Consider the following 221,351-nt stretch of genomic DNA (forward strand, 5'->3'; position numbering starts at 1 on the left):
GAAAACTTCCAACTCCAGCAGTTGTACAGTAGCCAAAGGCTTTCAGAGTCACTTGTTTGAGATTAAGAACTAATAAGCAGGAGCAGAAACTGGAGATGCTAATCATTCTGTGGGCTGTCAGCAAGTGCCGTGTCAGATTCCCACTGCATCGTATCTTGCACAGTGGTTTAGTCTTCTGTGAGTTATAAAGCATTTGGAGAAAGAGAATGCAGTTTCACAGAGAGTTGTACGGATGCAGCCTGAGAGTATGCATATATTGTAACTGTGCCAATAACATCAGCTCAAAACAAATCCACTTTTCCTACACACAACGGGAGAATCACACATTCAACTGTGCATTTCATATGCTGAAGTGTATACATTTGAGTTAGGCTAGAAACAATCAGCTAAGTCATCCATGTTATGGTGAATATTGACTGACAGCGAGGGGAATGGGACTAAAATTTTGTTTTCCTTAGACCTGGTGGAGAAGAGACAGCCACTGGAGTTAACAGCCACTTCTCTCCTGTGCGAGTCCTAAAAATTGACAGAGATATCTCATGTGTAACAGGTATCACAGGAGTTTCAGTTACATCCCTGCCCATGCAGGATGGGTGACCTGGTATCAAAATCTCCTGCTGTAAAATGGAGGTTCCTATTTACTTTCCAAACCACCCTTTCTTTAAAATGCTCATAAAAAGCTAAAATACAACAACTCAATGAGTTCTGTGACAGCAGCACCCACCCCTGTCTTCTGTATGAATAATATCAAATGCAATTGCAACTAATTATCATCCCACACACTGCCTGAATTCAAAACAAAATTCTTTAACAAAAAACTTTGATTGGAAACAATTTTAAAACATTGAAAATTGAGCGTTTGGGAGGGGTTTTTTAGTTTGATTTTTTTGTTTTGTTTGTTTAATTAACACCAAGGTTCCGTCCTCTTAATCAGGGCAGTTCACCAGCCAACGTTTTTCTGACATGATTTAACTTGTTGCCACACACAGAACTGGCCATTGGGCCAAGTTTGGGGGGGATTACAGCATGTCACCTGGTCCACACTACCTGCCCAAGCAGGGCCGTCCCAGAGCACACGGCACAGGATTGAGCCCAGATCGCTCTGGAATATCTCCATGAGGGAGGCTCCAGAACGTCTCTGGGAAATCTATCCCAGTACACCACACCCACACAGCAAAGAAGTTCCTCCTCATGTTCATGGGGAACTTCCACACTGTATCAGTTTTCTGCCCGTTGTCTCTTGCCCTACTGCTGGGCGCTACGGCGAAAAGGGCCACCGACCCCGGGGACACCTGACCACCCTCACGCCGACCCCGCCTCAGCCTGAGGCGCCGCCCTCAGCAGCGCCCCCACAGCGCCCCCTCACGCTCAGCCCCGCCCTCGCCCCGTGCTCGCCCCGCCCCTGCCCTCGCCCCGCCCCGCCCCGTCCCGCCAATCACAGACGGCGCCCGCCCGTCACGTGCCGCGCCCGCCGCCCAATGGGCGAAGGCGGCGGCGGCCGGCCGGATTCAAACGCGGCGCGGAGCCGGCGCGGCCGCGCTGATGGAGCCGCGGCTGGTGGGGCCCGGGCCGTACCGCGCCACCCGCCTGGTGAGTGCCCCCGGTACCGCCGCCCCCGGCACCGCCGCCCCCCGCACCGCCGCCCCCCGCGCCTCTCCCGCCGGCCGCCACTCGCTCTCGGGCCTCCTTAGTGCCGGCCGCTGCTGCCAGGCCGCGTCTGTGCGGGGCGGGGGCGCCAGGGGCTGGCGGGGGCAGAGGCCGGACAGGCCGAGCGGCGGGTTCGGCCTTTTGTCCCGGTAAAACTTGAGGGAGGCTAGAGCCGTATCGGTAGATCCGCAGGTAGTGTGGGGCTCTAAATATTTCAGCCTCCTAAACCTGGTGTTTGTTCTCGGCGGTTTAAAGCCTGTGCTTTGGTTTCGGTGGTAAAAACAGTGTGTAGTTCTGCAGGCAGAACCGGCTGCGCTCTGGTCGCAGGAAAACCTGGGGGAAGAGCTCCCGTAACGATTTGCTTTGTTCCTTCCCAGTGGAACGAGATAATCGAGCTCTTCCGTGCTGGGATGCCCTTACGGAAGCACCGCTGTCGTTTCAAGAGCTACGAGCGTTGTTTCAAAGCCTCGGAGGCGGTGGACTGCCTGCATGAGCTGCTGGGCTCCAACCAAAACTTTGGCCCCGAAGTGACCCGCGATCAAACGGTTAAGTTGCTAAAAAAATTCCTGAAAAATCATGTTATCGAAGACATTAAAGGAAGGTGGGGCAAAGAGGACTTTGAAGAGGATGGCCGTTTATATCGGTAAGCTTGTGTACGGTGATAGAAAAAATTTGGTGTTTTGGAAACAACCGGATATAATAACTCATGTCTTACAAATATTTTTGTAGAATGCCTCTGAAAGGGCGTTCACCTGTTTTCCCCTTTTCCTTTTAAGGGCTTTAATATTCTCGGCAACAGGAAACTGCCGTGATTTGATGTTCGACTTCAGTTTTCTTGTCTGCTTTGAAACATTTTTTGAAGGCCGCTTCTATTCAGTTACATTCTTTGAATATCAACAAAAGCTTTTGCAGCTTCCAATGGTATCGAGTTCTGATTGCCGATGGCAGGCATCAGGTTTCTTGGTCCTGGAAAAGTACACGTTAAGACATGTAGGTGGAAGTGAAAATGCCATTGGTTTTCCAGCTCCAATTGTCCTCCTTCACCTCAACACCCTGACTATTTTGGTTATTGTCTCCACTTCTTGTGAGAGAAGAGAAAGGCTTTCTGAATCTAAGACATTTATGATGTAACTTTTTTTTTTATACTCCTTGGTTTGTAGATGGGCAAGGGACAAAGCTTTATTTGCTTATCCTCAAGGATGGTTGAGCGTCTCAGGTGATGGCTTGTAAACAGAGAAAAAGAAATTTCTTTGTAATAAAAACTTAGCATTACTGGACTGGATTCTTTGACCTCTTGTGACCTCAGTTGAGGTTGGGGAGGACAGAAGTTGCAGGTTCTGAATTTGTACCATCTTGTAGTGTCCTGTTTGGTGCAGAAGTATTATAAAGATGACCATTACTTCAAGTATGGATTTGTAACTTTTATCGTGGTGAGCCTTCTTTTAAGGAAATGGAAGTTCTTGTCATGCAAAACATTAGGGGAAAAAAGGTTAGCAGTAAGTTTATGCTTGTACTTATAGCTATTATTATAGACTCAAATTTTAGATAATAATTTTTAGGGAATGATTTCTTAATATTCTCTGTGGGGAAATAGATAGTACTGAATTCCCACTTGATATGTATTAACTCAATTTTTCATTTGATTCTATTGATCTTTTGGTTTTTTTCTGGGCATTAATTCTTGTCAAGAGATTTAATATGGGGTTTGATAACTACTGGTGTTATGCTATATTTCTTTGGCTTGGTTTTGCCTTGTTTGTGTGGCTGTGTGGTTTTTTTGATTATTTTTCATTAGCATGACTATATATTCAAATTATTTTGTTCTTTCATTTCTTTATATTTTCAGTCATGACTTACTGAGCTGTGGACTGTGGAAGTTGGCTGGGTGAAATATTTCTGTTCTTTTAATTTTCTACATGCTCTGCCTACTGATCCACTATTGGGCAACAGAACTCTTGTTATATGTTTTGTTCTGATATTCTTTCTCCCCCTCCTACTGAAAGAATAAGTAATTTACTAATTGAACTTTTTTCAGTTAAACATGCATACATTTCATGCATCTTGGACTGGAGACAGCTTTTTCCTCACTGGTCTTGGTGCATAAATAATCTATACACATTACTCCTGGCTTTAAGTATCAAAACCTGCTTCTCTCCTATTTAAGTAGCTAAACATTGGTTTTCCAGCCTATTTTAGTCACGTATTCAATGTCCTGGCAGCTCCCTCTGGTGGACTTTCCTAATACTACATGTAAAAGAAGGAGTTTTTTCTCCTCACAGTGCTGATGGAGGTAGTGGTATGAGTCAATCCTACTGGCAGTGCTTACTTTGGAAATACTTAGATGCTTCATACCTTCTGTATAAATTTATGTGTTAACATTCTGTAACTGCGCACTGTGGTGCACAGTTATGATGTTCATTAACTTCACATGTAAGTGTAGCTCTCTGCTCTTGTTTGTCCACAGAGTATGCAAAAGAAATATTGTCAAAAATTGGTTTGCTTGAGAGTATTTGGCAAGTATTAAATGTGAAGATGAGATCTCATGTAATTTCTAATAGTAACAGACTTACCAGTGTGTCCTGACTTATTGGCTCAGTTGGGTCTACAGTAATGAATGAGAAGCTACTCTTTTGGAAGCTGTTGAGCTTTACACATTTTTGGGGGAATCTAAGCCATTCTATTAAAAACAAAAGAGTTAGCACTCTTGCAATAACAGCAATCTTTTGGGAATCCAGCAGCATTACTTGTTATATCACAGACATCACTGTTAGTTGACCTTGTTCTACATCCTTTGTTCTAGACACAAACAGGTATCTCTAGTTCCTCTTTTTATAAACTCCCCAAACTAGTATTGCTGGCTATAACCAATTCTGATCATGATGTGCCAGCCTTGGAATGCTCCTCAGTCCTTTGCTCTGGGTGACATTAATCCTTCTCCATCTAGATCTTGCTGTGATGCTACCTGAGAAAGGAGAATGCACCTCCTTTTTCTGCTTGTAAGAACTTATTCTTTTACTGATTGGTTCCTAATCAGGGCAGCAAATGATGCAAAGCTAAAAATTGTGAAGAAGTGGAGAAGAAACAGGAAACTACTGAGAATAGTATAAGGCAAAGGAAAAAGACAGATATGTTTTATTTTAACATTAAACTCTTAATTAATATCTGAACAATGGTTGAGAACACTCAACAGCTGAACATCTGCCATCTTGTCTGTCTTACCATTAAAAAGCAGAGTAAATCTTGCAGGATTAGACTGAGGTGCTTGTGGTGGTTCTGAGGGTTTGCCTGATGGAAGTGGTATCTCTGTGTTGCACATGTGCTGTGGGAACAGCACTGCGGAATGTGCTCAGTGCGTGTGGTCAAAACAATCAATGTGTTTAACCATTCAGTGTAACAGTACTGGACTAACCAAACTGCAATACAAATTTAAATTAAAATCTTATTGAATGTCTGAAGTGCCTTTAGAGGATGGGGTGACATTTTGGAGAAACTTCAGGATTTCTCAAGTGGTTTTTTTCTGGTAGGATACATATGCATGCTATCCAGCAGTGTACAAGCTCTTATTGCAATGTCATGGACAAATCTGTCTTTTGCATCCTGATTTAAAAGAGTGAGTGAGGCTTAAGCAGTTTCTTAATGCATCAGGAATCTCAGCACCTAAAACTTGGGAGTGAAAGTAGGCAAGATTGGATCCGGGTCAGTCTGAAGACGTGTTGCTGTCTAACTGATTTGTCTTTCTGATAGCTGTCATTAGTTACTTTGTACGTACTCTCACCTAAGCTCAGCGGTAATTTGATGCTGATCGAGCTGCATAGTTTGTTTTCCTTCTTTTCTACAAGGGCTGGTTTAGGGCTTATTTCTGCTAATTTCTTCAAGGCACTTCTTGAAATGCCTTAAGAAGTCAAATAGTTACCTGCAAAACCAGCTGGAAAAAGACTCCAGAAAAGAACTGCAGGATATGATCTTCACACAGAAAGCGTGTAAATGCAGAAGAACCTGGTAATGTGGGCAAAACTTTGTATGGACACTTGCATGCACTCTAACTAAATCCAGGTGTTAGTCATGCAACTCAGCTATGTAGCTTTGCTTTAGGAAATGCATGCTAACAACGCACTTGACATGGGGGAAAACATACCCACAGCTTTTTCAGCAGAATCAACATCTTCTAGTGAAGATCTGTGTCGATGCCTGTGCAAAGACAGCTAGTGCTGTATGAGATGTCAGACACTCACCCAAGGCTCAGCTGTGTCGTGGGAGGAACAAAGGACCTGAATGTTCTGGAGCAGCAGCTGGAGGGCAAACAAGACAGTCCACAGTGTTTTACATATCGTGTAACACCAGTCTGCAGAGAATTAAGCTGGGCTGTGAATGTCCAAAGCATTTGTTGTATTTTTGCATGTGAAGGCTGGCTACAGTTTTGCATTGGTAAATAGGGATTAGGTTGGCAGTCAGAGACTTTAAAAATGTTCTCTAATTGTAGATTTCCTCCTTCCTCACCACTGAAGTCATATCCAAAGAAACCTTCATGTGGAAAGGAAGTAATTAAATTTCCAGACTGGAATGAACCGAAGGCTGGCCATTCTCAAGAACACATCCCGGTGAAATCCATTGCAATGGTAATGTACCCAGTTTTATTTCCCCAGACAAAAGCATATTTGGAAATCAAAACTGAACTGATGACCTCTACACTCTGTCACAAAATACTTACTTTAAAATAAAAGTATTTAGCATTTAATTTTATAACTTTTATGAAGTAAAGTTTTTCTTACAGTTTGCTGGAGAAGTAAGCTTCTAGTGTTCTTTGTGCTACACGTTGCAATGTCCTGACCAATTTGAGTTCCACATGAGTGTATTTTCCTGTATTTTATTCCAGTTTGCTCAAATTCCAATAGGGCATTTATTATATTACAAGACAAAATAGTCACACTGTAACTCATATTTGGACACTTCATGTGTTGGATTATATACACTATTACAAGCTTCCTAGCTGCTATAAGCCTGTTACTGACTCAATTTCTTTTTTCATAAAGAATATGTTTTGGCTAAGAAGTGCCCCCGATTTTTCAGTTATCCTGTGTAAGCATGGAAAATCATCCTGCCACATACTTATCTGGATTGATGTAGCCTTTGTAAAGTTGTTGAAAAATCTTGCTTTTATTAGTAAACCAAAACTGTATCAACTCTGTTCACCCAGACAGACATTAAAAGACTAGACTTCTGGAGTTATATATGTTCCAAGCTCTTCCTTCAGTGTGACTTATATGTGTGTGTTCTCATAGTTTGTGAACTTGGGATTTCTTTGATGATTTTTGCGTTTTTATTACTGTACTTTAGAGCAGGACACTGGCCTTAGATTTCTTGATGAACCATAGTCTATTTGGAAAAGTAGCTCCTACCATATTGCTGAACATCTAAATGTTCTGAATGAATGTTTATTCCATATTTACAATCCAATTGTGTGCAAATCAAGTGCACCCTTCATTTACAACAAGCTTTGGAGGAGGAAAAACATGGCCATTGGGACTTCAAAAGTAGGTAGAAGATCAAGACAGAAGAAAATATGGTGCCAAAGACAAGAAAAGAGAATAGAGTATTTTAGTTACTGAGCAGGTAACTGTTGAAGGTGTAATATGTTGCAACCTCCAACTGTGCTCCCAATTGCCATCCAAGCATCCTGGTCTGATGAGAATTAGCAAAAATCTGCCTCTGCATCTGACTCAGATGCAGCGTAGAGTTTAAGTATAGCTCAAAATCTCTTCCATTGGCAGTTTGGATTAATACAGTGGACTGCAAGTGAGGCAAAGGTATAAGCTTCTTTCTGATACCTCTTTTATAATTAAGTCTATCTTCCACTGGAATGCTGATGTAGACAACTGAAAATGCTGGTACTTTGAATTGCTTCAGCATCCATCTGAGCACTCAGTGGTTGTGTGTGGATTGATGAGCATGGGTCTGTGTCATGAAACACTGATGTGGAAGACCAGACCCTTAATTTCAGCGGGTGCTATTTGCTTCCAACTAGCTCTAGTCTAATCTGCCATGGAATGACAGACAATTAGTGCTTGGAGTATTTAAGTGCATTCCTGGAGTGCATTTTGTGGTTGGGTTGTGATGACAAGGAATATTTTAATGTGCTTTAGCACTGGTCTGTAGTGTAAATCAAAGAACTGGAATGACTAGGATTTTTGCCTTGAAAAGGATACTGCTGATACAAGCTGCAATATATGTCGACCCATTGATATCTTGATGACAATCTTCAAGAATTAAGCTAGGATGTGAAGGTTGCATAAAGGATAGTCATTCTGCATTCTCAGCTTCACTTTACACTGTCATAATGGTGAACTAGGTCTGATGGGTGCCTTCAGATGTAGTGATTTGCTCTTACTTTCTCTATGTATAGAACCTGTTATTGAATTTAATGTTTAGTTATTTTTGGTATATGCTGAACCCTTGTTAATTTATTCTGATTCTTTTGAATCTCATTTTATAATCCTCCAATAACTTTTCCATAAACAGATATTTAATCTTAAAATGGTAGATGAATAGATTTTAATCATGGATAAGACTTGAACAGAGGATTAAAGGTCATTGACTCCTGAACTTTAATGGCTCTTCTGACACAGATAAGTTTTCAGCTTTGGACAAGTTATGGAATTGAGAAAAGGTGTGTGCAAGATTGAGAAAACATTTCATTTCTCTGAAATGCAAACACTTGCATCCTAAAGACTTCACTGGAATTTAGGAACACTTGCAATTCTATAAACATTTTATACTGTTTAACACTTGAAAAAGTCACCTGTTAATGAGGAGAGTTCTCTCTGATTTCAGAACTCTGAGATGTGGTATAAGAGACACAGCATTGCTATCGGGGAAGTACCGGGATGCAAACTTGTGTTCCGCAGAGAGCTAACACAAACAAATATAGAAGAGATATGGAAATCCATGACTTTGTCACGGTAAGTATACTTATGAGTCATTTGCTGTTATAGTAAAACTGTGTAGTAGGTAATAGTCTTGTCTGTCTTCTCTGGTAACACTTGTAATTTCACCCACTCACTTTTCATCACTGCCTTCAAAGCCACAGTGTCTAGACTAACTCTACCGCTTGTTATTTGGCTAACAAATTCAGCAAATAAAGTCTGCAAAAAAACCCAACTTTACTGTGCTTAGTACCTTTTGACTTCTGCATGTTGTGTTATACAAGTCTTTGTTGTGTGGGCTTTGTCTTGTTTAATTACTTTTTTCTCTGTCTCTTTTTCTTGTTGCTAGGAAATAAAAGCACTTATGTAGAAGTACTATGAAACCTTTCAATGGCAAATACAATACTTTGTATGAGATAAATGGAGTAGCTCATTGAGTGCCGAAGCTTTGTGATTCAGCTATTCTTTACTGTATTCAAAAGGACTATCCTATGCAAAGCGAAAATAATTGCTTTGGACTATTTCTGCAGAGGAAAAAACATAACATACACTAGCTGATATTACAGCATAGTTGAGGTCTTACTAATGATCACTTTAGTGTAAACCCAACACATTATCTGCACGTAATGCACTCAGTGCTGAGGTTAGCAGTTTTGGTGACAGCATGATGGGCAGCAGTGGGTTTTAGTACATGTCTAGTCCTGAGTTCCCTGAACAAAGGAAACTTGAGGCGAATGGAGAGACCCTCTGGGTAGCCTGGAGCTCACGTGGTAGCAGCTGACAGGACCTGGGCAAGTGAGACTAGGGGCAGTGGTGGCCAAGCCCCTCCTTCACATAAAGGCCCCTATAGAGCTCTAGCAACCAAAAGACCAGGATGGGCAAAGATGGTTGGCACAGCAGATTGTGTGGAAGGATGCTGAAACCCTGACAGCTTGGTCAGCAAGCAATAGGATTCAGTTGACAGGAAGTCCTGGCCTCTTTATTCAACTGACAGAAAGTCCTGACCTCTTTAAGTTTGATAATTTACACTCAGACTCCCACAGCTCTGTATCAGAAGAGTATGACAGTGGGAATGGGGACACTCACAGCTGACACTGAGTTTGTTTGAAATTTTCTGCTCCAGCTGGATGTGCTTAAATCTATGAAGCCCAATGGGATTCATCCCAGGGTATTAAGAGAGCTGGATGATGTTATTGCAGGATCTCTCTCCTTTTTTTTTTTTTTTTTTTTTTTTTTTTTTTTTTTTTTTTTTTTTTTTTTATCCTGGGAATCTGGAGAGGTCCCTGTTGTCTGGAACATGGCAAATATTTTTTCAATTTTAAGAAAGCAAAGAACAAAGACCTTGGTAATTACAGGCCTGTCAGTATCACTTTGGTGTCCTTAAAATGGTGGAAAAGCTTGTTCTGGGAGTTAAAAAAAAATATTTGAGAGACACAGTCATTGGTCATAGCCGGCAGTTTCAGAAGGGGAAAATACTGCTTAACCAATTTAACTTTCTTTTATGACAAGGTTACCCATCTAGTTGACCAGTGAAAGCCAGTTCATGTAATTGCTTTGCATTTAAGCAAAGCTTTTGATACTGTCTTTCACAGTATCCTTCTAGGTAAAGTGTCCAGCATGCAGCTTGATGAGTCCATAATCCTGTTGGATAAGGAGCTGGGTAATGGGTCAGGCATAAAGGATTGTAGTAAATGTGGTTATCTCTGGTAAGCAGTCATCAGCGGGGTTCTGCAGGGCTCCATTCTAGGGCCAGTGCTTTTTCATGTTTTTTATAAATGATATGGATACAGGAATTGATGTATTTAAAGTTTGTCCATGATACTAGGTTAGAAGGAACTTTGGACTCCTTCAAGGCTAGACAGGGCCTGCAGTGAGGTCTGGATAGAGCAAAAAGCTGTACAGTCACCAAAAGCTTTGAGAAAGCTGAGGGGTGACCTCATTGCAGTCTACAACTCCCAGAGAGGCAGAGAGGGGAGATATGGAAGATCTCTGGTGACCAGCAATAAGACACAAGGAAAGCAATCAAGTGGTGTCTGGTGAAGTTCCTCCACATTAGGAAAAGGTTCTTCACTCAGAGGGTGACTTGACACTGGAACTTTCTCCCTGGGGAAGTGGTCACAGTGCCCAAACCTGACAGTTCAAGGAGCATGTTGGCAATGCTCTTAGTTGTATGGTATAATTTTAGGTATTGAAATTACTGAACCTCTTCTAGGTACTAAAATGAAACTTTTTTTTAGGGCTATGAAGATTGTGAAGGGTCTAGAGGGGAAGACATGAGGAGTGGTTGAGGTCTCCTGGCTTCTTTAACCTAGAGAAGAGGAGGCTTGAGGGGATATTGCAGTGCAATCTGTGATGCAAATACAGGAGGAGAATACACTGATCTCTGTGGCCAGTGACAGGACTGAAGGAATGGCCTGAAGTTGCCAGAGGAGGTTTAGATTGGAGATTAGGAAAAGAGTCCTCATCCAGAGGGTGGTTGGGCACTGGAACAGACTCCTCAGGAAGTGGTCACAGCACCTAAGCCTGACAGAGTTCAAGAGTTATTTGGACAATGCTCTCAGGCACATGGTATAATTTCTGTGGTTGTGCTGTGCACAGCCAGGAGTTGATCGTTATGGATCCCTTCCATCTTAGGATATTCCATAAATCTGGGCAGTTTTGTGAGGAGCAGGAGTTGCACTGTATGATTCTTACAGCTGTAATCCAACTGGAGATATTCTCTATGAAACGAAGGACTCTTTTTTTCTGAATTGTATCCTAATACTTCGTGTTTGCCTTTTCCAGATTAGTTGATGTATGAACTGTGTGTTTATGTATTTTTGCAGATTACAAAAGGTCTTGGGTTTGGATTCTCTGGATGAAGTGTTAGACACAAAACTTGTGAATTCAAAACATATAGTTCAAAATGTATACAATGTCAATAAGCAAGGCATTGTCACTTTAGAGGACAAATCAAGTGAGTATTTTAGAAATTTTTATTTAATTTTTTATATTGTTATCTACTGGGATTTAAGTATTAGTTCTAATCTACACTAACCTCTTGCACCTTTATACCTGTGTGACAACATATCTAATTCTAGAGTTTTTACAAAGTAAAATGCTATTATTCTCTTCTGATATCCCAATAGTAAGAGTCAGGGTTCATTCCATATTCTGGCTTTTGTAGGGTTGAAAAATGAATATGAAACAGCAGCAACTTTTTACCATTTATAAATATAGGGATATTAATCACTTCCAGATAACTTTCTCAGCTGCACCCTTTTAACTACCTGAACTGGAGTGTTTACATGAAGAAAAAAAGTATTAAAAATTGTGAGAGAGCCACAATGTACATTGAGAGTTTTGAGTTTTCAGTCAATGTGTTTTGAAGATAGTACCATGTTTAAAGCTGTTTTACACATCAGGGAAAAAATAAACCTTCACAGTATTATTGGCACCACGTTTTTCATAAGATTTGTAGAGAAATTAAATACAATACTGAAACCTGCTTTGATTGTGAATAAAACTGCCTTCAGAGCATATTTATGTTCACTTCAAAGGCAGTTGGACCATCTCAAAACATTAACTCCCTCTTTGCAGAAATGGCAAAACTGAATGTATGAGTGCTTTTCATCATCTTTGGTAAAAAGTAAACTCTTCACTGTATAGCACTGAGGAGGGCTGTATCTAGAAATAGTTTAGTCTGGTTTTATTTTTAGGGTAGGTTAAAGATTTGCAATATGACCTGTTTTGCTGATTGAGCTGCAAGGGCAGAATGCATAACTGTTTAAGAGTAGTGGAGGTACTGAGGTAGAGGTGTAATTCAAGCTAGATCCTACATTAAGGTATAGCCTGCCTCTGGAGTCACTTGGTTTGCTACACAGGAAGAACATATTAAAGTGTTTTCAGCTTTGGTTTTGTCTAGCATTGAATATTTTTCTTTCTTTTTTCTTTTCTTCCTCCTTTTAATTTCTATTTCTTCCTTCTGCAGAGGAACTACCTCATTGGATATTATCCGCAATGAAATGCCTAGCAAATTGTAAGTAAATTCAGAAGGGGAAAAAATCTCACAAAGAACCCACCCCCCAAAAAAATAAATTGAACTGACTGTGTCTTCACTTTATTAAATCCTATTTATATTCACTTTCAGTCTTTTTTATGACAATTTTCTAAAAAAAAGTTGGAAAAACCTGTTGTCAGCAGATACTCTTCCAATGGAGCTTATTTAAATGAATTATTTGAAGGTTTAACTATTATATTAATGTTTTTCCTGCACTATGTATCTTCACTAGACCTATTGGATCAGTGCAGTAATAGGTCAATAAAATTTCACTTATTTTGGAGATTTTTTTTCTCTAAAGATCCATTTTAATGGGCTGGATTAGAAAACTCTGATCTGCTTGGTAGCTGAAAGTCAGTGTTCTCTCTCTTTTTTGCTCCTTTTTGTTTTCATTTTTTTGTTCCTTGTAGGGCCCAGCTGTTCAGATCTGAAGCAGCCTACGTACTCAGGCTTTGAAAGAGATGTCTTCAAAACTATAGTGGACTACTTTGGTCAGATGAAAGAACCTCTCCTCACATTTCATTTTTTTGATATTTTTGTTAGTGTGCTAGGTAAGTAGTTTCGGATGTAACGAAAAAATATTCTTTAATGTTAATTTCCTGGAGTTATTTTGCCTTACTTAAGTACTGTCACAGATGAATTGTTTAGGACCTGTCCTTTCCATTCTACATAGAGAACAGTTTAAATTTATTTCATATTACACAGTGGTTTTCTTTTTGTGTCTTTTTGATCACATTAGTTCAAAGTCTTTCATTGCTTGTCTTTATAATATTAAATGCCTCTGTTCATTGCTCAGCATCTAACAGATGGATTTTAACAGATTTTTCTTTTTTTACAAATGCTTAAATGTCTTAAAAACTCTCATAAGCTTTTAGAGATTGCTTGACTGAAGTCTAGATTAGAAAGGATTAGGGCTTTAAGCACTGTTTTTAACCCTGGAAATATGACATTTGAAGGGAATTGAAATACTTCATTGCTTTAATTTAGAAATGACACTAACTAATGTAGCGCTTTTAAGAAGCAATGTTATTAACTAGAACTTTTCAGGGGTTCATACTGTATTAAAATTGACGATTCTAATCCTATAGATGATTTACTGAAAGACAGTAATAGGAAAATATTTGATTACATTTTATGCAATCAAATTTCAGAAAGAACAACTGAGTTGAAAAGTAAGCCTGTTCCTCCACTTTCATACTCTGTTTCTGTTTGTTTTTCCGTTGTTTTTCACATCTTTCAGATTTTACTTGTTTTATTTCACGGTATTTCGTAAATGTAAAATTAGAAGAAAGATTTCATGCCAGTGTGTGTGGAAATGAATGAAAATTGTGCAATGCTTCAAGAAGTCAAACATTAGTTTTGTGGTCTCTTTAAAAAAAAAGTGAAGTGTTGGTATGGGATCATTCCTTACTCTTCTAAATATATGCATTAATATGCTTGCCAAATCTTCCTTTGAAATTAGAAAAAGCTTTACTATGAAAATTAACTTCAGCGTTTTACCCGTCTCCTTGGAACTTCTTACCTACTGCACACTTCTTTTTCTTAAGGAACAGTTTCCTGTTTTAAGTTCAACTATGGAGTTGACCAAAATGATGGATGAGGGGATAGTGATGGGTACTGTTTGTGTTGAGAATAGTAAAGCTTTCTAACAAAAAACCACTAAAACACTGTCTTCCATTGGGCAACCTGAGGACGTTCAGGCTGGAAGGGTGGGAGGTGAGGTAAACTCAGGAATCAGTGCAATTGCTGGGCTCAGAGGGTTGTGATCCGTGGCACAGAGTCTGACTGGATGTCAGTCAATGGGAACCACCCCAGGGCTGATAGTGTGGCCAGTAATGATTAACACTTTGTTAATGACCAGGATGGTGGCACATTCTGTCCTAAACAAGAGCACAGTTCTCTAAACAAGCATGCAGATAACTAAAATGGAAAAGAGTATCTTATCCAGCAGAGGACTGTAGTGCCATTGCAGGGTGACCTCAACTGGCTGCAGGAATGGGTAAACAGAAATCTTATAAAGCTCAGAAAGGGGGAAATGTCAACTCCTCTCCTGAGAAGGAATAATCCCATGCACCAGTAAATTCTGGGAGTGACTGGTTTGGAAGCAGCTTTGCTGAGAAGGACTCGGGAGTCCTGGTGGGCACTTACCTCATGTGACCATGAGCCAGCAGTGTCCTTGAGTCAAAGAGTATCACCAGCATCCATTACTGCATAAAGCGCATTTCTGGTGGGTCGAGAGACATGTTTCCTCAGCACTAGTCAGCAAGTCCAGTGAAACAAATTAAAAATTGTTAAAGTCTTGGAACATGTGTCATATGGGAAGAAACTGATAACAAAGACTGTTTAGTCTGGAGAGGAGAAGGCTCAGGGATTAGATTCAGGCAGAATCTAAGTAGTCAGTATAAAAGATTGATAAGAGAAGAGTAAAGAAGGAGAAGGAACGAGACTTCTATCAGTGATACCCAATGACAGGGCAAGAGTCAATGGGCAGGAACAGAAGTACAGGAAACCTTATTTTCATAAAGAGCAGCATTTTTATAGGAAGTTTTTATAGGTGTTGACCAGGGGAAGATCTGTCTTTGGAGCTATTTGAAACCTGAGAGGACACACTCCTGGGCACCTTCCTGTAGATGAACCTGCTTTAAGAGGTCCATATAATCTCCAGAGATCTCTTCCAACTTCTATAGTCCTATGGAAAAAAAAAAAGTCTCAATTTTCTTCCTTGTTTCTTTTCTAACAGAAATTACTGCTAAATTTCAGTCATGCAAATATTTTGTTTTCTGACTTTTGTTCTGACACCAGTGCTGTTTAGACCATCATAATAGATGCTTCCTTGAGCCTTAACCTAAAATAAGATGATATTTTGGTAATTTTCTATAGGTACCTAAACTACTATCGCTTTCTACTGTGCCTGTCCAGTCTTCAAATATCTCTACCATGCTCACTGGAGTGTTTTCTCAAGAGTCTGTAATCAGAGTTAGGCATAGATTTAATGTCTATAGGTGTGAGGCATATGTTGCTATTGTCACAGATGTCACTGATGCATAAACACATTTCCTTTCCCTCTGAATGTTGTCAGACACTTAACGTTTTATTTAATGTGGTGATATATCTGTGCATACCATTCAGTTGTCTTTAGTGCTGAGGTAATAAAAGAGCAAAGGATGAAACAATATGTTTTAATTTCTCATGTATTCTAATGTCTTGTTAGTTATGGTTATCAGTGTCTTCCAGTGCATTAGAAGAAAATCTTCTGACAAGTCCTAGTAGTCCAATTCTACTAATATCTTTCTAGTCTCCTTGGGGAGTGGAGTTCTAAGGCAATCTTGAATGAGTAAGAAAGGAATACTGGGAGTTAGATTTAGAAATATTATGTTAAATGTTATAGAAGTATATAACTGAAAAATGTTCCCCAACTATCTAATCTCATATAAACCAGGACTACTGCAAAAACCCAGCAAGGCTGTAGAAGCTCTTCAAATATCTTGTCTCCTACTGCCACCAGAGAACAGAAAAAGACTACAGCTGTTGGTGAGAATGATGGCAAGAATTAGTCTAAACCAGGATTTGCCACCTCTTTCTGAATCAGTGAGGACCAGAACTTTGGTAGGTATTAAGTGTAAGGTAAAAGATCTGGACAGGCTTTTGGACCAGCACAGGTTAAAGATTCTTACTGGAGAGTATGAACAAAATACAGTTTGCTTGTTTAAGGAACTGGTTTGTCTATCCCAGTTCTGTAGAAAGCTAATCTGAATTTGAATAGAGTGGGATTTCATGATAATTTGTGAGCACACAAAGAACTTGCTCAGAATTTAGAGGTTTCCTTACCTTTCAAAGTTAGATCACTACTGATTTCACTATTGAGTAGAAAAAAAGCAGGAATGAACAAGCAACCCTCAAAAACAAGCAAGCAAAATCAACCAAAAAAAACCCCAACAAAACGCCAAACCAGATCAGGTCTTGTGTTCTTTATCACTGCAGACAGTGTGAATGAAAAAGACTGCCTGTTTCAGTCATAGCTAGAAATATAGAACTGAATGTTCTGATTGACTTGTTTTCACCCATTCAAAAAAAAAAAAATAAAATCCCAACCATTTATTTCAGTAGTTGTTTTCTTTTCACCACACACAGAAGTTTTAAAGTAAGCTCCAGTTTTTGCTAATGCTCCTTCTGTCCGACCATATGTAGTGATATCACTCCACTGATGTTTGGAACACCTTATTACTAAGTTATTAGGCATAACTTAACAATTCCAACTAACTAAAAACATTTATTTATTTTGTTTAATTTAAAATGTCTTTGAAAATTAAGTGCAATGGAAAACTAAGCTCCAGAGCCATTCTGTAAAAATCCTATAGTAGCATGCACAAATCTAAATGCACTCCACAGCAATTAAGTTTTTAGTGAACTCTGAATAGTATTTGATTAAAATAATTAAATTTTTTACTGCCAAGGTTATAATTTAATTAACTGTAAGTGGTCTCTCATTGAAATTATTATGGTAATTGAAATGTAGTTTTTAGAAGTGAATCCTTACAGTCTGAGTATTTTGTACTAAATTTTAATTCAGCAATGTAGTCTATGGTACATGACAGAAATCTTTATTGCCCTCTGTTATTTTAATGTTTCAACTAACTGGTGCGCAAACTTGTAACTGAGTGCTTGAGCATAAGTCTACCTGAAGTTAACTGGACCTGAAACTTGATTTGATGATTTCAGAATAGTGGTATTAAGTTTTCCCTCTGGTGCCTAATTTCTATTACATTTCTGTGTTATTTAAAAAAATCTCTATAAATACATATGCCCTCTTTAAATAGCCATGTGAAGTAGCTATCTGACAAAGTATTGAGACTAAAATGGATTTCATCCATTCTATATCTAATGTCAGGACTGGATTATCTGCATGAGGCAGGAACAATCTTCAGTGCACTCACATAATGTCACCGAACATAATACATTTTAAAAAAATATTGATATGTTTGAAGTAAATGTTGTGATGTTAAAATATTTGTTCTAAAAGATCACTTTTTAAATGCAGCCTGGTTCTCTACTCCTCATTCCCAAACAGAAAAATACATGGTAATGATGTGGGTTTTTTTCCTCAGATGGTTCAGGCGTTTTCCCGTTGTATTCTCTGCTCAAAGGATGAAATAGACTTGGATGAACTTCTTGCTGCTAAACTAGTATCTTTTCTCATGGATAATTATCAAGAGATCTTAAGTGTTCCTTCTGCTTTAAAGTCTTCCATAGAGGATCATGTTGTACATCTCCAGAGAGTCCAAGTAAGTATCTAATGAAAAAACCTCTTATGTCTCTCTGTTTCTAGACTGAATTTATCCTTTGTTCTCTGAAGATCAACAGTTTTTAAAAGACTTTGTTCTGTCTCTGTTAGCTTTTGAAGAGCTAATTAATTTTGACTATTGATATTCAACCGTAAATATATGTTTAAATGAAACTAAACAAATCTTGAATTTGTTTAGAGACAAGAACTTTCAAATCTGTTTTTCTCTTTGTCAGCACTATCTTCCTATGGAATGGGGAAACTATGTTTGTGGTAGTGAAGAAAATGGAATGATTATAAAGCATTTCCATGTTAATGTTCTGACATTTTTTTCTTTAGAACCATCCTTACTTGCTCAGTTTTTTCATCTTTCTGTTTCCTGATACTATATTTTGTTTTTATTCAAAAATGGTTTTTAGTTCTTTTGTCAATTTTCTACTGGAAAAGTAACTTTAAATTTATTTCGAGAGCTGAACAGGCTTTCTTTGTGTCATGTTTTTTGATTTATGAAACTCAGTCATTTAGGGCTGGAGATAAAAATTAGAATTTAGCTTCTCTATTCAGTATTTCCTGTACTTAATGGCTTGGGATGGTCAATTGATTAAGCCAGTTTCTGGAAGTGTTTTGCAGAAAACATAGCTACTCTTTTTTTGTTTGTTTGTTTGTTTGTTTGTTTGTTTTTTCTTACTGTGTCTTCAGATAAAATATGCTGGGGCTGATAGTGATGCACCACTTCCTCCTCCATCATTTTGTCATCAAATCAGTACAAGTGATTTTGAATACCAAAGGGCAACTGGCTCTCAAGAACCACTGGCAGCTTTGTTGGAAGAAATTGTAATGAATAAAGAAATATCTGTGAAAGATAAAAAGAAGAAGCTCAAGCAAGTAAATAAAAATTTCTCCATAGTTTCTAATTTCAACTCAAAAAGATTTATCAAGTCTTAGACATGTGTTCTTCTAGATATATACCAAAATTGAAAATAATGCCTATGCTTGGAGATTTCAAGATTTATAATAATTTAGAACAAGTATGCTGTGATAAATAAACCCAAATCAGAACTATTATCCTAATTTTCTATATAGAAGTGTAGAAAGTCCATTAGAGAAATAATTTCCCTGCCCCAGAAATGCAAGCTTCACTTTAATCCTTTATTGTACATGTTTGAACAAATTCTTAATTTGAATTAATGTATTTTCTAGTTTCAGAAATCTTACCCTGAAGTGTACAGAGTACGATTTCCTACCCCTGAAAGTGAAGCAATGCTTTTTCCTGAAAAAACGAAACAGAAACCACCAATACTGATGTGGGCCTTAAAAAAGCCTTTTCAACCATTTCACAGAACCAGAAGCTTTCGGATGTAAATAGTTTGAAATATATCAGCAAATGAACAGAGACATTGCATTGTCAATGGATTTCATGCAAAAGGAGCCTGAGCAGCACACGGTTACTCAAAAAAACTACTGGGGATATTGCTAAGATCATAGAAAATGTTGAAAAAAGAGGTTGTAGTAAAAGATTGTAGTAATGTGAACCATTATCAGTATTTTTTGTAAAGCATTATTTTTTTAAATGTCTGTTACGTTAAAACAAGTAAAAAAAGAAAACGGTAACAAGAAAAATCTAAACAAACCAACCCACCACACACTGAAGGGGATTATTCTATATATGGGTGATAATGTACACTTGCTGTGGTTTGGTTTGACTATCATTTTAAGGTCTAAATGTATGTATTGTATTATTTCTAATTAGTCAATAGCTTTTTTTCCTCCTTGAAAATGAGTGTCTTACATAAACTAGGCTGTATTTGTGCACATATAGTGTGAGGGATTAACTTACTGTACATGCTTGAGTAAGTATGAAACACTGGATTTTGCTTTGCTTTTTGTGAGAGACTGTAATATTAAAAGTTGATGATGCAACCAATTGGCTGTTTGCAAAAGCAGCAGGTGCTTTGTTTGCACCCCTCAGCCACAGGTGAAGGGGGGGAGTGTTTTTGGGTGTGTGGTATGAAACCTCTAAACTACATTAGAATGGCCCAGGTGCAGAGAGGATGAGCACCCATCACCAGAGGATGACCATGACAAACCCACCTTTGTGTAGTAGCAAGCTGGGGTTTGAGACAGATAAGGCAAAACACTTGAAGAAACAGACCCTGCAATGTGGGATACTGGTTTATATCATGCCAATTTCCTCCCTTACACCACTGGCTCAAGTAGAAAATTCTCTCCCATCCTGAGGGAGATAGAGATATTCACTTATGCCTGAGCCTATTCATCCCTTCTGTTAAGGCAGAACTGGCTCAACTACACTGGCATGACAAACATGGGTTGTGTCTTTGGCCCCAGACTCATTTTTTGAGCCTACCACCAGAGGACTGCACATGATCCACAGAATTACAAGAGGCACTGTAAAATTCCTCCCTGAGGAGAAGTACCTGGGCATTCCCACCTGAAGGTGCTGAGCCCATTGAACTTTGGGTTTCAGGTATTTCCCCCAATCCCTGATGGATCAAAATTGTAACTGTCACTTCAACAACTGGACATCTAAATTGCAACAATCAGGTCTCATAGGGTGGTGATATCTTTCCTCACTATCTACTCTTACCCTTTCTTTTTATTTTCCTTAGATGTTTTCTCAAATGTAATAATTATACTTTTATATTGCTATATTGCTGTAGATAATAACCAAATCTCTTACATCCTTCCTTTCCATTTTAACCAAATTGTTCCAAAATCAACCTGCTATCTATCTGTCTGTGTCTATCCATCCATCCATTTCTCTATCTATCTGTCTTTTTATTTATAAACCCCCCACCATTCATTCAGTGTTGTGTCACTCTAGTCTGCCCTGAGGGATCTATTAACAAGAACCTCAGTAAACCTGCCTCAGGGCAGGTTGCAACATTGCTGACCCTAACATGGCAGATTTATTTTTGAAAACTAATTCTCAAGTTTCTGATTCATATGGTGCATTACAGCTTGAGTGAGCTTCTCTTGAAATTCAATTAACTTTATGTAATGATGACCTGTTCTGATAGGCAACATAGCCTTTTCCCCCCCATTTCTTACTGCATATTATTGTACAAAGCTGGGTGCTTGACAATAGGATATACGTAATCAGAAAATTTTAAAGCCTTGAGATTCCTCTAAAAATGGAATTCAAGTATTGAAGTGACATTGTAGTGTACATGCATTTATTGATTTGATTAGTTTTGCATTATGAAATCTAGCGCACCTATAACTTGATTGTACATATTACACAGCTGATTCTGAGAGCACTTTTTATCTATTAAAGCATTGCCCTTTTCCTATATATACCTGGAGTCGTGATTTCATGCTATCCATTAGAGATTTGAAGAGCAGCATTTCATAGCATATTGAATGTCAGGGGAGTCTATGCCAGAGAGAAGATAGCTGACATCTCAACAAATTTCTGACATTTTAGTAGAAAATGTAATGCAATATTGACAGCATTTGGACCTTGCCAACTTCCTAACCAGTCAATAAGTTTCATTATGTACATTACAAGGTGGTTGCTTTAATAGATTGGGTTATTTCTTGGGCAGCATGATATTGAACAGTACACATCTTCATGATCTGTTCTTACAGAGATACTTGGAATTTATATCACTAATCTTTTTCTTAAGCAAATTTGATACAGAAAGGTACACTTTTCAAATATTAAGAAAATATAAAAATTACTTTAAAAGTGGTCTGAGGCCATTTCTAACTTTTTGTGTTAGGCCTTCAAGGGTGAGAAAGTCTTAGATGTGCTGGATTATTCTGTATTACATGCTGTCAAACTTTGATTATAACTAGACTACTCACATGTATTTTCTTAGTTCATTAATCCATGAAGTATAATAACGAGTAAAGATGGTTGGAAGCAAGTCTTGCCTAAAAGTGGAAGCCCATCCTAAGTGATCTCTTCCATCACTTCCTAAATTGCAGAGTAGAAGTTGAAGCCAATCTATCTGCCCTTTGAAATAATCTCATTGCCTGCCAATAAGCCTTCTGCTGTCCTATTGAATTCTTCCCTATTGTTACTTTAAAAAAATATGTAGCCTTCCTGAGTCTATTTTAAACAGCAATTAAAGTCAACTAATTAGTTTTCATGATGAGAAGTTGAAGATAAGCCATATGTTTCTATGAATTGATTGTCCTTTTGTTTCAGAGATCTAGTTCCATGAGTGTGGTAAAAAAACTCCAAAAAAGTCCATTTGCTCACAATTCCCAAGGCTGTGAAAAATACAAAATATCTTTGAAAAACTTGAAGGAACTGTAGGGAGGGAATTTTATTTGAGATCATAATCTCACAGACTGAATTTCAGCTGTGCTTCTGTCTTGGGAGACGCTTTAGAAAAGCTTATTTCAATAACAGAAGTCATGTGAGTATGGCTCCTTACAGCTGAACTGAGTTCAAATATGCTAGATGAATAGGTAAGGTTAGCTAGGTAAATTTGCCTATTCCTTTCAGGGTTCAAGTTAGAAAAAGTAATATTGAAAGCTAATTCAGAGAAGACTGTAAGCTTGATAAAATACCTTGGAAAAAACAGAGATTATCTAACCCTAAACTGTAGGAATAGGAGCTTCATTTTTGATATTAACTTTCTCAGGAATTTACCATCTACTTCTGTGTTAAAGCTCTACAGTATCTTGACATTACCAAGACTGAACATCATGGCCTCCCCTCAGGTTTATTTCTCTTGAACCATGAGACGCACAACCAAACTTTCTTTTTTTTATCCTAATGACTGTTCTGAGGACCCTCATTAAATGGAGGACTAGCTGACATTCTTTTAAAGCACATCAGAGGGAAGAATCAATAAAGGCAGAAGATGTTGCTGCTTTCTTGGTCTGGTTATTAAACCTGTGTTTGTCATCTAAGTGGAGCATCTGGTGTAATCTTGCATGTAAGTAGGACCTAATTCTTGTTAAAGTTGGATAATATTTAACTTCATAGTACTGAAACTTCTATTGTAACACCATTAGTTGTCAAGATAGTGTTAGACTTTTTGAGCAAGGTCTTTGAGCAGAAACATTGTGTGTTGGGGGAGGTTGTTTATTTTGTTGTTTGGTTTGGTTTGGGGGTTTTTGGTTGGTTGGTTGGTTTGTTCTACTTTTTGGAGGGTTTTGTTTGTTTGTTTGTTTGTTTGTTTGTTTTTGTTTTTGTTTTGTTTTGTTTTGTTTTTTTCGCTGTGTTTTTTGCCCCAGCAGAGCAACCTACTTTTCCTCACCTTCTACTCTATCTTGAGTATAACATCTTTCCTGACCTACTGGTTATTTGTGACACATCTGTGACAGTTTTGCTCCAGCACTTCCTCAAAGAGGAAATAATGGTATTTATCTTCCTTTCTTGAGAGGGGAGCTGAGCCTTTGCTTAACATTGCTCTTTTTCCTTGCATAAACACAGCTTGTTCCAGCTCCTAAATTAACAATCAGACATCTGCAAAACCCATTAGTGTAGTCCTGTGGTTTTAAATGAATAATAGCTGCCATTCTTATTTGCTGATATGTAAGGATTATTTAATTTCTCCTATTTTGTGAGAGATCTCTTTAACTCCTGTTTGATTTGTCAGAATTTTGATACCAGCTGTTTACACTCATGATTACAGAGAATGATTGATGACTAATGTTATTTTCTGAAATTATTTTCAGATGTTACTTCATATCAGAGAAAACTTGGGCAAAATCTGTGTGATCTTGCCTTCATATTTACTAAATGGAAACAGGAACTAAAGTGAAGAAGATAGTATGCTAATATACCACACTTTTTAATTTATCATGGTGATATGTCATAGCTTTTTTTGCCCTCTTTTATAAGAAGTTTTACATTGTAAGAGTTTCTATCACAGAGACTGTGCTAACTCAAATAACCATCTTTCTTTCTTGATCACAATTTTTAAAGTTTCCTGTTGCCTGAGAGCCTAGGATTTGACCTCTAGATAACCTCATATATCTTAGATTTAAAATCCATAAACTCACAGGTACAACTCTGTAGGTGTTTTATTACTTTGGTACTTCTGGTGCACTTTATAACAGCTGTCATCCATTAACACTACTATTTTCATAAATTCATTAGTCTTGAAACAGAAGTGGGAGGAGAGAAGCTTTTCAGAAAAAGAAAGCCCTGCAATGGGTTTTACTTCATATCTATTTCCAAAGATTTGCAGTATGATATTTTTTAATCAGCATCTCCCCCTGTATTTGCTGTCAGTTTTGGGGTTTGATTTTTTTTTGCTGCAGAATCTCAGATTATAGAATAGTTATGCATCTAGGACATCTCTTTCTATATAAGTAGTGTTTTAGAAGTGAGTATTGCATTCTACTGACTAAAAAGAATTGACAAATTTACTAAATATAATTATGTAAGATTATGTAACATAAATTCCTTTTCATGAGTTCTTGTTTGTGTGTTTAACTCGCATTTAATGTTGCCAAGCTAATTAAATAACAAAGAGAAGATTTAGTGTGTGTTTAAAAAGAAGGAAGCTGGTATATGTTTGTGAAGTCCCTTTCGAAAGTAATCAAAAGAGGCAGGATATTTAAACAATGTTGGTTCTAGACAGTTATTTTCAATTTCATTGCTTTTTTAAAAACTTTTGGTATCTAAAGCTGAAAATGATCCAAATAGCCAATAGTAAATGAGTCTGATGCAAAGCTGCACAAAATGGGAAAAAATATATTCAGAATTTTAGTGGGAAAGCCTAAACACAGTAGTAGAGCTCAAGCCTATTAAATGCATTGGTTTAGTTCTTTATAGAGAACATACTCTTGCATGACAAATTTGCTTTCCTTAGCGATGGAACTTATACGTTTATTTTATAGTGTTATTTTATAGTGTTTGTTGGGTTTTGCTAAAAATTTATTGAAGGTGGGTTATCTATATAGAAGATTTAGGTAAATTAGCAATAGATTTAGCTCTTATCTGTTCTTTATTGGTTCCTTGGAAGAATTGATAGAGCCAAGGATATGGCCAAATATTGTGGATACAATAAGCTCATTACAGCATTTCATTTAGTAACATCTGATAAAATTGTTCCTGGGTAGTGTCAGTAAGTGTTTAGTGAATAAGAACTGCCTAAACGTACAGATAAGGGGTCATGCTGGAGAGATGCCCTTTGGGTTTTTGCATCAAATCAATTTATTTTCCTATCAGTGGGTTCTCTTTAAAGATGTGAAAATAAAAATCTGTTGGCATTGTTAGCTAATCTTATCAGTGTTCTCAGGGTGTTCAGTAACAGCAGAGGCATTAATATGGAACAGTGCAGGTTGAAAATAAGTTCTAACATGGTCACTTCTAACTTAAATGTCTGACAAAAAGATACGTACATCATGTAAGAACGAAAAAAAAAGGAAGGAAAGACTGTGTTCTGGAAAATCACACATCTGTAAAGTTTCTTTTATATTCAACAAGGCTTCCTGACATAATGCTGAGGCAAAGGGGCTAATGTGGTTTTCAACGGTCTAAATTGGAGATTGTTACATAAAATCAGATGACTCATCTCATGTGACCTCTACACTCAGTACTGTCTGACATTAGAGAATTGCATTTTTTGCAGCTTTTATAAAGCTGTAGATTATGCAAGGTGAGTATTTAGAATTATTTCCTTCAGCTGAGAATTTGCATTACATCAGTCTTTCCCATTTATCAGAAAAAGAACAGAATCACAGAACATTTCTTGAACTCTGTCAAGCTTGTTCAGGAGTTCATTTGATTACCTTGTGGGGTACACTACAATAAAGTACTTGATAAGCAGCAGATTTGAGTTGAGAAGGGAATATAATACCCTTTGGGTAGAAGATGGAGCTGGATGTGTTTTGGAATTTTTTTTTTTAATGTTCAGGCTACTGAATGTTGGAATATGGTGAGTTTTAACTCTTCCTTTTGTCTTCAGAAGACATTTTTGGTAGATATCTACTGAAACCCAAGTTGCTGAGCTCAAGGCACAGTGAGAAAAGGGTAAGTATAATGACTCATCATCTGTAGAAGACTGGACAAAATCTCACTGCTCCTCTGTCTGCATGTTATGGATTTTCATATGTGAGTCACACATCTATTTAAGTTCATTAGCTTCAGTCAGTGGCTTGATATTTAGGGAGTGATGGGAAACAGTTGATTTTTCATTCCTCTCTTGATTTTTGAGGCAACTAAATAAAACAACATTAGTTACTTTTTGTTTTTCAGTCAAATCTCAGTGTTAATGGCAAATAGGGGTCACATTTTTGAGTTGCCATGGCATGACTACTTCTGAGGATAGTGGAAATCATCTCTGCTCTGCAGTCTGGTCAAGGAGGGTAAGGTATGTCTCTGGTATGCTGCAGTTGCTTTGGCTGTGTACTGCTGCTCCTTTCTGTGAATTTCTTAAACTTTATAGCAGTGATTGAAATCACTTCAAGGTTCTCTGAAACTTTAGTGTGACTGAGAGAGAAGCTTCTGGCAATCATTTGTGAGCTTTCCCACTAAACAGAGGAAGAACTAACCTTGATAATTCCAGGTTGACATCAAAGGTGAATAAAAGGCACAATGTAATGTATTTATATGTCTGCAAGTCTGTTTTCCCCCCCCTTTTTTTTTACCTGAGCACTTCTTCATGTGAGGATCTGGCCTTGTGAAAGATTAAGACTTGTTGTGTGATTTCAAAGGATATTTGCAGTGCTAACATTTAAACTTAATTTCATAAAAAACAGTATTTCTGAGTCCTTTAGCTGATTTTATATTCAAATACTGGTGAGCAAATAAGTAGTGGGATCATTAGTTTCCTGTTTATTACGATGACTTACAGCATATTAACTTCCCGTGAGAGAATATTATGTCCTTTTTATGCTGACATCTATGAAAAATATTTTGTGATACTAAAAAATTCCTGCTTTTTCTTATGTTCAATAAATTTTTAATATTTGTGTGCCACTTCAGATGCTTGATAATTTATGACCCAGCAGAGGTCAGCCTTGTGGCATTTTTTAAAACATATGCTCAAAGAAATGAAGTAGAGCCAAAGTTCTTATAAGAAGACATTGAAATTTTATTTTATAAAATGCATTCCTACTAATTAGAGTTGATACAATATTCCTGTGTTGTAGCTAGATGTATGACTTAAACATCTCAATGAAACTTCTGTTTATGCAATTGATGCCTTAAGCTTTAGCTTTCATATTATCAGATTCTGTCCTGCTTAGGGATGTAGTTCTGAGCCTCATATTAAGTGTTAGTCAGCTCTTTTTACAGAGTAGGTAGAGAAAACAAATCCTTTTCCTGCTGAGGACCAAGGACAATTTTCAGGCCCAAAAGCACAAATAACAGTGGACTGAAGGGAGGAACAAGAAGGATGAGACCTCACAACCTGAAGCTGTAATTGGACAATTAAACCCCAACATGCAAATGGACCAAAACTTATAAAAGTGAGACCTCGTGACAGGTCAGTCATTTTGTGAGTATTTTGGATCCACTTTGGGTGTAGCTCTGGTCAGGCTCTGTCCTGCCCAAGGTGTATCCTAAAGGCTTTTCAATAAATATCTACTTTACTCTCTATCTCTGTTCAGTCTCTGCTTCTGGTCAGCCTTCCCAAGGCATCATAATAGGGATGTTAATACTTTTATAAAATTGTTGCAAATAGTTTTAAATGTTTCCCATTTTGGTATTCTGAAATGTCTACAAACACAGTATTTTTTCTTTAGTGATGCTTAAAACATTGAAAGTTAAGGTGTTGAAGGAAAACAGTGTTCATACTCTACTCCAGCTCAAAAGCACCAATGATTTGTTTACATTGTAAACTGCTATTCCCATTTTGTATCTCAATGATCAGTCGTGGTTTCTTTAATAAGGGTCTAATTTTTTATACACTTGACGACTCAGATCATAATCCTCCTCAAGAACAGTGGCTGTCCTGTCCTAAATTGGATTACTGGTTTGTAAATTCAGTTTCAATTGGCAATCTCAGGAGTGCCTGATTTAATTGCTCTTTGCTCTGCTTGAGCATAATCTCTGTACCTTGAACTAACACCAAAGTAGTGTTATCCAGGTAGACAGCAGAACCGAATATACAATAACACCATTGTCAAGGCTGCAGCTGAGTCTTCTGCAATAGAAGATGATTAAATGTCTTGAGCATGACATTGGGAACTGGGAAAATGTTGTTGCCTTTTATTCACCTTCTGAACTGCTCAAAGATGTTTTACTCCTTTATTGTTGCTACATATTCTGAAGTTGATTTTCAGGTATTAAAAACCCTGTGATGAGAACAATATTGTGAGGCTTTGGAGTGGTGTCTGTTGCAGCAGCTAGCTGGCATGTGAAAATCAGTCCCAGGAATAGTCACTCTGCTTTTTAATGCTTTCTTCTCTTTAAAATCCTTCCTCTTCTTCCACTCACCTGGTGTTGATTTTTTTTTTTTTTTTTTTTTTTTTTTTTTTTTTTTTTGCCATCAGGGAGTCTAGGTGGGCTTGGAGCAAGAGCAGCTACTTCTGCAAAAGCTGGTCACAAACCAGTCACAAATTGTCAGAGTATTATCTTAGAAAAATCTTCTCCAATTAGATAGAGAAAACAAGAATTTCCAAACGAAAGACTTTATTAATCTGCTGTGACCAGAATACTGGAATAAGTTATCTTTTGAACGCGCTGTTTGCTGGAGATTAGAAAACATCAGCAACACTGATGTTGTTCTTCTGTCTGTCCACCCTCTTGAAATGAAAATAGAGTTGAATCCTTTGAGCAGCCTGTGCACTTAACAGTATACGCTTTCATAATTAAGTCCTACCTAATGGGTGTGCAAAAGAAAGGATTTTGTGAGATAACTTTGCATGAATGACTATCATTTTATGTGCTTCCTAGCTCTTGGCTCTAGTAGCTTAATACCTTGTGTTTTGCTCATGGCACAATGACCAGTATTTGCCCAGTATTTTTGTTGTTATATAGAACCCTGAGGTTTGTGAGAAACTTAAATTTAATAAGCCTTCCTTTAGCAAAAAGAAACAGAGGTGCTCTGAACTCTCTTAGCTTGGATCCAGGTGAACCAAAATTAAAACAATTGAACTTAGACTGTCTAAGCAGAAGAGCACTGAGAGACATTTGCACCATGCTGCCCTCCACAACTGTGCAGAATGCAATGCTGAAATGCCTGGAATGTTTTGGAGTGAGAGGTCTGCTTCTCAAGGTGTCACACCAGTGTGTCAACCTCAGCTAGCAACTTCTTCAGTCTGCATCCAGAAAGGCTGTGCAAACTTACCTCATCCATACACTTACTTCAAACAAGAAATTTGTGTGAATGAAAATGCACAGCTATTCTTAGGTTCTTTTGGGATGCTGTCAACCAAGCATGTCCTAAATCTTCAAAAGATCTAAATGCCTTTGCTCAGTATGTGTTTCCAGATTTCCACACATAGACTTAAACAGAGAAAACATCGACCCATTTCTATTCTTAGCAACAGAGCATGGTAGATTGTGAGCAGATAAACAAAATGGCTATTTTTCTGGCAGAATCCAGTTTCTTTTTTTCTACTTTGGGACAGGAAGAGCATGAGATTGGTTGACCCTGCATGGCTGCAGGTGCCTACCACAGCTGGTCTGTCCCTCTGTCTACTGAGCAGGGCAGAGAACATATAACAAAAGGCTCATGAATCAAGACAAGGCTAGGGACAGACATCTCACTAATTACTGCCATGGGCAAAAGAGTCTTGAGTCAAGAAAATTAATTTAAATTATTACCGATGAAATCAAAGTAGGATAATGCGAAAAATTAAGCACAAATCTTAAAACATCTTGCAGTCATCCCTCCTTTTTTTCCAGACTCTACTCCTTATTTTTCTACCCATTCTTTCCTAGTGGTGCAAGGGGATGGACAGTGGGAGTTGCATTGAGTTCATCACCTTATCTCTGGCACTCCATCCTCTTCTCACTCATCCCCTGCTCCATCACAGGGTTCCACCTGTGGGAAACAGTTCTCTACAAACTTCTCCAGTGGGGATACAGTACTCCCCAAACTGCTCTAGTGTGTGTCCCTCCCACAGGGTCCAGTTCTGCAGGAACAGCCTGCTTCAGTGTGGCTCCTCCACAAGTCCTGCAACAGACCTGCTGCAGAGCTGGCTCTTCTCTCGGTGAGGCCACAGGTCCTGCCAGGAGCCTGCTCCAGTTTCCCATTCACACCCTCTTTTAGGCATCCACCTGCTCTGCAGTGGGGTCCTCCAGGAGCTGCAGGCTCATACTGGGTTGTGTTTTTTCTGTAGCCAGCTAATTTGTGATGATGTACAGCTGCTTACCATGGCAGTGCTCACTTCCTTACAGTGCTCTCACTTTCTTAGGAAAGAAAAGGAATCAAGGTTTGAGCCAGATATTCTGTTTTACTGGCTGATTTCCCAAACTATTCTGCATACTTTCTTGTGTTTGCTTATACTTATAATATTTGCAAACTATTAACTGATATAAAACAAGTAATGATTTATTCTAGACTACCTGTATGCTTATTTTACAGATATTTTAAGAGCATAAATAAAAATTTTGGGTGGTTTTAGCTCCTTTCATGTCACGAAATTGAACTAAAGGAAAAAAAGATATTTGGGGTATTCCAATGTCAAATGTGTAAGGAAAGACCAAAATAGACTTGGTTTATAACATCAGAAGAAGTAGTCTTTCCATAAAGCTTTATTTAATCAAATTCAAAATTATTCCAATTTTGTTTTGAAAAAGACTGCAATATTGAAAGACTATTGTTATCTGGCTTCCATTAGGAAAATATCTTTGTTTAGATACTTGATTCCATGTTGAAATAAAATATTCTTATATATAATATTAGTTTTTAATACTGGTGTAAAATATTTTTTCCCTTGTTACCTTTAAATTCAGTTGGAAGTTAAGATTACACTCTCAGGACAAAGTGTTGCAAACCTCTTTTGTACTTTTCACCTGACTTTGTTAATTTTTTTCAGATTCCTGTTAATGGGAAAACTATTGTCTGAAACCATTAAAATGAAAGGTATGTATTGGAATTATTGAGAAAACTTGGAAGGCTAATTATTCTTATTGAAGCTGGGCATCACAGTATGCAAATATGGGACTGTCTCCTCATCATAAGTATGAAATACGTGTTTGGGAAAAAGGAAATTTCAGAAGGTGTCTGATGAGAAGTTTTTGATGAACACATTAATTTAAATATAAATTTACAGATTATTGCTTTGGGCGTAATTTGCGTGATTTTACTTGTATATTTAACTTCCAAAAAACTTAGTAAAAATTACATGTAAACACATATTTAAGTAAAGGAAGTGGTAATTGTACATGACTTATGAGATAAATAAAATTCAGCCATATCTGAAAGATTATTACAATGAGTTGCAAATTTAGAAAGATATCTAGAACAAAAATGAAAGATCTGAACATAAATTTTGTATTCTGAAATTCTCTCTGATTCTCAGTATTTATCTATTCAAGGAGTGCTGTAACATATGTGCAGAAAAAGATTTTGTTCCAGATAGGGAAAAAATTGACTTGACAGAGAAAACATAAGAGGAGTACCCAGCCATGAAATAACTGGAGGGAAGTTAAAAAGATGCTAAAAACCAAACAAATTTTGGATAAATATTTATATAAAAACTCAAGGTCCTTAAGTAGAAGACATTGAAGCAGGAGAGATGTTGACCTCAAAAGTTTTGATTGATTTCTAACATGCAACTGAAAATATTTTTTTTCTTTTATTATTTCTGACAAACTGAAGGTCAAAGCAGAGACAAGGGTAATTACCCTGAGTGGACAGTGGCAGAGTAAGAATTTAAATATTTTTGCCCTGTGTGAACACGAATCAATAAGAAAGTGAATACTATAAAGATAGTGGTTCAAAGTATACAATTAAAATTTTACCCTTAAAGCCTTGTCTCCTGGAGTGCTTTATTGACATGTAAGAGCAGCCAAAAGTACTGTGGATGCTGCTTGAAGGGACTCCAGTGTTCACACAGGAGGGACAGGTTTGTGATGCCCACACACAGAGAGGATGTGGATTTCTCTGTTTTGCATTGTCTCTGTTGTGTGACTTGACAAATTTCACCATTCTTTATTTTTGTTTTGAAAGTAAAGAAGGATATTGTTTGCTGCCATCCAGCCTGGACAAAGGAAATTACCCTGATGCTTTTTGTGTGTGAAGTGTCTTGAGAGTGGTGCTGCAGTGTGCAATGGGTACCTCAGGGCACAGCAGCTACCACTTTGGGACTGGTAGGTTGTCTCAGCAGCAAGACAAAAGCAGATTTAGCCAACACTACTGATATCAATCTGTCTAGGTTTGGAAAAGACAGGTATCTGACAGGGAAAGCTGGAGATTTTTTTTGGATGAAGAACATAACCCCCCTCCCTCCAAATTATTATAATTTTGAAATTTAGGGGATTTTGGGCAAAGATATGGGAATAACAGCTCTTTACTAGTAATATTAAAAATAAAAGTGTAGTACAAAAATAAAACAAAACAAAACAACCTAACAAAACCAACAAAACCCCCAAAAACTAACAAACAAACAAACAAACAAAAAACCACCACCACCACCAACAACAACAAAAAACACTGACAGAGTCAGAATATGACCTGACACCCTGTTGGTCAGGGTCTTGGCAGCAGTCCAATTAAGTCTTCCTGGAGTAATGGATGTGGTTCTGATGAAGCAGAGATGATCCTGTAGAAGAGTGTAGTTTTCCTCTGAAAGACTAGTGGTGGTAGGATGGGTCTGGTCTTCCTCTGGGAATCCACTGGAAACAGGCTGTTCTGGTGATCTGCATCTCAGGTTTTATCCAGGTAGGAATGGTTGGCTCCTCCCACTGGATGGAGCATCTCACATTGAGATGATGTAATTTTATCAGTCCTGCAGTGAGTCTCGATGATCCATTAACAGCAGATTTCCTCTGGAGGGAGGATGGGCCATGGAAGAGATAAGAACACTGCCCCAGCTGGTTTTAACAGCTGCCCATTACCAGAAGGCACCTGCCCTCTCCCCAGAGTCACAAGGAATGGGTCCTAGAAGAGAAAAACACCTCCCCAGCTGGTTTCAACAGATGGTAACAGAATACACACTTTTGGTTACATCTTGCATTGCAACCCAAGACACAATCTAAAGGCTTACACAGAGCAGAAGCTGTCTTGAGACTAGTACTGAGCAAAGCAGACTGGTGGCTCTGGGACCACATGTTCCAGATAGAGGACAAAGACACAAACTGCAATTCATCCCTTCTAATAAACTTCAGAAAGAGTCTTGGATGATTTTTTTGAGCATATATTCTTGAAGGTGTATACTTTTGGTGGGAAGGGTTTTTCAGCACATGTAACTGTCTTTGCTTGGGGAACAAAGTTTTGTGTTTGTAACCACAAACTTCTGCCAAAAAAACTTCTGTCGCTGCAGGATTTAAGAAATTGGAAGTTGCCTAACCATACTATTGCAGAGCTTAATTGCATAGCATTCACTTTTTCTTCTGATGCTAATATATCATACACTTAGACATTCTGTTATCAGAATAAGGACCAGACTCTGTGTATGGCCTCTATAATTACAGCTCCTAGCTTGTTTCTCATGAATCAAGTTCTCTAAGTATGATTCTATGATTGCATTTGATTTCCTACAAGAGTGGTAAGACCTTGTGAGTGTTAGCTTGAAACATTGCATGAGACCATAGGTCAACAGAGGGAGAAGGGTCTAGAAAGTGAGTCCTGTGAAGGAGCTGGGAGTGTTTATCCCAGAGAAAAGGAGGCTCAGGGGAGACCTTATGGCTCTCTATCACTGCCTGAAAGGAGGCAGTGGGCAGGTGAAGGTCAGGCTCTTTTCCCAGGCAACAACTGCCAGAATGGGAGGGCACAGCCTCAAGCCGTTCCAAGAGATGTTTAGACTGGACATAAGGAAGAGCTTCTTCTTTGGAAGAGTGGCCAAGTATTTGAGTAAGTTGCCCAGGGAACACCATCCCTGAAAGTGTTAAAGAAATGACTGGACGTGGCACTTAGTGCTGTGTTCTAGCTGATAATGTGTTTGGCTAAAGGTTGCACTCAATGGTTTTGGAGTTATTTTCCATCATCAATTATTCTGTGGTTATGCAAGTTTGGAAGAATAAGTGAAATTGTTGAGGTTAATGCAAAGAGGGGATGGGGGAAAATAGGTGCATGTAGAAAGGTGAAGCATGAGAGTAGATATAGTTTGGATCAAATCAGTGGATTGATATTTGGAGGAGCAGAGCCTTTCCTAGCTGTCAAAATGTCTGTTATAATTATGTGGGAATTCTCTGGCACTGTTAGTATTTAATATGGTTTCATTCAGCTTTATACATGAACGTATGAGCAACAGAAATTAAAATAATACACAAGAGAGTAATCAAAAAAATTCAGTAATGAGGCTAGCTGAGTTTGATATTCTCTTAATGATTATTAAACTAAGAGAAAACCTGCAAAGCAGAGATGTATATCTCTGGGTAGCTAGGGATTTATCAGGGAAGAGGAAAGCCCATTATCTTTTACTTCTTTTCTGAGGTCTGTTTGAAGGCCAGCAGTTGGCTGTGTTGTTTTCTGCTGGGAACATATTTCTGTCTTTGCCAAAATGAAATATAAATCTGTGGGAGGGAAAAGGTGTCCAACAGTTCTTTGTGAAGAACTGCTGAAAGCTAACATGTGCTCAGGAGGCATCTTTCATGCAACTTTTTAAAGACTGTTAATTTGCAATAAACAATAATAGAATCATGTTGTGTTCTGTTACCAGAAAAACCCTGGCAAGTATACTTGAAGAGAAAAATAGAAAAACTACTAAGCATTTTCAGGAGCAAAGCTGAGGCTATGAATGGTTCTGTGTTACCTGTTAGGATTAGAGGCATATCTCCACTGCTTCAATCTTTCCATTACCACATGCATTTCCCTATCTAAAAAAATATGAAGAAAGTTGAAATAATATGCCATCAAGAATGCTTTTAGTTTTGTAAGTATTTGCCTTTCTATATATTGCAGAAAATGTTTTCTGTAAGGATGTTTGCTTTGCAATATTGTGCTGTAATCTAAATTGTGTTTGACAGCTGTGGGTTTCAAGAAAGAGATTGATGGGTAGTCTGCATCTGCAATGCCTCCATGAGCAGAGATACCTTTCTATTTTGGATACCATTTTAGAACTCTTCATAACAGTAGGACTTACTTCCTCAGATTGCCTTAAAAGCTTAACAGATGCTAATTGTTATCTTGTTTCTGTGAAATCTTTTTCAGGAGATACAAACTGGTGGGTTAAATTAGGACCTTTTTCACCATTTATTTTTCATAGTCATCTATCGATGTCTGTGGGGAACATTTTGCTGTTACTCTATAGCTGCCTCAAAAATTCATGGAGAATAGGTATGCTGTACTGTGGGTAATACATGGCAGGTTTTGTGTTCCTGGAGCTTTGATCAGGGTATTATCTTTTCTCACAAGGTCTTAGGATTTTGACACTCATAATTGTAACTGATGGTTAAAAATTCTTGTACAAAACCAAAAATCAGTCCAGGTTCTAACTGCTATTCTTTTGCAGGGAATATATGAGAATGATGTTTTATTATGGGTAGAGTTTCAAACTACATGACAATAACAGCAATTTTTATTCCATTTTTTATCAAAGAAGTATCACTAGGATGATTTGTATATGAATAACAAACTGCACAGGATTTGTTCATATGTTTCATTTCTTTAAAATATACTCTATTATTACTGTACTTCATGCAATCTTTTAGTATTGTGAATTTTCTTTTTCTTTTTATGCATCCTATTCCACCTTCTCTTTCTTTCTCAGACATCAGTGCTTCTTCCAAGGAGCCTATGTCATTGCCTGCACTTTGGGGGTCATAGAAAGCTTCTGATATTTTGGGCAATTTTAGTCTTTTCAATGCTGCTAAAATATCTTATGTTTGCAATTCTATTCTGTTTCATTTTGTTTTTTCAGGGGAGTTTTGGAGATACTGTGCCTTTTCTGGAGGGTCACTGTATCTTTGGGGGCCAGGCAATGGCACTATTGCTCTGGAAAACAATAATTTTGCTGCAGGCTGTCCTGATTTTACAGGAAGCTCTGAGGCATTGCCTTAGATGGTAAAGAAGCAAAATGTTGTTTTCTTTTTTTTTTAATCTTGCACACACACACTGCTAGTAGTGCTTGAAATGCCTTACATTAATCATCCTTTGGATTTTTACTGAGACACGGGTTTTCCTTTGCTTGGAGCAGTTGCCTGTGAATCTCACTGAATTGGCACCATGCAATTGCCTTTGCAGGGCTGCCAGCCCTCCAGTGTGTGCCAAGCTTGTGCCACACCTTTGAAAAGCACAAGAACATATTTCCAAGTTCTGTTTCTTTCAGTTAATAGGCAAGCTTTTATCCAGAGCCTCACTCCAGTGAGATTCATACTTCTTCTAGGCTGATATCCAAGTATCAAAACTTGCATCAGCTACAGCTGTTCAGCATTAACCCCAGTGTGCTACAGTTCTCTCCTTGCAACAAATCTTTTGCTCCCCTGCCATCCCATGGATTCTCTGCCTCCCCAGTCTTAAAAACTCGAACTGACTTTGCTGGTCTGACTACAGCCTCTTGGATTATTTCACTCTTCCTCTTTATTGTGAACACTTCTGTCTTTAGTGACTGCATTTCTTTATAACTGTTTCCTAATTGCTGACTTGGTTAACTCCTTTCTTCACAAGCAAATTTAGGAATCCTAGCGATGTCCTGGGTAAGGGCTGTCATGTTTAGACAGTTACAAATTCTTTCACTTTAATCTGGGTAGCTTGACCTAAAGATTTATGTGTGTGTTCTTTGAGCTGAAGTTTAAAAAAAAAAAAAAAAAAAAAGGCTTATCCCCTGTACTATATAAAGTTGAGAATTTTCATCTAGTATGCCTAAATGTCATTATTCCTTCTGGATGTGTCCTTTTAATTTATTGTATAGTTTGTAATGATGTTCCTAACAAAAAAATCTGCATAACATTCAGACATTCAGAGTACTTCAAAAGACAACTGCATCATTATGAAGAGAGAAATTTTAGTAACAGGATCTCATTGTCTAGCAAACTAAGCATAGCAAACTAAGTCAATTAGAAATCCAATCCAGACAAATATGGATTTGAGTTTAGGATCCAATTATTTTTTTATCCTAGTGGAAAAAGATAACTACTAAAAATGCTTACAAAGGTGTTGTAGTGGACTTTTCAGTCAGAATCTTAAAATCAGTATGAAGTAATACTTGAAAAGTTTAAAAAGTTTTAGTCTTTTTTCCAAAAGCTCAACTTTTTCCTGTTCTGAGTCAGCCAGCCATTATTTTTAATTAAAACAAGAATTGTTTTACCTAGGCTAGGTGTTGCCTTCTATACTGGACTACCTAGGTTCCTTACTTTAATGAGACATAAGCCTTTCTCCTCTCCTATTGCATGGCTCATTAGTAACATTCAATTTCAAATGTCTCTCACATTTGGATAAATACTTCAACAATTAGGATATTAGCAAACACACTCACTAGAAGCATTCAAGAGTTTGTCCCTAAAGTTTGTAGGTAATTTTCACAGAACAATTTCTTAACTTACAAATAAAATTAAGTATGAATAAGTATCTACTTATTTAGACCCCCTACAATATGAATCATGTAGATATTATCATGTTTGATCTAAAAACCCTATCTCAAATACATGCTTACACTGGCTTAACAGGGCAAGACAAGTTCCAGCTGTTAAGTTCTTTTGAGGAAAAAGGCAGAAGATTCGAGAAAGTAGTACCTTCTCCAGTCCATTTTTAGCCTGGGAGAATGAAGAACTCGTTTGTGCTAATATTTGCTGGCATTAAGGTGAGAGACACAGGAAACTCAGTAAATGGAAAACTATGGTAATGGAAAGCTATGGTTTGGCCATTGACAAAGGCTACTTTTGTAAGGCTATGTTTTCGTACTGTGGGTTGGGGCTTTTTTTGTTGTTTTGGGGGCTTTTTGAGGGGGTTTTTTGTTCGTTTGGTTGGGGGTTTTTTTTGTCCTCTAGTAGCTCCTGAAATTCATCATATGTATTATAGAAACAGGAATTATGCAAGAATGTGTCTAGTGCCAAATCCATGCATGTTGAAAAGTGCCTGGTAGTCAAGTAAATATGCTCTAAAGGTCAGTTGGCTAGAATACAGTCTAACATTTTTATTGCCAAGTAACTTGAGCAGTATTTTTTAAAGAGAAAAAGATACAGTGATCTTCCACTGTGACACCTAAAAAGGTTATAGTATAAATTACATATAAATATCCAGACACATTTCAACACTGATGATTTTTCCTCATTTTTTTAAAGAACAAGTAATAACAATGAAAAAAACTTGTATTCTGTACCAGAAATGAAAGATATTTCTAAAGGAACTTGTAATCCTATTCATTAAATCGTGGTTTATCTGCAAAAAAAAAAAAAAAAAAAAAAAAAAATCTTTTCCTCCCTGGGGTATTTCTTGAAGAGCCATTTTCTTGAATATGAAAAATGGAACGTTGTTTAAACTTTTACGTTGGACATGGGATAGATAACTTTACTGGTATTTATACATCTTTAAGTATGTTTAGATTGGGGAACAAGAAGCTGGAAAGAAGAACTGTGGAAAGGGGGTTGAAAAGGAGCCAGCAGTGGCCTGGCAGCCAGGAGGGACACCCATGTCCTGGGGGCATCGGGGACAGCACAGCCAGCCGGGCAACTGGGATGGCCTCATCTCGAGTGTTGGGGGCAGTTCTGGGTATCACAACATAAGACATAAACCATTAGAGAGCATCCAAAGAAGGGCAGGCACTTACCTCTTCTCTGGTGAGCAGCGACAGGACTCCAGGGAATGAGGGAGGAATGTCAGAGGAGGTTGGGGTTCGATATGAGGAAAATGTTCTTCCCCCAGAGCTTGGCTGGGCACTGAAACAGCTCCCCAGAAAAGTGGTCATAACACCAAGCCTGACAGAGTTCAAGAAGCATTTGAACAATGATCTCAAGCTTATGATGTGACTCTTGGGGTGTCCTGTGCAGGGCCAGGAATTGGACTTGATGATTCTCTGTGTCTCTTCCAAATCCCAACAAGTCCCTACCAGCTCCTGTGATTCTCAGTGCTGAACAAAGCACAAACCAACTTTTTGAGTTTGTTGCCTTTTAATTTTAGTACATGTCCTCTGCTTCTGGGGTGTTTGTGGGGGGTAAATATGTTTTCTGTTATCCAAAGGGAGCTTATATAATGATTTTCCTAAATCACTTTTTACCTATAGAGTTACCTCTAAACTTTACAGTAGCCCTCTCCTATTTCCCATTTATGATGTCTCTTCATGATTACTGAGTGGTCAGAACTGAAGAGATGAGAAAATAAAGTGGCACTCTAACTCTCAGCTCTTACTCTGTTCTTTCCCAAAAGCAATTTAACGTTCTTTCTGACATTTGGCAGCTTGCACATTTTGTGCCAATTGTTTCATTATGTTGTCACATTGCTAGCTCTGTAGGATACACAGATGTGACCACAAACTGGTTTTGACTCATGACTGGCTGAGCCTATAGAATGCAGTTGGCACAACATACTGCTCTCCATTTGAATAAGATGATTTGCTTACTTTAGTTACTGGGTGAATATGCAAAGTTCTTGTGGATGCTTTGCAAGCCCTTACTTGTGGCTTGCAATATATTTAATGGGCAATGTGATCTCCAGTGAACCATCAACCACTTTGAACTCTAATACGAAATTCATCATTATTATCAACTTGTATACTTTCCTCAAATTATCATAATACTTAATTTGCTTTAACAATATTTGTCAGTTTCTCTGTAAATATAGCTTTCTTAGAAACCTAGGAAAGTGAATTAAATTTCTGGTTTTTTGGTTTCTTTTAATATCTGTATATTTCAAAACTCACCATATTATTTTGGTTTTTAAAAGGATGACTTTTTCCTGGTGGCTCAGAGGATGGACAATGCCTGCCTAAGACTACCCTCTTGTCACTTCTTGCCTTGTCAAACAAATCTATGTGAATCTGTTTAAAAATCAAGGTCATACAGTTTTTCTGTGTGATATCTATAGCTTTCTTTTCTATTGGTTTCTGGTTTTGTGTGTGTTTTTTTGTTAATATCCTGGCCCTTCCTCCTGACCCTGGATATTGTAGCTGAGGTGCTTAAAGCACAGCCTAAGGGTAATTGAATAGCATTCTGAATACTGTATCATTTATTTTTAAGGAGTTTTTAACAACAGTCTTCTGTTTTCCCTTGCTACAATAAAAAACACCACAGAAAGATGATTGAAATTTTTCAGTGATTACAGAAATTGGTGTTTTGTAGTTCAGATACTTAACATTAACAGATAATTAATATTCATGGACTAGTAGGAAAATTTCTCCTCATATTGAGTAGAAATCACAGTATCTTATATTATTTTTGTGTCTGTGTGTATGTAGTAAAATGTTTCCTCTCTTAGGAGGAAAGATAAGGACCCAGTCAAGGCCATATGGCTCCTGCTCATCTTATGTGCATAATCTTCAGAATAAGTTACTTTCTCTTGCTTTATGTAGTTCTCCAGTACAGTGGGTTGACCCTGGTTGGATGCCAGGTGCTCATCAAAGCCTCTCTGTCACACCCCTCCTCAAGTGTATGAGGGAGAGGAAATATAACTAAAGTTTCATGGATTGAGATAAGATCAAGGAGAGATAACTCAGCAATTACCCTAGCAGACAAAAGAGACTGGACTCGAGGAGATGAATTTAATTTATTACCTAAGTAGTGTAAAGAGAAACAAAAACAGATTTTAAAATACCTTACCCCCACCCCTCCCTTCTTCCTGGGGTTGACTTCACTCCAGAATTCTCTACCTCCACCCTTGCAGTGATGCACCAGGAATGGGCAATAGGCATTATGGTCAGGAGATCTGCAACTCCTTCATCCTCACACTCTCCCCACTGCTCCCCATGTGCATCCCTCCTAGGGGCTGCAGATCTTCATGAACAGTTCCAGCGTGTGTTCCTCCAGCTGGGTGCTGTCCATCATTAACAGCCTGCTCCAGAGTGGTTTCCCTGCAGAATCACAAGTCCTGACAGAAAGCCTGTTGCAGTGTAGGCTCCTTTCTCTCTCCACAGGGTTACCAGGTGCTCCCAGGAGCCTGTTCCAGAAAGGACTTTCCATGGAGTCACTGCCTCCTTTGGGCATCCAACAGCCTCTGGTGTGGACCCATCCAGGGGCTGCAGGGTGGACCTCAGCTCCACCATGAATCTCCATGGGTGGTGGAGGAATCCTTGCTCTGGCACCTGGAGCATTTCCTCCCCCTCCTTCTCCACTGATCTTTATGTCTCCAGGACTCTTTCTCCCTCATGTCTTGCTCCCCCCTCCCAGATGCTCTTGTGAGGTTTTTTCCCCCTTCTTAATTATGTTATCCCAGAGGGGCTACCACCATTGCTCATGGACTGAGCCTTGGCCAGCAGCAGTTCTGTCTTGGAGCTGGTGGGCATTGGATTTCTGGGACACAGTGAAGGTTTCTGGCATCTTCCTTTGGAAGCCAGCCCTGTAGTCCTTCGCTACTACAACCTGTCCCTACAAAGCAGTACATCCAGAAAATCTAGATCTCCTAAAAGGCTATTTTAATCTTCATCTTGTTTGCTAATTTACACAGGGTTTAATTTGTAGTCTGTTGCTTTTCCCTGTTCACTGACTAAATATCTGTATGTGAATGACAGCTACAGGACATTGCTTTTAAATACTGGGCAGATAATTTGGGCCCAAAATATATTTTAGCCTGCAAGCCAACTGATTTTACTTTGCTAACACAAATTTATTGTTTATCGAGTTCTCAAATCTTTAGATGAGTTTGTGTGTTGAGAGGAATTGTCTCAGAATGGAAAATTTTATAAAAGTTCAGAATATTATTGGTACTTTGATAACTTATGAAAATTAAGATTTTTTTTCCTATTCTCCAGCTCCAAGTAACCACTGCAGGGAAACATTAAATTGGAACATACACTTTGTCTTCTAGGATGTTTGATCTTTGCTTCAGAGGTCTGGCAGAACATAATGAGCAACAATGTCGTGGGAATTTGTCTTAAGCACTTCTATCACTTGAAGCTAAAAGATGCACAAAAGGAAATGGTTGCTATTGCAAATGTATCATAATTTTTTTAAGGAAGAGAAATTATTTACATAGATGTACCAAATAGAGAGAACTTGCAATGAGAGACACCATCTTAAAGAGGTCAGCCCAATATATGGCCTTAAGTGCCAAAGAACTGTTTTAAGTGGCAGTTGATTCTTAAAAAACAGCTTAGAAATTTTTAATTTATGTGTATGAATTTACGTTCTTAAATTGAGTTGAATACCTTGTGTTAGTTATGTGAAATTGAAAGGGTTTTCATCATATCCCTCAACTTGTTAGGTTTTCAACTTCAAATTACAGTCTGAACTAGTAATTTTTGCACTCATCCAACTCTAGAAAGGTCAGACTGGCCAGACATTTTCAGTGTCTATTGTCAAATAGCTTATCATGCTATATGAAACAGGGTTAAAGGTTTAGTACCAGACTTAAACAGTGGTCTTCCTTACTGCTAAAGCTTCAGATTTCATTTGGGGGCTGATTACAGAGATGACCTGAAGACTAATTTCTCCCACTCAACCTGTGCTCAAATGCAAAGGTCAAGTTTTCATTGTATGTGACAATAAAACAAAACTAGTCATTATTCTGTCTCTCAAGTGGGATGAACAGATTTCAGTTCCAACAGCAACAGAGAGAATCTCAGAGAATATAATAGTTTGTCAGGATTAGCTAGTACACTCTCTCTAAAAATGAACAACACTGAATCCATGAACTTAATAACCTTTGATGAATTTAATAACGTCTGAAAAAGAAGTTTATCACAAGGATGATTGAGAAACTGATAGCACAAGGAAGACAACTATTGAGACTGCTGCCTTGCCTGCCAAAGCCACTTATACTAAGAGGGAAAAAAAATAAAAGTGCTGAAAATGATCTACCAAAAAGATCAGACTCGGCAACATTAACAGTAATGACGTAGCTCGTAAATTACTTATTCCAAGCTTAAAAAGAAATACAAGGAATTTCTGCAAGTGACATTCAGCTAGAAATAAAAGCCCTTCTATCTATGATTCAAATTGCTGGTCTTTTAGTGTAAATCAAAAATTCTTACAGATACAGTGTGGCAAGAGGCTTTTCTGCTATTTATTACTGTAGAAGAAGATACGTCCTGGTTTTGGCCATCCCACCCTGATGTAAGAGGGAAGAGAATGAGGATGGATGAGAACCTCTTTCAGTTCTACAAAGTGTACCAGTAGAGAATTGTTTGGTGAATATGACATTTTTTTTCTTCAGTATAATATATATAGCAATTCACTGTGAAAAGAATATTGTTATTCCAATATAGAAGTTGGTAGTGTAGCCATAGAGAGAATATTGAGAGGACTTGCACATGAGAAATGAATAAAGAGACCAGCAATCATCAGAATAGGTGATGGAGGAGTAGAGTGGATGTCTATGATATAATGACAGAGAATATGAATAAGGAACAACTATTTGTTACATCTTCAAATAGAAAAACCAGGAATCATCAACTCCCCTTTGGGTGAAGTATTACATTTGGAGCTAAGAGACATGGGTTTTAACAGGCTTTGGTTAAGCTGTGCACTTCTTTCTAGCAAGGTCTAGTAAGTGTGGAAGACTTATGTGGACTTAAAATGTGACAATAAAACAATGGGAGAAAAGAATTAATTGGGAGTTATTATAATCCATGATGCTTTGTCTCCATGCACTGATGATCCACCACTTGCTGAAGTGCTCGAAGGCATTCTGGAGAGATGTTTTTCACCTGCTCACTATTTTATTGGCATTTTCTACTTGCCCATGTGAGAGAGCATCCCAAATTCTTTGAAACTTAAGTTTGACACGTGTGGCTGTTCTTACACATAGCTGTCCACTGCTGTGGAAACAAATGAAGTTTCAGTCTAATGCAATTTCAAAACCTCTACCTTCTCTAGAATATAATAGACCAGACTGTTTCAGTTGGAAGGAACTTACAACTCTAGTGTGACTAGTGATGTCCCCCAGGGTTTAGTGTTGTGCTCAGTCCTGTTCAATGTCTTTATTGGTGATCTGGATGGTGAAAGGATTGAGTAAATCACTAACTTCATAGCAACTTCACAGCATCCAAGTACAGGAGGAGTGTCTATCTGCTGAAGAGTAGGAAGGCTCTGTAAACAGAGGTTGGAGAAGTGAGATAGAGAGGGCAAGGTGTACAGTGTGAGGTTCAACAAGACCAAGTGACAAGTCAAATACTTTGGCCACAACAATGCCAGGCAAAACTACAGGCAAGGGGAAGAATGGCAGAAAGCTGCCCAGCAGAATGACCTAGAAGTCCTTGCTGACAGTAGCTGAACATGAGCCAGGGAGTGCCCAGGTGGCCAAGAAGGCCAATGGCATCCTGGCCTGGATCAGCAATGGTGTGGCAAGCAGGACCAGGGAAAAAAATTTACTGTTGTACTTGACACTGGTCAAGTCACGCTTTGAACCCTGTTCTGGGATAAGGGTAGGAGGACACAGTGTGTTCAAGTGTTCTCTGCAAACTTTTCAACCTCTATATGAGTTGAAAACCTCCAGAAAAGGCTGTGCATGATCTATGTCTAGACAGGGAATATACTGTGATAACTTTAAAGAAGGATGAATTGGGCAGAATGTGCTTTAAACCATAACTCAGCTTGCAGGCTATTGCTTTTTATGAGCAGAGAAAGAGAGAAGAAATGTTAAAGGGAAGAGCCAGCATTGTTTTGCCTGTCACAGGCTTATAAAATTTGATTGTGGTTTAAAGATGACACTGGTAGTTCTAAAAAAATATTTCATGCTCTTAAGACAATTATTTTCAGTTAGTGTTTTGCAACCAGTGTTGTGACCTGCTCTGCTTACAACTTGATTGCCTAATATTTTCTCACCAGAGAGAAAACTCTTCCTCTTAAATCTCTTACATCCTTGTTCACAACATTTATTTGAGAAAAAGAATACCAGAACTGAGAGAACTGTTTTGTTTAGGGCTTTTTTTTCTCTACTCACTCAAATCTTATCCAGATCTAGCTGAGCTATCCAAAGTATTTAATTGCCAGGGGTTTTTTTTGAGAAGAAAGAAAAAGGCAATGTGCTAAAATAACTGCACATATGAACTCAGTGAGCTGGGTTCACACTGCTGCTGCCAGAGTGACAGCTGCTGCTTTACTGAGAGTATCTGAGACTGCCAGAGGGTTGAAAAGAAGGACTGGGGCAATAGTCCAGCCCCTTACAAATTTGTCTGTACCATTGAACTTGTGGGGCTCCCAAAAAAGGTAAAGTGCAGACTGTTTTTTATTCTCCTCCTCTTCTCCCTTAACTTGTAACGGTACTTTCTTCCTGACAGCCTTGCACTTCTCCCTTCTCTCTCCCAGTGACTTGGTGGGGGTCTCGGAAAGTATTTATTTTTTCTCTGTTGCTAGTATCACTCTGCATGCATCTCCTGACTCACACCACCTCTGGGAATTGCACCAGGCAGAAAACATGCTGGTTTAATCTTCCCCAATCTTTTGTACCTGGTTCTATTTATAGGAGATCGACATACAACAAGTAATTCAAATATTCCTACTTTACCCAGCTGGAAGCAATGAAAGAAAAGCCTGGGAAGAAAAGAAATTCCCATCTTAAGATAAAGAGAGAGATTATAATGGCAGGGTTCATTCTTCAGTATTCATTCTCACTCTTTGAGTGCCAGTGCTCAGCCTCAGTCATCCATCCATGCCAATGAGCTACCAAGTTCCTACTCTTGTCAGTAATATCTTTAAATGGTAACTGTGCTTCTGTGCCTACTCTGCTGTGTAGACCAGCAACTATCAGATCTTCCTAACCACCATGGAAGTTTTAGAATGGCAGATATAATGCATAGTGTTGTTTTGATTTGTTTTGGTTTTTTTTCTGACTATGATCTTATGAAGTTACTTTCCTCCTATCAAGAAAAGCATCTTCTGAAAAGCCTGTTCAAAATTCTACAGTTTCTAGTCTCAGAAGTTGGAAAGGCCAGGTTTTACACTTTTATAGCTAGTTTCTCACACTGTTGCAATCCCTTCTCAAAGGACTTCAAACTTCCTTCCTTCTGGGTCTTGAATTCATCAATTGTGTGCTTAACTGTACAGCTGTCATTTTTAAACTTTCTAGTGCCTGGATTGGTTGTCAATGCAAACAAGTTCTAGTACAATCAGATTTTTCTGGGAGTAAGAAAATAGAAGCCTTGTAGGGCTTCCCCACCTGGATATTTACAAGGTTTGTCAACAGGATGGCAAACAGATTGGGTCTGCTATGTTCTGAACTTCAGTTAGCTGCTTTCTTAGCTTATCTGGCATATGTCTGAGCATAAGGTTTATCATTCTTTTAAAGACATGCTCTCTTAGTCTCTTGGAGACAGTTTCTTCATTCCTGACCAGATGTTACTAGTTACTATGGAGAAAATTAATTCTCTTGATTATGGAGTTTCTTTTCCATCTCTTTATTTCTTACCTTTGTGGGAGAAAGAATATGTCTAAGGGAAAATATTTTTTTATACATGTCTGTCTTCTGTGAGCCTGTCCCTTGAATGAAGCTTCCTGTGGATATGTACAAGTCTGTATGTTTGTAGCTAATGAGACTTCTAATGTTGTCCCCATACCTTCTTTTTCTGGTATAATTTTATTACTTTTCTGCCTTCATGTACCAGCCTTTGTGGATGAACTGATTTCCCTTGCCTCCAGCCTTTCATTAGTCTAAATGTGACTGCTTTCCAGCAGACAAATGAGATTTAACCGTCTTTCATCATTGCTGCTCTGGGATATAGGTAATACAACTTTGAAAGCATAAAGCTGATCCTACATATGCAGGATGCTCAGTCCTACAGAAGCAGTTTATACAACCTCACTGCCTCATAGGTAGTTTTTAAGCTGTAACTTGCTGCAGTACATAGGGATGGAGATGAGTATCTTGTGGCTTAAGTTCTGGAGTAAGAGCCAGAAGATGGAATTCAATTCCAGAGTCAGTGATCATGGGAAAAGTTGCTTAATATTGTGTCTCCCTCAACATGCTCCTATATTTTTTAGTAGGTGTGGTATAGAGTGTGTGTGTTTGTATGTGAAATTTGTTCTATATCTAGACTTTATTAAAAGAAAAAAGATGTTTATAATAAACCTATTTGCTTTCTGTTTAATTTTTTTTTCTTGAAGATGATGGACATGTCTTCCACTAAGTATCCCATGTATAGCTCACTTTCAAATCTGGGACACTGGGCTGAATTATTCAGTCTGACTTGGTGCAACAGTTCTATTAAAAAGTTATTACTTATATAAGAATAATTATTCAACACCAAGTTAGTTTAGAAGTTTTTTGGGGTCTTAAAGTATCTCCATTCTGAGCAAAAGACAAGCACATGTGTATAACAAAACGTGGTTTTTGCAGGCTTAAGATGTGCTAGCAATACAGCCAAACTGTTCAACTATTTCTCCCTTCATACAGAACTCACAATTGCTTATATTGTTTTCATATTGAATTTGCCAGTTAACTGTGCATCTAGTAGCAACTTTAGCAGTGGCTGGGCTTTTTCATGTGCATGTGAACCGGTAGGACACATGAACACCTGGGTTCCTAAATGAATTCATGTGTATTTTCATTATTTATTTATTAAAAAAAAAAACCAAACAAAAAACAAACCTTTGTGTTTCTTCAGCTTGTTTTTTGTAGACACATAATGTAACCTGAACTAAATGTTGTTCTTGTTTACTGTAAGCAGAAGTTTCACATTCTTTTATGTTGTGTCTTACTAAATCTTTATAGAGTTACATGCTGGATGAAGTCCTTCTGTTTCTGACGTAGGATGTGTATTCATGGATCATATGTTCCATTCCTTGCATATTTTCCATGTTTCTTTGTGTGCAGTTCAAATGATTTCCTTCACAAACCTACCATAAAGAGTACAAAATTACTTTATGATCTGGCGTTTGTTGGCACTGCCACCGTATCAAATAAAATCAGCATCTGGAGAAACAAACACTTGTTTATTAAACTACTCTATGCTTGCTTATACCTGAACTCTTTCAGAATGCAGTGTTTGTTCCCAAATAGTATCAGGGCAACCATATTCTTCATGTAACATTCACTAGCAGATTATACCTGCTGATTAATCAGATGAATAAAAAGTCACAGTTTGTCTTGTAGCCTGCCTGCAGATCTCTGCTTCCATAATTCATATCTGCAATTACTAATATGCCCTAGGCATGTAGAATTTTGCTGCTGTTTTTAGAGCAGGGTGTGATAGCAGTATGCTTATCTGTCCATATCTTTTATATGTGCATTGCAAGGGGTGATTTTATAGCTTATACAGTTAGCCCACAGAGACAAACTGGTAACAATTACTACTGTATGAGCTTCATGGATTGCAGGTAGCCCTAGGAAAGCCAAGCACAAATGCATCTTGTGAGAGCAAGTGAATCTGCAGATGTTTAAGCTTGCATATACCTTGTCATCAACAAGACACTTTTGGAACTGCAGGAAAAAAGGTGTGTGAAACCTACGGAATGAGCAGTAAAGTCCACAATGAGGTTGAAAGTGACTCAAGAAAATGTATATATAAGGGAATGTAAATGTTATGGTTTAGCAGCAGCTGGCAACTAAGCTTGGTCACTCACCTCCCACTAGGATGGGGGAGAAAACCAGGAGAGCATAAGTGAGAAAACTTGTGGATAAAGTCAGTGTAACAGGGAAAGCCACTGTCCAAGGGCAGACAGGCATTCAGCCATTACCAGAACAGTGGGGCCCCATCACCCGTAAGAGTGATTTGGGAAAACAAACACCATCAATTCCAATCATCCTCCCCCTTCATTCCTTCTTTCCCCAGCTTTATATGCTGAGCACAATGCCATATGGAATGGGATATCTTGTGGGTCAGGGGAGGTCAGACTTCCCAGCTGTGTCCCTCCTGTGTGCCCCCAGCCTCCTGGCTGGTGAATGAGTGAGCAGAAGAGACATTTCTGATGCTGTGTGGGCCCTGCTCAGCAATAGCTGATGTATGTCTGTGTTACCATCACTGTTTCCAGAAAATGTCCCACATGCCAGCTGTTATGGAGAAAATTAAACCCAGCCAAACCAGCATGTTAATTGTGCATTCTTCTTTCGGACAACCTGATTGCCACTGAAAAAAGTAGCCCTTTTTTTCACAGGTCCTAAGTTAGCTAAGGAGAGATGAGGAATGAAGTGCCTTCCATCAGCATTTTTCCACAGAGACAGCTATATCTACCAAGCTGCCTCACTCATATCTAAGTTGTGCTTCCCTTTCCAGCCAGATCAGTCTCCTATGCCCAGACACTTTAATGTGAAAATGGGATTCCCCTTCAGTATGCCAGAAAGATTAACCTCCAGGCAGATAAGTGCTGAAGTTCCTGCTTGATGTTTTCCTTTTAAGCTGTAAGCTGTAGCGTTTAAAAACATTTTCAGCTAACAAAATAATTTCAAACATTGGCAAAGGAAAATCATTTGTGGATGAACCATTTAAAAAAACTGTAACTGGCAGAGGAATGCGTTACTTTTAAGGGTGCTGACTTTATTAGTTGATGTGAAGTTGATATCAGTGTGGCAGACTCAGAAACACAATAAATCAGAGAGTTCTGAAAGGCAGCCAAGTACAGAAAGAATGAATTACATGCAGAAAACTCCTATTATGGAGATGAATAATTTAACAAGATAGAAAAAAAGGATATGTTATCTTAAGTACTGAAGGATTAACTGTATTACTTTACCTCAGACAATCCAGTTATTCAGTGAAGACTTTTCTCAAGTGCAGATATTATTTCGGTTAAGTTATTTGATTTTAAATTGAACTACAGTATTCTGGCAATGTGATACAGTCCACAGTTATACAGAAAATAGGGGAATGGTACCAGTTTCTTGCGACACTCAGTGGATTTTTATTTTCAAAACACTGAATGTGGGTGTCAGGTTACATGTAAAATCCTGCACTGGTGGAAATGGTAGAAGTTAATACTTTTTGTGATCTTGAGAAGTAAAATGAGAGATTGCCACTCTTTGAAGATATACCTGAGAGTTTTGGTAGATTTCTTTGTTGAAAGACTTACAGCTAACACATTTGTATTTTATTTGGGAAAGTTATTAAAAGGAGCAAAAAAGATGTTTTTGACATGGATATGGGGAGGCATTCCCCCTCCTAACCAAAGCCTTTCAAAAAGTCAATATATGGTGGGAAAGAAAGGACAATTCTGAAGCCTGTTTTTGAGGGAAAGACAGGCCATTACTTGAATTAATCTGAGAAAAAGCACTTTAGCATGTGTGTATGTATATTCACTTGCTTCTTTCATTAGCAAATGTTTTCTTTTGAAGAGGTTATTCCTCAGTCATCATGGAAAGAAACCAGCCGGTGGTTGCTTTATTTTCCTTATATTTGGAAAACACAGAGCTGGAATTGAAAAGTTTTCTTTTTCAGATCCAAGACATGACTTACAAAGGTAACTAACTCAAGTTCCAAATCTGTGAAACCATTTGGTTTGTCAAATAGAATATGAGATGTGGCAAGGCTGCCTATGAATAAAGATAACTGAAGATTTTGTATGCATCCCATAGGTGTGACTAGAATATTTTCAAATTGATGGATTAAATAGTATAATACTATCCCTTAAAAAGATTTTTATTTGTTATTATTTGTATGCTATTAATTCAGCTTTCCCCTTTGGTTTACAAATGCTGTTCTTTGGAGGAGGCTGCTCTTTAGTTCTGGTGGAATTGTAGAATCTTGGAACAAAGTTATTCCTGTTATATGTTCCTCAAGGATCTCTGGAACACTGAGATTTTTTTCTAATTAATAGAAACAACACAACTGAATGGCACTTTCAGTGTCTGTTACAAATTGTTCACATTCAGCACACTGTTTTTTTTTTTTCTTTTTGCATTGTAAGTTTTCATCAAGACATATTTAAAAGGATGCAACACTGAAAAATTTCATGATTACTACAGTAGACTGTAAACCTGGGGAGGAGCCTGCCTAGGTATACAAAAAGACATGATTCATGAGATTAAAGGCTTTTGTCTCTCTAATTCAAGTTATGGTGCCCAGCGGGACAAAGTGGTTCAGATGGTCATCTGCAGCTACCAGCTGTCTTCTGGGAAAGAAACTAAAACTGAAAAATATCTGTAGAATATGGTACCATGACAGGAAATTCAGGAGTCTGTTTTGCAAAATGCATTTTGCCCAGGAAGTTTCAGAAATTATTATAAGATGGATTGCAAGAGGAAGAAGAAAAAGAAAGGAATATGAAGAATAATTCTATCTAAAAAGGATTTAAGGATGGACAAACCAAACTTACAAGATTTCCATTTTTGTCAAATTCATGTTAACTCACGCCAGGTTATCCACGTTTTCATTGAGTATCACTGAGGTTTCTGTATAAGCAGGCCAACAGCTCTTTTCAAAAACTGTACCTTTTTATGTATTAGGGATAATTTCTTACTTTTTTTTTTAGTAGTAGAAATTTTATCAACACAGAGAATACAGTGGACATATTTATAGAAAGATAATTGGTGAACGAAAACTGCTACACTAATTCAGTAACTTCCAAATTTTTATCTTGGCAGATTTCGTTGTAATTTTTCATTAGATGAAAGTATATATTTTGTTTTACACTACTTTATAAAATTAACTATAATAATAAATATTTCAATGTTTATTTAATAATAAATATTTAATATTAATTTTAAAAATTACTTTCTCTTGATCTAAAGCACTTCATTAAAGTAATTTACCAGAAAAAAATCAAAGTAATATTAGTTTCAAATTGGTCAACCCCAGATTTTGAAATCATGGAACTTCCCAGCTTTGTATCCCTATGCAATTTCTGGTCTGCTTATATTGTTTAATTTTTTTTTAATTGCTTATTAATTGAAGACACATTCTATTGTGTCTCTTTCTTGTAAATGATGGTCTTTTAAATCTTAAATCCTAGGACCATACAGATGGCTTTCCAGAAAGGATGGATTGCTAATGCACTGAAGCCACCTGCCATCTGTAAAAAGAATAATCTTACTCTAATCAGATTTTATGGAAGGATGTTTCACATTTAGATGTAACATTAAACTAACAGCAGCAGAACAGTGAAACAATTGCATAAGAAATATAAATCCAGTTTTTATAGCTTTGTGTCAGTATTGTGAAAAGATCATGGTCTTCAGAAATGTTTTAGCAGACGCTACACAGGTTTGACTGCAGTACTACCCGGCTGACTGCAATGGAGGATTTTCATGTTGACTGGAATTTATTCTGCTCTTTTAACAATGAAACTGTGATTTTTCTTTTTTTTTCCCCTCTCCTTTTTACATGCTTCCCTCTCTCTACACAGAAGGCAATCCTAGATAAGCAGATTAATATGCGGGATAGCTCATCTTCATTGTTCTGTGCAGCACTTCCAGCTTTTCATAGCCAGTTGGACTTGTTAGGAGAAGCTGAGCGATTGGCTGTTTCCTGGGCTCCGTTTCATAAATTATAGCCCGGCATGCATGAGCATGATTACTACAGTTGCAGTAATCCAGAGGCCTGTCAGTTCCTGACTTTATGCATGTTTATTTCTACTTGTTTTATAATATTGCACTGGAATTTCCTGTCTTAGATAGTTTGCTATTGCATCGCCAGGACTCTGTGAGTAATTTTGACTTTTTCTACTCTGTTAATTACATACCGTAAACAAGAATGCTTGTGTTTAGGAAGTGGTTCACTGGCAGCTAACATTTGAGATTCTGTGCTGTTTAAGATCAGGTAAGTAAACTTTGTAGCTCTTCTCTTGCTAGGTTTAAAACAGCTTCGTGTTACATGTGGTCAGTGGATTTGGGGTTCACGCATGTCTGAAGTAGACTGTTTGGTCCCATGGCTTTTGTTCTTCTATAATAAAATATAGTGGTGCTGCATTACACCTCATTTGTGGCTAATTGGGACATGGTATGTCTCACAATTTTAAGTATACTGTATACTAGCAATTGTGATAGAACTAAGGAAGAAATGAACACAATTCTGAGCTTGTATTTATGATAAAAAAAACCCACTCCTTTCATACTCCCTCCTGACATCTCCTCTAAATAAGAACAGACATCAGTAAAGGCAGGATAGTGTTAACAACGAGTTTGTTCAACAACTGCAAGGCTTAACACCCTCCCCTGTTCCTCACCCCCCACCCTCCCATTTTTAAGTGCTGTGATGTTTTCCTTAATTTGTAGAGATATATTTTCAAGGCAAGCAAAATGACAGCATGTTAGAGTTCAGACTTTAAAAAGCAAATTCTACTCACAGTGAACTAGAAACCTGTGGGAAATGCTGTACAGGATCTGTGGTTTAATCAGATGGAGTTATCACAGTGACTCCCTTGTTGGTTTCCTGAGATTGTCAAGTGTTACCTCTGCACAACTTAGGTTTAAAACAATGGAGCAACAGATTGAAATCAGAAATTAGAAAGCTACTAAGGTAACACTCCACATTTCTCTCATAATTGCCATAAGATCATATTCATCGCTGTAAACACATGTCCGTGCAAAGGACTTTCCAGGTTGCTTTTTTTTCCCCTGGAAATGTCACTTTGCTGTGTGGTGTAATAAAGCTAGTGTTTGCTGGTAAATAGCCTGGGTTGTACCAAGAAGCACAGATGTTCTGCTAGCAAGATATAAGTCTATGCTCTTTTTTATTAGTTTTCATTTTTGACATCTTAGCTTTTCAGATGGAATTGTATGACTAAATAATTTTAAATAGTAAGTATTCTTCAGACAGCTGCCTTGTTCTTTTTAGTGTATATTATTGCTCCTGGGAGTAAAAAATGTCCTTGTAAGACTTCTCTAGATATATATTTTTTGCTAACAAATAAATTATTTTTCAACCCTGAAATAGAAAGCAGAAATGTAATTTTAGCAATATTGCTGCTTGCATGTCTTGCATTGTAATGCCCAGATTCTTGCAAGATTAAAGTGACCATCACAAATTGAAAGTGAACACTCTGGTGATTCTGTCTCAAATATTTTTGTTAGATGTGGATCAACAAAGTGAATAGCTTAGCTCCTCTAAATGGCTTTAGGAAGTTTAACAAGGGGTTTGCTTGCTCAGATATTATTTGAGGTAACTTTTGCCAGCTTTACTATAATGGTTAGATAAAGCAAGTCAATATGCTATTCCCTTTGGTAATATTAAACCTAAACCACAGTGAAATCAGTTTGACTGAGATGATATGTACTAAATGAGATAAGGAACTATATTATAAATTATTAATTCTTATGATAGTTATGGAATAAGAAATAAGAATCCAAAGTTATCTTAGACATGTAATCTGGTTTCAGCAGAGTTCCTCTGAGGTATGTAAAGCACAAGGAATTAAGTTGGTGAGACAGTAAACTTGGAGAATATGGTATTGTGGTCTGAACTGCCATGTGACTTGTCATGTCTCATCTGAATGAAAGTTGTTTCTGCCAGGATAATTCTTTTCATATAGTCAGGTTATTTAGCACTGTACATTGCTACTTTACTTCTGTGCTCAACACAAAAGAGGCACTGTGGGAAAAAAACCTTGCAAGTTTAAGGGAGTTTTTCATTATGCTGTGTTTGCTGTGATCCTAAGCAATGTGCTGCAGCCAAGCACATGGGCTGCTGACAATTCTGTTAACAGCATGTTTCCCTGCTGAAACTGTATTGAGACAGAATTCTATATGTGATATTTGGAATCTAAGATATCACTAGCAGTCCCTTCAGGCTGGATCAAAGTCCTATTGTGCTGGATGCTGTTCAAACAAGTAGTGAAAGGAAGTCCTTGCCCTTATGAGATTATGAGTTAAACAGGGTGGCAGGCACAGGATGGGTATGTGCCCAACTTAAACATAACCTTGGGCAAGTCAAAGCAAGTTGACAGCTAAAGAAGGAATGAAATTCTGGAATATATTTGCAATATGATGTTGTACTATATGGATCTGTAGCAAAGGCCTGAGGCAGTGAAGGTCCCCATTAGGACACCTGTTTGATCCAAGAAGCAGCATAGCTGCATTGTGCCAAAGTTAATTAGGCCAGAATTAGCTTGCACTGAAAATTTTACTGCTTCTTGTCTAGAGGCTCCCATAATTCATAGCCCAAGGCCTCTGATGCTACTTAAAAGAAACCTTTTGTCATCTCTTAAGTTAAATACTTTCGGCAAGATTTTGCATCTGCTTTAGGAAAGTTAGATACCTAGAGTTTTAGAACTCTTTGGAGACATTTTCTCAAGTGTTAAGAATAGAGTCTCAGATTTGCAGCCTTGTTTAAAACATGCCAGAAGCTCTTCTTTTTAAAGGCATGGAAGCTCAACTTCAAAAGGAAGACAGAAGTTACAGCTTTTACATAGTACCTACCTTGTGTCCTTCTGTCTTTGTTGTTTGTACTGGTGTTTGGCTGAAGCAAGTAAAATTCATGTGTCTTAATCTCCTTAAATTTAAGGTTGATATGAAGAAATACTTTACATAATTTGAAAGAACTTATAAAAATAGAAAAACTTCCCCTTAACTTTGAAGATCCTGTGTTTTCATTGTGAGTGCAGATCTGCAACATTTAGCCCATATTCAATAATTCATGGCAGCCTTGGGAATTAAGCACTGGTCAAAGTTAGTAGAGAATCAGACAGAGCCTTCTGTTGCAATTGCTGTAGCTATTTAATTCTGTTTGAAAGTATTAAGTGACTTTGTGTGTGGCTCTGCTTGTCTTTGAAACAAATATTTCTGCATACCTCAGTTTTACAGATATAAAATACTTCTTGTTTAAAGAAGAATGTATTTATGTGACTGTATTGTCATGGTTCTGTGTTGTAGTATGTCATGCAAAACATTATAAGATTTATAACTAGAAATTTTGCATTCACAAGAAAAAATAAAGAATTTTTCTTAGCCAGATGTATATTGAACATTTTCTCCTCTCACTTACAGTGGTCTCTTAGAATTTCTAAATTAACTATGCACTATAAAGATTTTTCCAGAACTTGAAAAATAAATAAATAGGTTAAGATAAAAAAAAATAAATTCTTTTTTCTTTCCTTTTTTACTAGAAAATGTTTTGCCCTCTTTCTTGATGATCATTAAGTATTTGAATGGTCTTGGAAACAAGCAAGAAAAGTGTAATCATGTCAATACAATAATGCCTTGTATCCTCTTAAAACAGCATAAACATTCATCTTTGATGTCTGCATGTTCTGAAAGGTCATCTAGCAGATTGAAAAGAGAGGAATGAGGAGAGCAGAGAGAGAGAGGAAAGAAAGAAAACTAGAAAGAAAACAAGTGAGTTCCTATCACATTTGGAAGAAACCAAAGGGAATATTGAAATTAAAATCAGCTGTTCCAACCAGTATCTTAAAAGTATCTTAAAAATGTCATTTTGTAGTATTAAATAAAGTAGGTGATGCAATCTGGCCCAGAGAGGAAAATAAAAAGTGTCTAAGTCATATTAACAAACCAGCTCTTTACTTGCTTCTGTAATTTCATCTTTGTAGTCACTTTCTGAATGGTAGTTATGCAGTGAACTTACTGACAATAAAATACACCTCTAAGATGAATGTGTGGATGTTCATAGCAGGTGAGAATTCACATTTGTATTGATATGGAAGAGCCTTATTATTTGCAGGTATTTGAATTCTCAGGATCAAGGACAGAATTGCTTTGGTTTTGTTAAGATTTGAATTTTGTGCATCTGAAAAAGTATTTTTCTGCTGCTATGTCCCCGCTTGCTCTGCTTGAATGGAAGTATTGTTACCCAAAGTAGAATACAGATGTATTTACATTTTCAGGCACTAACACAAACATTCTGCCCAAGTAGCATAGCTCCTGGCTTGTGTGCAGAGAACATGCTGTTCACTCAGGGCTCGCTGGAACTTGCTGTTCTCTGCATGAGAAATGACAGTGTCTTTTGCATTAAATAATTTGCTACCAAATTTTACCTGTCATGATGATTTGGAGAGCTAGCAAAGTTCAATCTTGCTGTAGCCTGGAATCTGAATTTCAGCCTGTAGACAGTCTGTTAACTTTCTTGATGCATCATATTCTAAATACGTTCTCATTCATATCTCCAGTTCTGACAAAACAAACCAAAATCTTTTTGAATTGTCACTGTCACAGTCTTCAGTAAGGACTGTAAGTATGTATTTTGCAGTTCACCAGACTATAAAATTAAATTATTTTAGTTCAGTAATGAAATTGAAAAGCTAAAGGGAGAAAGTAGCTTTTTGTGTATTATATACATTATATGAATGAAATTAGATGTGTATAAAATTTTTATCACAGTGTGGATGACAAAAATTGTATTTTCTGTGTTTTTGGAGGTGGTCTGAGGGTAAGATAGGAACTGAAGTGGAAGAAGGTGGAAGGTGGTTTTATGGCCTGTGACAGAAAAGGATATAGATGGAATAAAGAGACTCTGCTGTATAAATTGACCTGACAAAGCTTGAAAGCTGTTTTATACTCTGTTTCACTGGTAAATCAGAACTTTGAGAACATAAGGGATGTGCATGCTGTGAAGTGTGATTAATCGAATCTATGTTTGTCTGCGGTTGTAGTTATCCTCAACAGTTCTCCCAAATCTTTTCTGGTTAGTTAAGAAAAATTGCATTTGACTGCAGTACATAAATGCCTGACACAGTAGGGGGAAGCAATACAGCTGATCTTGCTATGAAGAATTTCAATATGTGTTCAATTAGTATTGTGTTTCAATTAGTATTTGGTGATAACTATATTTCCCCTAAGGTACCACATTTTGCAAATGCAATTAAAAATAACAGTGTTTTGTTAATTTTATCTTAGAAATTTGAGCACATAAGCCCCTTTTTTAAAATTAAGTGCCCTAATATATTTCTTTTTACACCATTTAAAGTACTATATGTGATAATTTATGATGATTTACCCCCCAAAAAGAGACAGTGTGTGGTTGTACATGTACAACAATTTACATGTTCAATTAAATGTTGAATTTTTTGATGCTGATTTTTTTGCTGTTTTTAAATCTTGAATATAAAATTTCACTCAATCTCCATCAAAAAAGGTGAAATTTTTCTTTAAAATCAATATCTAACAGTAAAGATGTTCAAATGTAGTCTGTCTACTCCTTATCTTACTATTTAGGGATCTTCTCCCTAAACTCTGAGCTCTGGACACTGATGTCAAGGTTTGTGGTTTCATTAATTTATAGCCAAGGAGTCTACACTGATTCCTATCCTTCTGTGTCTTCTTTCTGGCTTCATGAGTTAATCAATATAGAAAAGGAGATATATTTTTTATGAGAATGTATTTTCTACTTTCGTTAAACTCAGTATACACAGACATTGATACAAAATTAGTGTGGTAATTAGATATGTGCACAAACGATTACTTACACAAAGAAAACATATAAAATAGAAATTATATTTGAAAAACCTCTTAAAAATTAAATCAAAGGCCAAGTTTTTTAATATTTGCACTGTTCGGAATCTGAACACTGAATGCAGCTTCTGGGCTCAGCTCATGGGGAGGTTTGAACATCTGTGGCTCATCCATGTAAACAGATGGTGAGATCTGTGATGTCCCAGGCATTTGTGGTGAGACGTAGTGTTTGGCAGAAATGTATCTGTACATCCACCTCTTTTTGACCATTAAAATGATTGGCCTTGCTCCAGCCTTTCTGTATATGAAATTTCTAGAAGTGTGCAGCCCTTGATCTTCAGGAACATACAGTCTGTTATTTGCCTCTGCTATCTCCATATGGACGCTTCCTATTAAGATATTTAATTACGAAGAGAGGGGAAGTTGTTAATCACTAACCCTTTTTTATATTAGATTCCCAGTTAGTGAATATAGCACAGCATGTGTTTATACAGTAAGTGAAACAATTACCTGAGGCCTAAACCACCAGTTATCAATATGCTTTGAATTTAATTAAAATTAAAAGTTATAGGAACATGTACCTAATGCCCAGTTAATTGACATTTTGGGGTATTTTTACTTAAACATGATCTCTCTTTTGAAAAAGCATCTGTTGCTCTGAATAATTTCTTCAAGTTTATTTTGGATGAAGACAGCTACTCCCAAGGACAAAACAAAGTCTGAAAACATAAATCATGGTCATTACACTCATTTCTTGAAGTCTTCTCATAGAAATAACACTAAGGCCCTTTATTCAAATATTCAGATTGAATTGCTTTTGTGTGCATAGCTGCGGGAATACTAATATATGGGACAACTCATGGGAAGAGATAGTCATAATACTGGTGTTCCCAAAAAATGCTGATCACTGGTCTAGTAAGTTTTCTGTGCAAGAGAGAAAATGAAATATGACTTCTAAAATCCAGGGAAAATGTAGAACTAGAAAAGAGTTACATCATTGCAATGGGATAAATATAACTTCCTATGTCCAGGTTTGAAGTGCAACAGGGAAATTCAGCAAGATTAGAAAAGAAAAAAAGGGTCTCCTGTAGGTTAGCAACATTTATTGGCATACTTGATAGAATAGGAAATGAATAGGGTAAAAGGTAGAAAATAATCCAGGAAATGTCTACTTTTGCAATATTTTAGACTGAGAAATTTGAAGGTGACATTTATGGATAAAATACCTTACATTGTCTTCTTTCTGAATGTGCTGTTTCAATGAAGGAGGAATTGCTTACTTTTGGATATTATTTCCTCTAGCTTCAGCTACTCATTCTTAATTCTGTCTATTAGTGAGTCTTATTGAAGCTCAGAGCAAAATATCACCTTCAAATTTTGTTATTAACATGTGATAAAACCATTCTAAGTACTTCCCAGTCCTGCCTAAGATTCTAAGATTTTTAATGTAATCCCTGGGTTTAGATACTCTTGATCTATTTGAACTATTTAGAACATTACTTTAAAAATCCCTCTCTTCATTGAGGATGCTTTTCAAACTTAGAAGGTTTTCATGGCTCACTTAAATTTCTGCTTTCAGAGATACTAAGCAATATAGCATGTCAGTTGTATTAGTGTTAGGACGGCCTGTTCTGGGAAAAAAACCCCATACTTATTCTCTCTGGAATTTGCTCTTTCATGGTCATGGTTTGCTGCAAATGGACCACTAAGAGTTATAACTGTACTTTGCTGATAGAAAGCAAAGTCTGTTCTGCTCTTGTGACATTTTTTTCTAATTTTTTTGTTTTGTTTTGTTTTGTTTTCAAAATTGAGATCTGTTTGCAGGACTGCAAGGTTAGAATCCTTAGTAATGATTAGAAAGGTCAGAATCCTTAGGTATGAATTTTCCTATGAACTTAAGATCATGCACTCATCCATGTTATGCAGCTTTGTGTCTCATGGTCCTAAACCAGTTCAGGCTTCATTTGTTTATTTATCTCTTTTCACTCCCCATACCCACCTCCTTCATGAAAAGTATATAAAATGATGTGGAAATTATGCTTCGGCGCAGAAAATTTCTTGCATGTGAAATTTGAGTAGTGTAAAATCTGATATGTCCATTATGCTCTGGAGTCTGGTGATGATGGTACTTAGAGCTCAAACAACAGCCTGGGACATTAAGAGCTGGAGGAGACAGAGTGAAAACTTGTCTGTTCTTCTTACAGGGAACACGTCCCACCATGCCTTACCTTCCAGACCATGCTAGCTGGCAGAGCTAGCACAGTGCCAGGAAACATGTTTGTAGTTCCTGTAGTGGATCAGTGGTCCAGGGTTCAAACTTGTGCCCCAACCACACTTTGTTTAGCTTTTGGGAGTTCAGGTCTGTCCAGTGTGTTTACTCATCGAGCTGCCGTGTTGCCTTTTGTCTGGGTAACTTCTCAGCCTGCTTCCTATTCCAGCTGACCAGCTTCCTGGTCTGCTGCTCTTTGCTTGCTTGGAAAGGCTGGTCCTCCCCAGGCAACAGCCCTCTAGTTGTCCAAGGAAGGGCATGTCCGTGAAGAAAACCCCACAGGTAAGAGGAAATGCTCTCTCCAGGGAGGGAGCAGGGACAGCACATGCAGGATGCATGCTGCAGGAGGAACCCACAGCATGCTTTCTGCTAAATTTGTATGTGAGGGCTTTGGGCACAGTCTGCAGCTGACCTGGGAGTCCCCAGAGGTGTGGCCCCAGAAAAATCCCCACTCTGCTTCAGTTGCCTTGCTGCAAGTTTGCTCTGGGAGTTTTGGGTAAAGAGACTTGAGAAAACTGTGAGTTAAACACTGGACTGAGACTTTGCATGGTAAGCTGTATATGAATTCACACGTTGTTTATGTTTACAACATATAGAGATAGCAAAAATGGAAACAGCACAAAATATTTTAAAGTTTAAAGAAGAAGTTAAGTTAATGGCTTTCAGTAGGGTTGTCTGCTTCAAACTAGATGCTAATGTAGGTCCTTCCTGTTTTGGGTTAGTAATGCATTTCAGATACTCACAGTGAAAAGCTTGAAAATGTATCTTTTGCTTTTGTACATTGCAGTATGTTTATATCAAAGCCTGAAGGTTTTTTTCTGTTCATCATAGGGATAACCCATAACAACTTAATGTCCAGGATTTTTTTCAGCACTTTGTATTTTCTTAGTCTGTTATTGATTTGATTCACACCATTATATGTCTAACTATTCAATATTACATAGTTACTTTAGTTTGGATAAAGTTGTTATCTCATGTGGGAAAAAAAATTATTATTCTTCAGGGAATTGTTTGATATGTGCATTAAATAAAAAATCTAAACATTTAGATTGGTGATTCCTTAGGAGATCTGAAATTACGTCATTTGAGATAGTTAACCCATGAACAGACAGGCTCTAAAAATATAAATACATACATACAAACATACAACACACAGATATATCACTGGGTGAGAAAAATCTGAAGCCAAATCTGAACCCTACTATTGAAGAAGGAAATCTTACAGGTACCAATTTATGTGCAAATTCTTGCTGATGTTTCAAAGTAAGCTGTACTCTGTGATGATCAGATATTCACTAGTGACTGAATTTAAAGACAACCGATTTGGAAGGCATACTATGTAATTATGACAGAATGACAATTTATAATAATTTATAAGTTTTCTTCTTCTTTTTTCCCTAGTTGCTACTTAAACTCATTTTCTCATCATTCAGATTTCTAAGTCATCCACTGTCAAACTAATTTTGGAATTCAATTACACTTTTAATAATAAAATTCAGTGAAAGAGCTTATCTAAAACTATATAAATAATAAAATTGAAAACAGTCTATTTTAAAAGTAGCAGAATGCTAAACTAATTTCTAATATTAATCCATTCATGAAATTAACTTGATAATTCTAAATGTTTAAATGAAGCCAGTTACATGACAAGATTTTATGTGGAACAAGATTTGAAGAAATATAAACATTGTGATGTGTTGCACAGCCAGTCCACACTAATTTCAATTTAAATTTTTGAAAATGAAATGCAGGTAAAGCATGAGACTGTAGCAAAATTTTAGGACTACTACTGCCAGTTACTCCTGTGCAGACGATTTGCAAAGGGAAAACAAAGCAGATATGATCAGCAGTTCCATCTGCATTTGCTGCCTTGGGACAGTCCCATCTATGAACACTGGAATTCTGTGTTTATTTTTAAGGTTTTCTGGTGTATTATTATTCAGCTTGGAGAAGTCTCTGGAGAGAACATTTCATTATTTAGGAATATTTGCAGAGGTAGTTAAAACAGATTCCTACACACGTTTCACTTATGCAAATTTTTTTATTGTTTCTCCAAATTAACTGAATTCTTCAGCTAACCTGTATCCCAAATACTCAGTTTGAAGTACACATCTGTTAAGGGATTTTTACTCCAAACAAATGAAGCTTGACAAAATTTACCAGTAGCTGCAAATACGCCTGTATGAGAAGAAGAGTGAAGGAATTTTCAATTAAGAAGTGTAGCTCGGGGGTGCTTATCGCATGAGCCTTGTGTGGTTGTACCCACAAGGTCGACATCAGTGTCTTCAGAGAACAGTGGGGAAGGGGAGCCTCTGGTGCAACCCCCAGTCACAGTGGGGCTGGGGGAGATGGCAGCAGCCTCACAGTGAGGAGCCACTGCAGCTGTGGCTGTGGCAGTATTTGCTGTCTTGATGCCTTCTGTGCTGGGAGGTGCTTCACACACTCACCCCTGAACCAGGACAGGCATGTGTTTGTTGTTGTCTGACAAAGCAAATCTGTGTACCAGCATTAGCCTGGCTTGAGATGCAGCTGACCATCTGGACCCTGAATTTCTAAAGGATTCTTTCCAAATCAGGCTTAGCATTCCTCTCTGCTCCACATTCATCTGATTTTGATTCTGTTTCTTGGGAAATATGTTGCTGATACATACTGGGTAGATCCTGTGCAGCAGGAGGCTTTCACCTTCATATTTTAAAGAGCAAATTATAATTTTTAATCTAAATATATGCATATTTTTAAAAGATTTTTTACACAAACTCCAATAAAAATACAGTTGTGAATTGAAAAGAATTTTAAAAAGCTTTGCACAAGATTTTCAGAGGAAATGAAAGTTTTAAATTGAAATTTATGGGTTTAATTCCTCACAGCCATTCTTTTATATGTAAATGATTACATACAAATGATGTAAGTATTAAGTACCACTATTATGGTACTTGTATTAGTTTTGTTTAAAAACCAATGAGAAAAATACAAAATGATTTTTTTTTTCCTGCTTCAGTAATGGGTGAATGATGAAAGGAATCTGTATAGATAATTTGGCTAAATGAAGATAGACTTGTGAAGACAGTTCCTTAGATCCAGCTTCTCCTTTCCAAGGCAAAATCAGGAATGAATCTTCCTGTTGAAATGAAAAGATATAAAATGCATAGGGTTCTTTCAGCTCCCTGAGAGAATTTGTGTTTTGTTGAACAACTGACTAATGCTTATGACACCTTAATTTGAATGTGCAACCTAAAATCATACATTCTTTTTATTATATTTTGTGCCTAACAATCTCCTGTTTGGTTTTAATTACAATAGAGAGAATCACAGAGTAGTCGTGGCTGGATGGCTTCTCTGGAGGTCATTTAGTCCAGTCTCTTTGGTTACCTAGACTGGGTTGGCCAGATCTGTGTCCAGTCAGGTACCCCCCTTAACATTTCTGAATACTTTAGTTTTATTTATTTATTTATTTATTTATTATAAAGGTATTTTTCCAAATTAAGTTCAGCGCATGAAAGGGCCTGTCGTAGTCTGTTTGCCTAGACCAGACTTTCTTTGGTGGGAAAACTACTCGTTTCAGAAGATTTTTCTCTGAAAAATATGTCCTTCTTTCACACCAGGAACACAAACAGCTCTCAGACTATGGAAACAAGAAAGTTTGAAAACTCTTTTAAAATAAAATTTGGAATGAGTGATCTGCCTTGAGGCTCACCCAGTTATCACAAACACAGAACTATGTCTACAAAATAATCAAGGTGATCTACAAAAAATAACAGAGAATCTTGACTAAGGCAGCAAAAACTGGGAAAACAGGAAAGAAAAAAAACCTGTATCCAAGTTTGTCCCCAAACAGTTTGCAGATTAAACATTATTTTCATTAAGGCATGTACTTGTGGAAGGAGCAGACTTGCTATTTGTTGACAAAAAGATAAAAGTCCTTCAGGTATTCGTATGTATTTCTATAGTAAAAATACACATTGACGGATTGAGAAGAAGGGAGCAGTAAATACTTGGATATTTACCTATGGTGGAGTGTAAGCACTGCCTATCCTAGTTTGTTCTTTACTTGCGTTCTTCTTCCTTTACTGAATGTTTGTGTATTGCACAGATGTTGGCATTTCTAACTTTCAGGTTAATCTCAATGTGTCCTTTGTCTAACTCTTTGTCAATGCAATGGAATGGGGATCTAGAGGTAGAAACACATCGGATAAATCTCTTGTACAGTAGCAGGTAATGTAAATAGAGTGTTTTTTATGTATTTACATTAAATGTTACAGGCATTTGGAATTGGCTATGGTGTAAAATAGAAAATCAAACAAGAAGACTGAGCACCATGATCTTTCCAGATGTCTTTGTCATGAAAAGAACTCAATAGCTGGGAGGAAATCAATGTCTTTCAAGGATGCCTCATATCATCAGGTAGTCTCTTCTGAAGTTTATGAGTTAATCTATAAATGTTTGACACTGTCTGTGCCCTAGCTGTGTTTTGCTAGAAAGTTTTGCAGGATTTTTTTTAATTTTATGTTAGGGCACTTCTCTTGCTGCCAAAGAGTCTCAGAGAGCTTGCTGCACTGCTATCACAATAATAGGATAGTTTTTGTGCTTAGATATATTTGGGCTGATAGTCCCCTCAGTAGAATGGTATCCACAGTCTCTCTGGAAGGTCTGTGCTGGTGAACAGCCACCCTTACAGAGTGCTTTCTACCCTTGCTGGTACTGGCTGTGGCAACAGAGCTGCCCTCCCCCTCAGCATCCTTGGCACCCCACAATCTCCTGCCAAAAGATGCAAAGTACCTGCCTGATCTTCTGTGGCTCAGAAGCAAAATGCAAGGAAAGGAAGCCCACAAGGGCAGTGGGAAATGAGAGGTAAGGGCCTCTCAAGGGTGTCCTTGAAGGTTGAAAAGTCATCTGTCTTTCCACACCCTTGGAAGAGTCAGCATGGCTTGGGATGGTACAGGGTACCTGCGTGAGGGGTTAGGGAAGGCAGAGGTGCCACTGGTGACCACAGTTTTGGGAGGAAGCACAGCCCTTCCCAGCCAATGTTCTCCCCAAATGCAGCACTCCCAGTGCAGGACCACATCCTGGCCTCGTGTTTGTCTACCAGGACTCTGGGGTAAAGCCACAGCAAGAGCAGAGTGGGCAGTGCCATGGCAGACAATTCCCAGAGATGTCACTGGGATTCGGGCCAGGACAGCAGATACTACAAAGCTGGAAATACCCTTCTCCAGAGGACCTTGTCCTCTTTTTATAGGCTGTGGGGGTGGTTTAACATCAGGTCAGATTCCATGGTGAGAGGCCAGTGACTGTGAGCACAAGGGCCTGGCACTGGGGCAGTGGGACCATGCAGGTGGGGAATCCTGCTGATTTCCTTGGTGCAAAGAGCCTTGACTCAGCTTCTCTGAGGGCTGTCATGGGACAAGGACTCACCTATGATGTCCACTGGGAAAGCCCCACAGAACACAGGGGATGAGTGAGTCTGGAAGGGTTCTGTGGAGGTCACTTTGTGCAACCACCTGCTCTGGCAGGGCTTCCTAAAGGCAGTTACCATGAACAGAGCCTTTCTGAGTGTGTGCAAGGAAGGAAACTCCACAGATTCTCTGGGCAACTTGTGTCTGTGCTCTGTCACCCACCTAGTGTTCAGAGACAGCTGTCTGTATTTCAGTTCTTATCCCTTGCCCCTTCTCTTGTCACTGGGTAATACTGGCTGACCATTCCCTCAGCTTTTCCTCCTTTGTGGGTAGTCCATTCTCTGGAGCTCAACCAGCCCATCTTATTGACTCTCTGAGTATTTCCTTGCATTTTTATTTATTTTTTTTTCTGTCAAACGTTTTCAAATTGTCCTTTCAAATCTATTTGAAGTTTTTGTCAAATCTCAAATAACAGTAAAGGAAATCAAATTTAGTCCCCATGACCTAATAAGATATTTGATAGGATTGGAGTAATGAAGTAAATTTGCTGAACGATATGACTAGGATAACACTATTAACAAGCAGTAATATTTCAGGCTGTGATTATAATTCGAATCATTAGTTCTTCCTCCTCTTTCATAACCTCTTCCAGCCCTCCCTGTAAATATTCAGGAAAGTATGTTTCTTTCACCTGTGCCAGCAGTAGGTCTCAAACTATATTTATTAAACTCTTAGAAGGGTCACAACCTACAGGATGCAATAAAGACCTGTGTAATATTGTGCTGCAGTGCAACTCTTACAGCTTTCTGTTAGTCCCCTTGAAGCGTGAAACTATCTTGGCTGGTATTTATTTAGCAACAAAAGCACCTGCAGAAATGAAACCAGGATCTGGCAGAACTGAGAATTATGGAAGTGTTTGCCTTTGGATGACAGATTCCATCAAGGCAAAAATTAATTTAAAGTTTATATACAGAGTGTTCTTGTGAACTGAGTCTCAGTATTATATATTTTTAAATATATAAATGTATCTTAAATATTTTTTTTTGCTATAGGCGACAATGTTGATCCTGGCTGTATTCCATTGGAGGTTTTTGCCATTTTATTCTTGTTAGTTTCAATAAAGAATGTGAGTCAGAATTTTCTCCAGGGTTCAGATAAGACTCCTTCTCACCACCTATGGTTGATGTTTTGGGCAAAACAGATATGCCAGAGAGAAAGAAGAGCATATTTGCTATTTTCTATTGGTGGAATATTTCTGAAAAATAGAGAAACTGTTGGCTTGGGAGAAACTTGTTAGAGAAGAATGTTCCTGTTTTCTCAGATTACTTGGTGCTAATCACTTCAACTAAAGTGACACTATTTGTAAGAAAATTTTATATCATTTAAACGAGCTAAACTTAGGGCTCAAAGGGGATGGTGAACAGCTCTTTTGAGAGTTTGTCCTCAAAATTGTCAAATGTAGGCTTTTCTATAGAGGGTTCCAAGCCTTGCAGGCCCTGATGAATGCATTGACGGGTTGAATGGGGTCATCTGCTAAAGCCCTGAACTGTGGTACTCTGGGAATTCTAGATATTTATTAATCTATGCACCTCATCTATGCACCTATTCACCTATGATCACCTCATCTCTTATGAAGTAGCTTCCAAAGTTACTCAAGTGCTCTCAGGATTAATTAGGTTTTTTCCACTACTGCCTTCTATTAAAATGCACTGAGAAGGAAAACACTGAAATGAGTTTTTTGATAGAATCATTCTTATTTTCCCCTTCTTTACAAGAACTGCCTATATATTTAAATTTACACTTTGATAATACGTTCTTAGAAACAGCATGTCTGAAATACTTCCTTGGAAAACTTCCTATTTTTATCCTGCAACCTGGCCTTGAAGGCAGCTCCTCTATGACAGCCTGAAGAGAGGGGTGAAAGCAAGACAAAGTGACAAAGTGCACCAGTGGGTGAAGAGCTAATCCCACAACATGAAAAAGGAAACAAATATATTTCAGTTGGAAATGTGGATTTCCATGTGATTCTTCTGTTGACTCAGAAGTGAATGGAGGCTTTGGGCTTCTGTGAAATGCTGTGAAGATGCCAGTAAGTCCAGGAACATGAGCAATAGGCTCTTTCTGAGAAGAGAGTGGGATAGTGTGAGTACACACACATGCAGGACTGTGTGTTTCATGTATATTGTAAACAGGTTATAGATATGTCTGCAGGGTTTCTTCTGATGTTGTCTTTAAAGGCCCTGTACAAGTAATTGTAGTAAATAGACAAAAGTGAGAAATCAAGTTATGCTGCAGAAACGTCCATGAGGATGTTTCAGTAATGGCCCAAATAAATTTGCAAAACCAGTGTAAAACTACTAGTAGAGAATATCCAAAACAGTACATTTGAGCTTAGTGAGAGTATTTGAGAAGATGAAAGATATAGTACTAAGAAACAGGGATTTTATGGCCTGTGAGCCTCTGATTACACAGAGAAAACTTTCAGAAAACAAAGAGTCAGTAAGTAAGAAACTGAGTATGCCTTTCTAAGATGCCAAAAGGACCATGCAAATGCAATTCAGATGTCAAGCAGCATGCATAATTGTAATGAAGCTGAGAGGTAATAACTCTTTTAAATATACCTCTAAAATAACACCCACCTGCCGCTGTTTTCTTTTTCGTTGTTGTTGTTTTTCTTTTTTTGACTTTCAGTATGAGAAAATTAAAGGAAGCAGAAAATGAAAACAAAAATTGTCTGGAATTAATTGCCAGGTAGAAGTCAAATATGACTCATAAGCTAGTAAAGATGACTCAGTTGCCAGTTTCAACACTTTCAAAGAAAAAGTGACATTTGCACTAAAATATAGCTGCAGTTTTTATTGACCAAAAATGAAGATAAGGTTATTTGAGTGGTGGGAACTTGCAACTTACTGTTTACAGTCTTTGTTCCCTGACTTTGCACTTCTTCGTTTAGCTATGCTTCATCCAGGAAATTTTATTATGAGTGGGCATGCCTGCCAAGATGGTGCCATTTAGGGCTAAACAAGACAGCCTGGTATATAAAGCTGCTCAAGTACACTGATGTTTCATGCTGATTTATTTTCTTAATGGGGCAAGTTTTCTAAACTTGGCTTTAGCTGAGTACTGAGGGATGATTTCATACGTCTAAACATGGGGACCCACAGAAGAAAGTTTTAGGCCACCTTTTGTGCACTTCAAGGTATCTGAAGATTAAAACTACAAAGGCAATTTATGCTCCTGTTTCCTTTGGAAAACTTATTAGTTGTGTATTTACACAAGCAAGTGCCTGGCTTTAATTTTAATTGTGTTTTTATTATGACAGTCATTATATCTGTTGGGAAAAGACATGCAAGAAGCCAAATATGACAAGAGCCCTTAAATTGAAGATATTTCTCTTCTTGACAGTCCAGAGTTTTTGTTATGCATCTTTCACAGGAAAATCCCTGAAATTTATTAATAATTCATCTTCAAGTGTGTCTGGCTTAGCTAGCATTGCTCACTGACTTTTCAATATATCAGACATGAATAAGAATAGTTCAAGTAAACTTGGCATTATGCAGAGAAAATTTAAAAATATTTATTTGCTTTCATGTGCTACCCTTCACACTCATTACCATATGTTAAAATGGAATGCAAATACCAATAACAAAATGATTTATAACAGGAGGCTGGCAAAATGACATCTAATCTTCTGTTTTTCCTCAAAGTAACTTACAATTGGTATATTTTAGAGAATATGCTCAGGCTATTTATGGCCAAGTATGGCAACTCTCATAAATTGACAGAATATATCTTCAAGCCAATAAAGCATAATCTTGTATTACAGTAGAAAATTAAAAATTAAACCATTATTTAGAGTAAAAGATTATTTAAAGGAATATTGTATCTTTCTGAATGGAAGAGTTCTACAATAAATGACATAATCAACAAAAATAAGATTATTCACTTATAAGGTTTGCTTCATTTAAGGTTGTTTGATGATTTGAAAGCAATTAATCTTATTTAGGTGTCCTATCTCTCTAAATATTTTATTAGTTCTAGTTAACAAGCCAAATTGAGGTACATCATAGTTAAATTATTTGCCTGAATTAAGAAAATCAAATTATAATTTATACAATAATCATTGATTGTATATTTCAAGCCTTTTGTATTTGGGTCCTGTTGTATTTTTGTACGGGCATCAGAGGGCAGTACTTGAGAAAATAAGCAAGAACACTGTATGGCATTAGAACTCAGACTGATTTCTCCCTTTTCCTCTGTACCAAGAAGGTCCTCAATTTGTCCCAGGTATAGTAGGGACATGAAACTGGTATTGCACCCAAAAGTTTCCCTACTGTTCTATGGGAGACACATGGTTAAGGTGGAGTAAAGATGAATGTCCACGTTGAAATTCAATGGTAGAGATAAATTTCTGACAAAAAATTGATACTCACAGTGTTTAAATGAAAGAAATAAGAACAAATACACCCTTTTGGTGCAATGTAGAAATGTACAAAAGAAGAAATCCTAATTTCTAATCTTAGCTATTAAGAAGTTTATTCTCCCATGTCATTGTTGCTTGCGCCAGTAGAGTCACTGTAAAATGGGCCAGAAACGGATTTTAGATGTTTTTTTCAGTCTGATATTATCTGATGTTTATTTACTTTTTCTACTTCTCCAAAGACTAGTTTGGATCCTTATGATTTAAGACATGTCATAATTAGGGATTTTGTACTTTCCTGCCTGGAAAGTCCAGTGCAGACTGTATATGGCATTTTCAGGCATCTGATAAGAATCAAGGGAGATGCAGGGCAGAGGACTGCTTTATTTAGAAGTGTATGTAAAAGGAAATGCCCTAGGAAAGTTGCTTAGTTGGAGCAATCTTAGTTGCAAGACTTGTAAAAGTAAACATGTTAGCTCGTTTTAAAAAAGCACAGACCTTGATAATATATATGTGCATATATAAAGGCATCAAAACATAATTTTAAATTATGGTCTCTCACATTGCCCATTTAAGAACTTGCATAAACTCCCCTTTAAAAAAAACAAAATTAAACAGTGTCTTTTCAAAAGCTAATGTTTAATAGTAACACTTAAAAGTATCACTGTGAACACGTTTGTTATTGGTATAACACAACCCAATTTTGGTAGATAAAAAGAAGATTCTGCTTTCATTTGGATGATATATGTGAAATGGTATTCCCTAGATGTATAGGAATGCACTAATGAAAGTTCCTGCTTTAATGTGGTTGTGATTTTGAGGGGTTTCTGGCTTTCAGGTTCAGAGTTCTCTTAGCCTGGAATGGCCTAGTGCAGAGTCCAGCAGTTAAAGCTGCAGATATTGGATAGGTTTTCTAAAGGGGCTCAAAAAACAGGCTTTTTGCTGTCCTTATCAATGCAGAATTGCAGTTTCATTTTGTAACAGTCACTTTCTGAGCTTTCTGTTGACCAGTTGTTGGGTAAATTTTGCCTGGATCTGTATTGCTTGACCCCTTTGCATGAGATGATATTAGCTCTTGTCCTATTAGTCAGAGTTCAGCAGAGATGCAGACCATTTCTCAGAACATCATTGTCTGTCTCTCAGAAAGGTTATGAGTTTCGTGAAGCTGGTCATGACATTCTTCCATCCACCCCCTCAGGGTCTACAGGGTAGTAAGGAGCTGCGAAATTTGACAAACTAGATAAATATATATCTTAAAGCAAAGCAGCTGTTCAACTTCCTCTTTCCCCCTCATGTGCAGTTCTGGGAGTACAGTATTCTCATTGCTATATTCCCACACTTCAGTGGTCAGTATCATCCTGACCTGCATCCTCTCTTCTAAGGACTGGTTTTTACTGTTTATTTATTTTCTGGGTAAAAACGTCAGTTGATGCCTTACTTCAGAACAGACATCAGGGCAGTTTCCTTTCTTGTCTGTGATGAGACCAGACCCATGGTGAACATGGAAAGCAAGCTGTAGCTCTCCAAAGTTTGATGATGTGCTTAAAGTGTTCCATTACAGGAATGTGCTCCGTGTGTTCCACCCTAGCATAAGAGGAACTGACCCCTCTGAGAGCATCTGAAACACTGGAGCATGTTAACGTGTCCCTGTTGGTGAATGTCTGGTGAATTTTACCAACTTAGGCTCTGTTCTGCAAGCATGTGGAGCAGCTACCTGCTGTCAAAGCTGCTGGCACAGCCTCTACCTTAGGTCAACTTAACACTTTAGTGTCTTTAACTGCCTTGTGGTGTTCAGATGCCCATCATTCTTCCAATCTGATGTAGGAAGAAAAGTGATCTTCTAGTTGCCAAGGAGTTGAAAAAGCATTCAGAAACAAAGGCTGTGTAATCAAACCAGAAGTGTTTATGAGAGTCTATAAGTGTGATACTCCAGTTCTGCTTGGCTGTAAATATTCAACATCACCCAAACTTTCCAGTGATTTAAACACGTATGCCTCGTTTCCCATCTCTCCCACTCTATATTAGTATTCTTTTATCCTTTTGAGAACAGATTAAAGCAAGCAAGTAGTGATATTTTGTTATGGTGTATTTACAAAGCAAACGCCCTTGTCTTCAGAAAGTGCAAGGGGAGTAGGCAGTAGTTTGTGTAGGTATAGCAGTCCAGTATGGCTCTGTTTTGTGCTGCTGGAATCAGTGCAATTATTATTAAGGCTGTTTGGAGTATTGCTTTGAAACAATGTACATGAGCTCAGTTTGACTACAGCATATGAGCTGGCCATTTCTGGTCACAGTTACCTCTGAATGTTCAACAGGTTCTGGGGATTTGGCTCCATGGGCTTTTTTGCAAGTTCTCTTCTTTCCACCAAGGTTTTTCTTGGTGGCTTTATTCCTTGTTGCTTTGGCTCCTTCTTGGGTACTAGCTTCCTTTTGGCTTTGCTGGGAATTAAAGCTCCTGCTCCTGCTTCTTGAATCATGTGCATCTATACCTTCCTAATTTTCTTACAGTTTTCACCTTTAAAAAATACTTTTGTTAGCTGGATACTTTATTTTCTGTTTAGGAATTTTCCATTCCTCTGACCTGCCTCTTTTCTTCCTACAGCAAAATAGGAAAGAATGGATTTCACCAAGATTCAACTTACATTTTATTTTAGGCCAAGGCTCTTTGTGCACTAGAATTCTTTCTCTCTCTGTCACTAAATTTCCTTATTTGGAGTAGGTATGCATAGGCTAGCATCCTTGTCTCCTAAATTCCAGGAATGTTTCTGGCAAAACAGTCTTGAAAACAAATACCTAGAAACTACTGCAAACTCTTACATTAAATCACACTTTTTTATAAACTCAGTTTACATATTCCCATGCTTTATGCATGTTTTTGCTACTGAAGGAGTTAAATTCAAGTTAAGCATTATTTTCCAGAAACCTTAAACATCACAAAAGTGAGGTCCTGTAAGAGAAATGTAAGCTAAAGTAAAACAACAGCCATGTATATGGGTAATCAAATGTTATGGCATTTTGCTTGAGTAATTCATAGCTGTTTCATGAATTCTGAGCCAGAGTTACTGTACTGTCTCCAGTCTGTGGCCACCCCTATGTGCCAATGAATGCAAGCGAGTAGCACATATTTAGGATCCTCCTTCTAACATAGGCCATGGCTTGATAAACCAGCACTGATGTCTGATTTCTTTCTGCATCCTCTGGAAAGCAAGTGGGAATCCTTAAGGCCTGCAGTACTGATATTGGGCATAATATTTGCAGCTTCCCTCATCCCTCATGTGTATTTTGGCACAATAAAGACTTGAACTATGTGGGATCTTCGTTTTTATCTGCAAATCCACAGTTAGAAAAAGGTCATGTCTGTCACCAAATCTAATGAAAACAATATGTTTCAGTGTTCTCACTGAAACAAACTCTGGAAACTCCTTTCAGGTGACACGAGATGTTTTGTTTCTGTTTTAATGATAATTCTATGTTCTCTAAAACTATAACAATATGAGTTCTGTTGAATGGCAGATAAAAATGTTCCTTTTCTAAAAAGGTCAAAGCAATTCTTCAGCTATATCAAAATGTATTTTAGCTCTGAAAATGCCTTTCTGAAACAAACTTTCTTTGAAATGAAGAAATTTCCACATAGTCATTCTTCCTTGATGAAATACCTCGTTGAAAATTTTTTAACAAGTTTAGTTAGTGCCTAGAGAAATGTCCCAGTAATAGCTCATACTTCTTAGGCCTCTGGATGGAAGCTGTCTCCATCTCTAACTATATTTTCCTCAGGTTTGCACTCCTGGTTGTTTCACTGATGAAAATAAAAATGTATTTTTTCCTTCAGGTTCATTTTTTGATACTATTTTGTGATGTGCTACCAACAGTTTCACCCAGTCTGGACTAAAACTTACAAGGACCCCAGGTGGGACATCCTTTGTGCAAATCAACCAAGCATCTGTGCCAGATGAGCACAACCACAGGCCACATGGATAAACAAGAAATTTTCTGTACAGCAGCAAGCACATCCAGAAGTTTAGAAACTAGGCTGGCAGCAGTCTTAAAGCATTTTGATGAGGAGCAGAAGAAAGTCAAGAATGGCTGTGGCTGTTAAGCCACTCTTCCAACAGGCTGGAAGCCTGGTTCCAAAGCAGGAAGGAAAAGGCTTAGCTGCAAGCACAAAAGAAAAGGGTAGAGTTAATTTGTAATTAGTAAGAGGGTTTTGTAGTGAAATTCACCATCTTCAGCTGAAGATTTGAGGTGCATTCTAAAGAGGCAAGGAAACTGAGGCATGACAGTATCCAGTTTGGAAAAGTATAGTGATTCTTGATATTGAAGTCTCTTGGTGGAAGTACAAAACAAATGCAGGAAAATCAATAGTGAAGAAGTAAATATGGAACTGAGAGTAGATCTACTTCAATACAAGATTCTGAAAGAAAAGAAATCCCTTTAGACTTCATGTTTTACAGTAGTTGTCACATTTAAAAATTCCAGAAGAAAATTAGCAATCTTTCCTTACTGAAGAAAATGATGCAAAATTAGGACAATATTGTTAAGCTGGACTGCCAGGCCTATGGATTTCTCACTCCCTTATTTCCAAGTGATTGACTCTAATTCTTTTGATCAACTGGAGTATATCTAACAGATTATTCAATTTGCCATAGTGTAATGGTAGAAGCGGTAACTGTTTCTATAAATATTTTCTATATTTAATTGAAATTGGAAATGATGGACATGGCACTTTAGAAATTTAAATTGGTACTTTTAAAATGTAGCTGCAGAAGTAACCTTAAATGTCTGGTTTGAAATTGCTTCATTATAGAACTGTAAGGAAGGAACATGTAGAGAAACGGCAGATGAAATTATTGCATATGAACAATCACCCACACGCTTACAGATTCTCTACTTTAATTTCACTTTTCCTGTGTGCTGATGAGGTAGTTACTTTGTTTTGATCTTTGAAAGCTCATTAAGAACACTCATTAAGCCTCAGAATACTCAGTGAAGTATAGCTTCTGCTGTTACATGCAGGGTACAGTTCAATAACCTTTTCAGATTATAACAATTTGGAGGTAATCAGGAATAGTACCCCAGGGACAGAGTTACTGAAACATGATCCCGATAAAAACAAACATAGAGATGTCACACTGATGTGCTGTCTAGGCTGGCACCACTATCATATTTTAAGATGCTCAAAGTTAAACTTTGTCACAAAGAGATCGGAAACCAAATGAAAAGTACTGACACTTTAGCTGTACTTGTGCAGATGGGTTATTTTAATATCCTTCTTCTTCCTGCTCCTTTTTTCTTGTTAGGTTGAATTCCTTTACAGATTTATTCTTCATTAAGTGAAAATTTTACCTATGTTGTCCCCTCCTGCTCTCCAGGGAGGCAATCTTTTAGGCCCTTTACTAATCTCTACCTAAACTTCCTGAATTTTTAGTAATGTGCCACATCACTGCTGCCAGCATCCTCAGATCCTTCCTATGAGACTTGGGATCTGTTGCTTTTGGACTGAAACAGGATAAAATATTGCATTTAAATGCATGACAGCTCATAGAGCACTTAGAAAACAAAAGAAGTGGTAGTGCACAAGCAAGCTTTGGTTCTGCTGAGGGACAAAGCTCTTGCAAAATTCTGTAGGGTTAATTTCTTTGTTCCTGTGTTAAGTAAAATCATGCACATCCCTAAATGAGGAATGTAAAACTTTACATAAATTGTTAGCTGAGAATTATCACTTGGAACTCTTCTTGCACACAATAGACCCTTTCCTTTTAGTTCAGTCTTAGCTCTTCAGTCCATTGCTATCAATTCCTCATGAGGCATCAGTCTGTTTTCCCCATGATGCTCACTCTGCTGAGTGCTCTAATTTTCATCTGCTCTAATTTTCTTCATTTCACAGGTTTCATGTTTTTTTGTCTCATTCTGCAATTAAGATGGTTCCTGTCTTTACCATCCTTTCTCCTCCCTGCTTCCTCCCTTCTCCAAATATGCTCAACAGCTGTTTGCTTTCTGTGTTGCACATTTGATTCTCTGACTCATGTATCAATAAAAAAAACCTGCCACAGATGAATGGGAGCAAAGCTGAGATGTCTCTCAAAATGATTGCTTTTAAAAGTCTGCTTGCTCCATTACACCTATGTCACCTGGAGGGTGTGACAAGTCATCTGTGACAAGACTTCTGAAGATTTGGGCAGTCCAGTGACTCAATAAGGAAGTCAGGAAGCAAAGGCATTGGGAATTTCTGTCTGCTGTAGCCTAGGGGGACTCAGAGAGAGGCTGCTCAATTATGGTCCGTGGGCTGGGCAAGGAAGAAGGGAGTCTCCTTCTCTGTTAGCAATCCTGTGTTGTCAGAACAGGGAATTGAGTGAAATGGAGGCTTAAACAGGGACTCTGTCAGCTGAGCACATGGTTTACTGAGTCTTCTAGCTAAACTGTGAGGAGTCTCCCTTTTCAGCAATATTGAACAGAAGCCTAAAACATCACCTGAGGTTTTATCTCTGGTTTAGACTTTGAAAAGAGCTATTCTGTTAATCTGGAGCAGGTGTATCTCACAGAATTGTTGCTGGGCCTCCATTTTATCTTTGAGCCAGCAGCACTCAGAACCTGAAGGCCCATGAGTCACCCAAGGAAGAAGGAGCTGTGGCAGAGCTGGGCCTGAGCAGGAAGAGATCATCACAGGACATCTCTATCTGATGTAGATAGACTTTCCTTAGCATTAACCTTAACCAGAAGACTTGCTAGACTAGTGGCATGATGCCACAAGAATTATCTTACGTATTTTTAGGCATTACCCAAGGGCAGTGAATAAAAGGTTGCTGTATAGTTGTGAATCAATGAATTAGAAAAAAAAAATTGTTTTGATATCCTTACAAGCATAATATCATTATTTTACCACTGCTAATTACTTTTTCAATTTGGAATAATAAGCAATTAATTTAAAAATAATCATATTCAACCTCTGCTATAATGGAATTAACTTTTCTTAATTGCCAAAAGAAATAGAATTTTGGTAGTCAGCATAGCTTTTGAGGGGAATGAGAGATCATCAAAATAAATTAAATTAGGAGTGCAATTGGGAAAATGAAGGCTTTTCACCATACAGGTAATTTCAATAGTCAACATATTATTTGAGGATATTCTGTTTCAGCTTCAGAATAATCTAAGTCTTTAATATTGAATCAATTCCATATTAAACCAGGTTTTCCTGGATGTTTGAGTTATTGTGTTTCCAGTTATTAGATTGCATCTTTACATGACCTCTACCTTGAGATGACCGTTCCTTAATTTAGCATGTCAGTGTCAGAGAGGATTATGTTGCACCACAGAAGGCCATTTAGAAGAGGAATCTGATTCACCCCAGATGGGCTAATCTAGAGAGATAAAGTATAACTTCAGCAAGCAATTCAAACTGGAACTTTGTTGAAATATCAGTAGTGGCAAAGGTCAAAGGCCCATCTTTCCCTGTACCAACGAACATAAAATGTTTTGGGCTGGAAGAGACTTGAAGATCATCTAGCTCCAAAACCCCTGCCATGGGCTGGGAACCTTTCATGAGGTCAGGTTACTTAGAGCCCCATTCAGCCCAGTCTTGAATACCTCCAGGCATAGGGAGTCCCCTGCCTTTCTGGACAGCCTGTTCCTGTACCTCAACACTCTTACAGCCAAGAATTTCTTCCTGATATTTAATCCAATCCTACCCTCCTTCAGCTTCAGCTTCTCCTGTCCTGTCCTTACATGCCCTTTGCTGGCCTTTTTGTAAGCCCTGCTTAAATACTGGAAGGTGCTATAAAGTTCTCCCTGGAGCCTTCCTTCCCCCAGTCTGAACACCCCTAGTCTCTCAGTCTCACACAGGGAATGTTCTCCAGCCCTGTGATCAACTTAGTGGCTCTTCTCTTCAGCCATTCCAATAGGTCCATGTCTTGTGTGGGGGACCCCAGAGCTGGACACAGCACGCTGGGTGGGGTCTCACCAGAGCAGAATAGAGGGGGAGAATCCTCTCCCTTGCCCTGCTGGCCATGCTGTTTCTGATGCAGCCCAGGATGCCATTGGCTTCCTGGGCAGCAAGTGCACATTGTGGACTCATACTGAGCTTTTTATCCTCAAACACCAAGTCTGTGCTGCCAGGCTTAGGCTCAACCCATTCTCTGCCAGCCTGTATTTGTTCTTGGGACTTCCCCAACCCAGGTGCAGGATCTCACACTTTCCCTTGTTAAACTTTATAAGGTTTTCACAGTCTCATCTCTCAGGCCTGTCAACATCCCTTTGGATGGAATCCCTTCCCTCCAGTGTGTCAACTGCATCTTACCACCTTTGTCATTGGTAATTTGCTGAGGTTGAATTCAATCCCACTGTCCAAATTGCTGGCAAATATGTTGAAAAGAGCTGGTCTCGATACTGATCTCTGGGGAATGATACACATCACTGGTCTCCAATTGGACAGAGAGCTGTTGACTGCAACTCTTTGAGTGTGACCATCCACCCACCTTTTCATCCACCCATCAAATCTGTGTTTCTTTAATTTAAAGGCAATGATGTCATGCAGAACAGTGTCAAATGCTTTCACAAGTTCAGGTAGGTGACATTTGTTCCACTTCCCTCATCCACTACTGCTGTAACCCCATCACAGAAAGCCAATTTTGTCAGACATGATTTACCTTCAGTTAAATCACATTGGTTGTTGGCAACCACCTTCTTATTTCCTATGCACCTTAGTGTAGAAAGATCTGATCCTAGATCCTGCCAGACACTGAGGTGAGACTGACTGGTCCTGAGTCTTCCTTATCTCATCTTGTAAAAACGGGGGGTATGTTTCCCCTTTTCCAGTCCATAGGAACTTCACCATGGCAGAGAGTGGCTTAGTCTCTTCTTTGGCCAGTTCCCTCAGGACCCACAGATGTATCTCCTTGCACTTGTTTACTTTCAGGTTCCTTACATGTTCTTCATCTCCCAATCCCTGGTTTCAACTTCTGTAACTTGAGCAGTGTGGCTGAACACACATTGGTAAAACCCTGAGGCAAAAAAATCATGGACTACCTTGGCATTCTCCATGTCCTGTGTACCCTGGTCTCCTATACCCTTTTGGAGAGGAACATATTTTCCCTGGTCTTTCTTTTGTCATTGATACACCCAAGAATTGTTTTGGTAAGTCTTGATATCCTTGGCCAGGTTTACTTCTGCCAGTGCTTTAGCTTTTCTAATAATCTTTCTGATATTTGGGCTATTTTTCTGTATTTGTCGCAGCATACCTGTTCCTTCTTTCAGGAAAGGTCCCTACCTTTCCCTCCTGTTTGTCCAGGAGCTCCTTTGTTTGTTTATGTGAGCTTCTTGGACTTGTTCCCTGGTTTCTTCTTTGTAGGGATACATTGTTTCTAAGCTTGAAGGAGAGAATCCTTGAACATCATCCGGTTCTCTTGGGTTCCTCTTTCTTCCAGGACACTATCCCATGGCACTCTACCAGGGAGACCCTTGAAGTCTGCTCTCCTGGAGTCCAGGGTAATGAGTTCTCTGTGTGCTCTTCTCACTGCCCTAAGGATCTCAAACTCCACCATTCCATGACCACCCCAGTCCAGGCTGTGCTTGAGCTTCACGTTCTCCACCAGCCCTCCTTGTTGGTTATAAAAAGGTCCAGCCCAACACCTCTCCCCACTGGCTCCTCTATCACTTGGCAGAGGAAATTGTTTTCAACACGTTCCAAGAACCCCTTGGATTGTCTATGTCTGGCTGTGTTGTCCCTCCAACAGACACTGGGGTGGTTGAAGATCTCTATGGATATGTGATTACGGGACCACTCCTCTCTACGTGTAGAAGACCTCCTTGGCTTGATCCTTCAGTTCAGGCAGCCTCAGAGACCTCCTGTAGAATCACTTGTCCCTGCTCTCCCTTTAGTCCTGACCCAAAAGCTCTCATTTAGCTCCTCATCTATCCCCAGATGGAGTTCCATGCACTTTGTTATTGTAGAGGGCACTTTCTCATCTCCCCTGCCTGTCCCTCCTAAAGAGCTCATACCTTTCCATTCCAACACTCCATGTGTTTCTGTGATGCCAATAAGATCAGAGTCCTGCAGGCATGTGCAAGTCTCTAGTTCCTCCTGGTTATTCCCTGAGCTGAGTGCATTATGACTTTCTGTCTGGAGTGTCTGGAATTCCTTGGTGCTGTGGTTGAGGCGTTTTCCTCTGGACCTGCATAACTTCTCCAGACTGAGGGCATCTCTTGCTGTCTCTGGCTCACTGGTATGAATAGATGGCCTGTCACCCCATGCCTTATCACTGTTAAAACTGGTGATATCCCCTCTACCATCATATCTCATTTAAAGCCCTAGAAACAAGTCTTGGCCAAAGATGATTTTTCCCAGCAACTCTGGCACCAGGTAGGCCATCCCATTAGCAAAGAACACAAAACTTTAGTGGCTACACAGGTCACAAGGTCATTTATCAGTAGACTGAGTCCACCTGTTTTCTGTCTATGTTGTCACCTGCACCTGGAAGAACAGAAATAGGAATAACCTGAGGTTCTTATTCCCTCAAAAACTGTCCCAGTGCCTTGAAGTCTCTTTTGATCACCTTTGGATTATGTCTTGCATTTTTGTGGCTGTGCATATGGAGGTAATTGTTTGAAAAAGGAAAATTCCAGAAATCTGAATCTTAGTTTCCTATCTCAGCTTTGGTGGAAAGATATCTGAGATGGATGCAGAGCTAAAACAAGCACAGATAATGCTTTCCTATAATGTTCTGACTTCCAACGCACTCCAAGATGTGTCTATGCTGAAATAGATGTAGAATTTCCTGAACCAGACAGGTTTTCTGTTTGGGTCAGAATGATACATATCAATTTTTCATGTAAAAACACATCTGTTACAAGCTTTGTCTTACCAACCTCCTTCTGCAAGCAGTTCTTTTGGCAACGAATGAGAAATTCAGTTTAATATTGGACAGTTTTAAAAGAAATGTTTTGCCTCTTTCCAGTTCTTCCAGAATATGCTGTGTTTGTTCAAATCAACTGAGCTATATAAACTAAATGCCTATTTTTAGTTTTGTTTTTCTTTTTTTCTTTTTAAGATTGAATTTTATGCTGTGTGGAAATAGAAAAAGAATCTCCAGTAAAGAAAATCTTACTTATTTGCTATCTTGCTCTTGAAGACACTCCCAAGAAAGAGAGAGGAGTGATTTTTCAGTAACCAATTCTGAGTTTCAAATAATAAATCAATAATCCTTGAGCGAGATTGAAGTCATTTTGTTCTTTGTTATGCTGGTTTGTCACAACTTGTTAGGAGGATTTATTTCCCTTTGGGACCATGACACTGCTGCCATGACAACAGTAATTCACAAAGCCAGATTCATCCCGTGATATGTAAAATTATGAAAACTGTCTAGGATGTTGCTAAGTATTATATATTTTCTTTTCTTTTGTTAGCAATTTTACTTGGTGGGTGGATAATAACACCACCAAGTTTGGAAGCTTTCAGATGCCTATTTGCCTATTTCATTCTATATGGAATCTTTCTTGCAGAAAGCTCCAAATCTAATACAAAACCTGTTTTGCACATGATAAGCCCTTGGTAAGATGAAACAGCATTAGCAGAGGTCCAGGTAATTCAACCAAATAGGTTTATATGTGTGATCTTCATAGCTATTTTTTATGACTCAAGGTAATTTTCTATTACATTTTGGGCAGAAAGGGAATGTTAGCACAATTTATTCACTACCATATGCTTGTTCTCAGGCTATATGACAAATAGAGTCCATTTCCCAGGCATTACAAGGGGCTTTCAGCAGTAGAAAAGTCTGTTTTGAGCTCAGGAAGCATTAAAACAGTTCTCATCCAAGTTTTCTTTCTGCAGGAGAAATACTGCAATTTCCAGTGCAAGCCTGTATCAGCTTGATAAATAATGGTGATTTTGTCAAGCCCTAGCCATCATATCTCTAATTTGTCAAAGCAGAATAAGCATGATCTCCTCGCATTTCATCTGTTCTCATTTTCCACTTAATGATTTTTTCCCAAAAAAGTGTTTGTTAAGTGACACTTAGCAGTGCTGGCACTGTTTCCCAAGTCATTTAAAAAGTAAAACAAAGGAAAAAAGTCCCTTCCTATTTCCAAAGTATTTTATAAGGATTAATTTCACCTTCCAGTGTCTTGTGCAAGATCAACAGTTGAAAGAAATGGAGTCACTGGTTTTCTGCTCTCCAGTTTCCACATCTTGCCTGCCACAGTGATATGGAAAATCTTTAACTTTCTCCTTCCATTACTCTGTATCAGGTTGTTTGGCTTCTGAGCAGGTAGCCTCGTGTAGCTTTGGGAGTGGTTAATTTGCTGGCGGTAACACAATTGGCTGGTTACTGAGCATCCTTACTGATCAGAGAAAAGACTGAACTGAATGGTATTTTTTCAGCAGGGTGGGTTGGCCCTTGTCCTGTCAGTCAGACCGTGTTCAAATTAAAACTGCCTTTGTGCTCTCTTGCTCAAAATCCCCCAGTGGTACTTTGACAGGCTGCTGTTAGGTCTGCAAGCTGCATGCCTGGAGTTTTAAACTCCCTAGGATTTTGGATCAGCCCCATAGCTATGAAATCTACAAGGTCCACTTACCCCTTTTCCTCTGTAAGTGGAGTCTGCTACATCCCTTACTAAAGCGGGGCCAGTGGCTGTGAGCATTGTGCAGTTCCTGAAAAATGCCTGTGTGAGGATAGGTGATCCCACTGAAATTGTTCTGGTTTGTGTTTTTCAGGAGCAGTAGACTGTTAAATGAAATGAAGACTTTGCACTGAAATAGAGTGATTAATTGAAAATATTTTAGGTTAATTTTAGACTGGATAAATCAATGACATATAAGTCTGCCATTTCTTATAGCTGTAGAAATTTGGTTCAAATTTCTGTGTATTCTTTGAATAGGATCCTTTCAAATTTTCAGGGCTTCCATGGTGTGTGGAACATTTCTAAAACATAACATTCTTCTTTGACCTCCTCAGTTTCTGCAATTTTGTTTTTTCCCCCTCCATTTGCCTGTGCCCATTTTCTACTCTTTTATGAATAGATTTCAGTCCCTTCAGGAAAATCCTACTGCACTCCTTCTTCTATCCCTCCCCGCCTTACAGGCAAGACAGAACAAATCTGGTTCCATAGATCACAGGTTTTTGGCTTTTCTGTGTTGGGGCCTTCCCACAGGCCATTAGGAATGAGTATCCCATGTCTCCATCTTACAGAATTTTTGCAGTCTTTGCTATCTAAGCAAAGATAGATGGATAGATAGCAAAATTGTGTATATCTTGTGACTGGTATTCAGTATTGCAGTAACTTCCTTAGATCAATCAGAATTAACAGACTGTTGTAAGATAAATTTCACAATAATTCTGGAGGTGCTATAGAAATCAAAATTAGAAAACTTTGGATTTCATATCCATCCTTAGAACATATGATTATTTCAATTTTCTCTTAAATATTTACTGTTACCTTACTTCTGCTTATAAATATTTTTCTCTGTGTGTGGTCATGCTGACAGTAAATTAATATGGTGTCTTCCATAATGCAGATCTAGAAGTGCTCCAAGTGAGATTCCCTGGACTACAATCTGTGGCTATTTACTGTGGATGTCTTTGAAAAACTTTCTCAAATCTGAGCTGTAATTTTTAATTATTTTTTTAACTGTTAGAAACTTGTTTATCACTTCAACTCCTCACCCAATTTCTTGGATACCTGTGCTGCCTTCTAAAATTTGGCTTTGATCTAACCTCCATGTCTCCTGCCTGTGGATAGCACAGCAATCAATCTTCCCCCTCATCCTTTATAAAGCTGGTAAAACAGTGGCAGCATCAAAGGTTAGTGTTGAGACTTGCCTACTGAAAAGAAAAAAGTTGGACTTGCTGTCGAGAGTATAACTAATATCAAATAAAATATCTCCCCATCCCCTTATATTGTATGTTTATATGAGAGTGCCCTCTTCCCTTGCTCCTTTTTGTAATTTTCCCTTTTCATTTTCCAGGGGAAGAGAAAAAAAGGTTAACATTTCATTTGAATAAAAATTACTTTGTTACATTAGAAACATTGGGAATAGTCTCATTTCTCAACCAATTCTAGGCATAGCTTTATTCTTTGCTTTTTCAATTACCATAATGGCTTGGAGTAGGACATTTCTTTCTCAAATCCTTTACCTACAATTTCTGCCATATTCACAAGCTGTTTTATGGCACTTTTGAAAGGCTCAGTGAGCTCACACTCTCTGGAAATTGAATTTAGGACTTCAGAGGCAGTGAATATTTAAGACAATTGTTAACTGTAACTAATATGGCTATATGACAGTCTCCACTTGTTTGTATCCTTCTAGGGAATCTTATTCAAATTCATTAACTTGCATTCAACAATGAATATTGAACATTGCCACTACTTAATACATGACTTATTGCCTTGTATAACCTCCACTGCTTTATTAGTTATTTTTCAGCTAATTATCTTTTTTTTTTTTACTTTACTGCCATCGATGACTATTGTCCTGACATTATTAACATGGAAAAACAGAGACCTGCTGGTTTTTTGTTTTTTTTAATTTGTGAAAGAAGGGAGAATTGTAAGAATCATCATTGATGGAAGAGAAAGTGGATAAAAATAAATGAATAATATATATAAAAAAGAGTTTTTTCAAAGAAATTCTAGAGACAAGATTAATTTTAAAACCCATATCTGTCTCCTTTCTTCCTACCTCCTGTCTGGACATAGCAATGTGATGATTTTGTAGCAAGGAGAACAGAATATTTGTGAAACTCAGGAAGCACATATTAAAAAAGCATATTTTTTATTAAAAATTTAATTCATATATTTTTGCTGGATTATGTGTTAGACACAACTGCTTGAACTGAAGTTCTACTTATAAGTTCAACTTATACTGGTGGGGTTTAAGACCTTTGCCCACTGAAGTACCATTTGGGTTGAATATCAAAATCCAGTGCTCATTATTTGAATAAGAAATACCAGCAGTTTGGTAGGACAATTCAGGCTTTTGGAGAAGTTACTGTACAGCTCAGTGCAAGTATGGGAAGGATAAAAGTTTGTAATATTTCTTTCCAGGGCAATGTTCTTTTGTTGTAAAACTATATAATGTGAGGCCAGAAAGACACTTCAGAATGCAACTCATTATAGATCTGAAACTTAAAGAGTTTAATCTATAAATTGAAAACATCATCCATTAAGAATGTTGAATTAGAAGAGTCAAATAATGTTCAGATTAATTTGTTTTAAAAATATAGAAGAAATCATAGAACAGTGAAATCAGAGCTGTACTCAGTTCCACTGGTTGATGTGCCATGAGTTTGATATATGTATTCAGAAAATGTACAGAATCCTGTTTACTTTTGAATTTTGCTTGGTAAGGATTGCATTTTTATCCTTATATGTGGTACTTGTTTTCAATCAGTAGAAGAACATGTATGTCTAGGTAAAATCATAGTGAGGTCTGAAATGCATCATGAAATATCTCAACATGCACATTAGTGGATTTTAACTGTGTTTCCTGAATAGTCTTTAGTTGCTGCCTCCCACTGAGAACTTTTATCACTTAAGATGTCATAAAGGACATAAGTCAACAATTTTGAATCAGAGCAGAGAAACTCCAATTCCAACTCCATTGCCTATTTCTAAGTTTTTTTTTTTTTTAAATATATTTATTTATTTATCTATTTAGTATTTTATTTTATTTTATTTTATTTACAAGGTAAAGTTATTCTGATACTTTTCTAAAATTGAGCTGTCTTTTAAACACAAAAACTGCTGAAAATTTTTGCTGGAAAGATGGATTTATTAATCTCTACTTGTTTTATTAAAATATTTTAGTTGGATGGATGATTTTAAACTGTATTACTTTCATTACGCTCTTCATAGGAATGGATATCAGTATCAGCTCACATTGAAAAGTAGGTGCACAAGGAATATCTTAACCATATCATGTGTGTAGGGAAGGCATAGGTGTTTTCTATAAGAGAAGATAGAAGCTATTGAACTGCCAGAGGAATTAACTTATTTATTTCCCTGAAGTCTCAGCTCAGATTTCATTAAATATTTGAGCTTCTAAGGTGCTGGTGTATATTGGATTTTGAGAGAAGAACATGGAAGATAGTCAGGGGCAAGTCGGTCCCACGCAGGTTATCTTCAGCTGCTCAACTTGACAGAATCAGACACAGATTCAGAGCCATTAAATGAAGAAGTTTAAATGAATAAATAAAATTTCTTAATAGAAAAACTCTTTACCTTTAGAACTGGGTTTCTAACTGTAGTACATTGAAGTTACTAACCAGGACCTGTCAGCACAGGACTCTGCTACATTTTGTGCTGAACTCTTGGTGAAATTGATTTGACTTATCACTCTTAAGATTACTAGATCATCATGAAAAGCTTTCTTTTCCCCTGATGTTGTATTATCACTATTTTTTAAAGTCAGTACAACAGAAGAAATTGTGGAGGTAGCGTTTTACTATGCTATTTTCATACATGTAATCTTATTTGCATGGAACAATTTGTTCCTGTTACTTAGCCTTTAAGAAATATAGTTTTGTTTTGAAACATTAGAGTGGCAATAAGTCCAGGGAACACTGTTTAAGAAGTGGAGGAGAAATAAGCTAAAAAGTTTTTAATCAACCAAGAGTTAGCACTATCATCTTGCAAAACCCCCATGAAGCTGAATGCAAAACATACAGGCTAAGGGCTCTCTCAGTTGGGGTGGCTACCTCCTTGTGTTTTCATTACTTCAGACTTGACATGAGCATGGTGCAGTACTGAATGGCTCCTGAGATACTTCCTGGGCATCTGATTTTCTTCTATTTGTCTGCCTTGTCTCAAGTGCAGCTGTGGTTTCCATTCTTCCTGGCATGGTCCTGAAGGTCAGTGGTCAGAGGAATGAGTACCAAGGATATGTGAAAATTCTCTGTTGGGTGCTTCTCAGTCATTAAAGATCACATCAAACTCTTCTGTTCTAGTGTGAGAAGGATCTGATCTAGGATTCTGATCTAGGTTGAGAAGGATCACAGGTTTAAATGTAAGAGCCATGAGATATGCACATATGGATACAAGAACTCTGGGCTAATATAGGCTAATCTAACCATTCCTAGAGGTATCTGCACTTGAGCATGCATTTTTTTGGACCTCTCTTTCATCATTCATCCATTTGATGAAGTATGGTGTTACTTGTGCAATGACATTTGATAGCATAATTTCATGGCTGACAAAGGAGTAAGCAAAAGAGCAAACATAATTCTATATAAAGTACTTCATTTGCTGTTGTATAAATGTAATATAAGGGAACTTAATCTTGATAAAGATAGTAAAGTTATATTTTGAAACTCTCCATTTATCCTCTTAGTTTGAAATGATAGAATTTATCTGTGAAAAAGCAGAAGAATTTCAGCTTTAAACTTGAAGTATTTTATGAAGTTTCACCTAGGTAATGATAATGTCAATGGAGGAGGATAATGTTCTGGAGGAGTAAAAATCTTTCTTAAATAGTCACCAGTTTTAGTGGTGCAAATGTATGTTCAGTTTTTAGTAGTTCAACAGATTATGAGAGGTGATTTTGTGGAATCTATGAAGAGCTCCAGGAATAAAAATAATCAATATTAATTTTTTCCTGCTGTTTTCTTCTTCTTTTGCTTTTTACTCATTATGTCCTTTCCATCTTTTCTCCTGTGCAAGTGGTGCTACCTGTTAACTATAAAAGTCTCACCCTAAAACTCTTCTGACTGCTGTATCCTATAATTGACAGTGGCCTGAAGCAGATGTTTACAGAGGAGTACAAGAGGGCATGTACAGAACAATGCTTTCTCTGACATTGACTCCCAGCTTCTGATACAGAGATATGCATTGCAAATTAAGCTAGGAGTCTGTAATCCAAGTAACTGATTTGTTTTGGGTTCATTCCAGAAAAGGGCAAACAAGGAAAATCATAAATGAATAGATTTTTCCAATTCTAAATATGAAACTGTCTCCACCTCTTGTTAAATAAAGGACTGTTGCTTTGCAGGCATTATTAACTAGTCCTTAATATGTTGTGAATATCCTTCACTTCATAATGTGTTTCAGTAAGATAATACCTTCAGGAGAATAGAGGGTTTTCCAATAAAATGAACAAACAACAAATATATATATATTTAAGAGTAAAATGTGTTTTAGTACTTTTTGAGTTGCAGAATAACTTCCCAGTTGCTTCATGTAATTAGAATTTTGAATGCAGTATGAAAAACAGAGTCTTTATTTCTGATGGATGAAAGTAACCTAATTTGTTGTACTATACTTAACTAAAATATAGAATTTCATGCTGCTTTCTAATATTAGTTCATGCTAATTTTTTCTGCACTTGTATTTAGAATACAATTAAACATGTAGAGTTTTGAGATTTATTATACATATTTCTCCCCAAAACTTCTAAGAAAATGGCTAAGATACACTTGGGTTAACAGCTTGAAAAAAATACCTGTGTTCCAAACAGGTATAACAGCAATTTCTGAGATATTCTGCCACAGCACTATGCCTGCAGCATATCGTCAGTGGAACTGTGTAATTGTTTTCCATGTGTCCTAAAATAGTTCCTATAATATCAGCTTTGCGGGCATATTCACTTGAAAATCAATAAAATTCTTGCTAAGGGCAGAAGTCCTTGCAACGAATACCTACAGGTCTGGTTTTTTTCCCTTATGAATTTGTTAGTAGCTAGTTAAAAAATTGGTTTCAAAATCCATGCATGTAGTAACCTGTGCATGCTCTCATTCTTCATATAACCTTCTTTATCCTAGTAGCTTCTAGGTTTGCCTGGACAAGTAGCATGGAATAATCTCAGCTTTGGGGATTCTGATGATCACCTTTAGCTCAAAGAATTCAGATGGCTAAACTCATAACGAAATGTAAACTTCAGGGTCTAGTTTCCAAGTTCTCTTTTTTTTTTTTTTTTTTTTTTTACATCACTTCTAAGTCTCATCACATACACACACACAAACACACCTTGTCTCCCTCATCCTCACCCTCCATCTCCAGTCTTTGACAAAGAACAGATTTTAAAGAGATTTATAATTCTGTTCAGTCCTTGGCCTTCAGCGATCTTGAATGAAAATAAGTTGGCCTTTTTGCCTGCTAGCTAATTTGTGTCAACTATAAAATCAGAGGATGATGAACTAGATTAAGGTATTCCACACATTCCCCAGAGGCCACCAAACAGCTTTTATATGATAGTATAAGAGATATGAAAAACTATGCAGAATTAGACCCTAAAGCCAAGTGACATATAACAATTTTTTTTATTATGTGACCATTTATCCACCTACTTCTCCAAAAACCCTAACACTCCACTTCTCCCCAAAACAGAATGACAATACAATAGCACAAGGAAGAAAGATGTAGGAGTTCAATTAGTTTACTTATACATAATAACATTTAACATTGATTTGTTTTTAGCTGTCTTGCTATCACTTTTTATATCTAAAGTATTTCAGTATTTATTATATTTACGGACTTTTACTAATTTGTTTTTTAAAGGAAATATTTTATAGTGTACTTCTGAGGGATGGTTAAGCTAAATGAAAACCATGGCTTATTTTCTGAGACTCTTGTTTAATGTCTCCTGCATATGAGTATGACAACCTTCTTCAGGCAGCTGCTAGCTGATGTCATGGTAAAGTAGCCCTGAATTTTTAGTCCAGTCCTCAGCACTGGAGGGTTACATCTACTGATGTTCCTCTTATCTGACCTGACATATGTCAAACAAACAAGCCAGCTCTAGGGCATCGATTTCCTAGGGGAGAATAAGGAGCATGCATGTGGCTGTGGTGTGTGATGATGACTTTCTGCTGCAGCTGCAGGCTCTGTCCCAGTTTGCTCCTGGCTGGAGTAAGGGTTTCTGTGCCAGCAGGCTCAGTAACTGCTGAAACCAAGAGGAAACCTCCCAAATGACTAGCAAGCCTATTTGTGTGAGAACCACTCAAATAGAAGGAAACTAATTTTAAGCATGTATTTCTAAGCTAAAGTAGTAGTATTTCTGTACTACGAAACAGCACTTGGAAAGTAGCATCAAATTATCTTCTCCTGAAGTGGAGACAATAATTACTCTTGTTTACTGATTCTGTTTTATAACTGTATGTATGTCTTGCTGTAGAGAAGCTACTTAAGTGAAGTTACTTTCTTATCACACACTCTAAGTCAACATTCATGTGATTTTGTGCTGATAAGAATAAAGAATAAAGACCATATTTTTATTTTTTCATAGCAATTGGTAGAAGAGGAACAAGAAGTCCTCTAATGGTTTCTAGTGCCTGCAGATTCATCTTATCTTTCTCCCTCTAGAGAAAGCAAAATTGTTCTCAGTAAAAAGGGAAGAACATAGGATTATTCATTATTTCTCTGCATGTACTTTTAGTTTTGACTGAATGCTCTAATCAAAGGTTAACGGAAATTCTAGTAGTTTATTCGCCTGCTGAATCACCGAGCCTGAGACTGAGATCAAGGGTGTGAAGTTCAACAAGCCAAGTGTTGGGTCCTTCACTTCAGTCACGACGACCCCAGGCAGTGCCATAGGGTGGGATAGAGAGGGAGGAAAGCTGCCCAGTGGAAAAGGACCTGGGGGTGCTGGTGACAGTGACTGAACATGAGGCAGGGTGTGCCCAGGCAGCCAAGAAGGCCAAGGGCATCCTGGCCTGGATCAGCAATGGTGTGGGCAGCAGGAGCAGGGCAGGGATTGTCCCCCTGTGCTGGGCACTGCTGAGGCCACACCTGGAGTGCTGTGTCCAGCTCTAGGCCCTCACTGCAAGAAAGACACTGAGGGGCTGGAGAGAGTCCAGAGAAGGGCAATGGAGCTGGGGAAGGGTCTGGAGCATGAGTCTTCTGAGGAGCATCTGAGGGAGCTGGGGGTGTTTATCCTGCATTACAGAAGGCTCAGGGGTGACCTTATCATTCTCCACAACAACCTGAAAGGAGGCTGTGGGCAGGTGGGGTTGGTCTCTTCTCTCATGCAACCTGCGGCAGAACAAGAGGAAATTGTCTCAAGCTGCACCAGGAGAGGTTGAGTTTGGACATGAAGAAGAATTTCTTCACAGAAAAGAGTTGTTAAGCTTTGGAATGAGCTGCCCAGGGAGGTGGTGGATTCACCATCTGTGCAAGTGTTCAGGCAATGACTGGATGTGGCACTAAGTGCCATGGTTTAATTGACATTGTGGCAATCAGTGAAAGTTTAGACTTGATTGTAGATGTCTTTTCCAAAATGATTCTGTGAAAACTCTGAGGAGTACTACTTAAATCATCATGTAGGGCCTTCAACCTGATGTCAGCTCACTGCAACCTGTTGGACATTCTTTTAGCAGCCAACCTATAACAGATGCAAGCAATTAGATATTACAGAGTGTTGAAATAGTGTCTGTTGTAGTTCTACACCATGGACCATAAGGCACATGGGAGAAAACCAAGGCAAGTAAAGTAGTGAAATGCTGGCAGGAGATAGCATTGATATGTATAATGCCATGATATTTATGCAGTGATGTATTTTAGTCAGTCTGGTAAGGTGGGAAGAAAGGGCTGGCATTTCTCATTTCATTGAGATCCCTGCAGTAGCAAAGTTAGTCTTGTTAATGTAACAGATCCAGGTTAATGCCCCTTTTATTCCTAAAGGATTTTATAGCTTATATGAAAATTTATTCTGTCTCTCTAGTTTAGTTTACATGTGTTACTAATGATTTTATATAAATTGTGACTTTTCTGCTGTATTATAAAATAACTCACTATAAATGAGTTGATTCAGCAATCCAGGACTTCTCTGGAACACTGCTTATGTGTGTTTAATGTTGAGATGACTTTCAACACTTGTTTAAAATCTATTTTTCTATCTTTTCTGGCATCCTTTTTTTTTTACCCTGACTCTTCATTAATTTTCTCATGCTTCAAATGTGGACTTGCTAGCCTGGTGATTGCAGGCCTTATTTTCTTGCTCAGTGGGCCTGAAGCACCATAATCTTTCTGTATCCATTAGATCAAGAGTATTAAATATTTCCTATGAATACTGATTGAAAATGTGCTGTGTCAAGTGCTCTCTTGACTTCTATAAAATCAGCACTACTGTTCCTGAATATTCACTGTGATAAATATACCAGTAACTTGCTTTTATTTCAGCTTTTTGCTTTTGATTAACTTGTATATTTTAATATGTTCAAAGTAAGCATTCTGTGTTAATATCTATATTAGGGTTATGTATTTTCAAAGTGTGTATAAAAATGTTTGTGAATTTACAAAATTAAAAGAAAGATGACACTTTTTTACTGCAATGCAGCATCATTTTGGCTGTAAATACTTTGAACTGTTTATAAATAAGGATATAAAAATTGCAAAGTGTGCACTCCTTTAAAAACCTTACATAGCAGGACAATAAGAAGAATTAAACTAACTTTAGTTTACTAACCATAGTATATGTCTGGAAATTACTTGTCACATCCAAGAAAGGTGGCTATTTTCAAATGTACAGATATTGGGGAGGGGGGGAATCAGGTGACCACAGGGATGGGGAAGGGGGCAGAAATCCTGTTGGTTTTCAGCCAGCTAACATTTGAAGAACTGATGTAATCAGCAGAATAAACATTAATTTTGTAGACAAGAGGTATATTATATCATATAGACTTCAGAAAATTAGCTCTAGCAATTTAGCCTTCTTGTGAAATGATTTTAAGTAAGTCAAGGTGAAGTATCTCAATTTTTGAAAAAGCCAGCAAAGAAGAGAATGGCACCAATTCAGACTCATTTTTCCTCAGTGAAAGGAAGTAATCATTCAGCCAGTCTTTGCTAAGAAAATGGAGGAAGCACTAAGCTGTCTGAAACCAGAAAATGCTGCAACTTTGAAAAGAAATGCTATTGATCAGAAAAATACAGCTACAGTGGTATAGGTTGCTGTTAAACAGCATTCCTTCTTACTACCTTGTTCTACACTATTTCCAAGCTATTTTCACACTGATTGGTTGGTTGCAGAGTGAGATTTTTCCACTGTGTGGCTGCAGAAGAAATACCTGTGTTAGAAAACGTCTTGCAAAAGAATAAAAAGTTTTTGAATTGGAAAATAAAAAAAAGAATTGTTTCCCGCCTCCTGACCAAAATAGCGAGAAAAATATTTTTATGGATTCTCATGATCAGAGTAATTAAAATGAATCAGTATTTTGAGACAGACATTATTAAATAATGCAAAATCAGTTGAAAATGAGACAGAACTACACAAGTGGATTGTGCTTTTGTGGCTCTCATTCTTCTCATGGCTTTATAAGTACCTTGTTCTTTATAACTTTAAAGATATTCAGGCATGGATATGAGCAATGGTTTCCTAGAAGATCGAAGGGGAGAAGCTATCCCATGGCAGCCACAAGCAGCAGTTGAAAAACTACATACTTGTAATCTTTGATCATTTTAAATGATGACGGTTTAGCATCTTATGAGGAAAAATAAGTAGCATGGATCTTTTGCATCCGGGTACCAGCATTTGAATTTCTCCTCTTTGGTGAAACAAATGTTACCTCTTCTTAGATGATTTCTTCAAGAAGAGTCCTAATTGGAATAAAATACATTCATAATCCATACTGAATCACACAGAAAGTTACTTGTGATTTCTCCCTTTCTCTCCCTCTGCTTCCACCCACCTCCCTTCCTGCTAAAAAAAAAAAAAAAAAAGAAAAGAAAAAAAAAAAAAAAAGGAAAAAAAAAGGATGTGGATAAAAAGACAGCTGACAGAAACAGAGAAACACAGAATCCATTGTCTTGGACTATTTCCAACCTTGAATGCACTGAAAAGACCCATAATTGTTTCTGTCATGTAGTGTGGCAGAATCCACCAAGAATACTAAAGCTCTCCATTGAACCTCATGTCCTGTCAAAATTAGGCTTCTAGTGAGTTACCTTGTCTGTAGTCTGAGAGGTTTCAGATGCAGAATCCACCTGAAGACACTCCTGCTGTGTTGCTCATCATCTTGTTTCCTATACTGACCAACAAGTCTGCTTCTGAATGAAGGGATTGTAAAACTCGTTCTTATATTTCTTCAGGCAGTCAGTTGGTTAAGATTAAAACACCTGGTGAAGGTGGTCTGAGCTACCTTACTCGGCTTGAATTATGAGTGCCCCATAACCCATCTCTTCCACTGACAAAACCATTGAGAGGCTGTATAAGATGAATGGTAAAAACCAATTCAGGGACAGGCAGGTATATCCAGAGGCTGCAGTGTGTAATTTATGCTAACAAGTGCCACTCTTGATGTCTGCTTCAAGGTCAATTTAAATTGTACGACAATAATAAATACACACCACAAGTTGAGACAACAGGCAATAGTAGGACATAGTCCTTAATTTTCACCAAATTACCTTGCACAAATTTCACTGTGTGTTCATGCTTATCTATGCTCCATCTGATAGTGGTTTTGCTTATTTTAAATATATTTTTTTATTTTGCTGCTATTCTATTGGTCCTATTCTGATTATTAAACATTATAACTAGGATATTGACATTTTCAAGCACTTTTTCCTTTAAATTCAGACATGTTTATGTTTCTTTACAACACAAACACCTCAATTTCATACCACTACTGTGTTAGGTTTTTGAAACACCAGCCTATTTTAGGAGAGTGGCCTACTTCTCCTGATCATAGAATCATAGAATGGTTTGGGTTGAGAAAGGCTTTAAAGGTCATCTTGTCCAATTCTCCTGAAATGGACAGGGACATCTTAATCTAGATGACGTTGCTGAGAGCCCCTTTCAGCCTGACCTTGAACAACCCTTGACTTTGAATTCCCTGACCCAGGAGTGAGGCATCCCTCATTGTTCTGGACAACCTGTTCCACCATTTCACTTCCCTCACCATAAAAATTTTCTTCCATATATCTGTACTGAATCTACCTTCTTTTAGTTTAAGTCCATTACCCCTTGTCATATCCCAACGGACCCCATTAAAATGTCTATCCCCATGTCCCCATCTTTCCTACTGGCCCTCTGTGAGTGCACACTGATGGCTCAGGTACAGTTTTTCATCCAGCAATACATTTTTGGCAAGGCTGCTCTTGTTCATCCCCCAGCCTGTGCTGGGGATGTTTCTGAACTGTACATCAGTTCATCCCTCAGTCTGTGCTGATACCAGAATTTCTCTGGCTCAGGTGCAGCACCTTGCACCTGGCCTCATTAAATCTCCTCAGGTTCACATGGGCCTCCTTCTCGAGCTTGTCCCAGTCCTTCTGGATGGCACCCTGTCCTTCAGGGGTGACAACAGCACCACTCAGCTTGGGGTCATCTGAAAACTTGCAAAAGGTGTACTCAAAACCCCTCTACGTCATTAATGAAGAAATTAAATAACACTGGTCCCAACCCCTGTTACAAACCCCTGATGGCACTATTTGTCACTGATAACCACCCAGACACTGAGCTGGTTACCACCATCCTCTGGGTGTGACCATCCAGCCAGTTTCTCATCCACTGAATAGTCCATTCTTTGAAACCATCTCCCCCCAGTTTAGCGAGAAGGATAATATGGGGAATCATGTCCAAGACTTAACAGAAGTCCCGATAAATGACATCTGCAGCCCTTCCCTTGTCTCAAGCAGACACTGCATCATAGAAGGCCACTGCTTTGGTCAGGACTTTCCCTTGGTGAAGCCATCCTGGCTGTCCCAAGGTCCCTCCCTGCCCTGCCCAGCACAGCTCCTGAGAGGGTCTGTTCCATGATCTTCCCAGGCACAGAGGGGAGGCTGACAGGTCAGGAGCTCCCAGGGTACTGCTGTCTAAAGATGGATACAATGTTTCCATTTTCCCAGTCTCTGGGGATTTAACCTGACTGCCATGATTTGTCAAATACCACGGAAAGTGCTCGGCAACTACATCAGCCAATTCCCCCTGGGTCTGGGATGCAATGTTGTTTGTTACTGCTCAGCAGTGCCTTTCAGACTCAGTCAAGCAGCTCGTATAGAGTTGTCCTTGGCTGTTTCATCTTTGCCTCACAAATGTGATGGAGGCTGATGGAATAAGAGTGTGAGAAGGAGAAATATTTTTAAGAAAGGCTTTTACTACATGAAACGCACCCCTCAGCGCAGTGTCTTTCACCAGACTGTTTGGGGTATATGTTTTGTTTGCTAATGCTCTACCTTATGAGTAAGGACTTTCTGGGGCAGTCTGACAACACTAACAACTGTAACGGTTTTCACAAGGTTTTCGAGACACATTTTCAGGTACTTGATGCTGCCTAAATTACTAGTAAAAAAAGAAAAATAAAAAAGAGAGTGCTCGAGGGGACCCATTTCTGACAATCACTGCCAGCATGCGTCAGTCTCTTTAACACCAGATGGAGCTGCGGTTATGCAACCCCGTGTGTCTATGGATGAATGAAGGAGCAACCAGAACTCCTTTCCCCCAGGCCTCAAGTCAGGTGCCAACTTGTCTGGTGCACTTGGTAGTCCTCTGGAAATGCTCTATCATGCTCTAAGAGCCATTTGATTTGTACAGCAGCAGTATTAAAAAAAAAAAAAAAAAAAAAAAAAAAAAAAAAGTCACTCTGAATTGTTTTCAATGGCACCATAAGAACTTGAAAAAAAAAAAAAAAAGTCAAAGCCAGTTCAGGGATTTTTGGGGTGGAGAGTGGAGAACCACTTTTCTCCTCCACCTCTCTCTCCTTTAAGAAAAGGAATCTAGAAAACTCTGGCTGTCATTCTCTGTGCTTTTAGTACAGAGTGGGGGTGGAAATAAACACAGATTTTCTGCAGGATAGAAAGGAAAGGCCTTGCAATCTGAAGTTGGTGACTGAAGTGACAAAGCATTATAATAGAGCTGCAGCTGTTATCTTGTCATGAAGACAAAAAATTCCTGTTATGAACTCAGTATTTTGTGTTTGGATAGGAAAGCTAGCTCTGTTTCTGTATATCCCCAGGAAGAAGGAAGGAGAGATAACACTTCCAGTTAAGGAGCCTTTTTGTTGGCTCCGGGTCTCATCTGGTGGTTCTTTTGAAAGTATTTTTTGCTAACCACTTATATTTGAGTTTTAAATACCAGTTTTAAAATCAACAATTAACAAGGTAGTTGGACCATTAAAAAAAATTTAAAAAAAATAAAATAAAGGCAAATAGCTCCTATCTGAAGTGATTTGAATGCTGCAGACCAAAATTTTGATTAACCTGTATGCCACCTCGGTGTAAGTAGATTATGATGCAGTCTAATTCTGTCAGGTTGTCAGAAATTATGTTTTAATGAGTACGTTCCAAGGTGGAAGTGATTGAAGAAGTATCAGAAATAGTCAGTGTTTAATATGTGAGGAGACAGGCAGCTGGCAAGTAGACCTGCTTCATTCTCTCTGTGGTCACAGCAAGGTGAGATAGCTAACACCAGGGTGCCTCTGTCTTAGCATGTCCCTTAGCCTTCAGTGTCAAGGAGTACCTTACACATTATAATTCCTGTCTAGTCCCTGGAAAACTCATTATCTGAGGAGCTGAAGAAATGGTAGCAATGATTAATTAAAAAAAAAAAAAACAAACAAAACCAACAGGTGGTTCTAGTCTATTAAAATGCTGTGAGACCTTCATATACTTGAATCTTGCAACTAAAATCCAAGTCTCTGATAGTATCAAAGGATATCTCCCATTTCTTTAACCTGAATGACTGCATGTGATATTAATTCACAGATAACACTGATCCTACTGAAATTCCTGCTGTTCACTAAAACTTCCTGTTTACAGAAAGATTTCTCTTCATCATGGTGGTGAGGGCCATGAATCTTAATGTCAGTGCCTTGAAGATTTGAAGTCTTTCTATAAATGGACTTGTTTGTTCTTTCTAGTTCTCTTTTGCCTAGATTTTTTTCTCTTTGGCTGTCACTGTGTTACTCAGATCTGAATGCATTCAAATTCAGGAACCTAAGACTGCAGTTGAAAGTGTTTTCTACTTTGCACTGACATTTCCTTCAGAGTTTAAGAAAATCTCCAAAATGTTTGAGTGTCTCTTATCAGTTGATATGAGTTTCTACTTTCCATCCATGACTAATGTTAGTCTTGGGCTTTGTTGTGGTGTCACTTCACTATTCCTTGACTGGTAGATTCAAGAAAGAGTTAAAAGTAGAGACATGTTTAAAGGTCAGACTCACATCTTCTATAGGTGTCTATGTAAAGCATGTGTAATTTTCATGTCTGACAGATGGTATTGTATTAGCTGGGTGAATGGAAAGGAAATGTTATTAAAAATACTTTCAGGCTGTGCCTACATACTTTGCCTTTTCAAGTAATTTTTAATACACTTGTTCAATAGTAGAGCTATTGAACTACTTTATGTGGGAACTCTTTGCTTATTTTATTCAAAACCCACTGAATTTTTTTGCTATAAAAATATTCACAAACAATCCATTCCCTGAATGAGTTTTAGATTTTTCACTAGAATCTCCAGCATTCAGTTCAGTTTTTTCTCACTTACGGCTAGTGGAGCAATCCACAACAAAATGTTCTTCCTTGAGTCATTCAACCTTGTGTCTTGGCAGGATGGGATATAAAACCTTTACTATGGTGATGATTCAGCTCAGAATATGCACATTTGACAGAAAAGACGCCTCTCATGTGAACTGAGAGTGTGCTTGTAAGATCATGGATTATTTCCAATGTATTCCCTTCAACTTCATGTAGCAGAAATGAAACTGTGTTGTTTGTTGTCTTCCCTATTTGCACTTTTCAAATCTATTGAAACTGTGGCAATAGAATAAAAGATTACAGATTTCAGTGTTTGTATTTACTAGGAAGCTTTAAAACACTCCAGAAATAATCTCTGCAGGATGTGTGTCCCTTTACATATAAACCTTCATTTCTGCTAGGTGGAAATTGGAATTTACTCCAATCTTGAACTACTCTATACTTCTCAGTTGCCAATTTTCAAGTTATCTTTTCCTTTTTGACCACCCATGAGGTCTCTCTGGTGATTTTTCTCTGGCAGCTCCCTGCTGCTGCAAGGCACTCCAGGCTGTTATGCAGCAGACAGATACTGGCAAAGCGTGGGTGTAGAGCAGCAAGAGTGCTAATCAGCTGTGTGGCCTTCCTTATGTCAGAAGCGACCCTGAACACACATCCCCTACCATCCTAATCTGAAAGAAAGAATATAGAATGCTTTCTTAAAGGGCAAGGTTGAAGGGAACATCTGGAAACACTTTAATGAGAAATCTACTTTGCTAAAATAGATTGCAATAAAAAAAAAACCCTGTCAAAAAACCCCACCAGAAAACCCCAAAACCATGATTAAGTAGTGTGTCCTGCGATATTGCAAACTCTTCTTCCAGGATTTTCCCTTGCACCAGGCAGTTTAAATGTACAGAAAGCAAATGTAGGTTATATTAGCATATTGTGGTTTTTTAAGTGTGAAAGAATTGTTATCAGATAATCACACAATTTTCTTATGGCAGAAGTAATGAAGCTGGTGTGATCTGCATTATATTGAACATGTGTGGTTAAAATTCTATTCTTACAAAGGTTTGTACTAGAGGATAGAAGTACATGTATGAGTCCTCTAAGTCCAGGACAAAGCACCAGAAATGTACTGATTGTGTTTCATAGCTGAAATGTCTGTGTTCCTTTTTGCTGCCCTTAAATACATCGCTTTTCGGTTCACCACATCTGGATACCTAATCTTCTACATATTTTCCTGTTGCATAGAAATAGAAAGAGTGATTACAGAAATTTCAGAGAAGTTTCTTGTCAGTGCAACAGCTCAGGAAATGATGATGCAATATAATGTTGCATAAAAATGCATTAGTTACTTTACTGTGACACAATTCATAGTTACAAAATATAATTGCCAACACAGAACTAATTTCAGGCAACTTTGAAATGAATTGATAACTTTACATTTCTGCTTTGCAGGTCTCAGTACTGAAAGCACGTCTAGCAAATGTCTTTCTTGGGTTTTTTTGTAACTATTTAAGGAAAAACTAGGGAGTGTTGCTCTTTCATCCTCTGTGTGCAAAAATGCACCTTTCCTTTTCACTGATTTTGTACATGGTGCAATACTGCAGTCAACCTGAATCTTTGATGTGATGTTTTGCATGCACTCTGAGCAGGGCCTTGGACAGGATGACATCTCCTAAGTATAGTTGGCATTCTGAGAACAAGAAAACTAATCTTGCTTTGCAATTTTTTGGCAAAAGAGCTTCTACAGACACCTCAAAGAACCACAAATATATGTAAATAAACAACACTGAATGCTTTGGAAAAGCATGAGGTATGCTTTTTGCCAAAGAAATCTGGAGTTTACCTGTCAGAAAAAAGGAGGCCTGCTTTCCTTCAGATGAAATAAATACGAATGGAGCTGTTGGCAGCTCCATCCATCCTCTGCTTAAAACTACGGAGCCTTTCCCTCACTAAAAAGGCTCTTTAAACATTCTAGGTTTATCTGCAGTCAAATTTAGCAGCATGTATCATCAAAGGGGACAGTGCGGTGAGTGTTGCAGAAAGCTGCTAACAGCTGAACTGCGGCTGTTCCCCAAATGTCACACCACAGATAAATCAGAGCAGCCAAGCACATACATCATAAAAAACCAACCAACCAATGAACCAACCAAACCACCACCACCAAATCTCCACAAAATACCCTACACCTCTTTTTCAAAACATTTAGCAGGAGGACCACATAATGCAGGTTTCCAGGAGCGAAGCTGCAGTAGTAGGAACTGTAATTGATTGGTGCACAGGGCCACAAAGACTGTGTGGAGAGTGACAGATTGAGCTGACCTGGGTACTTCATTGTATATTTATTTTTATCCTTAAAATGGACAATAAGCCAAATTTTACCACAAGTAGTACCCTCAAAAATAGTAATTTTTTTTGATTCAAACCAGAAAACTCCTCTCATACTTCTTGCAATTTTTTTGCAATAGAGATTAAAGATAATTACTCCTACTTAGCTATGTTTCTTGCAAACCTGGAAAAACAGCATTTGCCTGTGGTATAAGTGATTCTTCAGATTTACCCTTGAATAGATTTCTGGACTCTGAATGCAAGATACCTCTTAGTTTATCTATCCAGGGCACTACAGTATGTCTGGAATTCTTTATTCACTCTGATCTAGATGCAATTTATTTATCTATTCTGTTGCTGTTTCAGTCCTAAGTGTTTCAAAGTGTAAAACCATGAAGTTCCTGCTGAGAAAATAATGGTGAAATGAAAGGTCAAACCTTTTAGTACAGTGGCAGGTAAGCGGGGAGTTTTGGCTGCCACCTTCAAAATTGTGGTAGATGTTATTTATGCTCTTAGATACTTTCCTTCATCGCCACTTGCACTCTTTTCAGAGACAGTTTTAGACTGGTTTAGAAGGTGTTTAAGGTATTTTAGTTATAACTGCTCCCTCTTGTGCTTACATTGCTCTGCTCTCTTTGCTGCATGGCCAGACAGATCAGACTCTCAGATTTTGTGCTGAAATGGAAGAGACGCAGTAACTAGCTGGGTCAGAGCTTGGTCTCAGTGATTAAATGTCAGATGATGTGAATCACCATCCAAAGAACAGCATATACAGGGCGTTCAGCCTCCCAAAGGACAGCTGACTCACTTCTATGTCCTGCTCATCAGAGGGCTGGAATGAGAGCCAAGGCTGTTTGAACAGCCTGTGAGTTACGGATAATGCTTGGACTGTAACAAGGAGGCTCTAACTAAGCATGCAAACCCAGCCTGTTCCTGCGCAGCTCTGCTCAGCTGGCAGCCTGCATGGCAGGCCTCTGCTGTGAGTATTGCAGGGAGATATTTGAAAAAAGAAAAGGGAATGCTGCATGGAATGAAGGGTTAAGTGCCGGTTGCATGTGAACTAGAAAGTGCTGTCAGGTGTAGGCAGCAGAGTGGGAAGTGAGTAAACACAAGCAGTGGAATATGCACTGCTCAGAAATTATGGAATACGCCAGATCATTATGTCAGCATAATTCAATTGCATCTTTGCTCAATCAACATACTTACCTGTCTTTTCACCAAAAGGTGGATCATTTGGAGCTTATATAAACAAAAAGTATGGACTCTTAATTTCTATCTACACTTGTGGAATCTCAAAGAACATGTACAATACATGCATGATTAGAATGAAAGGGTTAAAGACTGTTGCCAAAATCAGTGCATGAACAGAGGATCACTTTGAAATTTGAAAATAGCTCCTACCAGAAGCAAGAAAACTCCTCCTCTGAAGGAAGAGGATGCCTGTGCAACAAGGATGCCTGTGCTTAGCTGAGCAGTAGGGATGCAGTCACCTGGGACTGACATATTGTGGTTGGCTTTTTCGGGGTCAGGGGATGGTTTCCTCTCATTCCCTTGTCCACCTTTTTAAAGACAGATTAAAGAACTGGGACAGGGTTATGCTGGTTGTTTTTATACACCTCACCTCAAGCGTTGGGGCAGTTTTGGGCAGCACAATACAAGAAAGACATTAAAGTGTTAGAGACCATCCAAAGGAGGACAATAAAGATGGTGAAGGATCTGGGAGAGAAGATTTTGGAGGATCAGCTGAGGTACTTTGCTTTGTTCAGCCTGGAGGAGACTGAGGAGAGACCTCATTTTTGTCTTGAGCATCCTCCAAGGAGAAGCAGAGGGGCAGGCACTGATCTCTTCTCTGTGGTGACCAGTGAGAGGACCCAAGGGAATGGCCTGAAATTGTGCCAGGAGAAGTTTAGGTTTGATATCAGGAAAAGGTTCTTCCCCCAGAGGGTGGCTGGGCACTGGCACATGGATGTGGCCACAGCACCCAGCCTGACAGAGTTCAAGATGTTTTTGGACAATGCTCTCAGGGACAAGATGTGACTCTTGGGGGTTAGGAGCAGGGTTAGGAGTTGAACCAGGGATGGTCCTTTTTGGCCCCTTCCAACTCAGCATATTCTATACTACTGTGATTCTCTGATATCTCTTTATCTTGTAGATGCTAAAAACATTTAATACAGATGTCTTTACAGCTATGTCCTGAACCAGAGAAAGATGGGATAAATTTCAATGTATTGTCTTTGATTCTTTTGGTAGTCTTGGAAGCAGACTTTTGCTTGCTATAACTGAATGCTTGCACTATTTTCTTGAGAGGCTCTGCAATTTTGTGTGACTGGAAAGTGAAAACGAAACTCCTAGGTGTTAAGGTTGAACACTGTTCATTTTGCTCTCTGAATTTGTTGGGCTGTACTTAATGTGTAGGGAACTTCCACTGCACTGAGCACTTATCTGCCCAGGATCTCACTGACTCACAGAATTCTGCTGTAGTCACTGGGTTGGAAGAGAATTTGTTGGCTCCTGCTGCTGTCCCACAGCACAGGCAGATGTACCTATATTTACACTTGAAAGAGAGGTTTTCTAGCAGCCCTCCAAAGAAGAAAGCCATGGTGCTTTCACATAGTGTATTCCACTACACTGCTTTCTGTGCTGTCAAAGTTGCTCTAGTATCAGCTTGTTATCTTTCTAATTGAAATAGATGGATTCAATTCTGTTTGCCATAACTGGTTGCAGTCTTGAAAAGATGTTCAGCTATTTATATTCCATTTATTTTAATCATTATTTATGTTAAATATTGAGGGAACGGCTTGAAGACACCAGTGGGCCATTCACTGCTGTTTCTGGTGATTTCTTTCAAAGTCTGAGTTGTCCAAAACGAAAAAAGGCTTTTTGCTTATGTCTATCAAATTTTGACGTGTATATATTTCTAATTCATAAATCAGTCTTGGGAGTTTTGCTGACTGTAATGGGAATTTAGGGTCCAGATGAGCCATGAGAAAAAATATGTGAACAAAAGGCACTCCTGCTATTCCTGCTGCATAGAGATAAATGTCCCAGATATTGTAGGTTATTTAGATGATCATGGTAATGCCAGTGCACTTGTTGTGGAATTCAATTTCCTTTTCCCCATTCTCTTCCTAATGCTATATTTGTGAATCAATTCACTAAATCCAGTGAAAATTAACTTGCATTTAAGCATAATTAATTTACTCAGGAGTCACAGATATGCACAGAAAATGGTATTTTTGCCAGTGGTTGTCTTCAAGAACTGTGAAAGGCCCTCAGATATTTATTTATTTATTTAAATTTATTTTAAATTAAGTTATGTGGATCTGCAATTCGACAATGCCAGATATTCAGGACTTGATTTAATACCAGATACTGTTAAGGTCTTCGAATTTCTTAGTAATTATTTGATAGAATCATTATCAAGAACTTTTGAGGCTTTTGATCAGCAAGTTTGTAATGTAAACTGTTTAAAAAAAATTAACATGCCAGCAATAGCAGAAAAAATTGTTTCAGTTTTTCATTAATATGTCCCTACATAATTTTTGAATATTTTGGTTTCTCTTTTCTTTTCTTTTCTTTTCTTTTCTTTTTTCTTTTCTTTTCTTTTTTCTTCTCTTCTCTTCTCTTCTCTGTTTGCTTTTTGTTGGTAAATTGTGCGTTTTCATTGAAAGTAGGCTCATGTCCTCCAATATATTATACTACAGTTGTATTACATCTTATTTCCTTCTTGCACCAATTGTATTTTAAAGATAACTGGGTAGGTAGTTTTGCCTTTGTGGCAGGCACAAAACACAAAATTCATGTACAAATTTAACAATAATGCCAAGTGTCTTGGTTTGGAAGGACAGGTGTCTGCCAGGGAGGGGCAGGAGCCTCGCCTAGAATGGAGAATGCAACCCCCTCCCTCTGAATTATTATAATTCTGAAATTAAGGGGCTTTTAGGCAACGATATGAGGATAGGAAGAACGGTTCTTTAGTAGTTAACAAGGCGAACAAACAACAATAACTACAGCATTAACAACAAACAGAACCAGGAACCTCGTGTCAGATGGGAAGGGGTGGAGGAGAGGCTTTGCTTCACAAAACCCGGGGGCAGTCTGCAGGGCTCTGAGGAGCCCCCAGCTGGAAGGGCAGGAATGAGCAGCAGTCCCGGGCCAGCTCCAGCAGGGCAGGGAAAGGCAGCTCAGGATTCCTGGACAAACGAGCAGATGGTGGTAGGTCCCTAGGACTGGGCTGCAAGGGTGACAGTGAATTCTCCCTGTGGTAAGCAACATATTGACATCTTAAGCAACATCTCCTCCCTCCGATGCCGAGAGCCCGCAGCTGCCCCCAGCCCCATCCTTCACCTGCCCCCAGCCCCATCCTTCACCTGCCCCCAAAACTCTCAGTATCTTCCTCCTCTGGGAGAAACCCCCAGAGACAAAAGAAGTGTAGCCAGGTGCTACACTCTTCTTCTCAGGCCAATGCATTTGTTTTTGTACCCATAGGTACCCCGTAGTTAGTTTCCTAGCAACTTAAGGGGAAAAAAAAAAAAATCTATACGTAAAAAAGAAACTAATCTAACCCCCACTAACGTTAAGTTTCTGGCATTTTCAGCTTTGCAGGTTACAACACATGGAAGCCCTACTTTTGGCATATGTTTTTCAGTTTCTAGTCTTAGAGGAACCAGTATCAGAGGTATATGTGTCTGCTGCTGTTCATACTAACCCTTTGTAGGTGAAAACTGCAGAAGGGACATCATTGGCACCTCTGCCTTTCATTATGTTTTAAACACTGAAGTGACTCATTAAGAGCACGCATTGTACTGCTTTTACTAGACTGTGTAAACAAGAAATAATTGAAAACCATCTTGCATTTTTAGTCTGTCAGCAGACAAAATGTTAGATCATTAAATCAGTGCTATCGTGTTAACATTTGAGAGAAATTTTTTTATTTAACTCAAGTAAATCAGAAAACAAACTTAAAGTAAACTTAAAACGTGTTTTCTAGATAACTCTCCAATTTATTTTACGTTTAATTAAGTGTTTTATGCTACTCTGTGGTTATTACATGCAAACAATTTAATCTTTATTTAAATACACCAGACATGGAAAAGAAAAGTAACTCCAAAAAGCATAAATAGGTCCGTTTCCCCTAGTATCGTCTACAGAATTTTTATACAAGTGCTACTTTGACAACATTGGAGTTTTTTCACAATGTAGTTCAAGTAAATTGTCTTGTACATTCTGGTTTTTAGTAAGACATAGATCTTGATTTAAAAGAAAATGTTTCTCTTAGATGTCTTCTTTATCCATTTGTTAAATGGTAAAAGTGGATCAGCATTTTTGAACAGTAATTTCATTGCTAGCCTGTTTTTGTTTTTGAGGCATAGAAATAAATAGCTCAATAAATGATCTCTGATATTCTATGAATACTGAGTTATACTAAAAACGTCTGGATCTCATACATCTGGACATTTGTTTCAAAACTCTGAAACTCTGCCCATTTTTTAGAAGTAACTACTTCCCCAGGACATAAATTTCTTTATCAAATATCCAACAAACCACTGTAGATGGAGCTGGGCAATTCCTGGAACTTACTCCTGCAAAACCCATGAAAACCAATGAAGCACAAGTGCCTTGACGTTTTCAAAGCTCTCACTAGGTAATTTTTGCAACTACAATTCTTTGAGTATCTTTGATGTTAAAATTCAGTCTTTTATCCTGATCTGTGTTAACAAGACTCATGGTTTGATTAAGTCTTTAGTTAATAATGGACAGATAAATTGGAATTTAAAGGTAACACTTTTCTAAAAGGGAAATTTATTTTAGAGATGTAATAACATTCAATAGTATTAAGATTGTGGTATGAAAAAGCCATCAGAAGATCTCTCTGTCTTTTGTAAATATTTATTACACTACTGTTTAAAAATACTTTCTAAAATATCTGTGTTCTTTAGGGTCACTGCAGTCATTTCCAAGTGTGTGTCATGATTCATAGGCTCTTGAACATAGCATCTTCAATAATGGTGTGTGAAAAAAGACTTTGTTTACATAAATGGAGGTAGGTTATAAAATATAGTTCTTACTTTTGGACCAGGAAGTATCTGGAATGTGGATGGATTTTAAAACTGTCAGAAGATATCACTTTGCAGCTTTATTTTACTCCACATTGACCAAAGGGAATAGTATTTGAGTTTCATTTTATGGGGCAGAGAATATGTAGGGTATAGAGTATTTTATGTGGGGTGAGAAAGGCACCTTTAATCATTTCAGTGATCTGGTTTGAAATGTAGTCATGGTGGTTGTGTTGTGTTGACACAGCAATGATGAGACAAACCCCAGTGACATGGAGAGGGAGAGGCAGGGACAGGAGATCTTTAAAGCTCCTTTGCTAAGAGAACCAAAGTGTCTGCACCTCCACTCTCACTTTTTCTGGCTCGGTGGAAGAGCTATGTGACTCTATCAGCACTTCCATCACAGTTATACCCCTCAGACAGACGTGTAACACCATGGTGGGGAAGCCCACTGTATCCTTCTTAAATTACAAGTATTAACCATGCATATTAAAAAGGAAATTGTGAATTTGTAATGTAAAACTTATTGTCCATTAATTCTTAGCCCTTGTGAGGAGTATTATAAGACACCTTGAAAATGAAATAGTTTATTACATGGAAATAATAGTGATGTGTGGTTTTGCTTTTCTCCAGTTTAAACATTAAAAGCTGGTTTTTTTTTTTTTTTTTTTTTTTGTTTTTTTTTTTTAAATTCCTATTTTGGTGTAATTGTGTTATATAACAAAGTAAAAGGTTTTGAAAAATTCAGATATTTTGAAAACCTAATACGAAGGGTTACAAATACCGTCAACAACAAGTAAGTTGGGTCAGATCTGCTAATAAAAGGGAACAATTTTGTCAACAAAAAGCCTTCTATTTCTTTGGCTTATCTTACCTTAACTCTACTCACATTTTTCAAGTCATCTTGGGAACAAGACATATCTTAGGCATAATTATGCTAAACCTATTCTGCTCACAGATTCTGGTCCTTGCCAAAAAACATGAAGGAAGAATTAAATGGAAGCCTACTGTAATCATAGCATGAATTTTTGTGAGAAACTAATGTTATCACCTGTCTTCATATTTAAATTTTCCCCCTTTTTTAAAAAAAGAAAAAAAAGGTTTTGGCATTTATCAGCAGTCTTCTTACAAACTTTGAATGAAGTTAAATTGTTGAGATTCTGTAAAAAATGACATGAAACTGGAGATAAACCTTCAATAATAGATAAGTCCTGTTCTTTTCAGCTGTCATTGTAACATACTGTGGTAGAAGCCTCTGCTCTTGCTAGCACAAAGAGATTTAGATTTCTATATTCTCCTGTAATAGTTTATTAAGAGATTCTTTTTATTGACTTTAGAAATTTAATAGAGAATACAAGGAATTGGGAAGATAATGCTATTTTTCCCAATCCCACTTTTTTTCCTTTGAACTATGAACTGGTTTTGATAACTGAACAGGTGTATTTGCATTTGGCTTTATTCACTACTGGTTTACTATGCTATTTGTGAAGGCAATGAAAATAGTTACAAATTCAATTAAAACTCAAATATTTTCACTCATGGCTGAACTTGGCTTTGCCCTTTGTTCATGAGTAGCAGTTGTAGCTGCATTGTCTAGATTTAATTACATTTTGATTGAGTTTTAAACCTTCTTTACAGATGATGATATACCAAGAGATTACACAACCCTTTCAATAATGGATGGAAAAGCACTTTTTATGATTTCTTTTAAATATGGAAGACTCAGCCATAAGGAAAAAATACATTGCCAATAGAACAGAAATTAAAATTTGATTGTAATTTGACATGAAAAAAATGACACCAGAGGAATCATAGGAACCAGATTGTAAAATTGGTATTTCCCATAACTGTCATCATTAGAGATCTTACCATTAGTACCAGCTGTATATCTACAGGCCATACTTATTTCAAAGTCAGCTGAATTGCAAATGGAAAGGTAGTTGAAGTAGTTAAATTGCCTTCTAAGATTAAAATTTAATTTACATTATTCTTTATGACATTTTAGTGTCATAACTGCCATAGATACAAAATAGCAACCTTTGAGCTACATAAAGAGAACTTTTTCCTCTCTTTCCTTCATGGCACTCTGTTAGGTTGCTGAAAACTAAGGTTTTATAGTTCTACAGAAGTTTCTTCTATTGGAAGAACATTATGAAATCTTTGATTAACTTGTTTGTGCTGATAACCAGTTTGTATTTGATAAAGAATTTACTTTTTGGTAAAAAAATGCTTTGTATGTCAGTTAAAAGAAATTAATATAAAGCAACATTTTTAGAAGAGAAACTGTATTTTATTTTCCTAGGATTCATGACTCAGAATAAATGCTGAATGTGTTTGTAGGTGAAGAACTTCTAGTTGCATTCTGACAATGTTTCCATTTAAATTATCTGTGCTTTTGTCTACATGTGAAGAAAAAATATTTGATCATAGATGGCCGAGTCAGAAATAGTTCAAGGAATTTTTGGCATCAGTTGTAGTTTGTGACCACCTATTCAACAGGTGAAACAAAAGGACGTAAGGAGATGGAAAGGGGAATTAGGAAATATATTTATTTATTTATTTAACATCTTGTATGTATTAACCCCTGTGATGTAATGACTGTATGCTTAATTATGTTGTTCTATCATAACCTTTTCATTGCAACTTCTGAAACTTTCTAGTTTAGCAATTCCAAAGAAATGAGAACCCTTAAATTCTACTGTAATTTGGAAAATTAGCACAGCTGATTATAATAGTTCTACTAATGTCATTTAGCAGAGGAATATATATAACTAATTATTGTAAAATATGCTATATTGTTATATTTTAGTGAAGGACCAGTAGTTCTGAAAAGGGAAACTAAAGCAGCTGGCATCAAAATAACTTAACTGAGACAATTTACAAACTTACCAAGATAGTAAGTTTATGCTACACACTCATAAACTGGAGTACAGAGAAAAATCTGGCTTTCTGTTCTACTCCCTCTGAAACAGAGAAATACCAGGGACCTAATTCAGTTTTCTAAAATCCAGCTGCAACAAAACAAGCTTCCTTCAAATTTTACAATTATAGTAGTTGCTAAACCTCCTAAACTCATGGGCAAGGTCTGATTCAGCTCTGCTGTTTTAATGAGACACTGCCTGCAGTTGGGCATATAAGAAAAACCAGCACTAAATAAGCATTTTGTAACTTCCTCACTCGTTAATCTTCTAAGGCAGAATAATTGCATTAGAAAGGTACAATTAAGAAGAGTACTTCCTTTCACTGTGTTTCTTCCTATCTCAGCTAACTCGCCTGCATGGATGTTATTTGTTTGCATGACCTGAATCAGACCTCACTCAATATGGATAATGGACTGAAAGGTCAAGGTATGCTTTAGTAAAGGAAGCGAACCTGGGGCCATAACTAAAAGTTATGCTATCCTAGTGAGATGCTTGGCTGGACTGTTCCAGACAGAATTGTTTGAGGTGTCTCTCCAATCTGTTTGAAATTTGCATCTTTTCTTTCAGTACTGCCTTCTGCTGTCCTAGAATTTTACCTGATGCAAGCCATAGCCTTCTGTCTCTCCAAGAGAAACACTTCAGCTGTTAGGTGGTAGCTGGTTCCTCTAATTCCACTGTTTTGCACGTGAGAGCATGTGAAGTGAAGTGAACTGTCCTTGGCAGTGAGTACAGCTTTCCAGAGGAATGTATTAACTCATTCCTGTTGGTCTCCTAATACAGAGTTGGAGTTTTGCTCAGAGCTCTGAGTGGGTTTCATAACAGTCATTGATAACTCACAAACCTTACTGCCTTTTTAAGCGCATTTACTGGACTAATGAGTCTACAGAAGACAAGGTTATTTATTGCAAAAGTAAGTCTGGATTTGAGTATTTTCATTTATTGAGAAATAGCTGCAGTTATGCAATGATTAGAAGCTTGTAGCTAAGGGCATGTACATTATATATTTGCAATAGCATTGTGTATAAACAGCATACTTTTAAAGGTTAGAAGGGACCATTAAGGACGTACAATTTCACCATCATAGCACAAGCTCTAGTAGTCCACAGAAAGTCTTGCTCTGGACCCAGTCATCCAGACTGAAATAAAACCTTCAACTAAGATTGACCAAACCTGTCTCTTAATAAATATCCCAATGGTTACTCAACATTATTGTATTTTTTACTTGTAGGCTGAACCTATCTAATGTCAGTTGGATCCTTCTACTGGTTAGATTCCTCAACACATCTCTAAATAATTTATTAAAAAAATCCTGATGTTATTCAAGTGTGGTGAACAGATGGTAAGCAGGTTGAAATATAAGTAAGGGACAAAGGAAGAAATTAGTAGTCAGCTCAGGCACAGTTCATCACATCAGTGCTTTGCGCTTAAGTGGTCAGCTTAAATTTAAACACATTTTTCTGCCTAAAAAGGGTGGTGACTTGCTGATGAGTACCTATTTAGATTCAGCGAGTCACTTCTTTCCAATTCTCTCTAATATGAGAAGATTGCTTCAAGTACTACTTAGGTCTCCCAACAGATACTACAGCAGAGGATTGCAAATTCAGTTTGAAATATTGAGAGTACAGTTAAATTATATAGTCTATGCATAGCTGACCTGAATAAACCTTCTTTTCACCCTTTCTGAGGTTGAAATTGATACTCAATTAGTGGATAGTGGATGCTTCCAGGTAGTGCTCTTGGAAATGATTGATTAGGCAGGTCTGTGCAAGCTGTCGTATAAGGCAGGAGTGAAATCTGTAGTATTCCTGCTGGTCCAGTCTGAGGCCCTCTTGAACAGAAAGAACAAATTGTGCTAAACTGTGTGGTGGCTTTTTTATATGCCCAAAATATTAATTGATGTTTAGGTTAAGTGATCTCACCTCCCCACAGGTCTAGTGACTTAGGCATTTCATACTGTGAAGAATCTCAACTATTACCAATTAGAATATAGTTTACTGACTCTTGTTTAAGCATGATGCATTTGCCAGCTTGCGTAGCGCACCAAAAATAAAGAGGGCATTTACTATAATTCTGCACCTTTCACCAGCAAATGCAAGCTCCAGCAACTGTAAAAGTATTTTCTTTAGGCAAAACAGAAAAAGTATTTTACAGTGAGGATGGTGAAACTCTGTAACAGGTTGTCCAAGGAGGTGGTGAATTCCCCATCCCTGGGATCCTTCATGATCAGATTGGACTGGGCTCTGAGTAACCTGATCTAATTGAAAGTGTCCTTGCCCATGGCAGGGGGATTGAGCTCAATGACCTTAGACCTGTCTCTTCTAACACAAACCAACCTATGATTCCATGAAAACTGTTCCTTCATATGCCTTAAAAAATGATGAAAATTTTAAATGGAACATAGCGATTTAGAAAGTGGAGACTGAGCTTCCTTTCCTTTATTGTTTCATGAACCATATATGGTTCAGTTTTTATTTTCATTAGAGCTGGTGATACTTTTGTGGTAACTGCCTCAGCCTGATACAAATGTGCTTTAATAGAAAAACAGTGAAGTGTTTAGCAGTTCCTAATTCATAAACAAATGTTAAATAGTTCATACAGTATTTTTCTTTTGAAACCAAGCTGCTTACAAAGTATGGGTAATCATGGATGAAGATCTTTCAATTAGAGAACCTTGTTACTTTACTTTTAACTCCTCTTTGAGAATTGTTATAGAATATGGCCTGGAAACATTAGTGCTCTAATCCATATTAGATTAGAGGCTGTCTACCCTCCACCTTCCTGTTTTGTGTGTTGCTGTTTTAGGTCTTTTCAATTCTTTGAAGCAGTACTTTTTATTGAGAAAAATTTCACTGAAGTAGCAGGAACATTAGGAGTGAATCTATTTGTTATACAAAAAAAGAATGTCTTTTGCAGGTAATTTGACTAATCTCTTTTTTGGAATGCCATCCTGTCAGTGAATCTTGGTTTAAAGTGAGACATTTCTGTAAATTAAGGGAAGACAAATGAAATGGCAGAAACCTGCTAGATTTTTCGTGCTTGCAGATGCTCTCTCATTTCCCACAATTACTAGCATTTTTTCCCCCATCCTGAGTTTCCCAGAAAAAGCATGGATTCACTCTGTTAGTATGTGGAACATTTGGTGATTCCACTTACTTAAAATCCGACATGGTATATGGATTCCTGTTTTGCTTGCAAGTACTCATTTCTCTGATCTGAAACTGTCATTAATGTTACAGTATCAAAAACCACAATTGGCTTCTTTATCAAGGAATTGCATGCAGAAAATCATCTAGCATTTAGAATAATGAGTAAAGGTGTGGGCACAGATTTGAGCTTGAAAGGGGTAAAATTAGACATTAGTGAGGCTGAAGGATTTCCTCAAATTATTTTTTAAAACAGCTAATAAAACTGTAGCTGTGTATGCTTCCCATCTATAGGTTGCTCTCTAGAATGAAGAACAGCTAATGCTAACCACATTCTATCTGTGAGATTATTTGTATACTAAATATGCAAGGTATATAGATTGATATTACTGGTGTTGATTTCTAATATTTATTTCTTAATGCAGAATCTCTCAAATACTATTTCTTTCTCAGACTTTAATGGTAGTAACAGAAGTGGTGTCTTTCTAGTCTCAAGAATTCATGGTAATGCATAGTGAAGTTTATTAATAATTAATCTATTGATTTATCTTTTTGGGGGGACCATCTATGATTTCAGGAAGAATTTCTAATTTATTTGAATAATGTGAGAGTTTGTTTTAATTATCACATTAATATCTTTGAAGCAAGGAAGAAAATAGGCACAACATTTCATGACTGTGAGATATAGCTTTTATAAAGGACAACTCTACTCTCTCAAATAGTTTTGTAGCTCTTAGGTGGTATCTAAGTGGTTTGGCTATGTCTGGTTAGCTGCATGTGAATTATTTTATTGTAGTGTGGAAAGTAGTCATCCTATAAGTTTAGAAACTGTATTAATCTGAAAAATGTTGCAGGCCTTTATTTGTCAGCCTCTCAGGAGAGAGACTTAAATGGGAGACCGAGAATGAGCACCTACACAGCTGCTAGTACATGTTTATTTCCAAAAATACTTAAAAAAAATCTGTCAATGCCTTAAAAATTCATGTTCTGTTTAAGCTGTTCTTTACTTGATGCTTTGTCAATACCCTGATCCTTAGTTTTCTCAGCTGAAAACTCAATAGCCTCTTAGATAATTTTAGAGTTGGCATTCCATGTTTCTTGAAGCAGAGGAACAAAGATGAATGCAAGCATTGCATTCTTTAGAGGCTTTAAAAAATAACCTGTGGCTAATCTCTTTGTGACCACATCCTTGTTCTCTGAGAGTCCCAGCGAGACTGTTTTTGACATACCCTGATATATGTCCTGTTGGTTTACTAAGTGGAACGATTCGTGATGTATTTCTCTATGTACATTTGTCTGTCCTGTTCTTACTGCTGAAAGTGGCTGTAAAAATGCCAAGAAGGACTGTGAGAAGCTGTTTGTTTGTTTGTCTGTTTATCCTTGTGAGGTCATGTTTTTGTACAGTTTGAATCTTTCAGTTTGAGCCTCTCAAAGCTGAATGAAGTCACAGAACTGCTGAAATACATTTTTCTTATGGTCCTCCTATAGATCATTTGCAATTCTGGCTTGAGTGTTTTTTAATTGGAAAGAGTATTAATGAAAGGAGAAGAAGCAACACTGACAGCAAGGAGAATGACTGCTCCTGTATTTGGGTCACAGACTCTGAGGCTTTATTTTACTTGGTCTGTGATGGAAACTCCACAGCCAAAGGCCTCCTATTCTGGAGTACTGATGTGTGAAAGTCCCTCTCACTTTCTCCTCATTCTACCTTGACACATGAAGCCTCTGCTGTTTCTTTCCACTTCTTGAGGTTCTACATCTTTCCAGATCCATGTACACATGAACAATCTCAACATCAGACCCTTTCATCAACTTTTCTGCTCGTATGGAAAGTATTACTGCATATTTAATTTGCTGCACAAGCATGTTTTACTACTTAATTAGACAACTCAAACTTACTAAGCAGATACGTAATCTGGCAAAACACGAGATTAGAATAGAAAACAAAGGATTTTGCTTAGCCAAAGGTCCATAATATAATTTCTGAACTTTATGCATTTTTAAGGAGTTGCTGACTTCTGTAGGGAATCTAACTGCATTTCAAGTAGAGTCTTTACTCTTGTGAATGTTACAAAAGGATATGGAGCTTTTATTGCATTGGTACAAGTATGGCTTTTAGATGAGAAAAGTGTGAAACAGAGGTCCTGTTCACGTTTCATTATTCAAAATGCCATAGGTCTGTTGAAATAAAACAAGAGCATAAAACTCTGTGCTTGGACCGATATCTGAAACAAGTATTTATAATAAATACTTCATCACTTAGGGCTCTGTCTTATGAAATATCATAAGGATTTATTTTGCTTAAACTGAATGCATTGTATAACCTCATATGGTCTGGTTCAAAGAAGCAAGGAGACCTAAACTCTCAGATTAGGTGCCTTGCACGTAAAGATATTTACTCCAAAATGGAAAATATTTGCTTTCCAGGCCTCATGTAATAGTAATACATGGATGCTTTGTGTGAAAGAACTTGAAGAATGATCTAGATGCTGGCCATATTATATTCTTCTAAGATTGGATTTGTAACAAGGCCAATCTTCCTACTCAATTTGTCTTTCAATTTGCTAGTGAGTTAGTGGAGTGCTGTTTTGAATTATGGAGACTTAAGTTCAAGGATAATGAAAAATTAGAAAATACTTGGGCAAAATGACCTGACATGATGAGACTCAAGGAGTTCAATCAAATGGATTAGAGAGGACTGAAAGTGACACAGCACTGAAGGTCCAAACACTGAAGAAAAACAAATTTAGATGATTGAGGAACATAGCTTTTTTATAGAATTTGAGTGCTGTCAGTCACAGTATTAGTTGTTAAGATTGTCATGGAGTCTTTAATGTGGCAAAATTTTAATCAAACTTCAAACTATTTTAAGAGTGAATCTTGTCATCTAAATGACAATTAAATCTACGCAGTCATTTGGATTATGCAGGTAATTGAGTTTGATCAAAATGATAACAGTAAATTTTATAGTGGTGTAAGCTGCTTTAAATGTGAAATAGAGAAAGGGAGAATATTTTGGGATGCTTTGAGAAAATTCCTTGTGTATAAAATTTTTATAGTCTTCAAAGACTTTCCAATTAAGTGCATAGGGCTGAAATTAAATAAATTTTGAATTTTTTAAATAGAGTGCATTAAATCGTCTTTTAATAAAAGAGTCTCTAAGGCTTGTAAGGACTTCGACTGTGCTGTATTTTCTCTGTTTGAGGAAACAAAAAGCTGTTTACTTCAGAAATTCTTGTTTGCTTGCTGACATTTAGTAAGGCTGTGAGAATTTTAGCTGAAAACATATTGAGCCATACATGACGCTCCTATTAGCATTTTTCTTCTGTGAGACATGAGTGGTCACATCTTATATTAATACTGGTTGTTATTTTTTTAAATAAAAAATGTGATTTTGGCATTTATTATCCAGACAAAGTATTTATCTTATTGTTTTACACTGAAGTGCATTAACATAACAGTAGAACACAATGAAGCTTTTGTGTGATGTGCTACTTTGGAGAGATTATCTTCTGCACTTCATCAGTTACAGTGCTTTGTGTGGTTTGGGTTTTTCTTTTGTCTGTTGCCTTAACTGGATCACAAAGTGCTCAAGATTTTGTAGACCTGCACTACAATGTTGGTCTTCTAATACATCAATACATGTTTTAATTTGCGTCATCTTTCAGGTATGTTTTGCCTGTTTCTGTCAGCCTAATAGTTTAATTTAAACTTTTTAACTCAGTATTGTTATCTTTTATTTTTGGCTTTGATCTGTCTGTTTTTAGAGTAATAAAAAAGTTTAAAAGCGTGAGTATTAATTCCTGAATGGTTCACTTATTTTTGTCATGGTCACTTGAAATGCTCCAAACTGAGAGATAGGCTTTCCTATTTCTTATCTCTAGACATCTTGTTAAGACTTTAACAGTAAATGACTGTGGGTCTTTTGCTATTCTCAAGGTGGCACATTGCTGATTTTATGTCTTTGTTTCAATCATGACAAAATTCTTGCAAAGAGAGATCAAAGATACAAATAGTCTCATGAGGAACATTAAGTTTCTTCAAAGAAAAATATCAAATCCTCAGTGCATTCTCCTCTTCTCTCTTCATTGAGCAGATAGACATCTTTTTCTAGGGAGAAAAAGAGGTGATGTTTTCCAAAAGCCTTTCTGCTGGACAAATATAATGACTTACCATTGTCAGTATTTTCTACCTCTCTTACTACCTCTTCTATATGACCCAGACCATGTCTTACCAATAATCTTAGAGAGGACATTTTTACTGTTCAGTCTCTTTTAGATTCAAATAGCTTACAATGTAGCATGGCATTTTTTGATCTAAATTGTATAAAAGAGAGTAGTGATTATCTGAATCTGTTGAAAAAAATCATGTAACATTTATTTTACTGCACATTTTTCCTTTTTAACCAATATATTCAATTACTATTCTTATCCTATATAATTTTAGCTCCTAAGAAGAAATAGAAAAAAATTACTTCAGTTCTGCTCCAAGAAATAACTTTTTGGTGAGGGCAATATAGGCTTACGTGTTTATCTTTGCACTTTTTTCCCAGGCAGTTTTTCTAGGCAGTTTGTGATATAAATGGAAAATATACTGTAACAATAGCCAATACATTGCTATATTAAAATAGAGCCAGATAATTTTGTTTTCTTTCTTCAACACAGGCAAAGAATTTGCAAATGAAATATAGCAGTTATCTTTATTATCTAGAAATTGAAATTGATGGCATTTATGTTTTGTTCTTCTGTGCATTGTAAAATTATATACACTGTAGAAAAAGAAACACTTATACCATGGAATGTAAAAAGGCACCTGTGCTTATTGCTTCTTTGAAGTGAAAATGTATTTATTTGAAAAGCATGAATATATCTGTAGTTTTCTAGCTGACACAGTTTATTCAAATTTCAGGTGAACTTAATTTATGATAAACAAATGTATCAGAGGCCTTTTGAATATCAGGACGTTATTCTGGCTGATGTTGTTCCTGACCTGGAAGTTGCTGGAGTCTTGGAGATTATGCAAGGATAACATCATCTATTCTCTTGCTCCTTCATGGGCATCTGATGCTTACCAGTGAAAAACAAACGGATTGTGTTACATGGACTCTTAATATTACAATTTTGACCAGTTTTTCTGCTTGCTTAGTTATAGTCATAATTTTAAAAAAGAGAAAATTGTGGATAAGTAGCCTTGTGAAAAAATTTTCATGCCAACTCTGTTTCTAATTGCTATTTTTAGTCCCTTCCTTTACTCTAACATGCAGGATGCAGTTAATGTCAGACTCTGTATTCCAATGAGGCAGCATAAAATGTTACCACCCTTATGGGTTACCACATTATGGAGTAATTGTGGCACAATGCCACAGTAAGAGAACCTTCCTACTTACAAGGCAGAAATGAAACCACTGGCAGAGCTTTCACAGGGCTCACGGACATTTATTTTACTTCGTCTGAGATTAGTTAAGTTCAGATGGCCACTACTTCCTTTCCTAGGGTTTTGTGAATTCTTCCTGTCTGCTGCACTGAGAGCTCTGGTTTGCAAAAGAGTTTCCATACACTCCAAGAATGAATGTCTGTCCCTGCCATAAATACCCCTCCCAGAGCTTGGCTTTCTCTTCTCATGGTCTTTGATGCCAAGAACCTTTAATGCCATCCTGCATGCAGGGTGGAATTGTTGGCTCTCCATCATGATTGTCATGATGGTGGCAGTCAGTGCCTGTGTGTGCTCCTGAGAAAGTAATTTTGGCCGGCATTTCCTTTGTGTGGTGACAGATAGCATGCTAGATAAAGGCCTTGTGTACAAACAAAAGTGAATTAATTTAATTAGAGCAAGTTGGATGTTTTGAGCAACTTCTGTATTGATGCTCTTGATTCCTTAGCTTAGCTTAGCTAAGCTCCTTCTCAAGATAACATTTGTAAATCCTGATTTAAAAGCTTAGTTATTATTAATCATTTGAAAATTGATGAACTACCAGTATTTAAATAGTTCTATTTAAATTAATGACTTAGATCTTCTTCAAAGAGTCAACGTGAGGACCAAAGCTGGCTATGGATTGGACACGACCTGTATTTTTCTCAATTAGGATTAAGACAGAATAGTGAAGGTCAAGCTGTAGTGTACAATGAGCCATAAAGTAATCTCAGAAGATATACATCTGCATTTTCATGGTTTGGTTTTTCTTTCTCAATGAGATTTACATTCCTAAGCATCCACTTATGGATCATTTCTGGCATCACACCTTGCCTGAACTTTGGCCATAATTTTTTGACTGTGATGTTACTAGTGTTTCCACATCAATTAGTGATGCTCAGAAGAAGATTTTTGTATGCAACAGGGCAAGATACAGCCTGACTAGATGAACTGCATGGTGACAAGTGTTATGATTTGAAGCTCAAATGTCTTTTGTAATATAAATCAAAGGAAGTATAACATAAGGACTAGGAAAAAAAAAGGAAGTGAGTCTGAACATTTTTGCTGCATTTCATTTTTAAAGGAGCATCTGCAGGGCCTGAGCTCATTACTTATTTTGGGAGGAAGGATGTGCATAGTCTGTTTTGGGTTTTTGGCTTGTGTTTGTAATTTTTTTTTTTTTTTTTTTGGATTTTCAGACTTACAAATCTGATATCTACTTTTACTCCCAAATAGTGTATCATGCATCTTTTTAATATTTTCAGATCTGCTATCATGCTCAGATATTTAAAGAGCAGGATATGGACTTGGAAAAGGGACATATATTCTCAACTTTAACACAAATATCATGGGAGAGGAGCTCATCTGAGCCCATCTTGTGTAAGAGAAGAAACAAACAGTGAATAAAGTATTTAGAGATGCCTGAAAACACAAAGAGGATCTAAGTCGTCTCCCTTGGGATTTCTGTGCTGAGCAGTAACTGGTTAGTGTCATAGCAGCTACCTTTCTCTTCAGTGAGGGGACAGAGAATCACCTGTTTTTCTGTAGGCCCTTAATCAGTGGAGGCCACTGCTCTTAAAGTCTGCCTACAGAATGGACAAAGTAAAAGATGGGATGTGGAAGCTGACAAATTCCTTTGACTGCTAAATAAATAAAGGACCTGGTGCTTTTAAGGAATGGCAGGACAAAATAACAAAGCACAGGGCTAGAAAAAGATATGGATGTAGCAAATAGTTTTATAGTTGGGAGTTAGATCTCTAAGGAAAGGTACTGAGTTTTACTTTTTTCTAATGAGCTAAATGAAAGAATAGTTGGGACTCCATCAGAGATGAAAAACCCTGATGCTATTATAATATTTTCTTTTTCTTCAGCGATGTAATTTATGAATTTTTGGCTATATCCTCCTTCCAAATGCCGTAGTCATAGTTTGAAAATAGAAAATCAGATATTTATAAGAATAGTTTCTCACATTTTTGCCATTAAATGTATCATCAAATCCCTTAATGGTCTTACCATTTCTGAGAATGGGCATTTTACATAAGCCTGTCAGTATGTAATCCAGAGGTTGTAATATTTTTTGTGAGACAAGAAAGAAAGAATTTTTTTTTTCCTGCATTTCCCTGATGTACTAAATCATAAACTAGTTTTCTAACTTTTCACCACATTGTGTTCTACCTGTAGTAGCATTTGCTGCACTTTTAAATCTGATATTTTCTAACTCCTACGCTACAAAATCCCTGAAGATCCAGTAAGAGAGGACATGGACAAATTATTAAAAATGTTTTTGTTTTGTTTTCTTTGTTAATCATGCACTGTACACAGCAGAGCTGTCTTGGAGTTTTTCGTATATTTTTGGCTCATTTAATCTCAGCAGGGAATTGCTATGGTTAACTGACTCCAACCTATGAATCCCAGGGAAGGTGCAACAACCCTCTTCTCTGATTGTTTCTAATTTCCCAAAAATAGTTAATTTGTCTACATTGCTCTTCAAAGCAAAGACTGAACACAGGTGCAAGGATAGATGTTTCTGGTGTCATCCAGTTATACAAGAACAGTGAAGAAACTTGAGTTTGAATTTTGAAGCTGTTAGGTGTCCTTAAAATTTAGCAGTTCCAGGAGCTCGTCCTGTTACATAGATGTAAACTAGATGCTTGAAAGCTCACAGACAGAAGTTCATTATGGAGCAAAGTGAAATTGAACAAGTCAGTGGATAAAAATGTTAAAAATATTCAGTCCTTAAAGGAAAATTTTTGAAATCTTTACCATTAAGGGTCTTGTTCACACATCCTATTATTGTTTGTCTTTGCCTTTTTTTTTTTTTTTTTTCTTTTAATCAGCCTGGATGCTAATATAGAAAGAATGAGAAATGAGGAAGGAGGGACAAAAGTAATGATGCACAATTAACATTACAACTTAATTGACATAACAGAGATTTGTGGGATAACTTGACAGGAATAATACTATAAAACAAGGAACATATAAAAAGGAAGATCTATGCTGCTTTATTATTCAAATATATGTATTCTTTAATTCAGAGGAATGGAATTCAGAGTGCAGAAGGAATTGGATCTGCTGAAATCTCATGGACAATAATAGAAGGAAAACCAATTGGGGCAGTATTGTGTTGATGCTGCATGGCATACCCCCAGATTTATAAGGACAGGTTGAGAGTGCTTTCTGTGAGCAGCCACAGAATAAATCAAAGCAGTGAATACTGCAGTAGGAAGTATTTCCCAGGAATCTTTCATGGGATGCGTACTGCAAGATGGCCTATCAGATTTTTGATAATTTTGTTACAGCTTCTTTGTACAGAAAGGGAAAATACAGCTCAGATGAACACTCTGTAGTAGGATTTAGCTGAGAATGTGGAAACGGAGGACAGCTTCTTGAAGCTAATGAAGAGAAAGTCAAAGAACAACAAAACAAAACCAATGAACTAGAAGAAGCCAGACTTCAGACTTCAGTGCAGTTAGAAAGTTAATAAGTGAAATTTCTTGTGATGCAAATACAGGAAAATTAGGCTGTGGCAGTGTAACAAAGGTGAAAACAGCAGTAAAGACACAAACTAATAGTAGATTTAGTGCATGGTAACATGAAAATAAATGGAACTATTTTTATTATCCTCAGAATGTCAAGCATCACTTAGGTACGCTGCAGTGTAAAATGATGTTGCAGAGATGAGGAAGACAGAGCATTGAGTAGGAGCAGACACAAGGTATCTGTATAGGGGAAAAGTTATCCTCTGTGTTTTAAACATACATGACAACATTGAAACCAACTTACTGTGAGCTTTTCTGTGTAATTTGGTTGTTTCCATACCACTATATACAGATACTTCAAATTTAAAAGTCAGAAATATTTATGATATTTTTAAAGAATTCTTTTCTTGAATTTAGATGTGCAGATATTTTAAAATCTGTCCATAAATTACAGCATTTAGAGAATGTTTCGCTTTGGTTGCAATCTCTCCTTTGTATGACTGATGAGGATTTTTTTCCATTTATTATTTCCATTTATTTCCAGTTATTTATAAAGTTAAATTATTGCGTTCTTGTTTAACATCTCCTATACTGGAGAAATGCCACTTTGATAATTTTTAAAACTTTGATCTAGAAAGAAATGGATATATTATGCATATTTTTGTCTCCATATTTTGTTAAAATCCATTCAGTATACCACTTAAACTGTGTGGTTTGTGACAGAAGTGGCATACTGAATGGATTTTGACCAATTTTTTGTTCCAAGGATTTTTAATCTATATATGCAAAATTATCCATTCAAGAGTTCTGATCAATGCAGATTCTCTTATCTAGTTGGGAAAACATTTTCTTCTGGATGAGATGGTACCAGATGCTTTCTCACCTTCATGTGTTTTGCTTGAGCTGTGAATTAAATCCCTTCTGGATGTAAGTATTGCTGATTTTTATGGCCTCTCTTTAAGTGCTTCATGAAGTCATAGTCACAAAAATTATCTTAGTCATAATCTAATTAAATAGAATGAGAGCTGTGTTTGCATTTCAGAATTCAGTCTCCCACTCATCATAAATATAGCAAAATGTGTGTATTTTTGCACAGGCAAATATATGTGTGTATCCCTATATATGAAAACATGTAAAAATATAACAGGCCTCACAGATTTGTTCCCAGACTGAGCTCTCAAAATAGAAAGCAGTAGGATTGAAAACGAGTTTTGATTAAAACTACGGGTTCTAGTGCTTAACTTTGCAATCCAATTGGGTATAAAACAACTGCAGATCTTTGTTACACTGTCTGGGCTAGCTAGTTAATGAAAAAAATAGGCATACAGAATTAGTTTAATAAGATGGTGATGTATATATTGCTGGACATGAAGACAGTTCAAAGAAGCAGAATTTTTTATGCATTGTTCATATAATGATGACCATAACAGTGGTTTATAATACAGTCTTTGAAGAAAAGCTTGATCTTTAAGGAGAAATCTGAAGAAAAAAAAAATCTTATTATTTTGATTGGTAGAAGAACAAAAATAATCCTCACCAAATCCCAAAATACTATTTCTTGAACACTAAAGAATATTGTAGAAATTAATACAGAAACCTAAATGTACAGATTTAATGTTCAATTTTTCCAATTGTAACAGGATGATAGCACTGAGCAGATTACATCTAATGAAGAATGTCAAATGTGTGCAATTATACTTGTTTACTTTCTAAAGATCCAGTTAGATTACTAGAACGGTAAAACAAGTGTGGGTCTCTGCCTGATGTAGACTTGATGATATAAATTACTATTATTTCATTATTCAGACATAAAATGACATGGTGCTGGAAACTATGACCACGCATATGTTTGCATTTCTTATGTGCAATTCTGTGGTATTTCAGATTTGTCCTAATCCTAAAGAATTTACTAATATAAACTCTTGCCATTTCTCTAATCTGGTAAGAACTCACACGTCTAAAATATCAAGGACACAAGAAATTATAAGTTTGGGTTTTTTTGTCGGACCTGTAGTGCTGCAGGTTTAACCAGATGGTAAGGTCATGGCCCAGTGGGCCAGGCCTTGCAGTCTGTATGTGATCACCATGGTTATTGTTGCAGCCACAGTTCACATGGGAACACGTTCAGTTCAAAGGAGTAAACTTATAGAAATATCGACAGCTCATCCAGGTGCATTTAAAAGTAATTTTACCGAGTTTGCTGTGACCAGATTCTGCTATTTATTTCTGTTTTGTTTATTTTTTCCCAACTTTTTCTTTATCTTTATATTGAAACAATTTAGCAGTATTTCTACTGTCAAATCTGAGGAAGAACTTTAAGCCCCCAATATGTAAATACCAGTCTTGTTGCTTGTGTAACAGGATCCATATAAAGGCCCATATAAAATGTGGGTCCCCATCTTTTCTTCTCTGTTGGTATCTATGGGATACCTATATTTCCCAAGTCTCCCTGTTTGTAAAATTGCCACTGGTGCATTTTGCCATAAACAGGCACCACTGAAAAAATTGGCAGTTAATGCTTTTCATGTCTAAATTTCCGTAAGGAGGATTTTACTGGTATCTTGCCTATGGGCACCAATGTAGTAATCATTCTATGATTATGGATTGGTGAACAGGTTCTCATGCAGTAAGCCAGTGGATGTACATGTTCTGGATGTCAGTTTCTTTCTGAAAATTAAAACCCACATTCTTAGAGTCATTGAATCATAGAACATGCTGAGTTGGAAGGCACTCATCAGGATCATGGATCCCAGCTCTTAGCTCTGTGCAAGACACCCCAATAATCACACCATATGCCTGAGAGCATTGTCAAAACACTTTTTGAACTCAGACAAGCTGGGTGATATGAACAGTCCCCTGGGGCACCTGTTCCAGCGCTCAGCCACCTTCTGGGTGAAGAACCTTTTCCTGATTTAAATCTCCCCTCACTCAGTTTCATGCCATTTCCTTGAGTCCAGTTGCTGATCATGGAAAGGAAGAGATCAGAACCTGCCCCTCTCCTTTTGCTCATGAAGATACTGAAGAACAGCCTCTTTTCCAGGCTGAACAGACCAAGTGACCTCAGCTGGCCCTCATATGGCTTCACTTAGAGACCTTCACCCTCTTTGTTGTTCTCCTTTGGACACTCTCTAACAGTTTAACTTATTTCTTATACTGTAGCACCTAGAACTTTCCCCAGCACTGGAGGTGAGGCTGCCCCAGCTCAGAGTGGAGCAAGACAATCCCCTCCCTTTCCCAGCTGGTGATGCTGTGCCTGATGGCAGGCATAGATCCTGACCCCAGGACATGTATGTCCTTTCTGGCTGCCAGGGCACTGCTGACTCAAGTTTAACTTGCCATCGACCAGGACCCCCAGGCCCCTTTCTGCAGTGTTGCACTCCAGCTCCTCACTTCCCACTCTGTCCATACACCCAGGGTTGCCATTGCAGATGCAGCATACAGTACCTGCCCTTTTAAAACTTCATATGTTTTGAGATTGCTCAGCCTTCTAATTTGTTGAAGTCTTCCTGCAGGGCCTCTTTGCTCTTGATGGAGTCAACAGCTTCTCTCAATTTTGTGTCGTCATCAAACTTAGTATTCTTCCGAGTTCCATGTCAAGTGAAGATATTGAAGTGAAGTGGGCCAAGGATGGAGCCCTGTGAAACTCCCCTATGACAGGTCACTAGACTGATGTCACCCCATTCATGTAACCCTTTGTGCCCCACATGGGAGCCAGTTGCTTGCCCATTGCATAAGCCCATCCAGCTGCGGGCTGGGCATTTTGTCCATGAGGACACTGTGACAGGTGGTATAAAAACTTTGCTGAAGTCCAAAAAGTTCACATCTACTGGTTCTGTTGATTGGCTAGATGAGCTACTCTGTCTTAGGTACAATAAGCAAGACTTTCATGAAGCTGTGCTGTTACCAGTGACTGTATTTCCCTTCAGGTCTTTTTCAACAGTTCCCAGAATAATATTTTCTATGAATTTATCAGGAACTGAACTGACACTGACAGGCCTGTAGTTTCCAGGGCCCTCCTTCCTGCCCTTCTTGAAAATTGGGACAGTGTTTGCCAGCTTCCAGTCAGTTGGGACTTCTCAGGAATCCCAAGACCACTGAAAAACTATTGAGAGAGGCATTGCAGACTCAGCACCCAGCTCTATGAGGATTGTCAGATGAATCCCATCAGGCCCTATAGATTTGCAGGGAGCCAGCTGGAGCAGCCAATATGGCACAGTTTCAGGGTCAGCTGGGAGCTGATCACTCATAGTCATGGTCCTCCAGCTCTGGGCACTGAGACCCCCTGGCATTACCATCAGGGTTGAAGAAGAGGCAAAAATGTGTCAAACACATCTGCCTTGTCCATGCCCCTGTTTGGGAGGTGACCATCCTCATCCTGTAACAGGTCGATGCTATTTTTACCCAGCCTTTTGCCATTAATATATTTGGGAAAAAACCTCATTTTTATTGTTCCCCACAGTTCTGGTGGCTTCAATTCCAGCTGAGCTTTGGCTGCATGAATTTTCTCCCTACAGCGATGAGCAGCATCTCTGTATAATTCCCATGTCATCTGACCTTGCTTCCACTGGGCAAACACCTTCCTTTATTGCCTTATTTCCAGGAGAACATCCCTGCTCAGCCAAGGTAGCCTTCTGCCTCCTGCTTGATTTCTGACATTTGGGAATTTCCTGCTCCTTTGCAGGAGGTGATGTTTAAAAAGTGATCAGCACTGACAGATTCCCAGACCTGCAGAAACTTCTTCCCAGGAGGACTTTATTTATTAATTCCCTGAGCATGCTGAAGTCAGCTCTCCTCATGTCCAGAGTTGAGGTTTTGCTGGCACTTTCCTTCCCTCAACAGAGATTTTAAATTCAATCTTTTCATGGTTGCTGTGGCCAAGATGTCCCCAGTCTCTGCTTTGCTCATGAGACCCACCCTGTTGAGAAGCAGCAGATCAAGGACAGTGTCTTTCCATGTCAGTTCCCTTAGGATTGACATAAAGTTGTCATCCAGGTCTTCAGGAATCATCTAGCTCAGAGCTGCACCAGCTATGTGATTCTTCCAGTTAGATTCTGGCAAGCTGAATTCCCCCATAAGGACAAGGCAGTTGACCTGGAAGGGTCCCTTATTTCCTCAAAGAATAATTCATCATTGCCATTTCTTGGCCAGGAGGTCTATAGTGGACTCCTATGATGACATCCAGATTAATTATTTGCCCCTTGATTCTTATCCAGAGCATCTCAATAGTGCCCTTTGTCAACTGTGTTTTTGCCAAGTGTGCTAGACATTCTAACCCTTCTCTTACATACGATGCCACCCCTCCAGTTCCATCCTCCTGAAGAGCTGCTAAGAAAAACAACAAACCTGAGTCCTCTCTTCTTGAGGACTTTTTTTGGAGTTTCTCAATTGCTGTTTCTTCTGCCAGAAGAGGGAGAAAAATTCAATCAATGAAAGTATTTTTATCCTGTCCTGAGTGTGTAGAGATAAAGTTTTACATTTATCTTTGCTGTATCTAAAATCAAATTCTTGTCCTGAGATTGTGATTTAAAAGAGATCGTACCTACACTGCTGGGATGATAAAAGTTCTGACATCATAAAACTAGTGCCAGCTGTATTTGTGAAAGCTGCTGTCCAGTTGGAGATAAAAAGCTAGGAAAATCCAAAATGCTAGACTAGGCCTTGGATATAGAGAAAACTCAGATTTCTCATTTTCAGTTATTTGGGGATGTGTTTGGGGTTTATTTGTCTGTTTTTTGTTTTTAAATATTCTTTCCCTTTCTCTTTTATCTCATCTAAATAATTTTAATCTGAATACTTCTAAATTTTTTTGGCAACAACAAATTAATTGCTTGTATATTCAGAAAGCTGTATTTTAGCTACCCTGTGAAAATTCTTCTGTTACTGTTTTTGATCTCATTAGCTCCTCTTCCATGAGGAACTTACTTTCCATTAACAAGCTGTAGATATAATAAGCAGAAAATTAAATTAGATTTTAAATTAAAAAATATTAAAAATATTAATAATATTTTTAAAATATTGAGCAGCAGGTAAAACAAATTGATTTTGAGCTCCAATCTCCTTCAATTAAAAAGGAAGAATGAAGTATTTTACATATCCTTTCTCAGGCTACTATCATATAATAATAACCTTTCAAATTCAGGTTTGTCAAACATAAGAACAGCTCAATTTCAGTCACCTGGAGTAATTTCAGAGTAATTTGGTTCTCATTTTTGTCATAATTTAAGTAAACTATGTAACATCATCAAATTATATACGTGTGTCTTGTTTTATGAAAGCCAAGATCCTCATTATTAATATATTTGTGTTTTGAGTTCAAGAATCAGAGGTTAGCAATTGACCTTGACACTTGACAGTCTTTGGTGTGTGACAGGAATATAAAGCAGGAGGTTTATTTGGAGCAAACATGTCCAAGATTTTTCTAATCTACAAAGCCCTCTAACTATGTTCTTCACTATTAGACAAAATAGTATTAAAATCATAGCTGACACAGTTGTTCCCTCAACTTAGATTTGCTGGCCCTGATTTTACTCCACCTCTTCTGTAGCAAAGTTCTACCCAAATATGAGATAGAAAATTATCTTACTTAAAGGTTTTACTTCCAGTTTTAAAGAACTCTCTTCCTCTGTTCCCAGCCCTCACCTGCATGAAAAATCTTACTTGCAAACCTCTGTCTTAAATGGCACAACAGTTAGCCTTGCATAGCAAGTTTCAAGGGTTTCTCACTTGGATCACTCAGCTCTCTTTAAACAGTCATTTGTATGCAGTGTGTTACATGCTTTGATACAAAGCCAAATTCAGAGTTCCAATGCCTTGCTACCACTTCAGTCTCGACCAGTTTCTCTGAAAATGCCCTGAAAAGATAATAGCATAAATTTGAGCAGCCTAGGGCAAAGGGATTATTTTTTAATAAACTCAAACTATGAAAAATAGGAAATATATGCAGTAGCAAATGTGAACAGAAGGAGGAAAATTATGATGGGTTTTAGAAAAGCACAAAGTGTGAAGAAATTACAGTGCTTCGAGGCACAGGTGAAACTAAATGCTGCCATAAAAGAAACAAAACCCATTCATTATACAGCCACTGAATTCTCTGTAAGACCATAATGTGAATGCATGTCATGGGTTGAAGGCAGAAAGCAATTACTGATGCCTTATAGTGGTCAAAACATTTTTAAACTGAATAGGACATGTTGATTTTTAAAGATATTTGTTTTTTAAGTTAAGGTATCAAACATGAATTTTGTGTGCTAGAACTGCAGCAGTAAATTTTAAGAGTTGTAGTTATAGAAATAAAAGAAAAGGTGGTTGTATTATTCTGAAATGGTGTTAGTGCTATCCTTTATTCAAATGAGTACATGAGGAGATGGGGAAAGCGTGAACAGTTCCAGAAAAAGATTTCAAAACCTGTATAAGTAATATTCCATCTCTGCAGTGGTATTCTCTCAAGTGCTTTCCATATTGCATGCAAAAAATGCAAGAAGAACAGAGGGACAGCATTTCATCTTGTGGATGACAAAATCGAGAACAAGGGCTTTTTTCTATTTACAGAGACAAGCTTTATCTGAACCTCAAAGGAAGTGGGCAACATATCAAATCAAGAGATTGTACTAAGATTTTAAACCCTCTGAGGTGGAGTTTTATCTGAGGTTTTAAATTCAAGATTTTGGAAAGGAAGATAATTCTGAAACAGCGCATTTCAAAATGATGGATTTCCCTAGTAATTTTTGTATCTCTAAAGAAAAGTAGAGCTAGTAAATTTTTTATCAAATAGGAAATTTAAAGGACAGAAAACAGTGACAGGAATATTAGACACAGTAAAGGAGAAAAATTATATGATTCTAAACAAATTTTTGTGCATGTGTGCAAAACCTGTAGAAGCTGAAGAAAAACAGCTGAGAGGATATGAATATATAGTTTGCAATTTTTTGGGAAGTGAAAGAAACCTGTCATGGGGAAAAAATGGGATAAAGACACTCTTTGCAATGACATCCTTCAAAAACTTGAAGTTTTGCCCAAATGAGGAAAATACAAAACATTATAAAATTTGAAATATCACATATAAAAATCTCATGTGAAAGACCAAAAGATGACAATAAAAAGAAAGGCATAAAGATATCTTTTACGAAACCACCTCTAGATCATGAAGTCATCTAGAGAGTTTGGAAGGACATATGTAAAATAAGAGGAAAATTTAACAAAGAGAAAATTACAGGAGAATTACAGGAGAATTTGCAAAGTCTCTTATGATAGGTATTTTCTTGTAAGAGACATCAAAACCTGCCCCAGATTTAGGTTAGAGTGGAAGAAATTGTTAAATAAACAGGTAAAGTGGGCAAAGACTATCAACCCAACATTTCCATAGAAGCCCACAAATTAAACAAATTAATTATTAACTCTGAAATACTGAAATATGAGCTTACCAGGAAGCAGAGCTTTTGCTGTTCTGTATGTTAAACAGTATTTGGGAAAAACAACAACAACAACAACAACAACAACAACAAACCCAAAACAAAACAAAACAAAACACCAAACCCCCCCCCCAAAAAAAAACCCCACAAAAAACACAAAAAAAAGCCCCCAAAAAACCCCAAACAAACAAAAAAACCACAAAAACCCCCAAAAACAAACAAACAAAAAAACCCACACAAAAAACCCCACAAAAAACCCCAAAACCAAGCAAAAACAAAAACAAAAACAAAAACAAAAACAAAAACAAACAAACAAAAAACAAACAAAAAACAAACAAAAAAAACAAAGACCAAAAACAAAACAAAAACAAACAAACAAACAAACAAAAAGCACCAAGAGAGAAAGAGAGAAAGAATTTGGTAATACCAAGCCATTCATGGCTTTAAAGACAACTATGCAAAATTGCAAAACTGCAGAATGTGATAAAGTAGCAGACGAAATCCAAAGTGATATTGGTGGACTCAGTAGGAGCACTGCAAGCTTGAAGTTGCATGATGGATTTGGAATGAACATCACTGTATAGAAAAGGGTCTTTGAGCAAAAGCAAACAACTTGATGCCCAGAGGCCAAGGAAGAGACTGGAATATTAGGAAGCATCTGGAAACCAGCAGAATGTGAAGTAGAGATTGTTATTCTGGTGTGTATGTGCCAAGGCTGCCCTGCATGTTCAGCAGTGTAGGGCATTCTGGTCAGTCAAATTGAAGGGTATCCATCTTTGTGAAATGAATGTATCATCCGTTCAGTCCTGGGAGAATAGGTACATTGGAGGACTTGCAGCTATTTCAAGCCAATTTCTCCATTAAAAAGAATGCAATCTTGGAGTAGTCATTACCCAACAGGCATAAACCTGGGACTAGCAATGCCTGACCTTCACCAGTGCTGTTGTGTGGTGTGCAGTGTCAAGACACACAGAGTGTCCTCTTGCGTGTGTAACAGTCAAAATGTTTGTGAGAGAAGGTAATCTTGTGCATATAATAGGACTGCATGTACTTTGGGCAAAGTCTGGGTTATTTTGTTCAGTCTTGATGCAATCCCTAGGACTGAATCAGATCAACCCAACAGTTGAGTCCTCAGTACTAATGCAGAAGTGATGGATAAAATACTAGCAATTGGTAAGCTTATAAGTAAAGTTATCATATATACAGTCATAAGGAAAATATATTTAGTGGAAATACTCTTGTCCCAAATTTGTTTTTCATGTTCTGTCTGCGGATCCAAAACCTGACTTTCCCCAGATTTCATGTCACTGTCAATCTGTTCTAAGTAATTTTTTGGGGTAAATGCTTGACATTTATTCTAGGATAAATGACAGTTACTTTAAAAAAAAGAAAAAAAAATGCACTAAGTGAACTTAAGTGTCTCTTTAGAGGTCATGCTGTGTTCTGCTAAAATCATATTCTCTGTCTTCAAAAAATAAGGCTTTATGATATTATCCAAGGAAAGAAATAGAAAATATAGCAATATCTTTACATTCCTCAGTGCTTTATAACCTGCTACAGTAAATTTAATTTTAATACTCCCATTGTTTTTATTAAAAATCCAGCATCCTGCTGGGCAGTACGTTATATAATACATACTTGTGATTAATGATATTTCTAGTAACAAGCCCTCCAAATTGTCTGGCATTGATACTTGTGTTGTATCTATACAGCAATATGTCTTCAAAAAAACTTCTGAAAATATACTCTCCTTCTTGTGTAGGCTAGTGTTTTCTCAAAAGTGGTTCTCATAACCCATATTTCATGCTTTTCAAATGTAGGAGAAAACTTATAGGAAAGTAATTCTCCAGTGTTAACTTAATTTTGTTCAATAATATATTGGGAATTTACATTGTATCACTGAAAGAATGCATTAATTAACAATCAAGGGCTGACAGTAAAATGATTCTGTGTTATTTTTAAAACAGATAATGACAAATATTATTTTGCTTTGAAAAATTAAAGAAAAATGCTCCTGCAAGTGTGATAAGAATTTATGTCTATTCTACTGAATTTAAATGTGGATGTTACCTGGATCACTGTCAAAATTACCATTTTCTTCATTGGAGAGAGATGGTTTACATATCATTCATGCCTACAGGAGAGGTTACTGTAGAACAGAAAATGTTAAAAAAACCCCACTAAAATACTAAAAGGTTATGATTTAATTCAGTCTTGTTGACAAGCTTAAAGGCCGTTTTTATGCACTCTTGAGATGTTAATATTGTATATAGTATATTTCCCCATGTACCTTCCATATCGTTTTGAAATGCTGGATTTTATAGTAGTGTTTTTAAATTTGGATAATATAAGGAAAGCAGGAATTATACAAACAAGGTTTTTGTCTTTCTTTTTTTTAACTCATATAGCAGTTAATTTTTTGGTATGACATTCATAGTCTTGCTTGCTCTGCATTTAGCCAAGTGTAAAGTGGAATGTTCACACTCATGCCAATTATAACTTTTTTCAAAGGTAGTGTAGACGCTTTTTGAATATTGAATTGGTTTGAAAAATGCCTACAATGAGATGCAAATGATATATAAAATATATAAAATGTATACATCCATTGTATATAAAATATATTACATACATAATATGTGTACATTATATATAAAATATATACATTGAATTAAGGGAGGCAAAAACTACTCTAACTAAGCGAGTTTGACTGATTTCTGGGTTATGCTTTAGAAGGTGCTTAAAGAAATAAAAGAGCATGATAATAGGAATATATTTGGCCCTGAATATTCAAGTGTTTATTTGCACAGTTCTCTCTTAATAACACATTTGTCATGTCTCAGCCTATCTATAGAAGCTGCTTTTTCCTACTCAGTCATAACTAGGAAAATACAGTGGCTTGTTCAGTGGAGGAGAAAGCATGTACTGATGAAGCTTTTGCCTTTCTTTCACATCTGTTCCAGTTGTCTAGGTCTTTCACAGCTTGTTGCTTTGGAAAATTTCTCCAGTGAAGCTTAGGAGATTCATTGGAGTGTCTCTGCTCTTTTGTTTTGGGTATTTTTTTTTTTTTTTAATTCCTTTTATTTTCTTTTGTATATGCTTGTGCTAGTGAAACAAGTCAAACTAAAATTATACAAGACAAATTAAAGTGTTCCAGAAGTGGTCCTGGACACTGAATGAGTCATACACTGCAGATATAAGCTCAGGCCTTTTGGATCTTTATCTTCACTTGTAAAGTGAGTGTGCTTTGCTTGGCTCTGAGATAAAAGCCTGTAAACAACACATTTTTTCAGAGAAATAGCAGTTTTGTTACAGCAGATTGAAGAGACAGAGGCTCATTCAAGAGCTCTCTGTCCTGTGTGATTATGTGTTTTTTCCCCTATCTATTTAACTGAGAGCAATTTGGCTACCTTACCAGCCCAGAACTGCTCAGAAATAGAGACATGTCAGAGATGATCAGTATGAGTTCTTCATCTCACTCCTGTAAATGGATGTCAGGTGGCAAAAGGGATTAAGCTTTATCTTAAATCTTTGTTGCAACTTTTATAGAAAGATTTTAGGCAGTGATTGGCACCCCAAATCACCGTTGAAAATCTTTCTAGATCATTAATATTTCCAAAGGATTCAGTATAACATTTGTATGGTTGTCAATCAGAAAGGAGGAGAAAACTCTGAAGTCTGGTGTTGAATTTTGTTAAACACAGCTCTGATGCAGACACAGGTGACCCTAGAGTCAGATGTAGAATTACTAACCATAACCTTGCCAGCTTCCAGCAGTCTGCTCCCCAAAATCACTTCATTCTACATATATATAGAGAAGCCCCTTTGCTCAGGTTTTAGCTAGATGGCTAAGATAAGACAACTTAAACATCATATATTAGAGAGAGCAAACACAACATATTTACACATCGTATATAAGAGTGAGCAAACACAACATATAGGCATGCAGAGTCTCAGCTCCTGACAGAAGAAAATGTCTTCATCTTCCTTTCTGGTAGCTAAATGCCTGTTAGAGGGTGGATGGACAGTTGTTGCACACCAGAGAGATTGTTCAAGGTCAAGTCATATGTGATAAAATGGCATAAGAATTTCCCAGCTAGTTTGATGCATTCCTGTGCACATTTTAGTTGTTTTTTTTTTTTTTTTTTTTTTTTTTTTTTTTTTTTAAATACTATAAAAGAAATGTGAAGTTATCTAACAAGTAGGAAGAGCATATGTCCAATGAATTGTGCAACAACTCCTATTTTGCAGTGTTCTATAACTCTCTTTAAAGAAAATATGTTTTTTCTGTAAATAGACAGACATGCATACAAACAAATCAACAAAAACAAAATCCCAGATGTCACAAGAACATAAATCTCCTGATTTACCCTGGAATCTGCTCAAGCAGTCTGTCAGAATTTTTTGTGGTTTTTATTCCTCCTCTTATGATATTTCTCTAGGTTTTGGGGTTTTTTTTCCCCTAAACTTTGAACCTGAAGTGATAGTATTTTGCTCTGTATGAATTTGGCACTTTGCTCAATGAAACGTCACACCCTGAAAATACCTTGAAGGAGTAGTAAAAACTAGAGCTAGAAACATATCATAGGGGCAAATTGTTTATATTGATTTTGTCATCTCTTAATCACTTGTTCAGAAAAAAATAAAATTGTAATTGAGCAACCATCTCAGTAGAAGCATTTAAATTTTCATTCTCCTTTATAATTTGGAAAATAAACAATATCAGAAATATCTTCAATTTGAAGCCACTAGCTTTTTTTGTTAGTCGTTGTTGTGCTTACAGTTTTTATATAAGTTGTTATTGTTTAGGCTTAATGACTAAGATGATGAAATGAAAATTTATATATATTGTTCTGCTTGTAGTCCAAGATGAATATCTTCTGTTTGCACCATTTCTTTGGCTAATGTTTTGGACATATCATGTTCAACAGGAATAAAATCCATAATACTTTAATGAAAACTTGGAAAGCTTGTAAGGTCTGGAAGAAGGACATCTGTCTGTATGACTCATGTCCCTGGTACAATAAATGGCACCAGCCTGGTTGCTGGAAGTACCTCTGGGATAGTTCAGTGAGGTTTTTTCTTGTGATGTTATGTGTAAGTTATGTAAGCATGTAGGTACTGCACCCACAGAAAAATGGGGATTAGGGAATGTTCCTCAGTGTCTTCAGTTAAATATACACAGGACAAGGAGTTACCTCTCCCGACTTCAGCCTAGCACTGAAGAGGCTGCCTTTTTCTCCTTTATTTTAAGGTTTTAAGAGCTTTACTATCCTGTTTTCTGGTTGTGATATGGACTGATATATTATGGTTATTCATAGAAACATGCCTGAAAGTATTTTAGACAGGGAGTCATAAAATATGAAAGAAATATTTGACCCCCATTTAATGTGCTCGTACTGCTTTCCTCAGTTAAAGCCATAAACTTATACCTTGATTTCATACATTGTTCTAGGTATTTTATTAAACTTCTATGGATTTTGCTAAATGCATCAACTAGCTTAATTAGCTAAGTGTATTTCTCTCTTGTGTGTATTTCTGGAGTAGATGGAATGATTTATTTACCTTTGTGTCCATTGAAAAAAGTAATGTGAGGATACTCATGTGGATACTGATTTTTGCTGATATAATTGATGTTATATTAGGAGATTTTACTGTAGCATCTCTGTTGGTCAGAAATTACACTTTATCTCCTCTTTGGCTGGCTGACCTAAGGAAAAAAAATGTGTGCAGAGATGTATCTGGCTCAAATGAGAATATAAATCTTTTAACTGCCTGATCTCAGAGCATCTGAATTTCCCTTTAATTCCACTCTTCCATGATTATTGCAATGCATGTAGCCGGAGGCTGACAAATGCTTCTTTTCAAAGCGGTGATGCCATGCCATCATCAGTTGCTAGGGGTTTTTGCTTAGTTATTGTTTTAATACAATGGCAAATTTGTCAAATTCTGACAACTATATGAAAGTACCCCACTGCTGGTTTAAGCATTCTTAGGCTCCTGGATTTGAAAATTACTCTAGATGACCTTCTTTCTCTGAATTTTTTAGCATATTCGTGGTCTGAATACCATATAAGTTAAAAGATGCCTTTAGATTAGACTGAGAAACTGGATAAAAATAACCAATAAGCCTTATTTCATTATTACAAATCGTACTGCCAATGTCTAGTTAAATATAATTGTGGCAAAAAGCCCATAATCAGAAGCCTGTAATCTTTTGCAATTTTTTGAGTTGGTATGCATTTGTTATTGACTGGAAAGCATGATCTGTTCACGGATAAGTGTGCTGTATAGTTCAGGGTGACTATGTGTTGAACGATCTAGTGATACATCAAACATTTGCTCTGGTGGATCTTAGAATGTGTGCAGCTTTTATACACTGGTGAAGTGTCTTAGGCCTGAATGTTGAACAAATTGAAAGGCCTTTTTTAATTATATAAATTGCTTTCTTTCAGTACAGAAGCTATTTGGATGATTGAGGGATAAAACCTCACCTTTGACTTGCAAAACACTCCTGATTTAGTCCTTGTCACCATGAATAAGAATACCTGTAGTCTACATGGGAAGAGCAAGAGTGTAAGTAGAAGATTTTCTTTTCCTTGCTTTTATATTTAATATTATTATTCTCCCACACTACTTCTGTATTGTATTAGCCTTTCAAATGCCACTTTCTGAGGTGGAATGATAAAATCACTGTTACTTGTACCCTATTTTTGTATCTGTAACCTAAATACATATGTGTGTTTCTTCAACACCCAGATATAAGATTACTGAATAGTAGTGTGGTTTGACTGACTTTTTTTTTTTATTTATTCTTTATTTATTTATTCTTTATTTATTCATTTTACACAGTTTATTTTTAAAAAAGTTGTTAGAAGTTAATTTTTTCTTGAGCATTCATTGAAATGTTAAGAGTATGTAATGTCTACATTGTACTCAGCTGTAAACGTGTACCCTGCACTGATGTCAGGAACTGTACTTGATTTGATACAAAATGCTGACTGTGAAAGGTTCCAGGAGGTCAATAAGAAAATAAGCTAGATTTGGATATAAGCATATATAAGCATAGATTTGGATGAGGTTCAATTTTTCTTATTTTCTGGTCTTTGTCATATGTTTTGTCCTATGTATATACATCTCTCTGTATCCAAGAGTATTTCTGCAACAAAGAGGTTTGGACAATACAGACTGTGAAAGATATGTTTTATCTTTAACCTGCAAAATAAACTTCCTTATTTTGGTGTTAAATCCTAGCATATCTTGCTCTGGGAACTTAATTAGAACCATCTGCAACTATTCTTTCTTTGAACTAGGTACATAGAATATTTCCTGCTGTTTGTTGTTTTGAAATTGTAAAATAGTTAATATCTGAGAAATTATTTTAAGCTATGTGATGTTATGCTACATAAATATTTTTTTTGACTATTCCTTGTAGGGGAATAGTGAAACCACTTGAACTATTTGAACAAAAGTGACTTTGGAGAAATCTCATAGACTTGTTGAGCACAGCCAAAGATTTCTTATCACATACCAAATCTTCCACTGTTCCACAGGTCTGTCAATTTGAATTTTTTTCATTGTCAAAGTCATCCCTGGCCTGCCAGACCACTTCATGAAAAGACCAACTGCTGAATAACTAAAAATGCCATCAGTTGAACTGAATAATCTTAAAAAGAAAGAATGGACTATAACTTCAATTTTTATTTAATTGGATGTTGCTACATATCTTCCAAGTTTTTTTATCCATTTAGGAAGCATGGGAATCAAGGTGTTGGTTCAGTGATTTCAGATGTCAGTGAACATAATTTACTTAATATAGAAGATGAACCTGGAGATATGTGTGAACATTTGGGTATTTTCACCAAATATAGAACTCACTGTGCATCATGAACTGACTGAAGCTAACTTTAACCATGTAGCATAATAGAAACTGCTGATAGAAAATACTTAAAAATTTCCATTCCTTTTTTGACAACACATCTAGTGCTGTTAAAATAATTTGCAAGTGATCTTGTAATTAAAAAGATGTGGTTAATATTTATTAACTGTACTTCTTCTAATAGATGTTTAAATTCCATTACCTAAACTATCCTCAGATGAGTAGTCCTGCTAGACCTTTGCTCTCTCTCTGATGGTTTGCACAGTATTGCTATTCATTTTTTTGTTGGTAGCCTATGGAGTTGCATTTAATTGTGTTTGTGAAAAGGGTTTATACAATAGTGATTTCTTTCTTTCAGTGTTGCTCACGGCATTCAGTGAGAATCTCAGCATCCATTTCCTTTCAGTCTTTGTGTACTGTTTGTCTAATCTTTTCTTTAGGTGTACTTTGTGGCTCTTTATTTCTTTTATAACTTGCCCTCTTAAATAATTTCCTCTTTTCCTTTTTTTTGTTACTCTTTTTCCTCTGTTTCCTCTATTCAACTTAGAATATTCTAGGTGGTCTAATGCTTATAATTCCATGACTTATCATCTGATACTTCTGAAAAGACAGCTAAATCTTTGTCTCTTCCTGTATCCTTCCTTCTCTCACTCCCTGTAGTTTGGCGTTTTTTCTCCATTTCCACCACCTCCCCGCCAAAAAGTTACTTCCAGTAAAAAATGGAGTTTTAGTTAGTACTGATCAGTCACAGAATGAGATTTTTTTTGAACATTTTTTATAATAAAACAATGAACTTGATTTTTTTAGTGTTTCAGAAAGGCTTCATATTATTTCCATAACTGCATAAGCAAAACAAAATATTTCCCCACACTATTTCTACAGCTTTGCCTATGTGAATATAATTTTTTCTTTATCAAAAAGCATGATGAAATATATTTATTGGTACTTTCAAAATCAGACTTTCAGCCTATCTTCAATGAAATTAGCATAGCTTTGTTGACAGTTAGTACATCATCTATAATAAATAACTTTTCAACAAAGTATTGTAATAACTAGATTTCTGTGGGAGTATATTGGAGCATATTTGGTCAGCTAAAGGAAATAAGAGTACGTTCAGGTGATGGGCATGCTAGTATCAAGAATGAAGTCTGACTGTCACACTGTGTGGGATTTTATCTTGGAACATTGTGTCAGAAGTGAGTCAATCCTTGTGAAATCTGAAAGTAGCTATATTGCAAGAAAATGAACCAAGAAAGAGGATATATTTAGCAACTGGGTCTGCTTAAACTGTGGCATTTCAAGAGCTTCAACAACAACAAAATAAAAGTAGTGGGGCAGAAAGCAAAATTAAAACTTTAAGGGTATTTTGTCTGCCTTTTAGTTTATTATTATCTGCAAAAGCCTAGAAGTCAAGACTTTTGCATTCATAAATATAAAAAGTGTATTTTCAACAATGATAGCTTTAAAGTGATAAACTATGGATCACTAATAGGAGGCAGAGTGGCTGACACTTTGCGATCAAAACTTTAAAAGCAAAGTTTTAACCACTGGAGACAAAAAATGGGGGACCTCAAAATGGAATGCTCTCCAAGGAGAGGTTTCAGGAAAGATTCTGAAAGTTTAGCTGCATGTAGAAGGGGGGAGGTGGTGGTGGTGACGAATCATGAGAATGCAAAGCAGGCACAGAGCACCCATAGAGGAGTGCAAAGGAGGGCAGAGAGCTATTTGCGAACAGCTGACTCACAGACATGTTTTCATCCAAAGTTCTTAGGTCTGGATTGTGATAACCTCTGCTTCAGATGTGGGGGAGTAAAGAGAAGTTAGACACTTCTTTTATTCCTGTGCTCGTTTCTCCTTAGATTATGGGTCTCGGAGAAGACATGGGCCAAGGGTTCTTTGTCTGCCACTCCTCCTGTAGGGAGAGGTAATGCCATCCTGTCTACTCCAGACAAATGCACTACACTCCTCTGCTCACCAGCTAGAGTAGTTAGTCAGCAACAGGGTAAGACAATCAATACCAAAAAGTAGACTGATGTAGTTCTCCACTGAGAGTGTGAAGGAATTGCTAAGAATTTCAGTTCCAGGCCCTTTTCTGGCACAGAGCAGTTCTGTCAGACAGAAATTCTTGCTTTAGGTCAATAACTCTAAGTAAGCAATTTGTCAACAGGCAATCTTGCAGTGTTCCAGTAACATTTTTCATAATAAAATTGTGTTAGTTACAAATAAATTGATTTTTCTCTCATCATCAATGGTGAGGTCCATTTGTTATCTGATAGAAGAATATTTAGAGGGAGATTGCTTGGACTAACCATTCTTAATTAATGGGAAGCAATTACATTACATATTCTTTGCCTTCTTCCACCTCTCTATCTGTCATACAGCCTTTGCAAATGAAGCAAGGGATAGAAAAGGCAAAGGTGGGACATTGCCAAAGGGCAAATTGAAATTCAATACAGCGGTGCTATTTTTCCCTTAATGTCACTGGTTGAATGGCAAACTGGACATTTTAGGCAGCATGTTTCCTTATGTAAAGCAGCAGCTTATGTGGAGAGAATTTCTGAAGAGAGGGTAAGCAATGTCTGGCACAGCTTTAATTGTGTTTTTTGAACATTCCTTCTATAGGGCTACTAATTAATGCCTATTGTGAGAGTCCAGTCTGAGAAACAACAGCTGGATTTGGATCCTATTAAATTAATTATTTTATGTTAATGTACTGTATTCACATGTGTGCACTTCATAATACCCTTTTAGTTGTGGGATTATCTTTTGGAAAGAGAGGAAAGGTACTATAGCAGGATTACACTAGTTTATTCCTGACAAAGACACTGCTCATTTCCTCCCAGTCATTCTGGATTTCTTCATTTTAGTCCTCCATCCTCCCCACTCTTTCTGGAAGTCCTGACTAATGTTTCCAACTCCCCTGTTTTGCTCAGATCCCAGATTCTATTCTCCATGCTTTTCTTCCTTCTGACTGTGATATTTCTGAGATTAATAGATGTGCTTTTGTCATAAATCTCTCTTTTCTTCTCTTGACTCTAGTTCATCTGCCGCCTACATTCCTAATTAAGTTCAGACTTTTTAAGCAACCCTCCTTATCTAGGGTCTGGGCAGTACTTAGAATTTTGAGGCATAACTGCACCATTCTGGAACATGAAAACACTCCCACTCATGTGCTAACAGACATAAAAATCCTAATCTGTAACTCAAATGTCATCCACTATTATGTAGATTTAAAAAATAATCTGTGGGGCAATGATATTTATTTAGTTGAAATCACATGATCAGGAAAAAAAATCTCTTGCTGGTTTGAGTGGGTCTGACAGAGAGTTTTACAACTCAGCTGTGCCAGCAAACCCTGAATTACACCTAGGTCTCTACTTTTCAGGGTTCTTGCACAGTTTTGTCATTGGCATCCCTTGCCCCAGTTCTTCCTATATGCAACAATGATTGTTTGCTGGGAATTTATACCTTCCCAGTAATACATTTATGCTCTCAATTTTTCAACCCAGTGCTTTATTTCAGGCTGTCCTGAAGAGGCACAATGTGTGGTTCAGGCCCTCTTTCATGGGAAGGACTGGGAGGGGTCAACCATTTGTTTCAGAATTATATCTGCTTCTGTGTTTTATTCAGAGTAATTAGCCCAAATCTGACACCAGATCCAGCCCTTTTGTTTTCACTATTTGATGGAAACGGCTCCTACTTTTGGAATAATTTACTACAGTGGTGAAAATAACATTAAAACCCCTTGAAGATCTCTCTCTGCAAGAAAATATGCTTAACCCAAAGAGTGTAAACTTGAATGAAATGGATGTTAAAAGGTTAGGAAAGGAAATCATGGGTAGGTTACTGAGTCCTGGAATAGGCAAATTAGGAGTAAAGACCATAAAGATCAGGAGTTTATACATTGCACTTCGCAATGAAGGGAGCTAGTGGTCAGGGAGGAGTAAAGGAAAGGCATGAAGGTGGTGGATAATATAATTAAAACAGAGTAATAGTAAAGATTTAATGATCTCCCTACTTTTCCAGTTACCAGCTTCCCAGTTACCTATTACAGTATATTTCTAATCCATGACTGAGTTTCTAGACTCTCTTCTCTCTTTCAATATGGAGATTGTCTTTCTGGTTCTTCAGTTTGCAAACAGTGCATCTTTTGATTTCCTCTTTCAGACCAAATTTTGAAATGGTGCCTGGGAGAAGGTTGACTGGTGCTGACAGAGTGAAGGATACACAAGAATGAGCATGTCACTTATGCAAACTATGTATGGAAGGAAATGCCATATTGTGTAATTATTTTTTTAATGTAAAATCTGTTCTTATTTGTCTTTCACTTGTCATTTTAAATTGCAGGTAGTTATTGTCAATATCTTGCATCTGTCAGGGTGCAATGGATATTGCATGTTCAGGTTCTCCTGCATGGCAAGGTCCTTGAGATATTTACAATATAAATAGTAAATATTTTCCATAGAAATATAAAATCTCAATACTTTAGAAGTATGATAGATGTAGAGTACTAAAGAGTGGTAAGTAGCAGTCACATGAATGACTTTTAGAGGAACAAATCCTGTAGTATTGGCAGAAAAATTTGTTAGATGTTTTTGTTGAAAATAGAAATGGCTTTGTATTAGTTGTTATGAAAAAACAGATAATTCTCTGGCAAGGATTACTATTCTTTGGCCCCTGACAGCAACAGAAGACATGAACAATTAAAAACAATGAACGGCTGAGTAGTATTACAACTTGATTAGATTGACAAGAGCAGTATATTCCAGAATTAAGACTGCCCTTCAACTCTTAGATGGTGGTCTTGCTATTGGAGTTCTGCAATTTCTATTTTGTTTCCTTAGCAATGGCTTCAAAAACTGCTGTGGCTGTACATAAAAAATGAGACTTTTTTTCCCTAATGTTGTACAATTTTTACCTTGTTACACAGGCAGTATGTCTTGTCTATTATCTATGTATGCATACATGTCTGTACAGTAAGTCTAGAGCCTACAAAGGCAGAAAGCATATGCTATGTATGTCCATTAGGAAGCCCTTAATGAAGAAGGAACATGATTATATTTCCTTAAATGAATAAAAAATTCTGAAAAGGGTTAATATCAAACTTCCTTTTCTACAAAATATGAGGCTTCTCTCACTGACCTTGAAGTCTGTTACCTTACATAGTGCCTCAGTAGGAACACTGCAAATTGCTCATGAGCAGTGAAACTGCATAATCTGTAGCCCTTGAGCAGATGGATCTGGTGGCTTGAGGCTGAAAAGCCTAATATTATCCATGGAAGGACTGGTTAAATATTCAGATTCTCACCTATTTCTTTCAGCACTGCAGAATCTGGGAATATCTGTTTTGTCTGTTTCTTTTCTTTCTCTCTCCTTTTTAACCTTTTTTAAATTTGGACCAAAACTCAGCTAAAGGAAAGAACGAATAGGTTGAAGATCTGGGGAATCTCTGCTTCTCACTGAATCCTTTGATTCTATGAATCAATGCAGTTTGAGGACACAGTTAACAGAATGAGACAAGCAGCATTATCTCTAGCCAAGCCTGTGCAGCAGAAATCCCCATGAAGTGCTTCCTTCAGAACTGGAACTGGATTCATGTATATCTTATCAATATCTTGATTTTCAAAGTGGAGAAAAACCTGTTTCTAAGATTTCTGATTAAATTTTTTGGTCAATTGCAGCTGAATATTTGAAGATAGATCTTAAATAATGTTCCCAGAAAAAATCTTAAATAATGTTCCCAGAGGCCTATCAGGTACTTTTTTCATGTCTCTGTAAAGAGAGAGATAAAAGGAAACATATTTTGCAGTTTGTCTTTCCTCATTCAGCTTCCGCTATTTACAATTTTCACATTTAAATATGAAAACTAACTAGAAATTTCCCAACTCCTCCCTTTGTCTCTTCATAGAACCAATAACTATTCTCCCACACTTTCAGGCACTCCTAACAAAGATAGCTTTTTACTTTGAAACTTCCAAAAGGCTGTGATTTACTGCCTCTGCCCTGTCAGTCCTAAGCTGGAAAAATAAAGGAGGCTCAGACTTGCTCTAGGGCTAGTACTCATATCTCATATCTCAGATCATGTGTTCTAGAAAATGATTTGATTTTGATTTTTCAGATTTTTTTTTCTGCTGCTGTGCTTCTTTTGTCATTCCCCCTTCCTCACCCCTGCCTTTTTTTAAGTCAGGATAACTTGCCTAGAGACTTAATTACTTATCACTTCACCTTTTCTTTATAAGTATATAAAGCAAGGGAAACCTTTGAACCTGATGGATTTTCACTGTGTTTTGTGGCCCTCCTGAACACAAGGCATTCTCTGGTGTAACTTCCAATCTTTTCTCTTGCTTTGGGTTCCTAGATTTTAGCTTTCACCTATGCTTTTGACACATGCTTATAGCTTTTTTGTGGTCCTATCTGCTTTTTCTGGGTCTCTGTTAGGATCTTAGACCACCCATCTTCCTTTCCTGTTTAAGATCCAGAAAGCAATGAAGGCAATGGTGCAATGTCCAAAATAATTAACGTGTTACAACATGCAAATTAAGCCAAATTCTATTAGCTCTTTTACCAGATATCACAGATTAGGATGTTGCAACCCCTAATCTGGACATTTTGCTGTAAAATATAATAATAAAAACACAGTTAAAAAATTAGGGCTCATGTAAAAAGCTAGTGCAGCAATATCAAAGAAACACTTAATTTAATATCAAAGAAACATAGGCAATTTGAATGGTCTTAAATAAGTACAAACTACAACTGATTGCAAGATGATTTTAAAATGAATTAGCATACTTAATATTTTTGGCTAAAGGATTGAAAAAATCATTACATTTTGTGTGAGAAGGAGGATATTTTTTAATATACATGTTATGCTTCTTATACATTTCAAATTACCATGTCTTGAAAAAATCTATTTCAAAACATAAATGAACTTTTGAAAACACTTGAAGGCAATAATGTCCAATTCCTCCATTAGGTAAAGAAACTACAGTTTTCTACCTATGTAATTTGAAACTCAGACAAAAGCTATGACACTCTTATCTACATCCCTTTCTCTGAGTGTTCTTCATTAACAGGGGCAATTAATAGCAAACTTTCATCTCTTTCTGGAGCATAAAATTGCAGATCATTGAAGTTTTTTTATCAGGGATCAAAATCTGCATCACATGACACATGTCAAGAGCTAGATTTTTCTTAGTAAGAACTGTCTCTGAATAATACAGTAAGAACAAATGAATTAGGATGGAAAGGGAAATTCAGACAAATAGTGAGGAAAAGCTTAGATTAAATTGTTATATATCTACAGGTATCTACTTTGGTCTTGTTTTTGTTGTCTTTGCTTCAGAGATAAGATGCTAGATTTTTTCTTGATGCCTTTGAAAATTCCTCTAGAAATAATTTCCACTTAATATTCTCTTCATTAGAAACCAGCTCAGTGTCACAATCCAGGGAGTTAAAAATCAAGTATCAATGGTTTTGCTATGCTCTTTTCAAAATAAAAAATATTATCTCAGTGCAAATATTTTACTTAATGATCCTCTCTTGAGAGAGAAAATTAGGATTTCTCTGTTCCTCTTTTGGAACAGCAGTTCCTCTGTTACAGGAAGGAGCTGTTTTAAAAAAGAAAAAACAAGAAACTACACTGGAAAATGAGATTAGATAAAGCATGGACAAATAATATTTTTGGAGATTGTGTGGTTTTCTAATATAAAACCTGTGAAAGGAGATATGTGGACCCAAACACCAGTGTGGTTTTATGGCTGTACCCAGATCTTCATCCAAATTGCTTTGCAGGCTGTTCTGGCATCTCTCTCAGTATGTTATCTAGCTTTTTTTTTTTCCTTGCATCTTCAATTGCATCTCAGAAAAACTAAACTCATATAAAAGTGAGACAACAAAGATACCTGTCATTTATCTCTTTAATTACTCCTATAGCTCTTTTCCATCCTGTGCCTTTGGAGTCACTTCAGAGTGAAAAATCTCAGTTCATAAAAATATTAAAAATAGCAGTCTTTATATGCTTTTTGTATTTTATCTTGATCAAATAAAAATTACTATGTTACTACCCAGACTGGTATTTATAATAGTAGCAGATTAAAAAAGTAATTTGGAACATTTTAAAAACTTTTGAGCCTTGTTATAGAAGCCATAAATATCTCTATTGAAAGTGTTTCCCAAACTACCCTCTGGTTTCTCTGGTTGCACAGTACTGTGTGTAGTGAAGCAGTCCCAGTTAACCATTTACATTTTCTTAATCAGGAATGCATCAGAAGTCTGATCAGAACTGTTGTTATTTTACAAGCATCTGCTATTTTCATGATTGTGTCTTCCTCTTCATCTGCACTTCGGTACAAAGATTTAATTAAAGTAGTTAAAATAACAGACAACAGATGTGATCTACTCAACTACTAGTCAGCAGTTTGAGATTCCTCTGTGGATGAACAGAAATTAAAACAGTTAAAATTCTGTAATTTATTTCAATAACCTTGTGTATCAAGTTTAGTTAAACAATGTTGTCTTGCAGCATTGCTTTCCAATAGCTGATAATGTGGAATTAGTAAGAGCTGCCTACAGTCTTCACAAAATTCATTTTGGAGATAGGAAATTCCTGCATTTTTTTCTGATTTCATAATCAGAGTGTACCTTATTATTTCTTTAATTCTTGGGCTTTTTTTACATTAAGTAATCCATAACACTGTGGTCTTGTATGAGTTAGCAGCAGCAGAGGTAGAGATTGAATCTCTAAATCTTATATATTGTCATAACAATGTAATCAGTCTCGTGTGCTGCACAGGGAATGGAGTGTGGCTTGCATAATTCCTTAGGAAATCTGTGTTTTGATTGTTTCAATTACAAGCTGGATATTCATTTGTGGCTGAATATGCCTCAAACTTTCACTTGTTTTGAGTAGATCTGCAACTGGAGGATCTTTTATTTGAAGAAAATTGTCTGCATATAGAAACAGGAAAGAAAAATTGACTTTTTTTCCTCTAAAAATGTCTCATTAGAATGAAATATATGCTAATTAATTAGCTTGTGCTGACCATAATGTCATAAGTTGTTGAGTTGCTGCCCAATGGACTTCATCACTCATCAGGGTAATCAAGATAAAATGGGATACAAATTAGGAAATAAATATATTGGATGTTTCTACCCTAATCATGCCTTCCCCTTCTTTCCCCCAGTGTTCACAAGTACTAGGTCTCTGTTCATTTTTTTCTTTAGTTAATCATGTGTTCTTTTTCTGTTCCTCAATGCATAACAATGCCTTCTACTCTTCTAATTTCTCTTTGTGATTCCATTTTAAACTTTAATATCTCTTCTGGCCATGTTTATCCATAAATAATCCCTCTAAAGGGTAAATGCTAAGTAACTAAAAACATATTTAAAATTCCACTATATTGTTCTAGGGTTGAATCAATGAATAGAGATGTAATGGACCACAGTAGGAGTAGTGAATTTGGGAGAGAATATTATTCTGTCTATCAAAACATTACAAACTAGCTCTGGTGCATAAACTGAAAGAATTAATATGATGGAATTCATGCATCACTGCATCACTGAAGAAAATACAAAAAAATAGTTCAGTTAAGTATCATATGGTTAAGTGGATCAAAGTACTACTTTCACAGAGCTGAATGATATTCTTTCCCCTGGAACAAAGCTACTCCCTCAAGAAAAACATCTACTGGCTTAGCAATATTCCTTGAAGCTTTGAAAAGAATCATCAGAACTTGGTATAGTGCAATTTAAAATATGTTGAAAATCAATTTATTACTTTTACCATGCCTCTGGTAAGGTACCTTATGATATGTGATACCTTAGGATATAAGGAAGGTGTCCCTTTCACACTTAGCTTTGGTTTTTTAGCTTTTTCATTATGTTTTACCTATAATGAGATCCTGCATGCTGTCTTTTATTCAAGAGCAGTCTCAGTTAAAGAATGGGTGGTGGGAAAACATGCAGTTATCAAAGAAGATACAGAACAGACAACCATGTATAAATGCTGTCCACATATTATATTTTCCTCTACCAGCCTCATCTATGAGGCAATAAGAAAGGGATAATGTTGATGGAAATTAAATTTTAAAATGGTGGTGTGAGAGCAGGGACATAAATGAAACTATCCTTTCAGCCAGAGGTCACAAATCTGTTAATGACACACTGATAATATTTTCATAGAATTGTTTGGGTTGGAAAGGACCTTAAATATAATTTACATCCAATCTCCTGCCATAAGCCAGAACACCTGCCACTAGACTAGGGTTCAAAACCCCATTCAGTCTGGCCTTGACCTGTGGATGGAGCAGCTTCCCTGGGCACTGTGTTCTAGTGCCTCATCAGCCTGACAATAAAAAAAAAAAAATCTTTCTAATATCTACCCTAAACCTACCATATTTCAGATTAAAACCATCCCCCCTTCTCGTGTCAATGCCTTTGTAAAAAGTCCCTCTCCATCTTCCTTCTAGGCTCCCTTCAGGTACTCTAAGGCTGCAATAAGGTTGCTGCAAAGCCTTCTCTTTTCCAGTTGGAACAATCTCAATTCTCTCAGGCTTTCCTTGTATGGAGGTGCTCCATCCCTTGATCATCTTAGTGTTCCTCTAGACTTGCACCAGCAGGCTGGTGACCTTCCTCTGCTGGGGACTCCAGAGCTGGATACAGCACTGCAGGTGGGGTTTTACATGAGCTAGCTTGAGGACAATTGATGAACTAAAAAGAAAGCTGTTGCTTTACATGGAGAATTTCAGTCTTTGGATTTTTTTCAGTCTGAAAAACCTGGAGAAATAAAAGCTGCAGAAGTTGCTGTGGTTGTTTCAGTGTTCAGTATTCTCTCCTTACTTCCAGGAACAAGAACCAGGGACAATTAAAAGAATGCTGGTATATCAACTCTTGCATTCTGCTGTAGTGAACAACAATTTGCTAAGACACTCTTATTTCCAGTGCAGTGTTTTGTACTTCAGCCTGTGTGTCAAGGACACCAGCAACTGCATAAAATATTAGCACTCCATTCTGCCTTTTTCTGTCCATGACAGCACATGGCCCCCTGCCTCAAGCACCTCCTTCTGAAGCTTTGAAATAAACACTCAAGTTACAGAGGAGTTGTCAGAGGGGAAATTATCAAGGGAAGGAATTGCTCAGTTAACCTTTGTTGCTGTGAAGGTGAAAAGTTTGGGTGTTGGAATTATGCATAACAAAACCTGCTTACCCAAATCTCATCAAATTCTATCTTGGTATTCTTCCCTTACAGCTGTCTATCACAGATGTCCAGCATTATTAAAATGAAAATCAATTTCTAATGTAAGAATCTATTTTATGGGTGGTAAAGTTTATTAATAACATCAACAAGGAACTCAGAAATAACACTGTAAGCATGCTTTCTTTAGAGGTGTGATAAACTGAAATTATGGGCACCAAAGCAGCAGTAGCAGATGTATCTGAAGGTGCCTGTTCTTTGGCTGATGCTCAGAGGTTACAGGGCTGCTCGGTAGGACAACTGTGTAGGAAAGACTTTAATTTGCTGACTGGGTTAGTAAACAGGAGCCGGAAAAGACTCAAACAAGAAACTGTACTTCTAACCATTTCTGTCTATTCTTGGATCACTGAAGAGTGCAAGTTTTTCAAAGTACAGAACAGATTCTAGGAATCTGTGTCCTCAGTGAAGCCAGAAAAGGTAAGATACATGTCTTAGTATAGGATTTGATAAGCAGAAGAGTGGGGAAAAACATTTCAAAGTTGGGATTTCTTACTGGAACACAAATATGAAACAAACAGTCTAAATATATGCAAAGAAAAATATAAATAATAAAAAGTTTTTTTATAAGCTCAGAACTTCTGGAGTTATGGCTATCTGTTGTCATTCCTCTCCCAGAGTAAAATGTGGAATGATTCCTCTTGCTGTGTAATTTTTTAGAGAACTGTGCCTCGACATTTTTAACCATGCATAAATGGATACATAAGATTTTCTAAGAGATTAATTTTTTTAAAGCTTGGATACCACTGCTAGAAGAGTCTTAAATTTTGAAAAAGAACAATATTTTTAGTAATGTGACTGACTTTATACAGTGCCAGTTTCAGAGGAGGTGGAAATTTTATCAGTATATGGAGTGATTGGACAGAGGTAAGTGATTTGTCTACCTTGAGCTCTGCAATATGGCACTACAAATTTTGTCCAGATATTGTACATTTTTATCTCTCATCTCTATACAAATAGTAAACCATCAACCTCTTCCCCCTCCTCCTCTCCCCACAGTACGTGGGGATTTTTTATAATTTTTTTTGAAAATAGTGAATCTCTACAAAAAAATGAATTTGTAATCTTATTGTATGAAATGGCTACAATGGGTGTAAAGTACATTATATTTGTAAGCACATTTATTTATTGTGTGTGAGAAATTGCATGCTAGCTGCTAATTGCTGGATTCTCAGGTGAAAACAACACTCTCAGGAAATTTTCCTGCCCACACGTTGAGTTACAGCCACGTTTTATGTCTGTACAGGTCTGTATGTAGTGCCAGGAATGTGCTACTCTGTGATCACCCATGCTCTGGGAGACTCAGAGCTCCAGCAGTAAATCTGTGTTTTAACAGCTGCAGAAAATTTTAGAAGTGACAAAAGGACTGTGGATTTTATTGCTGCCCAACAGCAGAAACCTCTGTACATATGCCTACAGTTACAATCTTTCTTTCATGCTGCTGAAGTTTATATTTTTAAAAAATTTCGCTTATGTGTTCAAAGATCTGTGTATGACCAGTTAGATTGATGGCATAAAAAAGAATAGAAAGTGAGGGGAAATATTCAGGATTTTAAGTGATTCCAGTTTAGATGAGGTCTTATATTTTGGCATCATAACACCATTTTTATGTTGCTTATTCCAGGGAAAACAAATTGAATAAATCAATCTAATTTTTTAGGTTTTTTAAAGGAAATACCTTATGGAAGTTTTGTTGGAGATGCTTAGAGTAAAATCTCTTTACTGCTTGGAAACTAAGGAATATTAAGTTTACAAATACACAAAATAAATGGTTATGATACCATAATTCATGTTTCATTTTATTTTTACTTTTTAAACAGAGGAAGAATCTAGGATGATAGGGGCAGTGTTATGGCCTCAATTCTGTCCTTTTCAGAGCAAGTTTTAATTTTTAATATTTGCAGAAAGAAACCTATTGTGGAAGCCATATGGAAATTTGGTTTTGGATCAGTCCTCCCTTGTGTCCTGCACTTACCGAGACCTTAGGATAAATTGCTAATACAGCAGTGCCAAATTCAGCACGTTGCAGCTCTTCCTACTTGACCAGCTGTTATTAAACGTGACAGGTAACGCAGTCGGAAAATAATCAAGGCCTTATGTTGACACAGGAGGGCATTTCAACTGTCATGCAGATGAAAGCTATTGATATTTACTTTTGTTTCATCATGAAGTTAATGTGAAGTTTGGAAGTGATAGCAAATACTATCCATCAGTAGAGTGGTACATTTGCAGTGGTCTGAGAAATTGCTGCAACAGTTAGATTTTTATGTACCCTACGCTCGACTGAATAGATGGAACTATCAATTTCTCTTCTTTCACTGCTGGGATGAAAAGCATGAGGATGTTATTGCTTGTGTAAGAAATGGACAACTCTGTAACTCTTGAACCTCATGCAGTTTGAAAAAGGTTACTAAAGGGAGTAGTTAAAATTGTAGTTTGACAATTTATTCACTGATTTTAAATCATGCATCAAACAGAATGGAATTAAGCCTGCTGTGTTCACTGTATGTGTTGCAGTCAATTATATAATTTGGCTGTAATAATTTTGTTAAACAAATATTACTAGGGAACAGCAAAATTTAATATGTATGCAGTAGTTAACTCTTGAGTCCTACTCTTTCTTTTCATGAATGTGACTCTATATAGGTCTATAGAAGTCTTCTTTAGGAAATCTATTAATGTGATCACATTTTGAAATTAAAAGTCCACTGAAATACCTTTCAATCAAAAGAAGAAATGGTCACTTTGCAATTAAAATTTTGTAATAATCTCTACCTCACTGTAAGGTTCAGACTGGCCAGTGGAATTTAATTATCGCCCTCACAGCTATCAGACAGCTGTGGCCTTTTTATCTACCTGAAATCTAAGACACCATTTAAAACCCAACTGCTTAAAATTTATGTGGTTCATATAATTGATTCTCTTGGACTGCCTTCTCTAAAACAAAATCAAGAGTTTACAAAGCTCTTGGAACACCTGTGCGTGATAAAAATGGATACTAAATATGTGTGATATTATACATATTTCTGTTGGTAAATTTATACTCTAACTTGAAAACTAATTGTATTTCAAACACAATTGTTCCATATCAGAGAAGAAATTGACTGTTCTGGAGCTGTACAGTTATCAAATAGCATACATCAACAAATACAGATAGCATAAAACTTCCTACAAAGCAGTGTCTAAATGGAATTTGTGTGGAACGTATTCATTACTAATTTGAGGTAAAATTCCTAAGAAGCTATAGCTTATAGAATTCCTAGCATTGACATAGCCTTAGGAATTTTCAAGTTAGCCATGCATACAAACATATTCAAATATGGAAATATGTAGTAGTAGCAGCATGCAAGGAGTGAGTGTTGTGATGTACTGGAACTCATATGAAAAGCAGTGGAAAGAAGTTACATTAACATTTTAAAGTAATTTGGATCTCAAATTTTCATATAGATTATAAAAGGTCTGAATCCGAAAAATGTGATCTTAATAATGATTTTCTTGTAAGAAAATTTTATTACGGCTGAATGAGAAAATGTTAAATCATGAGGAATATTGTTGAGTAGAAAAAACTCTCATAAAAATATTTCAAATTTTGAATGAAAATTTTTTTTAGAATTAAGTTTCTACAGAATAATTTAAGATCAATTGAAGTGTATAAAAATGCAGAATAATACCTCTAATTTCTTATCACCTTCTTTGTTTTTGTCATGTCTGAGAAATAGTTCTGCCCAAAATCAATCCATTTTAGTTTTTTTAAAAAAGATATTTTTCTAGCTGTGCCTGAAATCTTTTCCCATTATGAATTATGGCTTTAAAAAGGTTATTACTTGTTTACTGTCATTTAGGGTGGGATCATTATAATGTCCAAAAGTTCACTGAACATGCTCTATATTATAATTAAAAATGTACGAGTTTAAACCAAAATAATTTTAAAATGCATCACTGTTTCGCAATGGGATATTTTAAGATAATTATTTCATTTCATTTTCCAGAAAAAAAAAATGTAACAACTTTAATTTAGTCAGATTTTATTGGAACATTTGATATGACATCCCAAATGTCCTGATTAGTTAGCATGGAGAAAGCAATGATCAGTTTAAGAACTGAAAGTTGGACAAAGACTTATCTAAAGGACAGTCAGCAGGTTTTATTGAAGTGATATCTACAATTTTATTGGGAGGTTACACAAAGATTTCCTTTGTGGTTTGGCCAACTTGATTTATTTCAAGTGATGAGGCATCATCTCTAAATGGAAGTCTGTGACCACCTACTGTTAAAATGTTACTGGCTTATTGGTCTAGCTGAAATATAAAGAAATGTAATAACTTGAAAGAAAAGTCATGCACATAAAGGATAAAATGACAAATATTTCTGCTGTAAGTTGAAGGCTTACTAACTTCAAAGTACAGAAGAAAGAACAGACCTCAGTCTCTTAGCAGAGTACAGATTGACTAAGTGTTAACAACATGAGGCTGTGAAAAATAAAATGGGATTCTAGAATACATAAGTCAAGCTCTTTCTACTACTGAAATGAATACTGTTGTGTTGTATAATGGAAATTCACCCAACTGGAATATATTATACATTTCTCATTACTTGAGTTAGTTAAAGGTTTGTTCATATTGGTGGAAATACCATGTGGACTAGTGATATGATGTCGTGCTGCTGAATACTCTTAGTGAAGACATTAGCAGCAATAGAAATGGATAGTGGAATGGATAGAAATGAAAAGTCTGGAATCCAGGAAGAAGTAAGATCTTGTTTAAACTGAACAAAATAGCAGTAACAAAAATAAAAAGAATGGAACGGCTATAAAGAAATTTAGATATTCAGGTACAAGATATCAGGAAAGTGATAGCAGACTTCTAACTAGGTGAGTTGGAGCAAATAATATTGATTATTTTGTGAGAGGAATTATGTGGCTGCAGTGGTAGTAGAAGGCTTAATTTGGTGACAGAATAAGATAAATAGAATTTTTAACGGCAAGTTAAAATAAGGAACATTTTATAGGTTGTGGTTAGTGGATGGACAGTTAGGCTTTTCAGGATTATAGGATATGAAGTTGATACACTTCTTAATAAAGTTTCATTTGCCAACCTGACAAGCTAGCTACAGTTTCTGGTGAAGTAAATTTTCTAAAAGATAGATTTTTTTTTTCTTGTGGCTTGCAGAAAAAGACAACTTTCAGGTATCAAAAAAGAGTTTCTTGGAATACTGTAACTTTTGGGATATGAAGAGGGTCGTTATCAGTCACACCAGACACACTCTGCTCAAGTTCCAGACTGGGAGCTGTGCTTTCCTCTGATTAGGAGAGCTCAAGGGCAATATAGAATATCTAAAATAGGAGAGTGCTCTTTTCTCTGCTGAATAGGTAAAGAACCTCGGTCCAGGTTCCATTTAATCATTCAGACAATAAATATCGACAACTTGATCCTGACATCTGTGTTAACCTGTCTTTCCTATCCACTTTCTTAGACTTTGATTCTTTCCACTTGGGCCTTTATTTTCAAGTGATTGAGAAGCTACTGGGAATGGAGGAAAGAGGAGGAAAATAAGTCATATAAAGACAAGGGGAAAAGGAAAACAAGTGCTAATAAGACAGCATCAGACTTTTTTTTTTGCCTACTTGAACACTTGGTTTTCCAGCAAAATCTTCACATTCCGGTTGTAGATGTGGAGAAAAATGTAGCAGCCAAATATGTTTGCTTTTATATATAATTCTGTGCAGCTGTTCTAATACAATCAAGTCTTAGGTGAGGAAATATCTTGAAACTAAGAAAATAATATGATCTTTCATTCTGAAAAAAATAATATTCTTAATCTAATATATTTAAAATAAAAATTTAGTTTATGAGAGGGATAAATAACAATGTACATCCTCTGGCTTTTAGGTTATTCACTCTTGCTTTTAGTGAAATTTGGTGATTTACTTTTTGAAATCTAGAGGTAACTCCTAATACATGATTACTTCCTTTGCTGGAATTTATGTTTGGTTTTATATGACAACTCCTTTCAGTAGTATTTGTTATGAAATGATGTAATCAAAGATTTTATGAAGCCTTGGACTGCATTGTGTGAAGCATTCAAAGGTAGTTCAAATATCTTTGGTAGAATTAGAAGATATGTCTCTGTTTCAAAAGAGATATATTTAGCAGCCTTTCAGGTGAAAACAGGACAATGTAATAAAACCTTTCTCTTTAGGAAAAGGAATTTATTTTCTAATGTGTTTTCTCTCCCAGATTTTTCATGTTTCTGCCTGCTGAGTTATTCAACATTTTTCTGCCACTCAGGATGAAAATGAACATAAGGGCCCCATCTCATCTCTCTTTCCCCAAAAATCCTCAAACTAACCCACCAACCAATCAAACAATGAAAAAACCCCACAAATAAATGAAAACCACAAAACCAACCACCCAACCAAACAAACAAACTCCCCCAGAAAATAATAAAACCAACAACAATCCCCCCCAATCCCAATTATATCTTTCCATCTTTGAAATAATTTTTCATCCAGCAAGTCTTAAAATTGCTTTAAGCTATAATAAAACATTATAGGAAGTTTATTCACATCTTAATGTGAAATTCAAATAGCTTTTTCTACTCATAATATTAAAAATGTCAACACCAGCTCAGTATATATAACCAGTATGGTTATATATACATTTCCTTCATGGGCTCTGCACAATATAGTGGTTTCTCTCCAGCTACAAATGCTCCTCCAATATTGTCTTTCCAAGTGTGTGTACTATTTTCTTGCTTAATATGTCACATTTGTAGAGTTTTTCAGGATTTTTTGTCTAAAATAAAATGACTAATAATGGCATCCCTCATAAAAGCAGACATATCAGTTTTAAGAGACTTATGGTACATTCATGGTTTTGGTGTTGACTTTTGATAAAGTATTTCAAGTTATAGCTTTTAACTTCAAGGTCTGTTTCTTTTTAGGAAGCCACACAAAGAGCAAAATTTCTCTGAGCTGGATAATTATGGTCTTCAATTTTGATTTTTTTTTTCTATTTTTTGTACGAGGGATTTATCTTTTCCCCTCTTCATTCTACAGTGGTGAATTTGCAGCCAGGAGTCAGTTGATGCAACTTAATAGACAGGACATTTGGAACAACTTTTAATGATCAACAAAATATACTGAGGAGAAATTTATTACCGAATGTGTTTAGTGCTGAAGATGATCAGTAAGTGCACTGGAAGAGGCACTTTGGGGGGATTTTAGGAGCACTTTGAAAGTAGCAAGTAGCATTAATCCCTAGTGTTCAAGAGTGCTATGTTCTGCTTTCATACCAGCATGAGGTCCAGCACTCCTGAATGGGCTTCCTGCCCAGCTGAACCATTATGTGTAATCCCTCCTGAGCCTTGATGGTTTTTTGACAAATCTTCACTTGCCTGGAAGACATCTCTTGACGTGTTTTGGGTCTTTGGCCGACATAGGTGAATTTGTCAGAGGTAGATTTTAGAATAACAATTTTTAAAACTGTGAGGAATTTTGTTTGATGCCCAATTGTGTAAATAAGTTCTGGGAGGGAGATAGGTTATTGTTGCATAGAGCTGATAAAGAAAAAACTGATCTGAAGAATTGGAACCTACAGATTACCATAAACTGCGGTCATATGTTACCAAAAACTGTTGGTTTAAAGGATGTTGATGTAAGAGTAGTTGAGTCAGGAGAGAACACAGGCTCATTTAGCCAATATCATGTCTCCTACACTTTTATTAGGAAGCTTCACTGCATTATCCTTCTATGAGTGGATTTTCTGAGTCTTTCCTCAAACATACATAAAAATTTACCATCTGCAATAGTGTCAGCAGAGTTCCAGGGTCCAGCCAACTGTGTGGGGACTTCTGTTCCTTTGTCTACTTTGAACCTTACTCCTGCCATCTTCATTGATGAGTTCTTCCTACAATTTTTATATTCACTTTACAAAGATACAAAAGATGCTGTCAAAGATGATCCAGTTCATTGACTTTCACTGGTTTTGACTGGATATGAAGGAAGCACTTTCTATTAATTTATATTTACTTTTATTTCCTGCAGTCTGACAAATCAACAAGCAAATGTAGATGAATATTTACAAATTAAGTCCCCAGTTTACGGAGTTCAGTAATGCAGAAGGGCTCTCTGTGCTCAGAACTGATAGACCTATGAAATATTGTGTGATTGTACAGTAAGAAATCAAATAAATAAATTCTTTGCTCAGATCTAGTATTACATTAAGAATGTAACCTGTACAATTTGCATGATGATTATGCCTTTCAAAAACACTTCTTTCATTCAATTTCCATTTATTTTTAAAATAAGAACTTTAGTTCAGATTTAAAACATTTTCAGACACTTTCCCCAGGCAATTTCAATAGATAATTCTGTATATTCTGGAGAGAAGGTATTTCAGTGTGTGTCTTCGAGTGCTTTCTATTCAGCCTTGCTCTGAGCACCTCTGTAACCCTTTGCTTGAATCCCGATTTAGACATGTTTTGTTTTTATTATTTTTACAGTAAATCATGACAACACTAGGGACTTTTCACCCAGATTGATTTTCTGAGGAATAGAATTTGTTTAGAATAGCGCAAAAAGAGCTGATTGTAAATAAGAACAACACAATCTGTGTTAGCAGAAGTTTATTTAACTATTCTTTTAAAATAAACTTGTGATTTTTATTTCCTTATTATAAATATAGCTCCAGATTTTGCTATATAGACCACCAGGTTCCTATTACTTGTCACACTCCTGCTGGTATGACAGCTTTGTTTACCATTAAATGTTAATTCCTAAAATAAAGTTAGTATACAGAATGCATCTGTAGGGAATTGTTTTGTCACATTAAGTTTAGTATGCTTTTTCTACAGAGTGCTAAGGATATAAACCCCTTTCTTTTGAATAAAGAAGCAGTAAAGAGACTAAGTAACAAGATTGAGTTACAGACTACTTAAAAGTCATGCCCACTTGGAAATGGATTTCTTCAGTATGAAGTAAAACTATTTGTCTTGAATATTGAGTTGAATATGAAATAAAATAACAAATTAAATTCCTTGCTAAAGTGCTTTCAGCAAGACAAAGTCTGTCTGAAATCTGAAATCTGTTGCACTATAAATCCCCATAGCATGGAGTATTATAGAGAAATTCCCCCCAATTACTTCACAAAATGAAATCATTAATATGCATAGATATTTTTGTCCTATCTTTTTGTTTGGGAAATCCTTTTGTGATTGTAATGTGTCTCATGCCACATCCTATTCCTAACATCGGAAGATCCAATACCTATATTATTTATACTGCTGTACATGGCTATAAACTAAAATTCTTTTTGAAACAATTCTTCAAATATTCATAGACAATGACTCTGTATGTCATCTTCCTCCTTCCCACATTTGCCCTGTATGAACATACCCCTCATGTAAACCATTGCAGCAAGGTTTTAAAAAGACTTGCTAGTCAAAAGGGAATAAGAAATTTCCAACTGCTAGGATTTTGTTTCTCTTCTCTTTGGCCTTCTATCTTCAAAATATTAAATGAGTTTGGTTAATCTTTGTTTTACAAAAATTATTAATTTGTTTTGAATATTGGGTTAAAATTCTGACTAGGTTGAAAGGAGATAGAATTGGCCCCAATGGGCAGATATTAAATGACATATATATGGTAATGTATTTGAGTTCTGGATCTTAGATTTGTTTCTCAATGAAGAGAATTGAGAGACTAATAATTTTCTTACTATTGTTATTTTTTAGTTATTGATTTCAAATGGGCAAATTATTTATATAAGTCATATACAGTTTAGTTTTGGAGATAAGATCTACCCCTGGTGTGGTAAATAATACTAGAATTTAGCAAAAATAAGGGTTAATGTAATTCCTGCCCAACTGAGTGGGAATTCTTTTCCCTGAGTCAGGAGAATGAAGAGAGAGTGAGTACTGGGCAGGACCCAGGAAAGGCCAACCACCCACCCACAGAACCAAAAACATGCACAGGGTGTTAGCAGCTGGAGACTCCTTGCTGAGCAGTACACAGCAAGAAGTGGCCATTTGTCACCCCTGCAGTATCTCTAGAGCTTTGTTGCCTGTCAAGAGGGTGCATCTATGGTGTAACAGAAAGGCTGCTGAGCCTGCCCACTCATTCCTTTTATTCTAAGCAGGATTGAATAATGCTGGAATGAAGTTATCCAGAAATACCAAAATACTTTCAGTCCCTTAGAACAGTTCCTTTTCTATTGTCATCCTCTACCCTCTCATCCAGAGAGGGGGATTTGAGAAAAAGGAGATGGATTGGACAGGCGAATGGCTGTCTTAATAGCTGGTGTCATGCTCAAAGTCTCAGCCTCTGTGATCTTTGCACACCTTAGAGATATCGGACCTGTTTACAGCTGATAGATCTCAAGTGTCGAAGTGTGAGCAAGAATGTTCTGGGCAACAAACTCTCTGGATAGAGACTTAAACTAGATTAAATATGGAAGAAGAATGATGTTCTGAGAACTCAAGAAGAGCAAAAGGCTGTTGGGGCATTAGCAAGCAACAGGGAAGCTAGTGTGAACTTCCTCCAAGGAATTAGGGTGAGGTCCTCTAGAAAGGGCACGGGGCCAAAAGTCCAGCCAAACGTGTCTATAGCAGGGCATGCAGCATGGGAAACAAACAGGAGGAGCTTGAAGGCTCTGCTCAGGTGAAAACCCGTGAGCTGATTACTACCACAGGAACTCAGAGGGATGATGCTCGGAGGTTCTCCATGCTCAAACTGTGATTGCTTGAAGCTATCTCTGAGAAGGAGAAATGTACAGGTCAAGAGTTTAGGGGTGAACAAAGCCAACAATGAACAGACATAAAAATGCAGTTGATACTATTATATTGTAATTATTTTGCTTTCTTTTTATAATTTATTTATCATAAATGTGACACATACTCATTTTTGTTTGTTTTTCCATTTTTCCCCTCAAATTTCTCCCCAAATTGTCATTAACAGCTCTATGCCAAGATATGTTATGGCAATCATGAAGCTTTTCGTTCTCATTTTGTTAGGAAGAACAAAAAGGGCAGTGTGGCAGTTGCTCATCTAACTGCACATTTCCTGCTTGACAGGAGCATCTGATATTCATTGGATCACTGCACTGCTTTGCACAGCAGTACTATTGTTCTGGCTGCAGCATCTATTTCAGTAGATGTATTCAATTTTTGGATAAAGGCTAAAAAAAGAAAAAACATGCCATAAATTGAAGTCCAGCAGTCTTGCACATGGTTTATCATCTGATTCTTCAGGCATTATATCCTAATTCAACACAATTTACAAATCAGATTCATATTTTCCTATATGTTGTACATATGGTCTTTGAAAAAGCTGTGTGGTATCAATCTCCAGTTTTTCACCTTAAACTACACAGTAGAAAGGTGTAGCATTTATGCTACTGTGGACCATTCTTGATACACATGTTTGATTGTGAACGTTATATTTTGTTCCTTTATCAAATCCTTGCCTAAACTAAATGAAACAGATTCTGTAATCCCCAGTTTAATGTCAATGTGATTTTCTACAACTTTAGAGTACTCTTTGTTCTGAGGTCAGAATCTGGTGCTCATCCTTTTTTGCTACTGATCTCAGCTCAGCCAATAATCAGCACTCTGCATAGTGATGCTTCTTAGTGATTTTCCATACACATTGACACAGTTGCTGGTTGAGCCAGATTCAGTAATTTCAACACCTAGCAATTTTCTTCCATGCCATTTTTAGTATTTGATAGTATTGTTAGACTAGAAATCTTTAAAAACAAGCAAACTAACACAGGCTTAATATGCAAAAACATTCACAATACAATTAACCACTATTTACCTATTCTGTCCTTAATCTGACATATGCATTCCTTACATAGTAGAACAATGATAACCAGGCAAGGACTGTTTTAGAGAGTTTGTAATTCAGCATAACACAATGAATAAGAGTAACAAATAGCAAGAGGAAAGGATAAATAATGTGCACAAGAATTATGGTTTTTATGATTAGTTTCCAGAGTTTGAGGACCCCTTTCACAGAATCAACCAAATCATTTAGGTTGGAAAAGACCTCTAAGACCAGGTCCAACCTTTGGCCAGTCACTACCTTGTCAACTAGAACAGAGCACTAAGTACCATGTTTACCCTGAGATTGTTTAGGTGATACATCAAGAAATATAAAGCCAAATAAAAGCAGTAACCCCCCTTTACAAACAGATACTACAGTGAAATTTTGCATTTTATGGACTCAGGTCTAAAATTAATTTTTGATGAATGTGTAAGGTTTTATTTTTTAAAACACTAGCTTTAATTTAATTTATTTCTTATAACATTAGTTATAATTGCTCTTGGGATTTATTTTTCAAAGATACTTTTAAAATTCTTTATTTACATGCTGGTCTTTCACTTTTTATTTAGTATCTAACTGATAGCTAAACCTCTTTTTCATATTTTTTGTCCTATGATCATTTATATAAGTCATAGGCACTGGCTTCTTTAAGCATGGATGGAAAGAAATGAATAGTGCTAAACTCACCACATCATTGTTTGCCCATCGCAATTCAAAGTTACTGCCCAGGATAACATAATACTTTGAGTTTAGGTTTGACCCAATATAATGAGTCAGGGTCACTGCAGTTTGATTTCTTGCATCTGTTACTGAGATCAGAGTGCATCAGTGTTAGTAGCTGCTGCTGCAACTTTACTAATTTGCTGTTACTCTAAAAAAGCTGTTTTAATATTGTGACAATGTGTTTTGTTATGACATTAGAATAAAGGTACAGTAAGAACAGGAAATTATGTCCATGATACAATTTCTGAATTTATTATGGATGCAGCTTCAAGTCTACTCAATGCAAGAGGAATAAAGGCAAAATAGAGTGCAGCAGAGGAAAGCCACTAGTGTGGCCAGGAGTTGGAGGAAATGACATTCAAAGGGGAGGCTGAGGTAGACAGGCTGGCTTGGTGTAGAGAAAAGGCTCAGGCATGGAGCAAACACATATCAGACTACCACAGTCCAGAAGGTTATTGTAGAGGGCAGGTAGACTGTTTCTCCCCAGGGGTGCCAGGTGAAACATTAAAAGCAGCAGTAATAACTTGCACCAAGGAATAACAAGTTGGGCAAGAGGGAGAAATTCTTCCTGTGGGATGGGGGTGCAATACTTGCAAGAGCTGTGCATAGGATATCCAAAAAGAGACAGTGCCCCAGTTTCACCTGAACAACCAGACCTAGCTTTGAAGACAGCTGTGATGGGATAAGGATATCATAGTAGATGACCTGTAGACATGTTCTCCAATTTTATTTTCATAAGGATAACAAGTGTGACTTTAACTATCCATTTGTTTAAGAAAACAGTGCAGTGGGTAGGAGCTTTGGGGTGTGTGTGTATGTCACCCCATAGTCCTCTTTAGATGGCCTGAAGTCACCAAGCAGAATTTCAGATAGGAGGCTGTACTTGAGTATCTTTCTTTTCTCTTAAATCTTCTGATAATTCTTACCCTTTAAGTGGTAGGCAGGTACTGCTTGGGACAGCACTTTTGAAAGGCTAAGTGCCACTGGGCACAAAGAGGAGGTGAATAGAGTGTGGTAAATTTCTAAAGTATCTCAGCTGCTGTTTCAGGTCACACTGTCTCAGCACTGAGCAGGGGGAAAATACAGTTAGGGCTTACTGTGTGGGCTAGTACCAGGGAAACAAGGCTGAATGGACTTTAGATAGAAATGCTTATAATGAAAGCATGATTTAGTTCTAGGAAGGTTACCACTGTGTTCTTGAAGACAAAGAAGAAGAAAACGAACCCCATATTGGAAAAGAGTGACTCATACAGCAAGTTATTTTCAAGAATGTTTGGATCTATTAGTGTGTTAGAAAGAAAGCTACAGGTGGGACCCACTGATCCTCTCACGGCAAAGAGTAAGAAGGGAAGGGCAGACAGAAAGACTGTGGGCCCAAAAATATTCAGGATAAGTTTTCCCAATGCAGCTGAATTCTTCCTGGGGCTCCCATCTATGACACAACCTGGGTCTGCAGCTGTTGCATAACTTATATATAGGGCTGAATCTACCTTGAAAAATGTCAATCTTTGTCCTAGGAGATTTTGGTAGGAATGACAGAAAGAAAATTGCAGCATTTAATGGACTGTGAGGTCTGTGTGTGTGTGTATAATTTATGTACACTGAACTCTCAAGGACAAGATAAGAAATTATTGTCAATGAATGCCATTAGAAAGAGTACAATAATTTTCAATCTTATAAAATTAAGTTGTAGAAGCAATTTTCTTTAAATTAAGTGACATTTTAACTATTTTGATCTGCCAAACTATTTGTAAATAGCATTTTGTAGAGATTTCAGTATTACATTATGTTATTCAATGGGAGCACAAAATGGCAAGGCTTGCACTGGAATGCTGTTTTCATGCTTGATGAAGCCTGAAGAACTTAAGCTTTTTGTCAAGTGCTGAAAGCCAGTTCAATATAGCCCTTAATACCTGGAACAGAGTGAGGAGATGAGGGAATAAAGTTTCTCTTCCTTATCGCCACTAGAAAAGATAGTTTTCACAGATGGTAATTTATTTCTTTTACTAGCACAGCCTATGTGACTAGAAATTGTTAAGACAAGTCCAATAACACTTGATATTCTTGGAAGATTATTGGATAGAGACTTTCAGCTCCAGTTTACTAGCATGAATCCAGCCAAGGTGGAGCTTCAGTGTTGCCTTCAAATGAATGTGTCTAAACTGAGCTGAACTCAATGTTGTAGATAAGTGTCTACATGCAGCTTTTGTGTAGCAGAACTCATAACTACGATGAGAAGATGATGTGGCTTCTACTTTGCAAACAAAGAAACTGGAAGATAGTAATTTTTTGTAAGTATGGTTGCCATCTGGGAAGATAGTTCCATGGGAAGATTAATCCAGGTTCTATTTGGAATATATTACGCTACCAACTTCAGTTTTTCTTCCTTGAACATAGTGACCCTGAATCTATGTTCAAAACAATAACAGGTTTTGTACAAATTCCTCCAGCAATGGAAATATGCTACTTTTTTCTCCAGAACAAAAAGTAATAATGGGAAACTTGAATGGGTTTTTTGTTTTGTGTTTTCTATGTTTCCTTGCAAATTGAGACATATTTAATTGAGTCAAGTAGAATGAAAAAAATAAAAATAGGAAGAGCAGCATTATCAAATGCTGAATGGTATCACAGTGTCCTTGAACAGCAGGTGTCCATAAAAAGAGAATAATAAATTAAGGACAATACATATACTGCGATAATGGAATTTTACTTGTAGCAGCTAATATATTTGTGAAAGTAATTTTTATGTTTATTTCATTTCTCTTTTTCATAGTTGTGTGTATGCAAGTAGACTTCTTAATAACATTTAGATGCCCACACTGGAGTAATGCACACAATATACAGCACACTAGACATCAGAATATGCATATTTGAGTATTGCAGTTTTGCCTATTGTGTCTTCCCCTGGACTGGCTACCATAGAAATATATAAATGAAAAATTGCTACATTTGTTATTAATAAAGGAATAAAAGTAGGATAATGCCATTAATATTGTGCAGGTGAAGCTGAAATAACCTGTGCAGTACTTTTAGAGGAATTCTGCTCCTATCCAGAGTCTGATTAGTCACTCCAGGTTGCTGCCTGCATTTAAGTATGATGACTTCTTTATCAGAACAAAATTATTTGTTTTCTTGAAGTGGTGCTAATAGCAGTGGAGGTGAGATTGCATTTCTGTACTTTCTGCCAAATCTGCCTTCCTTGCATATATATGATGTCAATAAACCAGACTGATATAGCTAATTTAATTTATATAATTTCTTCTGGCATAGTTTGAAATGATGCTTGAGGTTTCTCTTAGTTCAGCAAAGAAAATTAAACCACCAGAAGGGCTCAGAAATGTTCCTTTTTTATTGGTCCTTTTGCCATCTTCTGCAGCATCCATAGAGTATATATGTATGATTGGTTAATACCTTTTTTCTTTAGTTATCCACTATGAGCAAATTCTATGAATAAAATTAATTCTCCTAATAATACCACTAATTTTTTTTTCATGTTAATTCATGTTCTTATATACGTAATATAAAAATTTTGATTGGGCAGGGCCAGCTCTCAGACCAGTCCCCAAGAGCTGACTAGCCCAGCAACCTTTTTCAATGCATATCCCAGCATTTGAAGATCCCACCTCCCACTGCTCTCAATGTAGCTTTTAATAGTCCATTGTATTGTTTGTTTTTGCTGGATGGATATTGCAAAGCATTCCCATATTTACATTTCAGACATCATTCTCCATACAAAAGGAGCTTTAAGCAAGAGCTGCTTGACTTGCTTAATTGCAGCATGTGTTTTGCATTCGTGAGAACTCTGCCACAGTGTCTGTGGCAATCCAATGCTATGTTGCCAATCCAGATCCACCTGAGATGCTTTAATCCTGGAAGTCTGATTCACTGATTCACTTATTTCAGTATTTTTCAGTGGTCCAGCTCTTGTGTACATGAGCATCTATGTGATATACATTCATGTAGGCTTTCCACAGGGGCAGGAATATCTTGCCACGATGAAGCCCTTTAAAAGTTTATCTTTCTTAACCTCACTGCTTTAACTGCTAGAAAAGTTCTCTACTCAAGCACACCTCAATTATTTTGGTATTCTTTCCAGTGCACAGAATATGTCAGCATTTTGAAAGAATGATTTGTTAATACCTTTTTTCTTTAGTTATCCACTATGAGCAAATTCTATAAATAAAATTAGTTCTCCTTATAATACTACTAAATTTTTTTCATGTTAATTCATGTTCCTATAGAACATGCATTAATTAATCTGAAGTCCAAATATTTTATAATGTCATGTTTAAAAAAGGAAATGAAATTGATCTGAGTTACAAACCAGAAGAATGCTGGTAAATAAAAACACATGAAAAAAGTCTTCAAAGAAATTATTTTATTAAACTATCACTGTTAACCTATAAATAATTGTGTTACATAGAAAAATATAATTTTATATTCACAGACATGAATTTGCAAGTTTCAGTCAGTATCTTTGATATCGTCCCTTGGCTAGAATAATATTCTAATCATAATACAGAATTATGAGTGTTGCACCACAGTAGACATGACATTTTTTAACAAAAAAGAAGAAAATTTGACATAATCTAGCTGGCAGTTAGTTCTCTTATGAACACTTACTGCAGCTTTGTTAACAAAACCCTGTATTCAAGTTATTTTTAAAAAAATCTGATAGTGAAGAAAGGCAATACGAAGTGAATTGCAAATAATTAGAGTAAAAAGTCCTGACAGAGTCAGTAAGTGAAGCATCTAGTCACAAATAAAGTGATTCTAGACAATAATCAGGACAAAATTTCAATATCCTGCTGCTATATATCTGATTTTCTGATAATAAGGAATGTAGGAGAGTGTCAGAAAAATATTAAATGGAGAAGGGAAAATGGCAATTAGATAGTTAATATGTCATGGAACAGAGACCTATTAAAGTAGTGATGTTTTAATGTGAAGCATGTGGACACAATATTACCTCTTGTCTGTAACACTGAAAGTGTCACAGATGATGGCCAGACAGACTTCAGTTCAGTACATCTGAATAACAGCTGGTTCAAAGATATGTGATAGACACAGATTAGCTGCTACAGTGTGCTATTAACATTATTTTTCATCAGTTTGGCCAAGAGTTATAAGAAGCTGATATCTGTGATAATACCAGAACTTTGGCGAAAAGGTCTAATGTTTAATTTAATGATCTTGACTCTTGCACTATTCAGTGAGATGAAAGAAATGGTAACTACCAGTTCAGTAGTTAATCATGAATGTTCTTTTCTAGAATAATAATATGTAATTCTCTTCTAAAGGTAATTGCTTATTACAGAAAAACTTTGTTGAAACTTTTCAGTTTAAAACAGCTCAAAAAGAAAGGATAGCATTAAATAATGATTAAAGTGTCCCACAGGGTTCATATCCATAAGCTGATGAAATTTTTTCAAATAATTCAGGTCATTGATCTCAGACTTTTCTATGTACATTAGGAAGAAACAAGCAGAGCTTTAAGACTGAGAAATCAAATGTGAAACACTTTTGAAGTCAAAGCTAGACTTGTCTTTCAAAATCATGATTTGGAGGAGGACTTGTTGCATTGATAAAAAACAATCTGTGATTTGAAGAAGTTATAGGTATTTCTGACCTTACTGGATTTCCCAATGAGTTTTGAAATTCAAAGCTTTAAAAATCCCGCAATCCCCATGCATAGCTCTAGCAAGTGGTGAACATCCTTCTGGGAAGTTTCTCCCTTTTGCCCAACAAGTTATCCCATGGTGGAATTTATTATTGATGCCTTCTGAGCTTTCACTGGGCACTCCTGGGAAGAAGCAGTTTACTCCTTCTCTCAATCACTCTCAAGATAGTGGAAGTCTGAAGTGAGTTTCCCCCATGCCTGAGCCTTCTCCTCTCCAGACCAAGCCAGCCTGCCTACCTCTGCCTCTCCTTTGAATAGCATTTGCTCCAGTTCCTGACCATGCCAGTGGCCTTTTCTCTGCTGGACTCTCTCCATTTTGTCCTTATTCCTCTTGCACTGGGTTAGGCTTAAAGCTGGATCCAGCATACTTCATATCCAGGCCCATAGATATGAAGAGGAAAAGGAAAGAAGAGAAAAATAGTCACTTCCTTTCATTCTGATCTTGCAGCCAGGTATTTGTTTGAAGTCTATTCCAAGAAACATAAATACTTCCTCAATACATCAGGTTTTTCATAAGATAATGAGCATTAAAAATGGTCTATGTGGAACAAATATGGAATATATTAACTAATGCTTACAAAACCACTATCTTTTCTATGTTGTGATATTCAGGTTTTTTTCTTTAGAGCTGTTAGGAGTGTGGAGTTTTTTGTACTATTGTAACAAAAATATAAAATAATAAACCAGGAGGTGAAAAAAAAATCTTTGGCCTGTGACAAAATATCATGAGGATAAACTAAGTACATCTTCCAATAATAGTGATCATTTTTGCAAGCATGACAAATATTTGTCTCATAATACATTAATTATCATAGTAATGTGCAAAATTTGCCAAAGAAGATAATCCAGCTAGGCAATCTAGAATCTTTCTGGTTTTACAGGCTTCCTAGAATAAAAATAAGAGGTAAACAAAGTTGTTCAAATAATTAATTTCTTTCAATTAATATCCTCTGGAGTTATACCCGTTTAGGTAAATGTAAAAATCTATTTCTAGCTTTTGAAACACACTCCTAGTTTTATTCATTCTATAAATAGTTCCTAATTTGATACTATAACATTGCTTTTACTGCAAGAAAAATCTTCCAGTTTTTTTTAATTTGAAAAGAATAATAAAATCTTTAACTTGATAACACAAATAACATTCTATGTATATACTCTGTTAGAAGTATACCAAGAAAAGAACCATATTAAATTTTGCCTACTTACTTTATAGGAGGGACCCGAGATTTTAATTGTTCTTTTTATGAACCAATGTAAAGATTTTTTTGTGTTTTTTAGAAACTTTGTTGCTGAAATGGAGAATGAAGAATACATTCATTAAACCCAAAATTTTCATTTTTAGACTCTTTAAAGTAGTGACCAGTGGTCAAACACTTTACTTGAGATTATTGCTTATAGTTGTACTTGTCCTGGCTCATATGTACTGCACAAGGTAATATTGATACTGAGATGCTTCCAGTGTGCAGCTGCTTCTGTGATTAGAAAACACCCTCAGTTGCCTAAAGATGATTAAAATAAGAAGTTTACATCCTGGCTTCCAATCAGCATCATTGCCAGAAAATTAAAAGCCATCTGGTCTGCAAGGCCTGACTGGAATCTTACACTTGAATTGCCTTATCACACTGTACAAATTAATTTTTCATTTCTTTCAAGCCCTTCATGGAGAAAATTAAAATTATAAGAAAAATAATGTTTGCCTCCATTTCAGAGTTCTTGTTTCAGCAGAGAATGAGACAACTTATCCTGTGTTATAAAGGACTATTCTATGTTCTGAAAGAACATAGTCACTTTCATGCCTATGTAAAAATGAGACAGATCTCCATGTCTGTTTTAGTAGGAAAGACCAGATACTTAGGACATTTATTTACAGTCAAATAAAACTATCATCTTTAAGGATATTAAAATGTTAGCATTTCTGAAAAGAGATTTATTGTGCTTTGTAGTCACTATACCCATAGTTCAGGTTCCAAATACAAATGTTGACTGTGAATCACATCTATACTGAGCAGTGATCTAATACATCTTCACAATTACTCAGTATGTAATTTTGTTGACTGAGTGACTTGAAAAATATTTCTAAGGAAATTCATAAGCATGGATTATCATGAGAATCTTGTTACTGTTTTCTCCCTCTGCTTTTTTTGCCCAAACTTATTTCTACTAGGCCACTTGCCAGCATATTCCTAGTGATAGGATTTTACTGCATCCATTAATGAAATCACTCTCTTTTGTTTAGAGAAAAGGATGTTGGGGGAGACTTTACAGAAGTCCAGGTAAATAACATTTGTAACCCTTCCCTTGTCCACTAATTTGGTCAGTCCATCATAGAAGGCCACTGGGTTGGTCAGGCAGGACTTTCCCTTGGTAAAGCCATCCTGGCTGTCTCAAATGATGTCCTTATCCTCCTTAGCACAGCTTCTAGGAGGATCTACTCCATGATCTTCCCAGGCAGAGAGGGCAGGTTGACAGGTCAGTAGTTCCCAGAATATTCCTTTCACTCTTTTTAAAGATGGGTGAAATGTTTCCCTTCTTCCAGCTACCTAGGGACTTCACCTGACTGCCACGATTTCGTAAATATCACTGAGGGTGGCTTGGAAGCTACATCAGATATTTTCCCAAGGACTCTGTGATCCATCTCATGAGGTCCTAAAGACTTCTGTACATTTGGGTTCCCCAGGTGGTCATCAGGCTGATCTTTACTTACAGTGGGAGAGATTTTGTCTCCCCCACCCCCACTTTGAGGTTCACCCACTCAAGAGGTATGGGAAGAGATATTCTCAGTACATCAGCTTTCTCATCATTTATTTTTACCAATTTGACAGCTATGTTCATCAGAAGGGTGCACTTTTTTGACCTGCCTTTTCTGGCTGACATACTTGTAGAAACCTTCTTTGTTCTCTTGTCCCTTGTCAACCTCAGCCCCAGTTGTGCCTTGGTCTTGCTGACCCCTACACAACCAGGCATTATTCCTATACCATTCCCAGGTTACCTGTGCTGCCTTTTGAGTTCTTGTCCCTTAGTTTAACCAGCAGGTCCTGACTCATGCATGCCAGTTTCTTCTCTTCCTTTCCTGATTTCTTACTGTGAGTCAAGAGCTGCTGTGTTTTTGGAAAATGTCTTGAAAGATCTGCCAGCTTAGTTCTGCTCCCTTGTCCCTGAGGCAATTTCCCAGGGCATCCTACTGACTAATTTCTTGAGCAGCCAGAATTTGCTTTCCTAAAATTCAGGGTCTTGACTATACCCTTCTCCTCAGGGCTGCAGACTCCACCAGTGATGTTCACTGCAGCCCTGGCTGCCTCCACCCTTGATGTCACCCATGAGGTCACTTGCTCTGGTGACCATCAGGTCCAGTAACAGATCCCCTGTGTCAGGGCTGTCCATGACCTGGCTTAGGAAGTTCTCCTCTGTGCATCCAGCAGTCCCCTGGATTGCCTACAGCTCACTGTGCTCCTTTTCCAGCAGAGGCTGGGGGTGGAAGTGCCCCAGCAGGATGACATCTGGCGAGTTCAGGGCCTCCTGTGGCTGGAGCAAGAAGGTGGTGTTGTCAACAGGCTCCCCTGGGTCAGGCGGCCTCTAACAGACACCATCCACAAGGTTCCCTTTGTTATCTCAGTCTCTGATTCTCACCCAGAAGTTTTGACTTCTTTGTTCTTTTGAGTCCTTCACAATCCATTCATTTCTTATGTAGAGGGCAACCTAGAGAGAGAGCCTTGCCTGTCCCTTTTGAGCAGCCTGGAGCCATCAACAGCCACACTCGTTGTGGGATTCATCCCACCACCTTTCAGGAATGACAGCTAGTTCATAGTCTTTTAGCAGCATGGTGGCTTCCAGCTCCTCTTCTTTGCTGTCCATCTGTACCACTGGTGTAGAGGCACTTCAGCTGTGCTGTTTGGCCATGTCACCTTTTCAGAAGAACATGCCTTAACTACATTGAAATATTTCAGTTGTGTTCATCTATTGGCCCCTATCACCTCTGGAGCCCTTGGCACATCTCTGTAAGAGAAGCTTTATGCCCAGCACAATGGTTAATTGTATAAAAGTTAAATTATTAATTCTAAGGACCATCAGTTTATAATGAACCATGGCTTAAAACCTAAATTCTGCATTGAAGCAACTTTTGTGCCAACACAAATTCCTTTCTGCTGATATGTCAGTGTTGTGAGTAGCAACCTCAGCAAACAGGATGTAAAGAGAAATAATACTTTTAACTGCTGGCAGCTATTTTTTCTTTGGATACCTGTCCAAGTGTTTTTTTAAATTTTTAAGATATGTAGCCAGCTTTGTCATCCAGTTTGTCACTACACTGCCTGCCTGCCTTAGCCTGAATCTTAAAAGCAACTACCACAAACTCAGCAATTGAAGGAAGGCTGAACAAATGTAAATATTCTGCCACAGAATTTCTCAAGAAAGGAGTTAATTTCATACTTTCAGATTTTGGGATGCCTTTTTTTTCCCCTTTTTATTTCAGATATATGTGAACTTTGCTATCTGAAAAGAGAAGCTTCTCAGGGAATTCTGTTGATTCTAATCAACAATGCTAAAGCTTTTGTGGTATTAACTTTTTATAAAGTTTTTATTATTATGACTATATAAAGACTATATATAAAGTCTTTATATATATATAAAGACTATACGAATTAGACAATTGCAGGTGGTTTATAATTGATACATTTTCATTAATTAATGTGGGGAAATGATGACAAGGTTTTTGAAATACATCAGTGGAATGAATCTTTGTGTTGTGCATTGTGTTTCTCCCAAAAATTTAGTATTAAGTACTTCTGGTAAACTTTGTTTTGTCGTGTTCTCAGACAGCAAGACACCAAATTTTGTCTCTTTTGCTAAACATAAAAAATCTTTCATCAGAGTTAATTGTAAATGTATAATAAAAACATATTAAATATATTTAAAAAGAATTTTCAAGTAGTTCATATTGGATAAGAAAAAAGTTTTCAATGAGGGATATTTTTAGTGTATGAAGTATATATTAAATACATGGGAACTCTTGCTGAAATATTTTTATCCCTTACTGGTTAGATTATATTTGACTGCCTAAATTGTTTGGGTTGCATCAGGGAACTTAGGGAAGTTATATTAATTTTAGGGAAACTATATCATTTTTCATGTTCAACTTTTTTTTGGCCAGATAGTTGTGCAAAAGGAAAGTGTACATTGTAAACATCAATGTGTTGCTAGTTAGATTAATGATTTGCAGACTGCTGACAGCTTTGTGTGTGTGCAAGTGTGGCGTAAATCCTGGTCTCAGTGCACCTGCTCAAATGATACACAAATTGGTCTGATAGAATTATGTTTATTTCCCATAAAAATTAATTTGCCAGTCAAAAAACCCAAGCAGACATCTCATTCACTTGATAAACATGAACTAGTCTATTTTGAAGCAATTTCTTTCTGTAAATCAGGTAATTAAATACACTGAAGTATTTAATTTTGGAGGGAAAGAATAAAAATGCAAGTTCTGTGTGATTCTTAGGGATAAATGGTCAGGGATTTTTGATAGTCTTTGGTGTATTTCTATCAGTAGAAAGTTATTTTATAGCTTTTGCTCTATATTTTGTATTCTGCTGTGCTGAAATAGACATGTCCAGAGGAATTAATTTACTTCACAGACTCCCAGCATGGGTAAGGTTGGAGGGTACCATGTTGTAATTCTGGAAACTTAGATTTTAAGATTTTAGTATGTAGTAATATATGTGAAGCAACATGGAGGATTTAAGGTGTTGTTGAAGTCCTTCTTCTTTACCTTCTTCTTCCTTCTTCTTCATGGGTTTAGGTGGTTTTCTGTAATTGGTTCATGAAGTCCACATTGCAGACTTTGAGTAGTTAGTTACTGGGTTTGAAATGAAAATAATTTAGGTGGCATTTCATAATTGTAAGGGTTGTCCTTGAAAAGACCTGGTAGAGTTACAGAAATACTCCATTTTACCTCATTTATCTAACTTGTTAGTTAGAGCTCATGGCTTGTAAGTCTGTAAATAGATAAGAAATAAAAACATCCAAGTCTGAACACAAACTTCAACTCCCACGTATTAATTCCTATCCTGGCAGGGAAAAAGAAGCCAGAACTGTGGCAGTACCACAGTGGGTCATCTGGGCCAATCTCCCTGGTCAAGCAGGGTCATCCTAGAGCACAAGGCACAGGATTGCATCTAGGTGGTTCTTGAGTGACTCCAGTGGGGGAGACTCCACAACCTCTCTGGGAAATCTGTTCCAGTGCCTAGTCATCTGCACAGTAAAGAAGATCTTCCTCGCATTCAGGTGGAACTTCTGTGTGTCAGTTTCTGCCCATTGCTTCTTCTCCTATTGCTCAGCACCACTGAGAAGAGCTTGGTCCATCCTCTTGACACCCCCCACCAGATGCTGGTAGACATTGATCATGGCCCCCCTCAGGCTCTTCTCGAGGTGGAACAGGCCCAGTACTCTCAGGCTTTCCTTATAAGAAAGATGCTTAAGTGTTATCATCATCTTTGTTGTCCTTCACCGGATCTGCTGCAGGAACTCCATGTCTCTCTTGTCCTGAGGAGCCCAGAACTGGACACAGCACTCCAGGGGAGGCCTCACCAGGACTGAGTACAGGGACAGGATCACTTTCCATAACCTGCTGTCAATGCTCTTCCCAATGTCCCCAGGATCCCATTGGCCTTCTTGGCCACAGGACACGCTGGTGGCTCATGGACAGCTTGTTGTCCACCAGGACCCCCAGGTCCTTCTCCTCAGAGCTGCTCCCCAGCAGGGCAGCCCCAGGCTGTGCTGGTGCCTGGGGTTTTGTTCCTCTCCATGTGCAGAACCCTCCCTTTGCCTTTGCTGAATTTCGGTCTCTCTGCCCATCTCTCCAACCTGTCAAGGTCCTTCTGAAGGGCTGCACAGCCCTATGGGGTATCAGCCATCGCTCCCAGCTCTGTGTCCTCAGCAAACTTGTTGAGGAGGTGTCTGCCCTTCACCCAGGTCACTGGTGAATAAGTTACACAGTACTGGGCCCAGCACTTAACCCTGGGGAACATCACCAGTGCCAGTGATTACAGCCCTCTGTGTTCTGCCATTCAGCCACTTCTCAATCCACCTCACTGTCCACTCATCCAGTCCACACCTCTTGAGTTTTCCTACACAGATATAAGTTATAAGAGACAGTGTCAAAAGCCCTGCTGAAGTCCAGGTTTCACTGCTCTCCCCTCCATCCAGGTAACTGCGCCATCACAAAAGTCAATCAGGTTGGTCAAGCATGATTTATCTGCAGTGAATCCATGCTGACTCTTCATGATTGCCTTGTCATCCACAGAAACTTCCAGGGACTGAGGTGAGGCTGACTGAAATTAGGCCCCTCTGTCCTCCTTCTTGTTCTTTTGGAGTGATAATTGCTTTCTTCCAGGTCTCAGGAACATCTCCTGATCTCCACAATCTTTCAAAGGTGATATGGTGACTGGCCTCTCTATGGTGTGGACCAGCACTTGTGGATGAATCCTGTCAGGGCCCATGGACTTCACGGCCTCAAGTTTGCCCAGGTGTTTCCAGAATCCATCCTTCTTGACCAAGGGAAAGCCTTCCTTCCAACATTCCTTTATCCTGGATTTGTGAGTCAAAGATACCCAGGTTGACTCTTAGGACTGATGAAAAGAGGACACTCAGTAACTCTGCCTTCTCTATGTCCTCTGTTACCAGGGTTCTTCCCTACTCATTTAGTAACAGGTCCACATTACCCTTTGTTTTCCTTTTGTTATTACTGTATTTGAAATAGCCCTCATTGTCATTGACAACTTTGGCCATCAATGTATATTCTCTAATTTTTAGCTGAAGTAACCTTCAGATTTTCATAAATTTACTATCTAAATATATAAATTCTTGATAAGAGAGTTAATTGTGAAACAGTGTTCATTTGCATCAATCTAATGTTCCATGAAAGGAAAAGAGTTGGCTAATTTTAAGTTCTCACTTTGGCCATTACAGAAATTGATCTATTAGGCAAGATTCATTTAACATTGAAAATGTTTGGTATTAGAAATTAAATATTTTCAGTACTTGAAGACATTATTTCTATCATTACTACGATCTTAGCTTTCACATTTCTAATTTTTTTTACAACATAGGCAAGATGAAAAGTCTGCATATTGAAGCTGTTCATAAATATATGCTTCTACTCTACTAAATCTCTCTACAAATTCCAGCAGTCTTTTGCCACACATATGCTTTTTTAAGAGAATAGTTGCAATTTTTGCTCCTTTGCTCCTCATTTCTTCCATGATGATAGACAGACATCCATACAACATAATGGGATAATGAATATTATTATATTCAAGTATGAAATTGAGACATACAGTATCAGGAAAATATATAATTAATTTATGTGAGTTATAGAGATTGGGAAGGGAAAAAGGAATATAGAAATTAAAGATTACTTCAAATAGAACATAAATTAGAGCATCAATGAAAAGCTAATATATAATAAGCATTACAAATCAGATTGTCTCATTTAATATTATAAGTATATCAAACAGATCAAGTATGCATATGTTCAGGTATGTTGATCTGTGATCTTTCCATACATAGTATAATTTTATGAACATTAAGTATTTTATAAAATGATAGGCTTGTGATTCTTGTGATGAACTGAACAGGTTAGTTTTGGCTGGCCACTAGAGACAGGAAACATGAGAACTGAATGTTCTGCTAAGAACGTCCAGAAGCTGGTTCAATGACAGGAATTGTTATGAGCTAAATTCTAAATTCTATATTCAAGTACCATTTTTCCCAGATACTATTTCCACTAGAATTGTTACATACCCACATATATATATACACACACACAAATACAACATAAACTTGATTGAATTACTTAACATGGATGTTTCTAAAGAAAATTTTCTAGCTATGATTCCAGCAGAATACATTTCACAGCCTTAGAGTGAAGACAAGGTATTACAACTGAGGATTTTCAGCAGGAGGAGTGGATGTAAGGAGAGGAGTGATAACTTTGGTTAGATGCTTTTTTCCAGTTCTACAAACTGGAGGTCCAATTTTCTCTCTGCATCATAAGAAATACGAAGAGTACCTTCCACAGCTTGTTACCTTACAGTATGGTGTTGCATCAGTGCACATTATTTGAGAGACAGTGATGAGCTCATACCACACTGTTTCATGGGGACATAAAAAAGTCATTCTAAAACTCAGATGAAAAATACCCTCCCCAGCATCGCCCCCCCACCCCATTTTCTGTAGTAAGTAAAATAAAAGCAAATTCATATAACAAAACTATATTAGATGGATTGGGATCTAAATTGCATCCATTTCTATTACTCATTCATTTGAAGAGAGTACAGAAGCCAAATTAAACTATTTTCATAGCCATGTGAATGTGACAAAATACGTGTTGTGGACCCTCCTGCTGGAACAGAGCATGTTCTTTGAAGAAGTGGAAGTTATGACTTCTTTGATGTATTTTAACAGGGGAAGGATCGAAAAAAAGAGTCTCCCAAATCTAAAGAATTGATATATAATTGATATATATGAAATCTTCCTGCCTTTTCCCTCAATCAGGAATTGGGAATGGGTCACCATTTTGAAGAGAGTTCTTCCTACATGGTTATGATTTGAAAAGAGAGCATAAATTTATTGATTTTGTCATGTGTGTTATAGAGTAGCAGAATATTGTGAGTTGGAAGGTACCCACAAGGGTCATCAATTCAGCTTTAAAGTCAGTGGCCCAAATGGGGAATAAACACACAATCATAGCATTGTTACCAAAGTTCTCTGACCAACTGAGAGCTCTTGGGAAGCTTCAGCTTCAGCTGGTATTGATTCTCTTTGAAATAACAGAATAAACTGAGATTTTGCTTAGCTCATTTTATTTCAAGGGGATAATTCTAGAGATTAATCTGTCCCTCTAACTTAATTACTTTATCTTTCTATGGACACCTGAGTTAATGGGTTTTTTTGGCTTACCTAAAATTTCACTGCTACCTTGGACATGATTTATCCACTAAAGTAGTTTTGTTTCCACTTGGTTCTGTTATACTGAGAGAGTCTGGTTGCCTCGAACTGCTCTTAGTTCTTTCAGGATTTGATGCTACATAGTGGAACTCTACTATTCAACTGCTTTGTACCTTGCTTCATAGTGCTCCATCTAATATTTTGATCTACTCTTGATTATACGCACAATCCTAAGTAAACTGGTCTAAAAGCTAGTCTAGAACAATGGCTAAGTTCTGTAAATATGGAAGTTTTTGAGTTAGATGAGTGTATTTTTTTTTCTTCTGCAGCTATACACTTTTCATACTGTAAAAGCATTGATTTATTATTTTTTTAAAAGTGTTGTGTTTTATTGTTGGGTTTTATTTAAAGGCAATTCCTTTATATAATGCTATTGTCTTTCTAGCTTCTATAATTGAAGAGAAGGAAATGTCAGTGTTGTATCCTCTTGTATAGAAGAAACAGTAAATACACTTTTGTAACATTAAGTTGTAACAAGAGGAGCAATTAAAATAAATCTTCAAACCAGTGTGAATTCAGCCTTATGTATGCAGGATGTAAGTATGAATGCTCAGATGTGTTATTTTTTGTGGGTGGTAGTATTTTTTGAGAGGGCAGAGTACATGGTGTTTGTGTACAAAGAAATCATCTGTCCACAACAGAGGAGTCTGAGGGCATCCTGATAAACATTACATTCACATTGTTTTATCCCCCTCTGCTCTGGGTGCCTTGCATAAGGAACAATAGGCTTTGCTTCAAGTATTTACCATTCACTATTGGTGTGTGCAGTTGAAAAGGAAAAAGGATTAGAAAGACATACTTAGAAAAGGAACTGACAGAAATGTCTGCTAACTTGGCAGAGCAGCCAGAAAGGAGAAGTCATTTACTGTGAAGACACGAAACAGTTCTTTTCAGTTCGTACTATATAGAACCAGGGACATACACCTTGCTTTGTATTTTACTAGCATTTGGCAAAGAAAATCTGTACTCAGTGGAAATGAAAATAGGTAATCTTTCTACCTTAATCCCCAGTCAGTTCTTTGTGGCAACTGTCTGCTGCTTCTTTTTAATGCATTATTTGGAACATGATAAAAATTTGAGCATCAGAGTGGCCTAAACTTGTGAGTGGGGGCGTTGATGGGTGTCCTTAGAACCCATTTGCTGGTATTCAAGCGTGACTTGCTGTGCCCTTCAGACAGACCAGCAGCCTTCTGCTCTTGAGCTAGAAAAAGAAAAAAAAAAAAAAAAAAAAAAAAAAGGAGAAAAAAAAGAAAATAAAGAAAAAAAATCAGAACGATTCCTGACCAAAGCACTCCATTCGTGCCTTACAAGAAAATTGCTTGACACACTGGTGTCAAGCTTGACACACTGGTTCTAAAGGATTTCTTTTTCTTGGAGAGATACTAAACACATACTTTACTATTAGTTGGCGGAAGTATTAAAAACATGTCTCTATTTACCATATCATGAAACCAATTTGGGGACGTTTTTCTTTTTTATTGCTGCACTTTCTGGATTTTTAAATTTTTTAAGCAGATAGAAACCCTTCTCTGTGATATATTATTTTAATTTATGTCATTTCTTGTGTTAGAAAAATAATCATGGCCTTTAACTTTCTAATTCTTCATCAAGTGGCTTTTTGTAATGTTTTAGTCAGAATAGTCATATTTTAAATTGAAAACCTGATCACATTTTTAATTATTTAGTGAATGAATAAATAAATTAATTAAAATTGTAAGAGTAGTGGGTTAATTTCTCTGTGTTTGACAGTAATTGTGCAGGATATACTAAACAAAAATTGGATCAATCTGTCACTGCAGCTGCTCAGACAGATTTTATTAGGAATCTGAGGTTAAGTACCATTTTATGAATGACTTTGAAAATTATATTTTGAAGAAACACATATCATAAAAGTTGTGCAAAATATTCCACACTTGAGTTCTCTTTTCACCTTTAATGTTGTCTGCAAGAATTAAAATAATCCTTTGGGATAGGAAAATATAAATGTGAGGTTTAGTTTTTGCATCTAACTTGCATTTACATACTTGCAGCAAATGTTAAAACTTCAGGATAAAAATCCAACATTATAAACGTGATAATTAGTAAAAACTTAGGAATCAGGAAAAGATAGATGAAAGAAGGAAGAGTTTTAAAGGTGCATAAAAGTGCTGTAAAAATTGACAAAATGCTGAATGTCAGTGATGAGTTCAGGTATTTTGGTTGCTCCAGTCTTAAGACATGCATTGCCTTTTTTACTGGGCTAGATCCTGAAATCATGTAGTGAATGCATGTCAAGCTTATCTGAAATCCTGTTTTCAAGAATTCTTCACACTCAGATCTTAGCAATATCCTAAAGCTGTACAAACTCTGGCTAATAAACTTAGCTACAGTGTCTATTTCTTGTTATAACTTGAGTAGCTTTGAAGTATAGAGGGAGAGGTTAAAATAACCCTATGCTCAAATTTTAGATGGAGAAGTGAGCAGTCACTTACCATGTCTGCAAGACTTAATTGGGATTGGGTGTGTGGATTGAACTGCTCCCTAAAGGAACATGAGGCCAGGTGGAGGACTGTTGTTTTAAATAGCTACTAATGATTCATTTGTGGTTGCTAAATTATGTTATTACCCAGTAGGATGTATCATACATTTCATAATCTTGTCACAACATTCAGTAACAATGTGGTAGTACAGCAAAGAGAATTCATACAAGATACAGCTCGTATAAGAGGGCCCAAGTGACTCTCATTCATATGTAGTTTTAGGGTAAATGCTTAAATTTGCACCTGGGCTGGGGCAGCCCTGGATGTACAGACAGACTGGGCAATGAGAGGCTGCAGAGCAGTGCCAGGGAAAGGGCCCTGGGCTCCTGGGCCATGGCAAGTTGAACATGAGCCAGCAGTGCCCTGGCAGCCAGGAGGGCCAAGCGTGTCCTGGGGACATCAGGGACAGCACGGCCAGCCGGGCAAGGGAGGAGATTGTCCCCTCTGCTCTGGGCTGGGGCAGCCTCACCTCCAGGGCTGGGGGCAGGGTTGGGTGCCACACTATGGAAAGACATTGAACTAAAGTTTCCTCTTACCTGAAACATACACTTAAAATAAGTATTTTACTTGAAGGTGGCACAGTGTCCTGTACAATGACAATATAGTTTCTATCTGTAAAGTAGTATGGCGATTATTTCTGGTTTGCATATTATATCTGAGTAGCAGTGTTTAGTAAACAAAGGACTAGTTTTACCAATACTGACAAAAGAGTAGTAACTAAAAAATTAGTATCTTTACTGCTGCTTGTTTATACAAACACGCTTTTGTTTTGCACAGAAGCTAAGTATAAATCTTTCATATGTTCATTATAAACTACTTGAGTTTTTTGTCAATTTTATAATTACTTCAATCTTTTTTTTTTTCCTGAACTTCTAGTATGTCCCAGAAAATGGAGATAGAAGCACTTTGTTTCATCAGTAGTTGCTTCATGTTTAACAGGTACTTTTGAGGAAATGTTAAGAAAAAGTTATGCTACTAGAAATTACTGGTTTATTTTTTCCACAGGTTTTTTGTTCGTCTACATAGAAAAGAACTTTATATCCTGACATTGCAGAACCCTACTCCCAGTTTTGGATTTTTGTCCTCTCATTGTTAGGCTTTTCATACAACCTTTTTTTTTCCCCCTGAGGGTAATTAATCAAAAAACTACATGTTCTGTTGAATAGTAAAAGGATTTCACAAAAAAAATCCTCTCACTCACTCACTTACCCAAAAAAACCCCCAAAAATCTGGCAGCTTAAGCTTACCTTTGACACAAGTGCTTGTGGTACATGGACTTAAATAGCAAAGGCAGAACTTTAGATCTGGTCCCTGAATTAGAATACAATAGAATAGGAATAGTTCAGTTGGAAGAGACTGACAATGATCATCCAGTCCAACTGCCCTGAGGCTCACTAAAACTACAGCATGTTGCTAAGGGCAACATGCCCTTAGCATTTGTTGCCCAAATGCTTCTTAAACACTGGCAGGCTGGGGTACTGGCCTCCTCTCTAGGAAGCCTGTTCCTGGGTTATAACACCCTTTTGGTAAATAAATGTTTTTTAATGTCTGGTCTAAACCTCCACTTCCTCAGCTTTGAACCATTTCTATGACTCCCATCACTGGATAGCAGGCAAAGGAGATCAACACCTCTTGTCTCTACCTCTCCTCCACAGGAAGCTCTAGAGAGCCATGAGGTCACCCCTCAGCCTCCTTCTCTTCAAACAGACAAACTCCAAATCCTGAACTGCTCCTCACAGGAGCTACCTTCCAGCCCTTTCACCAGCTTCAGTTCACTAGAGCTAATTTTTCTTTAGGAGTACAAATACTGATATACTACCTTAGTTGCTCTGTCTGAATCTCAGACATTTTTAATAATTCTTTTTTGTTGGATTGCAGTATTTTAACAGCATCATATGACTACAAGATGATGCAGTAAAGTTTGAGGTAGCCCAGTGCTGCTTTGAGCAGCTTGGTGGGTAATTGGGTGATCAAGAGCATATGAGAACCTTATTATCCCATGCAGAAAGGGAGGAAAACTAAGTCACCGTGTAAAATGTGACTGTGTGTTGTGACCTATGCCTACCCTGAAGCACCAATCCAATACTTGTCATGATATGTGGAAAGTGCTACAGACACTATGCAGGCAAAAACTGAGGTGAATTCTGATTCCTTATTGATGCCATGAAGTTCTTTGCATGATGGAACTAAACATTAAGGGAAAATATCCACAGGGCAGAAATTAAGCTCTGTAGTTTATTTGTATACACTCATTAATTTGACCAAAATAGTATGTTATGTTTTCTGTAATGCAGATATTGTTTTCTTATGGAGCTAAGATATATTTTCTATGTATTGTGATTTTTTTTCCACCCAAAAGCCCTTTTATTTGCAGAGGTTACCTCCTGTCAATCATTGTAAATTATAATTTTTCACTGAACACCTTATTCTTTTTGTTATAAAAGTAGCAAGTAATAAAATTGCTGATCATTCCTTTAGAAATAGTTTAACATTGAGAATGTAGGGGAAGCTCACTATCCCATACATGAGGAAAAGCAGATTACATAGAGCCAAATATTTTCAGTCAGACATAGTGTACCTGTCTCAAGCCTCAAACTTCAAGACCTTGAGACTGAAAATGAAAACATAGATGTTAACATCTTGTGATGTTAGCTTTCCTAATGATCTACAGTTCTCTATGGGAGGCCTCACAGCAGAGAACAATTCGACAAGCCAAATAAACTTTAATGCTCAGACACAACGTAAATGTTCAGCACCTGGGGATTTTTGTGTTTGATACAGTCTCTTGTTATTTTTTATAGCATGACTATAGTTTTCTGTGTGAATTTTTATTTTTCCTTTGTGAACTTCATGGGAATTTATAAGAAACCTGTGATATATCAGTAGACTGATATAATTATTCCATAAAAAGACATTTTGTTTCAGTTCATTAATGCTGGAATACTGACTAAATTATGTAGTTAGCATTAGGGGATTTTATTAACTCCTGTGGTCCTATCTTCACAACAGGAGACTCCTTAGGTGGAAGTATCTGATTTTTTTCCCAAGGCATTTTATTTCCTCTGAAGTGATGCTTGCATTTAAAGTCTATTTTCCTCCAGTATTTCATTACCATAAGTTTACTGAAGTACTTAGAGAGCTTAGAGAGCTCATATAATTACATGAACATCTAAGAAAAGCAATTGGGGCATTACTGATTAACATTTTTCTCTCTTATTGAGGATGACACAAGGAATTGAGTGCTAATTCATGAATGAGCTTTCCCAAAAACACTACATGGTGGTTTACACTCAGAGTGCAGAGAGGTAATTTTTTCTAGTGAAATAGAATCACAGAATCATTAAGGCTAAACCGTATCCCTAAGCACTACATCTACACATTTTTTTGAATACTTCCAGGGACAATAATTCCCTCACTTGCCTGGTCAGCTTGTTCCACCACCTCCTCAATACAGATTTTTTTTTCTAAAATCCAATCTAAACCTCCCTAGGTGCAACTTCAGGCTATTTACTCTTGTCCTATCACTTGTTACCTGGGATTAAATACAGATCAACACCTCATTACACCCTCCTCCCTTCAGGCAGTTGTAGAGAGCCATTAGATCTCCTCTGAGCTTCCTTTTCTACAGCTAAACAACCCCAGCTCCCTCAGACGCTCCTTATAAAACTTGTTCTCCAGATAGTTTGGCAAAGGTGTCAAGAGTACAGCAAAAACATATATAGGGCGTGGTAACTCTCAAAACTACTGGAAATTTGGCAGGCCAGCAGACTCTTCAGGAATATTTCCAGCTTGGGTTCCATGGCAGGGCAATCCAGTGAGCCACTGTCCAACTTCAACATTGCTCATGATTCCTGTAAAAACTGAATACTTCGAAAATTAATTCATAGCTTTAAAAAATCAGTCTAAATTTAAAAGTAGCTAGAAACACAGAATTTACCTCAGGATAGTAATTCCTTTGTGTCTATAAAGACCTATTTAAAAATATTAATGTTATGTGAATCAGTGATTCAAATTGGCAAGATTTGCTGAGATCTGGACCAGGACCTATCATTTGGGCTGTTAATTACCTCATGTCCTAAAAGTCTTTGGAGAACTCAGACTTGCATTACAAAAGGAAAATTAACACAGCCTGGGTCAAAAAAGCCAACCAACAAACAACATGAATTTGGTATTAAACACATGAACATAGTCCACAATTAATTGTCACAATATTCTGTTGTAACACCATATTTTACATACTTGGATTATAAATAGATTATTTTTATATAGATCCGGAATAATATCTGAAATTGTAACAATTAAAGCTGAAGAAATAGAATGAAAGAAAACCCGAGAAAGATAAATACCCCTTCATGTTTCTGTGTTTAAGAATTTTTAATAGGGTTAGGTAAGACTTTATAGGGGTCAGGTTTCCTTTGCCCTCAGTTTTACAAGGTTTCTTTTCTACCTGCTTCCTATAGAATTTTTTTTTTTTTTTTTTTTTTTTTTTTTTTTTTTTTTTTTTTTTTTTTTTTTTTTTTGCCTACCACTAACCAAGCCTGAAATAGTTAGCTGTAAGTCTGGTCTAAAGTGGAAATTACACTAATTCATTTATTAAATGTAGTATAGATTTTTCTTTAAATACATGACATTTACTACATACATTTTCTTTTGCTCTTGTTTTTTTTGTTTCTCTCTGTGTGTATGTAGATGTATGAATTATATACAATTCATGATCACTAGTGAGGGAGAACGTACAAATATATGAGCAGTTATAGTCAAACTCTTAGGCAATGCAATAGGAAAATTATATTTTTATGCCCCAGTGCATTTCAATTGATCTTTAATTTAAATAATCTCCCTCACCAATTCCCAGATGAGGCTAGAAAAAGTACCTTGCTATTATTTGAGCATAATCTTCCTCTTGGTTTATTTCTGTTCTAACTGAATTGACTCTTATTGTACTGCTGTTACTGTGAGGAACAAAATAAGAGAGAGCTGCCAGAGGTATGCTTCAAAATATGATTAAAGAAGAGAGAAATATAGAATCATTGTGGTTGCAAAAGCCCTTTAAGATCATTAAATCAAACTGTAAACACAACACTGCCAAGTTAAGGTCTAACTCATGTCCTAAGTGCCACATTTTTACATATTTTAGATACCTCCATTGATTGTGACTCTACTACTTCCCTGAGCAGCCTGCTCTAAAGCTTGACAACCCCTTTTCATTAAGAATTTTTTGCTAATATCCAATGTAAAACTCCTCTGCTACAACTTGATGCCATTTCCTCTTGTCCTATTGCTTGTTACTTTGGAGAAAAGATCAACACCCACCTGCCCACAGCCTCCTTTCAGGCAGTTGTAGGGAATGATAAGGTCACTCCTGAGCCTCCTTTTCTCCAGGATAAACACCCCCAGCTCCTTCAGCTGCTCCTCACAGGACTGGTGCTCCAGACCCTTCCCCAGCTCCATTGCCCTTCTCTGGACTCTCTCCAGCCCCTCAGTGTCTTTCTGGCAGTGAGGGCCCAGAGCTGGACACAGCACTCCAGGTGTGGCCTCAGCAGTGCCCAGCACAGGGGGACAATCCCTGCCCTGCTCCTGCTGCCCACACCATTGCTGATCCAGGCCAGGATGCCCTTGGCCTTCTTGGCCCCCTGGGCACACCCTGCCTCATGTTCAGTCACTGTCACCAGCACCCCCAGGTCCTTTTCCACTGGGCAGCTTTCCAGCTATGCTGCTCCAAACCTGTAGTGCTGCATATAGTGTTGCTGTGACCCAAGAGCAGGATTCAGCACTACATCTTGTTAAAGGTAAATGTTCTTTTGCTAGTACATTTAAAACTCAGAATTTTTTCTCCTGTGTCACAGGTCTTAGAGAAAAACGAGTTAACAGCAGTGCCAGGAATAAATTAGTTGGTTTTAAAGATTTTTCTATCATAAGTTATTACTGTTAGTGTTTTAAAGTACATCAAAAGTGATGAAAGTACACACAGTTAGACTAATGATAAGAACTGGCAGGATTTGGAAAAGATTTAAGGGATAAATGTTTTAAATTAAAAATCAGTAACTCTTGCTGTGTCTTCTTCTCAAGAAAGGCTTAGAATAAAAATTCGCCAGGCTTCAATTTCTTCTCTATATTATGTCCACAGTAACATAAAAATGCTGTTGAATCTAGAACAAGGTATGCTTATTACAATTTAAATTATCAATTCAGCATTTGGAGATGCTTTTGGGAGTCCCATATTGTCATCATTTGTATGGAAACAGTCTGACAATAAGAAGCTGCAGAACAAGTGAAGATCTAAAAGGTATACTGAAGTAGTTAAACAAAATTACTTTGACTATGGTAAACAAATAACTATTTAAAGTATTTTAGAAAAGACTGAGTTTTTAATGACTTGGAATTATTGCACAGGAAAAAAAAACAAGATTATGATATTTAGTTCTCTTACTAAAAAAGATGTTGCACTAGTCCATTTGAAACCAAGAAAAGAGCAAGTATGAAAATTCATAAATCATAAATTGCCTAACCTTGAAGGAGTGAAATGGTGAAGAGAAAAACTTTTCACAAAAGAAATTATCTTCTGGAATGTCAGAAATTACGAACAGTGTCAATAAGCTGTAATTTTGCCAATTTTAGGGATGCACTGATACGTGGCAAAATAATGTTGGGTGTGTAAGACTCACTCCCACAAGAATATTTACTATGGGAATTGGGAAGAAAAATCTAGCATGTCTCTAAAGCTGTGCAGGTGGAGAAGGAATATAATTGATTTTTACACAAGATGAGGGACAGAGGGACAAGAGCCTGAAAATGTATGTGTATTCTTTTATGTGCTGTTAAATCAAGACTGGAAAATTCAAGTTTATGGGGGTTTTATTTGCATATAAAGAACAATATTCAACAAACTGACAAAAAGAAAATGCTTGTACAGTGCAGCTCTTTTAGAAGAAAACAGACAGCTATCCATAAGAAAAGCCAACAGAATGACATGAATGCAGAAGAAATAGCACAATCACCTAGTGGTATGGGTATTTTGTGAGTACTGAATCCTGAATACATTCAAAATATGAATGCTGATGAATAATTTGGCTTTTGTACATAAACAGTAATAACTTTCAACATCAGTGATTTTATATGTCACTAAACTTTTGCAGTTTAATAATGAAAACAGAAAAAAAATCAATTAGAAGTAGTTCAAAATATGAATTAAGATTAAATGTGAGGTAAAGTGTGAATTTTTAATAAAGAACCTTAAAAGTTAATAAGTGAATAGATGACAATGACTGATAGCTGATGGTGAGTCATCTGTTACATTGCTTTCAGAATTCAGAGCTCCAGAACAAGAAGTAATGTGATGAAAGAGATTTGTAGCAGAGAAAAATTGTACACATTTTCAACAGGGACAGGCTGATTCAGTTTTAAGGGTTCTCAGAAGAAAATATGAAGTAGAAACAAAAAGAAGCATGACACACACATGGGTGCCTAAGGAGATGAGCTAGTAGAATTTTTATGTAACCCCAAAGAAATGAATGAGATTATTCAGAAAATAACTATAAATGATCTTTAAAAAGTTCAGTACTTTTGTCAGTAGATACTAAGAGATAGAAAAGCATTTTTGTAGTCTAATATAAAATATTAAAGTATTATAACCTAAAATGGTGATAAACTTTAGTACCTTGATATGACAGAGCAGCAGTATTACTTGGAATCATATTGAGCTGAATCACTTAGTCTAATATGTGAAAGCTTAATCCTTTCTTTCACTTGAGGATTTCTGAAGTTCTGCCCTGATACATGATTACCTGTCACATTGAGAAATCCCTTTTCTTCTCTTCTACCCCATACCTTTTCCAGTTTTTCAGTGGCTGGGTGAGGTTTGAAGGCAGTAAAGAGGCTGGAAATGAGATTCCCACCATGAGTCAGGCAGCCTTTGTAAAATACTGCCTTCCCAAATGGCACAAAACTCAAGCCGTTATTTATCATATTTGCTGATTCTTCTTTATTTTGCCTCCATGTTTTGTTCTCTATAAACTGCACTGTATCAAGTCAGGGACAGGGCTTATTGGTAACTGCAAAAGAGTACACTGGCCCAACTCATTCCATCCAGTCTTGTCTGGACTCTGATGAAAGTTGCAGTTTTATGTCCATGCTATGTTTTTTCTGCTGCCATTCCCACCAAAATGGTACTCAGTGAAACATTTCCTGTATCATCGCTGTGTTCCTCTGTCACATCTCCCACTTGACAAACATTCTGGACAATCAGCTCCTACAGTGCCTTCTAACTTGAACCAAATGTTGTGGGATTTACTGAAACTCGGTATCAAGAGAAGTATCAAAAGTCAGAACTTCAAAGTGTTTTACATCACTTTAAGACAAATTAAGCAGATTATCAGAATTGCTTTCTCCTCTTAGAAAACTGATTCTTTAGAGCAGTATAGCTTTCTTCATCACAGATTTCTTGTAAAAAAATAATAAGAAGTAATTTGGGATTTTTTGTAGATATTACTATTGCAGGGAGCAGCTGCTGAAACATCATCTTTAGTGAGCCTTTACGTAGTTGCTGTTACTTTATCCAACAATTTGGAGACTACCCTTCTCTTTCTTGGTCATTGCAGGTTAGTTCAAAACTGGTTAACTCACTCTGTATCAGAGCATGTCCTGAATTATGACACCCGGTTTCATTATTGTAGACCCTGACAGTATCAGCTTGCATCTTCAACATCCCATAATATGTGTGTGGTGGGATTTTTAATTTACTTTTATCATTAGAAAAGAAAACAATTTGTGAAGACTGAAACTTCCCATACAAATGCAGACGAGACCTGATGAGTCATTCACTGAAGATTACCCTGGATACAAAACTGGATTTCTCATTAGAATAATTCAATTCCTTGCTTTCTCTCCACATGCATTGTGCTATTCTGGTTTATATTTAATTCGAACACGAAGTAGTCTGTAACTTATCTATGTAGATGAAGTGTAAGTCTCTTCCCACCCACCTCAAAAGTAATTAGTTGTAGGTAATGATCTGTTTCAATAGGAGAAATTGAGAAAGGCCTACCCCAGTACAGCAAATACTTTAGTGAAATCTGTCTGAGAAGACAGCAGGGGAGTGAAGTTCTTGTGTTTTATGGCTGGAGTGCTGTGATGGATCAATACTGGCTCTTTAAGAAAGAAAATGAGGAGGAAAGTTGCCTTTCATTTATGAGAGCAGCAGGAAAAAAAGGAAAGGAGCTCTGCATATTGTGAGGTGATGAGCCAGCTGAAAACTAATGGTTAGTGGTGAGACCAACATCAGTGGTGTTGTGGTAGGGGTCTTCTTCACATGTCAAGAAGAGGTAGTAGATCAAAGATGAACTGCAAGAAGCACATTTACAGGTCTTAGTCCTGTGGAAGGATCCTTTAACAAGGCATGTGCAGCCTAGGAGAATTCTGGAGTGCTTTGATGACAACTTCAGATGCAGGTAATCAAGGCACCAACAAGGTGAAGCTCCCAAGTGGACCTGATGCTTTAACAAGGAGACCTGTAGAGGAGCTGAATGTGAACAACAGCCCCAGCTGCAAAGGCTGTGGGATGTGTGGAGTTCAGGATCATGAGAGGAGGGAAAAGGGAAATAACAAGATCACTTCTCTTACGGAGTAGGCTTTGGCCTGCTTAAGTGCTTCCTAGAAATGGGATACAACCCTGGTGAGAAGAGTGGACCAGGAAACCTTGTTGATTTTCATGGATCACCTTCTCTAATCTCAACAACAGTACATGCCAACAAAGGGAAAATTAAGTAGCTGTTGGAGGAAGCCTGCACATAATAAAGAACTCCTGAATTCCTGATAAACCTCAAATATTAAAAGGAAGCATACAAGAAGGGAAGGCAAGGGTATGTGACTCAATTAAAATATATAAATACTGTTTGAGCATACAAGGATGGGTTTACAAAAGCCAAATTCACATTCAGTTGAATCTGGAGAAAGACATAAAGGGCAACAGGAAAAGTTTCTACAGGTACATCAGCAGTGAGAGGAAGAGTAGAGAAAGTGTGGGTCTGCTGCTGAATGGGTCATGGGACCTGATAACAACCAAGAGGGAAAACGCCAGACTACTCAAAGTACACACTGGAAATTGCCATCTGGAAAAAAGATGGTAGAAAAGTACCCAGGCACCCTGGTGAAGGAGCTCAGCATGAGGCAGTAGTATGTCTTTGTAACAAAAAAGGGTAAGAGGATTCTGTACAGCATTAGTAAAAGCACCTCTAATTTGTCAAGCAGAGATATTCTTTCCCTCCACTCAGCCCTACTGGAAGCATATCTGGAGTGCTGTGTTATGTTCTGGGTGCCTCACTACAAGAAGATCATGAATCATTAAATGAGTGCAGCAAAGAATCATGAAGATGATTAAAGAAAGTGAGCATACAGGAGAAGGCTGAGGGCTGGAACTGTTTAGCCTGGAGAACAGAAGGGTGAGGTTATCAATGTGTATAAATGCATCTTGGGGAAGTATTCATAATGGAACCTGCTTCTTAGTGCTCAGTGACAAGGCAAAAAGCAATGGGCATATATTAACTATTGAAACATATGAAATTTCATCTGAACACAAAAGATCACTTTTTTCATGTTTTAATTTTTATTTATTTATAAACCATGTGCTTTAAAAATAATATTTTTATATAATTTATATTATTTAAAATAATAATAAAATAAATAATTGTTGTTATTATTATTATTTTATTATTGAGTGATGGTCAAACACTGCGCCAGGTTGTCCAGAAAGACTGAGGAGTAGCCTATTGGTAAGTCCATAACCTGGTTTGACACTGTCCTGACAAACTACTGTCTGAACTTGCTTGAACAGGCCCTGAACTAGATGACCACAGAATTCTTCAGAGTTCTTCACAGAAGTTCAGAGATTAGATGATTTGCTCTTGGTTAATTTGGTTCCCAGGAGACTGTGGTGTCCTGGACTATTTGACTCTGGGGAGAAAGGTTGGAGAAAACATACATCTTGAACCATGCTATTTATGAAAATGTTGAAAGAACTTTCTTTTCATATTCATGGAATAAGAAGATTTCTGAGATGGAACAGTCAGGCAGTATACAAAACCAATTTCCTACACAACTCTGATGGCATAAGTGTTCTTGGAAGAGTGTGTACTTGTTCAATGTTATATAAAATATCAGTATGATGTCCTTGTTATGGAACTAGTTTATATCAAGTTTTTACCTTGAGCTATGATTGAATTAACTCAAGCAATAGCAGTGACCTGGTGAAGCAGGATCACAGAGAGGTAGCAACCCTATCTGATCCCACTATAAGATTACAGTATCAAATGTTATTATCATTTGAATTTCTACCCATACCTTGGCAATTCAAGTGATCTGAGTTTAAATAGTTCTTCTACTGAGGTTATTCTGTGTAGATGGAGGTGTCAGAATTTAACTGTATTTAAACTGTACTTTGATTTTCGAGAAGATAAGCCTTGTGAAGAGAAGATGGTTATAGTAATAAATTTATACTGTTGAATTTATTAATAAAAAAGTATATTTCGGTGGTTGTTTGGCTTTCTGCTTCTCAGTGTGATTTGCTCTAAGACTTTTATTCATTCTCCTTCTTTCTTTTTTAATTTTCCTGCATCCATTGTTTTGAATATTTAGATAGAGCAGTGCCTTGTTAATTATCAAGTAGGTCTTTAGTAGAACTTTCCATATACTTTTATCAACACAGTAATTTGTATAAGCTTTTTTAAATGAAATCATGATGTACAAACATAAGAAGACCATGAAATTATGACTTCTGTGTGCATTCTGCTTTACTTACATTTGTCAAGTTATATTTTTTACAATTATATGCAACAAGAAGTTTTTGATTATTATTACTTAATAGAATATAAGCATCTAACTTGAGCAGGATGGTCTCACTAGTTCATGGTTCACTAGCTCAACAAATTGACAGCTTTTGATGGCAGGAAATTGCAATATTTTTAATAAATCACCATAAATTGCAATTTATTTCCCTGTCTTCCTTCGACAATATTATTCAAAGTATTCTCTATATAAAACTATAGGAATTCTATTTCCTTATTGGCCTGAGAAAACAAAATAGAACCTTCCTCTCTTTGTAGTTTTCTTCCTTTTAAAAATTATTCTGAACCAACAGATGCAAATGAAGACTCTTTGTCAGGGACTGTTCTCAATTATCTTTACTTGGGAGCATAATAGATACCTGTTTGCAAGGTACTGGGCTAAAAAAATCAAAGGTAGTTCCTAGTTTTATGAAAGAAAAAAATTGCTGAAGTTAACAATTCCACTGATTTTTGAGTCTTAATACCAGGCTGGATGGGGCTCTGAGTAACCTAATGGTGGTTGCCCTGCCCGTGGCAGGAGGGTTGGAATGAGATGATCTTTAAGTTTACTTCCAACCCAAATAATTTTGAATTTTATGATTTTAAGACACTTCAAAAGATTCTATGCTTTACCAACTTTGTTGACAAGTAACAAAAATGTACATGGAAAATACAAAATTATTGTAAGTATGTAGTAAAGGGGTTTTTTAGTGACCTATTTCACTATTTTACTCAGACTGGAATTGGGAGTGTTCAACTGCAAAAATCACCTCAATAGCCAGCAGTGAAAAATCAAATACAGAATAGAATAGAATATTAAGTACAATCTAGAAAGATATAGAGAACAGAGTAATAACTGGGATGCATTTAAAAGCCAAAGAGATTATTTTTTTACAGAAAATGTAGAAATAAAAATTGCAAAGTGTAAGAGGAAGTTGTATAAATAGGTTGGAAAAAAGCACATAAATTAATGGAATTAACTATGAATTCCTAATCCTAAATGCAACAGCCCAAATGAAGCCTCTATGTAAGAACATCTTAAACTTGATTTTAATGAAGAATTATTAGCAAAATGGAGGAGGAACACTTTTAGTCATGGTGTTTTCCTAACACAGTTTCCCTAATCATCTCTTTCAAAGTGCCATCAGATAGGATTCTAGGGTAGGTGTAGAACTAATTTGGAACATATAGCCATCTCTCCCTGTGTCAAACAAGGTAAGAAGCTGTGGTCCTCACATTTTTATTTTTTTTTTTAGTTACAGAGCTAAAACCGGATATATTAATTTATTCTGAATAGAGAGTCAAAAATTCATTTGTTCTGCATACAAATTTTCTGGTGCTGACTGATTACTATAGAGCAAACAGAACATCCTAGTAAAATTTAAGCCAATAATAGGCAAAGAAATAATAATTAAAAGTCTTGTTCATGCAGTAGTTTAAACTTGATGAACTAAAAGGATATGAGCTCTGTACCTTGGGTTGCAATTTTGAAGTACATTATGAAGATTTCAGAAGCTTTTGTTATGTATTTCTTGTTAGTAAAAAAATGCAAGCATATTTATCTTGTACTGCTTCCTGATAAAGTGAATTGCACATTGACATTCTCTTGAAGTAACAGTCATGTCTCCAAAATTGTACATAGCCAAGTTTAGTTTTGTCCTGCTTAAAAAGTTGCTTAGAAACAGCTTGAAATGCAAGAAGTATACCCCAGCAAGAAGGATGAAGTTGTTTTCCCCTTTAAACCACAACTGGATTGCTTTAAGGCAGCTCTGATCCCTGACCATAAAATGATCATACTAAAATAGTACCTTTGAAAACTTGAAAAATAAAATTTTGATAGAAGACTTGGTTCAAATTTCTCTACTTATAGTTTAGGGTCTGTTACAGTGTAACCTTCAGACCCTTGCTCACTCCCTCACCAGCAGGATGGAAAAGGGAATTGGAAGGGTAAAACCTGGAAAACTCATGTGTTGAAAGTAAAGACAGCTTAATTGGGTACACCGAAGCCTCAACACACAAGCAAAGAAAAGCAAGGAATGAATTCACTGCTTCCCATGGGCAGGCAGGAGTTCAGCCATCTCCAGGAGGGCAAGGTCCAACACATGCAACAGTGACTTGGGAAGACAAACACCATCAGTCCAAATGTCCCCCACTTCCTCCTTCTTCCCTCACTTTACATACTGAGCATGATGTCCCATGGTCTGGAATATCCCTTTGGTCAGTTGGGGTCACCTGTCCTGGCTGTGTCTCCTCCCAGCCTCACAGACCCCCCCCAGTCCCCTCACCACCATGGCAGTAGGAGGAGCAGAACAGTCCTTGGCTCTGTGTGAGCTCTGCTCAGCAATAACAAAAACATCTCTATATTACCCACCCTGTGTTCAGCACAAATCCAAAACACAGCCCATGCCAGCCACCAAGAGAATTAGGTCTATCCCAGCCAAGAGCAGTACAACATCTTTCAGGAATACTTGTTCAAGTACAAGGAACAATTGCATTATTAAGGAAGATTATATTCTGTTATTTTGTTTGCCTTATTTTATTTTATTTAATTCAGCTATCTCTGATAGGTTTTTCCTTAAGAAAATGAAACCTTTCAAGTGAATTAATGCTAGATATTCATCAGCTTGCCTAAAATTTGTTGTTTCTTGGTTTTTAAAGTCTGGTGAATTTTATAAAATTCTAAAACTTCATGAAAGTGTATTTAAATTTACAAGTTTCTAGAACATCATAAAAGCAAGAGTAGATATGGCTTAGCTGGCTTACATTTAAACCAGAAATTATTGTTGTTCTCTCTTGGTGCTGCTAGAGATCTCTTTTCAAACTGATAATTTGTTCTGTTCGGCAATTTTCAAATATTACTCTTTTCTGTATCTTCTTTAGGATGGGATATTTGAATATCACTCCTATTTCTTTAAAATTTATTTTCTCTACAAGTTAGGAAGATTATTGTGCTATTCAGTTCCACTCACAGAGAGAGGATAAGGAGACAGGTTAATCCAGAACACAGCCTTTGAAAAACCTGTAGTCTCAAAGCATTTTGGATACATGATACTGGTGGCTTATATGCTTTTTTTTTTTTTCTTCAGCTTTACAAAAATTTTCTCAGGTAAGTTACAAAATATATTCTGGTAAAACTCATTTACAGAAATGAGTCTGTATCTTTTCCTCATGTAATGTTCATTTTATCCCAGCAGCTAGGTTTCCTAAGCTTATTTTGCATGTAATCAATTGTTACGGAACTAGCCTCATTTATAATTTCTTGCTGGAAGGAACATTTTTTAACATATTTTTTTCTTCATCCAGGCTTCCCTAGAATGTGCTAATTTCTAATGGCGGTAATGGAAAATTTTTGCAAATAATTATGCATTAGTTGTGGCAACAGGGAAATTGTAATGCTTTCAGATATATGAATATCCTGAAAAACTCAATCATCCAATATTTGTGTGATCAAAGAATGATAAAAATAAACAGGGTAGTGTGTGTAGAAAAGACAAACAAAACTTACTTAATGATATTGAGGTTAATGTGTTTTAATTTGCATTTCTGAGGACATAATAAGCTTTGGCACAGTCCCAAATATATGACATAACTGGCATAAGGGAAACCTGGCGGGATGAGACTGGAGTGCCCTGCTGGATGGCTACAGGCTGTTCAGCAGGGACAGGCAGGGCAGAAGAGGAGGAGGGGTGCGTTAATGGACGGTTAAAATGCATGGAGCTCAATTTGGCAATGTCAGTTGAGGCAATATCTAATCTGAAAATTTTCAAAATATGTACTGGAAATACAGAGAGGCCAAATCTGTATTTTAGTATATATGCCTAAGTAATCATATGACCTGCTAGATTACTCTGATTCTTAGAGTGGAAAAATAGGAGGTAAAGACTCATGGGTAAAGCTTTATAGTCAGAGGTGGAACTGGACTTTTAGTAAAAAATATTAATTTCCCTTTTGGGTAAAAAATTACCTCTGTACACTGCTTGGCTGTGGTTATTTCTTAAAATAAAGCTCCACTATTAGGGGTTTCCAACATTTTGTGATGTGCTTGCAATGTTATGACCGTATTTTAGCATATTTATTGAAAAAAAAATTACAAATTAATAGTGTTATTTCCAGAAGTTGGATCAGATCAGTGAAAGGATTTCATCCCAGTATTTCTGGCAATAAAGTCACTTGTTTCAGGTTCTGAAAGAAAAATGTTAACATGAATATTTTGTCAGATTCCCCTTGTATGTTTCTGTCACAAAGGTGCATTTACAACAATGAGTAAAGTATCTGTTTCAAAGCTTTCACTTATACTGAAAGATTTGACATATGTGATTCCATATCACTTTTTTCTTTAGGTAATGGGATGGAAGAAGCTTTTTTCCATGTTAGGAAGTTTACTTCTTTGCATGTGTGCATCTCAGCTTCCTTCCCATGCAGAGGCAAATATACCTGAGCACACTTCACAGAACTCCAGATAATAGCTAACAAACTCACTTTTCAATAAAAACAGTTACTATACAATAAAGGCAAGTATGAGTGAGGCATTGTTTCTTGATTTTTCAAGTACAATTAACAGGATAAATCTTGTACTAACATTTTTGGAACATTCTGACAAATGTGTATCTTAGTTATGAATTCCATAGGATTTGAGATTATTACTGAATGAGGTCCTCCTACGCAACTGACAATGTATTCTGAAGTTGAAGTGAGAGTAGTTCTGCCTTACTGAAGCCTAAAAAACCTAGGTCTGTATGCCTACAGGTTTTTCATTATATGTGCAGCAGAGAATGGAGTATTCTTGGCATAGTCTCCTATATAAACAGGTCTGAAATTCAAAACGATATCATCAACATGAGTTTGAATAACTTGCTTCAGGTTTGGTTTTTTTTTTTTTTTTTCTTTTCTTTTTCTTTTTTTTCTTTTTTTTTTTTTTTCTATTTTTTTTTTCTTTTTTTTCTTTTTTTTTTTTTTTCCTTCCTGATTTTGGCATGATGTTTTCATTGCTGAGCATGTCCCTATATGCAGATAATTTTCAAAAAATATGCTGTCAGAAGAATAGTCACTGGAGATAAAAAAGAAGAGCTTGTGGGAAATTTTCTGATTAAAGAAATGCAAGACTAAGCTGCAGTGGTCGGCTACCAAGGGTGCAGCTCCGGCCAGCCCTGCCGCCACCACAACCCGGGGGCCACTTTGCCAGAGGAGTGAGCAAACCTGACCACGGTGTGGATAGTGCGCAGAATAGAAAGGCGGGACTCTCAGGATTTGCAACCAAGGGGGTGCGTGGTCCCCAAGGCAGCGCTCTGAGGAGAGACGCTGACCTTGGGATGACACGGCTCTTTATTGAGTGGGTTACAGGGGTGGGATTGAGTGGGACCAATCATAACCTTTTGCCAACTTGTAACAAGGGAATGAACAAATTTTGAACCAATAATAAGTAACCTGGGGAGGAGGAATGCATGATGAGGGGGTGGGGAAGTTATATAACTTAAAGATTGACATATAACAGAAAACTGGTAAATAACTATTATGGGATGGGGTAACCAGGACAACCAAGGTTTGGCGGGAAAGTCTGAGGGAAGGAGAGGCCATCTTAAACAATAGTAATAATTACAATTTTCCAAAACAATTATAAAACACAACTTATAAAACCAAACTGGAGCAGTGAAAACCCAACTGGAATTGAATTCAAGCACCACCACACTAAGCAAACCATCTAATATATCAGCGCCAGGGCTGAAAACGTTGGAAGTGTACACAAAGTCCTGAGGCTGGAGCCTTGGATTTTAGACCTTTGGAATAGGTAGACCTACTTAACCTCTGACACAGGTGGTAGGACAAGAGGAGACAGCCTCAAGATGTACCACAGGAAATTTGGATTGGACATAAAGAAAAATTTCTTCACTGAAGGTGTTGTCAAGCATTGCATCAGATTTCCCATGAAGGTGGCTGAGTCATAATCTCTGGAGATGTTTAGAAGATGCAGATGTGCAGATGGGGTGCTTAGAGATGTGGCTTACTGTTGGACCTGAACATGGTAGTTTTACAATCTACCCCAAACTTAATGATTCTATGATTCTTAAGAATGCAGCTGAGGATCAAGGAGTGTTTATTGAGTTAGACCTCATTTTTCTGCTAAGCTGAGAATAACCTCATGCAGATGAGTCTGGGAACCTGAAAGTTTGATAGGAAATTCCCAGGGTTTCTGCTTCAGAGACAGACATATTCATACAGCATTATTTTTATGATCAGTTTCATATTGGTTCATTACAAAACTCTGTCCTATATACCTCCAAAATGACAACAGTTTGTTTGAGGAGTTGTTTCCTATAAAGTAAAACTCACTAGATTCTTCTTGTATCTGTATAGTAATATGATTTATTTCTTTGTGTGATATTGGTAGGTCCACTCCTCTACTGGAATTTGAGTCCTTTGATTTGTTCTCTTAGAACAGGTGTTTTTCCAGTTCTTTCAGACTTCCTGTGCTTCCCAGGATTTATCATTTTTAAAGGACATAAGGACCCTTTACTGTCCTTTTTAGACTTTTTCTGTGAAAATAATTTATTCTCTTGAATTAAAACAAGTTTTTTCCTTAGAAAACTCTGCATATCAATGACCTGAAAAGTATTTCCTTTTCATTTGTCTCAAATATATAATTTTCTTCCTTCTAAATACGTAGCAGGAATAAACATGGGTATTCCTTGTACTATTAACAATTCCATTATTTCAATCTGATTAACTATATTATTACTTGACATTTTTAATTTTTTAATGTAAATGAGTACTTTATTTATGCTGAGATGCATAACATTTTAAATAGTGTAATTATTTGAAAACAAATGGAAGAAAGATATACCAAAAACTTATTCTGAACACACATAGAGGCTTTTTTCACTAAAAATATTTGCATCATTAAAAAAAAAAAAAAAAAAAAAGGAAAGAATTTATAGTTAATAAAAGTTAATTTTATTTAACTATGATTTTAGGAGTATGAATCATCATTGTTTTCTCCTTTTCCATACTGCAAGTAATGAATAGCAATAAATCTAGTCACAGTGAAATGCATCATTGAAACGGTCTGTGAATAATATATTCTCATTTACTTTTTAATAAAAATTAGAGAATCCAAGAGCAAGAACATTTACTGGTATGATAGTTTCCTTGAGTTATATTTTCAAAGTATTTAAATAGTTATTGGAGAGGAAGAAGTGAAGAGAATGTAGGAATGGAAAGCAGAGCATTGCTTGAAAGAAGAGTAGTGTATTTAGTCTAGATATCTAAAATAACTATACTTATAAATAGTGGTTGTGGATCTCAAACACACTCCCAACTCATGGAGAATTGTATCAGTTCTCCAGGTATAGAAGCCAAGGCATGGTGATGGTGAAAGCATTGTCAGTGCCATCAAAATTCAGAGTAAAGCAGAAAAGGAACTCCAGATAATAATACTGTCAAGCCAGCACCTTTTCTTTGTGTCCTGTAAATATATTAATGGTTCATAAAACACTAAGTACCTAGCCAGGGTCTTTTTAGAGGAACTGTTTGAATACTTAAGGTAATAGTAAATAATCTTATACCATCTTTTAATAAAGCATAAAATCATTATTTCCTATTCTAAGTACAAGTACAAAATTAATATTTAGGTGTTTTCATCAAAATATTCTGTTGTAAATGAGAGAATTATTTGGTACAGATGTTGGTAGCATTATTAGAGATTATTATTTTCTGACTCAAGCCAGTCTTGAGTCACAGAGCTGAGTCAAGAAGTTGTTTTGTAGGTGGGATAGTAACAACCCTATTATTCATTAGGAGAAATGGTGTCAAACCTCTAAAATGAGCCTCTGGCTCTTTGGTACTCAGCATGCCTCTGGGCTGCAGGTAAACAAACTGAGGTGATTACTTTAGCTTATTTTTCAGATAACTTATGATTCAATTCTGCTATTGTACATGACATTGAAATGCAAAAGCACAAGGTGCTGTGTCCTTTCCCCCTCCCTGACTAGTATTCTTTTAAAGAGCATTGTGCTGCATGTCAAAGTTGTTAGAAGAATGACTGCAGCACTGGGTTTTTAAAGTCCTTTCATATTTGCCTATCTGTTCTTGGAAGAGAAAGGAAAAACTTTAGGATACCAGTAGTCATTTGATCCACATCACAAGATTGAGCTCCAATTGGAAAGAATGGGAAGCTGTGCTAGGGGGGTTGGTTAGGGATGACTCAAGAACTGACGATACACACTTTGTTAGAGATGTTTACTGTGATGCTTTTAAAAAAATATTTTTAACCAAACACTAGGGAAGGTTAGAAATAGATAATCTTGTTAAGTGTGTCAAGTGGTCTGCAGAGAAGTGCCAAAAAAACCAGTCTGCATTTCAGTGTCAGGATTCTTTACTTTTTGACTTCTCTCAGGCTGTTTTTATTTTCTGGCTGACTTGTGATATGTGGCTGACTTTTGTTCGTTAGGTTACAGTGGCTTATTTTTGCACAAAAATCTATGCCTACTAATGAGCAATTACTGATAAGAACTAAGAAACATGCCTGCTAATTAGAAGGCTAGCAAATGATCCCTTGAGCATTAAGTTAACCAACCAGGAAAAAATGAAAAAAGGAAACAGACATTTTAAATGTCCCAGCCCAGAGTCTGCTCTGGACAAAAAGTGTTGAAGTAAGTTAATTGGTATCTGAAAGGTTGCCATGTTCTAGAATTCAGTTAATTGGTTACAGGGCAGGGATTAACAGAGAGTCTTCCAGACCTTTAAGGTAAAAAAGAAAGCCTAATATGTTTCATTTAACTGATTTCATGAACAGACACTTTACAGGAACATTCTTTTTCTTTTATGCATTCTCAGAGATAAGAAAATGTCAGGAGCAGAACTGTTTCTTGTTTTCTTTTTATCAGCAATCATGGTTTTGGATCATTTTATGTAGCAGATGATGCACCTGCCATTCCAAAGCTTGGTTTTCATTCTTAGTGAGTCGTTTTGTGCTAGTGACAGCAATGGCTTTTGCTATGCTTGCTCAACAATTTCATAATGGAATGATGGTATAAATTGCCTGAAATTCTTTTAATACATGTAAAGCTTCTTAAAACTATGCGGAAAATTTAGACAAATCTACCAAAGCACGTTTCTCTTCTGTTTCCTGAGATGCATAAAATCATTATGATGAACATTTCTGGGTTTAGATGCCTTAGTATTTGTACTTGAATAGGTGGCCAGTTTTTCCACAAATTGATTTAATTTTCATTGTCATTGAAATAAACATCAGGTGCCTATTATTTAATTTCTCCAAAACTTGGCTTTAATTTTTGTGTTGGAATTTTTCCATTTCTTTCTGGCTTTATTCAGATCATATTCCTCTACCTCTCTAATTTTTGAATAGGAATTGAAGAAGCTGCCCAGTGAGCTCACTTTCTCGATTCAGCTATTTAGTTCTGACTGTATGTGGCTCCGATTCAAGGATTTTTTATGATGTTTGGACTTCCCCCAAAAAACCCCAACTGGTGAAATGTATCAGGAAACCTCATGTGATAGACTATTTTTAGCTTTGATATCAGCATTTTTCATTTCTTGCAGAGCTATAATTAATTTAATTATTGTTTTTAATTTATTCAGCTGTCTTAAATATACACTATGCACACACTGAAAATGCAAGCATGAAGTTAAACTTCTCCCTGGGTGACTATAACACATTAATTCTTGTCGTATTTTTACAGTGATTGATTTTACTGTTGCTTTCCTTCAGAGTATTTGCATTAATGCATATCATTTTATAATATTTGTTTTCTTAAATTATATTGCAGCTGAATTAAGAAAAATAGCTGAATTATTAATTAAGATTTAATGATTAAAAATTGGAAACCATTTGCTTACAGCAACTGCTCAAGCTCCCAGTACAAAAGGAGCTCTCATTAATGTAACTGTGGTGGGTTGACCTTGGCAGGATGCCAAGTACACACCAAAGCCATTCTGTCACTCCCTCTCTCAGGAAAGGGGAGACAAAGTATGATGAGAGTCTCAGGGGTTGAGATAAGGCTGGGAAGAAGCCCCACTCACCAGTTACCATCACAAGAAAAACTGATTTGATCCAAGGAAGTTCAGTATATTTCCAATCAAATCAGAACAGGTTAGTGAGAAAAATAAAATTAAATCTTAAAACCACCTTCCAACCACCCCTCCCTTCTTCCTGGCCTCAACTTCACTCCAGAATTCTTACCTTCTCCTCACCAAATGGAGCAGGAGGATGGGGAATGGGGGCTGCAGGCAGTTCACCATGTTATTTCCACTGCTCTCTCCCTCACCAGGGGACTACTTGTCACACTCTTCCCTTACTTCATTTAGTGGTGCATCCCATTGGAGAAGGTTTTCCACAACCTGAGTCCTTCCAATAGGCTGCAGTTCTCCATCATGGGTCCTTTCCACAAGGTGCAGTCCTTCAGCAACACACTGCTCCAGCACGAGTTCACCATGGGGGTCACAATTCCTGACAGCAAAGCTGCTCCAGCAAGGGCTTCTAGTGGAGTTACAGCTTCTCTTCAGGCATCCACCTGCTCCAGAGTGGGTCCTTCCAGGGGCTGCAGGTGGATCTCTGAATCCCCAGGGACCTCCAGGGGCTGCAGGGGCACAGCTGCCTCACCATCGTCTGTGCCATGGGCTGCAGGGGAACCTCAGCTCTGGTGCCTGGAGCAGCTCCTGTCACTTCTCCCCTGACCTGGGTGTCTGCAGAGCTGATGCTCTCACATGTTCTCATTCCTGTCTCTGGCTGCAGTTGCTCAAGGGGGTTTTTTCCCTTTCTGAAATAAATTATCTCAGAGGTGCTACCAGTACAGATAGGCTGGGCAGTATGTCCATCTTGCAGTTGATATTGGCTCTGTCAGACATGGCAACAACTTCATAGGCGCCACCGCTGTAGCCACCCCTTATCAAGCTCTCTCCAAAAATTAAACTTTTTTGAGAATTTTCTCTCACAATGGTGAGTTTGTTAAAGTTTCAGAAACTTTCAGAGCAATATTTTTCCCCTTTAAATCATTACCAGTTGGAGTTTTCTTTATTGAATTATCTGTCATTGTTCTTTGGTGCAGAGAATATTACCATACCTTTGGATGATTAAATTGAAAAATAATGTTTAATAATGTTTAAACAGAAGATTTAATTAGGGCCTCACCTTCAGAGGCCTCCAAGATCTATGGTAGTTGCTTTAAATGCTCAGCTCTTACTATTAGCATGAAATTACTGTGGACAAGAAAGAAAGATGGGAGTTGGGACACCTGAGAAAATATAAGATGAAGTTTCTCTTGTTTTAGTCAAGAGGTGTATAGTTTTAAATACCTGATTACTGCCTTGTGTTTTTTTTTTTGTTTTTTTTTTTTTTTTCTTAATATTTTATTATCAGTCCTTCCAAAAGGTAGATAACTTCTAGGGAAGCATATATATTGTGGGAAAGAAATTCATCTAGTGCAAAACTTTTGTTCCCTATAGAAGTATGAAAAATATCTTAGATAGCAGTGTGCTAATCTCATGATAAAAATACCTTCTCTTTGCTTTTAAAACCACAGATTGTTTAAATCCTAGAAATTTTTTACTATATTTCATCATTCCTTTTAACTTTCTCTATAATGATATAACTTTTTCTATAATGCTTCTAATAAATAGTATTTATTAGAAACTAAGTTACAGAAAGGAAATAAAAGTGTTATCAAATTAATATTCTGAGTATTTTCTTACACAATGGACATTTTTTTGCCTTCATTATAGGTTTCAGAAGAAGCTCTGCATCACAGCACTGAGGATGAAGAGCCTTCCCAGGGAATGGAGCCCTATCTTGTACGGAGATTATCGTCCCGTAACATTCAGCTTCCCCCGCTGGCTTTCAGGCAGTTGGAACAGGCAGACTGGGATAAAAGGAATGATACTGAGACTATCCCAAGGCCCATGACTCTTCCACTGAGGATACCTCCTCTGATTGCCATTACAGCTGCTGAGTCCAGCAGGTAAGATCCAGCAATTTGTTATTTATTCAACATTCCCTGTGGCGGGTACAGGGCTGCAGATGCTGCCTCTAGGAGAGAAGTCTATTTCTTTTCTAAAGCCACTAAATGAAAAAGTTGAATAAAATGTCTGTTACTTCGTGCCTGACACTTGGTAATACTGTTTGTAAAGCTTTTGGTCATATCTAGTAAAACAAACTCTAAAAAATTGTTTTATCAACATTATTAATACTTCATATTCTGAAAGAAGGTTTCTAGGGGCTTGATTAACCATTTATGATGAAGGGGAGAAGGAGGTAGAAGATGAAAGGAGCTTTTTATAGACAGAATTCTTTTTCAATTATACAATTTCAAAATTAGTTTCAAGAAATCCTGAGGGAATTTTACCTGCTCTTGTATATCTACATTATTTGTAACATAAATGGTTTGAAATTATTTGGTTATAGTGATTTCCATAGTAGCTTTTTCATATTACATCTGTGACTTTTATATATAATACATGTTTTCTGAAGTAAACTTTCTGATAACATACTATACTCTGTCCTTATCTTCCAAAATATAAAGTGTTTAGTATGAAAGCTTTCTTACAATGGTGAAGGCAGTACAGCTGCTTGGTGACATGATAATATTTAAGGAAAAGGTGACATGAACACAGTGAGAGCTAAAATGAAGTACTTAAGAATTTCAGAACGTATGTTCTGAGAGAATACTCTATTCTGAATAATATTGTGATGAAAAGAATGTAGGATTTGTAGTACATGAGAAAACCCATAAGTATTCATTATGGTGCTTAGCCAGCTAATATTAACATTGAATTTAATACCACTTCCCATATTTTATTTCCTCCTAGATATCTTTATTTTTTGAAGAAGTTAAACCCATTCTTGAAATATGGTCATAGAAATACTGACTACATCCATTAAAAAAAAAAAAAAAAAAGTAAACATTTATATTGTTTATAAATGAAAGCATTATTTGGAAAGTTAAATGTAATGAAATTTAGTGATGTTTTGAAGATAAATTGTTGACTTGATTTTTTGTTTTTATCCATGGAGTCTGGAGAGAATATTGTCTGAGATATGGAAAGAAAATAAGTGTAATGGTTCTAGTAACACTGACTGGGAAAAAAAAAAGTGATCCTGATGTAATACATCAGAAAGATTGGAGATAAGAATGAGAAATATTGCTTGATGAAAGTGGCTAAGTGATTTTAAATTTCTGGTGACTGCATTATTTTCCTGGCTGGATTCAAACAAACAGAGAAAGACGGTTCAAAGGTTACTCAAATAACAAATCTAAAACATTGTGGTTGCTATCTGCTATACTCAGAGAATGATTGCTTCTTTGAGAGCCTTCTCTGTGGGTATGCATCTCTCCTCAGCAGTAAGAGATAGCTTTGTACCCTGTCTTTGCCATTTATTCCTGTGGCTGGTAGGAATGTGTTTTGAAACTGGACAAAACAAGATTTATTCTGAGAGTGACTGGGAAGCAGCAGACAGATTGTTGAATGGAACTGCCGGGCTGTTCAAACAAATAAACTAAATCTAAACACAACAGCAAAAGCAATCGTAATTTGGAGCTTTCTTTGTAATATAAAATCTTTAGGTTTTATGATTCTTTTTTAGCTAAAGAGCAATTACAGTGATACAGGAAGAGTATTGTTCAGGAAATTAAATTTCTCTAGATGTTTAGTGCTGTTTTTCGGTTGTTAGCTCTCTCTCAAGCAGCTATGAATTTCCCATTTACATGCTTATTATGCCAGCCAAACAGCTGGAGAAAGCCATCCTTTTATCTGTCTTCTCATCTGCATGAAAGCACATAAACTTAGGGGTCCTATTATGTCTGTGAAAATGCAGCTTACCTCCCTTGCCTTTGAAATGTGCAGTTGAGGAAAGGGAATCAAAGTGTGGGTGTGAGGATTCTCTGTCTCCAGTAGGTAAATGAACGTAGAAGAGCACTTGGGTCATAGAAACTTATTCTAAAGAAGAAGAATTTCACCATTGAAAACATCCTAAATTATAAATGTGTGGTTTTGGGAGAATATATTGAAAGATTTAAAAAAGAGCATTATAAAGCCCTTATCCTTTGATTTAAATGACTGGAATGTACAAAATTAAAAACAATGACAGTGGATGTAGTTTTTAAAATAAAGTATGTGTTCTATTCCTGGACATGCACATGCACATGTGTGTATACACACACTCCCATTTTCATTCTCCTTTTGTTTCCCTTTTTCTCTCTCTTTATGCCGTCCCAGCATTGTTTCTGGTTGGGTGTGAGCTTTGTAGACGAATTAAAACAAAGTTTGTATTTAAAAAAAAAACCAAAACAAAATCCAAACAGCAGTATAGATTGAAAGTTGGAAAGCAAACTTTCAGTAATGTTTCTCTTAATCTTTCATACTTTGTAAACTCTTACTCTTCTGACTCTGAGACATCACAATGCTTTGCCATTTCTTTCACCCATTGCTAATTGCCTTCCATGTATACATGGAACCAGATTCTTACATTTTTCATATAGGTTAGACTAAGACTCTAATAAATATAATTTTTAAGGTGAAGAATTTATGTCTCCTTTTGAAGTATCACATGTTATAGTATTATGCTATAGTGCTTGAAAATTGGTAAACTGACCTTACAGCTGGTATCATCCTTGCACTTGTGAAATGTAATAATTGCTAGAACTTCTACAGGAAAAAATTGAAACAAACAGATAATTGCTTTTAATTTGTCAGAGTTTTTTAAATTTTAATTTTTAGTTTTAGTTTAAATTTTAATTTTTAGTTTTATTTTTAATTTAATTTTTATTTTATTTTATTTTTATTTTATTTTATTTTATTTTATTTTATTTTTTATTTATTACTATTCTTCAATTTTTAATTTTTATTTTACAAATATTAACCTGTATATATAGAATACTTAATGTGATATTTTACTGTAAGATGGGATACCTTGGCTGTTTGGGGTGTGATGTATGCTTTGGACAGTTTTTCTCAAATAACTGTAACTAAATTTTCCAATGACTTTGATGCAAGCAGCAGCTCTAATGGCATTTAACATGGGATGCACAGATAAGAAATGACTGATGGTAAGATGCTTTTGCTTTCTCCAAAGAAGCTGGTACTAAAATAGTAGGGGACTGTTATGTTTGAAAAGGTATTTATTTGAGGATATTTAAGGCTTTTTTATCTTACATACCTTATAATAACTATTTCAAAAGTTTACTTACCTCTATATTTAACCAATAGCCATGGTTCCCACCCTGATTCAACACTTTAGCAAATATTTATATCATGTCACATGTGTGGTATCATATAATTGATTTCTTCTTTCAAACACTTGGACTTGTGATTTGGGATAATTGATCACATCTCTCTGTAATGACAGTATTGATTTGTCCAAAGCTCTATGAAATATGTTGAAAGTCTATTCAGTCACCTTTTTTTCTGGAAACAATCTCTACATTGTTTTACCCCAAAGAAGAGATGGTTATGAGAAGGTGGGATAGGGCATGGCCCCTACTGAACACTCTAAATGCCCACGGCACCTATACCTTCCCTTTCTATGGTACAGATCCAAGGTGTCAAGGACTGAAGTCTTTCTTTGTTTTGCCTTTTAAGAATAGCTTCTTCAGTGAAAAAGGACTACCCCATTTGTTGCTGTGATACTTGTGTCCTTGTAACACATGTGACCGACAAAATCTGATATAAAATGTCGTATTCATTGCATGCAAACTCCAGAAATACGGGTATATAAGCATGTGAAGATTTCATTAAAAGCATTATTTGAAAACAAAAAGTTGTTTTGGAATCAAAAGGTGCTTAGAAAGGCTTTCATAACAAAAATATATTAAAAAATCTGGTGTTTTGTTTAGTTATCTGTGATTTGGTATAGATACTGTCTCTTCTTACTATTTATCCTAGTCTTTGCTCAAACATCATTTGGGAGATATTATTATAATTGTACAACATAAAATCTATTTTAAATTGCTTTCATATTGCTTATGTACAACTCAGACTGTGCATATTAGTGTGTTTATGAAACTCTAGGGAGCTACAAGAACAACTTACATGACAGCTAATTTCTTAAGTATCTTTTTTGCAATGTTCTTTCTATTTTAATTTACGTTTTTCCTTAATTTAAGTTCTGTGGATTAGATAGTCACTATACTGCTTAAAACTTCCGTGTTTTATTATCCACTAAAGAGGAAATCAGCACCCTCTATATTGAAAATCAGATAAAAACTTGATTTAAAATTATCCACAGAACTTTTAAAGATTAACTTAAAAATTTTAATATCTGTTTTGGAAATGAAATATTAGCAAATTTTTATTAGCATCATCACTGTAAATTTGATACTATGCCAATACAGAATTAGAATCTAGTTTCAAGCTAAGTATATCTTAATGGCTACCACTTACTTGCTCATTGTCTTTTTCATGTCCATGGAATACCTCAAAGACCAGATTTTGTTCTCTGTATTCAGGGCAAGAAAAGATTTTTCGAATGCTAGAAACTGAAATATGTGAATCCTGAGCCATAATTTTGCTGTTATTCACCTACTATACCAGCAAGCTATTTTTAAAAGAACAGCTAGGATGTTAATTTTTATTATTGTTTTAAGGATATAAGTGTTAGAGAGAGATCCTAAAGGCAATAAGATTTGACCTTAGCTGAGTAATATGCAATAAAAATAAAATCCCAGAAAAGCTGCTTTTCAGGTTTTTTTTATTTGTGACTCAGTAGAATACTGTATGTAGTGAAAATAAGTGGGAACTCTGGTTTAGATACTTCTGAAAGAAAAAGAGACAGGAAAAAAGGGGAAAACATCTTATTTTTAAACTCAGAATTATGACCTTGAGCCTGCCAGGCAGATAACTTTTCTCAGAAAATTTCTCATGAGTCCAGGCTCTCTTCGACAGCATCTGTGTTCCTGAGTCACCTGCTAGTAAAGAATAATGAGGAGCAACACAATAATTCTTAGTCTTTTTATTTCATATTTCTTTATTTTAAAAGCATTATAAACATGAGAAAAATCTGCACGACACCTTTGGATAACCTTTCCTCATAATGAAAATATATTGTTGTTTTCATTTGGGGCTTAGGAAAGCTTGCATACAAAGGGGAAGTGCAACTGGCCAAGGCTAAGGAACAAGCCAGGAATAAAACTGTGAGAGTTTGATTCTCAAATTTGAGTGGTTTTGACTCCTGTTTTTGTGTCTGTTTTATTCTACCTGTGATCTGTGTCTGGGTCTGTGATCATGGGGCAATTTTTTTGGCACCTGGCCTGCTGGAACTGGATGGGTTCCATCTCTCTGTTAAGGGCAGAATGATTTTAGCTCGTGAACCGGCAGAACTCATTGAGAGGGCTTTAAATTAAGTTTAAAGGGGGAAGGGGATGCAGATAGGCTGTCTGAAAGCAGCCCCAAGGGTGGCAGGCCTGAGTTAAGGGTGAAATCAGCAGCCCAGCTGAGGTGCTGTATACCAGTGCAGGCAGCAGGGGTAACAAACAAGAGGAGCTGGAAGCTCCAGGGTCCAACAGCAAAGCTGTGATGTAGTCACCATCATGGAAACGTGGTGGGATGACCCACAGAGCTGGAGCACTGCACTGGATGGCTACAAGCTCTTCAGAGCACACAGGAAAGGGAGAAGAGGTGGAGAGGTGGCCCTTCATATCAGGGAGGCTTTTGATACCATGGGAATTGAAACTAATGATGATGGAGTAGAATGCCTATGGGTAAGAATTCAGGGGAAGGCCAACAAGTCTGACATCCTCCTGGGAGTCTGTTATTATCCACCCAACCAGGAGGAAGAGGTGGACAACTTATTCTATAACCAGCTGGAGAATGTTTCAGGATCTCCGACTCTTGTTCTCATAGGTGACTTTAACCTACCAGACATCTGCTGGGAACTTAATACAGCAGAAAGGAGGCAGTCCTGGAAGTTCTTAGAGTTTATGAAGGACAACTTCTTGTTGCAGCTGGTGAGTGAGCCCACCAGGGGAGGGACTGTGTTAGATCTGTTGTTTGCAAATAGAGATGGGCTGGTGGGAGATGTGGTGGTTGGAGGTTGCTTGGGGCACAGTGATCATGAAATTATAGAGTTCCCAATATTTGGTGAAATCAGGAGGAACATCAGTAAGACTATTACATTGAACTTCTGGAGGACAGGCTTTGGCCTATTTAGGAGACTTATTCAGAGAGTTTCTTGGGAAGCAGCCCTTAAAGACAAAGAAGTCCAGGGAGAATGGGAGTGCTTCAAAATAGAGATCTCGAGGGCACAGGAACAGACTGTCCCTGTGTGCTGAAAGATGAGTCAAAGAGGCAAATGTTCAGCCTAGATGGGCAATGAGGTTTTGAAGGAATTTAGGAATAAAAAGAGGACGTATGGTCTTTGGAAATCAGGTCTCACAGGAAGTATTTAGGAAGGTTGCTAGAGCAGGTAGGAAAAAAATTAGGGAGGCCAAAGCTCAGTTTGAACTTAATTTGGCAACTTTTGTAAAAGATAATAAGAAATGTTTTTACAAATATATTAATGGTAAAAGGAAGGGTAAGACCAACCTTTGCTTGGTTGGATCAGGGAGGGAACTTAGTAACTGCAGATGAGGAGAAGGCAGAAGTGCCTAACACCTTCTTTGCCTCAGTCTTTAGTGGGAAGACGGCTTATCCTCAGGACAACTCTCCTCCTGGGCTGGTAGATGGTGCCAGGGAGCAGAATGGTCCCCTTGTTATCCAGGAGGAGGCAGTCAGAGAACTGCTGAGCTGCTTGGATGTTCATAAATCTCTGGACCCAGATGGGATCCACCTCAGGGTGATGAAGGACCTGGGAGATGAGCTTGCCAAGCTGTTCTCCATCATTTACCAACAGTCCTGGCTCACTGGTGAGGTTCCAGATGACTGGAAGCTGGCCAGTGTGACTCCCATCCACAGAAAGGGTGGAAAGAAGGATCCTGGTAATTACAGGTCAGTCAGCCTGATCTCAGCACCCAGTAAGGTGATGGAACAGTTTATACTGAGTGTCATCACACAGCACTTTACAGGATGGTCAGGGGATCAGGGTATCAGACCCAGGGAGCAGGGGTTTAGGAGGGGTAGGTCATGTTTGACCAACTTGATCTTCTTTTATGACCATCCATCCACCTGGTGGATACAGGGAATGCTGTGGATGTTCTCTTTGGACTGCAGCAAGGCCTTTGACACTGTCTCACACAGCTCACTCCTGGATAAGCTGGCAGCCCATGGCTTGGACAGGAGCACTCTTTGCTGGGTTAGGAACTGGCTGGATGGCTGGGCCCAGAGAGTGGTGGGGAATGGTGCTGCCTCCAGCTGGGGACAGTCACCAGTGGTGTCCCTCAGGGGTCAGTGCTGGGACCAGCTCTGTTCAATATTTTCATTGATGACATGGATGAGGGTATTGAATCTTACATTGGTAAATTTACAGATGACACTAAGCTGGGAGTGTGTGTCAATCCATTGGAAGGCAGGAGGGCTCTGCAGAGAGACTTGGAATGGTTGGATGGATGGGCAGAATCCAATAGGATGAAGTTTAATAAGTCCAAGAGCTGAGTCCTGCATTTTGGCCACAATAACCCCCTGCAATGTTACAGGCTGGGGATGGTGTGGCTGGACAGTGCCCAGGCAGAAGGGGACCTGGGAGTGCTGGTGACAGCAGTTGAACATGAGCCAGGGTGTGCCCTGGTGGCCAAGAAGGCCAAGGGCATCCTGGCCTGGATTGGGAATAGTGTGTCCAGCAGGAGCAGGGAGGTCATTCCCCCCCTGTGCTGGGCATGGGTGAGGCCACATCTCTAGTGCTGTGTCCAGTTCTGGGCCCCTCAGTTTGGGAAGGATGTTGAGACACTTGAGGGTGTCCAGAGGAGGCAACAAGGCTGGTGAGGGGCTGGGAACACAAACCCTGTGAGAAACAACTGAGGGAGCTGGGTAATAAAGGGTAATAAAGTACTGGAATGCTCTACCTGGGGAGGTGGTGGAGTCACCATCCCTAGATGTGTTAAAAAAAGATTGGATATGGCACATTGTGCCATGGTGTAGTCGAGGTGTTAGGGCTTGGGTTGGACTTGATGCTTTTGAAGGTCTCCTTCAACCTAGTGATTTTGTGATTCTATTATTTACCTCAACCTTTAATCTAAACCTACTATGTCAAGGAGAATTTTACTGATCAGGTCTTGGAAGGTTTAAAATTGTTAGTAGCAGGAGTTAAGCACATTACTATCATTATACAGACCCACATTGAACCTGTGTTTCTATCATACTGAGCCAGTCACATTAAACCCTGACTGCAGTATCTATTGTGCAGAAAACACATTATTTAATTATTGCGGAAACCAAAACTGAGTCAGCGTATAGGTTCACATTTCTCAGTGGGAAAAATTAGTGTGAGTTTTTGAGGTTAAGTGGATGCTAGGAGCTTTAGTGTTTGTGGAATCCAAGCTTTGGCTTTTAAGAGAGTCTTCTGTTCTGGTGACCAGTGTCCACAATTTCTGTGGTGCTATATAGAACCTGGAATAATTTTGGAGAACAATATAAAAATAATTCTGTTGGTCAAGAGTTGCATTGATTTGGTGCTTAAGAAATGTAAGGAAGCTGTGAAGATGGCAGATCCTGTATCAGAACACTTGCATAATAGTATTTCCCATTACTTGAGCATAACTTCAGATGACACAATTACCTCCAGCTCCTCATCTCCCAAATAAAAGGATTTTTTTTAACTTATGTCTAGCATAAAGTGAATGATTTAGATCTGATGCCCAGGTGGAGGACATGGAGGACAGCAGATACTGTGTACAGTCCAGCATTAACTATTATGAAATCCTTTTTAAAAATTGGAAATTTGATCAACTCTTTTTCTTTTACTCAACAATGGTAAAATTTCTAATTTTTCAGTTTGATGTAATTATTTATATAGCATAGACTGGAAACCGATGTTACTGTAAATTATGGATAATTAGACTATATGTGCATGTATTTTTAGTTTGGGAAAGGAAGTATAATTATTGTTTAAAGTATGTATTTTGAAACAGTTACTTTCAAACAATAGATAATTTGAAAAAAATCTAAAACAATACTATATCATTTCAAGAGCTTAAATCTAATCTTTCCCCACAGTGGGTAGTATCTTCTCCTTTTCAAAACTTTGCTTTTGGACAAGTTGACCAGGGAGGATTGAGAACAGACCTTGTCAGTAAAATAAGGAAAAGAAGGCTTTGGATACTTCAGCATTTTCCACATCCTTTGTCACTTAGTTTACTACTCCATTTAGCAGCAGGCCCATGTTTACCTTTTTCATATTTTTGTCTTTGATGTACCTTTTTGTTGCCCTTCATCTCAGTTGCCAGATGCATCTTGAGTTGACTTTGGCTTTACTGATGCCATGCCTGAAAAGCCAGGGGATAGTTTGGTATTCCTTCTCTGGTAAAGTATTTCTTCTACCACCTGCACTTCTTTTTTTCTCTATCAGAGGTTCTTTGTTCAACAAATTTAGCATCCTTCTATTGTTTCTCACCTCTTAATCACAGCTTATCCCTCTTACTAGGGGAAAGTGAGTCAATGGCTGATTTGGTAGTATTTTTATGATTAAAATGTTATTTTAATATTCAATATTTATTAAATTCCTGTATAAATTTCATAAAAGGGTAGGAGGATGATTTTAATATGACTACACTCTGTTCTTTGTTTTTGCACTGGCATAATTTTCTTTGTATTAAACAGAGTAGCAGAGACTGTTTTCTTGTTCCATAGCTTATTTGATTATTTAAAGAGACAGGTCATTTACTAAATGACCCTTTTACATGATTTCTCTTGATGATTCTTCTTAGTCTATTGAACTTAAATCATCTGCTTAGATGGTTACTGGTGCCAAGGTCTGCAGCTACAATGGCCTACCCTCTTGGGGATATCTTGAAAGTAAAAGACTGCTTCTAATGGGTTAAAGTTTCAGTGAGGTAGTGGAACGCTGGGCATTCATTAACACATCTTTACTTTCTTAGTACCATAAGTGGTTAATGTATTATATTAATATTTCTTAAAAGATTTGTGATTTTCAGGTACTGTCTGGGGTTTTTGGGGTAATTAATCAGCAAAGTAGTTATTTTGGTAAAATACTTCTTCCGACAGTGAATCAAACCCAAATCCACACATTATTAAAAATTGTGTGAAATTGAATGTAGTGGTTCACCAACGACAATGCAATGTGAAAATTAATGCACAGCACAATAATATCTTAATATATACTTCTTCACTACGTCATATTTGCAACAATTTAGAGATGACAAAAAAATCAGAAAGCTTATCCAGACAGAGGAATACATCTTCAAAAGGATTTTTTCATGTTGGAAATTATTATTTTAGTTAGCTTCAGTAGTGAAGATGTTGGGCTCTCTTGACCGACATTTCAATCACCTTCACAGCAGCAGTGTATAATTACAAACAAGAAACTGGACTGTCAAAGGCACATAAACCTAAGGGAAAAATAGAAATCACTTCAAAAGAATGATCCAGCCAGCAGCTGTGGGTGAATCCAGTCTTTGGGACAATTTCGTCCAAGCTGCCTTGGCCCAGAAGGATATCTTCTATAGCTGAGAGAGAGCACAGAGCAGCTCAGAGGCACCTGGTGTGGTTGTAAGAAGGATGATGCTCAGTCTCTGACCAGCCAAAGCACATGAGAGAGAAAACCAAATCAGAAACATATTAATTCTGAGCATTTACATCTTTCTATAGGTCTGCATGCAGAGCAGCTATTGTATGATCTCTGTTAAGACTGATGTACAGGTTTTATTGTCAATTGTGATTCCTTCTCTAAATTAGCAAGTGACAAGGAATTGCATAGGCAAAGAAAAGGTCTGGGCTATGTAGGGAATCAAAGCTTGTCAGCATTTCTTACATCTCTTACTTCAGTACAATTGTGTGGAGAGAAGCATCTGATTGCATAACCTAGTAATTAATAAACACAGTTCAAAGTAAAATTGGATGCTATTAAACTATCCTTGGCTAAAAAAAATCACTGAGATGAAAATAGGTGGATTAGTATGAGGTTACTTGCCTTTTTAAGTGTATAAATTATGGCCGTCCAGTTCTTTCTATTGTCGAATATCTGCTTATGGTCAATGCAGGTTACAGGATGCTGTCTAGAAGAACTCTTAGTCTGGCTAAGTATAGTAATTCTCTCACAAAATGCATTGTAGGAGTCTTTCTTTCTCTAGACCACAGCCATCTGTTAACAATATGCATTCCTTCAGCTCGATTCTGGAGAAATTTCATCCATGTTCAGACTATTGGTAACCATAGCTTAACTAATACATAATAAGTGTGTGCATAGCAAGGCCTCATTTTATGATTTATATATTTTTAACATATTTCCTTATTTCCAATAAGTGTTCACATTACTAGCAAATGATGCGGTTAAAGCAGATTCCAAATGTCACTTTGGAATTTGAACATCTAACAGCTTTCAAGATTGATGTTTAAATTGTGTAAAATAAAACATCCAAGTATATATAGAATAATTTAGATAGTGGTGAAAAGTCATTTCACTTGTAGTATTACACATAACAATGGAAAGGAAAAATAATTTTTGTAATGCAAAAGTTTTACCAAAATGTTATTTCATTAAATGACCTAATTTTTTTAAACTTTATTTAGAGAAAAAGACAGTTTTGTAGTTTTTACTGATGAAACTTAATTTTCTTTTCACTATGGAGCATCTCCTTCAATTTAAATAATATAACCTCTTATTAAGCACAAAGCTTAAATGGAGAAAGTCAGATTTGAATTTATTAAATTTATTTATCAATTCTTTGATTCCCCTTAAAAAATTAAGTGGAAAAGTCATAGAACAGAAAATGAATAATATTCCAAATTGGAATACAGGGAATAAAATGGCATCTTCTGAAAACAGGAAGTTGTTTTCTTCGCATTTGTAATCAAGATGATGATTGAAATGATCCAGCATAGAAAGTGATTTCCACATATATATTTTACACTAGGTGTACTCTCTGGGAATAGTTTTTTACGTAAATTCATTCAACTAGTAACTTGACTTTTCTGTTTCTAGTCTAAGGCTCCAGATTATCTTCAGGTTTCCCTTTCACTTCAGATAAAGACTAGAGATTAGGTCTCTGAAAAGAAAATTAAAAGAAAGAAAAAGAAAATTAGATTCTCTTCAGAAAAATCACCATAATTTATGTTTCCATAAAATGGCCTTCTTTAAAGATATAGAGTCTATAAAGTGGAGATTGAAACAAAGGATTTCAAAATTATCTTGAAAAAATATATGGACAGATAGTTTTTTGCTATTTTTATAGCTATGAAACTAGAAGGTTCAAGGCATGAAAGGCTTGAAAAACTCTGGTTTTACCTCTTTCTAAGCAGTGAATAAATTCTATGGGACGTTTTTCTTAGGTCTGTTGCTTTAACTTCCGAGTACAGAGGCTCTACTCAATGCCATAGAGTAAAATCTGGTTGGCTGTTACTTTCAACAAAGTTTCTGTGCAATCTCAGTTAATGGCTAGGGAATAATTTTATTCTGCTCTCTTTTGCCACATCATTTTTCAACTATAATTTTCTTTAATTCACAGGTAACTCTTTATTTTTCTGAAATAGGCAACAGGTTGGTTAAATACAACAGCTTGATGATGACAAAAGTATGATTAGATAGATACAGAACCTCACAGCCCTAACAATAAAAGGTTTCATTATGGCACTCTATGGCCTTATCAGATCAGACATGTCAGACATGTCTGCATATCCTTAACAGAAAATAAAGATAATTTTTGATAGCTGTGTAAGACCAGAAATTAATTGAACAGCAGAATTTGAGACATTTCAATTGAGACAAATCAGAAGCATGGATTTTCAGCTGCTTTTATCTAGTTTTATATACAAGCAATTGTCTTTTTATGACAACTTTGTCTGAAAAGTTTGAGGGAGTTGTGTCTTTCTCTCACTGCAATCAGTCTGCAGTATTTCCTTCCTTAGTTTCCTTCTGTTAATCTGTTTCAGCTCCTATCTCCTTTCTCCTCCAGATGCTTCCATTCCTCCAGATGTTTATTTAATTCTCCAGAAACTCCAAAACCAGCTATTAATCACACACATTGTGCTTTTCTTAGCCGGACACAGTGCAAGATGGTTATCTTTCATGTTCTGTGCCATTTGTGTAACTGTTCCTTATCTTTGGCAAAAGACCTGAGTTCAACAAGTTTTGAAGTTATTACCACTGAACACAGGCATGATTGATGATCCACTCTACCTGAGTAGACTGCATACAGTGACTTACAAAATGTGTATCAGTAACTTATGCTATTTTGACTACCATGGTTTCTAAGATATTTTATGTTAAGAAAGTTATTTAATGCTTTGTGCAATTGTGGGAAATGAATTGTCAGGTTTTTCAAAGGTAACATTAATTCAAATGCGAATAACACCTCTTGATATATATATATATATATAAAACTACATCAAGATATTCAATAAACAGAACTAAAGCTTGATGTCATGCTAGTCATTTTCTACAGTCAAAGGTCTAATCATATATTAAAATTGCAAAAATAAAACATATGAAAAAATTCTTAGCCCCAAATATTGCTGTTGAAATCCTTCATTTATTATGTATGCATGAATCAGTAGCAATTGCTCTCCTGCATCAAATGTGAGTATATAATTGTGCTTTTTGATTCACAGATAAATTGGTGTAAATTCCAACTATAACTATGCTTTTGTCATGTTTCTGTTTGATGCTAAAATTTCTTAGTTGAAAAGATTCTTGCAAAGCCCGATTCTCTTGCATGAAGGGATGGTGGCAAAATCCTTTTTAATTAAGTGGTAACAGGATGTGGCCTACACAGAGGTGCTAAAAGCCATGTAGGAGATTAATGTAAAGACATCAGTAATCTGGGGTTTCCTCTGGAGATAGTTCTGCAAACTTAGCTTTAATTGAAATTAGGGGAAGAAAAGGGATCTTAAGATTTTCTCTGTTAAGTAAAAATTACATGCTAGCTTAAAGTGACTAGAAATTATTTAAAAATGCCTTAGAACTATGATATTTTAATGTAGTAGAGGAAGAAATCACACAAAAAAATGAAGGTGTTATTAAAAAAGCCTTTAAACCCCTGATATTAAGATAACCACATAAACCAAGAAAAGTTGGGTTTTCTGTAATTTAAAAATCATTAAGCTCTTCATTAAAATGCTTATATTTCAGATGATTGTTACTGGTTTCCTGGTTAAAGCAAAGGTTACATGTACTTTAGAGAAGATTTACACAAAATAAAATAGAAGTTCCCAACCTGAAAAATAGCTTCACACCTACAGATTAATATACTCGAGAGTTATATTTCTTTCAATATTAGTTAATACTGAATTTGTATTAGAAAGTTTTCTATGGTTCTGATGACCTGACCTCAGAGGATTTCTCTTCTTGCCAAATGCCTTAGTGCGTAATCTAATCATGTTTTTGTGGTTTTTGGGATCTCCATTACTGTCCTGAATAGAACCTGACCATCCCAAATCCCAAGTCAAATGTAAGTAGCATTTCAATTTAAGTCTGAATTTAAGAACTGTTATTCCTTTGATATGTGCTTGCCCTTACATAACATCTCTTGACAGTGAAATCTGCAACTTGCAAGAAAGGTGAGGGATTTCTAGGAGTTTCTAGGTATAAGAGTTCTCCCTTTATTTGAGGATAGTAAGTTCAATATTGTGTTGTTTTGCCTAGCCTTGATACACCTTGAATTTTGAAAATAAACCCCACAAAGAAAAAGCTCCAGCAATTAAAAAATGTTGAAAATGTTAGTGAGAGCAGTCTATCCCAAGTAGAGATGGGAAAAAAAACCTTGAACTGTGTTGAAAAAATCCAAGAAATAAAGACAAAATTATTCAAGTTATTTTAAATATTGAGCAGAAGTAGCCTGAGATGATAAGAACTGTAATGTTGGAGAACGTGTATTAAAGAAAACCGAAATAAATTGTAGGTGTTGTAATTTTCAAAAAGCATTTGAGGTTTCCACTTTTCAGCTTAAATATCATTGACAGTAGTGGAACTAAAAGTAATTGAAGTGAGAGAAGAGACATCTGAGCCTCAAACTTTTTAATTTTAATTTAGACCTTTGAATAGCTGCACTTCAACTGACAATAAATTTTCACTCTTCAGTCTAAGAGTGTCAGCATAGTCAATTAAATAAAAAACTTGCAAGCCTCTGTAGAATGCTTTCCAATGAGCCTTGATGATAGTGCAGGATAAGAGAAGTATTATAGTCCTCTAATACTGCAGTAGTAATAGTTACTTTCTTTTGCACCAATTCATTAGATGCTATTAGCATTACAATGAGGAAAAAAAAGTGTTCTCTGTTTTGGCTCTATAGCTTATTTAGAAATCCAATTAAAAAACCAAAACAAAACAACCTTTTATTGATCATTCATTTGATTCCAGGTGGTAGGACAAGCAGCTTTAACACCGGGAATTCCATAATTGTTATCTACTTTGTTTAATTAAAAATTACAATTACTTGAAATAGTATAGATAGCTTAGAAAGATTATTAGATAAATAGCCTGCACTCCAGAATTTTTTTCAAAGATATTTGGAGAATATTTCTCACTCTACAAAGCACAGAAGATCAAACTGTAAGCCAAGCTTGATTGCGGTAAGGCATTTGCCAAGAAGCAAGGTGAAGACAAACAAAGAAATCTCCTGGAGAAGCTATGCTACCATTTTCATCCATTTTAGCAAGGCTGATAAAATGTGCATGATGTATGACTGAAGTAACAGGGAGTGCCAGGGAACTGGGACGAGAAATAGTAAATTATATTGTTGAAATTGTTTAAATTAATATAATTCCTCCTTCTGTAGCATTTTCCATCAAAACCTGCATGATGCTTAATAGCTACATAGTTACATAACACAAACCTATCAATTATACAGTGTGCTTAACTAAGATTTTAGAGGGTATGCCACAACACATTGAAGAGTGCAAAATGCTTTGGACAACAGTGGGAATATTTTTAATACCAGTAGAGTGGTGAAAGAGAACTAAGAATATAAAATTCACTTAGAAGTTATAGTTGGATTTTTTTCTCTCAATCATTTCAAAAGAAATTGCCCAACATTACCTGTTTTATGACAGCATTTATTGTCAGCAATTATTTCAGTAATAAAATCAGTAAGTGGATTACAATTTCTTACTGAGCACTTTCTCAGTCACAGAAATCATGAATGTTGAGCTACTGGTGGTGATTTTTATTTCAACATTAAATGAATATTAGCTATTCATCATGAATAAGACCAAAAGTGATTTCATCACCTGAGTGATCAGTGGCACTCAAAATCCTAATTCCCTGATGTACGAGGTGTTTGCTTTTATCTGATGCCAAGTTTTAATGAAATAATTCTTTGTTATTTCACACTGCAAGAAAATAAACCAGTACTCAATTTATTCTGTAGGTAGATATTGCAGTATTTGTTGCTTCCCACAAGGATATAGATTACACACACTTTTGGGAAAGTATTCATTAGCAACAATTTATGTGCATGGAAAGGTGCTGTTTTGCTCTTGAATACCCTTGTAATACTGAATATGTGAACATTCTTTCTTTAAAGAGTTCCCTGTCAAAGAAACATTGAGATGTGCAATCACCAAACCACCAGCAACAAAAATAGAAAGATAAAAATTTCCAAGAGTTCCCCCTTAATTCTGAGGTGTTAATCACATTCTAACAATAGCGGCTGGGCATTGATAGTTTCCAGTATCCTTGACCCCATCTTAATCCCTTTTTGAGTACAAAATTAACACATTCTGATTACACTGGGCCATGTTAGTAAAAGCAGCATGTAGTCAGAGTGCTCTAAAAGAGGTAATAATTTCTAAGTCTACTACTGCCTCTGTAAAGCTGATGATGAGCTAGAGGAGAAGCAGGGCAACAGTGCTTCAGTTAACACTGACCCAGGGAGACACAGCTGGGAATGGTTTCAGAGATTCTCTCTTTGTGATTGTGCCTTGGATAGTGACGACCTGGCTAGCATCCCTATAGGGTTTATAAATTCTGTAAATATCAAGCAGGAGCTCACATTTCTGGTGTGTGGTGGTTTTTTTTATTTTTTTCTTTTTTTTTTTAATGACTGAGAAGTATGTTTTAATAATTGAATCTTTATTTCTCTCCACTTGAAAACACTGGTGAGAGGAAAGAAGGAGGTGAAGAGAATGGGTGGGTGCTAGCTGAAGTGATAAGATCAGATAAAAGCATTCCACCACTTCTGTAAAAGAAGTAATTTGAAAAACATGG

General features: G+C 37.0%; 1 protein-coding gene and 1 long non-coding RNA gene across 3 annotated transcripts; both read left to right on the plus strand.

Moving 5' to 3' along the window:
* Positions 1–1,542: 1,542 nt before the first annotated feature.
* DEPDC1B (DEP domain containing 1B) lies at positions 1,543–19,756 on the plus strand (the record flags this gene model as incomplete). 2 transcript variants are annotated; one of them, XM_083883644.1, is made up of 11 exons in its annotated part: positions 1,543–1,590; positions 2,025–2,290; positions 6,128–6,263; positions 8,476–8,603; positions 11,393–11,523; positions 12,538–12,585; positions 13,017–13,157; positions 16,046–16,212; positions 17,712–17,888; positions 18,587–18,772; positions 19,088–19,756. In XM_083883644.1, the coding sequence occupies 11 exons, from the start codon at positions 1,543–1,545 to the stop codon at positions 19,247–19,249; spliced, it is 1,590 nt and encodes a 529-aa protein (XP_083739770.1). In that variant the 3' UTR covers positions 19,250–19,756. The 2 variants fall into 2 exon arrangements, with proteins under 2 accessions (XP_083739770.1, XP_083739771.1); XM_083883645.1 differs by lacking the exon at positions 18,587–18,772.
* A 40,916-nt stretch (positions 19,757–60,672) lies between these two features.
* Positions 60,673–204,009, plus strand: LOC310922622. Its single transcript, XR_014592454.1, has 3 exons — positions 60,673–60,778; positions 136,868–136,988; positions 203,834–204,009. It is a non-coding gene; the product is annotated as an uncharacterized lncRNA (long non-coding RNA).
* The last annotated feature ends 17,342 nt before the right edge of the window (positions 204,010–221,351 follow it).

The sequence above is a fragment of the Zosterops lateralis genome (genome assembly GCF_965231275.1).
Source record: "Zosterops lateralis genome assembly, chromosome: Z".
Lineage (NCBI taxonomy): Eukaryota > Metazoa > Chordata > Aves > Passeriformes > Zosteropidae > Zosterops > Zosterops lateralis.